Here is a 288,358-nt window from a genome sequence, read left to right on the forward strand (position 1 = left end):
TGCTTCACAGTGTTGCAGTGTCACTACAGCCTGGGGTTTGATCCGTGTTATAACTGCTTGTGACCGGGTTAGGGGAGAGTTTAGCCCGTGGGGCTTTACTTAGCTCATCGCACTCTAGTGACTCCTTGTGGCGGGCCGGGCGCCTGCAGGCTGACTTTGTGGTTATCAGTTGAACCGTGTTTCCTCTGACACAATGGTGAAGCTGGCTTCCGGGTTAGAAGCAAGGCTTGACGGGTCATGTTTTGGAGGAGGCATGACTCGACCTTCGCCTCTTCCGAGCCCGTTGGGGAGTTGCAGTGATGAGACAAGATCACCAAATTTGGGAGAAAAGGGGGTAACAAATAAGAACGTGCCATAAGCTCATGACTAACAGCTAGCCACAGCTAGCTCATGGCTAACTTCTAGGAAGTTTGAAAAGACAGTCTGAGTGGACAGGGAGTTTATATTCATGACATTTCCTTGACTGACAGCTTTTTGAAATGTCAAGCAACTTGGATGCAGTGAGCAGTGTTGTAGTAAAATCATCTCAATCAAATTTGGTGATATACACGGCAAATCAAACAAGATTGAAATTGCATCAATAATTGATTGAAATACATAGATATATATAAAGGAAACTAAAATGTAAATGCAACAAGCAACAATTTAAACAATATTGAGTTTACAGTTCATATGAGGAAATCAGTCAATTGAAATGAATTCATTATGGCCCTAATTGATGGATTTCAACTGACTGTAAATATAAATATGCATCTGTTGGTTACATATACCTTAAACCTCTTAGGGATGATGCGAATTTTCGCAGCTTTTTGTTAAAAATCACGCAACATTTCAGCGTCCCGCTACTCATGCCAGGAATATAGTATATGCATATGATAAGTGTGTGTGTATAGAAAACACTCTGAAGTCTCTAAAACTGGTTAAATCGTGTCTGTGGCTATAACATAACGTGTTTAGGAGTCAAAATCCGTCTAAAAACTGTTCACCAAAACACAAAAAAAATATCCATCCGCCAGTCAATGTATTGTCTAACGCTGAAAAAAATACATGGGAATCCCCTGTAAACGCCTACAGCTTCCACACGATGTCGCCAGTGCTTGCATTTTGGGCCTGTTTTATCCTTGGTTTGGTTATGTTTAGGCATTTCCTTTCTTGAGGCTCACCACAGGATGTTATGATTGTGAAAACATGGACGATGATTTCAAGACTTGCTGCTATCGAATACAGATCGCCCCGTGATCAATTTAATAGATTATTAACGTTTATTAATACCTAAAGTTGGTTTAGAAAAGTAGTTTGAAGTGATTTGTAAAAGTATATAGGCAACTTTTGTAATTTTAAAAAGTGACGTTGCGTCTTGTAAAGGGGCATTTTTCTGGATCAGACCGGTCTTCAGCAAATCACATTTTGGGTATACAATGGGTATACATTTTGGGTATACAATGACGTGATGTTTATGTGACATATAGGAGTGCCAAGAAAGAAGCTCGTCAAAGGTAATGAATGTTTTATATTTTATTTCTGCGTTTTGGGTAGCGCCGGCTACCGCAAAGTCTGTTGTTTTGTTGACGGTCTGGTATTTTGGGGGGGGGATTGCTATCAGATAATAGCTTCTCATGCTTTCGCCGAAAAGCATTTTACAAATCTGACTTGGTGGCTAGATTCACAACGAGGGTAGCTTTAATTCACTACCTTGCATTTGTGTTTTAATGAAAGTTTGAGTTTTATCGAAAACAATAGGTGGCGCTCTAAAATATCCAGCCGATTTTGATCACGACACAGGGACCTCATACTTAAGAAGTTAAAAGAAATGGGCCTCACAATGGGTCTCAGGAGCTTGTCGCGGTACTTTTGTGCATTGAAATGGCCAATCAATCAAATTCAATCGTGTTCAGGGGCATGCTGTTCACAATGTTAACATCAGCAAACTGTTCACTCACATGACGCCATACACATGGTCTGCAGTTGTGAGGCCGGTTGGACGAACTGACAAATTGTCTAAAACAACGTTGGAGGTGGCTTATAGTAGGAAATTAACATTAAATGTTTGTCCATCTCTATTGGACATTCCTGCAGTCAGCATGCCAATTGCATGCTCCCTCAAAACTGCACATTTTAGAGAGGCCTTTTATTGACACCAGCAAAAGGTGCACCTGTGTTATGATCATGCGCTTTAATCAGCTTTTTGATATGCCACACCTGTTAGGTGGATGGATTATCTTGGCAATGGAGAAATACTCACTAACAGGGATGTAAACTGATTTGTGAATACAATTTGAGAGAAATAAGCTTTTTGTCCTTATGGAACATTTCTGTGATCTTTTATTTCAGCTTACGAAACATGCGACCACTACTTTACATGTTGAGTTTAAATTGTTGTTCAGTGTATATCTATAGAAATATATATACAGTGCATTGGGAAAGTATTCTGACCCTTTCATTTTTTCCCACGATATGTTACGCAACAGCCTTATTCTAAAAATGATTGTTTTACCTCATCAATCTACATACCATACCCCATAATAACAAAGTGAAAACAGGTTTAGAGAATTTTTTGCAAATGTATTAAAACTTAAAACCAGAACTTATTTACATAATTATTCAGACCCTTTGCTATGAGACTCGGAATTGAGCTCAGGTGAATCCTGTTTCCATTGATCATCCTTAAAAAGTTTCTACAACATGATTGGAATACACCTGTGGTAAATTCAATTGATTGGAAATGAATTGGAAAGGCACACACCTGTCTACAGTATATAAGGTTCCACAGCTGGCAGTGCATGTCAGAGCAAAAACCAAGCCATGAGTTTGAAGGAATTGTCCGTGGACCGCTGAGACAGGACTGTGTCGATGCACAGATGAGGGGAAGGGTACAACACCATGCAGTGACTCAAATAACACTTTATTCACCTTACGTGGTGTCAATGTTTGTCCCACTTGTGTTAACCCCACTATAATCAACACTCAACACTTTTTACCTTCACTCCGAGATTTTAACACTTGCAAATGTACCCTGTGTAAAGGTGTAAGCATCTCCTCAGACAGACAGACAGACAGACAGACAGACAGACAGACAGACAGACAGACACTTGCAAAAGAATGCCAGCATGGCCGTTAACCCAAGCCATCCTTTCAGTACTAAATGCCAAGCGGTAAGTTGATGGTAACCTTCTCTTAAATATGACTGGAATAAATATGATGCCTGTCAGCGAATTGAGCCAACTTTGTAATAAGACTTTTGTGACTTCTCTGTTTCATTCCAGAAGGAAATGGTGTCTAGTAATACTCATCTTTCTAGGAAGTTCCCTGTGTAATATGTGCACTTTGAAGTCCAGTCATCAACCGGAACATTTACTGAAAATGTATCCCCTATTCATATTAACTAAATGCACTCTCTTAATATTAACCACAGGAGGCCCTTTACTTAAATTGCCATTACCAGCTCCATAAAATGTATGTTAGCATTATACTAATATTTTAGATATTCTCAAAGGGGATGGGGAAGAAGCGCGCTGTCAAAGCATTGGGGATTTTTATTTGAAATTATACCATTAGCATAACTTTTAGAAGAAATAAAATTGCAGACTTGAAGGTCATGGTAGAGTAAGTCATTTAATTAAACTTGCTATACATAAAATCCTTAGTGAACTTTTGAAAACTGTTATGCAAGTACGAGTTTAATTATTACCAGAGTGCCTTTGACTGCCTTGTCTGCTTTCGGTATTCCTTTGTGATTCTCCTATAACTCGCACCCCAAACCACATCCTCCTAAATTTAAAGACATTGTTCACTGCTTGAAAAAGTTTTTCCATGTTCATTTTAAGATCAACGGCATTATCTGGCTGCCCAATCTAACCTAACCGATTATGGAGGATATGTGCCAACACATAACAACACAAAGGTTTAAGCCAAGCCCATTATTATAAAATTGGTCATTATATGAAAGGAGAACTCTGTTTAGAGGGATAATTTATCGTTTTAAAATGCTGACTCACTAGCTCAGAAAATCCTACAATGGATAATAGGGATTCGATGACCAAATCTAATGAAGTTGGAGCAAAAAGGCATTTGACAAATGAAAAGGTCAGTGGATTCATGTGCAGGTATTTGGTTGGATGAAAGTTATACTACACCTAATAGTGTGATACTGGGACCTGGGGAGGAGGACTTCTGACACGAACATCTGACCAGGAACATATTCTGCTTTGAAGGTAGTCAAGGAACAAACACATCAATTTGATATAAAGATCCAGGATTTAGTGATGATTGTTCAATTTTCTGTGATAATGTCTTGTCTTGAGAGTTTGTTTTGAGATAATAGTTTGCCAGAGGCTTCATTATTTTCACATAGATCCTTTGCTTGATGACTAACTCTTTTTATTTACCTTTTGCTCAAATCATGTGTACCTCATGTGTAAGCATGTGTATTTGACAGTTTCCCAATCACATGGAAAGTCAATTTTAGCACCTTCAAATCCATTAACGGATGCACATGACATGTTTCTCTTTGATTATCCCGAGGTCTGCTTTTTCCTAAAGTATCTACTCTATAACCCAATGAATGTTGATCATGGTGTTGTACGGGCTCAGGAAAACAAATATTGGCAGTACCTCCATCACAATATAAAGGAAGGGCAGGAATTTAAAAGCCCAAGAAAAAATGTGGAATGTAAGCTCCGCTGACTTGGACCCAAGTCAGATATTGATTTGTGTGGCGGCACAGTGGAAATTGCTGAGTTCTCGTAAATCCATACTGTGGAATTTTCTAAGACATGGGCTTCCATTATTTAATTATCACTTCCTGGAGTGGGATCAGCTCTCCAGCAGCGCCCTGAGAGCCTCCCCTTGAATAGGACCTGCCAAAGGAAGCAAGGACTGTAATTTGCAACTTTCACTTTCTCTCATTTCCGCATAGCTGGTTCACCCTGAAAGCACAGTCGATTCAATCCTTCTGCTGTGAAGAATGCAGTACTATTTCACCATGAGTAATGGCGCTGGTAATGGGATTGATCACCAGAAGAGAGTATAAAGTATAAGAAAATGCCCATGTATGAAACATCCATATTCGGGCAATAAATTCAGAGGTTATACGAACAGCCTTCTTCATCACAGCAACAGAGGTCACAGCAACAGAGAGGCGTATTATGTAAAGATTTGTGTACCTGGATTTCAATAGTGTTGAGGTTCTACCATGTCTAAGGATAGGAACATTATAATAACACTTCTATATGCCGAACTTCCAAGTCAATAATAATTGTCTAAAATCTATAATTTCTTCAAATTTTCAATTCACCTTGTACTTATAGTTGTTTTGCGAAACGATCCTGTGACGGACAGGAAGCGCGCAATTGCTTGCATTAATCTAAACTGGCAGCGGCTTAAAAATAATTGCCATTCAGAAAACAAAAAGGGTATAAGATATAAGACAAAGATCATACTTTTAACAGAGTTTAAGGCTTATCCAGCAATTCAACCTGCTCTTCCAAAACAAACCAATAATACCACTGGGTGCTGTAAAGTAGCCTCCACACTTCTGAAGTTTGTCATCAAGTGTTTGCACCCAAAAAAGCACAGGATGTTACCGGCCTGCACTTACTGTGAACTGAGCCTTAAAAAGCTAAATGCGTGGAACAGATAAATAAGTAAACATACACTCACCTTGTATTCTCCATCTTTATACACCCTCTGACTTTAATTCCCAGACCTTTCTTCAAACAAGGTGAAAAGAATAGTCCCCTAGACATTAGAAGTGCATTCGATTTCCCAAGCGCTACATTAATAATGAAATATATAGACTGAGTTTATCAAACATTAGGGATACCTTTCTAATATTGAGTTGCACCCACCATAGACTCTACGAGGTGTCTAAAGCATTCCACAGGGATGCTGGCCAATGTTGACTCCAATGTTTTGTCAAGTTGGCTGGATGCCCCTTGGGTGGTGGACGATTCTTGACACAAACCGGTGTCCCTGGCACCTACTACCATAGCCCATTCAAAGGCACTTAAATTAAATATTTTGTCTTGCCCAATAACCCTCTGAATGGCACACACACAGAAGCTATGTCTCAATTGTCTCAAATCTTTCTTTAACCTGTCTGCTCCCCTTTATCTACACAAATTTAAGTGGATTTAACAAGTGACATCAATAAGGGATCATAGCTTTCACCTGGATTCACCTGAAAAGAGCAGGTGTTCTTAATGTTTTGTATACTCAGTATCATTTGGTTTATTTAAAAATAATTGAATGCCCCTGCTACCAAGATTATTTATTATTATTTCCATGTGCAAAAGAGAGGAAACGCATGAGAAGAAAGAGTGCCAAAGAGTGCCATAAGATAGATTTATTTTTCAGAACAGTGCAAATGGAAGCCATAATGTGTTTGTCCTTAGCTACTGTTCTGTTTCTATGTCAATCACAAGGAGATTGTGGCCAATGAACGTGATGCTTTCACAGTTGCAGGGCATCTGAGAGCATCTGGCTCTTTATCTACGGTATCTACCTGCGTCACTCTTGACACTAACAGTATTGCAGACAGTGCCAGAATCTGAGCTATGTTCACCTCCTCCTACACACTGAGTGATTGACACAGATTTTTATTTCCCTCTTACCCCCACCCTATATCACATTCCCATCACCTAAAATACACAAACAGGCATACTCAAGCATGCACACACATCCTCAGACGCAACTGCTACCTTCATTCCCCCTTCACCCTCCACAAAACCAGCTCTCTGTATCAGTTGCTGTCCTGATACCACAGCATAGCAGTCAGCACTGATTTGACTCATCCTCCCCTGACCTGCTTGCTACCATTCGCCCACTCTCTTCTCCATTCCAAATTGAACCCTATTCCCTATAGAGTGCACCACTTTTGACCAGAGCTCTATGGGCCCTTTCAAAAGTAATCTACTATAAAGGTAATAGGGTGCCATTTGCTATGCAGATCCACTATTTTCTATTCTATCCTGTTAGAGTTCTTTAAATCACTCCTGAACTGATTCACCTGCTCTTAGTGGGTCCTGGGTTGAGTGGCTAGAGGTACAACATGCCAAATCTTCTCTTGACTACCTCTGTTAGGAAACCTTTTGGTAATTATCCTCCATCCTCCACCTGATTCTAGGCCTGAAACCAACCAGGCCTAGAACTCACCTCACCTCTCCAAACGATGCAATGGATAACAATGATGAACACCATGTGAAGATTACTACTAATACAAAACCAGGGTGATAGTGCTGTATATATACTGTAGGAACAATATGAATGGGACTACTTGTCACAGCTGAGTAAATAAGGGATAGGTTTCCCAGTGGGTGATTGTTCCTGTCTCTGTGTTTACACCAGATAGGGCTGTTTTGGTTTTCCACGTTTCTTGTTTTTGTATTCAGTTGTTCATGTGTACATTTACGTATTAAAAGAACCATGGACACTTATCACACCGCATATTGGTCCTCTGATCCTTTTCGCCTCTCCTCTTCGGAAGAAGAGGAGGAAATCCCTTACAATTATGTCAATTTTTCTACCGGTACACCAGCAGCATGGGAGAAGTTTGGACTGGATCTCTTTCCATGCTCACTCCACACGGACCCATGTCAACACTCCTGAGAAAAAAGGCAGTTGATAGCTTCGACTGGATGCTGTGTACAGATTGCTGGCTCAGACTCAGATGTCATGGGAAAAGATGTGAAGGACCATATTGAACGTCATTTTCACCATTGCTTCAGCCGGTTAGAGGGGGTGTTGAGGTTTACACAGTTCTTGGTCAAATTATCTTCCATGCATCTAGATACCATCTGTGGCCACCTTTGCTGAGAGAGAGAGAGAGAATCCAGACTTTAAGACAAATGTCAAAAGAATACACATACAGTTGAAGTCGTAAGTTTACATTCTTAGATTGGAGTCAACTTCTTGATGCACCCATCCCGTTAGCGGGATAATTTGTCAACATCCGCTGAATTGCAGAGCTTCAAATTAAATTACTAAAAATATTTAATTTTCATGAAATCACAAGTGCAATATAGAAAAACACAGCTTAGCTTGTTGTTAATCCACCTGGCATGTCAGATTTCAATAAAGCTTTTCGGCTAAATCTATCCAAGCGTTTATGTAAGGACATCTCATTCAGTAGACAAAAATGTACAAACAGCTAGCAGCCAAGTAGATTGGTCACACAAATCAGAAAAGCAATAAAATGAATCGCTTACCTTTGATGATCTTCGGATGTTTGCACTCACGAGACTCCCAGTTACACAATAAATGTTCCTTTTGTTTCACAAAGATTATTTTTATATCCAAAATACCTCCATTTGGTTGGCGCGTTATGTTCAGAAATCCACAGGCTCGAGCGGTCACGACATCGCAGACGAAAATTCCAAATAGTATCCGTAAAGTTCGTAGAAACATGTCAAACGTTTTTTAATCGTTTTTTAATCAATCCTCAGGTTGTTTTTACAATATATAATCGATAATATTTCAACCGGGACTGTAGCTTCTTCAAAGCAGAGAGAGAGAAAATGTCTGCTCCAAGCTGTTGCGCATGCAAAATGCTGCTGGCACCCAACCATAAAAGCCTGAAACTATGTCTAAAGACTGTTCACGCCATGGGGAAGCCATAGGAAAAGGAATCTGGTTGATATCCCTTTAAATGGAGCGAATCCAGGCAATGGAACAGAGAGCTTTCTGGAAAAACATCACTTCCGGGTTGGATTTTCCTCAGGTTTTCGCCTGCAATATCAGTTATGTTTTACTCACAGTCAATATTTTGACAGTTTTGGAAACTTTAGAGTTTTATATCCTAATCTGACAATTATATGCATATTCTAGATTCTGGGCCTGAGAAATAGGCAGTTTCATTTGGGTAAGTTTTTCATCCAAACACCAAAATACTGCCCCCGACACTCAGGAGGTTAAAACTCGTTTTTCAATCACAACAAATTTCTTGTTAACAAACTAGTTTTGGCAAGTCGGTTAGGATATCTACTTTGTGCATGACACAAGTCATTTTTCCAACAATTGTTTACAGAAAGATTATTTCACTTATAACTCAATGTATCACAATTCCAGTGGGTCAGAAGTTTACATACACTAAGTTGACTGTGCCTTTAAACAGCTTGGAAAATTCCAGAAAATGAAGTCATGGCTTTAGAAGCTTCTGATAGGCTAATTGACATAATTTGAGTCAATTGGAGGTGTACATGTGGATGTATTTCAAGGCATACCTTCAAACTCAGTGCCTCTTCACTTGACATCATGGGAAAATCTAAAGAAATCAGTAAAGACCTAAGTAAAGAATTGTAGAACTCAACAAGTCTGGTTCATCCTTGAGAGCAATTTCCAAATGCCCGAAGGTACCACGTTCATCCGTACAAAAAACTGTATGCAAATATAAACACTATGGGACCACGCAGCCTTCGGTAGAGAAGGAGAAGCGAGAAGGATCGGAGGACCAAGATGCGGCGTGGTAAGTGTTCATGATGTTTATTTTAAAGACAAACTGAACACTAAAATACAAAAACAGAAAATAAACATGACGTGAATAACCGAACCGAAAACAGTACCGTCTGGTGAACAAACACAGACACGGAAACAAACACCCACAAACAAACAGTGAAACCCAGGCTAACTAAGTATGATTCTCAATCAGAGACAACTAATGACATCTGCCTCTGATTGAGAACCACACTAGGCCGAAACACAGAAATCCCAAAATCATAGAAAAACAAACAGACTGCCCACCCCAACTCACGCCCTGAACATACTAAATAACGACAAAACAAAGGAAATAAAGGTCAGAACGTAACACTCCTAGAGATGAACATACTTTGGTGCAAAGTGCAAATCAATCCCAGAACAACAGCAAAGGACCTTGTGAAGATACTGGAGGAAACAGGTCCAAGTATCTATATCCACCGTAAAACGAGTCCTATAGACATAACCTGAAAGGCCGCTCAGCAAGGAAGAAGCCACTGCTACAAAACCGCCATAAAAAAGCCAGACTACGGTTTGCAACTGCACATGGGGACAAAGATTGTACTTTTTGGAGATATGTCCTCTGGTCTGATGAATCAAAAATAGAACTGTTTGGCCAAAATGACCATCGTTATGTTTGGAGGAAAAAGGGGGAGGCTTGCAAGCCGAAGAATACCATCCCAACCGTAAAGCACGGGGGTGGCAGCATCATGTTGTGGGGGTGCTTTGCTGCAGGAGAGACTGGTGCACTTCACAAAATAGATGGCATTATGAAGATGGAACATTATGTGGATATATTGAAGCAACATCTCAAGACATCAGTCAGGAAGTTAAAGCTTGGTCACAATTGGGTATTCCAAATGGACAATGACCCCGAGCATACTTCCAAAGATATGGCTTAAGGACAACAAAGTCAAGGTATTGGAGTGGCCATCATAAAGCCCTGACCTCAATCCTATAGAACATTTGTGGGCAGAACTGAAAAAGCATGTGAGGCCTACAAACCTGATAGTTACACCAGCTATGTCAGGAGGAATGGGCCAAAATTCACCCAACTTATTGTGGGAAGCTTGTGGAAGGCTACCCGAAACATGTTACTCAAGTTAAAGAATTTAAAGGCAATGCTACCAAATACTAATTGATTGTTTGTGACCTTCTGACCCACTGGGAATGTTTCTAGTATCATTCCGACATTTCACATTTTTAAAATGAAGTGGTGATCCTTTCTGACCTAAGACATGGAATTTTTACTTGGATTCAATGTCAGGAATTGTGAAAAACTTAGTTTGGCTAAGGTGTATGTAAACATCCGACTTCAACTAAATATCACTTGAGGTGAGAATCTTAAATCAATCAACTTCAAATAATTGTATCCCATAAGCACTCTCTCTCAGTCCTTCCCGTGGTCCGAATCACACGTAGGATTATTGATAAATTATAAACTTATTTGAATTATTTGTCATTTACACAGCCCATAAAAAATATTTTCTCCTGTCTTCTAGTCATGGTGAGCCCTATTAATAAGTGAGTGTTTGTTCTCCTGTACCTCAGACATTATTTAAAGATATTTCAAACATTTTGTGTATCAGGTTTACATTGGGGTGTTCAGTACATTTCTTCAAGATGTTTTTTTTCACCTTTATCTAACCAGGTAGGCTAGTTGAGAACAAGTTCTCATTTACAACTGCGACCTGGCCAATATAAAGCAAAGCAGTTCGACACATATAACAACACAGATTTACACATGGAGTAAAACAAACATGCAGTCAATAATACAGTAGAAAAATAAGTCTATATACAATGTGAGCAAGTGAGGTGAGATAAGGGAGGTAAAGGCAATAAATAGGCCATGGTGGCAAAGTAAATACAATATAGCAAGTAAAACACTGGAATGGTAGATTTGACAGTAGATGAATGTACAAAGTAGAAATACTGGGGTGCAAAGGAGCAATATAAATAAATAAATACAGTAGGGGAAGAGGTAGTTGTTTGGGCTATTTATAGATTGTCTATGTACAGGTGCAGAGATCTGTGAGCTGCTCTGACAGCTTGTGCTTAAAGCTAATGAGGGAGATAAGTGTTTCCAGTTTCAGAGATTTTTGTAGTTCGTTCCAGTCATTGGCAGCAGAGAACTGGAAGGAGAGGCGGCAAAAGTAGGAATTGGCTTTGGGGATGACAAGTGAGATATACTTGCTGGAACACGTGCTACGGGTGGGTGCAGCTATGGTGACCAGCGAGCAGAGATACGGCGGGACTTTACCTAGCAGGGTCTTGTAGATTACTTGGAGCCAGTAGGTTTGGCGACAAGTATGAAGCGAGGGCCAGCCAACGAGAGCGTACAGGTCGCAATGGTGGGTAGTATATGGGGCTTTGGTGACAAAACGGATGGCACTGTGATAGACTGTATCCAATTTGTTGAGTAGGGTGTTGAAGGCTATTTTGTAAATTACATCGCCGAAGTATATAAGAATGTATGTGTGTGAAACCAAAACTCAATAGACAATAGAAACTAGAAACTATAGAATAATTTCATTTGTGTACAGCATCCATACTACACAGTGAATAAATCCCTAAAACCAAATATAAAGACCCCACACCATAAATCTGTATTAACACCACTAACAAATACTAATTAACAGGTAGGTTGTGTGTGGGTGCTGGTGTCTGTGTGGCAAAAATTGTAGGGTAAACACAAACAAAATTGAATGGCCTTGCTTAATTTTGGGAGGTCTCTTAACAGCTGGATCCGGTCACTTTTAACTGCTCTCCCAAGGTACCTGTCTCAGAAAGCCTTTCAAAGGGAGAGATACAGAATCATTGATAAACATAAAAATAAACTTGTAGTGGACATTCCATCAGTCCCGATAGAAAGAAAATAAACATGTACTTAGTTTTCACTATGCTACATATTAATCAATCCTAAAATTTCTAAATCATTAATCGAGTTTACTGCATCTTGGGCAGAAAGTATTAATAAACCCATGCATATACACAATTATACTTTTGTACACACACAGTATGTACTTCAGACACATCCGATGATACAGTGTCCCGGAAAGCTGAATTGGGCACCTTCTAAAGTAAACAACTCTCTTGTAATATTAATATTTTTGACCTGTTGCATTGACATACAATTCTGAACAAACTGTCCCTAATTTCCCCACTGTGTCTCTCACAGCCTGTTTGAGTTCAGTGTCTACTGGCGACTATCCATTGTTCCACAGGAAGCTTATCTTAAATCGCAAACAACAGAATACTTAAACACGAGAGCAGTGGACCAGGCTTTCAAGAGTGAGCAGCCATTAATTTAAGTCGCAATGCTCAATCCCTCTGTTTTACTAATTCAAATGAATAAGATATTGCATTATTTGATTGCTATCTGAAAGCCAATTACCATTCACTTTTACTTTCACTAGTCGTAATGTTTCCTTCAACTAGGACTCCTTATTGAAAGGCATTGTTTTCATTTTAGTATAAGTTCAAAAAGTGACTCTATATTTTTATTACCAATCTCTGTTGGATATTCACTTTCTGCTTCAATATTTATTAAATGTCTATTATTTTAAGATTCATATCTAATGCTTCGGAGGGATCAATATGTATTAACTTGGTTCGCACTGTCTCAGTCCCCAGTAGATGGCATGCCCTTTCCATAATAAGTCTCTACTTTTGAACGGTTGAGTAGGTGAATACAGAAAATCATTGGTTATATTTAACAGGGCTTATTAAAAAGTGCTTTAGCGAGGTGGAGGAAATCTTCTACCTTTTATTTTTATTGTTTTATTGGTTAGGGGTAAGTCAAGTCCCAAACAATGATTTAACCTTATCATAACTCAAATGATCCATAAAGGAACCACTCTGAAAATTTCTCAGAATACTTACATATGTCTACGTGTGCATGTGCAGGTTATATATTATAATTTGTTTTCTATTGTTACTTCATCAGATCATCATATTAACCCATTATACTCAATATTATGCTACTTCATCTCTAGTAACCCATCATACATTTGTGTTACATCACAAATTCCTCCTTTAGACTAGTGTTCTATTCATACAGGGGTTTAGATATTTACACTTGTTCTATTCAACAAAAGGCTAAGCTGTGTTTCAACATATTTCACTTGTGATTTCATGAATATGAATATTTTCTAGTCATATTTTTGGACTGTTACGCTATGCTACAGGAGGGGTAGTTCTAAGAGTTTATTAACAGCATATTTGGAAATAGTCCTCTGTCTTTCTTATATTCATACATAAATGTTATACCATCAAACTCCACTGATGAGAAACATTATCATTATATAATCTAAAGTCATGTTAACCTCAGAGACATGTTATCTTCATTACTAATGAGACATGTCATCTAAACATGTTATCCTCATTCCTAACGAGACAGGTCATCTTCTGAGATGTTATGTATAATATTTCTACCTGTAGATCCAACGGCGGCGTTGGACATACCCCTAGATAATGTTACATATCGAAAAACTCACAGAACTGGTTGTGGCATTCATTCACCTCTTTCACACGTGAGCTAGTCCCATGACAGCTCTCATTCACTTAGTAATTTAATACCTCAATTTCAATCCTCTTATTTTCTCAATTTCAATCAGCTCATGCTGTCCAAATATCAATCTTTCAGCTTATTCCATATCTCACAATCACACAACTTTCACATCCACATTCACTTAGAACTATTCCCAAACACACTCGGTAATCTCCTCATCACCCCATGGTGCTGTGCACCATATGTATCATCAACCAAAGCCCCATATACTACCCAACACTGCGACTTGTATGCTCTCATTGGCTGGTCCTTGCTACATATTCATCGCCAAACCCACTGACTAAAGGCAATCTATAAGTCTTTTCTAGGTATAGCTCCGCCTTAGCTCACTGGTCACCATAGCAACACCCACCCGTAGCACGCACTCCAGCAGGTATTTTTCACTGGTCATCCCCAAAGCCAATACCCCCTTTGGGCGCCTTTTCTTCCAGTTCTCTGCTGCCAATGACTGAAACAAATTTTAAAAAATCACTGAAGTTGGAAACTCATATCACCCTCACTAACTTTAAACATCAGCTGTCAGAGCAGCTTACCGATCGCTGCAGCTGTACACACCCCATCTGTAAATAGCCCGTCCAACCAACTACCTACCTCATCCTCATATTTGTTTTTGTGTTTCTGCTCTTTTGCACATCCTACTTGCACATCCTCATCTGCACATATACAGTGCCTTGCGAAAGTATTCGGCCCCCTTGAACTTTGCGACCTTTTGCCACATTTCAGGCTTCAAACATAAAGATATAAAACTGTAATTTTTTGTGAAGAATCAATAACAAGTGGGACACAATCATGAAGTGGCACGACATTTATTGGATATTTCAAACTTTTTAACAAATCAAAAACTGAAAAATTGGGCGTGCAAAATTATTCAGCCCCCTTAAGTTAATACTTTGTAGCGTCACCTTTTGCTGCGATTACAGCTGTAAGTCACTTGGGGTATGTCTCTATCAGTTTTGCACATCGAGAGACTGACATTTTTTCCCATTCCTCCTTGCAAAACAGCTCGAGCTCAGTGAGGTTGGATGGAGAGCATTTGTGAACAGCAGTTTTCAGTTCTTTCCACAGATTCTCGATTGGATTCAGGTCTGGACTTTGACTTGGCCATTCTAACACCTGGATATGTTTATTTTTGAACCATTCCATTGTAGATTTTGCTTTATGTTTTGGATCATTGTCTTGTTGGAAGACAAATCTCCATCCCAGTCTCAGGTCTTTTGCAGACTCCATCAGGTTTTCTTCCAGAATGGTCCTGTATTTGGCTCCATCCATCTTCCCATCAATTTTAACCATCTTCCCTATCCCTGCTGAAGAAAAGCAGACCCAAACCATGATGCTGCCACCACCATGTTTGACAGTGGGGATGGTGTGTTCAGGGTGATGAGCTGTGTTGCTTTTACGCCAAACATAACGTTTTGCATTGTTGCCAAAAAGTTCAATTTTGGTTTCATCTGACCAGAGCACCTTCTTCTACATGTTTGGTCTGTCTCCCAGGTGGCTTGTGGCAAACTTTAAACAACACTTTTTATGGATATCTTTAAGAAATGGCTTTCTTCTTGCCACTCTTCCATAAAGGCCAGATTTGTGCAATATACGACTGAATGTTGTCCTATGGACAGAGTCTCCCACCTCAGCTGTACATCTCTGCAGTTCATCCAGAGTGATCATGGGCCTCTCTCACTCCAATGTAAATTGCTAAATTGTAATTACACTGCTCATAAAAATAAAGGGAACACTTAAATACTTACACAGGGATGCTGAAAGCCAATCTTAATATGAATCATTGCTATTTGTCAGCGCTCTGGAGAGGTTCCAACCAACTCAATGCACCATAGTACACATGTCAACCAGGAGCTCTCCTTGGGCAGTTCCAGCAGTTGTCCTATATATGAGTATACACAGACAAGTTATATTTGCATTATTTAGCATAATTAATGAATCATTACAGTTTTGTTTCATTCATGTGACTGACCAATACTGGTTCATAACATGTGACATACCAATACCTCATGAGGCTTCTTCTCTCTAAACTGAGACCTTGAAACTTGTATTTCATTCTCAAAACAAGGTCTGGGTGTACCGCCAAAAAAGCTACTGATAGTGAAGATTCGTTCAGTCAGTCATTTTTTTTTTCAGGGGAGGATCAGCTTAATATTGCGGAAAAAAATATTGGTTCCATCATTGTAATTGTCTTGCATCATTTCCAATCCCCCATATATTTTGGGGGTAAATATATATCCATACACGCATGCATGCATACATATACACATATATACATACACATACCTATATAGGTAGGCCCCGTATGTTTTACATGTTTTAACATGCTATTAGTCCCACCCTTCAGCTCCATTCAACCTCTCCCATCTATCTCTCAACATCATCCATTTTGGATTTCTATTTGCCATATATTTTTCAACTGTGCTGTGATGCTTCACAAACAAATTGAACCTTTCTATTCTCATAGCTTCTACAGATTGTACATTTTTAAAAATTGAAAAAATAATTATTATATTATTGATTGATTGACTGACTATGGCTTTTCAAATCACCCAGTATTGCTATCTGCAGTGTTAGTTCTCTGCAAATGTTTCAATTCTTCAGCCATTCCTGGACCTGTGACCAAAAACGAGCAACACATCGACAAAACCGAAATAAATTATCTAATGACTCTGCCTCCTCACAGCAGAATCTGCAGAGCTGGGAGGATTGTATCCCCCATATATAATACATTTTATTAGTTGCAAGAATTTTGTATAGTAATGTAAATTAAAAAATTTGAAGTTTTGCATCCGGCGTTGTTTTGCGTATCAATTCATAAACCATGTGCCATGGAATGGGTACATCGAAAATCTCTTCCCAACTATTTTGCAATGTATATGGCACAACTGTCAGTTTTTGGTCCTTAAATGAAATTGGTATGTTTTTATTTATCACACTTTTCTTTAACCATTTATGTTCTTAATAAAGGGCCGACATATAATTTCCTTACTTTTTTCCCGTTCTACTTGCCTCTTCCATTTTTGTGGTAATGCTGCAATTAATTGGTTGTAATTTTGGGTAGAGCAGACATTTCCATATGTCTGTTTTAGCTGCATGTCTGACATAACTCCACAAGTCCTATTTATGATATCATTCACAAAAATTATACATTTTTTTAACATTTATTCGAAAAAGACAGTTTTTTTTATCAATTAGTATATTTGAATTTAACCACTATGTGCTGTATTATTTGTTCTGTCTTTTCAGGTGGATTAAACTGAAATTGCAACCAACTTTCTAAGGCTTTTAAAAAAAAGATATTTTGAAGATTATTTCATTTTCAAACAATCGAAAGTGGGCTGGTGTAATCTGAATAAAGGGAAAATGGCCCTTCTTGAACATAGGATGGAGACATTCGTACCAATTTACTTGAGAACCACTCTGGATTTAAGTATAACATTTGTATGACTGATGCCTTTAGTGAGAGGTCTAATGCCTTAATATTGAATCATTTCTGCCCCCCGAATTCATATTTGTTATATAAATAGGCCCTTTTAATTTTATCTGGCTTGCCGCTCCAAATAAAATTGAATATTTTATGTTCATGTAATTTAAAAAGCAAGTCACTAGGTGTAGGCAAAACCATAAGCAAATAGGTAAACTGTGATATGACTAAATAGTCAGCGTGATTTTTCCACAAATAGACAAGTATTTTCCTTTCCATGGTAGCAAGATCTTATCTATTTTTGCTAACTTTCTATAAAAATCTATTGGAGTGAGATCATTTCTTTCTTTTGGGATTTGTCTACCGAGTATGTCCACATCTCCGTCAGACCATTTTATTGGTAAACTACATGGTAATGTAAAACTTGCATTTTTTAAGTGATCCAATTCGTATTATCATAATTTGGTTTTAATCCAGAGAGAATAGCAAAAGTATCTAGATCCTCTATGAGGCCGTGGAGAGACTCTAATTGTGGATTTAAAAGAAAACATGAATCATCAGCGTACTATGACGCCTTAGTTCTTAAACCATGGATTTCTAATCCCTTAATATTATTGTTTGATCTAATCTTAACAGCTAACATTTCGATGGCAATAATAAATAGATGTGCCGATAGTGGACAACCTTGTTTTACTCCTCTAGAGAGTCTTAAACTTTCCGAGATATAGCCATTATTTACTATTTTACACCTAGGGTTACTACTTTAACCCATTTTAACAGAGATTCCCCAAAATTGAAATATTCAAGGCATTTATATATAAACTCCAGTCGTACTTTATCAAAAGCCTTTTCAAAATCAGCTATGAAAACCAGGCCTGGTGTCCCCAATATTTCATAGTATTCTATTGTTTCCAGTACTTGTCTTATACTATCTCCAATGTATCATCCATGTAAAAAAAAAACCTGTCTGATTAGGATGAATAATATCTGACAATACTTTTTTAATTCTATGCGCCAAGCATTTGCTAGGATTTTTGCATCACAACACTGTAAGAGGTCTCCATTTTTTAAATGGACTGGATCTTTATATATACCACTTGGGTCCTGTTTCAGTAATAATGATATCAGACCTTCTTGTTGTGTGTCTGATAATCTACCATTTATATAGGAGTGGTTAAAACATGCTAATAATGGTCGTTTGAGTATATCAAAAAATGTTTTGTATACTTCCACTGGTATGCCATCTAGCCCTGGAGTTTTCCAATCCTTAAAGGCCCCAATTGCATCAAGCAGTTCCTCCTCTGTAATATGGCCTTCACGTGAGTCTTTCTGTACAATGTTCATTTTACAATATTATTAGGAAAAAAATCCATACAATTAGTTTCAGTTAGTGGAGATGGAGGAGCCTGAAACGAAAACATATTCTTAAAGTACTTTACTTCCTCTTTCAAAATATCATTTGGTGAATCATTGTCACACCCTGACCATAGTTTGCTTTGTATGTTTCTATGTTTTGGTTGGTCAGGGTGTGATCTGAGTGGGCATTCTATGTTGGATGGCTTGTTTGTCTATTTCTATGTCTGGCCTGATATGGTTCTCAATCAGAGGCAGGTGTTAGTCATTGTCTCTGATTGGGAACCATTTTTAGGTAGCCTGGGTTTCACTGTGTGTTTGTGGGTGATTGTTCCCGTCTCTGTGTTTTGCACCAGATAGGGCTGTTTTTGGTTTTCCACGTTTATTTGTTTGTAGTGTTCGTGTTTATCTTTTTGTTATTAAACATGAATCAACGAAACCACGCTGCATTTTGGTCTGCCTCTACTTCACCTAAGGAAAACCGTTACAATCATGCGTGACTCCATTATTTGTAACAAGTTTTTAATACATTGTTTTTGGTAGCATTTCTATGTTGAAGATTGAAAAAGATTTGGTGCATTTTTCCCAATATTCCATCCAGTTCGCTTTATTTCAATAATCTATTACACTGCATCTTTCTTGAACAAGTTCCTCCATTTATTTTTGTTTTTCCTCTAACTTATTCTGTGCCTCTATGGTACAGTTTTTATTGCTATCTAACTGTACTGTTAGTCCTTCAATTTCCTTTGTTAATATGGACCCTTTTGATCTAAATTGCTTTATTCAGTACTCATACTTATTGATGAGTGCTGAATTGCATGGCCTCTAAAGGCACACTTAAGTGTCCCATACAATAAGGGGATCTGCTGTACCTATGTTATGTCTGAAAAAGTCAGTTATAAATTCTTCTGTCTTAGATATAATCAATTTATCATCTAGAAGTCTGATTACAATTCAAATATCCTCGCTCACGTGGAAATTCTGTAAGAGTAATATATAGGCCAATTATGTGATGATCCGACTGCATTCTGTCCCCTATCAACACTTTTTAAACTTTTGGTGCCAGAGAGAATGGCATAAGAAAGTAGTCAAGACGACTAGCTTGATTAAGCCTCCGCCATGTATATCTCACTAGGTCAGGGTATTTAAGTCTCCATATATCCACTAATTCCAATATGTCCAAGACATTCATGATTTCCTTAAGTGCCTGAGGGTGATAGTTTGTAGTGTGATTTCCTTTCCGGTCCATAGACCATAACCCCTTTTGAATTTCTTTGTCCATTGGAGAAATATATTTTGCCCATCCCAGTTCTTGAATGGGTTTCCTGTAAACAATAGATATTATATTCCTTCTCTTTTAGCCAGGTAAATACTGATTGTCTTTTCTTATTACCTGCTAGGCCATTACAATGGCCATTACAATTTGTAACTGGCTATACTTATTTCACCACTAACCATCATGAGACACAACTTTCAATTCTGTTTATCAAATATATGTTTGTAAACGTACCATTAAAAAGTAACATGATGATTGAGTGTCTATATGGCTGTACCATGCTATTTGCATTGCTACGAAGTAAACCTCCAATTGGTCTCCACCATTCCACCCGCTTAAAGCCCTCCTCATCCCGAGCTGGGCCGTCATCTCAATGCCCGGCAGACCACCTCCGACCCCCGCATCCCATAGCCCTGAACATAATGGGATCCATCCTTCGAAAAGAACATGCAGTGCCATTTAACGAATTGAAGTAGATCAACTGCCAAATGCCTTTCCATCGCCCTCACCTCGATTTGTATTATATATAGCTGTGGATAATCCTCTATTGTCCCTAACATCTTTTACTCCTTCGCAACAGTTGTGGGATGCACACATACACCCACACACACTCAACCCTTTCCCCCCACACAACCATAAACTCACATTATCAACAGTTGCACCATCCCAGAGCCCAACTAAAGAAAGGTCTTCGATTTACAAATGCACTTACAGTTGCAGCTGCATGAGAAGGCCTGCAAGACCGCGCAAAGAAATGGGCAGAAATGTAGAGATTTTATTAACCATTGTCACATCCTAGATGATGGAGGTCAAATGTACACCTTTTCCCTGAAACACCCACAATACTGTCACCCGTATTGACCATATTCCAAAGTATCTCCATGCAGTCAGACTTTTGATTTTGTGCCACCAGTGACACAATAATATACCCCCTCTCTGAATGTCCGAGTGTGACCCCCTCCCCATAGGTTACTGCAGCTAGTGTTGCCAGCACCACCACTGCCTGGGTGGGGGTACCCCACCGGAATCCCCACCGACTAGGTACAAGGTCGTCAAGGTTCTCATTAGCAGCTTTGACAATTTCCTTGTATTGTCAGGACCCAGTTACGAACCCAGGTCGCCAGTGTGAGAAACAGTCACTTAGCAAACTGAGCCGCTAATAGTCGGCAGAACCAAGAAGATGAGGCAGACACAGCAGTACTTGAGACGGTGTTTTAATAAAGTAAAAAGGAAAGTTCTTCAGGCAAAAATATAAATCCACAACGTCAAAAGTAATTCCAAGAGAACAAAGGTAATCCTTCAAGTCAAAAAGTTAAATCCACAAGGTGGTAGGTACAGCAGAAAAAAGCCTCAAAAGATAATCAAAAATAAACAAGAACAAAAACAGAGTACCACAAGAGAGTCCAACTGGAGCAACAAATGTTCACAGCATTACTGGGGCTGGGTGCTAACATTCAAACACAGAGCAAAGAACTGAGGAAAACTAAGGGTTTAAATACAATCAAGGGAAACGAGGCACAGATGCAAATAATAACTGGGAACAAGGGAAAACAAAAAGGGTCAATAAGCACAATGGGGGCATCTAGTGACCAAAACCGGAACAACCATGGCCAAATCCTGACATGTATAGTATGCTCTCCCTTTAGGGGACTTATCGTGGACATATTCAAGGAAATGCCAATAGGATAAAAGATCTCATAGGAATTCAGCTAGTTTACTATTATTCCAGGTTCAATGTTTGACGTGACTGAGTTAGCTGAAGTTGGCTAGCTAGCTAGCAGGGGACGAGAACGTTATCAAGCCTGCCTAGCAACCATTTTGTCTAGAACGGACAACCAGTTATTTTGCATAGCAAACATGTTGCAACATGACCAAAATAACTAACTGTTTGTATTCTTCGTATTTTGTCGAATGTAGTAAGACATATGGCTTATGAACTATGACCCATATGCACTCTACATACTCAATTTACGTCACAAATAGTACAGTGAGTGCAGTTCGTATGAGTATTCGAACACAGCTAGGAACTTTTCCTGGAATGTATTTGCTCAATGTATAGACACTGGTTGACTTTAGGCCTACATGGGGAAAGATATAAACCTTTATCTGTGCCAGTTATAGTAATAGCTGATTATGCTGTGTATAAAAGGGCATTTTCATTATTATATTTTTTTTAATGTTCAACATGTTTTGTTCACTTTTTTATGTTCAAAAGTGAACACAACTTTTTATTGTAAGGAAATAGATGTGTCAAAGCAAGCCTGGTGATTTCATCAATAAAATGACAATCAATAAAATGACAAGCTGTACTCTCACAGAGGGACATTTATGAGCCTAATTAATGAAATGCTGGGAGGGTGATGTAAAGTTTTGGAGAGCAATTCATATTCCCGAACTTTAGTGTCACTCCTTTTGTCATGTCGAGAGAGTTGAGAAAGGTGTTTATTATACCCTCTGAAGGGTAGACAAAGGCATTCCGCTCCATTATTGAAATAATATTTTAATAAAATGTAAGGCGGAGCGGGGTGGTGTGTGAGTTTGTGTGTTGCATGCAAGAATACAGATGAATATTCATTTTGGCTCCCGTGCCAAAAACAAGCCGGTGCTGCAGGGCAGACGGGTGATTCTCTAGCTTTATTGACACAAGACCATATTATTTTCACTTGGCCACAGTGGACAGTGATTTATTGACCAAATTTATAAATCCCCTTATTCACCAGATAATTACTTTCTGAATGAAAACCATTTAAAAAGTAACCCTGTGCACTGGCAACATCTGAGGCTAATCCTGAATGATATGGCTCATTAGCTGTATTGCCAATGGCTGAGAGAACACGTGGCTATGGTGTGGAGACTCACATGTGACAGTGGTGTTGAGACACACATTTAGAAATTGTTCATAGAACCCAATGTGGCAATGGTGCGAACCGGCCTCAGCAATGTTGATCTATAACTGGAAAAGTTGTTTGTCTTAGTTTAATCAGAATAGCAGTGCATACAGTTCACGAATTACAACAGCGTGTGTTTTTACGTTGCACAACATTTTTATTAACAATGGCACTATCTCTTCCCTCCATTTGAACTCAAGCTTAAAGTCATCCATGTATTACATCCATCCAATCCCTAATGAACTGAACACACAGTCCTGGCTTTTTACAAAGGACATAACATGTCGTCTCCTAATGGCAATGTGCTGGAAACCTATGTATGAATAAAACATAGAGCCTATCACAACCAATTCTGTCACGACCCTTCCAGTGATATGTACGTTTCAGAGGGAGGCTTGCTGTAAGGCACGACTAAATCTGTTTTAATGCATTGTTGATTGACCACAGCATGGGATCAAAGGCTGTGCATCCCAAATGGAACCCTATTCCCTATATAGACCACTACTTTTAAGCTAGGGAACATAGAGCTCTGGTCAAAAGTAGTGCACTAAATAGGGAATAGGGCACCATTTGGGGTGCACACAGATAATAATAACCCTGTGACTTTAGCAGCCTATCAGTGGGGCAGAGGGACCTAAATCCATTCAGTTGACTAGGAGGAAAGCTGCTTCCCTGGCACAATGCTCCACTCGCAGATTACATGTTTCGGTACAACGTAACAACATCCAAGTTGGCATCACATCAGTGAGAAGAAAGACCTCAATACTCACTTACCCTAAAACACGCCACAAGTGGCAAAAAAAAAATTCTATGTGTCAAGGGCCACTGGACAATTGAGGGAAAAATATGACACCTTAACATACAAAATATGATTAACACTACACTGAAAAAATTAAGGTTCTTAAATGGTGCTTCCTCAGCTCTTAAGGTTTCTTGGAGAACTATTCCCCAATAAAGAACCTTTGAGTTAAGTGTGGGGTTCTTGGCATGGCATCCATGGCTTCTCAAAGGTTCTTGAAATGTATGGAAGCCTGCAGAGGTGTCCCTTCCACAACACACAACAAATCCATAGCACACAGAATTGTTAACTAGTGTGGATTTGTTATTGTAACTTTTCTAGTTGATTCAAGATTTAACTTAACACAGCAAAGAGTTAAATTAACACTCAGTGGTGTAAAATAACCCCAGTGTTGGTGTTAATAACCACCACATTTGCCAGCATACTCTAGTGCAGGTTGATTTTAAAAAAAAGAATTGTTTCAATATCTATATTTTTGCATTATTAAACCTTGGCCTACAATTTCTGCAACCCCGTGGAAATCTAATTTACATAACACAGGCTGCGTTTCAATCCACCGCATCTGCCGATATCGCACTTCCACATCTGAGGTGAAAGGTGGCAGAGCTAGAGCGATGTTTCTCAGACCATGAGACATCCCAAAAATGTGTCTTTTCACAAAAACATCTGTAGCGTCCGCACGGTTTGACCTACAAAGATTTATGACCCCTATATGGACACCTGAGATGCTCACAAGATGTCTGAAGGTCCCAGGTATCAGTTTTAAAATTATGGAAGTAAATATGATGTTTCATCCCCAAACATTTTTATATATATATATTTTTTAGGGCTTAATACATCTGTTTACTATTCCAATATAATTAACATACATTTTTATAAACTATACCAATTTGTTACTTGGACTTATTGCACCCATTACTTAAATGGTTTCTGCAGTTTAGATGTTTACGCTAGTCTCATATCTTAGTCTTCCCAACCCTGGCATTCAGTCTGAATGCAGGTTGCGGATTAATAAAAATTCCAAATGTTGGGTATACCCACTCTGGCTGCATTCCAATAGCAATTTCACATTATTTTGCAAGCCAGCATAATGTGACTTGCAGGCCTGATGTGTTGGTAAACTATGACATTCAGGCCACATTATTAGGGTAAAACAATACCCTCTAAAGAAGGCCTTATGAATTACTTTAATTTGAATGACATCATATTCCATTCTGATCTCATTTTCTGAAGACCAGGGGACTATAAGTTATTGAATGTCACAAGCATGTCTCTGTCATGAACAAACACAGTCATGGGCCGTACTGGTAACTCTAAAAATAACTTGAAATACTTAAAACCCTAAAGCAGGGCTATTCAATTCTGTTTTTTTTTCATTTTTGTATGGTTCTTCAAGGACCAACCCCATGTATAGATCTTCAGAGACCCTAAAATGGTTCCCCTATGGCAGGGTTTTCCAAACTCGGTCCTAGCCCTCTACCTGTGTACGTTTTTGTTTTTGCCCTAGCACATCACAGGTGATTAAAATTATCAAAGCTTGATGATGAGTTGGTTATTTGAATCAGCTGTGCAGTGCTGGCGCAAATACGTGCACCCATGAGCGGGCCCAGAACCGCTTTGGGAGACCCTGCCCTATGGCATCGCTCTCAAGAACATTACTTGGTACCCACTTGCACCTTTATTTTTAAGTGTACTGTATTATGTCAATCTAATGGACTGTCAGTTTTTGCATTCAAATATCTACCTATTAATTAGATAGTGGATAAATGTTAAGTAACATTTAGTTCTGTCCCAAATCAAGTGGTGGGGGGGGGGGGGATCTTTTTTTTAATACAATATAAAAACAAAAAGTGGTCGGGGGCCTTTGGTTGAGACAGAGACTTCAGATTGTGGGTGCTATAATAATAGAGTTAACCATGAAAAAAGAAAAACATCATAATCTTGGAAAGAAAAATGTGTGATTCATCTTCCTTTTCCCCCTTATGTTATTACAAATACAGCCATGCTATTTTAGATGAAAATACAGCTGGAGAAAAACTAATTGCAACTTTCAAGGGCTAAAAACATCTAATAGAGTTTCTGAAAGAGAATTGTCTGAAAGGGAGTAGTTCCAGCTAGCATGCAGCCGGGTGAACGCCATGCAGGAGAAAGTAATATAGTGTAGCTGCAGAGCACAATTGAGAGCGTGCCGAGACTGTTACTGCATCATAGCCCTTCCTCCCTCCCAGCCTCCTTCAGCTGTGGACTGTTCCGTTCTCGTCGCTCAAAATACCTTTGATATTGCATGCTGTGTCCCACAGTGGTACGGTGCCTTCATCTCAAATCTCACTACACCCTGTCTGATGTGTTTTCTCCCCCCTGAACCCACTTAGAATCATCCACCAATTCTCCAGCCCCCACACCCGTTAGAACACAGATCCCCCAACCCATATAGCAGACAAATATTAATTTCGTAGGAGGAGGAAGACTACAGCGGCTGGAATATTGTGGACGCCCACCTCCTGACCAATGGCCAAAGTATTGCCCAGCATAATGGTTATTTGTTCAATTGAGCACATTGTTCATTAAATCAGATTTTATTCGGCTGTCTAGGTTTGAGAGATTAGAATAGTTGTTTAAAATGTCTGCTTTACTTTCAATTATTCCTCTAAGAAAATTGATTCTGTGTGTGATATTCTATACAGTATGTGGTTCAGAACTATGCGTAAATTACATAATTACAATAGCTTTTATCTCCTTATTCCCTACATAGTGCTCTACTTTTGACCAGAGCCCTATTGAGCTATGGTCAAAACTAGTGCACCATAAAGGTAATAAGGTGCCATTTGGGACGAATACATCATCAGGGAAACACTAAGTAAGACCCTCTCAGGCCCGACCTTGCTAAAATAAGCGTTTAATCTGTTTCATTAGGTCTGCATTACTGCTCTGAGCGACTGATTAGATGTCACAGTCATTCCAAGTGCCTGCAGTGATTGTCGTTAATGGCAACCTGTATTGCCCTGTAATACCCAGCACTACACTTTAAAAAAAAGGTGCTATCTAAAGGTAACTGCCAAAATAAAGGAAACACCAACATAAAGTGTGTTAATAGGGCATTGGGCCACCACCAGCCAAAACAGCTTCAGTGCACCTTGGCATAGATTCTGCAAGTGTCTGGAATGCTATTGGAGGGATGGAACACCATTATTCCTCGAAATTCCATAATTTGGTGTTTTGTTTATGGTCGCCACTCCTGCATCTCCCATAAGTGCTCAACTGGGTTGAGATCTGGTGACCCTGAATTATGGTTTATAACATTTTCATGCTCATCAAACCATTCAGTGACCACTCGCGCCCTGCGGATTGGGGCATTGTCATACTATGGGGCATAGCCATAGTAGCCAAAATAATGTCCTGCCCAGCATTTTTTATACATGACCCTAAGCATGATGGGATATGAATTGCTTAATTGACTCAGGAAACACACTTGTGTGGAAGCACCTGCTTTCAATATACTTTGCATTCCTTGGGTGTTTGTGTTAGTTTGACAATTACTTTTAGAACCAAAAGGGGTTATTTAGCTGTCCCCATAGGATAACCCTTTGAAGAACCCATTTGGGTTCCAGGTAGAACCCTTTCCACAGTGTGTTCTACCTTGGGTCAAAAAAGCTGCAGAACCTATTTGTAACCCTTTTTTCTAAGAGTGTATTGCCAGGTAAAATGCAACAACCTCATTATCTCTTGCAAGCAACTCAGTTGGAACACATGGATGTTTTAATTACAGTAATGCAATGTCTGCACGCGCTGATTGACATATAAGCCACTGCTTTTCCCCCTACATGTGTGGCTCAGGAGTTGATTGTAAGGGACATGATTGGGTAGCCTAGCCTAGTGGTTAGAGTGTTTGGTCAGTAACTGAAAGGTTGGTGGATCGAATCCTCGAGCTGACAAGGTAAAAATCTGTTGTTCTACCCCGAGAGCAAGGCAGCTGACCCATTGTTCCCAGGGCGCTGAAGACGTGGATGTCGATTATGTCAGCCCCCCGCACCTCTCTGATTCTGAGCGGTTGGGATAAATGTGGAAGACACATTTCAGTTGAATGCATTCAGTTGTACAGCTGACTAGGTATCCCCCTTTCCCTGATTGTGTGTGGATGGTAATCAAAGATTCTTCAGCTATGGTTTTAATCACTCCTGTGTGGATGAGGATGAGGGCGGAAGGCTGCATGGTGTGGACAGGATCAACAGAGGGAAACACCAGAGGCAGCTAGACAGCTCTCTGGCAACAGGAGAACGACAGAGAGTCTATATACTATAACTAGGGTTGTGTCTAAATGGCACCATATTTCCTATTAAGTGTGCTTCTTTTGACCAGGACACAAGGCTCTGGTCAAAAGTAGTGCACTATATAATGAATAGGGTGCCATTTGGGACAGAGATAGTCTGTGATAATTATTTTACATTCAAGGCAGTCAGGGCAGGTGTCACCATCGTCGTAAGATGCGGACCAAAGCGCAGCGTGGTGTGAATATATCCCTTTAATGATAGATGAAAACAAACACGAAGTATACTAGAACTAACTGACCATGACCACTATAGAAACAGAGTGCTAACATGCAACATCACATAGACAATAACCCATGGAATAACCAAAGAAGATGGCTGCCTAAATATGGTTCCCAATCAGAGACAACGATAAACAGCTGCCTCTAATTGAGAACTAATCTAGGCAACCATAGACATACATAAACACCTAGATGGTAAACAACCCCATAAATCTACAAAACCCCTAGACAGTGAAAAACACATACATCACCCATGTCACACCCTGACCTAACCAAAATATATAAAGAAAACAAAGAATACTCAGGTCAAGGCATGACAGTAGGTGTTACTTAGTAGGCAACCAACTGGATTCTGTTTATCTCTTCTTCACTGCATGCTGCAGTGCTTTTAAGCCTGGCAGTCTAATGCAACATATAAACATACACTTTTTTTTTCATCTTAGCCTTGACTCCCAAAGGGACAAAAAGCTCCCAGCTGTGTTTTTCTTCTTTGGAGCAATGTCAGTGCACATTGTTATGGAACAAATTGTCAGTTGCACACAGTTAGATAGCTACCTAATGACATAATTTTCTCAGATATATGTGGTTAGTAACCATATACAAACCTCATCAATTATAGATTGACTAGGTTCTCTTTTTCTCATGGCAACGTTTCCTGCGATCAAGACAAGGATGGACATAGAAATGCTGTTGTTAGGAATATTCCCTGACACTCCCAACCATCATAACTCCCTAAATGCAAACACAGTTATTTCCCTTTGAGCCCAATCAGAATCAGACACACAGTGTGTTCCTTGTGATCCTCAAGACACCACACCAGACCAAGGTCCTCATGTGTTGTGGTGAGGCTGTTTGGACCAATTTTCCTGCCACTCCTCCCAGTGTTTGCAATGTCTGCCACAGAGCAAAGACAGAGCAGACAGTGCCGCTGCCCTCCACTGGTCCTGGGCTCCCCCGGGACAGGCTGGTCTTGTGGTCTGGAGAAAGAAAGAAAGGCAGAAGGCAGCCATTCGATTAGCTCACACACTAATGAGAACCACACCTGGGTCCTCATTGTCCGACTGGGCTGCCTTCAACCCCCCCCCAGCCACTCAGGGAAACTGAAGCAAGAAAAAAACAATAGTCACTGACGGGGAAAAGAGAAAAACAGATATCTAAGTATCAGATATCTAAGTATTTACTCTCCCTTACAATAGGTTTCATATCAGTTGGATTCAAAATAGAGAGAAGCCTCCTAATTTTAGCTTTCTGAGCTGACACAACTTGTATGAAAACAACAAACCATATCAGAATTAGATACAGTAGAAAACTGGACGGTCTAATCTCTCATCTGTAAAATAAATGATGGAGCACTCCTCAGAAGTTTGGCTGATAAAAGCACTGATCAGCTATGATTTTCTGAAAACTTCAAGGATTTGAGTAAAACGGTACGATAATCCAGAACATTATGAAAAAAAATGAAAATACCAAAGTTGATTTTATAATTTTCAAAACATCTTCTTGACTGTACCAACTCTACACATCTGAACCTAAACTCTGAGTTTGTGTCAATGCTTTTACATCAGTGCCTTGGCAAATGAAAGCCATTCCTTAAAGGACATTTTATCTTTGATAATCATGGCTTCCAGTAAAGCACGAAACTTATGGATCCTACATACTGCACATCAATTTAACACATGTATTGGAGGGATTTACTGTATAGGTAGTTATGCAACTTTTTCATTTTAATTTTTGTAACCTACTGGAGTCAAGGCCCCTCTGTAACCAACAGTAGACATCTAGAGCCCTCAGAGCACAACAGTAGGGGAATGCCCGTATACACTTCTGTGGGTAGTGGTGGTGGGGGGGTTGGGTTGTGTGTACAGTCTATTTTTCCCCAATGGCAACCTATTCCCTATTATACATACACTGCAAAACAAAATAGGGGGGGTCAACCTAGAAGATCATAATTCATCTGGTTACAAGTAAATGAGTTAGGTTTTCTCAAATTAAGTAACTACATTTGTTGAAACCAAATATATGATTAAATGCAAACTGTTATATTTGATTATTAACAAACCTATATGTTCAAGTTGCAACCTATTCATTTCAACTCTCAACTTACTTTTCCTCTTTGGTTAAACCTAATAAATAGTATGAATACAAACTAAGATGGGCCATATTTGTCATTTGTATTACACTGGGCTGAACTTCACTCCAATGTATTTTGTAACAAGATACTTTTTAAGTGGTTCACCACTTTGTGGCACCCTTTCATTGGTATCAGCTGTCTGATGGCACTATGGTGTAATAAGATTTTCTGCTAAATTAACTAAATATAAATGTGAATGCAAAATTTGACTATTCCAAAGCATGCTGAGTATTATTCCAATGGATGCCACCAAAACAAGGTTTTGTCTAGTTCCTTGGTGTCCACATCAACAACAAACTAGAATGGTCCAAACACACCAAGACAGTCATGAAGAGGGCACAACAAAGCCTATTCCCCCTCAGGAAACTAAAAAGATTTGGTATGGGTCCTGAGATTCTCAAAAGGTTCTACAGCTACAACATCGAGAGCATCCTGACCGGTGTCATCACTGCCTGGTACGGAAATTGCTCGGCCTCCGACTGCAAGGCACTTCAGAGAGTAGTGCGTACAGCCCAGTACATCACTGGGACAAAGCTGCCTGCCATCCAGGACCTCTACACCAGGCGGTGTCAGAGGAAGGCCCTAAAAATTGTCAAAGACTCTAGCCACCCCAGTCATAGACTTTTCTCTGTACTAACGCATGACAAGCGGTACCGGAGTGCCAAGTCTAGGACAAAAAGGCTTCTCAACAGTTTTCATCCACAAGCAATAAGACTCCTGAACAGGTAACCAAATGGTTACCCGGACTATTTGCATTGTGTTCCCCCCCCACCCCTCTTTTACGCTGCTGCTACTCTCTGTTTATCATATATGCATAGTCACTTTAACTATACATTCATGTACATACTACCTCAATTGGCCCGACCAACCAGTGCTCCCGCACATTGGCAAACCCTATCTGCATTGTGTCCAACTTCCGCCAACCCCTCTTTTTACACTAGTGCTATTCTCTGTTCATCACATATGCATAGTCACGTTAACCATACCTAAATGTACATACTACCTCTTTAAGCCTGACTAATCGGTGTCTGTATATAGCCTTGCTACTGTTATTTTCAAATGTCTTTTTACTGTTGTTTTATTTCTTTACTTAACTACACACACACACACACACACACACACACACATACCTTTTTTTCATACTATTGGTTAGAGCCTGTAAGTAAGAATTTCACTGTCAGGTGAACACCTGTTGTATTCGGCAAACTTTGATTTGATTTGAGAAAGCTTACAGCTTTTGTAAAAATGTACTTTTCGTTGCAGTTTTAGGAGAATTTACGCAGCAGGTTGGTGACAGATCGAAATTTACTGGGAGGGAGGAGTGGTCGAAAATAGGACGTTTGTCAATCCTTTTTTTTGTTTGCTTTGGGGAGGATTGTGTGGGTGTTTTTGGAGCACAGGGGAGAGCAGTGTCTTTTTTTACATTTTACATTCACTCTTCTGCTTGTATTTTCCCTAGAAACAACATCTTGACTTACTTTTGATATTACTCTAATAACGTTTTGAAACATTTGTGAAGGTTTGGGTACAGCATGGTGTGGCTATTATTAAGCTTTAGCTACTATAGGCCTATGAGCGCGTTGGACTAGTAACTGAAAAGTTGCAAGGTCAAATAGCTGAGCTGACAAGTTGAAAATCTGTTGTTCTGCCCCAGAACAAGCCAGTTAACCCACTGTTCCTAGGCTGTCATTGTAAATAAGATTTTTTTCTTAACAGACTTGCCTAGTTAAATAAAGGTAAAATAAATCAAACATATGAGGGCAGTGCATCCTGCACTCAAACTGACTCTGTTTTAGGCCTACAAGTGTTACTCCTATAATCTAACACTATAAACTGTATCTTTATAAAAGTTGTTTTGATCGGAAATGAATGATGCAGTAGCCATCGGCATATCTACCCATTTTTTTGCATAAAAAGTTTTTTCAGAATTTGTTTCAGGCTGTTTTGGCCAACATCCCTTGTTTATTGATGTCGCTGGCTGCGCCAGGTTGGATCTGAATGCATATGGATGTACATTTAATTTCACAAATGTTTGTTAAATCAAATCTTTCCTGTCATGCTATCTGGAGCCAAATTTTCCTAAAGGAAACTCTGAAATGGCAAGCTTGTAAGAATTGTACTTAAACTCTCCACTCAAACTAATCGGGAGGTTGAGCAGTTTTTTGTCTCTATCTCTGTAATGTGTCTGTATCAATCTCCCAACCAATCACCCAACCTCAACCCAATTGAGATGGTTTGGGATGAATTTGACCGCAAAGTGAAGGAAAAGCAGCCAACAAGTGCTCAGCATATGTGGGAACTCCTTCAAGACTGATGTCCAAACTTTTGACTGGTACTGTATGTATTTATGTAAAAAATAATTTGGACCACATTAATAAATAAGTCCCCAACTTTATTGTGCAATCCCAGTCACTTGAAAAAAATCGTACTTTTTAAAATATAAAATAAACTTAATCAATCAATCCAATTGATGAAAGGAAAAACACATCTGTTACAAAACCCCAAAACGTTTAATGACATTCTGAGGCTATCAAGCCAAGCCTTCAATCCTGGGTAAGCCTACAAGGTAGAAAGGGATGTATTTTCTGTTTTTGAGATTTAAAATAATCAATTTATTGTGGTTTAGAGAAGGCGAACCATAATATTTGAAGTGCCGAAGTCGGTATGCTTTGTTTGCTGGTTGTGTGGTACATTGGCACAGAAACCTGTTGGTGTAAAATTTGTTGCATGTAGTTTATATAATTATGAATTGCATCAAAATGTTGAAAATCTGATTTCCTCCTAGCTGATCATTGTCTGCAGCCAGCTCTGATTGTAGAGTATTAAAACACGAAGGGAGAGTGAATTCATCTGTGGTGGTTGGCGAACCTTCTACCTTCTGGCCCGTTGCCTTGCAAGGCATTGACTGTGCCATAAAAGCATGCTGAAGTGGCAAAGTCGATATCCACATTTATAAACACAGGGTCACTACAGTTATTGTTATTTGCGGTTGTAATCATTATTTTGAGTTAATTCTATTAGGGGGAGGGTGTTCAATGAATTTTACTGGAGAATTAACTACCAGGTTAGAAGAATTAGGTTAAACTGTATCCCATCTAGACATGACCCTGAAACAATGGCAATAATAATACACAGTTTGCTTTGCAATTCATTTCAGTATGATCATTTCCACATGTACATTTACATGTTGGTCATTTAGCAGACACTCTTTCAGTCAGTGCATTAAACTAAAGGTAGATAAACAACAAATAGTCATAGCAAGTAAAATTGTTTCTGTAACAGTTACTGAGAATATTGTTGCTGTTCAGGTCGGCTACTTGCAAATTTATTGATGTATTATAAAATACAAAATATATGCATTTTAATTAAATACATTTCAAAATACAAGTATGCTTTAGTTTATTTTGATACATTGAGCTTTTTGGTATTTTATAATTGTGGTTTGTAATTTTTGCCCATCCCTGAATAAACCCCATTTTGTCATTTTGTTCCAGGTTTACTTTCTATTCTGTAATTATCTATGTACTGTACATATATTCAATTGAATGCAAGCAACTAAAACAATTCCATGTATATTAAGAAATTCAATTTCTTTGATACCATGATAAACCATTTCCAAATTAATTTTTTTCAGAAGACCTTCACATTTAGTAACCCGTTTTTACAGTGTAGGGAAAAGGGTGCCATTTGTGACGCACGGCTGACGCCTCCTGACTCTGAGCATCCGTTCCACCTTTCTCTCGCTCAGTGAAGCATGTGCCAAGAGGATTAAAGATGGCGTCCTCTAGGGCGGCGACATGCCATCTGGACAGGAGTTGATCCGGGAGGGAGGGGTGATGGAGGGGGATAGTAATGAAAGCATCTCAACTGAGTGACTAATTAATGTTTGGTCTGTGCTGTTTATAATTTTGGTTAGTAGTGTTGTCAATCTGGAATATTATTTATCTCAAAAAGAGGACTTTGAGTGCCTGTAATTTTTACACATTCTACAAACAACAGTATTGCAAGGTGTAGTGGAGCATTCCATTTATGACAGATTTTTGTTTAGTTTTTTTGGCACACAAATCATCTCAATTACTTCCCTAGTGACGTTTCAATTGTTCTACTCTACTGTGGGTGTTTTAGTACTTTAACTCCAAGGCACTGTTTTTGCCAATACATTTTTTTTAATCAAGTGCACCATATAACTCATTTAAAAAAAAAAGTTTTTCAACTTACTCTTGAAAGTTGTAATAGCAGAATGTACAAGGGAAAAACAATTGGTAGTACAAAATATTAAATCGAAAGCTGGACTAAATTCCTGCTGACCCCTCAATTTGGGAACCACTAATGCAGGGGATGGAAAGGTTGTTGAAGTTAGCGTCTCAAATTTAACTGCCTTGATGACCTTGTTGTTGTTGTTTTCCCCTTGTATTATTGAGCTTGCTATTTTTTGGGTGCCATGCACCGTTGTTGTAATGCACTTTGCTTTTAGTATTTTCATGTTACAATTTGCTATTACATTTTATTCCTTACTCTGTATATTTCCTTGGGTAACTTGGAAGGCGCAAATAAAACACATTATTATTATTGTAGTATTACAATCTCCAAATTAAACTTAGTCAGGCAGTGGATGTTCTAATGCAGTAAAAAACTGCTCATCCTCAAGACAATCCTACTGTGATGTGGATTAGACATGCTAAATGCTAATGCCTCCGTAACCTTTTCCTAGGACTGATGTGTGTCATCTCCGTTTTTCTCATCACATTAAGATCTCATTTGAAAGGTTAAATCTCATGTTTCCTCGTCAATTTCCCAGAGGTGAAGGAGACAATGTCTGATGTTACCCATCATGGTCAAGTGGAGTGGAGGAGTCCTCATCTACATCCCAAATGGCATCCTATTCCCTATATACTGCACTACTTTTAACCAGGACCCATAGGGCTCTGGTCAAAAGAGTTGTGTACTGTTTAGGGAATAGGGTGCCATGTGGGATGCAATCGATGAGTCCATCTCCAAGTGGAGGAAACTAGCAATGCATTTAATCATGCAAGACATGGAAATATGAGAATGGAGGTCACATGTTAACGACAACTGACAGACTTCAGAGGGACCAGGAAGTTTGTTTAGATGTTTTTTACAGTTTTTGCTTTACTGCAGGATATAGAAAAGGTAAAGGGCTTGTTGTATTGTTTGTGTTCTGTGTGACGGGTTATGAGGGCATATTAGTGGAAGCCTGCTGATGTACCTGACTCTAATAAGAGTTAAGCCCTAATGGTAAACCAACCCCCTCCCCTTTTGCTATCTCTGTCTCTCCCCTCACCACACTACTACAGTACTCCCCCATTTCCGTGGAATCATCTGTGAACACATTAGCTTGGACGAGATGCCATCCCCAAGTGGCACTACTGTCTTTCTGATTAGAATATCCCCCCAGTGACCACAGCGTACATCACTGGCTCTCTCACTGTAGGAGGGAGGGCTCTCCAGCTCCCTATAATCTGCTTGATGAAGATCCCAGTGCCCCGGGGACCTGACCGGGGGCTGCCTCACACCAATCACGGCTGCCCCAGCTCCCAGCGTACACGCAAGCCCTTCGCCACTGAGCCAGTCAGCGAGCTAGTCAGTGCTTACAAACCCTCTCTCATTCTGTCGCTCTCTTCCACTCGCTCTCTCACACACTCATACAAGCTTGCTTGCTCTCTCTCTCTCCCCTCTCTCGCTCGCTCTCACTCGTCATTGTAAAACCACAGGGAGACTCGTTGTGGCTCCTACATTACCTCTCTCTCACCCTATTGTTTTATACTTCTAGTGGCACACGCTCCGGGATCAGCTCTGGCGTGGGCACTAGGCTATGCACAGAGAAGGATAATGAAAGAAACGCACCAACGAGAGAGGTAGGGGTAAATGAGAAAAGAGATAATTAAAGAGCGGAGGAAAAAAGGAGAAGAGAGGAAGCTTGCATTGTATTCTTCACAGGGAAAAGAACCTTGGATTAAGCTGACTTTGAAACTGTTTGCTATAATTGTGATCATTCAAGGTAAGTGTGCTGTTTAATGATATCTTAGTTGGGCTGTGTTTCATTGTTGTTTTTTTTAGAAGGTAGGCTATGCTGATAATGAATATATTTCTCCACCAAGTCAATGATGAACTAACTGAGTTACAGTGCCAGCAACTCATGGACATTTCTGTCACTGCAGCTGCTCCAAATGGCTTTCAAAGCCTCCTTGATGTCAATGCTTTTTTTAATGATATATATTTTGACTTGTCAATAAAGTCTCTTTCATTAACCCCCACCCCCCGGCACATGAGTAAGTTGTTAGATGTTATCCACACCACACGTGAGTAGGAATTGCATAGAGAGGGAACAGAACCAGCAGGTGTCCTTGAAACAGTTCTTGCAGAAAGAGTTTGAGAGAGACAGGAGGTTTGTGTTCAGAGTACAGTCAGTCCTACTGAAGAATGTCTCCCATGCATGACTGTACTGTCTTTGTGGTCTTTAGGTCAAAGCGAGCCTATCCATTTGTTCATAGATGACACAGTAGGTGTCAGCGAATGCAGATTGGCACATGCGTCAAAGCATCCCTCACTTGGACTGTGTGATGACCCTGTTTATAAGTCATAGTGAGTGATTTTTGTTCATTTGCATTTAAAAGGCAATATTGATGTTCAACTTGGCATTGGAAAGTGTTCAAACATTGGATATCAAACCATAGCCTGTCAAGTAGTTTGGGCAACATCAAGGAGCTGATTTCAACACTGCCTTGAGGGAAACCAAAAAGCAAAAGTCAACATTTTTTGATTGCATGTGGTTCAGCTTCACAGCAATGTTTAACACTCTTGTAAATCGGATGAAAACAAAACATTTTATCATTGAATTTGCTAAAATAGTTTTAGTAAGAGATTCCATTTAAGGAACATAACTTCGCATGTGAAATCATGTGAAACCATGTTTTTGGAACACTTCACGTGATGATATTTCATATAAAGTATTACATGTGGATGTTCATGTGATCACATAACCTTTCACATGTGGATTCAGATTTTCACATGTGAATATTTTTCACATGATACTTAACAGGTGATGCTCTGCAAACAAAATTGTGTCATTGGGATACAGACACAAACAACACTTTTTACATAGTGTTTTCAAATCATATATTTGACACAAATGATTACATTGTGTATGTTTATTGAGATTGCAATTATTCTTCAACATGTCCTCACCTGGGGTTTGAACTCACAGCCTCTTGGTTTACGGCATGCCAATCTTCCTGCTATGCCACCATGTCACCTGTATTCCTACACTTTGGACTTATTAAAGTAAAAATATTATATTTATAATATTATATAATATTATATTTATAGTCATTGAGGCATTGCATTAAAACGGAATAATATGGCCTACCAATATTAGACAACTATACAGAAAACCCCGGAAATTGCTGAAATAAATGAATAAAATCAATGAGGAGAGAAGTGATATTTAACCGATAACTAAAATAGCAGTGCAGATGGTACTCTTTTGTGCAGAGATGTATTGTAGGTAATGAATGTGTAGCAAAATGCTACAGAATTTGCAGCGCAGAATAATTGTGATTTCAAATCTCATGTGGAGTCATATTGAAAAGACAGAACTACGTGATCATGTCAAATAGAATCATAATGTCATTGATGAAATATTTGCACACTATTTAACACATTTTAACACCTCCATTTCACATGTGAGTGTAACGGGGTGAGTGACTGGTTGCCGGGAAGTCTATCGCAGGAGAGCAGAGATGGGTGATAACAGGAGAACTTTAATATACACCCTGGCCCAAAGGCACAGGCGAGGCAGCACAAAGCACAACCACGGTAACATGAACTTGATAAACAAAACAAACAAACCTAGGTTTGAAACAAACCTAGCGCAAGCCAGCCTGTAGCGTAACACCCTACACAAAGAACATTTCCACACACAGACATGGGGGAAACAGAGGGTAATATACATTTAGTCTGATGAGGGAATGTGAACCAGGTGTGCGGGAAAACAAGACAAAACAAATGGAAAATGAAAGGTGGAGCGGCGATGGCTAGAAGACCGATAACGTCGACCAGCGAACGCTGCTCGAACAAGGAGAGGGATCAACTTCAGCAGAAGTTGTGACAGTAGCACCCCCTTGACGCGCGGCTCCAGCAGTGCCGACACCGGCCTCAGGGACGACCCGGAGGGCGAGGTGCAGGGCAATCTGGAAGAAGACGGTGGAACTCCCGCAGCATAGAAGGGTCCAAAATGTCCTCCACCGGGACCCAGCATCTCAACCTCCGGACCGTAACCCTCTCAGTCCACGAGGTACTGAAGGCCTTTCGCCCAATGCCTCAAATCCAGTATGGAGCGAACGGAGTACGCCGGGACCCCCTCGATGTTTAAAGGGGGCAGAGGAACCTCTCGCACCACAGACTCCTGGAGCGGGCCAGCCACCACCGGCCTGAGGAGAGACACATGTAACGAGGGGTTAATACGGTAATCGGGGGGAAGCTGTAAGTGGTAACTAACCTTGTTCAGTCTCCTCAGGACTTTAAATGGCCCCACAAACCACAGCCCCAGCTTCCGGCAGGGCAGGCGGAGCAGAGAGCCAAGGTACCGGACTGGGTGCGAACACCGGGGCCTCACTGTGGTGACGGTCTGCGCTGGCCTTCTGGTGCTGGAGGTGAACATGGGGAACGTCCCAGGTCTCCTCCGCGCACCTGAACCAGTCATCCACTGCAGGAGCCTTGGTCTGACTCTGATGCCAAGGCGCCAGAACCGGCTTGTACCCCAGTAAGCACTGGAAAGGCAAGAGGTTAGTGGAGGAGTGGCGGAGCGAGTTTTGAGCCATCTCAGCCCAGGGCACGAACGCCTCCCACTCCCCCGTCCAGTCCTGACAATAATACCACAGAAACCAAGCCACATCCTGGTTAACTCTCTCCCTGTGCCCATTACTCTCAGGGTGAAAACCCGAGGTAAGGCTGACCGAGACCCCCCAGACGTTCCATGAACGCCCTCCAGACCCTCGAAGTGAACTGGGTACCACGATCACACACTATATCCTCAGGCACCCCTTAGTGCCCGAAGACATGTGTAAACAAGGCCTCTGCAGTCTGTAGGGCTGTAGGGAGACCGGGCAGAGGGAGGAAATTGCAGGACTTGGAAAAACGGTCCACAATGACCAGGATTGTGGTGTTTCCCTTTGAGGGAGGAAGATTGGTGAGGAAATCGATCGACAGATGCGACCAAGGCCGTTGTGGAACGGGTAAGGGTTGTAGCTTACCTCTGGGCAGGTGCCTAGGGGCCTTACACTGGGCGCACACCGAGCAGGAGGTAACATAAACCCTCACGTCTTTTGCTAAGGTGGGCCACCAGTGCTTCCCACTCAGACAGCGCACTGTCCGACCGATGCCTGGATGACCAGAGGAGGGTGAAGTGTGGGCCCAATAGATCAACCGGTCATGGACAGCAGACGGAACGTACAGACACCCAGTAGGACACTGGAGGGGAGCTGGCTCTGCAGGTAACGCCCGCTCAATGTCCGCGCCCAGCTCCCATACTACCGGTGCCACAAGGCAGGAGGCCGGGATTATGGGGGTACGATCCATGGGCCGCTTCTCTGTGTCATACAGCCGGGACAGTGCATCTGCTTTAACATTCTGGGAACCTGGTCTGAAAGAAAGGGTGAAAACAAAACGGTTAAAAAACATGGTGCACCTTGCCTGACGAGGATTCAGTCTCCTCGCTGTCTGGATGTACTCCAGGTTGCGGTGGTCAGTCCAGATGAGAAAAGGGTGGTGAGCCACCTCAAGCCAATGTCTCCACGCCTTCAACGCCTTGACCACAGACAACAGCTCCCGGTCCTCCACATCATAGATTAGCTCAGCCGGGCTGAGCTTCTTCAAAAGGAAGGCACAGGGGCGGAGCTTCGGTGGCGTACCCAAGCGCTGAGAGAGCACGGCTCCTATCCCAGCCTCGGACTTGTCCACCTCCACCGTGAACGACAAAGAGGGATCTTCTTCTTAGAGAAGGCGAGAGCCAAATCGGAATATTCTGGACTTTCCACCATAGTAGCACCAATGGAAACCCCCAAACACCTCCACGAGCACTCTCGCGACCATCCCGTGAGAGCCCTCCATTGCCATGAAACAGTGGGGTCATGACAGGCTAACAAGGGAAGGCCTAGCACCACGGAAACACAGGAGAGTCAATGAGGAAGAGACTGATTCTCTTGCTGTGACCCCCCCATGCGTCAACATGACCAAAGGAGTGGTGGCCTCCGTGATAAAGCCAGACCCTAATGGTCGACTGTCCAACGCATGAACTGGAAAGGGCCTAACCACTGGAACAATGGGGATGCCTAAACTATGGGCGAATGCTCTGTCGATAAAATTCCCAGCTCCGCCTGAATCGACGAGCGCCTTATGCTGGGAATGTGGGGAAAACTCAGGAAAGTTGGCTTGCAAAAACAGGTGGGCAACAGAGGGCTCTGGGTGAGAATAGTGCAAGCTCACCTGGGATGATGCCAGAGCGCTCTGCCTACTGCCGCGACCCCCAGAGGAACCAACCCGACACCGACTGGCAGTGTGATGGTGCAGGTGAAGAGCCCCCCTTCAGGGCTTTCGCCGAGAGGCACGAGACGATGGCGGACACCCTCTCACGTCCCGAAGGAGCCGTTGGACGGTCCCCAGATACAGGTCCAGCTGCAACAGGAACCCCTGGCAGAGTGCCTCCGTCCCATCAAACTCCCTGGGAAGAGCGAGACGAATCCCACTGGGACCGGGTGCAGGGGAGGCGAGTAGTGGAGACCCCTGTTGTGCTGGTGGGGGCGCTGGAGGGACTCCCTGTATCTCCCAGCGGTCCATAGTCTGGACGACGCGGTCCATGACAGCGCTGAGATGGTGAAGCTTCGCCGCGTGCTCCCAGATGCGCTCCTCTACCCCCACAACGGGGGCACCCACTCCTGCAGACTCCATTGATCGGTGTGGAATTCTGTAACGGGGAGACTGGTTGCCGGGAAGTCAGACGCAGGAGAGCAGAGATGGGTGATAACAGGATAACGTTAATATACACCCTAGCCCAAAGGCACAGGCGAGGCAGCACAAAGCACAACCACGGTGACATGAATTGGATAAACAAAACAAACAGACCTAGGTTTGAAACAAATCTAGCACAAGCCAGCCTGTAGTGTAAAACCGGACACAAATAACATTTCCACACACAGACATGGGGGAAACAGAGGGTAATGTACATTTTAAATTTAGTCTGATGAGGGAATGAGAACCAGGTGTGCGGGAAAACAAGACAAAACAAATGGAAAATGAAAGGTGGATTGGCGATGGCTAGAAGACCGGTGACGTCGACCGCCGACCGCCGAACGCCGCCCGAACAAGGAGAAGGACCAACTTCGGTGGAAGTCGTGACAGGGAGGAGAATAACATTTGTTCAACTCATATGTTAATTGCGATTCAGATGTGGAATTTGCTCTTGTGAAATTCTAACTCTCACATGTGGAGTTGCATTTTCACACGTGAAAAACTTTGTTGAAATGTTGCATCCCCATGTTGTCACATTTATTTGACATTATATCATGTTTTCACATGTGGAGCTTCATGTTATCACTTGTTGCTTTTACATGTTGTCACATCTTATCACTTTAACTTCACATAAGATCACTTGTTAAACACGTTATTACATGTGAAATGAATGTGTTTTTTCTGTAAGGGATCAGATACTTTAATATTTAAATAATAACTACAAAAGTGACAGTAAAAATGTGGGTGTGCTTTTCATATGCACTTTTTTAAAATCCAGAAACAACACAGCCTTCTTTGGAATGCTCACACTGCAGGTACGACTTTATATACTGCATATTATAGCCCATGTTTACGTACATTGCTGAATTACCTTAGTGGATTAGAAGATTTCTGGTAGTATCCAAGGGGATTTGTACCAACAACCTGAGAGAATATGAAAAGGCAACACACACTACATGATATGCTACATGTGGAATAAGGGATCATAGATGCACCATGTTATTCAGATGAGCTGTAGAAGAAGATATGAATACAGCATATTAAATATCTACACTGCTACACCGCACATACCTGTAGGGTTTACATGTGGGGAGACAAATTGAATGCACATGTAGAGAGTTATGCATCTCAGTGATCCATTGCTGTGGAGTATTTGTTTGTCGAAAATCCAATGCATTCATAATGCATTGCATACTGGATATGACAGGATATAGATTTTAGGGAGAATTGAAGCGGTGAGCAAGCATTTTCTTCAGTGGCTGTTTTAGTATATCTACTCTGCTGAAAGTATTTCTTTTAAGAAATGATTTGGTAACATAATGGTAACATTTTAACTAAACCCAACAGGTACTTTGACATGTGAATATAGGTAAATATTGCCAATTGGAATGCTGTACTGAAAACAATGCAAATGCTGTGTGCATTCACAGTCCTTTCATCTCCATTTTCTGTAATGGAATTCCAAAGGAGAATATAATGTATATATGACAGTGATGACATGTGACACTTCATGAGTTTCCTGAATCTCGTCTGACATCATATTTATGCACAGGCATACTCCCCGACCTATACCTTCAGATTGCATGCAAAACCCACACTTGCCTACACTGCTCTGCACCACTTTCTCAGAGCAGATCTAATGTCGCACTCTTCAGAGGCATATACATAGCTGTATTTGGGCTGTGTTGCAAATGGCACCCTATTTCATACATAATACAGTACTTTTGACAAGTGCTCATAGGATAAGATCTTTGGGCCCTGGTCACAACAAGTGCAATATATAGGGAATATGCTGCCATTTGAGACACAACCCTTGTCTTATCACCATTCAGCTGAAAACACTTGCTTTAGAATAATCAAATCATTCTCCAAGGAGTCCACTATTACATAGAACAGGAGATGGCCCTCTTGAGCAGTATCTATGGAGGGTATACAGGAGAGAGATTAGCATTCAAAACATGCACCCACACTGTGTGTAACTACATGAATGATGTGATAAACGAGGGAGACATATAATGCATTAATGTACACTGGCGATGGTGATGCTACATGACTACAGCACATGTCCTGTCTGTTACATTGCTTAGCACTTCTGGAACTGACTTGTGTCAATAGCATTTAGATAGCCTTGATGGGCCGGATGGAGTTCCCTACTAATTGTGTTAACTTATTGACAATCCCATTTTGTACAGGTCTGGTTAGATTAACAAAAGTAGAGTCAGGTGACAATCTATTAGATTTGTTCATTGTAAAACTTTACAGTAAACTCAACTATAACTGTTCTGTAAACCTACATGTAAATGTTCTGTAAACCTCATAGCTATCCAAGTTTCTTTGGGTAATCCACTACAATTACTGTTGCATGAAAGGCATGCATCTCCCACAACAAGACAGCAGCAAATACACTCAGCTGAGTTGTGACATCCCCTACGAACCCTCTAATGGAGTTCTTGAGTCCCAAATGGCAGCATATTTCCTACCTAGTATAATAGTTTCTAACCAGAACACTATGGGGCCTGGTCTAAAGTAGTGCACTCAAAAAGGGAACAGGGTACCATTTGGGGATGAATCCTGTGTTAACCTCTTCTCATGGTTCTACCCACTTTTACTGCGCTCCATGTAATTTTAATGGCAATACTGAGTGGCTCCACAAAAAGACCAAGTCCGTCTGCAAATTCCTCACTGTCACTATATGAAATAATCTGTAGCACTGTTTGAATAGGGCAAAGAGAAAGGCCTGCATCACAAATGGCACCCTGTTCCATTTATAGTGCATTATTTTAGGGCTCTGGTTAAATGTAGTGCACTATATAGGGAATAGGGTGCAATTTGGGATGCATTCAGAAAAAGGAGGGTGTTTATGGATGTGTGTCCTGTATTTATTATCATAAGAAGAGCAGAAATGATCAGTCATTCGGATATGCCACCTATCACCCCTTCTGCCGAATGTGTCGGTCAAGAGCCTTCTGCTTAAATGGGATCAATACTTGAGATGGTTTGGAGTCTTAATTGTAAAACTTTACAGTAAACTCAACTGTAACTGTTCTGTAAACCTACCTGTAACTGTTCTGTAAACCTCATAGCTATCCAAGTATCTTTGGGTAATCCACTACACAGACTGTGTCCCAAATGGCACTCTATTCCCTACATAGTGCACGTGTTTTGACCAGACCCTGCAGACCTTTAAGACAAGGCTCAGACAATCAACAGCATGATTCCTAAACATCTCAAATTAAGGTCCTGCCGTGATGGATGAGCCTCTGTCTACAGGAGGTATTGCTCCTCGTTTCCTTCTGACTGATGGACACTCCAACTCTGCAATTATTTAAATAGATTTGTCTCCATTACATTGTCAAGTTTCTGGAGGTGGTATCTTCTGCTGTGTGCTGGAACACCTCTTTAGAGAGGAGAAAAGGAAACCTCCAACAATATTTTCCAAATAATTTTGGGAACCACTCATTATTTCAATCAGATGACATTGGGTTAGTTTAAAAATTGACTGTAACGTTACAGATTTGTGATCCCCTGGGAGTGTAGTTAAATAATATGACAGAAGAACAGACATCATGTTGCATGGGTGTCTGTCTGTTTACCCTAGTGAACTGTAAGCTGTAAGAGTGTGATGCAGTGTGTTAGCTAGCTGGATGGCGAGCTAGTGGGCCCAGCAGAAACGGCCAAACCTAGTCCTCTGAGGACCCGGCTGGCCAGGAGATGTGCCGACTCTGCAGGACAGAGATTATTGTGTGGCCATATCAGAGTACAGCCACCACAGACTCCTCCCTCCCGCACTGCCACCGCTTGGTTCTGGCACAGGGGACAGAGTCAAAGCGAGAGAGAAAGGCATGGTTTTCCCTTTCACACAAAATGTTATTGACATTGTACCCCTGTTCAACCTGATCTTTTATATTCTGTCCAATGGGATTTTATTCCATTCCATTCTGTTCTGTTCATTCTGTTCCAATTAAAACTGTTTCTGGGTGAAAGCTTGGAGGCCATTTAGAAGTATCAGCTCCTTGAATGTGTACAGTGAAATAGAGACAGAAACCGACCCCTTGTCATTCAGTCAAGTTCATATGTCTTTTTCAAACACTTTGACTGGTGAATCATTTTGACTGGTAAATAATTATATTAAAGCATTAGCTAGTTGCCTTCCATTTCTGTTTTTGAATACCACAGCATTAAGACTTAAAAATAGCAGTCACAGCAGTGACTGCCTGAGGCTTTTGTGCCTTTGAATACATTTTGTTCCATGCCTGTGAAACATTCACCAGAGAATCCTTGTAAACGGTCGACAGGTGTGGTAGCCATGAATTCACTGGAGGCCATCCATAAGCAAAGCCATGATGGAGAGTGTTGCATTACAACAATGTGTTATAGTTTTATGGTATGTCTCTGTGTCTGTGGTGTATTTGATATTATAGCCCAACTGCACAGGTAAATGGTTTGGCTGGCAGGCAGGCAGACAGGAAGGAAGGCGGGCGGGAGGGAGGGAGGACGGACTGTTGGAGGAAAAATTCCACTGTGTGATGATGTGTGGGTCTGGTAGGAGTCCATAACCTTAAACATAACCTCCTTAGCTCCCATTGGCAACACTGCAAAGATTTCCTGTCACACAGGTGAATGACTATTAGTTTACTGACCCTAGAGGTAGAGGGAGATTGTAATGATTTCCAGAGAAGAAAGGTAGCTACTGTAGCTTGGGGCCCTTTCAGGTTACTAGTGGCATACCTTGCCTCTGCTGGAGGATAGAGCTGGATATGTGAGGAAAAAATAGATAGGAATAGGAATACCCCATTCCTGGTGAATTCACAGAATCTCTGATTGTACTCAAGGGCTTTAGCATACCCTTTTAAAGATGATGTCTTTGAGTGTGAGATCAGTATCATTCAAAACATATATTAATTATCTTCTGGTGTTTGGATGTAACTGTACACTTCAAACAGTATTGAAACACTTTGTGGAATTCATGATTTATTCCAAGAGGGAATAATACATGGGTGTCTGTAATTCCTAAACTGGATAATGTATCTCTGCCTTTCACTAGGCATGACTGTGAATTTAGCCCATGTGTTACCATGAAGCTCAAGAGAGAATGATCAAAACCTTTGAATACTCTGCAACAAAAACACAATTTGAAAAATGCATGTGCTTTTATCATGGTTCTGCTGAGATTTTCAGCAGAGTATATGCAGCAAATATATAAAGGTATACACTATTACTTTGATCAGAGAAATATGAATTAATCTTTCCGTTTATGGGGAGAAAAGCCTCTTAGCCAAGAAGATAGGCGGCTATCTAATGGATAAAACATATGTGAGAACTCTCACAATATTTATCTCATCTTATCTGTCTGTCTGTTTTTATCCAATCCTTTCCTCCTACGCATTTAACATGTTATCCTGTACCGGATGTCACATAGAATTTGGAGTTCCATCCATGCAAAAACTAATCTTTGCTTCATTACAGAGAAACCTGTTCCTTTAAAATGCTCCCAGTAAGGCAATGGACACCATATCCCTGTGAAACACCTCATGAAAAAAAATCGACATTCAACCTTTGAAATTTCACAGTGGAACTTTTCTGTAATCATAATACAGTAGATTTGCATTTTTGTATATAATATGTTTGTATAAAAAAAAACACATAAAGGAATTTTGGGAATGCTTTTTGCTTGTTTATTCCTCAAATATCAATATTGTACTGATATATCACAACAACTAACACCCTTAAAATAGTGGAGCATGGGACTTGGATATAAATACTTTGTATTTTTGATTGTATCAGCATCGAGCTGTATTATTGGATTGTGGATTCTTTCTGGTTTGGCTAGCGTGCGACTCAGCATTTCTGAGTTTTGACATTGGATTCAGAGCATCTCTTCTTCCTGATTACCTCACTCCACTCCCCCCCCCCCCCCCCCCCCCCCCTAATGCTTATCTTGACACGGCGGAAATTACATCATAACTTTAAAGAGGAGGTTAGAAGAAGAAGCACCTCTCCTTAGCCAGCAAAACCACTAACATGATAATAGTACAATCATTTGGTGGGTGCTTATATTTGTCCTGTTTAACACATGTACAAGTGTGTATTAACCCTTTACACTTGTAGGAATTGGCTTTTACGGATAGGGCTAAAATGAAATATTTCTTACAGAAGAAATATGAAAATCACATGCATAAGTGTCACACTGTATAATGATAGGAAACAGGGACAGGAATACGTAATAGTTTTTTTTACAGGGATGTAACCCAAACAAAAGAGCAAGGTTTAAACCTCTAAAACCACACGTGACCATACCCGTAATAACAAGCGCACAATAACGTGTAGCACAAAAGCCAAAACAGAGTACAGACCAACGGACATGGGACAATAATCAACAAGGACAATGGGGAACAGAGGGTACTTATATACACATACTAATCAGGGGGAACCAGGTGTGCGTAATGAGACAAGACAGTCCGGGGTTGGTGGTAATGAATCCAATTCAGTGATGCTTAGAAGGCTGGTGATGTAGACGTCCTGGAGCTGGTGAACGGATTGAACAGCAGTACCCCCCCCCCCTCCCATCACGCTGCAGCAGGAAGACACCGGCCTTGGGGACGACCCCAGGGATGTGGTGCAGGTCGGTCAGTGACCCAACGGTGATAATCCCTGGTCAGCAAAGTGTCCAGGATGTCCATCACAGGAACCCAGCACTGCTCCTCTGGGCTGTACCCTGCCCTACACCTCAAATTCAGGACTTCACAGACCGAGTATTCCGGCCTTCCCTCGATGTCCAGAGAAGGAGGCGGGGCGCCACTGGGTTCAGCCTCAGCGAAGGTACCAGGCACCACTGACCCAAGGAGAGACACATGAAAAGTCGGGGTAATTAACCCTCCTCGGGACTTTAAATGGCCACACAGACCGCAAGTTCAGCTTCCGGCAGGGCAGGCGGAGGGGGGAGAGCCAGACCAGGTCGCCTGGAGAAAAAACAGGCGCCTCAATGCGTGGCAGTCGGCCAGTTGATTGTGCCGACACACTGCCCGCTGGAGACGAGTGTGCGCAGCACTCCAGGTCTCCTCAGCGCGCCGAAATCACTCGTCCCCGCAGGGTCCCCGGTCTGGCTCGTATGCCAAGGTGCTGGTAGTCCCGCACACCCGTGGGCACATAGGCACGGTTCTCCGGGCACTGTGTAGGTGCGGGTTCCTTGCACAGGGCCTGCCATATGTCAGCGTTCATGTCCCACACCAATGGCGCAATGATACGGGGCGGAGGGAGGGTTTCCTCTCCCAACATCATGGAGGCGAGACAGGGCGTCCACCTTTACGTTCTTCGAGCCTGGCCTATAGGAAACCGTGAATTGGAACCTGGCAAAGAATAGAGCCCATCTGGCCTGTCTCGGGTTTAGCCTCTTCAATGCCCTGATGTACTCCGGGTTGCGGTGGTACGTCCACACCCGGAAAGGGTGTTTGGACCCTTCCAGTCATTGCTTCCACCCCTTCAGAGCCTTCTTGACAGCCAAGAGTTCTCGGTCCACTATGTCGAGGTTCCTCTGGGCGGGGCTCAGTAGCTTGAAGCAGGGCCGCAGCTTTGGAGGGGTTCCAGTGCGCTGGGACAGCACTGCCCCGACTCCTACTTCAGAGGCATCCACCTCGACGATGAAGGGGAGTGAGGGGTCGGGATGTGGCAGCACAGGAGCAGTGGTGAAGCATGCCATCAGTGTCTCGAACACCCTCTCCAACCTCCACTGTCCAACAATGCTGCTGGGGAACTCCTCTCAACAGGGAGGTAAGAGGATGAAAAATTTGGGAAAAATCCCAAAACAAAAACGTGTATATATAAAACACAGGGATGTAACCCAAACAAAAGAGCGAGGTGTAAATCTCGAAATAATACACCGGACGAGACCCGTACTGACAAGCGCAATAACGTGTAGCATGAAAGCCAAAACAACAGAGCACAGGTACTCACAAGACTAACGGACATGGGACAATAATCAACAAGGACACTGGTGAACAGAGGGCATATACTGTATATACACATATTAATCAGGAGGAATGAGAACCAGGTGTGCGTAATGAGACAAGACAGTCCGTGGTTGGTGGTAATGAATCCAATTCAGTGACTCCTAGAAGGCCGGTGACGTAGACCTCTGGAGCTGGTGAACGGAATGAGCAGCAGTACCGGGGGATCCACAACAATAAGCATGATAGCAATTGAAAGGGAATAGTTTGGAGATTATGGTGGAAATTATTTTTGACCAAAGTTGAGGACACAACAGTTCACCTGACACAAGACTGAATCCAAACATTACACTGTTGATTTTATGTCCATTTTACTGTACTTTTCGGCACATTTGTTGGTAAAGAAATCTAAAAAATACTCTGGATACATTCAGTAGGATGATAAGAATATTCCTGGAACATGTGGGGTAGGTACAACATAAGACAAACAAATGCAACGTTTTTGAGTGAGAGGACCAACTGTTGTCTCCAAGTGGCCACACACCCCTCCAAAGTATACAAAGTTCCTAAGTAATGTCAATGTACTTGCTTGTATGACTCAAAGAAGAGTTTTCAACTCAAAGGTGCTTTTTCGAGCTCTCCTAACTGTGCCGTTGAGGAACTAGAGCGGGCACACTTGTAGTTATTTTGCTTGGAACACAACCCTGCATCCCCACCATCAAACAATGTTTGCGTAATCCAAAAATGACCCGTTATAAATCGCAATCTAGGTCAGGTGGACATAATTTGAAAGCTTGTTCTATTGCCAACATGACTGGCTAATATTGAAAATACAATCCAACAGGGTTAGGCTTTCACAAGGCAATTCAGAGAAACAGATCATAATTCTGGTGCAGATTGAAATGAGTGCATTCAGGTTCATGTTCCACAGCAGATTTTCTTCACAATATACAACAGAACAATCAAAGGAAAGACACAATGTCATCTTGCAAGTGTACATCAAGCATAGTGATAAAAGAAATTACACTTTATGTGACATGAGTTTCATGATATAGAAATCTGAAGTTGCCCAACTAGCAGCAGGGATGGGGGCAACTTCTTGTTGTGTGCAGTGCTCAAGTTCAGAATTAATTTAAGTCAAAACCCATACAGCACTGTGAAGCGGAGAGCCCTGACGTCATTTATAGCATCTTATTGTACATCCACTGTGTTCCAATTTAGGCACTTATCAGTTCCCAAATCTGCCATTTTCAACATGTAAACGGTATGAGTGTAAATTAATTTTTTGCATATCCCCTCTCCCTGAAAGATCCTCAAAGAATGTGGTCACAGCCAAGGTCTGCCATGATGAACAGCAACCCTGGAGAAGTTAGGGTGAAGTGCCTTGCTCAAGGGCACATCAACATATTTTTCAACCTACCAACTTGAGGATTCAAACTAGCAAACTTTCAGTTACTGGTTAAGGCTCTAACTGCTCCCAAAGCCATACCATACTCTGCTGTAGTTCCAGACTGTGCATCAGTTTCCAAAACCAGAAAAATCCCAAAGCAAATATGTAGTATTTACTCTTAAATCACTCTCTTCTTCTAAGAATGTAAGATAAGCACCTCCTACACTATCAGTTGTGCCTGTTGAAATATGGCCTTATCAACGTCCCACAAATCTGATGCTATGATACTGTTTACCGTCAGTTTATAACAATTCGACTATATTATTGATGTTCATCCATCCTCTTACAGAGATATATTTACAAATACAAATGTGAATTGATGTTCCACATCTCAGACTCGCGATGCATGTTGCAAGGACTACAAGCTATCATAGACTACAAAGGCATATCCAGATGTGTGGAACCCAATGAAGCCTCTCTTTCAGACGAGCTTAACATATTCTGTGCTCACTTCGAGGCAGATAATGCCGAGCCATCCAGAAAGGCACTCGTTCTTTCGGACGACCAGGTGACTTCGCTCTCCGAGGCTGACGTGAGAAAAACTCCCAAAAGACTAAATACTCAGAAATATGCCGTCCCAGATGGCATCCTTGGTCGCGTCATCAGAGTGTGGGGGTCATCTTCTCTGTCAGCTTCAACCTGTCCCTGTCCCAGGCTGTAGTGCCCACTTGCTTAAAGGAGACTACCATCGTCCCAGTGCCCAAGAGAACAAAGGTGACATGCCCAAATGACTATCGCCCCGTCGCACTCACCCCTGTCATCATGAAGTGCTTCGAAAGGCTGGTCATGGCCCACATCAAGGCCTACTCCAATTAGCCTACCGCTCCAACAGATCCACAGGAGATGCCATTTCCATTGGTATTCACACGGCCCTAAAACATCTGGACCAGGGTTAAATGGCGGGAACCCGGTTAATGAGATTTACCAAGATCTACAGCCCCAAAACCACTCCCTATTCCCAGGATAAATAACTGTGAGAAACCATTAATTATAATACCTTATTTACATGATGAGTATAACATGAAACAGAACTGTTAAATTATATGCAATGTCTAAATCTGGAATCTCTATGGCCATCTCTCTGGTCACTGCATGATGAATCATCAACGCTCAGGGTGGGGACTGACAGCTCATATCAGTATGTCGAGCTGTCATGTCATCATGGTAACTTTTTTAAATAGCAGCTGCAGAGTTTTAAAACACTCCTATATTATTTATTTAAATCGATCATCCAGTCAAATTGCATCCAAAATTGATAGTCCTGTTCAAGATTGATATATAGGCCTATATACAGAAGTCCTAGCCTACCTCTTTCAGGTAATACATGCAATGCAGTATTAGCCTTATGTTTAGCTAAGGAATGAGGTGTTATGCATAATAAGCTTCTAACTTATAGCCTCTGTCTCCTGCACGATACGCAGGCACATGTGCTCAACTGGCCTCTCGCTGTAAAAAAAAAAGGCTCCTTAGCCATGCAGAAAAAAAGTAGAATAGAATAGCTTGCTGGACATTATTTTGTAGCATTTCTTATACCAATAGACTATTCGAAGAGACACGCAAGCTCTTGTTTGCTGAATGTTATATACAGCAGCCAGTAGAACTCACAGGTAATTTGAAAGAAGATGACGGTAGGCTATAGCAGTTATATATTCAGACCCATAGCCATTCAAACCTTGTGAAGAGAAGTTAAAGCCTTCTGTATGTCATCTTAGCCCTATATTATTCAAGCATGACATTAGAATGAGTAAGATAAAGACAACGAAACTAATTTAATTTAACTGTTGAAAGTGCGGAAGGAATGAAGAAACACTAGAGAGAGAAAGAGGAGGTAAGCTAATAACAGAGGAAATATTATTACTAATGTAAATTACATTTGCTAGCCTATAAGCCTACTTGTAATTTTATACGCTGCATTTGCTGCACCAGAATGCTCTCTCCTGATATGCCATGGTTTGAACGAGGTGCATAATTCCAGTCCATATTATACAGTATAATACAGTAATACAGTTCAGCAATACATATTTGCCTACTGGAGCTTGTTTAATGTATTTACCCAAGAGAGCATAGCTACATCTATGTACTTCTATGTTTTTATTTTGTGCGTAATGTGCAGTATCCTGTATATCATATAGCCTATGCATTGGATAATGGCACAGTCATTTGGGATTTTTGGGGCTTGCGCTCAATAAATGTCTTTAATGTAGGGCTCATAAAATGCATTTAATCAGGCTCAGGTAGCATCAGGCTTGACTTTCTGATCAAAGCATCAGGGGTGAATCTTCAATCAAAGTTCTAATCAAATCCAGACATATTTATATGCTTTATAATGCTTTTAAAGGACACTTCCGGTTTTGGCGGGAAATACAAGGTTACTCTGAGAAAAGGGATTTTTTTTCCCCGTGATGAAACATTTGTCAAATGAAAATCTAGAGGAAGACCTTTGTGAGAATGCTGTTCATTGACTACAGTTCAGCATTCAACTCTATTGTTCCCTCCAAGCTTGTCATGAAGCTCAGAGCCCTGGGTCTGGAAAATACCCTCTGCAACTGGCCACAGGCTGTGAGGATTCGCAACAACACCCCCTCCACACTGACTGTTAACACAGGAGCCCCCCAAGAACTCCCTGTTCACCCACGACTGGCATTGTGGTGCCAGGAAAATAACCTCTCCCGCAACTTCAGAAAAACAAAGACGTTGTTTGACTTCAGGAAGCAGAGACGGGAACATGCTCTGATCAACATCAATGGGACTGCAGTAAATCAAATTGTATTTGGCATATGCTTCATAAACAACAGATGCAAACTAACAGTGAAATGCTTACTCACCGGCCTTCCCATAAAATGCAGAGAGAAAAATAGAAAAATTATAGAAAAAATAATAACAGGGGAAATAATTACACAATGAGTAAATGAAAACTTGGCTATGCACACGGGGCACCAGTACCAAGTTGATGTGCATGGGGTACAAGGTAACTGAGGTAGATATGCACATATAGGTATGGGGTAAAGTGACAAGGCAACACAATAGATAATAAACAGTAGCAGCAGCTTATATGATGAGTCAAAAGACTCATTAGTGCAAAACGGTCAATGCAGTGTAGCTATTTGGTTAAATATTTAGCAATCTTATGGCTTGTTGGTAGAAGCTGTTCAGGGTCCTGTTGGTTCCAGACTTGGTGCATTGGTACTGCTTGCCAAGCAGAGAGAACAGTCTATGACTTGAGTGGCTGGAGTCTTTGACTATTTTTAAGGCCTTCCTCTGACACCGCCTGGTATAGAAGTCCTGGATGGTGCATGGCCATGCAGTTGTGGGTGATCAGGGAGTACTGGAGGAGAATAAGCACTCACCCCTGAAGACCCACGCCTTAAGTGTCAGCCTGGCGGATGTGTTTTGCCTACCCTCACCACCTGGGGGCAGCCTGTCAGGAAGTCTAGGATCAAGTTGCAGAGGGAGGTGTACAGTCCCAGTGTCCTGAGCTTAGGGATTCCTTTAGAGAGCACTACGGTGTTGAACGCTGAGCTGTAATCGATGAACAGCGTTCTCACATAACTGTTCTTCTTGTCCAGGTGGGAGAGGGCAGTGTGGAGTGCAATAGAGATTGGGTCATCTTTTGGGGCGGTATGCAAATGAAGGTGGGTACAGGGTGTCTGGGATGATGGTGTTGATGTGAGCCATGACCAGCCTTTCAAAGCATTTCATGGCTACAGTGCTGCGGGGTGATATTAATTTAGACAGGTTACCTTAGTTTTTGTGGTCACAGGAACTATGGCGGTCTGATTGAAACCAGTAGAGAGAGAGATCAGTTTTATTTTCTTCCGCATCCACATCACAAGGACTTGACATGGACCAACAACACCACAACTCTTGTCAAGAGGTCGCAACAGTGCTTCTACTTCCAATGCAGCTGCATGTCACCCGGGGTCCTCTCCAAATACTACCGCTGCACCATCGAGAGCATCCTGACCGGTTGCATCATGGCCTGGTACAGGAAATGCTCTTTCCACGACTGCAAGGCCCACCAGCGGGTGGTGAAGATGGCCCAGTGCATCACTGGGCTGTGTTCAAACTCATCTAGGACATCTACTTGAAACGGTCCCTGAGGAAGTCCTGCAGCATCATCAAGGACCCCACACACCCCATCTATGAGATGTTCAGTCCCAACTGCTGCTACCAGACTCTTATTTTGCTATTGCTAAAACTGCACAATTTAAACACATGGCCCCCAATCCCCAATTCCCTGATACATATTCTACTATAAATTGTGCCTTTCTGTTTTATATTTATGCTAAAAGGTTTATTCTACTGAGCCATTTACTTTATGTTCATATTCTTATCTTTTATTATTTATTATTGTTATTGTACTGTTGAGAAGGAACTTGCAAGTAAGCGTATTGTTGGAAGGTGTACACCATGGGTATCCTTGTCAGGCCCTGGCCTTAGTTATCTTTGTTTTCTTTATTATTTTGGTTAGGCCAGGGTGTGACATGGGTGATGTATGGTTTTTGTCTCATCTAGGGTGTCTGTACTGTCTAGGGGTTTTTGTAGATTTATGAGGTTGTGTTCATTCTAGGTGTTTATGTAAGTCTATGGTTGCCTAGATTGGTTCTCAATCAGAGGCAGGTGTTTATTGTTGTCTCTAATTGGGAACCATATTTAGGCAGCCATGTTCTTTGGGTATTTTGTGGGTGATTGTTTTCGTGTCTGTGTTTGTTTCACCACACGGTACTGTTTAGGTTTTCGTTCTTTCCCGTTTATTGTTTTTGTATCAGTTGTGTTCATGTTGAGTATTTCTTATTAAAAGAACCATGGACACTTACCACGCCGCATATTGGTCCTCCGATCCTTGCCTCTCCTCTTCAGAGGAAGAGGAGGAAAACCGTGACAATCCTGTACATACGACTAATAAATGAAACTTAAAACTATATTTGAAAAGAGGCCGCCCTACCCAGTAATTGTGGAAAAATACTATCTTAAACCTCTTCCATGTAAGTTCCCCTTTTTAAGGGACCTGTGTGTTTTTGGTATTTTAGCTTAGATTGAAATGGCTTGCTTTGAGCAATAGCCCTGGTTCCCAAAGACACAGTAATGTTTTTTCTGAGCCTGTGTGACGTGGATGTGAAATCACAGGAAGCTGGAATGTCCCTCTGACAATTTCATTCATTCTTCTGAGTTCCGAATGTCCATCAACTCCTGGCTAAACCCTACATCACAGCCACTGACAAAGCACATGCCTGCAATCTTTACATCGTAGAGAAGCAGGAGAGAGTTTCACCGTTTCATCACGGTGGAACATTCAGAGAATGATTTACAGTACAGCCCATTCATTTAAAATAATTCTGAGATATTAAACAAAAAACACTTTCTGTTTGTCATAGACAGACAATATTAATATGATATGAAAGGCGAGTTCCTAATGAGTCCAGGACGCCAAACTAGAGCTCTGTGAGATGTTCACAGCGATGGAGGCAGACATTTTGATCAAGAAAGATCTTCAGAAAATATATATTTTGTCAAACACTAAACATACAAATATGTATTTTGCAGTTGTAAGGAAGATCAACTCTTATAGTTAGTAATTTTATAATTTGAAAATAATTAGAAAGCATATAAGTAATTTCAAGCCTTACTCATACAGTTTTGTTGAATAGGAAATCATATACACTACCGGTCAAAAGTTTTAGAAATGCATTCCAGGTGACTACCTCATAAAGCTGGTTGAGAGAATGCCAAGAGTGTGCAAAGCTGTCATCAAGGCATAGCTACTTTGAAGAATCTCAAATATAAAATAATTTTGATTTGTTAAACACTTTTTTGGTTACGACGTGATCGCATATGTTATTTCATAGTTTTGATGTCAATTTAGAAAATAGTAAAAAAGAAAAGAGAACCCATGAATGAGTAGGTGTTCTAAAACTTTTGACCATTTGTGTAAATAATTTCATATTTTCATCATATTTGTATTGTGTACTCAAAAGTGACTACACCTCAGCAATATATAAAACATTTTACCAGAAAGGTGGGATATGAACCATTCTTTGAGTATGCAGCATTACTAGTTATTATTTATGGCCCTCTCATGTTACTTTTTGGGATAAACTAGATAACATTTTTCGATTACGTTTAGTTGCATTTAACTGTTGTACTATAATATTGTGTGATTGTTAGCATGGAACAGCGCAATTTTACTTTCAGTAAAATTAACATGAGTAAATATTTGTATGAACATAACAAGATTCAACAACTGAGACATGAACTGAACAAGTTCCACAAACATGTAAGTGACAGAAATTGAATAATGTGTCCCTGAACAAAGGGGGGTCAAAATCTAAAGTAACAGTCAGCATCTGGTGTGGCCCCCAGCTGCTTTAAGTACTACATTGCATCTCCTCCTCATGGACTGCACCAGAATTGCCAGTTCTTGCTGTGAGATGTTACCCCACTCTTCCACCAAGGCACATGCAAGTTCCTGGACATTTCTGGGGGGAATGGCCCTAGCCCTCAACATCCGATCCAACAGGTCCCAGGCGTGCTCAATGAGATTGAGATCCAGGCTCTTCACTGGCCATGGCAGAACACTGACATTCCTGTCTTAAAGGAAATCATGCACAGAACGAGCAGTATGGCTGGTGGCATTGTCGTGCTGGAGGGTCATGTCATGATGAGCCTGCATGAAGGATACCACATGAAGGAAGAGGATGTCTTCCCTGTAACGTACAGCATTGAGATTGCCTGAATGACAACAAGCTCAGTCCGATGATGCTGTGACACACCGCCCCAGACCATGACGGACCATCCACCTCCAAATCGATCCCGCTCCAGAGTACCGCTCATTCATTCAACGATAAGTGCGAATCTGACCATCACCCCTGGTGAGACAAAACAGCGACTCATCAGTGACGAGCACTTTTTGCCAGTCCTGTCTGGTCCAGCGACGGTGAGTTTGTGCCCAATGGCGATGTTGTTGCCGTTGATGTCCTGCCTTACAACAGGCCTACAAGCCCTCAGCCCAGACTCTCTCAGCCTATTGCAGACAGTCTGAGCACTGATGGAGGTATTGTGTGTTCCTGGTGTAACTCGGGCAGTTGTTGTTGTCATCCTGTACCTGTCCCACGTGTGATGTTCGGATGTACCGATCCTGTGCAGGTTTTGTTACATGTCGTCTGCCACTGCGAGGACGATCAGCTGTCCGTCCTGTCTCCCAATAGCGCTGTCTTAGGTGTCTCAAAGTACGGACAATGCAAATGATTTCCCTGGCCACATCTGCAGTTTTCATGCCTCCTTGCAGCATGCCTAAGGCACGTTCACTCAGATGAGCAGGGACCCTGGGACTCTTTCTTTTGGTATTTTCCAGAGTCAGCAGAAAGGCCTCTTTAGTGTCCTACGTTTTCATAACTGTGACCTTAATTGCCTACCGTCTGCAAGCTGTTAGTGTCTGAACGACTGTTCCACAGGTGCATGTTCATTCATTGTTTATGGTTCATTGAACAAGCATGGGAAACAGTGTTTAAACATTTTACAATGAAGATATGTGAAGTTATTTGGATTTTTACGAATTATCTTTGAAGTACAGGGTCCTGGAAAAGGGATGTTTCTTTTTTTTCTTTTTATGTGTTGTTGGAGCTAGAGAAAAGCATGCTGGTGTCCTGTGGATGAAATTGAGGCCACGTAGAAGAGGGCAATATTTCAGCAATATCCCTTCACCCTTATCTCTTGCAAATGACACATAAAACATGTCATTGAGGAGGTAGGGGAGAATTGTCATCTGCTTCTTATTTTACTATTCAGAAGACCGCTGATTTAACATAAAATTACCCACCATCCACCTCTCCTGCCCCTAAATCATTGTGACTGGGAAGGACATATTTTTGTGTACAGTGCTTTGACTAAACAGCTTACCATTTCAAGTAGGGTTGGCCCTTCTGCTTTATATAAACCATGACCCCTTTATATAAACCATTGCACTTTTTCTATTAAATGGAATAAGAAATCATCTTGACAGACCCTGAGTCCTGGCCTGGGTGAGTTGTCTTGAGAGAAAGACTTCCTCAAGGTCGGCTTGGTCATACTTTCCTCAGTCAGCACAGACTGGACTTTCCATGATGAATTGGGATTGGGAGTGGGGGGCAAGTGAGTGTGTGTGTTTTTCTGTGCGTGCGTGTGTGTGCATGTGTAGAAGTGGGGAAGCATCATGGGGGGTGAAGCATCAGAGGGGCAGATTCATGGGGGCTAGGCAGCGGAGAGTTGTGCATCTCAGCTGTGAGAGAGATTAAAGAAGCAGCGAGAGCAGAATACCTCTTAATTAATCCCCCATGAATCTGCCCCGCTGATGCTTCAACCCCATGATGCTTCCCCCCTTCTACACACACATGCGTACACACACGCACGCACTTGACTCCCCCTGACCCCAATTGGCTGAGATGATGGAAGGGTTGAGCGTGCCGATGGTTGGCCATGCGTTTCCATGTGAATTCTTAAAGAGATGTGTGGGTCTATAGTTTAAGAGCATGTGAATGATTCTGAATGGGCATAAACAAAGAAGATCCCTCTAGCACTAAACAAAATATTTCAAGGGCCTTTTTCTCCTTAGTGAGAACACGTTTATCAACTTTTAAAGCAGCATAACCTTACCATGTTTCCTCAAATCACGGTGTATGATTTATCATTTTGTAGTTCTGAATCTGTAACATTTCTGGTTTAACATACAGTTATGGGTGACAGGTAGCCTATCATTTAAGAGCTTTGGACCTGTAACCAAAAGTTTGCTTGTTTGAATCCCTTAGCTGACTAGGTGAAAAAACTGTCAATGTGCCCTTGAGAAAGCCGCATAGCCCTAATTGCTCCTATAAATCGCTCTGGGTGAGAGCGTCTGCTCACGTGTAAAAGTTAGTTCCTGGAAGACTAAACACAAAGAAAACATTTCTTAGTAGATTGACTGTATTGTTGCTACATATAAGGTTGTGTGTATTTTGTCAACGTGTGTGTAGTAGGGTTGAAGGTCTCCCTTCAATCAAGTCAGTCATGTAGGCTACTCACATTAGTATCCCTGGTTGTTTACATGGGCACCGCTGCATGGATGTATTATTCAGTGGTCAGGATGGAGGCAGAAGTTGACATTGTGACTAGACCAGTCGCACATATTAATGTTGTCTCTTCTCTCTCTTCATCAGACCAGACCTTGAGGGTGGAGGCGTCATAATTGTAGACTAAAATAAAAAGGGCCAGAAGGTTTCTTTCTGACAATTACTGTTCTGGAAAGGAAAATGTACTTGACAAGCACGTTCCACTGACATCATCGTGGACAATACATAAACCCTATATTCACCCCGCCAGTCGTAACTGCCCACACAGAGTCAGTAACTGGGGGCTCACACATCTCTCATCTTTTTCATAGGGTACAATACATAATTTTGGAAAGACCGTATACATTTGTGTTACAGCACAATACTGAATGGCTCAATTATGTCTGTGCATGAAATAGGAAATGTTTAGCTACTCAAATGTTTTAAATCTTTGTTTTGACAGCAACATTGACAGCAAATTCAAAGAACATGTTAAATCAAGGAAAGTTGGTCTTAAGAAGGTTAATCTTGCCTTGGAGAACAAAACAACATCTTGGGAGGATTTGCATTTTGGCAATAGATGTTGCCTCCATTATATATTCTGTATCCATGAGGGTCACCAGACAGGGGAAGAAAGCTTGTTCTACTTTGCAGAAGAAACCACAATTAAAATATAAATAATACACTTTTTTCAATTGGGCCCATACAATGTCTGATGTACTGTACAGTATTTCTCAGTTGCTGTGTTACAGATTGGCAGCAAAACCTGAACAAACCAGCTGAACATTGAGAATGTGCATATGTGTCCTAAAATACTCATTAACTAGAGATTCCTCCATTCTTCTCTCACTTCCTTTTCTCTCTCACTTCCACCACAGTGGTGCTCCATGGAATTCCTTGGTGCCCATGTGTTTGAAAATCTAAGTTGCTTTCTTGTGGAATAAATGCTTCTGAACTTATTGGTGCCTGTAATTTAATCTTGCACAGTTATGCTGAGGGCCAACACCTTACATGTTCTCCCTCTTAAAGGCGTTATGGTGTCCCTTGTGTAAAAATCCCGTTATTTAACATGTGAAATGTGTACATGTTTTGTAATATAATTTTTTGGAGGAACACTTCACATGATGATATTTCACTTGTTATCACATAACCTTTCATATAGGGATTCACATTTTCACATGATGCCCTGCAAACAAAAAACAGTCATTAAGATGTCACAAAATTGCCTCATTGTTTTCAACATAAACATTTTTCTCACTTTGACCTACATGATTACTGTGTATGTACTGTATAGTCATTAACATGAAGATTGCGCCGATAGACATGGCAGCTCTACTTCTAGCTCCTAAGCACAAGCATTTCGCTACACCAGCAATAACATCTGCTAAATATGTGTATGTGACCAATAACATATAACTTGATTTGAATTTTCAACATGCCCTCACCTGGGATTTGAACTCACAACCTCTTGGTTGACAGCATCACAATCTTCCAGCTATGCCAACAAGTCTGTGTCAATGACTGCGTTCACCTGTATTCCTACACTTTAAACTTTAAAAAGTCAAGCTCAGCTTTGCATAATACACTTAAGAAAAACTATTATGCTATACTGTATATATGTATCACAGGAGGTTGGTGTCACCTTAATTGGGGAGAACGGGCTCGTGGTAATGACTAGAGCGGAATCAGTGGAATGGTATCAAACACATCAAACACATGGTTTCCCGGTGACTTTGATGCTATTACATTTTGTGCTGTTCCGGCCAATATTATGAGCCTCCTGAGATATGCATCATAGTGATTCAGGAGTAACATTAAAACTGAACAATATGCCCCACCAATGTTATTCAATAATACAGAAAACCCCCAAGTTTCTTAAAGAAGTAAATTAAATAAATTATGGCAGAATAGTCGTGCTAACTGATAACTGAAATAGCAGTAGATATGCATTATAGGTAATTATTGTGTAGGGGACTTGGACAATTCTAATTCTAATCAGAGAGAGAGAGCATGCATGAGAATGTCACCAACAGCAGAAGAAAATTTGACATTTTTCAACAATTGAGGAAATACATGGATGAAGTATTATGTTTTTAGGAGGGTGAAATCATGATTAAGCCTAGAAGCTGGAGGGTTGGGGGAAGGGAAGTGAAGAGTTTCTTAGCTAGTATCTTCAGATTAGTGAAGCAATGTCTCACTCCGACACTTCTCATCACCGCTGAATCAATACTTTCTCATTTTAATCTGAAACCTTTAGATTAATTTCACCACATGGTATAGTAGTAGCTACTAAACTAATACGTCTGGCATGTAATTTATTTGATTCTGTTTTCTTGATTGATTGTCTCACTGTCTCATCTTTATTTTTTTCAATTGCATTCCATTTTTATAATCAGTAATTTATTAATAATTATTTTGTGATGAACTAATGCAGTTTTCAGTGAACTGTTTATAACATAGTGGTTCTTTCAGCATTCAATAAAGTTTTTATAGCATTTTATAAAAGAGTTATGATCATTAAAACCTTTTACTGCAGTGGGCTAAATCAGGGTCACACAGACTGTTTCTTGGTAGTCTTAAACAAATCTACTTTGAAACAAAAGGATACTCCTCACACACATGGTTATGGTCTTAAAAAAGAAGATACCTGTACCATGTCAGATATAGAGTTGAAATGTATTCAATGTTGGGATGCAAATATTACACTTTATATAAATAACAGAAGACTGAAATATAACAAAACCGTTTGACTTAGAAACACCAGATTTTTGGCGGGTTTTTGGAAAAATGGTTTATATAAAAAATATTAATAACATTCCACCCATGAGGCCACTAGGGGGCAATATGGACATTTTAAGGCAGGAAAAGGCTATCCTGCTTTATACTGCATACAATTATCCAGAAACCAATTTAGGAACCAGAAACCAATTTTCCAGTTGCCAATTTAGGAACCATTTTTACTTTTTAACAATTCAAATTGACCTCTACCTGTGAAAATACCTTTCAACATTTCTTTGAAATATTTCCAACATGAGTCAGAGCTAAACCAAAATCGGCAGTAGAAGAGAAAACGTTGTATATAAAGTTATTCATAAGCCTTTTATAGCTATTGTCAGCATTAGACTCTGGCTTTTCAATATTTCAGTAGAGCTTGCAAAGAGTGTTCAGAGGAAAAGGCAAATATAGGCCTCGTAAGGCAAATATAGGTGCCAAAACAGTCATTGCAAGGTGACAAAACAGTCATTGCAAGTTAAAAAGTAATATTGGGAAAAGTGAGCCTTTCCCATTTGTGTGCAAATGTTATCCTTTCCATGATAATATAGAAATATTTGATCACCAAAACACACATCATCAGTGATGTCAGACACTATTCTCCCTATTCTATATGTAGTGAACTAGGGCTCTGTTCAAGAGTATTGCACAACATAGGGAATAGTGTATGATTTGTGACATAACTACAGACTAAGCACCCTAGGAACAGCCTCTAGCCAACTGCTAAGATCACACATCTGATTCAAATCAGGGGGCAGTATTGGCTTAGTTTTACAATGATGTATTGTGAGTTGTGTCAGTGCTCTGTACACTCTTAAAAATATAAGTGCAAGTTGGAACCAAAATAGGTTATCGAGAGCGATGCAATAAGGGAACCATACAACAGATGTGATCAGAGAGTGCAACAGATCAGTGTACTGTCTACACTCTGTCTGCTGTTTTTAGGAAATAGATTTCACTAAATATTTTTTAATAATGTCAACAACATCAACATCTTTAACCATTGGAAGTTCTAATAGCTAAGGATTCCGCGACACAGTTAGATTTTTTGGTTGGGACCACAATTTTGTGTCCCAGATTTCTGCTATAAAAAACAATAGTTAGCGATTAGTAATCATGTTAGCAGAGCAAGATAACGCTAGCAGTGCTAAAGTCAAACACCAGTGTTATTTGTGTCTATGTCTGGTCTCAAATGGGCTAGGTGCGAGATGATATCAAAGCAAGGGGAGGAAAATAAGGTGGTACTGATAAATTAACATAAATTCTTTGTCTGTTCCAAATGGTATGATCATCAAGCAGCTTAGGGAAGAGATTCTCTGGCTGCTAGCTCAGCTGCTGGAAAGAGAAGATGTGCTTTCTGAGATACTTTGATGCAGCCCAGACACAGAATTTCAGTTCTGAATGCCTTCTACAGCCAAGGGTTGATGAGTCGTGCGGTACTGACCTGCTCCAATCCACTGGACAGATGTTATTAAGCTCAACTCCATTACCAGTGGGAGACCCGACACTGGCAAGGTGAAGGTGGTTTGGTGTGAGGCAGTCTGGTCGGCCTCCATATATTCTAGAAGATCAAATCCTGCTATTAATCAGCTTTGCCCCGCTGGAGGCGGACATACCGGCCCCAGGAGTCAGCTCTGATCCTAGGAGTACACCAACAGCCAGAAGCCATCCAGGGGCACCCTCCACAGCTCTGCTGGTTGCTGACCAAAGGCAACAAGGTCTCAGGCCCTCCTCCATCTTCCCGAGGATTCCGACACCATCCGCTGCTACTTGTACATGTGCGGTGAGTCAAGCTGGCATGAGTCGAAGTACACCTCCTCCCCCTGCCGTCTCTTCCTCTCTTCTCTTCCTTCCCCATCGGATTCCATCATGACCACCATTGTCGTGGGCAGCTCGATGGTGAGAGATTTTGGACTACCTGAGGCCTGTGTCCTATGACATCAACTATTTCCTGCCCACAGTTCTAGCCAACTACTCTAATATTGGCACCAGTGTCACTCACGTTGGATTTAACGACATTCACTTTCAGCAATCTAAGGAACTGAAGAAGGACAACAACATTCTCTTGAACATCCTTGTTTGTACAGGGAAGAGGACAATCATCTCTGGCTCTCTCCCGTGCTATAGAAGAAACTCTGCAAAGACAGGAATGGGATTCACCCTAACAGTTTGGGTCCCAGGATTATCTCCATCAACATAGCGAACTGCTTAAGAGACCGACGGTCTGGGTTTGGTAGTGTTCCAGTCCTCCCTGTCATATTAAGCAACAGAAGACATTGAAATCATATTGTATCCCAGAGAAATAGAAGTGCAGTTAATGTAAATAACCTAATCTATGTTCCTTAACTGTTAGCTCTGAGGGTATTGTCTGCAATAATCATATGTATGTATAATTGAATTCCACTGTTTGCACTGAAACTGTCTGCCTAAGGAAGAAGCCCACTGTGAGCAGCCCACTCAGTACCATTGATTGAAAGGTCTACCTCAGATCAGCCTCTCAGAATAGCACTAAAAACAAACAAGAAAACCAGAAAATGACTAAACATCGGCCATATTAACATATGTAGCCTGTTCAACAAGGAACATGAAATTGATAATTTATTAACAATTGAAAACAATTGTGGCCCTCACATACTCTGGCCCTCTCTGAAACACACTTAGATAATTCCTTTTATGATGCAGTAGTAGTTATACATGGTTATTGAATATATGGGAAAGATACAAATGCAAATGGAGGAGGTGTTACCATGTATGTCCAGACTCAAGATCCTCTTTCAGCCTAACAGGAATATATGTCAGATGATATGGAAGTAATATGGCTACAGATTAATCTGCATCACCTAAAGACTATTCTCGCTGTCACGGCTTCCTCACCCCGTTACACTCGCAGGAAGTTGATATTGACCATCAAGTGCTAAAAGTCAGTATTTAGACAATATATGTAAAATGTTGGATACTATGTGATATCAACAGAGAGGTATAATTTCTGGGTGACCTAACTATTGACTGGTTGGCATCAAGCTGCCCACTCAAAAATAAGCTCCAAGCTGTAACCAGTGCTTGGTTCAAGTCATCAGGTATTTACAAACAGAACACTTCCTTGCTAATGTTGCAAAAATCTGCTCTAAAACGAGTATCCACACCCATGGGATGTAGTGATCGTAATACGTAATAGAATTGTGTATAAATTAGAGGTCGACCGATTAATCGGAATGGCCAATTAATTAGGGTCAATTTCAAGTTTTCATAACAATCGGAAATTGGTATTTTTGGGCGCCGATTTGCCGATGTTGATGATATTACTAGTTATAGCGTGTCCTGCGTTGCATATAATCTGACTGAGCATACAAGCATACAAGTATCTAAGTATCTGACTGAGCGGTGGTAGGCAGAAGCAGGCGTGTAAACATTCATTCAAACAGCACTTTCGTGCGTTTTGCCAGCAGCTCTTCGTTGTGCGTCAAGCATTGCGCTGTTTATGACTTCAAGTCTATCAACTCCCGAGATGAGGCTGGTGTAACCGAAGTGAAATGGCTAGCTAGTTAGCGTGCGCTAATAGCGTTTCAAACGTCACTCGCTCTGAGCCTTCTAGTAGTTGTTTCCCTTGCTCTGCATGGGTAATGCTGCTTCAATGGTGGCTGTTGTCGTTGTGTTGCTGGTTCGAGCCCAGGGAGGAGCGAGGAGAGGGACGGAAGCTATACTGTTACACTGGCAATACAAAAGTGCATATAAGAACATCAAATAGTTAATGAAATACAAATGGTATAGAGGGAAATAGTCCTATAATTCCTATAATAACTACAACCTAAAACGTCTCACCTGGGAATATTGAAGACTCATGTTAAAAGGAACCACCAGCTTTCATATGTTCTCATGTTCTAAGCAAGGAACTGAAACGTTAACTTTCTTACATAGCACATATTGCAGTTTTACTTTCTTATCCAACACTTTGTTTTTGCATTATTTAAACCAAATTGAACATGTTTCATTATTTACTTGAGGCTAAATTGATTTTATTGATGTGTTCATTCAGCATTGATATATCGGTATCTGCTTTTTTGGTCCTCCAATAATCGGTATCGGTATCGGCGTTGAAAAATCATAATCGGTCGACCTCTAGTATAAATTATCATACAAGAGGTTTTGCAATGATTCCTATGTCGAATTTGTGACAAATATTTGTTTGTCTGATGTGTGTAATGAGGAACATCTGGACGCTGCACTTGAAGCATTTATGAAACTGCCTCTTCCGGTTACTGATAGGCATATGCCCAGTAATTGAAGAACTGTATGGCTGAGAGGGACGAGGCAAAGGGAATAGGTCTGACAACACAGCAGACTGTCAAACATACAATACATTTAAAAATCACATAACTAAACTAAACAAAAAGAAGAATAAACTATACTATGGAACATCCTTTATTGAAGCGATTGACTTGTTCTTAACAAAACCCTTTGATATTGCCAGCCACATTGAAATATGTTTTAGTTGAAAGATTAGAAAACTTAGGTATGACATGCAAACAACAAATGCTGAGCCTTCATATTAATTCATAATGGACCAAACAATGAAAGACAAGCACTGTAGTTTTGAGTTCCACCAAGTGGGTGTGGAAGATGTGCTTTTTTTTGTTGTTATCTATATATGAGGACAACCTGAATGGTAAATTGTTGAGGTTGTAGTTGAATACATTGTGACTCCTGTTTGTCACATCTTTAAGCCTAGAAGATGGTGTGTGTGCCCGCAGACTTGGAGGGAGGCAAAGGTAATTCCGCTACCCAAGAATACTTAGCAAGTAATTAGCAATCTGTGGGAAATAAATTATGTTTGATCAAATACAAAGTTATTTTACAGAAAACACATTTAACTAGACATTCAGCATGCTTATAGGGAATGGCACAAATGACTGATGATTGGCTGATAGAAATGGATAGTAATAAGATTGTGGAAGCTGTTTTTATGTCATTGATCATAACCTTTTGCTGAAAAAAATGTAGGTGCTATGGATTTGCATCCTCTGCCTTATTATGGATTGAGTGTTACCTATCTAATTTAACATAGACGGTTTTCGTTGATGGAAGCCTCTCTCATGCACATTCAGTTGAGAGTGGTGTACAGCAGGGCAGCTGGTAAGGGACATTACTGTTTTCTGTTGTTACAAATGACCTGCCGCTGACCTTGAATAAAGCCTGTGTGTCTATCTATGTATGATGATGACTCAACAATATACACGTCGGCTATAAATAAATAACTAAGACACCTAATGTAGAGTTCCAGTCAGTTTTTGAATGGATAACTAGCAATAGGCTGGTGATAAAAAAAAAAAAAAAAAAAAATGCATAATTTTTGAGACAAATGACTCGATCAAGAAGTGAAAAAAAAAGATAAAAGAGCACAACGCGGACTGTGAAGACAAAAAATCAAAAGTAACAGTCAGTATCTGGTGTGGCCACCAGCTGCATTACGTACGGCAGTGAATCTCCTCCTCATGGACTGCACCAGACTTGGCAGTTTTTTTTACCCTCCGAAACACAATCCAACCGAGCCACACTGCTTCTTAACACAGCGTGCATCCAACCCGGAAGCCAGCAAAACCAATGTGTCAGAGGAAACACCATACACCTAGCGTCCTGGTCAGCGTGAACTGCATCCGGCCCGCCACAGGAGTCGGTAGTGCGCGATGAGACAAGGATATGCCTGCTGGCCAAACACACCCTAACCCGGACAACGCTAGGCCAATTGTGCGCTGCCCCATGGGCCCCCCAGTCAGCTGTGACAGAGCCTGGGCTCCCCGGGAGGCCCTGATTTGTCAGTTCTTACTGTGAGATGTTACCCCACTCTTCCACCAAGGCACCTGCAAGTTCCCGGACATTTCTGGGGGGAATGGCCCTAGCCCTCACCCTCCGATCCAAAAGGTCCCAGACATGCTCAATAGGATTGAGATCCGGGATCTTTGCTGGCCATGGCAGAACACTGACATTCCTGTCTTGCAGGAAATCATTCACAGAATGAGCAGAATGGCTGGTGGCATTGTCATGTTGGAGGGTCATGTCAGGATAAGCCTGCATGAAAGGTACCACATGAGGGAGGAGGATGTCTTCCCTGTAATGCACAGCGTTGAGATTGCCTGCTATGACAACAAGCTCAGTCGGATGATGCTGTGACACACCGCCACAGACCATGACTGACCCTCCACCTCCAAATCGTTCCCGCTTCAGAGTACAGACCTCAGTGTAACATGTTGCCTCATTCCTTTGACAATAAACGCGAAACCGACCATCACCCCTGGTGAGACAAAACTGCGACTCGTCAGTGAAGAGCCCTTTTTGCCAGTCCTGTCTGGTCCAGCGACGGTGGGTTTGAGCCCATAGGCGACGTTGTTGCCGGTGATGTATGGTAAGGTCCTGCTTTAAAACAGGCCTACAAGCCCTCAGTCCAGCCTCTCTCAGCCTATTGCAGACAGTCTGAGCACTGATGGAGGGATTGTGTGTTCCTGGTGTAACTCAGGCAGTTGTTATTGCCATCCTGTACTTGTCCCGCAGGTGTGATGTTCGGTCCTGTGCAGGTGTGGTTACACGTGGTCTGCCACTGCGAGGGCTATCCATCCTGTCTCCCTGTAGCGCTGCCTTAGACTTCTCACGGTACGGACATTGCAATTTATTGCCCTGGCCACATCTGCAGTCCTCCTGCCTGCTTGCAGCATGCCTAAGGCATGTTCACGCAGATGAGCAACGAACCTGGGCATCTTTTTTTTTTGTGTTTTTCAGAGTCAGTAGAAAGGCCACTTTAGTGTCCTACATTTTCAAAACTGTGACCTTAATTGCCTACCGTCTGTAAGCTGTTAGTGTCTGAATGACCGTTCCACAGGTGCATGTTCATTCACTGTTTATGTTTTATTGAACAAGCATGGGAAACAGTGTTTAAACCCTTTACAACGAAGATTTGTGAAGTTATTTGGATTTTTACAAATTATCTTTGAAAGACAGGGTCCTTTTGCTGAGTTTATGTATTGTATTGTAATTTGCACTGTACTATGCATTAGACCTAGACAGTATGTGTATGTACTGATAAGTAGGCTATGTGTGATGCTTTAAAATTATGTATTTCAGTCCTTGACGAATGATGTTCTGTACTATGTATTATGTCATGTTTCATGTGGACCCCAAGAAGATTAACTGACGTTCTTGGAGAGGCTAATGGGGATTCTAGATAAATACCAAAAATACAAAAAGTGTTCAAAAGATATTAGCTTAAAAATCTTAACTGGACCATTTCAGTAACGGGTGTAATAAGTCCAAGTAACAGATTGGAATAGTTTAGAAAAATGTGTGTTATTTACATTTGAGTAGCATAAGGTAAATTAATTTATCAATTTGCATGCAAAAACATACATAAAGAAATAAACAACTCAAAAAATCTTCCTGCAAAAGAGCATGCTGTGAAATATGAGCATGGTTCCAGGTCATCTCTGGTTATTAACGTCAACACTGGGATTCTTTTAAACCACTGAGTGTTAATGTAATTCTTTACAGTGTTGATTTAACTACTCTTGAATCGATATCAGAACTTTTACACTGAAAAATCGACAATAGTTAACACTGGCCAATTTGCTGTGTGCTATGAAAGTAACACATCTGCAGGCTTCCATACATTTCAAGAACCTTTCAGAATTCTGAAGAATGCCAAGAATCCCACACATAACTCAAATGTTCTTTATTGGCAAGAGTTCTCCAAGGAACATTAAGAGCTGAGGAAGAACCATTTCAGAACCTTTATTTTTTTTGGTGTGTATGAGAGAAGTTCTTACTTCTAGTCTTTAGCTTGTCAATACCAAGTAAGGAAATTAGGCTGAGGTGCACTCATCAACTTCACTGACACCTGGGAAGAGAAATGTACGTATAATTCAATGTACGTACTGTTCTATTGAACAGTATCTTGTACTATAGTAAAGTATTGCCTCAGTGTATCAACACCATCACGGGAGAGAGAGAGACTGACTGTTGATTGTTCATCCAGGCTATTGCACTTATATGACTCAGTGTCACGAGTCCGACCGAGAGTGGCTTCCATTCCCGGTCGGGTGGCGCTCGGCGGTCGTCGTCACCGGCCTATTAGCTGCCATTGATTGTCTTTCCTCCCCCTCCTTGTATGTTTATTGGTAGCACGTGTTTGTGATGATTAGTTGGGCTTCTTTAGACAGCCGGCCCGCCTGTTTGTTGTACGGGATTAATCATTGTAACCTTCGGCACTGTAGTAGAGGAACGTGTTAGTTCCTGGTCGTGCATTTTTCAGTTGTACATTTTTCATTCCCCGTGTTTGGGGCCGTTATTATTGTGAGCACCCTGTGGTGCGTTGGTGCAATTAAAGAGCACAGCATTGCACTCTCTGTCTCCTGCGTTTGACTCCACACCTACGACACTGAGCATTACACTCAGTCTCCCTGTGACCTCCACATGATAACTGTTTGGCAGCTATTTCACTTGAGTACTGTGTATCTGAAATAGGCCACCTTTAATACCTAGCACAGTGATTAAAGTTACCACGTTAGAGGTGCTAATATGAAGAATGAAGTGCTTGATTACTATGCTAAGAGACCTTCAGTGAGTGGCAAAAAGTTATTTATTTAATTAACGCCAGCCAATTAATTAACTGAAACAGCTTGAAATACTTCTAATGCACAAACTCCCTCTAAATATTGGGCCCTGGCCTGACTTTGTATAATGGATGTTTGTTGAATGCTAATAAACTCTGTGGACAGCAGCACTACATCATACATTAATACCCAGGCATAGTGGCAGCTGCCTATTAGCAATTTCACCTTCTGCCATTAATCTAACCTTACAGTAATAATACATCTATTGACTCTCCGTAAAGCCAGCCTCCTTAATGTGGACAACAGCATAACTGTACCAGCCACACTGTCAAGAGGAGGATTCTTACCCTTTCAAGTCAAGACTACTTTCATTAAATGCTCTGAAAGTACTGCCCGTGTCACTCCAGTTCAGTGTTAAGAGCGCAAGTATTTAAGTAGCTTTAAAAATGCCTTTGAGGGCCCAGACCACTCCAGAGTAATGGTGGGGAATAGCAGAGTGTTCATTAGATTATCTTGGGATTTGAGACTGAGGCCTCGGAAGAGTAACACGGATATTCAGAAAAGGGAAGAAGAGCCATGGGATGTATCCCAAGTGCACTATATAAGGAATAGGGTGCTATTTTGGACACAAATATGGTATGGAGTGTTAGCAACAGGAAACAGGGAGGCTCTTTAGAGACTGGTTATCAGATAAATAAATGAAAGGGGCTTGGGTAGCCCGGTAGCCAGGCCCCTCATACTTATGGAATCCTTATTCAATTCAAACAGAACACCAGGGTTTTCTAGAGCGAGGAAGACTTTAATGCAGGGGAACATAAAGAGGGACTTCCCCATTAATTGAAAACACATCACCCTCTGCAGCCCTAATGGTCCCTGTCACCTCTGTTGCCAGGGATTGTTTTCAGTATTCAGGACCTGATGACAAAAACACAGCAGTACTGCCACATTCACCACTGCATCGAGTTAAGGCTCTAAAGATTTACAATAGAAGTTCATACCATTTCACCCCCCCCTCCCCACACACACACTTTATAATATAAACAGCTTATTTTCGCATTTGGAGGTCAATAAGGATGCTACTTGTTTACATGTTGTTATCAAATGCAGACCCATGATAAGATTTGAACATAAACCACAGTACATTTGAACATACAGATTTAGGATCTTAATTTGATTACACTGTTGTTGCTTACAATTTTCGTGCATCACAGGAAATGCAGATAAGCTTCCTGATTTACATAAATTCACTGCTAACAAGTATTCCACTTCTTATGCAGGCTAATTTTGACCAGCTAATAGCCTATCGACAGATCAAGCAACACTCAAATCCTTTTGCTGCAGGATTATTTTCAAATCAAATCGTATTTGTCACGTCCGTCGAATACAATGGGTTAGATGTCATTAGTACAGACTTATTCTGAAATGGATGAAATAGTTTATTTTTCACAATACCCCATAATGACAAAGCAAAAACAGGTTTTAAACTGAAAATATCACATTTACATAAGTATTCAGACCCTTTGCTCAGTACTTTGTTGAAGCGCCTTTGGCATCAATTACAGCCTTGAGTCTTCTTAAGTATGAAGCTACAAGATTGGCAAACCTGTGTTTGGGGAGTTTCTCCCATTCTCTGTAGATCCTCTGGGGAGCGTCGCTGCACAGCTATTTTCAGATTTCTCCAGAGTTGTTAAATCGGGTTCAATTCCGGGCTCTGGCTGGGCCACTCAAGGACATTCAGAGACTTGTCTCGAAGCCACTTCTTCATTGTTTTGGCTGTGTGCTTCGGGTCTTTTTTTTAAATAATTATGCATTTGCAAACATTTCTTTGCAAACACCTGTTTTTTCTTTGTCATTATGGGGTATTGTGTGTAGATTAAATTTTAGAATAAGGCTGTAACATAACAAAATGTGGGAAAAGTGAAAGGGTCTGAATACTATCCAAATGCACTGTATATAGTCTTGTGAGTGTTTATATAGTCAGTGCAAGGTAGGGTCAGTGCAGATTGTCTGGGTAACTATTTAGCAGCTTAAGGATAGATGCTGTCTCGTAGCCTGTTGGTCCAAAAGCCGATGCTTTTGTGATGCAGCCAGTCAAGATGATCTCGATGGTGCTGCTGTAGAACATTTTGAGGATCCGAGGGCCCATGCCAAATCTTTGACAATACTGGTCAAATTAAGATCCTACATCTGTAGGCTACATAATTATATTGGAACAATAGAACAGTACATTGTTCATTGAGCAGAGGATGGTCAGATTAAATCATACATAATGTTAGAAAACATATTCATGGTCAGAAAGCAGTCCTAAGGCAGAAATTCCAAACACATTATCTTCCGCTTGTATACCATATGTCTGCATGCATTTAATTCAATGCTATAATTATTGTAATAATTTCCAATATCTATTTTAAAAGCCTCATTAGTTCAAGATGAGGAGATTAGACCACTGAATCCATCCCTAACTGAGTAGAGTCAATGAACTATTATAAGGCTATCAGAAAGTGTTGACTCCTTCGCCTCTGTCTGACAATCTGCTTCCATCAACACCCTGCGATGTTAGAACCATGAACCCCCTCTGAATGAGTCAAAACTGTGCACACACACACACACGCTACGAATCATTAGCATAAGCAGTATGATCATAGCGGTAGGCTTGGTTTCTGCATTTGTTTTTAACTCTATCATCTCATAATAAGGCTCTGTTTGAATAATAATCCACTGTGTGTTGGAACAAATATAATTTTTTTCACATTGAACTGCAGTTGAGCAGAAAATGAGACGAACAAAGGAATTGAAGTGAGCCAGTGGGGCAAGCAGTCTCTTAGCTAGCCCAGTTTGCTCGCCACGGCTGGTTTCAAAGCGAGACCCTGTGCATTCAGCTCAAAAGGTCTGATTCTCCATTTACCCCTTCCTAGCCCCCTGCTGAGACCAAGGTCAAATGCATCTTTTTTGGTTCGCTGAGTTGGCAAAATCTACTCTTTAATGAAATTAGGTGCAGAGGTGCTATCTCTGGTGAATTACATTCAAGGACAGGTCTATACAGTGAAGGTGAAATCCCATTACACAGATAGCATTGTACCATTTACAAAACATACAGCACTATTAAAATACTTTATTGAACATGTCATTATTTGGAGCAACTGAAATATGTGAATGTGTTACAACGAATATTTTTTTAGTGCATTCACATTAGGCACGCTCACGTCAGCAAACAGGTCAATAAATAAATAATTGGCAAAATGACCTGTGTCTGCTAGATTACGGATATCACTCATAACAGATGAATAAGGGATTTGGTAGAGTTCAGTACTTAAGCAGATCCTTTGATCTCATTAGAATTGTAGAATAGATGTTTAAGAAAGACAAGATAAATTGCAGAGCGAAAGAAAACAAACCAAGTAACAGGTAACATTCATCTTTCTCCTGTTTTACTCAGTCAGCACAGACTTTTTCACACACAAAGACTGTCGACCAACCACTCTTCCACAAGTTTTGCTGCATCATGCAAGTATAATGAAAATAATTATTGCAATCACAATTCATTAGTTTGATATATACAAATTGTTATTCTTGCATTTCTTACCAATTATAAACTTCTGGATAAAGCTATTCTGAAATTAGAGTAAAAACACAGTCCTTATGGAAAAAACACATCTCACGTGATCATGTGCAGTTTGTGATAACGTGTGACAACATGTAAAGCAACATCTGATAACATGAAACTACATGTGATAAAAGCACACGTGAAAACATGACCTCAAGTCAAATAAATGTTAAATAACAACATTGGGATGCAACATTTGTATATATTTGATATCATGAACCTAGACATTTGACAAAAGCACTTGCGAAAACATGATCTCATGAAATGAGAAATATCACGTGTGAAGTGTTCCAAAAAAATATGTTTTCACATTATTTCACGTCACATTTCAAGTGCGAAACTACGTGAATTTCCACATGTGAAATCATGTAATTTTTGCTTAAGGAAGTGTCTGAATGGAATATATATGGTATGGAAGTTTGCATGGTAATTTACTCAAAAACTGCTGCAATTAAATAGAATTGGTCAAATAAAAACTGTAATATAACACATAAAACACCCTTTACTATCTCTACAACGTCTAGAGATATCGCAATTCAGCATGCCAATATAAGGCCGTGATGACATTTGGACTCCAGAGCTACTGCTCAATCAAGCCTACATTTTAGAGTCATTTGTGTACAATAACTACACGCCGTGTGCCCTCAAGACATACTCTAAAGTCTTTGTAAATATTCAATAAGCATTAGCAATATGTAGGTCACGAACACCAACATCTTGACTTGGGACACATACTGTACAGTGCTTTAGGAAAGTATTCAGACCCCTTGACTTTTTCCACATTTTATTCCGTTACAGCCTTATTCTAAAATGGATTAGTTTTTTCCCCTTCTCATCTGTCTACACACAATATCCCATAATGACAAAGCAAAACAGGTTTAAAGAAATATTTTCAAATGTATATAAAATATAAAAATATAAAATCACATTTACATAAGTATTCAGACCCTTTACTCAGTACTTTGGAACCTTTGGCAGCACCTTTGTAAGCGATTACAGCATCGAGTCGTCTTGGGTATGACTCTACAAGCTTGGCACACCTGTGTTTGGGGAATTTCACCCATTCTTCTCTGCAGATCCTCTCAAGCTCTGTCAGGTTGGATGGGGAGCGTAGCTGCACAGCTATTTTCAGGTCTCTCTTGAGATGTTCGATCGGGTTCAGGTCCGGGCTCTGGCTGGGCCACTCAAGGACATTCACAGACTTGTCCCGAAGCCACTCTTGTGTTGTCTTGGCTGTGTATTTAGGGTTGTTGTCCTGTTGGAAGGTTAACCTTGCCCCAATCTGAGGTCCTGAGCGCTCTGGAGCAGGTTTTCATCAAAGACATCTCTATACTTTGCTGTTTTCATCTTTCCTTCGATACTGACTAGTCTACCAGTCCCTGCTGCTGAAAAACATGCCAACAGCATGATGCTGCCACCACCATGTTTCATGGTGCCAGGTGTCCTCTAGATGTGACATTTGGCATTCAAACCAAAGAGTTCAATCTTGGTTTCATTAGACCAGATAATCTTGTTTCTCATGATCTAAGAGTCCTTTAGGGACCTTTTGGCAAACTGCAAGCACGCTGTTATGTACCTCTTACTGGGGAGTGGCTTCTGTCTGGCCACTCTACCATAAAGGCCTGATTGGTGGAGTGCTGCAGAGATGGTTGTCCTTCTGGAAGGTTCTCCCATCTCAACAGAAGAACTCAGGATCTCTGTCAGAGTGACCATCTCGTTCTTGGTCACCTCTGACCAAGGCCCTTCTCCCCCAATTGATCAGTTTGGCTGGGTGGCCAGCTCGAGGAAGAGTCTTGGTGATTCCAAACTTCTTCCATTTAAGAATGATGGAGGCCACTCTATTCTCGGGGACCTTCAATGCTGCAGATATTTTTTGGTACCCTTCCCCAAATCAATTGCTTCGACCGCATGGCTTGGTTTTTGCTCTGACATACACTGTCAACTGTGGGACCTTATATAGAGAGGTGGGTGCCTTTCTAAATCATGTCCAATCAATTGAACATACCATAGGTGGACTTCAATCAAGTTGTAGAAACATCTCAAGGATGATCAGTGGAAACTCGATGCACCCGAGCTCAATAGCAAGTTGTCTGAATTTCTTATGTAATTAAGGCATTACTGTTTTTTAATTGTAAAACATTTGCAAAACATTTTAAAAACCTGTTTTCACTTTGTCATGATGGGGTATTGTGTGTAGATTGATGAGGGGAAAAAAATATTGTATCATCTTAGAACAAGGCTGTAACGTAATACATTGTTGAAAAAGGGAATGGGTCTGAATGCTTTCCAAATCCACTATATTGGTGTGATAACGAGAGTTAAAGATTCTTAATTACAAATCAATCATATGATGTCCTATACCAGTAGTTATCAACTGGGACCCAACATTGACAATGACAATTGCGTCGCAACCCAATATTATGGACTTTTGAGGATTGCATTTTGTTATGTTGTATTGCAGCTTCCTTCTTGGGCAGGCTTCACTTGCAGTCTCTGTCTCAATGGGCTACTATTACGGTATTAAAGAAAGTCATTACACAGCCATATTGACTGAGAAAACATTTATTATCAATTCAGGGGAGTAAGCCATTTAATTAGGCAACCAGTTCAGGAGTGGCGTGTAATAAATGATCAGATTGAGAACATCACATCAAAACCAGTCCCATAAGGTTAATGAACAGTAACACATATAGTACCAGTGTTTAAAATAGAAAAAACAACAAACATTAGGATATAGTAATCAGCAATTACCATGTGAATAGTTTCACAACCTTGAACAGTTTTTTTAAAGGTGTACGTTTTTAACCAGTTCAATAAATGTAATATGAATGTCAGAATGAATTAACAATACTAATTATAATACTGAACAATAACTCATGTACCTGTTTATTGAGTGAGTGAGTGAGTGAGTGAGTGAGTGAGTGAGTGAGTGAGTGAGTGAGTGAGTGAGTGAGTGAGTGTGTGTGTGAGTGAGTGTGTTTGGCCTATCAGTGGGAAAAGTGGGGGTGTTTCTTCAGTTTGACAAGTTTATTGATGTCTGGGGTGCTGGTTGACAGAGCAACTCGGAGGTCATGCTGGCTGTCCAGTTAGTTTTTGCTTTTAGTTTTCAGCAACGGCCATAGCAACAAAGCCACTTTCACACAGAGAGGTAGTGCTGAACAGTAGCATGATTCTGATTGCATGACAGGCAAGAGCAGGATACTCTCCGACTACACTGTGCCAGAACTGTAGCAGTGTCATTTCCGGGAAGCGTATGTTCAGTCCGCTGATCCTCTTCATTGCTTGGCAATGTGACACTTGTCATCTCCACTCGAAAGGGATCCTGTTTCCAGTCGTCTTGTCTCCTGTTTTCCTCCGGGAAGTTGTTGCAAAACTTTCCCTGCAGCTTACCAAGATACTGTTTAACTGTTTTTTCAGTGTCGCTGTGCACTTTGTTGATCAGATTCTGAATCTCAAAATCAGCATTGGGAATCATCCCAATCCTCCCGTTAGAAACATGATTTGCCAAACGGTAAGCTTCATCTTCAAGGCATCCACTTTTTCCCTCTGTTCAAATCGATTGTGCCCCCGTCTAGTGCTTTGACATATTGAGCGAATTCAGATGATCAAAATTATCCGCCAGGTAGGCAACCTTTGCAAGCCATTCCTCACAATCAAAATGTTCAGCCTGAGGTGCCTTGTTTTCCGAAATAAATGCAGTAATCTCCGCTTGAAGCTCAAAGAGGCAACCCAATACTTTACCCCTGGAAAGCCAGCGGACATCTGCATGATATAGCACATGCGGGTGTTCGTGCCTCATATCCCTCCAGAAGGCCTGGAAACAACTGCTTTTCGTGATAGAGATTACACACTTGATCACATCCTGGAGAAAGTCTTGGAGCTCAGGCACCATGTCCTTCGCTGCCAATGTCTCCCTGTGTAGGAAGCAGTGGTTCCACTTCGCACTTGGTGCACTCTCCGGGATCCTGTTTACTACTCCAGAGTGCTTTCCCATCCTTGCAGTTGCCCCATCTGTGGTCACACCGACACACCCAGGCCAGTCCCACTGAGCACAGTCACATTTCCGGTGTGTTAAAGACAGCCACTACAGTGGTGGTGGTAGGCAAATCGGCACTAAAAAGGAACTGTTCCTCAAAGTTATTATCCCAGACATGTCTGACATAGACCATTAGAATTGCATGGTTAGTCACATCTGTGGATTCATCAAACTGCAGTGCATAATTGACATTTAAACTGATGGGCTCTGATGTCTGGCGCGTTATGCTCTCAGACATGTCCTGGATTCTTTTTCTCATGGTGTCATTGGATAGGGGGATGGGTTTAAGTTTGTTGGCAGCTAGCTGACTCTCCTAAGATTTCAGTGCACATATAATTTGCACCAGGGAGCATGAGATCCTCTGCGCTGGTGTGGGCTTTTTTGCACTTGGCAAAGCACTGGGCCACAAGGTATGAGGCGCAAAGTGACTTTTCTTGTACCTTGCAGACATTCTTCAATGAATCTTGTGAGGCATCCAGATATTTACATTTTCTTTAAAAAAAAGTCAGCTGTCTTATCTTTGTAGCTTGGATGCTTGGTGTCCAGATGCCTTTTCATTTTGCAGGGTTTCATGCTCTCATTAGCTAACAGCTCGTAGCATAGGACGCACAGCTGTCTACACTCATCCTACCCGTCTTCTATAACAGTGAAACCAAGTCGGGTTGTATTTTCTCTTGTTGACAGGGACCGGGTTATCTGCCTTGTTGTTGACATTGGAAGCAGCAGTAGTTGAAGAGGGAGCTGCACGTTTTAAAAAGTTGTCCATGATTTTATTCTGACAGTTAGCGTACATGATTTAAATTACATGACAGCAACCATCCACATGTGCAATGCCTGCAGAACACATCTGTATAGTTAGCTGTCAATCAAGCTAGCTGTCAGAAGATGTGTATTAACTGATTGGACGTGTCACATTTAAAACAAAACAATGTTGCAGAATTACATTTTTATTTGATCAGTGTGTGTGTGTGTGTGTGTGTGTGTGTGTGTGGGGCGAGGACATTATTGTATTGGTCAGTGAGTCCGAACGTAGCCATTTCCTCACTGCGGATGTGCTGCACGTGCAAAGGAAGCAACAATAAGCAGTGCAGCGCACGTTTGTGTGTAGCGGTAAAGTCAGCAACAATAAGCGGTGCGGCGGTATCCTTTCAAAATATTATTATTATATATATATATATTTAACATATTCTTGCGCAAGTCCCGCAACCCCTTAAAATCCTCCCGCGACTCCCACAGTTGGGAATCATTGTCTTGTACAGCTACCCAGTACTGTCCCCTCGTGAACAGGCAAATGATATTTCAAGAGTGTATCCTTATCATAGAGTGACATGTCAGGCCAGCTTGTCGTGCTAGTCTGTCAATGTTCATCCTTGGAGACCATGATTTATCTTGTCAAAACAAGGAAGTCTTGACTCTTGCACATTCAATGCAGTAGCTTGTGTATGGATGAAGAATCAGTGCAATTGTTCTCATTATGCATGTATCTTCTATGTTAAAAACTCTTCAACCATTTTTTATTAAACCTTAGGCCTTCTGAGGTAGACAGTATATGTATACAGATCTCAACAAAACATAGTTTTTCCATGTTTGACTGAATTAACCTAACACATTGTTCTTTTTTGCTCATGCTGCATTTCAATTTACATTTGTAATCACAAAACTCATTACATTGTGTATACTGAAATGTAATGCATGCTCACCCTTTGTAAATAATTATTCACAGTGCAAGTTTTAGTTGCCCACATTGAATCCTGGCTTCCTTTTAAGCAAGTGTGTGTAGGAACGTGGATATACAAGAGATAAATAATCGATAAGTGTTACGGTTTTCTAAGTGTGGTGATGAAGGAGAGTCGGACCAAACTGCAGCGTGTCGTGTCGATTGCGATCCATATTTATTTAAACAAAGCGTAAACACGACTAAACATTACAAAACAATAAACGTAATGAAAACAGCCTATCTAGTGCAAACTAACAGAGAGTACAAGTAAGACACTAAGGACAATCACCCACGACAAACTCCAAGAATATGGCTGCCTAAATATGGTTCCCAATCAGAGACAACGATAAGCACCTGCCTCTGATTGAGAACCACTCCAGACAGCCATAGACTTTTCTAGAATACCCCACTAGCTACAATCCAATACATACACACCAAAACCCCAAGACAAAACACACCACAATACAAAAACTCCATGCCACACCCTGGCCTGACCAAATACATAAAGATAAACACAAAATACTTTGACCAGGGCGTGACAGAACCCCCCCCCCCCCTAAGGTGCGGACTCCCGAACGCACCTCAAAACAATAGGGAGGGTCCGGGTGGGCGTCTGTCCAATGGTGGCGGCTCTGGCGCGGGACGATGAACCCACTCAGTTGATGTCTTAGTCCCCTCTCCTCGCGTCCCTGGATAGACAAACCTCGCCGCCGACCATGGCCTAGTAGTCCTCACCCAGAAACCCACTGGACTGAGGAGCAGATCGGGACTGAAGGACAGCTCGGGACTGAGGGGAAGCTCGGGAGTGAGAGACAGCTCGGGAGTGAGAGACAGCTCGGGAGTGAGAGACAGCTCGGGAGTGAGAGAAAGCTCGGGAGTGAGAGAAAGCTCGGGAGTGAGAGAAAGCTCGGGAGTGAGAGAAAGCTCAGGCAGGTAGGTAGATCTACCAGATCCTGGCTGGTTGGCAGATCCTGGCCGACTGGCAGATCTGGAAGAGTCTGGCCGACTGGCAGATCTGGAAGAGTCTGGTCGACTGGCAGATCTGGAAGAGTCTGGTCGACTGGCAGATCTGGAAGAGTCTGGTCGACTGGCAGATCTGGAAGAGTCTGGTCGACTGGCAGATCTGGAAGAGTCTGGTCGACTGGCAGATCTGGAAGAGTCTGGTCGACTGGCAGATCTGGAAGAGTCTGGTCGACTGGCAGATCTGGAAGAGTCTGGTCGACTGGCAGATCTGGAAGAGTCTGGTCGACTGGCAGATCTGGAAGAGTCTGGTCGACTGGCAGATCGGGAAGAGTCTGGTCGACTGGCAGATCGGGAAGAGTCTGGTCGACTGGCAGATCGGGAAGAGTCTGGTCGACTGGCAGATCGGGAAGAGTCTGGTCGACTGGCAGATCAGGAAGAGTCTGGCTGAATGGCAGATCTGGCGGCGCTGGGCAGACTGGCGACGCTGGGCAGACTGGGGGCACTGGCGGCGCTGGGCAGACTGGCGGCACTGGCTGCTCCATATAGGCTGACAGCTCTGGCGGCTTCTTACAGACTGACAGCTCTGGCGGCTCCGTGCTGACTGGCAGCCCATTGCAGACTGACAGCCCCTTGCAGAATGACAGCTCCTTGCAGACTGACAGCTCCGTGCAGACTGACAGCTCCTTGCAGACTGACAGCTCCTTGCAGACTGACAGCTCCTTGCAGATTGACAGCTCTGGCTGCTCCATGTAGACTGGCAGCTCCTTGCAGACTGGCAGCTCTGGCTGCTCTATGCAGACTGACAGCTCTGGCTGCTCCATGTAGACTGGCAGCTCGGGCTCCTTCATGTAGACTGACAGCTCTGGCTGCTCCATGCAGACTGACATCTCTGGCTGCTCCATGTAGACTGGCAGCTCCTTGCAGACTGGCATCTCTGGCTGCTCTATGCAGACTGACAGCTTCATGCAGACTGACAGCTCTGGCTGCTTCATGCAGACTGACATCTCTGGCTGCTCCATGTAGACTGACAGCTCTGGCTGCTCCATGCAGACTGACAGCTCTAGCTGCTCCATGCAGGCTGACAGCTCTGGCTGCTCCATGCAGGCTGACAGCTCTGGCTGCTCCATGCAGGCTGGCTTCTCCATGCAGGCTGGCAGCTCTGTCTGCACTGAACAGGTGGGAGACTCCGGCAGCGCAGGAGAGGAGAGAGGCTCTGGTTGCGCTGAACAGGCGGGAGACTCCAGCAGCGCAGGAGAGGAGAGACGCTCTGGTTGCGCTGAACAGGCGGGAGACTCTGGCAGCGCAGGAGAGGAGAAAGGCTCTAGCTGCGCTAAACAGGCGGGAGACTCCAGCAGCGCAGGAGAGAAGAGAGGCTCTGGTTGCGCTGAACAGGCGAGGCGCACTGAAGGCCTGGTGCGTAGTGCTGGAACTGGTGGTACTGGATCGAGGACACGCACAGGAAGCCTGGTGCGGGGAGCTGCTACCGGAGGACTGGTGCGTGGAGGTGGTGACGGATAGACCGGGCCGTGCAGGCACACTGGAGCTCTTGAGCACCGCTCTCGGTTGCCCTGCCAGTGCGGCGAGGAGGAATAGCCCGCACTGGGCTATGCAGGCGAACCGGAAACACCGAGCGCAAGGCTGGTGCCATGTAAGCCGGCCCAAGGAGACGCACTGGGGACCAGATGCATAGAGCTGGCTTCATGGCATTTGGCTCGACGCTCAATCTAGCCCTGGAATATACCGAACCGGGCTGTGCACCCGCACTGGAGACACCATGCGCTCCACAGCATAACACGGTGCCTGCCCGATCTCTCTAGCCCCCCGGTAAGCACAGGGAGTTTGCGCAGGTCTCCTACCTGGCATAGCCATACTCCCTGTGAGCCCCCCCCCCCAATACATTTTTGGGGCTGACTCTCAGGCTTCCATCCGCGTTGCCGTGCTGCTTCCTCATATCTGCGCCTCTCAGCTTTCCCCGCCTCTAGTTCTTCTTTGGGTCGGCGATATTCTCCAGGCTGAGCCCAGGGTCCTTTACCGTCCAGTTCCTCCTCCCATGTCCATTTATCCAGGTGGTGCAGCCTCTCCCACTGCAGCTGCTGCTCCTGCTGCTGCTGCCTCTGTTACCTCCGTTCCTGCTGCTCCTTTGGGCGGCTACACTCCCCTGGTTTAGCCCAGGGTCCTCTCCCGTCGAGGATTTCCTCCCATGTCCAGGAATCCTTATTGAGCATCTCCTTTTTCGGCTGCTCCTGCTTGTTGACACGCCGCTTGGTCCGTTGGTGGTGGGTGATTCTGTTACGGTTTTCTAAGTGTGGTGATGAAGGAGAGTCGGACCAAACTGCAGCGTGTCGATTGCGATCCATATTTATTTAAACAAAGCGTAAACACGACTAAACACTAAACACTACAAAACAATATACGTAATGAAAACCGAAAACAGCCTATCTAGTGCAAACTAACAGAGAGTACAAGTAAGACACTAAGGACAATCACCCACGACAAACTCAAAGAATATGGCTGCCTAAATATGGTTCCCAATCAGAGACAACGATAAGCACCTGCCTCTGATTGAGAATCACTCCAGGCAGCCATAGACCTTGCTAGATAACCCCACTAGCTACAATCCCAAATATATACACACCAAAACCCCAAGACAAAACACACCACAATACAAAAACTCCATGCCACACCCTGGCCTGACCAAAAACATAAAGATAAACACAAAATACTTTGACCAGGGCGTGACAATAAGGGGGAAAACTGTCATGGAAGAAGTGTTGCAAAATAATTCAGATTAGTCATTTTTGGTCAACAATCTACACAAAATACTATGTAATGTTAAAGTGGAAGAAATACAAAAAAAACTGTAATCGTTAAGGCCAAGCACCACAGGATGAGATTACATTTTTGCATCGACCTATCCATTTTCAGATTTTGGTCAATTAATATAAGTTTTTCCAAAAAGTAAACATTCAAATTTCAAAACTTGATTCAAATGTATATTTTCTTAATTTATCATACTACCGTCATCAACATTTTAATGAATTTTAACCACTTTAAAATGGACATAGATCAATAATTGCAAAGCTCACAACATGAAATTGCACATCATTTAAAAGCCCATTTCATAGATAATATTTCAAACTGGGCAATATTTAATGACTTACTTTGAAGATATGGTGATTGGGTCTAAATAGGCGTTTGGCGTTTGGTCGTTTAAATTCAGTGTATTTGTCATCTCCTGAAAGTCATGATTGTAATATGATGAAGGTCAAATGAAGTCAAATTATGAATCCATTTGTGGCTTTAAATAATTAATAATCAAAGTAAAAAGAATTGTGAGGAATTATGAATGCTTATTGGCCCTTATCAGATATGCTCTCCAAATTACTATTGGATTTTATTAAAATGTTAATGACATTTTTCCTAGAAAATTAAACACATTTATAGCACACATTACAGCAAACCCAAGAAAAACAAACACATTTTTGACAATTGAAACAACAATAAGAAGTATAAGAACAAGAGCATAAAACAAATGGCTCAGTAGAATAGAATAAATACTTTACCATAATTATAATACAGGATAATGTACAAAGTACAGAGTCAAAAGTTTGAACACAACTACTCATTCAAAGTTGTTAAAAAAAAACGATTTTCTACATTGTAGAATAACAATGAAGACATCAAAACTATGAAATAACACATATGGAATCATGTAGGAAACAAAAAAGTGTTAAACACATGATTCACACAAAGTTGCCACCATTTGCCTTAATGACACCTTTGCACACTCTTGGGATTCTCTCAACCAGCTTCATGAGGTAGTCAACATGGAATGCATTTCAATTAACAGGTATGCGTTGTCCAAAGGAAATGTGGAATTTATTTAATTCTTAATGCATTTGAGCCAATCAGTTGTGTTGTGACAAGGTAGGGTTGGTATACAGAAGATAGCCCTATTTGGTAAATGTCCAAGTCTATACTTTGGCAAGACATGCTCAAATAAGCAAAGAGAAACGGCAGTCCATCATTACTTTAAGGCATGAAGGTCAGTCAATCAGGAAAATGTCAATTACTTTGGAAGTTTCTTCAAGTGCAGTCGCAACAACTATCAAGCACTATGATGAAACTGGCTCTCATGAGGACCGCCACAGGAAAGGAAAGCAATAGTTACCTCTGCTGCGGAGGATAAGTTCAGTAGAGTTACCAGCCACAGGAATTGCAGCCCAAATTAATAATTCACCGAGTTCAAGTAACAGACACATCTCAACATCAACTGTTCAGAAGAGACTGCGTGAATCAGGCCTTCATGGTCGAATTGCTGCAAAGAAACCACTACTAAAGGATACCAATAAGAAGAAGAGACTTGCTTGGACCAAGAAACACGAGCAATGGATATTAGACCAGTGGAAATTTGTCCTTTGGTCTGATGAGTCAAAATGTGAGATTTTTGGATCCAACCGCCGTGTCTATGTGAGATGCCGAGTAAGTGAACAGATGATCTCCACGTGCGTGGTTCCCACCGTGAAGCATGGAGGAGCATGGCCACCACAGCATTCTGCAGCGATACACCAACCCATCTGGTTTGCGCTTAATGGGACTATCTTTTGTTTTTCAACAGGACAATGACCAACACACCTCCAGGCACCTCCACAATTGCCTGACCTTAGCTCATTTTAGATGGTCTGGTATGAGTTGGACCACAGAGAGTGAAGGAAAAACAGCCAACAAGTGCTCAGTATATTTGGGAACTCCTTCAAGATTGTTGGAAAAGCATTCCAGGTGAAACTGGTTGGGAGATTGTCAAGAGTGTGTAAACTACTTGTCATTAAGGCATAAGGTGGCTACTTTGAAGAATCTAAAATATATTTGTACTTATCCAACACTTTTTTGGTTAATACATGATTCCATATGTGTTATTGTATAGTTTTGATGTCTTCACTATTATTCTACAAAGTAGAAAATAATACAAATAAATAAAAACTTTGAATGAGTTCATGTGTCCAAACTTTTGACTGGTACTGTGTAGTGTTATTGCCAATACTCACAGCCTGTGGTCCAACCGTCAGGAAGTCCAGGATCCAGTTGCGGAGGATGGCGTCAAGACCCAGGCTCTGAGCTGGGTGTCGAGCTTGGAGGGAACAATAGTGTTGAATTCTGAACTATAGTCAATGAACAGCATTCTAACCTACTGTAGGTTTTCCTCTTGTCCAGATGTGTGAATTGCGATAGAAATGGCCTCTTTCGTGGATCTGTTGCAGTGGTAGGCAAATTGGAGTGGGTCCGTTGTGTCTGGCATGCTGTCCTTGATGTGGACCATGATCAGCCTCTTGAAGCACTTCATGATGACCAGGGTGAGTGTGACGGGGCGATAGTCATTTGGCAATGTCAACTTGTTTTTCTTCGGCACTGGGACGATGGTGGTCTCCTTGAAGCAGATGGGGAGGCTGGGCACTACACAGACGGATTTGCCTTTGTAGTCAGTGATAGAATGTAGTCCTGCCACATGTGTCTGAGTTGTCAAACATAAATTCAAGTTTCAGTCTGTATTGTCTTTTTGCATCCCTAATGGATTTGCAGAGCTCGTACCTGCTTGCCTTGTACTCATTCATCGTTGAACATACACTAATCAGTATTCTCAAAAGTCCTTCGCTGTGTTGGTGGCTCCCTCTTTGTTGCTGCGTGTAGTCTGGTAGTAGTAACAGAGATATGTGATCTGATTGGAAGAAGTGGGGGTGGGGGAGGGCTTTGTATGCGTCATGGATGTTTGTATATACTGTACATGGTCCAACACACATAATAATTTTCTTCTGGGGCAGGATGCATGTTGGTGATATTTTGGAAAAACATTTTAAAACATGCTGTGTTAAAATCACCCGCAACATTTAAAACCGGGTGAGAGAATTCTTGCTGGCAAATGATCTCGGACAGTTCTTGGAGTGCCGTCTTGGTGTTTGCTTGTGTCGGTATGTACACAGTTGTACATACTGCATATAGTGGTGTTGGCATTTTAGCATCAGAAACTCCAGGTCGTGTAATCATGGGCTTGAGAAGATTTCAATTTCGGTACACCAGGAATTGCAGACGAGGAACATACCTCTCCTCCCTGCAAATTGAAGCCTTGCTCTGAGTTCACAAAGTTTATTTTCCAGCAATTGGACAATAGCCATCAGGAAGACACTATAAAGAAGAGACTGTGCTTGGAGTCCACTTCCCTTCCTCTTCTTCATTGACAGCTTTGTATTTGGTCATCTTTGTCAGCAGAAACAGGTAAGCCTGCTCTGTGGGGAGCAAATGTAGTATTTGAGATCTGGGAGACTGAGAGATACGTGTGTAGCTTCTGATTCATGATGCAAAAGTGTGTTTCGGTCATAAGAAATTATTGAACAAACATTCGGTACAATGAATGTAATAGTTAACGGCAAAGCAAGACGCGCGCCCTCCTACAACATTCCAACACAAAGCTTGTGTGTCTCATTAACTGCACCAGAGTGAAGTGTGAATAAGGCAGATTGACAACGTCTTTGTCCCAAATGGCACCCTATTCCTGATATAGTGTCCAAACTGTCTGAGTGCAATGTCTGGCCTTGCCTTGCAAAGTTTACAGCAAGTTTGATAATACTCCAATCATGTTGTTTTTTCATAGTACTGAATGCAAGGTGTTGTTTCCTATCAGTTTACCTGTACTAGTAAGATGGTATGTTTTGATGCGGTTTACATGTTAGGTTTTTCATAGTCACACAGTATGATACAAAGTGTTACTATGTGAAAGATAATGATATTACTTAATGTGTCAAGTTGTCCAATCTACTATCCTCTTGTTGAACTTAGCCAATTAAAAGTGATGTTCTTATTGTCATTTAACAAGTCGTCCCTCACATATGAGTCAGGCATAGAAAGACCAGGGTTAAGTAATCAGCAGAACAGTTGGGGTATGATTTAATTACTTGATCAGAGTAAGCAAGGGAGCAAGTAGCATTTCTACATCCAGTCACTACTATCAAATGTGCAATTAGGCTACGGTCACCAGAAAACAAAGAAGATAAAGAAGATAGACAAGAGACACTGGCAGTGTTAGGTACCACAAAAACCTCAGAGCACCTCAGTTGAATTACTTCAGTTGAAACAGCTTCTACCCCCAAGCCAAAAGGCTCCTGAACAGTTCTTGTTTAGGCTACCAAGACTATTTGCACCACCCCCTTCTACGCTGCCGCTACTCTCTGTTATTATCTATAATAATAACTCTACATACATGTACTTATTACCTCAATTACCTCAACACCGGTGCCCCCGCACGTTGACTCTGTACCAGTACCCCCTGTATATAGCCCCATTATTATTTTTGGATAAGGGGTTATTTAGTAAGCATTTCACTAAGGTCTACACCTGTTATATTCAGCGCATGTGACAAGTACAATTTGATTTGATTATTTTGCTCTACATATTTATCTTACACAGGGAAGAAAGTGTAGAACAATTGAATAAGGGATGCGGACGCAGTCTCAAACCAATGGGAGGTGAAATGGCGACCATGGCGGATGCCCCTGCATGGTGTTATACTCCTGTAATAATTCACTGCTCCGATACAGAGTGAAATAGAGTGACAAAGCAGAAGGGACAATGTGCAGGGGTGAGATTATTGGTATCAGACCACCAGCACGTGTTAAAGTTACACCTAACGGACAGACAGGTTCACCTGGTGCATTATGGATGTTTTTGCGGAGGAACAGAAAGGGGAGATAGGGGAGAGCAACTCACCTCTGTGTCACTCAGGACGACACCCATGCAAGGCAAGATTGATGGCAGAGGCAGAAGGGAAGGCAGGAATGATGAAGCCTTTCACTTCCACCAATCCATATCAGTGCATCCAGGAAGGCTGGAGACATAACGGTATGGGAACACAGTGGTTTTCTCCTCTGCAGAGCAAAGCTAAGCCGACCGGACCACTCAAATGGGAAGGGGAATGGAAAGGAAGGGCCAAAACCTCTTTGTATGTCTATCCAGGTGACAACTGCAGTATATCCACAGCAGCTTATTTACACAAATGTTATATCACAGAGGAATAGATCTAGGCTGGATTTTTATTACGTAACAAAAATGTAATTAACCATAGGCCTACCACGCAGTGAGCTACGTGAGCCATGACTCCACAATTGATTTTCCTTTGCATTAGTAGTAACTGCTTTAAGTTTTGTCTATAAAACCTAATCCAACACAAACCACCAACTACCAGTATCCCAGTGGAACATATGATTGATGCTCTGCTTTAAAACACCTAGCATCTTTGAAAGTGTCTTAATTTAGTTTGGTAACTCCAGCCTAAGTGTTTCTAAGGCTGGGGGACATGCAGGGAGGTGTATGAGACCTGACTAGAAACACTCATGTTTCAGAGCATCTTCTTACATCATGTTAGCTAACTCAATCAGCCTTGTCGTCCTCATTCTTATTTAATTCCGCACAAAACACAGAGAAAACAGGGAGGGAGGAAAAAACATCTTAATTCTAGTGCAGCATATCCTGTGCCAGATGCATGATCCCGGTGGAAAAAAAGGACACTTTTGAATTTGCATTTAGATTACTGTGGTAATAGAAACCGTGGCGATGAATCTCGTTGTGAAAAGAGACCGATGTGCTTGAATTCCGAATTAAAGCACACAACTTAAACAAAACATTGGTGTGAATTGCTGTGAAAACGGATTCATCATAATCAATCTATCATACTCAGTTCATAATTGATACAGTTTATAAGAGACCTTATTAAGGTTTTATAGCCGCCATTGTTGCAACCACTATTCCCAGTCTGTTCAACCTCACACTATTTTTAAGACATTTCACTTTCTTAAAATAACGTGGTGATCCTAACTGACCTAAGACAGGGAATTTTTACTCTGACTAAATGTCAGGAATTGTGAAAAACTGAGTTTTAAATTTATTTGGCTAATGTGTATGTAAACTTCTGACTTCAACTGTAGATACTTTAGTACCTGTTTCTTCCAGCATCTTCACAAGGTCATTTGCTGTTGTTCTGGGATTGATTAGCACTTTTCGCACCAATGTACGTTCATCTATAGGAGACAGAAGGTGTCTCCTTCCTGAGCGGTTTGACGGCTGCATGGTCCCATGGAGTTTATACTTGCGTACTACAGATAAACGTGGTACCTTCAGGCATTTGGAAATTAACAAGGCTTGTGGATGTCTTCAATTGTTTTTCTGAGGTCTTGGCTGATTTCTTTTGATGTTCTCATGATGTCAAGCAAAGAGGCACTGAGTTTGAAGGTAGGCCTTGAAATACATCCACAGGTACACGTCAATTTGCCTATCAGAAGCTTCTAAATCCATTGCATCTTTTTCTGGAATTTTCCAAGCTGTTTACAGGCACTGTCAACTTAGTGTATGTTATCTTCTGACCCATTGGAATTGTGATACAGTGAATTATACGTTAAATAATCTGTCTGTAAACAATTGTTGGAAACGTTTATTGTGTCATGCACAAAGTAGATGTCCTAACCGACTTGCCAAAACTATAGTTTGTTAACAAGAAATTTGTGGAGTGGTTGAAAAATGAGTTTTAATGACTCCAACCTAAGTGTATGTAAACTTCCAACTTCAACTGTGTCACTCCAGTGTAAATTTCTAAATTGTAATTACTTCACCACTATTTGCCTATTTATTGCCTTACCTCCTTATTTCATTTGCACACACTGTATACAGGTTTTTATATTGTCTTATTGACTGTGCGTACAGCCCAGTACATCACTGGAGCAAAGCTGCCTGCCATCCAGGACCTCTACACCGGGCAGTGTCAGATGAAGGCCCTAAAAATAGTCTAAGACCCCAGCCACCCCAGTCATAGACTGTTCTCTCTACTACCGCATGGCAAGCGGTACCGGAGTGCCAAGTCTAGGACAAAAAGGCTTCTCAACAGTTTTTACCCCCAAGCCATAAGACTCCTGAACAGGTAACCAAATGGTTACCCAGACTATTTGCATTGTGTGACCCCCCCTCTCCCCAACCCCTCTTTTACGCTGCTGCTACTCTCTGTTTATCTTATATGCATAATCACATTAACTATATATTAATTTACATTCTACCTCAATTGGCCCGACCAACCAGTGCTCCCACACATTGGCTAACCTGGCAATCTGCATAGTGTCCCAACACCCGCCAACCCCTCTTTTTACGCTACTGCTACTCTCTGTTCATCATATATATATGCATAGTCACTTTAACCATACCTACATGTACATATTACCTCAGTAAGCCTGACTAACCGGTGTCTGTATATAGCCTTGCTACTGTTATTTTCAAATGTATTTTTACTGTTGTTTTATTTCTTTACCTACCTACCTGCACACACACACACACACACACACACACACACACACACACACACACACACACACACACACACACACACACACACACCTTTTTTTTCCGCACTATTGGTTAGAGCCTGTAAGTAAGCATTTCACTGTTGTATTCGGCGCACATGACAAATAAACTTTGATTTGGAGAAGAAAACCTACAGTACCTCAAGAGGCAACATTGCTCTGAACAAGTGGTGATTTTCGTATTTATGAATGCTGTATTGTTTGTCAATATTCCTGCGCGTACTGAGAGGGTCTGTACATGTTCCAGCCTTCCCTCTTCCCTAATCACACAAATGATAGCAAGCTCCTCAGTATCTGACAAACTTAAATAACGATTCCACCATCTTCTACAAACACACACACAATTTATAGATGTCACAAAATGAAATACTGATCCACCCATTGGGAACCCCTGTGTTTCTCTCTAGCTTTGTGATTTTGCGTAGTACAGGAAAAAAAATAAAAGGGAGCATAAACAATGAACAACAAATAAAGGGGACATTAATGGGCATAAAGTTGGGATCCATCCACCCCCTTCAGTGTTTACTTTTTTCATGCTGTAAATAAAGTCAGAATAGATTCCCCACCTGCTGGCATGGCCTTGAGTAATCCACTAGGCCCTAAGCAAAGGAGCGAAGGCTCTGAATGTGTCCCAAATGGCACCCTATTGCATTTATAGTGCACTACTTATGATCAGGGCCCATAGGGCTCTGGTCAAAATATGTGCTCTATAGGGAATAGGCTACCATTTGGGGCGTAGTCTCTGTCTGTGCATGTGGGCGTGGTGGAGTGAATCTGGGCGAAGGACTGATTAATTTCTCGGCAAAATGTGGAGGCAGACCTGTTGCTCAACAGAAAGCCTGTAAATGGCAATCATTGAACTGTCAGACACCATCAACATTCAGTCGACTGTAGAGATGAAGACGTTGCCCCTACTTAAGCTTCAGAGGATAACAACACTGAGACAACCGAGACACTAGCTCACTATTCATATTTTAGAATCTCTAAATGCAGACAGATTAAGATCTCACTGTGGGGAGAGATTTGTTAATTTTCTGATTACAGCATAAACAAGATAAGTGCAATGGAGGAGTTTATGTTGAATGATTTGAGGTTGCGATTGTGACTCCACTTCCCACTCACAGAGAAATCTCTTTGCCAACAATGAGATAGAGGTCTAAATATGAGTATAATTATTGTTAGACCTGTGCATGAGTGCTTGATATACATTTAGCTAGTGAATCAATAAAAAGGGAGTGGACTTCACTACATATTATTATTTCCCTCACCCTGATTCTACGTTGTTGATTTGAATAGGGAGTGGCATCCTTAAAAACACAACCAAAAGCAAACATGTCAGGGGCCCTTTGTGGCCATCAATACAGGAGGAATTGTGTTTGGACCAGTGACTCCACTCATTTTGTTTTATCTCCCTCTCTCTCTCCCTCTGTTCTAAAATTCATTGCCATCTGCCTTGGCGAGGTGTAAATATGAACTCAGACTGACTTGCTCACCCAAGCTTTATGTGTTAACATTTGACAATGTCTAATTTAGTGAAAACCAGGATGTTTTGGCTAGAAAATGGTTGCAGCCTGATAATGGCAGTCATAATAGTTTGGGATATGTGTCTGTCATACAATGTAAATGAACTTATTAGATCAGGGTAATTAGCGCAAGACATCAGCTGTATTGGACAAAGCTGCTCAGCCATGATTGAAGAGGATCCATCTGATCTCAAGGCAAATCTCTTTGGATAGTCATGCAATTTAATGAGTGAGGACACCAAGGCAACACATCAAAATATTTTGGAGAATATGAAAGCTTGTTAAGACTTGGTTAAGCAGTCATACTGTAATCTACACTCTTGGAAGTAAAGGTGCCTGGAAGAACCTTTTGGGTTGCCACACCGGTGGAACCTTTCCAGTTGAAAAAGGTACCTCGAGGAACCCCTCTGAAAAGGGTCTTTGAGGAACCCCTGTGTAAAGGTTCAAATTGGAACCTTTGTGTGAAGGGAGGGGCTAAATGTTGAACCTTTTTAATAATACAGTATATTGTAGAGGTGGCAGCCTATGAGATTGGAGGTGTGACTTATTGGTAGCGTGGCTATCAGATAGTTATTTTTGGTCACGCGTCAGTGTAAATGTAATTTCTGTTAATCATGTTAAGTTTGTACACAGCAAATTTAAATTAACCTTGAATATTTCTGCATATTATACATTCTAATATAATATCAATAATATTAACATTGCTGATTACATACAGTAATAAAGTTGTACATTTTCCAAATTTTTGGATTGGCATAGACTCAATAGTGATGGGAAGTTCAACTCTTTTTACTGACTCTGATCTTTTTGACTCTTTCAGTCAAAATAACATTTGTATAACATTTGTAATGCCCAGAGCACGCAGAACCCCTTCCTGGAAAATGCTAAACTGAAAAAAAAAAAAAAAAAGCCTCACCATAAGTAGAGAGGTAGAGGCGAAGTAAGAGGTTCCACTCGCGCCAGAATCTGTCAAAAATAAGCCCAATGCTTTTCTGTGGGTTTATTTTGGACCTAAGCTTGTCGCCTACCTTCCTGCCTTTGGGACAATGACTCCCATTGGTAGGGCGGAGACATGAGATCTTATCATTATATAGAGATCTCTGCCTTATAGGAGGTGTCATTTGTGACTGAGACCTTTAAAAGTGTGCTTTAAACCATATGCATTTGTTGATTTCTAGGCATACTAATATGATGAAGTATCCAGCCTACTTAACTGTTCAGTTAAGAAATAGCTCCAGGAATGGACATAATATTTCCAGACTAGATGACTCAAGACAATTTATGAATAAGATGCTTGTGTCATCTTTTGAGCACGTGCCCTTACCTCTATAAAAAGTACATACGCAGCATAATACACCATATCAGCTGTGTATGTAAAGTTTGTTGATAAAAAAAATCTTATTATTTCCTAACCTAAGATATGTAATGAAAATCATACATTTTCAGTCAGTGTTAATAACTACCTTTGGGGATAAGTGCATTTTCAGTGAAGAATTTGTGCTCACAGAGTTAAGAAATATCAGTTGTGTCCTGGACTGTGCCCTTATTAAACAAACTGTTACAAATTAAAACAATTATCATTAACTATGTGGAAGCTCTTCTAGGAAAGCACATGGGAGCCATTACACAGTTTAATGAAGCATTTTAAATCACAGGGAGCAAATGTTGCCATTGGAAAGAATATGCCACTGGCATATTAAAATAGTAGAGTTCATTTCTTTCACACTGATAAACAGTTCCATTCCCTGACATTCACATGCCAGGGTTCCCAACTGAATTCTCCCTGAAGCACATGCATACATGTAGCCTGAAATCCAGAACCTGTTTTGTGCTTACATTCCACTGCGTGTACTCCATTTCATTGCCATGACAAGGAGTGTAATGATAGCACTAACAGACTCGGTTTCTCCAGGCTAGCATGCATGCACACATACACACCGACTGTTGCATATGTAATATTAAGAGTTGTACACTCTCAGAAAAAGGTTCAAGGTAGTACCAAAAAAGGGTTCTTCATTTTGAAACTGTTGGAGAACCAATTTATTTTCTTCATTACACCAGTGGGTTCTTCATTACACTGTAGATATACTGGTTGCTGTATTTTTAGAGTTGGATTAAGGTAATATTGCTGTAAGGTATAGTATGCTGCTGTATTCTGATTACTTATAAGTCAACCACACTTGGGATTTGAGCACACAGTTTGAGCACACGGTTGCCAGGGACCTGACTTTCCTGCTAAGCTACCTTTTCTGTGGGCATGATAGAGATTGTTAAAATATTAGAACCAATAGCCACATAGGACCCTTACATTTTTTAGATCCCTCTCACAAGGAACTCAGTTTATTTGTCCCTGTAGGCAAACCCAATTGGGTTCTACGTAGAACCCTCTCATTCAGAACACTCTGGCTGCAGGATTCTGTCATACTGTATGTTGCTACAGACTACAGGAAAAGGAGGACCAAGCATGTCTCCATTCTCATCGACGGGGCTGCAGTGGAGCAGGTTGAGTGCTTCAAATTTCTTGGTGTCCACATCACCAACAAACTAAAATGGTCCAAATACACAAAGACAGTCGTGAAGAGGGCACGCCAAAACCTTTCCCTCTCAGGAGACTGAAAAGATTTGGCATGGGTCCTCAGATCCTCAACAGTTTCTACAGCTGCACCATCAAGCGCATCCTGACTGGTTGCGTCACTGCCTGGTATGGCAACTGTTCGGCCTCCGACCGCAAGGCACTAGAGAGGGTAGTGCGCATGGCCCAGTACATTACCAGTGCCAAGCTTCCTGCTATCCAGTACCTCTATACCATGCGATGTCAGAGGAAGGCCCTATTAATTGTCAATGACTCCAGCCACCCTAGTCAGAGTCTATTTTTTCTGCTACCGCACGGCAAGCTGTACCGGAGCGCCAAGGCTAGGTCCAAGAGGTTTCAAAACAGCTTCTACCCCCAAGTCATAAGACTCCTGAACATCTAATCATATGGCTACCCAGACTATTTGCATTGACCCTCTGCTCTTTTACGCTTCTGCTTCTCTCTGTTATTATCTTTGCATAGTCTACTTACATGTCCTGTAGCTTAGCATCAGCTTCATCTGACCACTTTCTAATTGACCGAGTCACTGGGTCTTCCTGCTTTCATTTTAGCTTGTAAGCAGGAATCAGGAGGATATAATTATGGTCAGATTTGTCAAATGGAGAGCAAGGGAGAGCTTTTACGCATCTCTGTGTTTGGAGTAAAAGTAGTCTAGAGTTTTTTCCCTCTGGTTTCACATTTAACATGTTGGTAAAAATGAGGTAATGTCATGACTTCCGCAGAAGTCAGTCCCTCTCCTTGTTCGGGCGGTGTTCGGCGGTCCACGTCACCGACCTTCTAGCCATCATTGATCCATTTTTCATTTTCCATTGGTTTTGTCTTGTCTTCCTACACACCTGGTTCCAATCCAATCAATTACATGTTGTGTACCTAACCCTCTGTTTCCCCTCATGTTCTTGTCAGAGATTGTTTGTTGTATTTAGGTGTTTATTGTTAAACCTGGTGTGCGATGGGCACCTTCTATTAGTTATTTTGTATATTTTGGTGTTCTGAGGTTTTGATGTTTATTAAACAGCTCCGTTTTTACCAAGTTCATTCTCCTGCGCCTGACTTCCCTGCCACCAGCACGCACCAAATTACAGGTAAAACGGATATGAGTTCCCTACACTAATATCCCCAGTCACTAGGAGCGCCGCCTCTGAATGTGTGTTTTCCTGTTTGCTAATGACCTTATAAAATCACATTGAGTGCAGTCTTAGTGCCAGCATTGGTTTGTGGTGGTATATAGACAGCTACGAATAATACAGATGAAAACTCTCTTAGTAAATAGTGTGGTCTACAGCTTATCCTGAGATACTCTACCTCAAGGGATCAAAACCTCAAGACTTCCTCAGATTTCATGAACAAGCTTTTGTTTACAAATATACATAACCCGCCACCCCTTGTCTTACCAAAGGCCACTGTTCTATCCTGCTGGAAAAGCTTATTACCCGCCAACTTTATGTTATTCATGTCCTTGTTCAGCCACGACTCGGTGAAACATAAGATATTACGTTTATTAATGTCCCGTTGGTAGGATATACGTGATTGTAGTTTGTCTATTTTATTATCGATTTATTGTACGTTGGCTAAGAGGACCAATGGTGAAGGTCGATAACCCTCTCGGCGTCGGTTCCTTACAAGGCACTCGGACCTTCGTCCCCAATACCTTTGTCTCTTTCCCAGGCAAATGATGGGGATGAGGACCTTGTCGGGCGTCTGAAGAAAATCCTTTGCGTCTGACTCGTTTGAAGAAAAAGTATTCCTTCGGTAAGGGTTGAGTTATCGCTGTCCTGATATCTAGAAGCTCTTCTCGGTCATAAGACACAGTGGCAGAAACATTATGTACAAAATAAGTTACAAAAAACGCGAACAAATATTAAGAATAGCACAATTGGTGACGGTATCATAAAACGGCAGCCATCTCCTTCGGGCACCATTTTTGCCAAATAATGTTAAGCTATCTCGTAATAAAGTTAATTGAAAGTACAGTAACTTACTGATAGCTATTAATAACAGAACATTCACAGCAACATCCAGGAAACTAACCATTAAGTTACTGTGAAATGCACAGTAACCTCTTAACTGTGCAGCTCTTTATTGTCAAATGCTCTTACAAAGATTGGAGAACTGACTGTGTTTAGGTAGGTTCTTAACACTCAGAGCACAGAGATTCCACAACTACTAGAATGGCCATGACGGTCATTCTGAGTGTTGATTTTTCAATTGTATAAATATTCCATAATGAATAATATACATTTTTTTTATTTAGGCAGGAAGAACAAATTCTTATTTTACAATGACGGCCTATCCAGGCCAAACCTTCCCCTAACCCGGACAATTGTGCGCCACCTATGGGAGTCCCGATCACAGCCGGTTGTGATACAGCCCAGGATCAAACCAGGGTCTGATGTGACACCTCTAGCACTGAGATGCAGTGCCCTAGACCCCTGCACCACTCGGGAGCCCAATAAATTGCTAAATTAATGCATTTATTATGTTAAAATAGCTCATAAGAAACCTCATTACACGAAATGCAAAATGTAATTAGCCAGAAAATGTATTGATTGATCGAGAATTGCATACATTGACTGTAAACACTAAAATAAGATGACAGTGTATTTTTTGATTGTAGGACAGCAGTTGCTCGTCCAGCTTGCCCTTCCAAACTGCACCTAAACTATACCGAACAAAAGTATAAACACAACATGCTACATTTTCTATGACTTTACTGAGTTACAGTTCATATAAGGAAATCAGTCAGTTGAAATGAATTGTTTTGGCCCTAATCTATGGATTTCACATGATTTGAGAATACAGATTTGAATCTGTTGGTCACAGATACCTTTACAATAAGGTAGGGGCATGGATCATAAAACCAGTCAGCATCTGGTGTGACCACCATTTGTCTCATACTGCGCTACACATCTCCTTCACATAGAGTTGATCAGGCTGTTAATTGTGGCCTGTGAAATGTTGTCCCACTCCTTTTCAATGTCTGTGCGAATTTGCTGGATATTGGCTGTAACTGAAACACACTGTCGTACATGTCGAACCACAGCATCACAAACATGCTTAAATGGGTGACATGCAGGCCATGGGTGTATGCAGGCCATGGAAGAACAGAACAGAACACATTTTCAGCTTTCAGGAATTGTGTATAGATCCTTGCGACATGGGACTGTGCATTAACACGGTGAAACAAGAGGTGATGGTGGCGGATCAATCTACCGACAATGGGCCTCAGGATCTCTTCACGGTATCTCTGTGCTTTCAAATTGCCATCGATAAAATGTAATTGTGTTCGTTGTCCCTAGCTTATGCCTGCCCATACTTTAACCCCACCACCACCATGGGGCACTTTGTTCACAACGTTAACATCAGCAAACTACTCGTCCACACAACGACATACAAGTGGTCTGCAGTTATGAGGCCGGTTGGATGGACTTCCAAATGATCTAAAACAACATTGGTAGAGAAATGAACATTCAATTGTCTAGCAACGGTTCTGGTGGACATTCCTGGAGTCAGCATGCCAATTGCACACTCCCTCAAAACTTGAGACATCTGTGGCATTGTGTTGTGTGACAAAACTGCATATTTTAGCCTTTTATTGTCCCCAGCACAATGTGAACCTGTGTAATGATCATGCTGTTTAATCAACTTCTTGTTATGCCACACTTGTCAGGTGGATGGATTGTTTTAGCAAAGGAAAAATGCTCACTAACAGGAATGTTAACAAATGTGTGCACGCAATTTGAGAGAAATATGCTTTTTGTGCATATATGCAAAATCTTGGATCTTTTATTTCAGCTCACGAAACATAGGACCAACACTTTACATGTTGCATTTATATTTTTGTTCAGTGTATGTTGAATTCTAAATATTTTTTGGGGTGTAGTTACAGTGTGGATAGACATTGCTACATTGCACTTATGACTGACATACCTGTTTGCAGCTTGCGCATTTTAGAATATTTTGAAATATATGCTAATAAAGGTGATTTAGGAAATGTTCACAACAGGGTACTTGCATTTAGTTGGCAAGAAAACAGGGAACTGCTTCAGGTGATGCAATGATCTGGCATATTATGAATTCTTTTTTGGATATCCCTGGTTTTTCAATTCAGCATTTTGCTATTATCTTGTTCCGTCCAGCACAGGGTCACAAATATCTACACTCAATGTTAGCTGTTATATTATAACAAATCTCATCTACCTTATCTTCTACTCTCTGTGCTTAGCTCTCTGTGCCACCAGATCAGTTTTATGATGCATTAATGCTGTATAATATAGCAACAGAAAGCCCCTAAATCTTCTTTGTCTCTGGTTAACTTCTTCTTTGTTAGCTAACTTAAAAGAACTAAACTAAAAAAATGAACTGTCTGTCAGTGCCTCTAGTGTGAGAACTCAAACTCAAAGGGGTGGATAGTCAAGTTTCCTTTCCTGTCCATTTGGCCTGTGCTTTACAGTAAATCATGTTCTGACAGATTTCTCCAACAAGGGCCTTTTGTGTCCAGATCTACTTTGTGAAGATTGGAGTATCTAACAGTGCCTCTGACCCAACGTCTCTGACCCAAACATGCACAACATGTCACTTTTGAAGGATTCAGGAAGCTCCATTATGTGATCAAGTACTCTGTTTCATTTTCTATGTACTGTGTGTCACAGTAGCTTTTACATCAGAGAGGATGGGAGAAGATACATAATTCAGACCCTGAGAGCGTTTTGGGCTGTCATAATTTTCACTTTTAATTGTAGAAGATCTTTCATTGGAGCTATATCTGTTGCATCATAGCTAGACCTTGTTGGCAGTGAGTGTATCGAGACACGTTCACACACGGGAGAACGCTACATCAGTGTGTTGCTTCTTTTCGCCTCTGGCCATTTCTGTCTGCACAGTATAAAGCTTTCCACATCTTCAGGAGGAAGAGTTCAGTCTCACAGAGAGGCATTCGTTCAGTAGGACATGCATCTAATTGATTTATTTTCTGATGATTATGTTTCAGGTAACGTTTTAGGTAATATGCCAGCACTGGGAGTTTGCATACTCAAATTCATAGGGGGGTCTGAGCTAATTCTACAAATGTTACTACATTATTTTCCTGTAGTGCTTGAGGGGCTGAAAAACACATCACTTGTCACTTGATTGGGATCGAGTCCTCAGGAAAGCACAGAGATTAAGCAGGCCCAAGCAATAACTGACATGATTGGCATTTAATCCAGTCAACCCCAATGTCCCTAGCAGCTTAAGACCCATCCATGGGCTCAGGCCCAAGCCACCAGCCTGCACTCCCCCTCTTCCCCCAGCCCTCTTAGCGCTTTCCACAGGCCTGGGAGTGCCAGAGCCCTGAACGCTTTGGGTAGTGGACTGGTACTCTCACATCTAGAAAAGTGTCCGCTAGCGGAGTGTTTCAGGCAGTGGTCCCATATGGCACAGGGTTTGGGATAGGGGTCAAAATAGTGTCACAGGTCCATGTGGTCCTGAATCTGCCCATCTGCTAGCTAGGACACCAATTGCATGCTCAGTTTCTCACTCGCTGACGACTTTCAGCTGTGGGGGCTTCAGACTGACTCAGAAATATAGTATATCTGTATGTATCTGTCTGCTGTCAGTTTCTGACTGCTGCACAATGAAATCACTTGTGTCTAACACGATCATAGAATAATATCTGTATCTGTCACTAGACAGATGTCAGAATAAAACATTGGTGAACAAGATAGCATGGCAGAAAAATGATACCTGAGGTCAAAGCTATTCTGTGTTTCCCCATTTCATCTGATTGTTGTTTTGTTACTGAGTCAACTCAATAGGTTGATTACTATTTGCTCTGGTAGCATACTGTACGAATCAATACCCAACAGACTCAGGCTTTTTTCCCCAGTTGCTCACTCCCTGTACTGCAGATGGTGCATTTCTCTGAACATCAAAGAGCAATTATTACTGTAATAATTATTGCATTGAGAATAATTGGCCTTATGCACTATTAATAGCTTCCCACTGGCCACAAACTGGTTGAATCAACAGTGTTTCAACATAATGTGTCAATGTATTGTGATGTGGAATCTGCGTGGAAAATACTTTGATTACTTTTTTCAAATCCAATGTATGTTGTTTTGAAGGTGATATTTCCACCACAGGATAATGTCATAATGGTAACCACTTTTCAGCATAGACAATCATTTTTGAGATAGGGGGCAGCATTTTCACTTTTGGATGAATAGCGTGCCCAGAGTGAACTGCCTCCTACTCTGTCCGAAGATGCGAATATATGCATATTATTATTAGTATTGGATAGAAAACACTGAAGTTTCTAAAACGGTTTGAATGATGTCTATGAGTATAACAGAACTCATATAGCAGGCGAAAACCTGAGAAAAATCCAACCAGGAACTGGTTTGTAATTTTTCAAATCTTGGCCTACCGAATACACATTGAGATATGGATAAAGTTGCACTTCCTAGGGCTTCCACTAGATGTCAACGATCTTTAGAAACTGTTTTAAGCATTCTACTTTAAAGGAGAGGCTCATAAGAGCTCTTTGAGTCAGTGGTCTGGCAGAGAGCCTTGGTCTCCGGACAGAGTTTCCTCATTCCAGTGCTTTTCTGAAGACAAAGGAATTCTCCGGGTTGGAACATTATTGATGTTTTATGTTAAAAACATCCTAAAGATGTATTCCATACATCGTTTGACATGTTTCTAAAGGACTGTAACGGAACTTTTCGAGTTTTTGTCTGGATGAAGTGCCTGCGCCTCATGAAGATGGATTACTGGGCTGAACAAGCTAACAACAAGTGGCAATTTGGACATAAATGATGGAACATTATGGAACAATTCAGTAATTTATTGTCGAACTGGGATTCCTGGAAGTGCCTTCTGATGAAGATCATCAAAGGTAAGTGAATATTTATGGTGTTGTTTCTAACTTTGTTGATTTCAAAATGGCGGATATTCCTCTGGCTGTTTCGGGTTCTGAGCGCCGTTCTCAGATTATGCTTTTTCCGAAATCTGACACAGCGGTTGCATTAAGGAGAAGTCTATCTTCAATTCTGTATCTTTTATCAATGTTATGAGTATTTCTGCAAAATCACCGGATGTTTTGGAATCAAAACGTTACTGCACGTAAGGCGCCAATGTAAACTAAGATTTTTAAATATAAATATGCACATTATCGAACAAAACATGTGTTGTGTAACATGATTAAATCAAATCAAATATATTTATATAGCCCTTCGTACATCAGCTGATATCTCAAAGAGAGGACAGAAACCCAGCCTAAAACCCCAAACATCAAGCAATGCAGGTGTAGAAGCACGGTGGCTAGGAAAAACTCCCTAGAAAGGCCAAAACCTAGGAAGAAACCTAGAGAGGAACCAGGCTATGAGGGGTGGCCAGTCCTCTTCTGGCTGTGCCGGGTGGGGATTATAACAGAACATGACCAAGATGTTCAAATGTTCATAAATGACCAGCATGGTCAAATAACAATAATCACAGTAGTTGTCGACCTAACATAATCATATGTTGTGCTTTAGCTGTAAAGCATTTTTGAAATCGGACACGATGGGTAGATTAACAAGATGTTTATCTTTCATTTGCTGTATTGGACTTGTTAATGTGTGAAAGTTACATATTTCTAAATAGTATTTTTGAATTTCGTGCGCTGCCTTTTCAGCGGAATGTTGTCGAGGGGTTCCGCTAGCGGAACGCCTGCGCTAGAAAGGATAACATATGTTTCATATGTACCTTTGAAACAATGTCAGATGTTCAACATTATAGCCACTATCTGAAGAAGAAAAAAATTGTCTGGGCAGCACCTCTTACTGGGAAGTTGATCTATCTACTGCTATCCTTTCGGTCTCCCATCCAATGTTTTAACCAAGCTCAGCCATGCTTAGTATCACTGGCTACTACCAATGTGCTATAATGAGAATGACTATTGAGAGATCTCTTAACTATATACTGTAGATTCACTGTTGCTATCAAAGCCATTCCAACAGGCAGTGGAAAAAGTTCCCAATTGTCATACTTAAGTGAAAGGTACTCAAGTAAAAGTGAGTCAGCCAGTAAAATACTACTTCAGTAAAAGTCTAAAAGTATATGGTTTTAAATATACTTAAGCATCAAACGTAAATGTATAAATCATTTAAAATTCCTCAAATTAAGCAAAGCGCAACCATTTGTCTTGTTACAAAAATGTCCGGATAGCCAGGGGCACACGCCAACACTCAGACATTATTTACAAAAATGCATTTGTATTTAGTGAGTCCGCAAGGCCAGAGGCAGTAGGGATGACCACGTGTTCACTTGATAAGTATGTGAATTTGACCATTTTCCTGTCCTGCTAAGCATTCAAAATGCTTAGCAAAATGCTTGTCAATTATAAATAGTGAAGTGTACTTTAAAGTATTTTTTACTTTACACCACTGCAAATGGGTAGGTTTAAGAGAGCAAATGAAATTTAACCATACTTTATAAGTCACCTATCAATGATACAGTATACACTACCATTCAAGAGTTTGGGGTCAAAGAAATGTCCTTGCTTTTAAAAAAGCCCTTTTTTTGTCCACTAAAATAACATCAAATGTATCAGAAATACAGGGTAGACATTGTTAATGTTGTAAATGACTATTGTAGCCGGAAATGGCTGATTTTTTAAATGGAATATCTACATAGGCGTACAGAGCCCCATTATCAGCATCCATCACTCCTGTGTTCCAACGGACTTTGTTAGCTAATCCATGTTTATCCTTTCAAAAGGATAATTGATCATTAGAAAACCCTTTTGCAATTATGTTAGACTTGTGTGGCATCTGTTTCTCAAAACTAGACACTAAATGCACAGTTGTGCACCGAGGCCTCCCACTACTCTTTCTATTCTGGTTAGAGCCAGTTTGCACCGTTCAGTGAAGGGAGTTTCTTGGCAACTTCTTGCATGGAATAGCCTTCATTTCTCAGAACAAAATAGACTGACGAGTTTCAGGAGAAAGTTATTTGCTTCTGGACATTTTGAGCCTGTAATTGAACCCACAAATGCTGATGCTATCATGACACATTGCGAGACCCAGATGCAGACAAAGGAGGCAGATGGTTGGAGTCTTACAATGTTTATTAATCCAAAAGGAGTAGGCAAGAGAATGGTAGTGGACAGGCAAAAGGTCAAAACCAGATCAGAGTCCAGGGGGTACAGAGTGGCAGACAGGATGTGCTCAAGGCAGGCAGAAAGGTCAGGCAGGTGGGTACAGAGTCCAGAAACATTTGAACAGAGTTGCTCAAAAAAGCTGTTGCTCCTGGTACCTCGGCAGGTACCAGGATTCCCCGAATATCACTCCGGAGGTGGTACTTGGGGTTCTCGGGGAACCGGGATAGGCTGTACAAACTCAATACAGATAAGGAAAGAAATTACGGGGCGATTAGGGTTTTTCAGAGGTGACAGGTAGCCTCTGAGCTTACTCCCTGATTTGCTCCATAGTAGCCTTTAACCCATGGTCGTGATGTTCCGTCAAGGAACTGAGCCCTTCCAAAAGGCCCTGTACCAACTCCTCATTTCTCCCAATGGTGGCTCCCTGCAGGGAGACAGCGTGGCGGAGCAGGTCCAAATCTGCTGGGTCTGTCATGGCCAGTTCGTACTATCATGACACAAGGCGAGACCCAGATGCAGACACAGGAGTCAGATGGTTGGAGTCTTACAATGTAAGACTCCAACCATATAAGGCCCTGCCCCGCCCCCCTTTCGGAAAAGCTGACCACGACTCCATTTTGTTGATCCCTGCCTACAGACAGAAACTAAAACAAGAAGCTCCCACGCTGAGGTCTGTCCAATGCTGGTCCGACCAAGCTGACTCCACACTCCAAGACTGCTTCCATCACGTGGACTGGGAGATGTTTCGTATTGCGTCAGCCAACAACATTGACGAATACGCTGATTCGGTGTGCGAGTTCATTAGAACGTGCGTTGAAGATGTCGTTCCCATAGCAACGATTAAAACATTCCCCAACCAGAAACCGTGGATTGATGGCAGCATTCGTGTGGAACTGAAGGCGCGAACCACTGCTTTTAATCAGGGCAAGGTGTCTGGTAACATGACTGAATACAAACAGCGCAGCTATTCCCTCCGCAAGGCTATCAAACAAGCTAAGCGCCAGTACAGAGACAAAGTAGAATCTCAATTCAACGGCTCAGACACAAGAGGCATGTGGCAGGGTCTACAGTCAATCACGGACTACAGGAAGAAACCCAGCCCAGTCACGGACCAGGATGTCTTGCTCCCAGGCAGACTAAACAACTTTTTTGCCCGCTTTGAGGACAATACAGTGCCACTGACACGGCCTGCAACGAAAACATGCGGTCTCTCCTTCACTGCAGCCGAAGTGAGTAAGACATTTAAACGTGTTAACCCTCGCAAGGCTGCAGGCCCAGACGGCATCCCCAGCCGCGCCCTCAGAGCATGCGCAGACCAGCTGGCCGGTGTGTATACGGACATATTCAACCAATCCCTATACCAGTCTGCTGTTCCCACATGCTTCAAGAGGGCCACCATTGTTCCTGTTCCCAAGAAAGCTAAGGTAACTGAGCTAAACGACTACCGCCCCGTAGCACTCACATCCATCATCATGAAGGGCTTTGAGAGACTAGTCAAGGACCATATCACCTCCACCCTACCTGACACCCTTGACCCACTCCAATTTGCTTACCGCCCAAATAGGTCCACAGGCGATGCAATCTCAACCACACTGCACACTGCCCTAACCCATCTGGACAAGAGGAATACCTATGTGAGAATGCTGTTCATCGACTACAGCTCGGCATTCAACACCATAGTACCCTCCAAGCTCGTCATCAAGCTCGAGACCCTGGGTCTCGACCCCGCCCTGTGCAACTGGGTACTGGACTTCCTGACGGGCCGCCCCCAGGTGGTGAGGGTAGGCAACAACATCTCCTCCCCGCTGATCCTCAACACTGGGGCCCCACAAGGGTGCGTTCTGAGCCCTCTCCTGTACTCCCTGTTCACCCACGACTGCGTGGCCACGCACGCCTCCAACTCAATCATCAAGTTTGCGGACGACACAACAGTGGTAGGCTTGATTACCAACAACGATGAGACGGCCTACAGGGAGGAGGTGAGGGCCCTCGGAGTGTGGTGTCAGGAAAATAACCTCACACTCAACGTCAACAAAACTAAGGAGATGATTGTGGACTTCAGGAAACAGCAGAGGGAACACCCCCCCATCCACATCGATGGAACAGTAGTGGAGAGGGTAGCAAGTTTTAAGTTCCTCGGCATACACATCACAGACAAACTGAATTGGTCCACTCACACAGACAGCATCGTGAGGAAGGCGCAGCAGCGCCTCTTCAACCTCAGGAGGCTGAAGAAATTCGGCTTGTCACCAAAAGCACTCACAAACTTCTACAGATGCACAATCGAGAGCATCCTGGCGGGCAGTATCACCGCCTGGTATGGCAACTGCACCGCCCTCAACCGTAAGGCTCTCCAGAGGGTAGTGAGGTCTGCACAACGCATCACCGGGGGCAAACTACCTGCCCTCCAGGACACCTACACCACCCGATGCTACAGGAAGGCCATAAAGATCATCAAGGACATCAACCACCCGAGCCACTGCCTGTTCACCCCGCTGTCATCCAGAAGGCGAGGTCAGTACAGGTGCATCAAAGCTGGGACCGAGAGACTGAAAAACAGCTTCTATCTCAAGGCCATCAGACTGTTAAACAGCCACCACTAACATTGAGTGGCTACTGCCAACACACTGTCAATGCCACTGACTCTACTCCAGCCACTTTAATCATGGGAATTGATGGGAAATGATGTAAATATATCACTAGCCACTTTAAACAATGCTACCTTATATAATGTTACTTACCCTACATTATTCATCTCATATGCATACGTAGATACTGTACTCTATATCATCGACTGCATCCTTATGTAATACATGTATCACTAGCCACTTTAACTATGCCACTTGGTTTACATACTCATCTCATATGTATATACTGTACTCGATATCATCTACTGTATCTTGCCTATGCTGCTCTGTACCATCACTCATTCATATATCTTTATGTACATATTCTTTATCCCCTTACACTGTGTATAAGACAGTAGTTTTTTTGGGAATTGTTAGTTAGATCACTTGTTCGTTATTACTGCATTGTCGGAACTAGAAGCACAAGCATTTCGCTACACTCGCATTAACATCTGCTAACCATGTGTATGTGACAAATAAATTTGATTTGATTTGATTTTGTATTAATCCAAAAGGAGTAGGCAAGAGAATAGTTGTGGACAGGCAAAAGGTCAAAACCAGATCAGAGACCAGAAGGTACAGAGTAGCAGACAGGCTCGTGGTCAAGGCAGGCAGAATGTCAGGAAGGCAGGTACAGAGTCCAGAAACAGGCAAGGGTCAAAACCATTAGGAATAGAAAAAAACAGGCAAACGGGAAAACGCTGGTTGACTTGGAAAACATACAAGAAGAACTGACACATAGAGACAGGAAACATAAGGATAAATACACTGGGGAAAATAAGCGACACCTGGAGGGGGTGGATACAATCACAGGGACAGGTGAAACAGATCAGGGCGTGACAGATGCTCCAGATACTCAACTAGTATTAAGAAGGACAGTTTTATTTCTTCTCTAATCAGACAACAGTTTTCAGCTGTGCTAACATAATTGCAAAAGGGTTTTCAAATGATCAATTAGCCTTTAAAAATGATAAACTTGGATTAGCTAAGACAACATGCCATTGGAACACAGGAGTGATGATTGCTGATAATGGGCCTCTGTACGCCTATGTAGATATTCCATGAAAAATCAGCCGTTTCTAGCTACAACAGTCATTTACAACATTAACAAGGTCTACACAGTATTTCTGATCATTTTAATGTTATTTTAATGGACAAAAAATGTGCTTTTCTTAAAAAAAACAAGGATATTTCTAATAGATCCCAAACTTTTGAAATGAAGTGTATATAGCATATATAGCATTTGCAAAGTCATTGAAGCTATTGTTTCAAGTCAATCCGGGATTCAACTAAAAATAGACCATACATATAAGACTAGAGTTTCAAAGTTTGGATAACTGAAATGTAATCTTCAAGTTGATAATTGATATGTTGGATTTACAGTGCCTTGCGAAAGTATTTGGCCCCCTTGAACTTTGCGACCTTTTGCCACATTTCAGTCTTCAAACATAAAACTGTGTTTTTTTGTGAAGAATCAACAACAAGTGGGACACAATCATGAAGTGGAACGACATTTATTGGATATTTCAAACTTTTTAAACAAATCAAAAACTGAAAAATTGGGTGTGCAAAATTATTCAGCCCCCTTAAGTTAATACTTTGTAGCGCCACCTTTAGCTGCGATTACAGCTGTAAGTCGCTTGGGGTATGTCTCTATCAGTTTTGCACATCGAGAGACCGACATTTTTTCCCATTCCTACTTGCAAAACAGCTCGAGCTCAGTGAGGTTGGATGGAGAGCATTTGTGAACAGCAGTTTTCAGTTCTTTCCACAGATTCTCGATTGGATTCAGGTCTGGACTTTGACTTGGCCATTCTAACACCTGGATATGTTTATTTTTTAACCATTCCATTGTAGATTTTGCTTTATGTTTTGGATCATTGTCTTGTTGGAAGACAAATCTCCGTCCCAGTCTCAGGTCTTTTGCAGACTCCATCGGGTTTTCTTCCAGAATGGTCCTGTATTTGGCTCCATCCATCTTCCCATCAATTTTAACCATCTTCCCTGTCCCTGCTGAAGAAAAGCAGGCCCAAACCATGATGCTGCCACCACCATGTTTGACAGTGGGGATGGTGTGTTCAGGGTGATGAGCTGTGTTGCTTTTACGCCAAACATAATGTTTTGCATTGTTGCCAAAAAGTTCAATTTTGGTTTCATCTGACCAGAGCACCTTCTTCCACATGTTTGGTGTGTCTCCCAGGTGGCTTGTGGCAAACTTTAAACGACACTTTTCATGGATATCTTTAAGAAATGGCTTTCTTCTTGCCACTCTTCCATAAAGGCCAGATTTGTGCAATATACGACTGATTGTTGTCCTATGGACAGAGTCTCCCACCTCAGCTGTAGATCTCTGCAGTTCATCCAGAGTGATCATGGGCCTCTTGGCTGCATCTCTGATCAGTCTTCTCCTTGTATGAGCTGAAAGTTTAGAGGGACGGCCAGGTCTTGGTAGATTTGCAGTGGTCTGATACTCCTTCCATTTCAATATTATTGCTTGCACAGTGCTCCTTGGGATGTTTAAAGCTTAGGAAATCTTGTTGTATCCAAATACAGCTTTAAACTTCTTCACAACAGTATCTCGGACCTGCCTGGTGTGTTCCTTGTTCTTCATGATGCTCTCTGCGCTTTTAACGGACCTCTGAGACTATCACAGTGCAGGTGCATTTATACGGAGACTTGATTACACACAGGTGGATTGTATTTATCATCATTAGTCATTTAGGTCAACATTGGATCATTCAGAGATCCTCACTGAACTTCTGGAGAGAGTTTGCTGCACTGAAAGTAAAGGGGCTGAATAATTTTGCACGCCCAATTATTCCGTTTTTGATTTGTTAAAAAAGTTTGAAATATCCAATAAATGTCGTTCCACTTCATGATTGTGTCCCACTTGTTGTTGATTCTTCACAAAAAAATACAGTTTTATATCTTTATGTTTGAAGCCTGAAATGTGGCAAAAGGTTGCAAAGTTCAAGGGGACGAATACTTTCGCAAGGCACTGTAAGTATTCAGACCCTTTACTCAGTACTTTGGAACATTTGGCAGCACCTCTGGCAGCGATTACAGCCTTGAGTCTTCTTGGGTATGATGCTACAAGCTTGGCACACCTGTATTTGGGGAGTTTCTCCCATTCTTCCCTGCAGTTCCTCTCAAGCTCTGTGAGGTTGGATGGGGAACATAGCTGTACAGCTATTATCAGGTCTCCCCAGAGATGTTCGATCAGGTTCAGGCCCCGGGCTCTGGCTGGGCCACAAGACATTCAGAGACTTGTCCCGAAGCCAATCCTGCGTTGTCTTGGTTGTGTGCTTATGGTTGTTGTCCTATTGGAAGGTGAACCCTTGCCCCAGTCTGAGGTTCTCAGCGCTCTGGAGCAGGTTTTCATCAAGGATGTGCGTTCACCTTTCCCTCGATCCTGACTAGTCTCCATGTCCCTGCCTCTGCAAAACATCCCCACAGCATGGTGCTGCCTCCACCGTGCTTAACCGTAGGGATGGTGCCAGGTTTCCATCAAGAACCATGAATAGAAACAGGTAAAACTAAACAAAGTACAGCTAGTTTGAAGTCTTTCCAGCTGCAGTTTGAAGTGATTGTGTTAGCTGCGTTGTGGCTGGCTCCTCTGAACAACATTGTCCTAATTAGAGAGCAGATTTTCTATGCCAGGTGAAATCGAGCATCATTACCTCATTGTTATGGATGTAAATGTCACTGGAAAACAGCTTAAACAAATGCAAATGAAGCTACTTCGTTGTTGTTCTGGCTGCACTGTTTGACTTGACTGTAAGTTAGCCGCAGTTTGCTAGCTAGCAAGCAAGGGATAAGAACATTGCAAGCCAGTATGGCAATGGAACATTTAGAACAAACATCTGGGTCACGTCTCTGGCAATGGAACCAATAAAACCAGCGACCAGCCGGCTTGTGTAGCAAGCCTAGATTTTTGTCAGGACTATATCTTGTGGAAGGATGAAATAGTATGAATAAATCAATCAACATAACGTTTTTAATGACAATATGTCAATCATTATTTAAATATCTTGTTAACCCGTTAAAAGTGATATTATAAGTGTATAAAGTCATAATGCCCTTGAAGCTCGTGTTTAGAGGATAATATAAATTGGCACAGTTAACAACATCCATGCCAATATATCCTCCCAACACCAGCTTCTTGGGCATTATCACTTAAATAGAGCACTACTTTTGACCACAGCCCTTTGGTTCCTTTACTCCCTGATTATTTATGTAGCCTGGCTGGAGAGTTGTTAGTCCATTTTTATTACCTTCCCCATCCTCTCACCCTCCAGGTAGTTTGTCCTCTGACATGTTTTCTCTCTTTGACTACCTTTCCTTTCCCGTCTTCTTTACCTTTCCACCAATGCTATGTTCTCCTCCTATAGTCCCTGAGGCTCCCAGGCATATCAAGACCTGCTTTGGTCTGGCCGATGTAAACATGACTGCACTGGCTACACTCTCCACTGATGTTGGAGGTGTTTTTCTCCTTATTTGGGTCATGTCTCTGAATGCCTGTTCATATTTAGTCAGTATGGGTTGTGCCAGCCCACCAGCCACAGCTTCCCTACAGTTTCTCACTCTGTGCCTTAAGCATTATGCTGAGTTTGTCGAACCCTGAAACATCTGCTGTCATTACCAGATGAGTTTTCAGTACAGAGAAAGCACCTTAATCAGCTGTTATGCAGCATTGTGTTCTGCACCAAGATGAGTATGCGGCACTGACATGAACAAGCTCAGATTGACACAAAGCAAATTGGTATACACTTTCATGCAGAGCATCGTAGAGAGAGAGACTTAACTAAGTGAAATTCGAAATTGTTTTTTATTTTTACATTGGATAAAAGTAGAGACTCAGAGCTACAACATAGTATATCATACATTGCATTTGAGGAACAATGGGAAAGTAATTCTGCTTTGAAAGTTAATCAACTTGTAAACTCACTTTTGAGAAAATTGCCTTTAACTGTTTTGGTATCTAGTGAAGAACTCTTCCTTGTCTACACCCATTCACCATCGTTCACACCCTCAAGCTTTAGCCCCAACCATCTCGGAGCGTTCTCGGTGCTCACACTTGACGCTCTGGCCGATCATTTGTTTACCTCTGGATAACATGAAAACAGCCTAACCAGCTGTGCTGGCAATAATTTAATTATGCATTTTTTGCAGACATTTACTGACACCGGCCATATTCAACAGGTGTTGTACACATGTCACGTAACATCAGCTAACGAGCCAGCCAGCTAACGTTAGCTAGTTAAACATCAATGAACAAAGTGCCAAAAATGCCACAGTGCTGGGAGCTAACCAACCATGTCCAATGTTAGCTAGCTAACATTAGGCTTTAACTAGAAAAGCAAACAGCTATGGGAAATGAATAATAACGTCAGCTAGGGAGCCAGCCAACTAACGTTAGCGAGCTAGCTAACAGTACACTTTAGCTAAAGATATATAGTTAGCTAGCTAGCTAGGTAAACAATGAGCTAACGTTGGCTATTTAAACAACAATGAACAAAGTGACAATGCCACAGTCCATGGAGCTCACCAACCAGGTTCAATGTTAGCTAGCTAACATTAAGCTCTAACTAGAAAAGCAAATGAATAATAACTTCAGCTAGGGAGCCAGCCAGCCAGCTAACTTTATCAAGCTAGCTAACAGTACACTTTAGCTTGAAATGAAACCACTTTCTGTCAAAATTATAAACGTGTAATATCTGAAAATGTAGCTAGCTAATGCTAGACTATCTTACTTGTATACATTATCATGCATGATGCACCCGTCTCCCTGTCAGGAATGCCCTACCATGGTTGCCCTTAGTTTGAAGATGTAATCCGGATACTGGTGTTTTCTCCATCTCTTTAATTATCATACTCTAATTCCACTGTTTTCAAAACTTGATCCTCCAGAAAGAGGATTGCAACACTTATGCAGCTCTACTACACAATACATTTTTAAACAAGCGGCGTTTGTCCGAATTACCAACACAGACTGACAAGTTCAAATAGACAGAAGCCATCTGTATGGCAGACCAATCTGAACTCCTGTCTCGGCATGTCCAGCCCAATCATGGCTAGTGGGAAGGTTGCTTACTTTTTCTGTGGCTTAACCAACAAGGCTCGTAATTTAACAATTTTATTCATATTTACAGATGGCATACACATTTGTTATTAAGGCACATTAAAGTTGACATGTTTGAGAAGGCATTTCTGCCATAAAACACACTTTGATACAAAAAATATTCAAAAGGCTCTCCTGTGAAGTTATGGCTTGCAACAGATGCCTTGTTTCCCGAATCTGGTAAAATGTGTTATACAGAAATGACAGTGTGTATTGAGCTACCACCATATAATGGTACATCTAAATATCATATTATGAAAAGTCTTTGACACCTGTCCCCTTTGAACCATGGCCAAACTTTGTAATATAAACAAAATTACAAGACATCTAAGAGTCATGTCTTGTTTTCAAACTCTTGAATCTGGTCCAGACGTGTCCTTAACCTTATTAAAACAACTTTGACTTCTCTGCACCTCAGGACGACACTCATGTCACCCGGCAACGCACCTGTGGTGGTGACACAATTAAAATATCACCCTCCACATCATAAAAAATTAAATATATGCAGAAGGAGAACTTCAACCCGATAACAGTTTTCTCTTTTTTTCATTCTGCCAGAGTCAATACCGTTTATCTGTTTGTCATGTTTACGACGGCCTTGACAACTAGTAACTTTCCGAGGGAGTCTCTTACGGTTCCCAATCTGCGCCAGCAGCTCGGTGAGCCATATGTTCTTTGATTATGGGAGGTGATGTGTGAGAATGCTGTCAGCCGGCTGCGTGGTGTTATCTGAGGCAGACACGGTGGGTCAAGGCTTGGCACCGAGGGCTGACACATGCTAATGAACTTATCTCATTAAATATGCATCAAGCGCCCTCCAGGAACGCACAGCGGAGCGTAGACAAAATTCGCAGGAATTATGGGAACAGTCATTTCTCATTATGTCTCTGTTAAATAAGGAGTGACCTGTCTGATCAATGGGCTGACCTCAACGAGATAGTTCCTCCTGATTCTGCAAGGGAACTTTGCAGATTACTTTAGACTTTTAAGATACTGCAGTGACAGTATCAACTTAAATGCCCGGGTGTATGGGGGTGTAACCTTGGTATAATATGCTCCCGCTGACGCCAATGTTACAAGTCTATGAAATTAATCAAAGACAATGATGTCAATGAGGGTTGTGGTTATGCAATTAAAGTCTCGGTGCTCACGTTATTATATCACTCATAACTACATTAGGAAGGAACAAAAGAGAGTTTGTGTGACAGGTGTTGAATCATCCTAAACTAAGTTGTCTCCTTTGTTGATGAACAATTCAGAGTATATTTCCCATGGCTTTTACTCCTACTCCCACTCTTAATACGGGTATATTATTGACTTCTAGTTTATTATTTTGGCATCCAATGGCTTAAATGCTACTACAAGAAAGTATTAACATTTATATCGGCACCATTGCATTTCATCACATTGTAACAAGACCTTAGCTCAGTTGAAGCATAAAGTATTTCAGCAACTCACAGTTGAACGCTTGAGTGTTTTTAATGGTTTTCCCATGGTATAAATGATGTTAATGGTTGCTCAATTTATGATTGGCAATGAACACATTCGGTTAATTCTCATTTATACGGCTCTGTGATCAAATCAATTGTTCACTCATTTATATATTGCCAAAGTTTGGTTAAAATGATTTGTCCCACTTGCCCAGAACAACAGTATTTTGTTTGTATTTTCTAGGTTTTGTGAAATCCAATCTTTTAATTGCTTAACTGGATTCATGATTGGGCCTAATTAGCTCAAATGTTCTTTTATTCAGGGTGCTGTCCATCTGGATTCAATTGGATAATGTACAGCACATATACTGAAGATTGTCAAGTTCAACGTAAATGTACTGTTTGTGGGTAAAGGGTTCTGAGCTAATACATAAATATCTACACAACAAATTCTCCAGTGTAAAAAGACAACAATAATTTTACATTGAGAGTGTTAAACCAACACTGAAAGTGTTGTCTGTGAACCCATATAGACACCGGAAAACAATGTTAAATTACCACACTGCTTAGAATAAAGCCTTTTTCAAATATTTCCAAGAGTGTCTTGCTTTTCGAGTAAATTATATTTACCGCCCATGACTGTATTTGTTAGTGACAGAGACATGGTTGTTGTATCCATTTTCTAGAAAAGCAAACCGCTTGAATACATGTGATTGAAAATAATAAAAGTAGAAAATCCCCACACTGGCTGGATTCCAAAATAAATTATACATCAGCTTGCAAACCAGCATGTGACGAGCAGGCTTGACATAGCCTGTAAACTATGAGTTTCAGGCCATTGTATTACAATTCTCAGTGTAATGGTACTCTTTATGGTCATTCTTTGTAGCTTCAGCAATGAGTACATAATTATACCTCAAAACTCCTGTCTAAAGGATTTCAGATTCCCTGCTTTTTTTGAGGAAACTACCAACCAGGAAAAATGATAATGATGGGTGTAGTTTTGGTTCAAAGTGATGTGTAGGAGTTTCAGGCCCATGTATTAGGGACCAACTAGGCCCTCAAAATAAGGCTTTATGAACAACGTATAGTTTGTGTTAAATATACAGCATATTATATATATATTTTTTGTGTGTTAACATATTCGCTTAGGGTCGAGGGTATTTCAATTCATTATTGTACTTCGTATACAATTTTTAAGTTAACACAATGCAATTAAACTACACTAATAGCCCATGGCCATGTTGATTGGATAAGCGTTGTAAAGCATTTCTTAGCGTGGGTGATATGAAAGCAGGATTAAATAGTATTTCTCATGTATTAGTTAATGTGAATACCGGACTGTGATAATTGGAGGAATGAGAGACACTGTTTTCTTTCTGTTATTGTTGACACTGGTCTGATATGTTGTGTTTTTTGTTTTTAATCGGGCATCGCCGAGGTCTACTAAGCTCACATCCAATTGCACACAGACTGTTATTTAAGTGCACAGAACAGCAGATAGCTTATCTGATGGGTTTATTTAGTTTTTTTGGGGAGAAGACTCCAGAAGTATCCCAAATGGTACGCTATTTCCTATTTAGTGTCCATAGGGCTCTGGCCAAAAATAGTTCACTATGAAGGGAATAGGGTGCTATTTGGGATGCACACCAACTTTTAATTCCAATGTGTAATTGTAATGATTTGGGAGGCAGTGGGACAAGTAATGGCCTCTATTCATCAAGTTGTTTTTATGTGGCACACTGCTTTGCCAAAAATAGGCATCCTCAATTAAATTGTGATCGCTCCCTTTTATAACAAAAGAAGGGAAATCTTCTGTTCGTTTTATAAATTATGTCGCAATCTTTATTCCTTACGGTTGGTGTGAATTTAAACCTTTGATGTATTATTTCACCATGAAGGTCTGTGATAAAAAAAGCATAGTTTCTCTATTCCATCATAGGTAGTAGCCACCTGCTAACCTATGGTGTGGTCCGTGCAAACCTGGAAACATGATAAGATTGTACCTTTGGCATGTGTTCACTTCAAAAGGCTATTATCAAGAGCTTTTGAAACTATCAGGAGGCAACAGTGATGCTCAAGTGATGCTCAAGCATCAAGTGATGCTTGCTGAAAAGGACACTCCTACTATGCACTTTGTTACATTATTTAACACATATCCTGGATGGGTAAAGCAGGAATGATAGAAAAATAGATATACATTCAAGCATGTATGGCACATTTAATCTTCTACTTTCAGACAGGCACACACTCGCATTTGGAATTCTAAACTATCTCCAATAGCTCAAATGGCATTTGAATGAAAATACAGTGGAAACAGTAAAGTAGGTAGAAAATATAATATCGGGACAAATAAAATATTCAATTGGACGGGATCTGGGAGTTGAAATATTTGTTGTTAATCTCCAAAGTGTTCATTCACTCGGGCTCCTGAGTGGCGCAGCGGTCTAAAGCACTGCATCTCGGTGCAAGAGGCCTCACTACAGTCCCTGGTTTGAATTCAGGCTGTATCACATTCGGCCATGATTGGGAGTCCCATAGGGCAGCGCACAATTGGCCAAGCGTCGTCAAGGTTTGGCCTGGGTAGACAGTCGTTGTCTTATAAGAATTTGTTCTTAACTGACTTGCCTAGTTAATTAAAAAATGTAAATAAATAAAAGGTGTGTATAGCTGTCAAATTACAGAATTGTGATTGTTATGGCATAATTATAAGATCATCCATAGTCATTTCTTTCCATACTCTGTTATACTCAAGGTGACATTTTGACAAAAAATGCAGAAAGTTTTTCTTCAAAATTAGTTGCTCTCTTTTGACACAAGCATTCTTTTCTGTGTGTTGTGTAATTGGGGCCTATTAACATTATTCAACAGGTGCTTAACATTAACATTAACATTTCTTTCTGATTTCTCTCCTCCAGGTGATGAGCTTCATTAATCGTTGAAGGTGACAGGCAACCCACCCCGGCCAGCGGCTCATAATCTTGGCTGTGTCCAGTCCACTCCTTCACCACGGTTTCAGCATCCCTTCCTCTTTCAGTTGTGATCTGGCTTTCCATTTGTTGGGACTTTAACTTGGAGACCTCAAACTCACAGACCGCCAATGCTTACAAGGAACTGCCTGCTACTGTTCCTTTGGTTTGTCTTCGACAAAGGCTCCCTGTCTCCTGTACGCCCGCCAGGCGCACCGCTGAGCAGGAGCAGTCTGGGAAAGGAGCATCCCAGGAGCCTGGTGGGCCCGATGAGAAATGGGGCATCTGGGTTTCAGAGAGTCAAGAGGGGCTGGGTATGGAACCAGTTCTTCGTGCTGGAGGAGTACATGGGGTCAGACCCACAGTACGTGGGCAAGGTAAGGATGCTTTGCGTTGTTATTAATTGCATGGGAGTGTGTCATAAATCATAGAGCTAAGAGCTCGGGAGAAATTGATGAGGGATGGAGTTGAGAAGGAAGAGCTACGTTGGTAGTGGTAACAGGAGTAGAGCATGTTTGAATTATAGAGTTCTATGTCACTTGACATAGCCCGCTATTACCAATTGTCAATCTTTTACTTCGCTTCGCTCCTGGAGCTACATCTGAACATTTTTCATGAGTGTATTAGGATATGAATGAAAGAAAAATTTCTTTCTTTTTGAGATTTATGCCAATGTTTCAATGTCTGGCAGACACTTTTTATTGCAGCTACACACGGCATTCGTGTGGTAAATGGATCAATGACCCGGCAGGAATACATTTAAATCATGGCTCTTGTAAATCTGTCAGAACATCCTAGTTACTAGGGAGGGAGGATTCTGACAGCAGTAAAAGACAGAGGACACACACCTCCTAGACTTAAGCCGGGTGGAGAATACACGACTTTCAAAATCCTAACATCAATGAGCCTCTCATGTTAAACAACCGTCTTTCCTGTAGTTTTTTGTGTTGCCAACGTAGTGTTGAGCACACTAAACGATGTGGCACAGACGGTGGTCACACACTAAAAGATTCTTTACTTGGTCGTGAGGATTCTCGATACCATGCTGTCTCACAAAAAAAAATGTGATAAGAATAAATGTAGCAACAAGTTGTGGCTCAAAGCAGCCTCATAAACATTCAGTCAGGCATTCACACTTGTCATACAGAGTTGAAATATCTAGCCACCATTTTGAATTTAATAACATTGCTTGTGAACCTCAGATCTGTAATGATTTGACGCTTTGGTTAAAGGCAAGTACAAACGCATACTAGTAGTAATTGCTCCTGCTCGAGAGTCCACACATTCTGGGTGATGTGAAACAACGTCATCATCTCACTGGGTTTTTCCCTTGCAAGCTATCATTGGCTATTGCTGATCACCGTTCTAAAAACTTGTCGTTGCACATCTCACACTACACGAGCATTTGTGCCGATAAAATCAACGTTTGAAAATTTCAGGACGTCTGGGACTGCTCAAAGATGAGATCGGGAGCTCTCAGATTGCATCTCTGACCCGCTCACATTAAACAAGTGCCGGTGATGGCCACATGCCCTGAGTAGGCAATGACATGGGGATTTTGTCTCCGATCTCAAAAACTAGTTTGGGACAGCTAAATTGGGGCCAAAATCATGTAGTGTACACCTGGCCTTATTGAACTGAATTGCATGAAGTCTGCAATTCACAATATGTTTTTTTCTCTTTGCTCTGGCTTAAGACATCCTTTAACTAAACTCATAGGGGTTTTAAGGCTGAAGTTGTAATTTGGCACCCCTATCTTAGGCAGGATAATAGTAAGACTGACTTATCTACCCCGGTGCCACTGCAATCAGCCCTGACGTGCTGCACTGTTTGTGAAAGTCTCACAGGCTAAAGCAGCCCTGGTACTGTCTGTCTGCTGCACTCAAAAATCACTTAATCCCTGGCCGCTGCACCGCTTCAAAATAATTGACTGATTCTCTGCCATATCAAAGGCATTTGGAGATCAAGTCCCTCGACCTTCCGTAGGACAATCTTAAAGAGGGATAATCTGCTGCAACCAAATAAATAGTGTCACGGGATGAGAGACCCAATGAGAGCGTATGCTACCTAGACAATGGACACTTGATTAACCGGGTGTCAGACAGTGGCTTTTCTCGCAGGGATTTAGATCAAGCACAGTCTTCGTACAGATACTGTATCCATAATATATCCATAATTATGGTTTATTGTTTTACTGTTTTATTTTCCAGAGTGGAATTGACCAGAGTGGGCTGTAATGCGGCAGGAATTAATGTCTATAATACATCAAGACTAGACTTTGCAGCAATACATTCACATCAGAACACAAACATAATTACTATGCATTAAATTCTAGAATAGAGTTTACCAACATCCAACAACCAGCTTGTTTATGCACTTCGCCTAGCTACTTGTACTAACAGACACAGGATGAGTAGCAGAGAAGAGACCTGAGTTGCATCCCAAATGGCATCCTATTCCCTATATAGTGCTCTAGTTTTAACCAGGGCCCACAGTGTGCACCAGATATGGAATAGGGGACAATTTGGTAACACATTTACATAACAATAATGATGAGGTAATTTTTAAAGTGACTATGCATAGATAATAAACGTCTGCTGCTACTCGCTGTTTTTTGTGGGGGGTTTTACGGTTTCTTGGTCAGTGACTAGGAGTTTCTTGTTTATTTCTAAATCATATGTTAAATGCGACTTTGATTATAACCCTGCTTACACATAGATGATTCCATCTTGTGAATGTTCTCCATGGGTTAGGTTGAGGAAGGACTCTTGGACATGTTCACTCCAAATTAAGTATGATGAATAGGTTGTGTCATCTTGCCCTGCTGATAATCTCAGATGACGTCATCAAGGCTTCATGGGAAAACGTTTTTGGGATGTCATGAATTCACAACTTGGGGAGGCCTCATGAGGAAAATTCAAAGCTGCTGTGATTTATTCCAAAAATCTGAATTAATTTACAGAATGGGTTCTGCTTTCTAATTTAGACGAGACATCGAAATTGGTCCAAGAGAAGTGTGCTTGCCAAGAAAGTAATGACAACACTCTCTTGCAGTGGCCAAAACACAAAAGGGTGACAACCAAAACAGAATAACACAACAACAACATCCCTATTTCTGAAAATAAAAAGTCTAATGAGATGCCCCCTGTTTAACCCTCCATAACACTGCATCCCTCATGTTTGCATCTACTTGTATTGGAATCCAAATAAATGAAGGTTACAGTTCTGTGGTGAATGAAATTGTTATATTACTGGAGTAGGGAATGGCAGGGAAGAGGGAAGAAAGGGAATTCTGAAAGGAATTTTTTAAGACTTCTTCACAAGAACTGCCTTCTCGTCTATTTCGGAATAATGAATGCAAGCAAAGCAACGTTTGTTTTCTTCTGTGACACGCCAGAGGAGGAAAAATCTGCGTTTGCATTTTCACTTGTCAATGTGTCAAAGGAATAAACGCAATAAAACAACAATGACATGCATGCATTCGACTTTACTTATGCAAAAATAAATAGCATTTGGGGCATTGCATTGTTTTTACTTTGAGTACTACCAAACCCCTAAAGCATAATTTCTGCAATGTTCTATATGCAGAGATTTAAAACAGTAAAGCAAAAATGGTATTCTCTGCTGGTCTATAATGCCCTTCACACAGCACTTTATGAGGGCAATCCGTTATGCTTTCACTTGATACATTAAATACAAACATACATCTTTCTTCATTGATTACAAAATAACTTAGTTTGCTCTCTATGGGATTACATTACTGTCTGTACAAGCTGCAAAAAAACACCACTGCCTTAGTAACAAAAACAGCTATATGCAGCAGATCAACAATTTAACATTTTATTACAAGGAAATAAAGGCCTGGAGAGCCTTGGGGGATAATGTAACAAGACTGATACACTCAACAATTAGATCATGTCCTACAGTCCCAATGTTGAGCAATGGCTATCTGCAAGAAAAACTGCTATCAGTTGATAGGCCATAAATCAAGTCCCGCTCCTTCTTCTCAATCACTATTAAACTCTCCCCGCTGTACACAGCAGCATGCACTCTCTCTCTATAACATTTATTTTTGCCATCTTAGCAGACATCACTATAATGGTTATGAATGACTGTGTCCCACAAAAGTTGTAGTTTTGGAGATTAGCTGACATACCAGGCTGTTTCAGCCCACTTTAGGCAATGTGTTTGTCAGAAATTACATGCAAGCTAGCTATCATAAAGCCACTGTACTGTGTATACAGTGCCCATATGGAAAGAAATATATTTAAAATGTATTTGAAGTAGATGCATTTTTAGCATAAATGAAAATGTATGTAATGCCTGACAATATTCCAGAAATGCATTGCTATGACATCTAGTCTACATGGTGGCCAAAGTGGTTTCTTAAATAACTCGTTAGGTATTGATCAATGGGGATATTTTTTGGGGCCACCAAACCAAAACTTTGGCAGGGATATAAGGTAAATTACACATTTTTACATCCTGTCATAAAGAGCACATGTTCAACTTCCTAAAAAACAAGTTTCCCCATCTTAAGAGAGAAAAAAAGTACTATAGTAAGTGCCTCTCTTGATTTAAATAATGAAAAACAATCTAGTGAGACCAGGCACCAGGCTGTTTTTATTATTATTTTATTTTGTATTTTGTTTCGATTTATACAAATCTATACATCATACAACACTGCACAATATGTCACATTGTAGGTCCAAGTCTTGTGCTTCCAATTATTGGTATTATACAGCTCTACAGTAGATGATTAGCGGTGTTATGCTGTGTTTATAACCAAGTGGGAAGTGGGAATATACCACATCTGGGAAAAATCCACTTGAACGGCCCGCCAACTGGTAATTACTAGTTAAATCAGCCGTGAATCCCCTTCTGACAGGGGGAATGACATTTTGTTGTATGCAACAGGGAGGGGCAATTTAATGCAAGATCCACATTGTTAAAACGTTTCTAGCCTGTCTATGGGTAACAGGGTTGACGTGTAATGCTCAACCTGCTCAGTTTTTCACCACAAAACACCAGGAAATGGCAAAAAAGAGTAGAACCAGCTCACCTACTTTTTCCACCATGATTTGAATATTGGATGTTCAATGTTTCGTTTAAAATTAATGTAAAAAGGAATAGTTTCACCATATTGAAACGAGAGTACAGTTCACGTAACAGGGTTGACCTTAAAATGAATCACTAATCACATTAAATAAATAATAATCTTCAGAAACAAATTTGTCAAAGCAACAAAATAACTATGGCTTTACAATTATGGTGAAAACTTGGTGGTAAGTGGGTTAGAATCTTCTTAGAAGTCACCGATGGTGCATGGAGGGATGTGTCAAAATGCTTAATTTTTGCACTTTAGCAAGTCTTTATTCATATTAAAAAATCAGATTTATTTAATTCTACATGTGGTCTATATTAAACGGCACTTCATTTCATATAACAGGCTTTTAAATTTCAATATATATTTTTATGTATTCAAAATGTATTAAATAAATTAAAATAAATCATTTTTGGGCCAATTTATTATTTTTCACATGTAAAGTATTTAATTTATGTAAAAATAAATTGTAATTCTTTTTTTTGTTTTTATTTTTCCATATGGATGGTACTTCCCATTCAGTGAGAACTTAGAACATAGTGTAATGTCACAGTATTCCCTTGACAACAGTTGATAGGGAAGTGGACACTACAGCTTGACGTTGGGGCGAAGTAAATAGATAAAAACAAAAAACAGTACAGTTTTGTTGTTTTCCCAGCACTTTAGTCATACGTGATAGAAAGAAAAGCAGATATCTTTTGATTATGATGTTGAGCAATTGATGAGACCTTCAATCTTTGAAAAAGGCAGCCAATGTTGCTGTAACAGCATACTAGCAGAATATACTATATGGATTGGATTTATTCCATTTTCAATGGAAGCAAAATTACATCTCTCTTTCTCCCAATCTTTCACCCCTTCTCTCTTTCTCGTTCTTGGTGTATGTGCCTGTGTGTGTGTTGTGACTTCTGTCACAAGAGATCACATAGAGTCTTTGTTCAAGATCACATACACCCCAATCAGTTTGATATGGGTTTCACTGGGCACACATAAAGCTTTCGTGGTCTCTGGGCTCATGGTGTATTTACAAAGGCTGTGGATCAGTGGGACACCCCTGTGTTGGTTTCCCTGAAAGAACCACACTGCAGACCCATGTCCTTTTCATAGGAATATGAATGGCATGATAGTGGGGCAGTTGCTAAGGCTTTTTTAAAGAATCATAGTGTAGTATACTAGATCAACTCATTAAAAACGTAACCATGGAAAGTGTAAGGTTTAGAAATGACTTTAAGGTGGCCACAATGTACAATATAAGGCAGGGGTGTCAAACTAATGTTGCCCTGGGGGCCACATTTTGTCTTCATCAAGGTTCGAAGGGCCACACTGAAAATGTGTAATTTTTTTTACGCAAAGGAAATATGTCTTCTATCGCTGTTTTGGGGGGACTTTTTATGCTCCCTTACTGTCTAGCTTTAATTTCTGTGATTATCAGCGAGCTGGACACAGTCAAGAAACTGTATGAATTATAAGTGTAACGGTCGTCATCATCCAATGAGGAAGAATTGGACCGAAGCGCAGCGTTGTAAGTGTTCATGACTTTTATTTAAACTGAACACTAGAACAAAATAACAAAGTGAATAAACGAAACCGAAACAGTCCTGTCAGGTGCAGAACACTAAACAGAAAACAACTACCCACAAAACATAGGAGGGAAAAAGCTTCCTAAGTATGGTTCCCAATCAGAGACCACGATAGTCAGCTGTCCCTGATTGAGAACCATACCCAGACAAAACAAAGAAATAAAAATCAGAAAAAAGAACCCCAAATTACACCATGACCACACCAAAATAGAGACATAAAAAGCTCTCTAAGGTCAGGGCGTGACAAAAAGTATTCACCCGCCTTGGATTTCTTCACATTTTATTGTGTTAAAATATTGGATTGAAATAGATTTAATTGTTAGCGATCTACACAAAATACTCTAATGTCAAAGTTGAAGAAATATGTATATATATTTTTAAAGATTATTAATGAAAATGAAACAAGTATACACTGAGTATACAAAACATTATGAATAACTGCTCTTTCCATGACATAGACTGACCAGGAGAATCCAAATGAAAGCTATGATACCTTATTGATGTCACTTGTTAAATCCACTTCAAATCAGTGCAGATGAAGGGGAGGAGACAGGTAAAGAAGGATTTGAGCCTTGACATAATTGAGTATTGCGTACTGTGTATGAGTGCCATTCAGAGGGTGAATGGGCAAGACAAAATATTTAAATGCCTTTGAGGTATGGTAGTAAGTTCCAGGCACACCGGTTTGTGTCAAGAACTGCAAAGCTACTGGGTCTTTTTCACGCTCAACAGTTTCCCATGCGTATCAAGAATGGTCCACCACCCAAAGGACAGCCAGCATTGGAGTCAACATCGGCCAACATCCCGTGGAATGCTTTTGACAGCTTGTAGATTCCATGCCCAATGCCAACTCAATATTAGGAAGATGTTCTTAGTATTCTGTACACTCAGTGTATCTTGATTAGATAAGTAATCACATCCCTGAGTCAATACATGTTAGAAACACCTTTGGCACATATTATATATGTGAGTCTTAAGCTAAGTCTCCAAAAGATTTGCACATCTGAATTGTGCAATATTTTGCCATTATTCTTTTCAAAAAATCTTCAAGCTCTGACGAGGTACTGGGGATCATGGCGAGGCAGCCATTTTCCCAGTCTCTGCCGATGAAAAACATCCACACAGCATGATGCTGTCACTTAAATGCTTCACTGTGGGGATGGTGTTCTCAGGGTGATGAAAGGTGTTGGGTTTGCGCCAGACATAGCATTTTCCTCGATGGCCAAAAAGCTACATTTTCGTCTCATCTGACCAGAGGTATCCTCTTCTACTATTTGGGGAGTCTCCAACATGCCTCTTGGCAAACACCAAATGTGTTTGCTTATTTTTTTCTTTAATCAATGTCTTTTTTTTCTGGCCACTCTTCTGTAAAACCCAGCACTGTGGAGTATACGGCTTCAAGTGGTCCTATGGACAGATACTCCAATCTCCGCTGTGGAGCTTAGCAGCTCCTTCAGGGTTATCTTTGGTCTCTTTGTTGACTTTCTGAATAATGTCCTTGTTGCCTGGTTGATGAGTTTTGGTGGGAGGCCCTCTCTTGGAAGGTTTGTTGTGGCGCCATATTCTTTCCATTTTTTAATAGTGGATTTAATGGTGCTCCGTGGGAACGTCAAGGTTTCAGATATACTTACCAGTCAAAAGTTTGGACACACCTACTCATTCCAGGGTTTTCTTTATTTTTACTATTTTCTACATTGTAGAATAATAGTGAAGACATCAAAACTATGAAATAACACATATGTAATTGTACTAACAAAAAAGTGTTAAATAAATAAAAATATATATACAGTGGGGCAAAAAAGTATTTAGTCAGCCACCAATTGTGCAAGTTCTCCCACTTAAAAAGAGGAGAGAGGCCTGTAATTGTCATCATAGGTACGCTTCAACTATGACAGACAAAATTAGGAAAACAAATCCTGAAAATCACATGAAAGGATTTTTTATGAATTTATTTGCAAATTATGGTGGAAAATAAGTATTTGGTCACCTACAAACAAGCAAGATATCTGGCTCTCACAGACCTGTAACTTCTTCTTTAAGAGGCTTCTCTGTCCTCCACTCGTTACCTGTATTAATGGCACCTGTTTGAACTTGTTATCAGTATAAAAGACACCTGTCCACAACATCAAACAGTCACACTCCAAACTCCACTATGGCCAAGACCAAAGCGCTGTCAAAGGACACCAGAAACACAATTGTAGACCTGCACCAGGCTGGGAAGACTGAATCTGCAATAGGTAAGCGGCTTGGTTTGAAGAAATCAACTGTGGGAGCAATTATTAGGAAATGGAAGACATACAAGACCACTGATAATCTTCCTCGATCTGGGGCTCCACGCAAGATCTCACCCTGTGGGGTCAAAATGATCACAATAACGGTGAGCAAAAATCCCAGAACCACACGGGGGGACCTAGTGAATGACCTGCAGAGAGCTGGGACCAAAGTAACAAAGCCTACCATCAGTAACACACTACGCCGCCAGGGACTCAAATCCTGCAGTGCCAGACGTGTCCCCCTGCTTCAGCCAGTACATGCCCAGGCCCATCTGAAGTTAACTAGAGAGCATTTGGATGATCCAGAAGAAGATTGGGAGAATGTCATATGGTCAGATGAAACCAAAATATAACTTTTTGGTAAAAACTCAACTCGTCGTGTTTGGAGGACAAAGAATGCTGAGTTGCATCCAAAGAACACCATACCTACTGTGAAGCATGGGGGTGGAAACATCATGCTTTGAGGCTGTTTTCTGCAAAGGGACCAGGACGACTGATCCGTATAAAGGAAATAATGAATGGGGCCATGTATCGTTAGATTTTGAGTGAAAACCTCCTTCCATCAGCAAGGGCATTGAAGATGAAACGTGGCTGGGTCTTTCAGCATGACCATGATCCCAAACACAACGCCCGGGAAACGAAGGAGTGGCTTCGTAAGAAGCATTTCAAGGTCCTGGAGTGGCCTAGCCAGTCTCCAGATCTCAACCCCATAGAAAATCTTTGGAGGGAGTTGAAATCCGTGTTGCCCAGCAACAGCCCCAAAACATCACTGCTCTAGAGGAGATCTGCATGGAGGAATGGGCCAAAATACCAGCAACAGTGTGTGAAAACCTTGTGAAGACTTACAGAAAACAATCGACCTCTGTCATTGCCAACAAAGGGTATATAAGTATAAGTATTGAGAAACTTTTGTTTTTTGACCAAATACTTATTTTCCACCATATTGTGCAAATAAATTTATTTAAAATCCTACAATGTGATTTTCTGGATTTTCTTTTCTCATTTTGTCCATCATAGTTGAAGTGTACCTATGATGAAAATTACAGGCCTCTCTTATCTTTTTAAGTGGGAGAACTTGCAAAATTGGTGGCTGACTAAATACTGTACATGTGATAGTGTGCAAATGCATTGACAGTATGGTCCGATACCACGTTTTCTTTTTCACCACTTATATCGTAAAGGTCTCTCATTTGAATATGAGTCAATAAAAGTGTTTGTTGGAAAGGGCAGCCATGTTTTCCCAACAACTTGTTTACCTACGTGGTGCTGGGCTGACAACTTGCAATTCTTCATTTTATTGATGGCTCTCCCCTTGCCAGTTTCTTCCAACATTTTGCCACGATTTATGTCTGGCGTTGGGTCTGCAATTTAATATTTGAGTGAAAACCTATCATTAGGCTGTAAACTTTTTTCAAGAAGACTTATGTGTGATTGATCACCACGTCCCCCAACAACAAGTGAGATTTTCAATGCCGGACTGTTTGAGGTTTAGACACTTCATTGTTATTATCCCACACACTTCGTTCCACATTGCAATCAATGATAATGGTAAGCCTATAACAGCAGCATGGCTTTACCTGCTTTGCATAAGTGTAAAACAATGCATGGGTGAACAGCCTTTGGTGGCCAATATGGTGGCCAGTGGATAATATAGTAAAATAGCTCAATTGTATCAGTTAATGGTTGAGAGCCAATGCTTAATGACTAGCCTAGAATCACGGGGTCATTAGCTTGCATGTCTTGCACCATGCAATATCATGGAGAGGTCTGTTCAATGACCTTCAAGCTAATCAAGGTTGCCATGCATAGAGACATAGCAAAGGAGTTGACAATTATCATGTTGATCTATCCATGAAGCATGCCTAAAGCATTAAAATGGATGTCTGATATAATACAGTACTTTATGGAACCACAGAGGAGGATGAATTGAGGACACAGTTTTGGGTTTTCACTCTGCATGTCAGATTGTTTGTGGTGTACATGCAGCAATTAGATATTTACATTTCATGATTTGTGAAACAGTATATTCTGAATTAGTGAAATATGTTTGAATGCAGGGATGAAATGTCATAATGAATATAGATTAGACTCCTAACTGTAATGATATTCTTATACTCTTTAAACAAAACCACTTTAATCTCATTCCAGTGTTTTCCTCAAAGACTCAATGCCAAAATAATTAATGGATGCAGATGTGAAGTCATTTGAACGGATCACTGTACCTATAATAATGCGTCAGGTCTGCCAGTAATTTCATTGCTCATTACAATGTGTTAGCTGATGGCATTTACAATTGTAATGTATGTTGATGATGAATATAGCAAGTCTCTGAAAGGAGAGGAGCTAAAATGAAAGATAATGATGACATTCATCTAGCTCTGCAAATATATTACATGTTCATATTTTTGTCCACTTTAATAATGGGTTCTGCTTGAATCGGCTTTGGAACATATTTCAAAATGGTTAATGTTACAATCAGTATCACTTACCAGGCCTGCTCAAGAAATTGCTACCTGAACAAAGATTAATAATATCACAGTGTCTTTTTTCTAAATTCCAACCTATTTCTTGTTGTGTACTATATATGGAATATTGTGCCATTTTGGATGCAACCAATGACTAAGTCTAGATGAGAAAATAAACTCAGCAAAAAAATAAACGTCCCTATTTCAGGACCATGTGTTTCAAAGATAATTCATAAAAATCCAAATAACTTCATAGATCTTCATTGCAAAGGGTTTAAACACTGTTTCCCATGCTTGATCAATGAACCATGAACAATTATTAATGAACATGCACCTGTGGAACGGTCATTAAGAAAATAACAGCTTGCAGAAGTTAAGCAATTAAGGTCACAGTTATGAAAAACACCAAAAGAAAGAGGCCCAGGGTCCCTGCTCATCTCTGTGAAAGTGCCTTAGGCATGCTGCAAGGAGGCATGAGGACTGCAGATGTGGCCAGGGAAATATATTTTAATGTATGTACTGTGAGACGCCTAAGACAGCGCTACAGGGAGACAGGACGGATAGCTGATCGTCCTCGCAGTGGCAGACCACGTGTAACAACACCTGCACAGGATCGGTACATCTGAACATCACACCTGCAAGACAGGTACAACAACTGTCTGAGTTACACCAGGAACGCACAATCCCTCCATCAGTGTTCAGACTGTCCGCAATAGGCTGAGAGAGGCTGGACTGAGGGCTTGTAGGCCTGTTGTAAGGCAGGTCCTCACCAGACATCAACGGCAACAACGTCGCCTATGGGCACAAACCCACCATCGCTGGACTAGACAGGACTGGCAAAAAGTGCTCTTCACTGAGTCGCGGTTTTGTCTCACCAGGGGCGATGGTCGGATTCGCGTTTATCGTTGAAGGAATGAGCGTTACACTGAGGTCTGTACTCTGGAGCGGGATCGATTTGGAGGTGGAGGGTCTGTCATGGTCTGGGGCGGTGTGTCACAGCCTCATCGGACTGAGCTTGTTGTCATTGCAGGCAATCTCAACGCTGTGCGTTATAGGGAAGATATCTTCCTCCCTCATGTGGTACCCTTCCTGCAGGCTCATCCTGACATGACCCTCCAGCATGATAATGCCACCAGCCTTAGTGCTCATTCTGTGCGTGACTTCCTGCAAGACAGGAATGTCAGTGTCAGCCATGGCCAGTGAAGAGCCCGGATCTCAATCCCATTGAGCATGTCTGGGACCTGTTGGATCGGGGGTGAGGGCCAGGGCCACTCCCAACAGAAATGTCCGGGAACTTGCATGTGCCTTGGTGGAAGAGTGCCAGCAAGAACTGGCAAATCTGGTACAGACCATGAGGAGGAGATGCACTGCACTACTTAATTCAGCTGGTGGCCACACCAGATACTGACTGTTACTTTTGATTTTGACCCCCCCCCCCGCTTTGTTCAGGGACACATTATTACATTTCTGTTTGTCACATTTCTGTGGAAGTTGTTGAATTTTGTTAAGTTTCTACAAATATTTACATATGTTAAATTTGATGAAAATAAACACAGTTTACAGTGAGTGGACGTTTCTTCTTTTGCAGAGTTTATATCGTAAGATATATATTTTCTCTTGTCTTTATTAGTGTTTAATCAACTGTGATATGAGAAAAGGTGTCATGTTTTGGCCTCTACGACCAATAATCAATAATTATAAACATTATACAAATGCCATGTCATATCATCCGAAATCCAAACACAGGAGATTCATTTAACCCCAATAACATAATTTCTGTCAAAACCCCAAAGGATGTCAGATGGTAAGATTGCAAAAGAGTCTGTATAGACCTCAATTGCCATCCAGGAATATCCCATTTTGAATAGATAAGAACTTTTTCTTCATAGGTGATAGGCCTACGATGTACTAGCTAGCTACCCTCTGGAGCCCCACCATGCGCACATATAAAGTCTCTAGGCCAACAGTGTAGGTAGATACCCTCTGAGCTCTTCTATTGCTGTATTTAAGCCTCGTTCTCATTGCTCTCAACTGGAGCCATGCTACTTAAGATGTTGCATTACCAACATGAAACTCTTATAATCCCGGGTTCGGGAATCCAATTATAGTGTTTTCTTCAGAGGTTGGTTACATTTACCAATTTAATCACTGGAATTAATCAATATGCGTCTCTACTGCATGACCAATGTGGGAGCAAAGCAGCCGTCGCTGAAAATCCTCCAGGAGAGTCCCAGGCAGGCTGCTCACCACGCAGACTCCCCATGAACAGAACAGGCCCCACAGAATAGACTGTCTATGTCATCAAATGGCATCCAACTCCCTACAGTACATAGTGCACTAGTTTTGACCAGTATAGGGTGCCATTTGGGATGACCTCTATGACAGCATCATCAGTAAAATGATATGCATGTACTGTAGCACACTATTCACACAAGACATTATTAAAAAGGCCCTTCAAAATCTCCTGTGTGCTTTCTTAACTGTATCAGGTAATACTGTATTTTCATGTCTAAAACAGGACAGAAGGGTAAATGTTAATTAGATATTCACTGTACATTTTGTCATGTTATACTGCAGGCATATTCTAGTATATACTTCTTCATTGCCCTCAGTACCCGACTGTCCATGGTGAGCAATCAAATGGCTGTTAAAGTTAGATTTTTAACAAGCTAAAGTTGTATTATTCCCCTAACAGACACACATTAGACGATAATGAGACATGCATATAATTATTCTTCTGACAACTTGTTTCTTATTATAGATGAATAGTGTCAACAAGAGTGGGGGATCTTGCTAATTGCACCTATTATGAAGAAGGAAGTGTCTAGCATTTAAGGGGCTAACACCTGTCTAACACCAAACACATGCAATGCACCAACTTAATAGATGGATCATCTCTAGGGAAATAATCTGTTCAAATTAAACAACCACATTATTATCGTAGATAAAGCTGTAAATTCTAAACATGTTTTTCAGGTATCTGGAGTATGTTTTATGTATGGCATTAAATTGTGGCATAGTTCCTCAGGCTGCATCCCAAAATGGCACCATATTAGTGCACTAATTTGGACCAGGGCCCCACTATTTGGGACGCGTATCATTGTCTGTCTAAGTCAGCCCTCCACAACCCTAAACATCCATGCTTCAGACAGGAATGCATTGCATCGCTCAAACAGTGCCTTGGAAAAGTATTCACCCCATTGGTGTTTTTCCTATTTGGTTGCATTACAACCTGTATTTAAATATATTTTTATTTGGATTTCATGTAATGGACATATACAAACTAATCCTAATTGGTTAAGTAAAATGTAAAAAAATTATTTGTTACAATTTTTTTTACAAATTTAAAAAATGAAAAGTTGTGAGTGCATACGTAAGTATTCACCCCCTTTGCTATGAAGACCCTAAATAAGATCTGGTTCAACCAATTACCTTCAGAAGTCACATAATTAGTTCAGAAGTCCACCTGTATGCAATCTGTATGCAGTCACAATTGTCACATGATCTCAGTATAATTACACCTGTTCTGAAAGGCCCCAGAGTCTGCAACACCATTAAGCAAGGGGCACCACCAAGCAAGAGGCACTATGGAGACCAAGGAGCTCTCAAACAGGTCAGGAACAAAGTTGTGGAGAAGTACAGATCAGGATTGAGTTATAAAAAAATAACAAAAACTTTGAACATCCCACGGAGCGCCATTAAATCCATTATAAAAAAATTGAAAGAATATGGCACTACAACAAACCTGCCAAGAGAGAGCCGCCCACCAAAACTCACGAATCAGGCAAGGAGGGTATTATTCAGAGAGGCGACAAAGAGACCAAAGATAACCCTGAAGGAGCTGCTATAAGCTCCACAGCGGAGATTGGAGTATCTGTCCATAGGACCACTTGAAGCCGTACACTCCACAGAGCTGGGCTTTACAGAAGAGTGGCCAGAAAAAAGCCATTGCTTAAGGAAAGAAATAAGCAAACACGTTTGGTGTTTGCCAAAAGGCATGTGGGAGACTCCCCAAATAGTGGAAGAGGGTAACTCTGGTCAGATGAGACGAATATTGAGCTTTTTGGCCATCAAGGAAAATGCTATGTCTGGCACAAATCCAACACCTTTCATTACCCCGAGAACACCATCCCCACACAGCATCAAGCTGTTTTTCATCGGCAGGGACCGTGAGACTGGACAGAATTGAAGGAATGATGGATGCCGCTAAATACAGGGAAGGTCTTGAGAGAAACCTGCTTCAGTGTTCCAGAATTTTGAGACTGGGACAGCGGTCCTTCTGGGACAGGGGAAACATTTCAATGTCTTGGAATGGCCTAGTCAAAGCCCAGACATCAATCCAATTGAGAATCTGTGGTATGACTTAAAGATTGCTCTACACCAGCGGAACCCATCCAACTTGAAGGAGTTGGAGCAGTTTTGCCTTGAAGAATGGGCAAAAATCCCAGTGGCTAGATGTGCCAAGCTTATAAAGACAAGAGACTCTACAAAGTATTGACTTGGGGGGGGGGGGGGGGGGGGGGAATAGTTTTGCACACTCAAGTTTCAATTTTTTTTCTTATTTCTTATTTGTTTCACAATTTAAAGTATTATGCATCTTCAAAATGGTAGGCATGTTGTTTAAATCAAATGATTACAAGCCCCCCAAAAATATATTTTAATTCCAGGTTGTAAGGCAACAAAATAGGAAAAATGCAAAGGGGGTGAATACTTTCGCAAGGCACTGTATACATATCTATCTATCTATCTACAGTGCCTTGCGAAAGTATTCAGCCCCCTTGAACTTTGCGACCTTTTGCCACATTTCAGGCTTCAAACATAAAGATATAAAACTGTATTTTTTTGTGAAGAATCAACAACAAGTAGGACACAATCATGACGTGGAACGACATTTATTGGATATTTCAAAAACGGAAGAATTGGGCGTGCAAAATTATTCAGCCCCCTTAAGTTAATACTTTGTAGCGCCACCTTTTGCTGCGATTACAGCTGTAAGTCGCTTGGGGTATGTCTCTATCAGTTTTGCAGGGCTAGACAATCTGGACCCTCTCTTCCTAGAATTATTCACCGAAATTGTTGCAACTCCTACTACTAGCTTGATCAAACTCTTTCGTATCGTCTGAGATCCCCAAAGATTGGAAAGCTGCCGCGGGCATCCCCCTCTTCAAAGTCGGAGACACTCTACACCCAAACTGCTGCAGATCTAATTCTATCCTACCCTGCCTTTCAAAGGTATTCGAAAGCCAAGTTAAACAGATCACCGACCATTTTTAATCCCACTGTGCCTTCTCCGCTATGAAATCTGGTTCCCGAGCTGGTCATGGATGCACCTCAGCCATGCTCAAGATCCTAAACGACATTATAAACGCCATCGATAAGAGATAATACTGTGCAGCTGTATTCATCGACCTGGCCAAGGCTTTCGACTCTGTCAATCACCACATTCTTATCGTCAGAGTCAACAGCCTTGGTTTCTCAAATGACTGCGTCGCCTGGTTCACCAACTTCTTCTCAGATAGAGTTCAGTGTGTCAAATCGGAGGGCCTGTTGTCCGGACCTCTGGCAGTCTCTATGGGGGTGCACAGGGTTCAATCCTCGGGCCGACTATTTTCTCTGTATACATCAATGATGTCGCTCTTGCCGCTGGTGATTCTCTGATTCACCTCTACGCAGACGACACCATTCTGTATACTTCTGGCCCTTCTTTAACAAACCTTCATATGAGCTTCAATGCCATACAACTCTCCTTCCATGGCATCCAAATGCTCTTAAATGCAAGCAAAACTAAATGCATGCTCTTCAACCGATCACTGCCCACACCTACCCACCCATCCAGCATCACTACTCTGGATGGTTCTGACTTAGAATATGTGGACAACTACAAATACCTAGGTGTCTGGTTAGACTGTAAACTCTCCTTCCAGACTTACATTAAGCATCTCCAATCCAAAACTAAATCTAGAATCGGCTTCCTATTTCGTAACAAAGCATCCTTTACTCATGCTGCTAAACATGCCATTGTAAAACTGACAATCCTTCCGGTCCTTAACTTCGGCAATGTCATTTACAAAATAGCCTCCAACACTCTTATCACCAATTTCGATGCAGTCCATCACAGTGCCATCCGTTTTGTCACCAAAGCCCCATATACTACACTCCACCACGACCTGTAATTCACTGGTCACCCCCAAAGCCAATTCCTCCTTCGGCCGCCTTTCCTTCCAGTTCTCTGCAGCCAATGACCGGAACGAACTGCAAAAATCACTGAAGCTGGAGACTCATATCTCCCTCATTAGCTTTAAGCACCAGCTGTCAGAGCAGCTCACAGTTTACTGCACCTGTACATAGCCAATCTGTAAATAGCCCATCCAACTACCTCGTATTGTTATTTATTATAACTATTTTGCTATTTTTCCCCTCAGTACCGCTACTTGCACACTCATCTTCTGCATATCTATCACCCCAGTGATTCATTTGCCATACTGTAATAATGTTGCCACTATGGCCTATTTATTGCCTCACCCCCCTTATCCTACCTCATTTGCACACTGTATATAGACTTTCTCTATTGTATTATTGACTGTATGTTTGTATATTCCATGTGTAACTCTGTGTCGTTGTTTGTGTCGCACTGCTTTGCTTTATCTTGGCCAGGTCACAGTTGTAAATGAGAACTTGTTCTCTGGTTAAATAAAGGTGAAATAAAAATAAAACATTTCATTTTAAATTTTAAAGAAAATGTACAGAAGACCGTTACTAAAGTTATCATTTGAATGGAGCATGCATAGGTCTTTGTTTTGTTGATTCATGTGTTAAAAAAATGCAGTAAGGCAGAGGGTTTGAGTTGGATAGTTGGATAACTTATTTTCTTACTGTATAACAAATTGACTAAAACTACCTCTCTGCAGTGTTTATAGATGCTTTTATCCTCCAAACCTCTAGCCCGTGAGGCACTGGTGATTATGTGGCATGTTAAAAAAGTGTACTTGCCTGCCTTCACATTAATTAATCTCTTTGTATAATTGATTACCATTGTTAGCCTAATGGAATTTTTAATTAGTATCACTCAACTTTTCACTTCTAATTAATGTGGGGAATGGGCCTATTCCTTTTTAGGGGTTGTATTTAATTTTCATCTTTAATTGTGCAGTTATGAATCGATTTGCAGGGTCTGATTAAAATGTGTCACTCCTGGGGTTTCTGTATTGAATAAGATGGGTGGTGCGTTGCATAAACCAGAATAAGATACATTTACTCATTCTAAATGAATCCATCACAATACAGGCAGCCTCCCCTTCTGTCCATACATTGATTTACTTAGGGTATACTGAACAAAAATATAAATGCAACATGCAACAATTTCAAACATTTTACTGAGTTACAGTTCATATAAGGAAATCAGTCAATTTAAATAAATAAATTGGGCCCTAATCTATGGATTTCAGATTTCAGAATACAGATATGCATCTGTTGGTCACAGATACCTTTAAAAAACGGTTGGATTGGCGTGGATCAGAAAAACTGTCAATATCTGGTTTGACCACCATTTGCCTCATGCAGCGCGTCACCTCTCCTTCTGATAGAGTTGATCAGCATGTTGATTGTGGCCTGTTGAATGTTGTCCCACTCCTCTTCAATGGCTGTGCGAAGTTGCTGGATATTGGCATGAACTGTAACATGCTGTCATACACGTCGATCCAGAGCATCCCAAACATGCTCAATTGGTGACATGTCTGGTGAGTGTGCAGGCCATGGAAGAACTGGGACATTTCCAGCTTTTCAGGAATTGTGTACAGATCCTTGCAACATGGAGCATGCATTATCATGCTAAAACATGTGGTGATGGGGCGGATGATCATCACGGTATCTCTGTGCATTCAAATTGCCATCAATAAAATGTAATTGTGTTCGTTGTCCATAGCTTATGCCTGCCCATACCATAACCCCACCGCACCATGGGACACTCTGTTCATAACGTTGACAGGAAAGGAAACCACTCGCAGGAAACAGGAAACCACTCGCCCACACAAAGCCATAAAAGTGATCTGCGGTTGTGAGGCCAGTTGGACGTACTCACAAATTCTCTAAAACGACGTTGAAGGCGGCTTATGGTATTCTCTGGCAATAACCCATGCCATTTGTACGCTCCCTCAAAACTTCAAACATCCGTGGCATTGCGGCCTGTTGAATGTTGTCCCAGTTCCATGGAGTTGGACTCTGTACCTCTTTATCTGTGAGGTTAAAACAAATAACTTTTGTGAGACTTAATGGGGCCACACTTGCGAACATAAGCAAGCATTTAAAGTTAAATGGGTTCGAACGCACAAAAGGATTATCAGCCAATGAAAAGCATTGATTTACTTGCATGTGACCAGCACTTGTTCATGGATGGAAGTGTCCTTAACAAGTCAAATCAAATCCAATTGTATTCGTCACATGCACCGAATGCAACAGGTGTAGATCTTACGGTTAAATGTTTACTTAAAAGCCCTCAACGAACAATGCAATTTTAAAGAAAATAGAGTTAAGAAAAATATTTACTAAATAAACTAACGACTTCTATGTCACAATAAAATAACAATGAGGCTATATACAGGGGGTACTGGTACCGAGTCAATGTGTGCGGGTAAATGTTAGTCGAGGTAATTTGTACATGTAGGTAGGGTTAAAGTGAATATGCATAGATAATAAACAGCAAGTAGCAGCAGTGTAAAAACAAAGGGGGTGGCCATCTGATTAATTGTTCAGCAGCGGTATGGCTTGGGGGTAGAAGTTGTTAAGGATCCTTTTGGACCTAGACTTGGCGCTACGGTACCACTTGCCGTGCGGTAGCAGAGAGAACAGTCTATGACTTCGGTGACTGGAGTCTTTGACAATGTTTGGGGTCTTCCTTTGACACCACCTATTATATAGGTCCTGGATGGCAGGAAACTTGACCCCACTGATGTACTGGGCTGTACGCACTACCTTCTGTAGCGCCTTACGGTCAGATGCCGAGCAGTTGCCAAACCAGGTGGTGATGCAACCAGGATATTGTCAATGGGGCAGCTGTAGCACTTTTTGAGGATCTGAGGAACCATGTCAAATATTTTCAGTCTCCGAGGGGGAAAAGGCGTCGTGCCTTCTTCATAACTTTCTTGGTGTGTTTAGACCATGATAGGTTGTTGGTGATGTGGACCCCAAGGAACTTCGAACTCTCGACCCGCTCCACTACAGCCCAGTCGATTTGAATGGGGGCCTGTTCGGCCATCCTTTTCCTTTTAGTCCACGATCATCTCCTTTGTTTCTGACCCTCCCTATAGGCTTTTTCATCGTTGTCGGTGATCAGGCCTACCACCGTTGTGTCGTCAGCCAACTTAATGATGGTGTTGGAGTCATGCATGGCCACGCAGTCATGGGTGAACAGAGAGTACAGGAGGGGACAAAGCACACACCCACGAGGGACCAGTGTGGCAGATGTGTTGTTTCCCACCCTTACCACCTGGGGAAGGCCCGTCAGAAAGTCCAGCATCCAGTTGCAGAGGGAGGTGTTTAGTCCCAGGGTCCTTAGCTTAGTGATTAGCTTTGTGGGTCCTATGGTAACCTATGGTGTTGAACACTGAGCTGTAGTCAATGAACAGCATTCTCTCATAGGTGTTCCTTTTGTCCAGGTGGGAAAGGGAGGAGTGGAGGGTAATTGAGATTGGGTCATCTGTGGATCTGTTGGGGTGGTATGTGAATTGGAGTGGGTCTAGGGTTTACGGTTAGATGTGTTGATGTGAGCCATGACCAGCCTTTCAAAGCACTTTATGACTACCAACGTGAGTGCTACGGGGCGGTAGTCATTTAGGCAGATTACCTTCCCTTTCTTGGGGCACAGGAACTATGGATCCTGCTTGAAACATGAAGGTATTACAGACTCGGTCAGGGAGAGGTGCTTGACTTGGTCTAGAATAGGTGCTGGTACTCATTTTGGGTGCCGGTACCGTTCATATTTAGGTGCAGCAACTCTACAATAATTTTTAGCGAATATTTTATAAGTGCTTCTCAAGCAGTAGTACATTTGAGGTGCCAGTACTCAGTTCTGGTGAGCTCTTGCCCGTCAAGCGCATTATACTGGCTTGTAAAGTGACGTATAATTATTATTGGAATCCAGCCAGAGTTAGAATATTCAACAGTTTGACTTTTTATTCACTTGCAACCTGCATTCATAATGACTTCCAGGGTCAGGAACAGTATGAGGATACAATCTAACCCATTTAAACGGGAACAACTATTTCAGTAACAAGTGCAAAAAATCTAACTAAAATATTGGATTAGTTTAGAAAAATGAATGTTATGAATCTTTGTGTAGCATAAGATTAATCAATAAATCACTCAATGTACATGCAACAACACAGGTATTAAAAACAATTCCCCCAAAATCTATCTGCAGTATAGCATACTGGGGGAAAATGTAATTTGTTATCATAACTGGGGGTTATGGTGCAGGTAGAACCCTTTTGGGTTCCATGTTAAACTTTTTCCAAAGAGGGTTCTACCTGAAACCCCAAAACAGTTATCCTATGGGGACACCAGAAGATATTTTTTTTCTAGGTGTAGAGACACAAACCTAACAGGGTTCTACCATGGTGACGGTTACAATACTTTACAGTAACTGAATATTAGACACAACACAATCCAATCTGTGAGTCTGATGTCCTGTACAGGGGAAAAAATGCTTCCATGTCAACAGGTGTACCGTTTGTAATAGTTTTAGATTGTGTCCCAAATAGCACCCAATTCTCTTCATGTATTTAATAATAGGGTGCAATTTGGAACACAATCATGGTGTAATGGTTTTCCTCCTCTTCTGAGGAGGAGTAGGAAGGATCGTAAGTGTTCGTCATTTTAATCAAAAGCACTGAACACTAAAAATACAAAGTAGCAAAAAGAACAACCGAAACATTTCCGTCTGGTAAACTACATACAAAGACAGAAAACAACTACCCACAAATCATAGTGGGAAAACAGGCTGCCTAAGTATGGTTCTCAATCAGAGACAACGATTGCCAGCTGCCTCTGATTGGGAACCATACCAGGCCAAACACATAGAAATAGAAAACCTAGAAAACACAACATATATTGCCCACCCCAACTCACTCCCTGACTGTCACGTAGAGTAGGCCAGATGGCTCAACTGGATAACCTAACCTCTATAAAAATAAAAAGATGGCGGAACCGCAAAAGTTCTTCTGTGCAAAGGTGTTTATTTACAAGTGATTCCGGAACAGAAAACAACAGTACTGCCATCAACGTCTACCTTATGGGACAGCTTAACAACAATGCTGCCCCATCCACAGCTCAATCCAAAAAATCCCCCTTTGAGACTGGAGAGAGGCTTCTTTTGTAGTGCTTGCCCCTCCCCTCAGAACAATTAACCCTAATTAATTAATCAATTAACAATACAAACCTACATTTTCCATGAACTAAACATACTAAAGGATATACATTGCAACACGGTTTTAAACAATATCACAACATAACATTTACAACATTACATCACTACTGACAATATCTTTCAATATGCCCATATGCATTAATGAGCCATTTGGGACAGGCACTATAAAGCCAACCCAATTCCCTTAGCTCAGGTCCTTTTCCAGCATACCCAGAAGCTACAGAGATGGAGAGAGAGGAACAGAACAAACAAACAATGCGCTCATCCACAACATTGATAAATATAATAATTATTGTATCTCTCACATATGAACATTGACAAGTGTGAAATGCATGCACCAAGACAGAAGTTAAATTGTGTGTCGACCCACATTGTTAACTTATGGTATAATGGCGCAGGGAGGAGTGATGAATATGTGTGTGCGTTAAAGAACCAAATGCTGCCCGCGGCCAGTGACGGACTTCTACGTCACACTGACCAAACTAAAACAGAGACCTAAAAAAGGAACTAAGGTCAGGACGTGATACATGGCAATTGTAGAAAGAGGAACTGCACTGTGAATTGGAGAAAGAACTGGGTCAAGCCAGTACATATGCCCCCAGGCTGACAGACAAAGTCAGATTTTGCAAGGTGTTTAAAAAAAATTACCTGAAGAAAACACAAACATGCTAAGACAGTTCAGTGAGTGTATTTTACATGATTTAACAATTTAAGGCAGCAGGGAATTTTTAAGGTCTATTTTTTTTATTATCATAATTTATTTTTAAAATACATATATTTAAAACATACAATATACTCGAAGTGAAGCCGCTCAACAACTACATCACGTTAGTAATCTAACAGACTCACATCAAGAGTGACACACAGAAGCAACCAGGGTCACAGCCCTGCTCAAGGGCACGTCGACAGATCTCCCACAAGGTCAACAACAGGGACCCGAAACAGCAATTCATCAGCCACCGGCCCAAGCTCCCAACCGCCAGGCCACCAACCCTCCAAGATCCCCCCCACAGATCCCCAGGAGCTGCCCCTCAACCATTCTATTCCACATCCCAATCCTCAGCTTCCCTCCGGTCTCTGCTGGCCACCCTCTTCGGATTTCTACGCACCATATAGCTTCCAACTATGCTGTGACATTTAACACACAATTTTAATCTATCTAATCGAATAGAATCCACAGATTGCGAGTTGGAGATAAATAATTTTACTAAGAGTGTTAGTTTATTAGTAATTGACTGACCCGGTCTCTCCAGATCTCCGAAAAGTACAGTCAAAAGTTTTGAGAATGACACAAATATTAACTTTCACAAAGTCTGCTGCCTCAGTTTGTATGACGGAAATTTGCATATATTCCAGAATGTTATGAAGACTGATCAGATGAATTGCAATTAATTGCAAAGTACCTCTTTGCCATGTAACTGAACTGAATCGCCCAAAAACATTTCCACTGCATTTCAGCCCTGCCACAAAAGGACCAGCTGACATCATGTCAGTGCTTCTCTCGTTAACACAGGTGTGAGCATTGACGAGGACAAGGCTGAAGATCACTCTGTCATGCAGATTGAGTTCGAATATCAGACTGGAAGCTTCAAAAGGAGGGTGGTGCTTGGAATCATTGTTCTTCCTCTGTCAAACATGGTTACCTGCAAGGAAACACGTGCCGTCAAACATGGTTACCTGCAAGGAAACACGTGCCGTCATCATTGCTTTGCACAAAAAGGGCTTCACAGGCAAGGATATTGTTGCCAGTAAGATTGCACCTAAAACAAACATTTATCGGATCATCAAGAACTTCAAGGAGAGCAGTTCAATTATTGTGAAGAAGGCTTCAGGGCGCCCAAGAAAGTCCAGGACCGCCAGGACCGTCTCCTAAAGTTGATTCAGTTGCGGGATCGGGGCACCACCAGAACAGAGCTTGCTCAGGAACGGCAGCAGGCAGGTGTGAGTGCATCTGCACGCACATTGATGGCGAAAACTTTTGGAGGATGGCCTGGTGTCAAGAAGGGCAGCAAAGAAACCACTTCTCTCCAGGAAAAACATCAGGGACAGACTGATATTCTGCAAAAGGTACAGGGATTGGACTGCTGAGGACTGGGGTAAAGTCATTTTCTCAGATGAATCCCCTTTCCGATTTGTTGGGGCATCTGGGAAAAAAGCTTGTCCGGAGAAAACAAGGTGAAAGCTACCATCAGTTATGTGCCATGCCAACAATAAAGCATCCTGAGACCATTCATATGTGGGGTTGCTTCTCGGCCAAGGGAGTGGGCTCACTCACAATTTTGCCTGAGAACACAGCCATGAATAAAGAATGGTACCAACACATCTTCTGAGAGCAACTTCTCCCAACCATCCAGGGACAGTTTAGTGACAAACAATGCATTTTCCAGCATGATGGAGCACCTTGCCATAAGGCAAAAGTGATAACTAAGTGGCTCAGGGAACAAAACATCAATATTTTGGGTCCATGGGCAGGAAACTCCCCAGACCTTAATCCAATTGAGAACGTGTGTTCAATCCTCAAGAGGTTGGTGGACAAACAAAAACCCACAAATTCTGACAAACTCCAAGCATTGATTATGCAAGAATGGGCTGCCATCAGTCAGGATGTGGCCCAGAAGTTAATTGACAGCATTTTAGGGGGGATTGTAGAGGTCTTGAAAAAGAAGGGTCAACACTGCACTTCATGTAATTGTCAATTAAAGCTTTTAACACTTATGAAATGCTTGTAATTATATTTCAGTGTTCCATAGTAAGATCTGACAAAAATATCTAAAGACACTGAAGCAGAAAACGTTACATTTTAGATCAATGTTATGCATTTTCACCCATTCCTCAACCTGAGACCAGAAACAGGCTACCTGAGGACAATACCAAAATAAATGGCCTATTGATTATGTATCCTCACAACAAAATCTGCAGAGCTAAGATGATTGTATGCCCCAAATGTTCAACATTTTGTTGGTGGAAAGAATTCTATAGAATAATTTTAGCTGAAAAGCACAAAGGCTTGAATCTTGATTAGTTTTATATATGAACTCATACACCCTGTACAACGGAATCGGTACATAAAAACATCTGAATGGCACAGCTGTCAACTTCCTGGTCCTCAAATGAAACTCGTATACTTTCCTATTTATGCTATTTTTATTCCTCCTCCAGTTTTGATCCTTTATATTGGGCCTCCTCCTGCTACCACCTGCCTCCTCTATTTTTGGGGTAATGCGGTTATTAATTGGTTGTAATCTTGGAATGAACAGACTGCTCAAAGGCTGCTCATCAAGGAAGAAGCAACTGCTCCAAAACCACCAGAAAAAGCCAGACTACGGTTTGTAACTGCACATGGGGACAAAGAAATGGAGAGATGGACTAATATCCTCTTGTCTGATGAAACAAAAATAGAACTGCTTGGCCATAATGTCCATCGTTATGTCTGGAGGAAAAAGAGTGAGGCTTGCAAGCTGGAGGACATCAATACAACTGTGAAGCACAGGGGTGGCAGCATCATGTTGTGGGGTTGCTTTGCTGCAGTAGGGACTGGTGCACTTCACAAAATAGATGGCATCATGAGGTTGGAAAAGTATGTGGATATATTGAAGCAACATCTCAAGACAATCAGGAAGTTAAAGCTTGGTCACAAATGGGTCTTCCAAATTGACAATGACCCCAAAAATACTTCCAAAGTTATGGCAAAATGGCTTAAGTACATCAAAGTCAAGGTATTAGAGTGGCCATCACAAAGCCCTGACTTCAATCCTATAGAACGTTTGTGGGCAGACCTGAAAAAGTGTGTGCGAGCATGGAGGCCTACAAACCCGACTTAGTTACACCCGCTCTGTCAGGAGGAATGGGACAAAGTCAGAATAAAATAAAATAAAGTGGTGATCCTAACTGACATAAAACAGGGAATTCTTTACAAGGATTCAATCTCAGGAATTGTGAAAAACTGAGTTGAAATGTATTTGGCTAAGGTGTATGTAAACTTCTGACTTCAACTGTACATGGACACCTTTGTTTTTAAACATTGGATTTCTATTCCTCTAATGTTGTTATTTGATCTGATTTTAATAGTTAGCATTTCGATGGCCATGACGAATAGATATAGTGACAGCAGACACCCTTGTTTAACTTCTCTTGACATTTCAAAACTCTCTGAGATGTAGCCGATATGTACTATTTTACACCTGGGGTTGCTATACATTACCATTAACCATTTTATAAAAGAATCACCACAATTGAAAAAATCCAGGCAATTATAAATACAATTGAGTCTTACTTTATCAAAGACCTTTTCAAATCCACTATAAATATCAGGCCTGGCTTCTTAGTTGTTTTATGATGTTCTTTAACTTCTAGTAGTTGTCGTATATTATCTCCAATTCATCGTCCATGCAAAAAAAAACTGTCTGATCAGTATGAACAATAATTGCATTTCGCATTTTTGCATCACAACATTGAAGTGTAAGAGGCCTCCAGTTTTTAAGTTAGACTGGATCTTTATATTTGCCATCTGGTTCTTGTTTTAATAATAGTGAAATTAGACCTTCCTGCTGAGTACCTGACAGACTACCATTTCTATAGGAGTAGTTCAAATAAGCTAATAATGGAGCTTTGAGTATATAAAAAAGGCCATATATATCTCCAACAGTATGCCATCAAGCCCTGGGTTTTTTTCAGACTGAAAGGATTTAATAGCCTCAAAAAGTTATTCCTCTGTAATTTTTTAAGGTGTTTTAGCAAATTACATATTAAACTCTTCTCAATTAATATTTGGCCAATCTCTTCCATGCCCACAGACCTTTTGGAATAGCAGGAAATTCAAGTCACTGGCAACCAAGGGATTATGAGTTCAAATCCCAGATGAAGTGTTGTGTGCTCACAATGAAGAATCTTAAAAGAATGTTACTTTTGACCAAAAGTTTCAAGTTCACTCGACAAGTTGTTAAATATAAATTTGCCAGCTTCACTTACTAACTAGGTTGAAGTAACTTTAGATTAAGTTTCCTGCAACAATAGGGTGATCAAATTAACATCTGTATTGTTGGGTGTGTCATCATATAGGTAATATGCACATCCAGAATCACTGACTTTTTCTATCAGATCTGGGCCAAACAGGTACACTACTTTGTATAGAATGAGTGTACAAAACATGAAGAACACCTGCTCTTTCCATGACATAGACTGACCAGATGAATCCAGGTGAAAGTTATGATCCCTTATTGATGTCACTTGTTAAATCCACTTCAATCAGAGTAGATAAAGGGGATGAGACAGATTAAATAAGTATTTTTAAGCCTTGAGACAATTGAGACATGGATTGTGAATGTGTGCCATTCAGAGGGTGAATGGGCAAGACAATATTTAAGTACCTTTGAAAGGGGTATGGTAGAGCCAGGCACACTGGCTGGGTCAAGAACTGCAATGCTGCTGGGTTTTTCATGCTCAACAGTTTCCCGTGTGTATCAAGAATGGGTCGCCACCCAAAGGACATCCAGCCAACTTGACACAACTGTGGGAAGCATTGGAGTCAACATGAGCCAGCATCCCTGTGGAATGCTTTCGACACCTTGTAGAGTCCATACCCCTACGAAGTGAGGCTGGGGGCGGAACTCAATCGTATTTCTTAATGTTTTGTGCACTCAATGTATATTGAATGTGGGGGGTATTCTTTGTATTTTATAAGTGCAGTCAGTAAGTGCAGTGATTCCCATCGACTCACTTCATAAACTGCTTTAAAACATTAAATTGTTCTCCCTCAGTGGTCTCAATGAATCATTAGCAGTATGTTAGGACTGAACCTGTCCTTTTTATCTTGTCTTGTAGCTGCACACTGACCTGGATAAGGGCGAGAGCGCAGTGAAGTACACTCTCATGGGAGAAGGGGCCGGCTCCATTTTCACCATTGATGCAACGACCGGGGACATCCATGCCTTAAGAAGCCTTGACAGGGAGGTGAAGCCTTACTATACCCTTCGCGCCCAGGCTGTCGATATCGACACAAACAGGCCCCTGGAGCCCGAATCACAGTTTGTGATCAAAGTCCAGGACATCAACGACAATGAGCCAAAGTTTCTGGAAGGCCCGTACACAGCTAGTGTCCCTGAGATGTCACCTGTAGGTAAGAAGAAATATCAGATAATACTTTGTGTGGCATATTCCCTTTAAAGTGCACTTCTTTTACCCAGAGACCTATGGGCTCTGGTTAAAAGTAGTACACTATGAAGAGAATAGGGTGCCATTTGGAACACAAACAAAATATCACAAAATATGTAATTTATAATCTGCTATAACTCTGTAGGGTATGTGGGATGGAAGCATCTCACCTGACCAACATCCAGTGAAATTGCAGAGTACCAAATTCAAAAACAGAAATACTGATTATAAAAATTCTGAAAACATACAAGTGTTATATATATAGGTTTAAAGATGAACTTCTTGTGAATCCAAACACGGTGTCAGATTTCAAAAAGGCTTTACGGCGAAAGCATACCATGCGATTATTTGAGAACATCACCCAGCAGACAAATCATTACAAACAGTAACCAGCCAAGTAGAACTGTTACACAAGTCAGAAGTAGAGATAAAATGAATCACTAACCTTTGATGATCATCATATGGTTGCACTCAGAAGACATTAATTTACTCAAAAAATGTTAGTTTTGTTCGATAAAGTCTCTCTTTATATCCAAAAACCTTCGTACGTTTCCTTGAGTAATCCACAGGCTCAAACGCAGTCACAACAGCCAGATAAAAAAATCCAAATTGTATCCGTAAAGTTCAAAGAAACATGCCAAACGATGTTTATATTCAATCCTCAGGTTGTTTTTAGCCTAAATAATTGATAATATTTCAAACCGACAATAACGTTGTCAATTAAAAGGTCAACAGGAAAGGCGCGCTCTCGGGATTGCGCATGAAGAAGCTCTGTGACACTGTAGGGTCCAGTCATTCAGACTGGTCTTACTCCCTCATTTTTCAATTTCTAAAGACTGTTGACATCTAGTGGAAGGCATAGGAACTGCAATTTGAGTCCTAAGTCAATAGATACTGTAATGGCATTAAATAGAAAACTACAAAAATAAAACAATCTTACTTCCTGGATGGATTTCTCTCAGGTTTTTGCCTGCCAAATCAGTTATGTTATACTCACAGACAGTATTTTAACAGTTTTGGAAACCTTAGTGTTCTCTATCCAAGTATATGCATATCCTAGCTTCTGGGCCTGAGTAGCAGGCAGTTCACTTTGGGCATGCTTTTCATCCGGAGGTGAAAATAGTGCCCCCTACCCTAGAGAAGATAACTTCTCATAGCAAAATAGATGCATTTCTTAGAATGAACAACACTGTATTGTAGAGGTTTATATCGTGACATAGTAAAAAAAATACCATAAGAAAGGGAGTTTTATAATCACAGGTAAACAGGAGGGAGATAGAGAACAAATGTTGATGTTTCTGTGTGCAAGCCAGTTATGCACAATGTGCCTGAGTACATTGCAGATCGAGGCTTGTATTTATGATCTCCCCCCAGGGAAGGGAGATCAAGGTAATTCAATTTGAGATTGGCTCCTCTTGATCTGAATTGCTATGAAGCCCTGGCGAAGAGAACAGCAAATCAGATCTCTACAGTGCTCTGATAGAAATTGTTTAATGGAGCCGGGTCAATGTACAGGTAATTGCCAAAATAAAGGAAACACTGACATAAAGTGTCTTAATCAGGCATTGGGGCACCATGAGCCAACATAACAGCTTAAATTTTGGCATAAATTCTACAAGTGTGTGCAAATCTATTGGAGTGGTGTGAGTGATACCATTCTTCCACGAGAAATTACATCAATTGGTGTTTTGTTGATGGTGGTGTAAAACACTGTCTCAGGTGCCACTCCAGAATCTCAATTGGGTTGAGATCTGGTGACTGACTGACTGACTGACTGACGCACACACACACACACACACACACACACACACACACACACATTTTAAACCCCCTAATGCTCCTTTGAGATCCCCCTTTTCAAAGTCACTGAGATCTCTTCTTCTAGCCATGGTAGCCCAAAAAATATATCAACTGGGCATTTTTATACATGAACCTAAGCATGATGGGATGACAATTGCTGAAGAAAATAATGTACTTTGTATTCCATACAGTGCCTTGCAAAAGTATTCACACACCTTCGCATTTTTCCTATTTTGTTCCATTACAACCTGTAATTTAAATAGATTTTTATTTGGATTTAATGTAATGGACATAGACAAAATATTTCAAAATGGTGAAGTAAAATGAAAAAAACGACTTGTCTAAAAAAATTATAAAAAATAAGTATTTAGTCAGCAACCAATTGTGCAAGTTCTCCCACTTAAAAAGATGAGAGAGGCCTGTAATTTTCATCATAGGTACACTTCACTATGAAAAAAAATCCATAAAATCACATTGTAGGATTTTTTCTGAATTTATTTGCAAATTATGGTGGAAAATAAGTATTTGGTCAATAACAAAAATGTATCTCAATACTTTGTTATATACCCTTTGTTGGCAATGACAGAGGTCAAACGTTTTCTGTAAGTCTTCACAAGGTTTTCACACACTGTTGCTGGTATTTTGGCCATTCCTCCATGCAGATCTCCTCTAGAGCAGTGATGTTTTGGGGCTGTTGCTGGGCAACACGGACTTTCAACTCCCTCCAAAGATTTTCTATGGGGTTGAGATCTGGAGACTGGCTAGGCCACTCCAGGACCTTGAAATGCTTTTACGAAGATACTCCTTCGTTGCCCGTGCGGTGTGTTTGGGATCATTGTCATGCTGAAAGACCCAGCCACGTTTCATCTTCAATGCCCTTGCTGATGGAAGGAGGTTTTCACTCAAAATCTCACAATACATGGCCCCATTCATTCTTTCCATTACACGGATCAGTCGTCCTGGTCCCTTTGCAGAAAACAGCCCCAAAGCATGCTGTTTCCACCCCCATGCTTCACAGTAGGTTTGGTGTTCTTTGGATGCAACTCAGCATTCTTTGTCCTCCGAACACGACGAGTTGAGTTTTTACCAAAAAGTTTTATTTTGGCTTCATCTCCCAATCTCCTTCTGGATCATCCAAATGCTCTCTAGCAAACTTCAGACGGGCCTGGACGTGTACTGGCTTAAGCAGGGGGACACGTCTGGCACTGCAGGATTTGAGTCCCTGGCGGCTTTGTGTGTTACTGATGGTATGCTTTGTAACTTTGGTCCCAGCTCTCTGCAGGTCATTCACTAGGTCCCCCCGTGTGGTTCTGGGATTTTTCCTCACCGTTCTTGTGATCATTTTGACCCCACGGCGTGAGATCTTGCATGGAGCCCCAGATCGAGGGAGATTATCAGTGGTCTTGTATGTCTTCCATTTCCTAATAATTGCTCCCACAGTTGATTTCTTCAAACCAAGCTGCTTACCTATTGCAGATTCAGTCTTCCCAGCCTGGTGCAGGTCTACAGTTTTGTTTCTGGTGTCCTTTGACAGCTCTTTGGTATTGGCCATAGTGGAGTTTGGAGTGTGACTGTTTGAGGTTGTGGACAGGTGTCTTTTATCCTGATAACAAGTTCAAACAAGTGCCATTAATACAGGTAACGAGTGGAGGACAGAGGAGTCTCTTAAAGAAGAAGTTACAGGTCTGTGAGAGCCAGAAATCTTGCTTGTTTGTAGGTGACCAAATACTTATTTTCCACCATAATTTGCAAATAAATTAATTAAAAATCCTACAATGTGATTTTCTTCTCATTTTGTCTGTCATAGTTGAAGTGTACCTATGATGAAGAATACAGACCTCTCTCATCTTTTTAAGTGGGAGACAATTGGTGGCTGACTAAATACTTTTTTGCCCCACTGTATATTCACCCCCTTTGCTATGAAGCCCCTAAATAAGATCTGGTTCAACCAATTACCTTCATAAGTCAAATAATTAGTTAAATAAAGTCCACCTGTGTGCAATCTAAGTGTCACATGATCTCAGTATATACAGTGCCTTGCGAAAGTATTCGGCCCCCTTGAACTTTGCGACCTTTTGCCACATTTCAGGCTTCAAACATAAAGATATAAAACTGTATTTTTTTGTGAAGAATGAACAACAAGTGGGACACAATCATGAAGTGGAACGACATTTATTGGATATTTCAAACTTTTTTAACAAATCAAAAACTGAAAAATTGGGCGTGCAAAATTATTCAGCCCCTTTACTTTCAGTGCAGCAAACTCTCTCCAGAAGTTCAGTGAGGATCTGTGAATGATCCAATGTTGACCTAAATGACTAATGATGATAAATACAATCCGCCTGTGAGTAATCAAGTCTCTGTATAAATGCACCTGCACTGTGATAGTCTCAGAGGTCCGTTAAAAGCGCAGAGAGCATCATGAAGAACAAGGAACACACCAGGCAGGTCCGAGATACTGTTGTGAAGAAGTTTAAAGCCGGATTTGGATACAAAAAGATACACACAGATACCCTTGTTCAGGGTATATCATATTTTGCATTTTCAAAGTGGTAGGCATGTTGTGTAAATCAAATGATACAAACCCCGCAAACATATATTTTAATTCCAGGTTGTAAGGCAACAGAATAGGAAAAATTCCAAAAGGGGTGAATACTTTTGCAAGCCGCTGTACATTTTCCCTGACACCCAAAAGCACTTGTTTCACTTTGGATGCATAGCAGGACAGAAAATGGTCCAGTTCACATACTTATCAAGAGAACAACCCTCGTCATCCCTACTGCCTCTGATCTGGCGAACTTTGTACATGATTTCTGAGTGTTGGAGTGTAAATTTTAAAAACATGAACATCTGGTTGGCTTGATATTACTTTTGATACTTAAGAATATTTTAGCAATTACATTTACTTTTTATACTTAAGTATATTTACAACCAAATACTTTTAGACTTTTTCTCAAGTAGGCCCTGCAGTGCCTAGCTCCACTCCTATTCCCCAGGCGCTCTCTTTTGATGACTTCTGTAACCGTAATAGCCTTGGTTACATGCATGTTAAGATTAGAAGCCTCCTCCCTCAGTTTGTTTTATTCACTGCTTTAGCACACTCTGCCAACCCTGATGTCCTAGCCGTGTCTGAATCCTGACTTAGGAAGACCACCAAAAATTCTGAAATTTTCATCCCAAACTACAACATTTTCAGACAAGATAGAACTGCCAAAGTTGCAATCTATTGAAAAGATAGCCTGCAGAGTTCTGTCCTACTATCCAGGTCTGTACCCAAACAATTTGAACTTCTACTTTTAAAAATCCACCTCTCTAAAAACAAGTCTCTCACCGTTGCCGCCTGCTATAGACCACCCTCTGCCCCCAGCTATGCTCTGGACACCATATGTGAACTGATTGCCCCCCATCTATCTTCAGAGCTCGTGCTGCTAGGCGACCTAAACTGAAACATGCTTTTAACACCCCAGCCATCCTACATTCTAAGCTTGATGCCCTCAATCTCACACAAATTATCAATGAACCTACCAGGTACCTCCCCAAAGCCTTAAACATGGGCACCCTCATAGATATCATCCTAACCAACTTGCCCTCTAAATGCAACTCTGCTGTCTTCAACCAAGATCTTAGCGATCACTGCCTCATTGCCTTCACCCGTAATGGGTCAGCGGTCAAACGACCTCCACTCATCACTGTCAAACGCTCCCTGAAACACTTCAGCGAGCAGGCCTGGCCGGGGTATTCTGGAAGGATATTGATCTCATCCCGTCAGTAGAGGATGCCTGGTTATTTTTTTAAATGACTTCCTAACCATCTTAAATAAGCATCCCCCATTCAAGAAATTTAGAACCAGGAACAGATTTAGCCCTTGGTTCTCCCCAGACCTTACTGCCATTAACCAACACAAAAACATCCTATGGCGTTCTGCATTAGCATCGAACAGCCCCCGTGACATGCAGCTGTTCAGGGAAGCTAGAAACCATTACACACAGGCAGTTAGAAAAGCCAAGGCTAGCTTTTTCAAGCAGAATTTGCTTCCTGCAACACTAACTCAAAAAAGTTCTGGGACACTGTAAAGTCCATGGAGAATAAGAACACCTCCTCCCAGCTGCCCACTGCACTGAAGATAGGAAACACTGTCACCACTGATAAATCCACTATAATTGAGAATTTCAATAAGCATTTTTGTACGGCAGGCCATGCTTTCCACCTGGCTACTCCTACCCCGGTCAACAGCACTGCACCCCCCACAGCAACTCGCCCAAGCCTTCCCCATTTCTCCTTCTCCCAAATCCAGTCAGCTGATGTTCTGAAAGAGCTGCAAAATCTGGACCCCTACAAATCAGCCTGGTTAGACAATCTGGACCAATTCTTTCTAAAATTATCTGCCGAAATTGTTGCCACCCCTATGACTAGCCTGTTCAACCTCTCTTTCGTGTCGTCTGAGATTCCCAAAGATTGGAAAGCAGCTGCGGTCATCCCCCTCTTCAAAGGGGGGGACACTCTTGACCCAAACTGCTACAGACCTATATCTATCCTACCCTGCCTTTCTAAGGTCTTCGAAAGCCAAGTCAACAAACAGATTACCGACCATTTTGAATCTCACCATACCTTCTCTGCTATGCAATCTGGTTTCAGAGCTGGTCATGGGTGCCCCTCAGCCACGCTCAATGTCGTAAACGATATCTTAACCGCCATCGAAAAGAAACATTACTGTGCAGCCGTATTGATCGATCTGGCCAAGGCTTTCGACTCTGTCAATCATCACATCGGCAGACTCGACAGCCTTGGTTTCTCAAATGATTGCCTCGCCTGGTTCACCAACTACTTCTCTGATAGAGTTCAGTGTGTCAAATCGGAGGGTCTGCTGTCCGGACCTCTGGCAGTCTCTATGGGGGTGCCACAAGGTTCAATTCTTGGACTGACTCTCTTCTCTGTATACATCAATGATGTCGCTCTTGCTGCTGGTGAGTCTCTGATCCACCTCTACGCAGACGACACCATTCTGTATACTTCTGGCCCTTCTTTGGACACTGTGTTAACAACCCTCCAGGCAAGCTTCAATGCCATACAACTCTCCTTCCGTGGCCTCCAATTGCTCTTAAATGCAAGTAAAACTAAATGCATGCTCTTCAACTGATCGCTGCCTGCACCTGCCCGCCTGTCCAACATCACTACTCTGGACGACTCTGACTTAGAATACGTGGACAACTACAAATACCTAGGTGTCTGGTTAGACTGTAAACTCTCCTTCCAGACCCACATCAAACATATCCAATCCAAAGTTAAATCTAGAATTTGCTTCCTATTTCGCAACAAAGCATCCTTCACTCATGCTGCCAAACATACCCTTGTAAAACTGACCATCCTACCAATCCTCGACTTCGGCGATGTCATTTACAAAATAGCCTCCAACACCCTACTCAACAAACTGGATGCAGTCTATCACAGTGCAATCCGTTTTGTCACCAAATCCCCATATACTACCCACCATTGCGACCTGTACGCTCTCGTTGGCTGGCCCTCGCTTCATACTCGTCGCCAAACCCACTGGCTCCATGTCATCTACAAGACCCTGCTAGGTAAAGTCCCCCCTTATCTCAGCTCGCTGGTCACCATAGCATCACCCACCTGTAGCACGCGCTCCAGCAGGTATATCTCTCTGTTCACCCCCAAAACCAATTCTTTCTTTTGCCGCCTCTCCTTCCAGTTCTCTGCTGCCAATGACTGGAACGAACTACAAAAATCTCTGAAACTGGAAACACTTATCTCCCTCACTAGCTTTAAGAACCAACTGTCAGAGTAGCTCACAGATTACTGCACCTGTACATAGCCCACCTATAATTTAACCCAAACAACTACCTCTTTCGCTACTGTATTTATCTTATTTATTTCTACTTTGCACATTCTTCAACTGCAAATCTACCATTCCAGTGTTTTACTTGCTATATTGTATTTATTTTGCCACCTTGGCCTTTTTTTGCCTTTACCTCCCTTATCTCACCTCATTTGCTCACACCGTATATAGACTTGTTTATACTGTATTATTGACTGTATGTTTGTTTTACTCTATGTGTAACTCTGTGTCATTGTATGTGTCGAACTGCTTTGCTTTATCTTGGCCATGTCACAATTGTAAATGAGAACTTGTTCTCAACTTGCCTACCTGGTTAAATAAAGGTGAAATAAATTAAAAATAAATAAAAGTAATATTTTATTGGGTTACTTCCACTCATTTTTACTTTTACTCGGGTATGACAACTGGGTACTTTTTCCACCACTGCTTTGCATCCCTCATTTACTCAAGAGTTTCCTTCATTTTGGCAGTTACCTGTACACTCCACACACAAACTGTGCTCTAAATCCGCACGGTCCCTTTCAAGCTAATCGAAGAAATTTTTTTATTCTACAACTTACTACAGGGAAACATAGATGGAAGGCACTGAAGCAGACCTTAGTCTCTGTGTGTTGTATGTTTTTTGAGAATTTAGGACCTGCCTGCAAAATAACTATTTCCTTTAAAAATGCAATATGTAACTTTTTGGGCAACCCATCCAAATTCACATACAAAATGTGTGTCATAGTTCTGTCATTCTCATTGAAAGCAGTTTCAGTTTTGTACATCAGCTTTAAACTGCTGAAAATACAATATTTTGACTTATTGAAAATACATTTCACAGTGGTTTAGATGGTACAAGGATTCTGTACACTATACATTGCTTGCTTTGTCACAAACTGAAATTAGGTGAACTATTCAAATGTTATTGCACCTTTAAATGAGGGACTGAGCATGCTTTAGAAATACTTCTTATTTTCAGATTATTCTGCAGTCACTGTTGACAATTTAGCGACTTTGTCCTATATTTAGCGAGTTCAACTACTTTTCAGGCTGCCTTTGGGGAGTTTTGAAACAGAGGGTTTCTATGGTTTGATAGCATTTAGCAACTTTTCCCACTCAGTTCTGATGCAAACAAGAGTGGGAGAAGCTGTCTGAGCAACAGAAATCACTGTAACAGCGCACACACAGGCAGAGAATAACAAGGGAAGGGGGTGTAAAGGTGTCGTAAAAATCTTCCCAGTGTGAAATAGTTCAAAATCGTTTTGATTGTGTTCTGATTGTGATGTCATGCTGCAAAATCTCTCCCAGCGTGAAAATGTTCCCAGTTCAATAATTGCACGCACATCTCTTTATATGGATGGCTGAGCTCCTGCTGCTGTTTCTCTCACATCCTCCCTCGAGCTCAAAAACTGTGCTAGTGGACACTCGCATTTGCTTCATACATCTGCCAATCAATGGTGGCCAGGAGTATTGAAGTTTGTATCAGAAGCTTGTTGAGACGTGAGATCAGCATATAAATACCAGGACTTGCAAGTCAAAGTGCTGAGGGTTGATGTGAGGAGATTATTTGCGATTGCAAAGACTTGGGCGCTACGTTTTCGATTGACAGTGCATACATATATTTGTTTGTTTGTTTGTTTGTTAGTTAGCTAGCTGTACAAACAAGTTAAAGCTGCACGCCTCTGAGAACAAGCCATCACAACCAGTTTACAGCTAATTATGCTCATTAGCTAGCTAAATCAAGGGCGAGGGGTTGTGAGAGAAAAATCGTCACGAGCTCAGACATCCACACAAACGCACATGCAATTATTGAGTGGGAACATTTTCACACTGTGAAAGTCTTTACAACATGACTTCACAATCAAAATAATCAGAACGATTGGGAACTATTTCACTCTTGGAAGATTTTGACATTACATGCGGATGGAGAGGGGGAAAAAACGCTATGTCGGGGACAGCAGCTGTGCCGTCATTGCGGCAACACGTGATCTAGCGACTTCCAGTGACAAATCATGTAGCCAATTGCTGATCTCCATGAACAATAGTTGGCAACACTGTCTGCAGTGTGTGTGATAAATGGTTCAATGGGGTGTTTATGGAGCGTGTGCCTGAGAAAAATAGGAATCACTGCTAATTACATTAATGAATTTAATGGAACTGAAAGGCCTTCCTTAGGGAAATGGGTGTGGATTCAAAACACCAATTAAAACTGTAGTTTTATTTTCAAATAATATTAAGGAACTGGAATGAGCCAAGTTAAAAAGTGGTGCATAGCTTTGTTTAGCTATTATTAATACATTTTAAACCAAGCACTCGTATTTGAAAGCTTTATGGAAATAGAGTTGTTTCTTAAAGGATTGCATCACTAAAACGCACAAAAAAAACATGAATACAGCACATGCTGATAAACCAGCACAAATTGCCTAGTTGTAAATGAGTGTTTAACCATTAGCATTGGCACAGCAGTAATAGAGCGTGTAGAGCATCTCAGCTACATTCTACCCGGATGTGTGGTGCAGGGCTTAATCTCTCTCACCTAATGTTTTAATACAATTGTTACCATCTGCTCACAGCGCAAAGCCTGTTTAATAAAGGCTTGTTACAGCCAACTAAAAGATTAGCATGTGTCAATGGCCATTTGTGCATGTAGCTTCTCTTGGATGTCCACCAGCAGACAGTCCCAGCCTATACATATGGAATAAAACAGAGAAATCTCATTTGGCCACAGGCATGGTTTTATTGAGCTTATAGATACAATAATTGGATTTGTTGGTAGGTTTACATGCTTCTGTGGAGACGATGGATAATTGCAATTGGTGTTTTAGATTGAAGCTTCAGTAATTACAGAGGATGAGCCCATACTTCTATAACAAGTAATTACTCTGTTCCTGGTACAGCAGGAAGTTTGGATGGCTGCCATCCTGTTACCTATTCCTGCTGTGCATGGCTCTTTGTTTCCATAATGGAGGCAATGTCTAATGAATGCGTGTCTGAGCAGCCATTTTAGCCCTGATGTATGTTTCAGCTAAGCATCCACTTAGCTGCAAATGTATATTTCACATAGTGAATAATTCAACGTTCCAATGTTCCACACTCATCTTCTATCATATCCTCTTCACACTTTAGTCTAAGTGATTATGTCCTAAATGGTTCCCTATTCGCTACATAGTGAACTACTTTTGACCTGAGCCCTGCTCAAAAGTAGTGCACTTTGTAGGGAATAAGAGTGACGTTTGGGAGGCATACATGGTGGCACAAGCTACTAAACTGGATGAAAACTATTCCATAAAAAATGACCCCATCTGAATCTTATAAATGTATGTGTATGTTTTACAGGGACCTATGTGATGCAGGTGACAGCCACAGATGCAGATGACCCTACCTACGGAAACAGTGCCAGGGTGGTCTACAGCATCCTCCATGGCCAGCCATACTTCTCTGTTGATCCCAAGACAGGTAAATGAGATGGGCAACGTCAGTCAGAAATGGGTCTAATTTGGTACTTGTTGTTACTCTTTACATAATTGTATATGGCATTTAAAGTACACTTTTATCCAAAGAAACTTACCGTTTTTATGTACATGTGGTCCTGGGAAGCACCGTGCTCCAACTGAGCCACGTAGGACCCATATGTTGGTCGATGTTGAATGCTGTTATGTTTGGGATTGTGTTAACTATTATCCAGCTTTGTTTGAAATGACAAAAAGGCATGGTAATTATCTGTCCAAAAAAAGTTTCCAAATGCTGTAATAATTGAATAGGTGGCCATATATTCTAACTCTGAAGATTAGTATTGACAAAGTGTTTTCTTGAATTTAATTATACATTATTGATCCGATTAAACAAATGAGTGAGATATCTTGATTTGATTACATTGTAGCTGGCCAGGGCAATGGATTAGAAACAGTGGCAAGCTAAAGTTCCTTAAGTTCCTTTATGGTGGACCACATTTCCATCGACAGTTTTTAAATATAATATAATAATATTCTCGCTCTTATCCATAATAATCTCATCATGCACACTAGCCTATCTGCAGCCAACCTGGTCTCGTAAGGTAGAGGTAACATAGTAAATATAAATCCTCGACATTCAATTTAGTACGGTATGTTACATTTGGTATGGTTACTTAATGCGGGGTGGGTGGATGTATAAGCCGAATATCTAGCAACCCAAAGGTTGCAAGTTCCAATCTTATCATGGACTACTTTAGCATGTTAACTAATTAGCAACTTTTCAACCACTTACTACTTTTTAGCTACTTTGAAACTACTTAGTATGTTAGCTAACCCTTCCCCAAACCCTAACCGTTTTAGCTAACCCTTACCCTAATCCTAACATTAATCATTTTAGCTAACCCTAACCTTAACCCTTTAACCTAACTCCTAAACTTAACCCTAACCTTAACCCCTAACCATAACCCCTAGCCTAGTTAATGTTAGCCAGCTAGCTAATATTACCCACCTAGCTAGAATTCGGAACATAACATACGTATTTGCAAATTCATCATATATTGTACGATTTGCAAATTCATAACATATAATCATACAAAATAGGTGATGGACATCCATAGATTAATACATACCATGCGAAATGTAACATATCATACTAAATGGAGTGTCCCAAATTTACATATGGAATAATGCGAAATGCTCTGAGACCAGGCTGCAGTGCACAGCCTACCCACACTGTATCTGCGAGCTGTTGGCTGGAGCACATGTGCCAAGACCAGAGTAGGCACATTTGCTATTTAACAGTTATACAGTAGTGAGAAAACTATTGGTAGAGTTGAACTTTTTTTTAAATTCAGCATATGAACATTTAAGCAAACTTTTTTTGTATAGATCGTTGACAAAACAATTACAATTAAATCAATTTTAAGCCCACTTTGTAACACAACAACACGTGGAGAAGAAAAAAAATTACATTCAATATGCGTGCAGTGCACATTACTTTGTCCTCTGTAAAAATGTAAATTCAACTAGAAAAGGACATTTCTTACAGAAAATGTGTGTGCTTGCTTGTCTTAAAGTATTTTTGTGTGAAATAGTAGTAGTGGTAGTGCTAGTGGTATTGACTGCAGAAGTAATGGTAGTGGCTTGGCATCTATGACCGTGCCAAAGGATCAGCACCTCTCCGACCCTGCACGCTCCAGTTGTCATTTGTGTCCGGGAGCCAGCTTGTGCCAGTGAACATCAATCTTATAATAAACAGCTAACTGTCGAGAACCCTACAACCCTCTTACAGTATGTATTTGATGTAGCCTAATGGTCGATACAGTTTCTACTTCTTATCAGTGTGTTCAAAGGTCTAATTGTCTGTGTTATAATTTAGATTTGTATTATGTCTTTTGCAAGCAAGTGAAAAAAAATGAATGTGTGTCACAGAAAAGGGAGGGAAAAAATATTAGGAAAACATGATAACCATTTCCAACGTGATATCAGCGGGAGAAAGGGAATGGGGAGAATCTATCACAGATTATGCCTTTCCTCCCTGGAGAATATACAGAACACACACTGTGACTGTATTTCAAACCTGATGGTGAAAAAATCCAACTGTTAAAACAAATGTTTCCCACACTGAGCCTGCCACTACATACATCAACGCAGCTGAACAAACAAGCAGGAGAGAGAGAAAAAAGAAAGGGGAAAGTGGGGGAGGGAATCACATGCCTTAATCACCATGCACTTCACAGCATCATCCCTCCCTGTTAGAGCCGGCATTCAAAAAAGATGAGAAGAATGTCAAAAAACAACATCCTTTGTTGCACTCGCAGAAGACAGGATTTGAGGATCAAATGTGAAATCCATCCTATTCATATTACGAATGGGGGAATAAGAGAATAGGAAATGTACTTCTTGCCACATTTCTATCCCTTCTATCACGCTGACATCCTCCTAGCTGACCTGGCTATTACTCGGCTGTATTTCCTCTGATGTCAAGGTCCCCCAGACCCTCTGGTGAATCATTATAAAGCCTCACTTAGTTCAGTATTGAATGTCAAGTGTCTCCACTTGGTGAAATGACCTCTATTTCTATATATCACAGCCTTGACTTCAGGCACATTAATGCACCTATAAGTATAGGCTCTTTCTAATGGGGCTGCTACGCTGTAAAACGTAATGTTGCCTTTTAGTTGTTTCAGCTCATTTTCCAAAGTTAACTCAACTGAAAAATACTGAAATTGTTAATTGTGTAAAAATATTTTTCTACAAAAACGTGTGTTATCCTACAACCTTCAATGACTTGTTGCGTAAAATTCACACTTTTAGACAAATCAATGTGCTTCAGCTGTTTGTTTTTTGTTGTGCTGACAAAGCTACACTGTTAGCAATTGCTATAGATTTTATGATACGGATAGTTGTATGGTAATGTATTACTGTTTTGCTGTGTATTTGCTGTCAATCGCAATGTACTTGGTTACTTTTTGGACCATCCTGTAAATGATCTTAATATGCTTCACTTGCAATTACAGTTATTATTATAGGGTATTTCAGATGTGCTTACGGCACACACTGTTAAAAATAATTTATAATTTTAAAGTACTTCACCGGCTACATAGTTTCGGTGAAAATACAGTGAATATGCAACTACTATTGTATTTTTACAGTTAAACTGTATTTTCAAAAATACGTTTACAAAAACATACTGTATTTTTACTGTCAAATTAAGTTGTTATTGCTGTAAAATTACAGCAGGGATGGTAGGACTCAACAGGCAGTTATTGTAATTGTACAGGATACATATTACAGTAAAATCTTGTAAAATTCTATACTGTGAGTACATTTTACACTCAACATCATGGGAATTGAACTTCTATTCTTCTGGTTGCCACCAGGTCTGTGGAGCTGACAGAGATTGGCCTGACAGATTTATTGTCAATAATATATTTCTGTACTTTGCTAAAAAAATATGCTCAGAATAAAGTGAATACTTGTCCGATCATCTGACAACACCGACATAAAAATAGCAGTGCTCAAGGACAATTGATGTAAAGTTTGCATAATCTCCCTGGAGATTTTAACTTGAAACCTCTTGGTTGCGAGTGCATCAATGTTTCTGCAGTGCATCCAGGTACATATTTATTACCAAGAACATACTGTATATTCTCACACTCTCTGAAAAAGGGTACAGTTAGGATACAGTGTTGTTCCCTGGTGTACAAAAAGGTCAAATTTACACATAAGGTACCTTTAGAGGTACACATATGAGCTTTCATGGTTCTGCTCGGTACCAAATCTGTAGGTATGACAGAGATTGGCCTCAGATGAACAACACTGTACCCTAATCCTTCTCTGATTTTGCGAGTGAGTGGATACATGTTTGCAGTAACAAATATGTACCTGGTGGCACTGCAGAAACATCAATGCACTCCTGACCAAGAGATTGAAAGTTCAAATCCGAAGAGCTTATGCAAACTTCACGTCAAGTGTCCCAGAGCACTGGTATATGTTGTTGTGGTCAGATAATTGGACAAAGACCTGGTGGTGTAGAAGTTAATTTTCAACCAAATGTTTCTGAGGTCAAATCCCAGATAAGGTTGAGTCTCAAGTGTGCTCATAGTAAGAACTTTACAAGAATGTTACTTTTGACTAAAAGTATCACGTTCACTCAACAAGTAATTACATCCAAATGTGTCAGTTTCACTCACTTTACTAGGTTGAAGTAACTTTAGATTGGACTTGACTTAACATTTTAAGGCGGCAGGGTAACAAACTTATTTAGTTTGACTCAACTATCATACAGCAACCATCAGCCATCCTTCAGAACACATGTTAACACTCACCTTGTCCCTTCTCTATTATCTTGCTTCCAGCTATCTTCTATTTGGACTGCACAACTTATGATCATAATAGCGCCTAGATGTCAGATGTCATTTTGACGTTTTCTAAAGATATCATGTTGCCATTAGGTATAATAAGGACGGCCTTGCCGAACATGGACCGCGAGGTGAAGGAGCAGTACCAGGTACTTATCCAGGCCAAGGATATGGGAGGTCAGCTGGGAGGTCTGGCTGGGACCACTACCATCAACATCACCCTCAGTGACGTCAATGACAACCCACCAAGGTTTTCCAAAAGTAAGTGAGAGAGGGAGGGGGTGCTGTTCTGTGTATGAAGTTTACTTTAAAGTTCCATGTAGACATCTGTTGATAATATTGATTTTAATATTCCTGTTTCATTTTTTTATTGTATAATTGCTTATAATGCTGATTCCCACTGGGCAGATATCTATGTTCTTTCCATGTCTTACATATTATATATGATTTACTTGTAGCTTAGTACCTTTCCACGTAAACAGACTTAGGTATTTACCTTCCATTAATCTATTAGTTTTCACTTGCAGTGTTGTTCAACTCAGTGGGAGCTGATGCCTGTAATACATTTTTTTTGAATTATTTACTTTAAGCACGTAAACAAATCAATTCAATGGAATAGTTAATCAGTGCAAAACGTAAGATACAGGAGGCAGGCCAAACATACAGATTGTGTAATTGTGTAAGATGTTGCTTTTCATTCATTTATTGATCTATGAAAGTCAGCATATTTGTACAACATCAATGCAACAACTGTGAATATGCATATTTATGAATATTGCCTTTATACATATATTTAAGATCACTCTCCAAAACCCTGTAACTGAATATGAAAGGTTAATGGAATACTACAAACATGCAATTGTGACTGAGTATTCTGCTCTGGGGCCTCATTTCTAAACGTTGCGTAGGCACAAGAAAACGACGCCACTTCCTAAGCAAACTTTGGGATTTATAAAAAAAAAAAACTTGACAGGAGAATATGCGGTCCTCCACGGACACTTTGACGCATACTTATGCACATAAACTGGAGTAATGAAAAACAGCGACTCCGATTGCGGAAGGATGAAACACTTTGAAATTAAAACCATTGTGTGAAATAAATCAAAATATTACATCTCACGTATTATATATGAAGAGTTCCCTGGAGTGCACACAAATAAAACATGATTTAGGGTAATAAATAAAAATCGAAATATGGTTTGCAACAAAAAAAACAAATATGTTGTCCAGTTTAATTGAGAATCATATTTAATTGGCTCTGTAATTATTAAACAATACTTGCATGTTATGAAATGTATTCTCATAAATAATAAGGTGAATAGTAGGACAAATTACATTTAAACTGATGTCGTTTATAGATACCTCAGGCGGGCAGATACGAGTGCACATGTCGTTATCACATGTGTGTTGCGCAGAACTGTCAATGTGATAATGACCCAGTCATTGTCAGTTACAATCAGGGTAATTACCACACCTGAAGGAGTTACGTAATTGGGTAGCTTTGACAATCAAATGGGTGGGTATAAAAAGGCATGCAATTACAATGCGTAATGATGCACAATGGCTGCTTTGGCACTGTTGGAAGATTTGGCGAATGGAAGAATTCGGAGAGAGCGAATTCTCAGAGACAAGCAAGATTTACTTGCCAATGATGATTAGTGGCTTATGAGCCGGTTCCGATTACCAAGAGTGGTTCTCTTGGATCTCTGTGCTGTAGTGTGCCCAGCTTTACAGAGAAGCACCTGCAGAAACCAAGCCGTGCCTGTCACACTTCAACTCCTTGGCAACCTCGTTAATAGCGTTGATGGTGTCGCTCTGCGTTTGCAGAACTGCATCTGTGAGGACACGGCCGCTGGAGGGTTGTGACTCAGCTCCTACTCAGCTGCAGCACCATCGACCTCAGAGGAACACGCAGCGACTAAAAACAATCGAAAATGTCACAATTGTTTATGTAAATAAATGTTTAAACTCTAATGCATTTGATTTACTCTTTTCAAACGAGGGAATACTAATTACATACCTGGATCATACGGTGCATCTTGCAGCGTACTGACAGGATGTAAGAAAACAGCATAGTTCCAACCTGTCTGTTGGCCTATCACAGTAGAGGCTGAGCGTGGTTAAGACTTGCTCAGCCTATCGCAGGCGCTCAGGCTGGTCCCCGCCTCTTGGCGCTTCTTGGAGTCCACCCTCTGTCGATGTATAGATTCTCGCTGTTCTGGTATCACACCCTAGTTACTGCAACTACTCAGTTCCCGTTTTATGTTATTGTGTTATTCAGTATTTTGTAATTCAATCAAACCTTGTGATGAGCCTCCCCTCCCTGTACCTGATTAACCACAACTTTGTAAGATACAGCAAGTCACACCGTGTTGCTAAACATTGTCACATACAAACACAAGGACAAAGCATCTGCTGGGCTGTTATCTACAGTTTTGCAACATGCAGTGGTCTCAGCATGTTGCTCAGTCCTTGACACACACACACACACACACACACACACACACACAGACAGACAACTGCTGTTCAAACAATTCAATCGTACGTGATATAGTAGTGGGTTATAGAGCATAGACATAAATCCTCACAAAGGAAAGTACCTTTAGTCAATCTGCTTTCAGTGTGAGAGCTTCCCATGTCTGGAAAACTCTGCCATTAGACACAACTGTGATTAATGATGCACTGTCCCTGTAAAAATAAAAACTACTCAAACTGCAATCAACTTTAATGATCTGACATTGTTCAGCGTAATGGAAACAGATTACAATGTTAGACTACATGAACTTTCTTGCTCAAATTCACTGGTGTTACCTAAACAATCAAACCAAGAATCAATAACCATCAGAATACATTATCACAATGTTTCCTTACTCACACCTGAATCACTTTCAGCTTAACTCTCCTATTTCTTTTTCCCCCAGTGGGCAAAAATATAACCCCTCTCATTTCAATGTTTCACCTTCAACCAAACTTTACAACTTTTTCTTGTCTTTCCTCTTCCCACTTATGAAATGTCCAAGACTATAAAAATAACACACACAGCGCCAAAATTATAACATGTGTCAGTCAATCTATAAGAATGAAAAACATTTAGGTGGGCACCACTCTATTGCCATTATTTCTCCGCTTTTCTTTAGAATTTCTGAAATTTAGGCAACTGTCTCCTCTATGATACATTCATTTAAATACGACTCAATTCTCAATACATTATTCCAGCTGATCATTTAGTGAACAGACACCGTCTTTTATCAAAATTTGTTTCGCTATTATTTTGAATTAATTAGTCTTATCAATTTAACCTAAACAATCTATTAAAAAGTTAAATGTATCCCTTCTTTCGATTTGAACCAAACAAGCTATTAAAACGTTCAGTTTATATCTTATACAAACACTAGTGACCATAACTTTCCAGGCAAAACATACAAATAGTTGAATTACAATCAAAAACTCAGAATTTAGTCAGAGCATTGGCTGGGAAACAAACCCGAGCCTCCAGCTTGGAAGGCAGCTATGCTCACCACTATACCACCAACACTATGTGAATGACTAAGATTCTCCGCAAATAAACCTACTTTACAATTGTCCGTATTCGTAAAATCAAGACACGTCACTATCGAGACAATTCCCCCAAAAATAGCTCTAATTTAAAGGTCCAAGCGTTACTTCGGCTATGATTCTCAAAATCTTGCTCCTTTTAATAAAAGTAGATTATGTTTAGTCATGCAACGTATTTCAATTACTTTACTACATCACATTAATCACGCAATGATAATTAATTTGATGGAAACCTTAGGCTTTGTACGACATTATAAATTACATCGAGATTCCCTCTTAATTCACTCTAATTTATGGAAAACAGTTTATTCAATATATCCCGCAACTCCTCTCATACTGGGAAGAAAAAATAAAACATTTTCAGACCTTCAGGGCAGTTTTATTTCAAATGTTGTACCCAGACGGAGATAATCCAAAAAGCATTTTATAGTTCCATCGTTAGGGTAAGATAATCAAAAGTGGACACACTCTAATCAGTTTCTAGAGCTCAATTTCCCAGGTTTTGTAGACTAGTTTAATAGTGCTTAAAACCTCATCTTTATCAAATTATCCATTAAAGATACCAACTCAAAACCTACGTACATCTACGAATGGGTGGTTTAAATTGTATTTAATTATATTCTCAGCATTACTTTATCAAATCTCTAGTAATTGATTATACACACATACAATTTATCACAATTTCAAATATTCACAGAATCCATATAAAACGTAAGAAAATCTTAGGTACTCATACAGAACTTTAAGGATCACCCACACAGGATTGGTCAGATGTTCACACAGAACTGGTCAGATGTTCACCCAGAACATCAGAACATTCTTGAAAGGTTACCCACACAGAGTCAACCTACCCCGCTCACACAGAACGCTCCTACAAATATTACCTAGTGATCCCATAACAAAATACTCACACAGAGTAACCCAGGGCATACCTGGCTAGCACATTTAAAATAATTGGAATTCACCACCTCTGAGAGTCACTTAGACAGTCACACAGACACATAGAATGAGGTCCGTCTTCCAGTAGGGCTTCACCAAGTACCATGTTTCACACAGAACACACAATCATCCTGGCCCCTCACCCCCACAGACCGCACCAATCCCCACTGTGATCAATTCACTGCCAGGACGGCTCTTGGTCGCCCGCAACCGGACAGTGGCAGAGTATCTTTGAGTCCACAAACTCTCAGATTACTCTCCTCTGACTCGGCCTTGCTTACGCCTCCAAGGTGCCCTCCTTACAAAGGAATTCACACTCAGAGTATACGTAACAGAGGCATATTTAAAAACTCGACTTCAAGTGTGTGTGGTTCGCTCACCTCTTTCTTTAAAAAAAACCTCAGTTCGAGATGTGGTATCCACTCGGCTCGCTGCCTCTCAGATCAAAGGTTGGTCCATCTGCTTCGTTCCCGAAGTGTGGTTTCCCTGAGATCCAAAGTTTGAGGGATCCCTCGTGCACAATTTATTTACCTAGATCGTCAGGAACGGTCACCGAGTGAAGATTCACATCCGGTCCGTGATGCCAAATGTCGTGGTAATTACCTGTATTACTAAAAATTGAGAGAGCAAACCACACACAAGTCAGAGTTATATTATAAAGTCCATATTTAATTATATATGAGCTTCACCATAGCCCTGTGACTCTCAGATCAATTCAGTGTCTATAAGTTAATTCTCTGAGAGTGCTTACAAAACAATTCTTAGTATCATTTATAGCCAAGACACACCCCTCTCAACTCACATGACCAATAACAGATCTTAGGAACATTACACAAAGAACCTTTTACTTCAAAGAGGAGTATCCCATAGCTAGATAGCATTAGCTATAAATTATTGTTCAGTTTGCTCTCTTAGACGAGATTCAAATCTAGTTCTTGGTACCACTTAGGACCAAAACATTACCTTATCCAATGGCATATATCAATTGTCAATTCTAGATACCTCCATCCCAAATACACCTCCTCCTGGACAAGCTCAGAAAAGACAGTGAGCCTCTTAGGTCATATACTAGGTCAAGATAAGGGCAACCTCAGAGGGGACATACAATAGTTACAGACACATTCCCATAAGAAGACAAGCCTCCATTCTGTCTTCCTCCCCTTCTGATATGCTTCATAGCATCACATGGTTTAACAGATACATTGACAAATGAAGACAAGCCTGACCTCTCCCCTTTCTGGGCCCCTAGTGACTAAGCCCTGGAGAAGAGAGAGGAAAATGCAACTGCCATCAGTATTATCCAAAAGAAAACATCATAATGACAAATATCTCACATAAGCATTATTATGTAAATAAAACATTTTATTTATCAATGTTACCTAACTAATTCTGATTCAGCCAACGACAATTCACAGCATCCGCCACATGCTGCCACTAACGCCTTTTTGGCATTTGTAATGCCCACACTGTGTCCACCAAACAATATATATTTTTATTGCTTCAACCTCTCCTACAAGAACTTTCATTTCACACTGGGTGAAATGTATTTTTTTTGCGTTTCTGTCGGGATTTGCCATCATTGTCGTCTAGCAGTCAGTATGGATGAATATTAATTAGGGGCGTTTCCCTGACTATTTATAGGCAACTATGGGTGTTAAAAGGGTGGGACAAGACGCTCGCTCGCGTGCGCCAAATTTTGAGCTGATTGTGATTTATAAAGGGAAACCGGGCATAAGCACTTTCTGTTTTGTTCATTTGACGTGAATCCTCCGCACAGTCTTATAAATGAGGCCACTGGTCTTTTGATATTTTTGATATGCCTTTTACAACAGGCTACTTGGGCAGGTAGTCACTCCACTCTACTAATACCATGATATTTCCATAATGATGTTACAGCACCAAGGTTCAGACCAGGGGTGAAGTCGTCTGTCCTTTCTTTATGTCTGCTGCTCTCTCTCCCTTTCTCTTGCTGCATTGCACAAAAATGTACCATGCCAACAATGCCAATTGGCAAATGCAGTTGCTCTGCTGCTCACTTCCAAACCATTTAGGGACACACTGAAAAAAAAGATCAATACAATGGCAGAAGTTGAAAATGAACTAGACTCTAGATCAATCTATTTGTTTGTTTTTGTCCGTAAGGTTTCTTTCATCTGAGAGTCCCAGAGTCCTCTGCAGTGGGTTCTGCTGTGGGAAGGATCAAAGCTCATGACTTGGACATTGGGAAGAACGCAGAAGTAGAGTACAACATCGTACCGGGAGACGGAGGCAACATGTTTGACATCATCACCAATGAACACAATCAGGAAGGAATCCTCATTCTCAAAAGGGTAAGGGTCTTCATCTGTCACGTGATGGCACTTTAAATCAAAGGACAGGATTATAGTAATGGGCTGGAATGGAAAGATTGGAATGTTCCCTTTCAGTGTTCCCTTTCAGTCAGTCCACTTCGGTACAACATACTATGGGTAGTCGCACTCTCACAAGGATTTACACTCGCACCTGACAAGGCCTATCTTGACGATTGGCTGATCGTGGTCACAACAGATGTGTGTCGCCAAGGGTGGGGCACGCTGTGCAAGGGTTACTCAATTTGGGGAGTATGGACGGTGTCACATAGTGCTTGCTATATCAATTACCTGGAACTTCTGACAGTGTACGTATCTCTCAGGCAGCTCTCACAAGTGTGCCCAATTTGACTGCCGCTTGTAGAGAGATTCCCAAAGGCTGGAGCATCACTTCACCAGCTCAGGGCATGCCCACACCAACATGCATTTGTATTCTACTTGTGTGCTGCTATAGCCCCTTGCTTTAGCTACCGTCGTGGAGTTCGGTAAATATTTTCATAAAGAAACTGTTAAAACATACAGGTGCTAAATCAAGGTAACTTACAAAGATGAGGAGCAAGAGAGTGATTGTGATGTAAGGTAGTGTCCACAACCAAATAACCATTGTGGAATCTGAAAAGACAGCCTGATGGTGTACTTACTATGTGGACATGATAAAATAAAGGAATGAGGTGGGTAGATAACTAAATGTCAAAGTAGCAAAGTATTTTTAAACTAAAAATCAGATCTCTTAAATGTTTCGTTCATTTTAGTTCTATTAGAGAATAGATGTACAATAGGCCATAATTGATATTTTGCCCAATAGGTCTGGCACATTCCCACGTTCAAGGAGCTTTTGATTGGGTTATTTTGCCTAAAAACCTTTAGGCAATGGTGGGCCGTCAGAGCCAGCAAGGCCTTCTCTGCTGGCCTAAACATCATCAGAATATATATTTTTTTTAAATATATTTTCCCACAAATATGTATTAAATTATTCCCCAGAGTAAGAGTTATACTCTTCATTTCATAGCTTTCCTCTTGGTTGCACTGCTTCCAGCCCCAGGTTGAGATTTGGAGGGCTGGTCTTTATGTTAGATCTTTTATCCAATCATATTCAGCCATTATGTGTTGCCAGGGGTCTAAAATCTGCCCTCAGGCCTTCAGAATCAACAGTGCAGGCGCTTGTAGCTTAAAGTGAATGGAAATGAAAATTTAGTGTCAACCAATCAGCTTTAGAGTTGGCTATTGTACACCTGCTGGCTGGCTCCAGTGTTACACAGGAGCCAGCTAGCAGGCGTAGTGCGTGCACGTCTTTTGATTTGATTACCAATATTGAGAGGCAGGTCCTTTGGGCAGGTCTATGCAGAACCTCAGAACTAGGAAACTGAATTTGATAAACAAATTAATTTGCGTACTACTAAGCTGTTTTTTCAACCCACAATGGCGGAAGGAGGAGAAGATATCGATTTAGTCGAGGATATAATTATAACGCCATTCTAAGGAGATGTCACCCGATGCCGACGCTAGAGTATGAGTAGGCATACAATTGTATGAGTAGGCATACAATGCATTACATTTTTTATTAAATGTGTATGTATGTTTCGCATTTTATTTAGTTAATATTAAATAGCCTATATATTAACATAATAAAATGGCAAATAGCCTATATTGCAAATTATTTGTTTTCTTTCTTTTATTTTCAGTGAATAGTTATGTGTCTGTATCATCACGGTGAAAATGCTTTGGGTGCGACAATCCGCTGTTTAGTGAACACACTGTATAATTTTTTTGGGGACTTAAAGTTCAAAGTTTGTGGACGAATATTAATATAACTCTGTTGCACTCGACTATGTTCTTGCCCATTAGTTGAACTGTACTGTATTGTATTCCCCTGCAATTCTCTGAATAAAAATGTCAATTTCAAGGTGATGCAACGCCGGGTTATACTGCGTTTCTGTCTAAATGTATAGTGTCTAGAGCCATGGCATCATAATGATGGTAATAAGAGGTGGATTAATTTGGGTGGGACTGTGTAGGACCTCACTGAAGGCCCAGGCCCCAGACCCACGGCACGCCACTGCCTTTAGGCCTACCCATAGAAAAATCAAAGCCTGGCAAGAATGGCCAAAAGGATGTTTAGCATCCCCAGTGGCCCTGCAAGTATGGAGAGGATATTCTCTGATGCTGGTTGGCTCTCTAGGCACCATCACATGAGCCTGAAGCCACAGACTGGCCAAACTCATGTTTCTAAGGCACTAATAAGTCCTTTTTCATTTAATTTCTATTTAATTATGAGTAAGTCACAGCCTATATGGGCAATGTATAGACTATATAATAATTTAATACAACAAAATGTTTTTCTTTTTACATGCTGAGCTCTTTATGTCCCTACCAGCCTCTTGTGTCACACTCACAAATGCTTCACAATTTATTTCTTTGTAGGCTATAACCTTGAAATAATTTAAATAACATAGCCTAATTATTCATTTTCATTTGACACACTGAACTCTATATCAGAGAAGTAGTTGGTAAACCAGGCGAGGCAATCATTTGAGAAACCAAGGCTGTCGAGTCTGCCAATAAGAATGTTGTGATTGACAGAGTCGAAAGCCTTGGTCAGGTCTCTTATCGATGACAGTTATGATGTTGTTTAGAACCTTGAGCGTGGCTGAGGTGCACCCATGAACAGCTCTGAAACCAGATTGCATAGCGGAGAAGGTATGGTGGGATTCAAAAGGGTCAGTAATCTGTTTGTTAACTTGGCTTTCGAAGACCTTAGGAAGACAGGGTAGGATAGATATAGGTCTGTAGAAGTTTGGGTCTAGAGTGTCACCCCCTTTGAAGAGGGGGATGACCGCGGCATATTTCCAATCTTTGGGAATCTCAGACGATACGAAAGAGAGGTTGAACAGGCTAGTAATAGGGGTTGCAATAATTTCGGCAGATAATTTTAGAAAGAGAGGGTCCAGATTGTCTAGCCCGGCTGATTTGTAGAGGTCCAGATTTTGCAGCTCTTTCAGAACATCAGCTATCTGGATTTGGGTAAAGCAGAAATGGTGGGGGCTTTGGCGGGTTGCTGTGGAGGGTGCCGGGCAGTTGACCGGGGTAGGGGTAGCCATGTGGAAAGCATGGCCAGCCGTAGAGAAATGCTTATTGAAATTCTCAATTATAGTGGATTTATCGGTGGTGGCAGTGTTTCCTCTTATTCTCCATGAATTTTTGAGTTAGTATTACAGGATGCAAATTTCTGTTTGAAAAAGCTTGCTTTAGCTTTTCTAACTGCCTGTGGCATCAGTGTGGTAGATGTGTTGTTACCTACCTTTACCACCTGGGGGTGACCTGTCAGGAAGTCCAGGATCCAGTTGCAGAGGAAGGTGTTTAGTCCCAGGGTACTTAGCTTATTGATGAGCTTGGAGGGCACATGGTGTTGAATGCTGAGCTGTCAATGAATAGCATTCTCACATACAGTAGGTGTTCCTTTTGTCTAGGTGGGAAAGGGCAGTGTGGAGTGCAATAGACACTGCATCAACTGTGGATCTGTTGGGGCAGTATGCAAATTGGAGTTGGTCTAGGGTTTCTGGGATGGTGTTCATGTGAGCCATGACCAGCGTTTCAAAGCGATTCATGGCTACAGCCGTGAGTGCTACGGGTCAGCACTCATTTAGGCAGGTTACCTTAGTGTTCTTGGGCACAGGCACTATGGTGGTCTGCTTAAAATATGTTGGTATTACAGACTCAGATAGGGAGAGGTTGAAAATGTCAGTGAAGACACTTGCTAGTTGGTCAGCGCATGCTCGCAGTATACGTCCTAGTAATCCGTCTATGTGTAGACCTTGTGAATGTTGACCTGTCTAAAGGTCTTACTACATTGGCTGCGGAGAGTGTGATCACACAGTCTTCCGGTTCAGCTGGTGCTCTCATATGCGTGTGTCAGTGTTATTTGCCTTGAAGGGAGCATAGAAGTAGTTTAGCTCACCTGGTAGGCTTGTGTCACTGGGTAACTCTCGGCTGTGCTTCCCTTTGTAGTCTGTAATGGTTTGCAGGCCCTGCCACATCCGACGAGCGTCGGCTTTGCGGGATTGAGGGATTTATTTTAAGCTTCCGGGTTAAAGTCCCGCACCTTGAAAGCAGCAGCTCTAGCCTTTAGCTCAGTGCAGATGCTGCCTATAATCCATGGTTTCTGGTCGGGGTATGTACGTACGGTCACTGTGGGGACGACGTCATCAATGCATTTATTGATGAAGCCAATGACAGATGTGGTGTACTCCTCGATGCCATTGGAGGAATCCCGAACGTATTCCAGTCTATGTTAGCAAAACAGTCCTGTAGCTTAGCATCTGCTTCATCTTTGATCACTTTTTTATTGACCAACCACTCAACTCCTCTTACATTCTCTGCCCCACCTGTTTGTCGGGCGGCATGTGCATGTCAATTCCGCCAACATGACGACAGTGGCATACAGTACATCAACAGGCAGGGGGGACTCAGTCCCTCCCCCTCCACATCTTGACTCGCTCCTTGTTGCTGTTGAGCAGTGCACATTTGCTCTCAGACTATGCATGTTCCCATTTGCCTCAACTCCAGTGCAGATCTGCTATCCAGGGGATGGGGCGCTCTTCCACAGAATTGGAGACTACACCCCTACGTGGTTGCCCAGATATGGGAGAGGTTCGGCAGGGCCCCGTTGGGAACTGATGTTCTGGCGCACCAGTGGCCTCAGACCTTCCTTAACGCATTTCCGGCGGTGGTTCTGATTCAGCCCATGTTGGAGATGGTGCGGCGGGAGGGTTTATCATTCATTATTTTGGCTCCCAGTTGATTTTTTAAAATGTTATTGTTTTTAATATCTGTGTTTTTGCATTTACATTGAGTGATTGACTGATGAATCTTATGCTACACAAAGATAAATCATATACATTTGTCTAAACTAATCCAATCATTTTGTCATTATGAAAGCAGAAATTCCAGTGGGCAAATTCCTGGCAGTACTCCAATAGGATTATAATTCTTTTATCTGGGATTTTTGGAAAAGGAAGTGAAATTTTTTAACCCTATTTGCTGGCCTTGTCCCTGTAAACCAGGAATTTCAGGACACTGTATTAGGGTAAAACGATGCCTCAAAATAAGGTCTTAAGGTACACCATATAAACAAAAGTATGTATACACCCCTTTAAATTAGTGGATTCGACTATTTCAGCTACACCCGTTGCTGACAGGTGTATAGAATAGAGCACACAGCCACGCCATCTCCAAAAACAAACATTGGCACTAGAATGGCCTTACTCAATAGCTCAGTGACTTTCAACGGGGCACCATCATAGGACAAGTCAGTTTGTAAATTTCTGCCCTGCTAGAGCTGCCCCGGTCAACTGTAAGGGATGTTATTGTGAATTGGAAACGTCTTGGAGCAACAACGGCTCAACCTCGAAGTGGAAGGCCACACAAGCTCACAGAATGGGACCGAACGGGACTGTGCTGAAGCGCATAGAGCGTAAAAACCATCTGTCTTTGGTTGCAACACTCACTAAAGAGTTCCAAACTGCCTCTGGAAGAAACGCCAGCACAAGAACTGTCGCACACAAGCCTAAGATGCCAAGCGTCAACTAGTGGTGTAAATCTTGCCTCCATTGGACTCTGGAGCAGTGGAAATGCGTTCTCTGAAGTGATGAATCACACTTCGCCATCTTGCAGTCCGACAGACGGATCTGGGTTTGGCGGATACCAGTAGAAGACTACCTGCCCCAATGCATAGAGCCAATTGTAAAGTCTGGTGTAGGAGGATTAATGGTCTAGGGCTGTTTTTCATGGTTCAGCAGACAATGACATTCGAGACGATTCTGTGCTTCCAACTTTGTGGCAAAAGCTTGGAGAAGGCCCTTTCCTTTTTCAGCATGACAATGCCCCGTGCACAAAGTGAGGTCCATGTTGGTTTGTTGGTTGTCTGTTGTTTTCCATTTGGTCATTTTTATTCAATTTGGATCATCGTCATCTAAGAACTGGAATTGTGAGGTGACCAGGGGTTTGAAGAGGGTGGAGGTGACTAGGAAAGGATTTGTTGGCAGGGTGGAGGTGAAAACTCCAACAGGGGTGGGGGCCGTTTCTGGGACTTGGTTGGTGGGTTTGGCGGTGTCTGTGGAAAGGTCTGGGACTGACTCTTCGTTTCTGTTGTCTGGTGGAGAGGACAGGGGGGTGGTGGGTTTGGGATTTGTGTTATTGTGTTAGTGGGTTTGGGGGCGGCAGCCCTTGCCCTGCCAGTGTAAAGAACTGAAGAAGTGGCCCTCTTCCCCGCATAGGTTGCAGGGGCTTATGGAGAGGTAAAATCTGTCTTGCAGATGATGGCTGTGCAGGCTGTGGCCAGATGGCCCAGTTGGCCGCAGTTCCTGCACAGTTTGGGAATGCCATAGTAGTGGACGGAGCCCCTGTTGTTTCCCAGCGTGATGATGCTGGGGGGTGTTGGACTCTGTCTAGCCATTTTCGTGCTTCAGTCCTGACGTTGTCTTCGTCCAGGACCCTCCTAGCTGCTGACTTGAGGGTGGCGAACCTGCTTAACCAAACTTGTACAGTTGAAGTCGGAAGGTTACATACACCTTAGCCAAATTCATTTAACTCAGTTTTTCACAATTCCTGACATTTAATCCTAGTAAAAATGTCCTGTCTTAGGTCGGTTAGAATCACCACTTTATTTTTAGAATGTGAAATGTCAGAATAATAGTAGAGAGAATGATTTATATCAGCTTTTATTTCTTTCATCACATTCCCAGTTGGTCAGAAGTTTACATACACTCAATTAGTATTTGGTAGCTTTTCCTTTAAATTGTTTAACTTTGGTCAAATGTTTTGGGTAGCCTTCCATAAGCTTCCCACAATTTTGTCCCATTCCTACTGACAGAGCTAGTGTAACTGAGTCAGGTTTGTAGGCTTCCTTGCTCGCACACTCTTTTTCAGTTCTGCCCAGAAATGTTCTATGGGATTGAGGTCAGGGCTTTGTGAATGCCACTCCAATACCTTAACTTTGTTGTCCTTAAGCCATTTTGCCACAACTTTGGAAATATGCTTGGGGTCATTGTCCATTTGCAAGACCCATTTGCGACCAAGCTTTAACTTCCTGACTGATGTCTTGAGATGTTGATTCAATATATCCACCTAATTTTCCATCCTCATAATGCCATCTATTTTGTGAAGTGGACCAGTCCCTCCTGCAGCAAAGTACCCCCACAACATGATGCTGCCACCCCCGTGCTTCACAGTTGGGATGGTGTTCTTCGGCTTGCAAGCTTCCCCTTTTTCCACCAAATATAATGATGGTCATTATGGCCAAACAGTTCTATTTTTGTTTCATCAGACCAGAGGACATTTCTCCAAAAAGTACAATCTTTGTCCCCATGTGCAGTTGCAAACCATAGTCTGGCTTTTTTATGGTGGTTTTGGACAGGGGCCTCTTCCTTGCTGAGCGGCCTTTCAGGTTATGTCGATATAGGACTCGTCTTACTGTGGATATAGGTACTTTTGTTCCTTCAGCATCTTCACAAGTTCCTTTGCTACTGTTCTGGGATTGATTTGCACTTTTTAGACCAAAGCACGATCATCTCTAGGAGACAGAACGCTTCTCCTTCCTGAGCGGTGTGATGGCTGCGTGGTCCCATGGTATTATACTTATGCACTATTGTTTGTACAGATGAACGTGGTACCTTCAGGTTTTTGGAAATTGCTCCGAAGGATGATCCAGACTTGTGGAGGTCTACAATTGTTTTTCTGAGGTCTTGAGTTTTTTATTTTTATTTTTCCATGATATCAAGCAAAGAGGCACTGAGTTTGAAGGTAGGCCTTGAAATACATCCACTGGTACACCTCCAATTGATTCAAATGATGTCTATCAGAAGCTTCTAAAGCCATGACGTAATTTTCTGGACTTTTCCAAGCTGTATAAAGGCACAGTCAACTTAGTGTATGTACAATTCTGACCAACTGGATTTGTGATACTGTAAAATAATCTGACTGTAAACAATTGTTGGAAAAATGACTTGTGTCATGCACACAGTAGATGTCCCAACCGACTTGCCAAAACTATAGTTTGATAACAAGACATTTGTGGAGTGGTTGAAAAATGAGTTTTAATGACTCCAGCCTAAGCGTATGTAAACGTCCGACTTAAACTGTTTGTCATAGTCCTGGATCCAATCATCGTGAAACTGTACTGTAACTACTTTGGATTTGTGTGTCGGAAAGGGGGTATGCTTGGAATCTGTTAAACGATGCTGATTCTTTGCACTTTCAGAATTTTGACCAAAACTGGATCTTGAAATGGACGTCAAATGATTCCTGTGGCCCTGGGTGTTTCACCAGGCAGTTCACATCACACTGTACACACAATAAAAAATTATTGTTGTTTATCAACAATGACAAGCCACCGAGGTCTGACAATCTGGATGGAAAATTACTGAGGATAATAGCAGACGATATTGCCACTCCTATTTGCCACATCTTTAATTTAAGTTGACTAGAAAGTGTGTGCCCTCATGCCTGGAGAGAAGCTAAAGTCATTTCTCCACACAAGAGTAGTAAAGCCCCCTTAACAGACCAATTAGCCTGTTGCCAAACCTTAGTAAACTTCTGGAAACAATTGTGTTTGACCAGATACAATGCTATTTCACAGTAAACAAATTGACAACAGACTTTCAGCACGATTATAGGGAAGGATACTCAACAAGCACAGCACTTACACAAATGACTGATGATTGGCTGGGAGAAATTGATACAATAATTGTGGGGGCTTTTAGACTTCAGTGCAGCTTTTGTCCTTATCGATCGTAGTTGCAGCAGGAAAAACGTATGTGTTATGGCTTTACACCCCATAAAATTACTGTGGATAAAGAGTTACTTGTCTAACAACACAGAGGGTGTTCTTTAATAGAAGCCTCTCAAACAAAATCCAGGTAGAATCAGGAATTCTCCAGGGTAGCTGTTGAGGTCCCTTGCTTTTTAAAATATTTACTAGTGACATGCCACTGACTTTGAGTAAAGCCAGAGTGTGTATGTATGCGGATGACTCAACACTATACACGTCAGCTACGACAGAGACTGAAATGACTGCAACACTTTACAAAGAGCTGCAGTTAGTTTCAGAGTGGCTGACAAGGAATAAGTTAGCTCTAAATATTTCTAAAACTAAAAGCATGGTATTTGGGACAAAACATTCACTAAACCCTAAACCTCAACTAAATCTTGTAATAAATCATGTGGAAATTGAGTAAGTTGAGATGAATAAACTGCTTGGAGTAACCCTAGATTGTAAACTGTCATGGTCAAAACATATTGATACAGTAGTAGCTAAGATTGGGAGAAGTCTGTCCATAAAAAAGCAATGCTCTGCCTTCTTAACAACACTATCAACAACAGAACAGGGCAGCACGGCTGGTCCTAGGATGTACACAGAGAGCTAATTTTAATAATATGCATGTCAATCTCTCCTGGCTCAATGTAGAGGAGAGATTGACTTCATCACTGCTGATATTTATGAGAGGTATTGCCATTATGAATAAATCGAGCTGTATGTCTAAACTATTGGCACACAGCTCGGACACCCATGCATATCCCACAAGACATGCCACAAGGGGTCTCTTCACAGTCCCCAAGTCCAGAACAGACATTGGGAGGTGCAAAGTACTACATAGAGCCATGACTACATGGAACTCTATTCCACATCAAGTAACTGATGCAAGCAGTAAAATTAGATTTCAAAAACAGATTAAAAAAACACCCTATGGAACAGCTGAGACAGTGAAGCAACACAAATATAGGCACAGACACATGCACATACATATACACACAATAACATACGCACTATACACATACATACACATGGATTTAGTACTGTTGATATGTGGTAGTGGTGGAGTAGTGGCCTGAGGGCACACAGTGTGTTGTGAAATCTGTGAATGTTTTGCAATGTTTTTAAAATGGTATTAACTGCCTTAGTTTTGCTGGACCCCAGGAAGAGTAGCTGCTGCCTTGGCACCAGCTAATGGGGATCCATAGCAAATACAAATTACTCAAAACTTATGAGGAAACATGTTGCACTATATATATCTGAGTGCAGTTACTTAAAGTGATTTTGTAGTCATTACTCAAACTGATATGGTCACTGTGACCCTGTAAGGGGTCCAGATGTGAGTATTATCAGCTTGAAAATGTTGAATAACGACCCCACTAAACCACACCTACAATAAAATGTCCCAGTGTGCCTAGAGTGAACTGTAGCTCTACCACCCATGACTGTATTTGTTAGTGACAGAGACATAATTGATGAATTAGTTCATATTCAATTATTCACAAAGTGAGTTCCTAGTTTGATGTTAACATTATAATTAAACTCTTTGTGAAAATACATATCTGATGATGTCATGCTTTACTTACTGTTTGAATAGTTTATTATTTATAATAATTATTAATATAATTTTAATGACTTGAAACTTAAATGAATTTTGGAAAATTCAATAATAAAAAAATATATATAAAAATTGACCTTTAACTCTAATACAGTGGCCTGAAACAGGCCTGTGAGTATGTGTTTAAAAAACTTGGTAGAATGATTTGGAGGAATCTTCCAACATGGACTTCTGGAAAACCTGGGAAATTTGCCAAAATGCTGCATGCCTAACTGCAAGTCACTTTATGCTGGTTTGTAAAACAATAATATATGTTATTTAACTTTGTGTAGCATAAGATTAACCAATCAATTACTCAATAGGCATGCAAAAACTTTTTTTTTTTTACAATTCCAAAAATTCCTTAAAATCTACCTGGGAAAAAAAGTTAATTTGTTATCTGTTAAAAAATGTAATTGATGTGACTTCTCATTTAGTTTGGAGTCAGTACCACATACACATTTTAAGAAATATTGACTTTACAATGACTTTGAGTTCAACTTACTAGATGTATTTGAGTTAACTAAAGTCGATGTCCATAACTCCTGACAAAATCTAATTAGTATAAAATTAAATCCCAATAAAAATCTGTCAGTCTAAAATAGAGATATATGAAAGGTGACAGATCTAGAGCGGTGTTTGTCAGACCAAGAGACATCTGAAAATTGGCCTTCTCACAAAATCATCTGTAGCATTGCTCTAGGATGCCCATAGGCCTCACAATATTCGTCTGAAGGTCCCCCGGTACCAGTTGAAAAAATGTATGGGAGTATATATGGAGACTGGTTAGTGCCAAAATTAAGGGGTTAAATACACATAAAAAAATAAAAAATCTTGATCTTTCTTATATCTCTCAGATATTGAACAGACACTCAGAACAAACTTAATTTTGACATGTTGTTCCATGTAGTGAATATGTTATTCAATGCATTTGTATGGGCTAATAGTAAAGGATTTTTTTAAATAATATTTTTGGGGATTCTTCAAAGGGTCTTAAAATTCAAAATCAAATAGCTAAATAATCATTGGTATGACCTTCTTAAAACAATTCCATAGCTTAGGCAGGGCTTAGACTCGTATGGGTTAAAAATGCCTTGGGGTTTACAGTGTATGAGCTGTCCTCCTCTTACCAGCCTCCATGGCTTCAGTCACATGAGCTTGTAAACTCATTAGTATCAGTCCTCCAGGGGATTGGGTATACAGTCTTTTATGACTTAAATACCTTGCAGAAACTCTCCCTTTGGCTCTGCAGGATTGGAAGGCTGAAAAGTCTTTGTTAAACAGAGACTTTGCCACCAAAAAGTTCAACATCAAACAATAGACACTGGGACAATATATTTCAACATCCAAATGTTGGGAATGATGAGAGATGGAATATGGAAATTTTTATGATAATAATTTATCAGAAAGATGCTCTAATGGAAATATTGTAACTTTAAGAGCTTTCACACGGTATACAGTGCCTTGCGAAAGTATTCGGCCCCCTTGAACTTTGCAACCTTTTGCCACATTTCAGGCTTCAAACATAAAGATATAAAACTGTATTTTTTTGTGAAGAATCAACAACAAGTGGGACACAATCATGAAGTGGAACGACATTTATTGGATATTTCTAACTTTTTTAACAAATCAAAAACTGAAAAATTGGGCATGCAAAATTATTCAGCCCCTTTACTTTCAGTGCAGCAAACTCTCTCCAGAAGTTCAGTGAGGATCTCTGAATGATCCAATGTTGACCTAAATGACTAATGATGATAAATACAATCCACCTGTGTGTAATCAAGTCTCCGTATAAATGCACCTGCACTGTGATAGTCTCAGAGGTCCGTTAAAAGCGCAGAGAGCATCATGAAGAACAAGGAACACACCAGGCAGGTCCGAGATACTGTTGCGAAGAAGTTTTCTTTTTCGATACAAAAGATTTCCCAAGCTTTAAACATCCCAAGGAGCACTGTGCAAGCGATAATATTGAAATGGAAGGAGTATCAGACCACTGCAAATCTACCAAGACCTGGCCGTCCCTCTAAACTTTCAGCTCAAACAAGGAGAAGACTGATCAGAGATGCAGCCAAGAGGCCCATGATCACTCTGGATGAACTGCAGAGATCTACAGCTGAGGTGGGAGACTCTGTCCATAGGACAACAATCAGTCGTATATTGCACAAATCTGGCCTTTATGGAAGAGTGGCAAGAAGAAAGCCATTTCTTAAAGATATCCATAAAAAGTGTCGTTTAAAGTTTGCCACAAGCCACCTGGGAGACACACCAAACATGTGGAAGAAGGTGCTCTGGTCAGATGAAACCAAAATTGAACTTTTTGACAACAATGCAAAACGTTTGGTTTGGCGTAAAAGCAACACAGCTCATCACCCTGAACACAACATCCCCACTGTCAAACATGGTGGTGGCAGCATCATGGTTTGTGCCTGCTTTTCTTCAGCAGGGACAGGGAAGATGGGAAGATGGATGGAGCCAAATACAGGACCATTCTGGAAGAAAACCTGATGGAGTCTGCAAAAGACCTGAGACTGGGACGGAGATTTGTCTTCCAACAAGACAATGATCCAAAACATAAAGCAAAATCTACAATGGAATGGTTGAAAAATTAACATATCCAGGTGTTAGAATGGCCAGCATTCTTACATAGGTATTCCTCTTGTCCAGATGGGATAGGGCAATGTACAGTGTGATGGCGATTCCATCTTCTGTGGACCTATTGAAAATTGCAAATTGAAGAAAACGGAAGTGGGTCTAGGGTGTCAGGTCAGGTGGAGGTGATTTGATCCTTGACTAGTCTCTCAAAGTACTTCAGGATGAAAGAAGTGAGTGCTACGGGGCGATAGTCCACAGCCCTTGATAGCGGGCCGCGTCGGTGGCACTGTATTATCCTCAAAGCGGGCAAAGAAGGTGTTTAGTTTGTCATGAAGCAAGACGTCAGTGTTCGTGACGTGGCTGGTTTTTCTTTTGTAGTCCGTGATTGTCTGTAGACCCTGCCACATACTGTATATACTTTCATTAATTTCTTCAACTGGAACCTTCAAACGAGTCTTGTGTGGCCTGTGGGCGTCCTAGAGAAAAACCAACATGTTCATGTTCGCGAGAGACCTTTCCACAAAGGGGTCATATTAGTTTTTCATGGATGTCTCATAGTCTGACAAACATTGCTCTTGAGCTGTCACCTTTCACGGCATATGCGGAAGTACGACATCGGCGAATGTGGTATATTGAGACACATCCAATGCATAAAAGACACAGATATATCTAGTTTAAACTGATTTTTAAGGGGATTAAAACAAAAATGATAATTAGATTTCCCCGGTGGCACAGATATCGACATTAGGGGGTAAAAATATATACAATACCAGTCAAATGTTTGGACACACCTACTTTATCGCTATTTTCTACATTGTGGAATAGTGAAGAAATCACAACTCTGAAATAACACATGGAATCATATTAGACTTTAGATTCTTCAAAAGAGCCACCCTTTGCCTTGATGACAGCTTTGCACACTCTTGACATTATCTCAACCAGCTTCACCTGGAATGCTTTTCCAACAGTCTTGAAGGAGTTCACACATATGCTGAGCACTTGTTGGATGCTTTTGCTTCACTCTGCAGTCCAACTCATCCCAAACCATCTCAATTGGTTTGAAGTTGGGTAATTGTGGAGGCCAGGTCATCTGATGCAGCCCTCCATCAACCTCCTTCTTGGTCAAATACCTCTTACACAGCCTAGATGTTTGTTGGATCATTGTCCTGTAGAAATAGGAATGATAGTCCCACTAAGCGCAAACCAGATGGGATGTCATATCGCTGCAGAATGCTGTGGTAGTCATGCTGGTTGTGTGACTTGAATTCTAAATTAATCACAAACAGTGTCACCAGTAAAACACCATCACATCTCCTCTTCCATGCTGCACGGTGGGATCCACTCATGCGGTTGTCATCCGGTCACCTACTCTGCGTCTCACAAAGACACGGCGGTTGGAACCAAAAATCCCACATTTGGACTCAGCAGACCAAAGGACAGATTTCCACCGGTAGAATGTCCCTTGCTCGTGTTTCTTGGCCCAAGCAAGTCTCTTCATATTACTGGTGTCATTTAGTAGTTGTTTCTTTGCAACAATTTGACCATGAAGGCCTGATTCATGTAGTCTCCTCTGAACAGTTGATGTTGAGATGTGTCTGTTACTTGACCTCTGTGAAGCATTTATTTGGCCAGCAATTTCTGAGGCTGGTAACTCTAATGAACTTATCCTCTGCAGCAGAGGTAACTCTGGCTCTTCCTTTCCTGTGGCGGTCCTCATGAGAGCCAGTTTCATCATAGAGCTTGAAGAATAATTTGAAGAAACTTTCAAAGTTCTTGAAATGTTCCCGATTTACTTACCTTCATGTTTAAAAGTAATGATGGACTGTCGTTTCTCTTTGCTTTTTTGAGCTGTTCTTGCCATAATATGGACTTGGTCATTTACCAAATAGGGCTATCTTCTGTTTACCAACCTTACCTTGTCACAACACAACTGACTGGCTCAAATGCATTAAGAATGAAATAAATTCCACAAGTTAACTTTTAACAAGGCACACCTGTGAATTGAAATTAATTCCATGTTGACTACCTTTTGAAGCTGGTTGAGAGAATGCCAAGAGTGTACAAAGCTGTCATCAAGGCAAAGTATAACATATTTTTATTAGTTTAATAACACTTTTTTGGTTACTACGTGATTCCATATGTGTTATTTCATAGTTATGATGTCTTCACTATTATTCTGCAATGTAGAAAATAGTAAAAATAAAGAAAAACCCTTGAATGAGTAGGCGTGTCCAAATGTTTTACCCGTACTGTTTATGATGCATAAATCAGCGAAAGAGAGAAGAATTACACAAATCTCATGTCATACCTTTGTGCCAGACTTAAATATAACAAGACTCATAAATGCCACACAACCAAGTGCTTTTAAGAATTTAAATTGTGCAGTTCAGACAAAACTCTTATATTTGCAGCAGCTCTCTTGTTGTAGTATTTCAGAGGTATTTCCCTTGAAGCACAATAGTGGCTGCTTCATGTACAAATGTGCAAAATCAACTTTTGTGACAAATAGTTTTAAGGAATATACTGTATACCTAAAAAAAGCTTTCTTCAAAACTTCTGAGTTGGGAAAATCCAGATTTTCTTTTATAAAGTTCAAAAGAATAAGAGTACCTAAACCCATGCAGACATGGCAAATTGGTGTCATTCATTGCTTCCTGTTTTTTTTATCCGTGCCTTTCAGGTGATGTATGCAAATGTAACTGAATTTGATACTTTGGGGAATCACAAATCCTTCAGTTTTTCCTCTGGATTAAATTGGGTTTTTATTGCCTCCACCACAGGTTGGTGTACTCCTTTTATCCTAAACAATATGCAGGGAAATGTGTATGCAGAGTGCATATTCTGCATAGTTTGTGTCTGTGCGCGCATGGCTGCGTGTGTGTGTGTGTGTTTGTGTGCGTGTGCGCGTGTGTATTGTTAATGTATGAGTGGATCGTAGATATATAGATATATAGATAGCACCAACTGGTGATCACCCCTGCTCCCTCCCTCCCCTCTGACTGACCGTCAGATGCAGGCCATCAGTCCAGTAAAAAAAAGAAGCTAATTATTATGCTCACTCAGCTGTGCCTCACAAGTAATACAACAAAATGATATTTTACCAGTGTGTTCATATACCTACATTTTTTAAATATAATTTGAAAATGGTCTGAGAAGAACTACATTGGCAGGGAAATTGAAGCATAGCCAATATCACTGATATTGTATTGGGCCTATAGCATACGGCACAAACTTCATTGCTACAGAACTGTTTCTAATTAGTTCATGTTGAATAAGCTTACGTCTTTTAAATCGTGTCTAAAAAAAATCTGAGCAGTAGATCCTGGCTTGCATTTTGACTCAGAATGTGATCTTGACTCAGAAAAGGTCGGTGACCACTGCAGTAGATCCTTGAAACTGAACTGACTTGCTCCAATTGTGAATAAGGGAATTATAAACAAGACAGGCCCAGATTATGATGTAAATGAGGACATTTCTTTGTTTACGTCGTAAAAACCACAGATTGATGGGCCAGGGATTCCTTTCCATCGTATCTCTCCTCTATTGTTTTACCTCCTGTGCTTGATACGGTGCCATCACAACAGTGGAACAGTGTGATGTATTCCCCTCGCAGGGAGGCGACTGCACAAAGCTACCATCCATGGGAGACATCTTTGAGCCACTCACACTGGATCCCCCCACAGTGTAATTGTCTAAACGTTCCTTGACCCATCTCTGGGACACAGTGGGGTATGAGTAGAAGGGTCTGAAAGGGGTGTAAGAGGGAGATGGAGTCTTTATGAGTTCTTGACGGTGTTACTTCAGAATGCTGACCCGCCTACACACAGTCTTAGAATGGATCGCTGTCCGTCCCTAGAGAGGTGTGTGCAAATAGGCCCTTGTTTGAATCTCTCCCCCTCTCTCTACTACCTCTCTCTTTGTCTCTATCCCTCACTCGCTTTCTTTCCTCTCTCATTGCCCCCACAGCAGTGGGTAGAGGGCAGAGAAACCCAGAAGCAGCAGCTCTGCACACAGTTTGGCAGACCCCAAATCAGGGGCTCAGTGAGGTTTGTTGTATGATAAGAGGATCAGGCAGGGTAACGGGTTCAGGGGATAATCATCGGCTTCCCAGTCTACCCATACAGTAACATGCAGGGTGAGGCGTGGAGGGATAAGGACATACGCATGCAGTGGTAGACATCCCTTCTGAAAAAAAAAAGATTACCAGAGACAATAGACAGACGCCACAGTAGAGGAATCCCCAGTCCCAGTAAGAGATGTATGCACACCACATGCTTGGAGACACACACTCACACTTGCCTGAATATGCACAAGCAGAGGCACACTTACATGCAGGAAAGCATACACACACACATAAACAAACCTACACACTTGCCCAAAGAATGAATGAGGGAGAGAGAAAAATGAAAGAGGGAGAAAGAAAAAATGGCCCATGCATGATACAGTACATCCTTGGGTTGTGATGGTAAGAGGCTTGTAGTCAGATTAGTGTGTTTGTGGTGCATTTGTCTGCTCGCGTGTTCATTCGCTTCCTCTAGTCTTCCTTTAAGCGTATGTGGGGGGAAATGACTGGACTGCCGATATGTGTAATTGAAATCTACTAAGCCTGGAGGAATGGTATTGTTTAGCGGAAACATGTGTGGCATAAACCATGTTGTCTCTCATTTAGAAACACTCTTTATCCCGCAAGCCAACCAGAACAGTAGGATATGACGAGTACCAAACTAGTGCAGCAAAAAATGTGAGGTTCTACTTTCCTCATGACTACTAGTATCACACATTCAAAAAGTGCGCAAAAAGGATCGTCAAGGGTTCTTTGGGAAGGGTGCGTCTATGTAAAAAACATACTAACCCAAATAACCCTTTTAGCCATTAAATGGTTCTTTGTCGTTCAGAAAAGGGTTACTTCCTCTTTTAGTAATAATAAAAATGTATGGCAACAGCTCATTATAATATTTGGCCGAGGTTTGTGCACGGCTCTTTTTGTGGATGAGTGAGTGAGAATGTCTTTCCAGTTTTAACACATTTTTTGTATTATGCGATATTGACAATGATTATGGCCAGTGACAGTGTTTTGTGAAAGTCTGCTGTACGGCCTTATGTTGAGAACTGTTGTGACAATCAGTTCTTCTCAATTGTCTTGTATAGACCCTCACCCTTTTTCAACTTTTCAATGAACATGATACAACTTAAGGATTTTTAACAATATAATATGGCTATCAAGAAAAAAAACATTTTTTTTTTTCAAAGGTAGAACCTTTGAGATTGTAGAACCATTCTCCAATACGGTTCTATACAGAACCTTTAAAAATGGTTCCTTAAAGCACCAAAAAAAGGCTTATAACCATAGTGGAACCCTTTTTGGTACTATATAGAACCTTATTGTATTACTTATTCTTATCATCTTAGGAATGGGTTATTTATAGCACCATAAAGGTTCCATTTACAACTGTATGAGCAGGGTTCTATACAGCACCAAAAAGGGATCTGAAGAACCATCATTCATTCTTCCCAAAGAACCCTTATTTGGCACTATATAGAACCTTTTGTTTTTAATATGTACAATATCACATTAACCCTACGGCACCGTGAGAGATGCATTTAGCTACACAATAAAATAACAAAGCACTGCAATTTTCAAACACAAAGCACGGAGCACAATGAACAGCAAAACAGCAATATTGATTTAATAATTTGAAGAATGAACTGAAATGATTCCTTTAACTTGCCTCCAATTTTTCTTTTCAAAGTCAGAACCATTGTCAGTATTAAGCTAGTCTAGTGGACCTTTTATATCCCAGTCAGTCGTCATCAATTAAGCACTTCATTTAGCAAAAGCCAGACAGTCTCATTTCTCTATCAGAAATGTAATTACTGGAATTTTTGAACATTAAATTATCTGAGAGCCTCTAAACCATTGGCACTTCTTGGGTCCTGATGAGTTACTACTGGGCTCTAAAAAGGTAATGGTCAGAGCTAAGTGCTAAGACGGCAGCACCATCTTCAGTGGAGAAGATGTGAAAAGTATGAGCCTGCTTGTCACATTGCCACCCATTGGGAACTTCAGAAGCAATGGCTTCCAGTAAGCTTTTCAACATTTATTTAAGATCAAAGTCCTTGAAAGTACAAAACCAACTAAACCCAAAAGTGATGAAAATAAAACATACATGTGTTTCTGTAACTCTATACTGTGTATACTGTGTATACTGTGTATCTGTTTCTCTATACTGTGTATCACTGTTAGAAAAAGTGAGCTGATGGATATATAGCATATAAGGAGGGACCTTTACTGACATACCATGCTGAAACAGAGAGAACAGTCTTAGAACTAAAAGAAGTGGTTTGAACTGGATGTTACACTAGGAGGTGAGGGGAGTTATTTTGGGCCTTGGTGTGCAAGGCACCCATGGAGGAGGATGTGGAGGAGGAAGGCAAAGAAGATGCCACAGATCAGCAGGAGATACAGGTGGCCCAACATAGACATAGCACCTTCATCAAACCTTAAAAGTGTGCGTGTGTGTGTGTGTGTGCGTGCGCGTGCGCTAATGAGTGTGTGCATGAGGGTATAGAAAGAGAGAGCGAGAGAAGGGGAAATTAAGAAGACAAGGGGCAATGCACTCAGGATGGAGTGGTGGTTTCTCTTTGGTGGTCTGGAGGAGGTGTGAATGTGGAGGGGGGAATAGATTAGAGTTGTGTGTCAGTGCTCATCTCTCAGCCAAACCCTGTCCTAGCTAATGTGAGGAGTCTCTCACAGGCACTGATTCCACTCCGCTGTAGGCTCAGCTCACTGCAGTGTGGACAGCTAGGCATGACTTCTGCTAGGCTGCTAGCTGGCTGGCAGGTCTTTCAGACCAACACCACATCACTGTGTCTGCATCCCAAATTGCACCCTATTCCAGATACAACCCACTACTTTGGCGAGATCCCTATGTGTCATGGTCAATAGTAGTGTACACTTAAGGGAATAGGGACGCAGTCTCATACCGACACCACATCACTGTGAGAAGGCTGTATGGAGGGAAGAGCAGTGAGAGAGCCAAGGACAATGACCAGTGTGACTGACGGTAGGACAATAAAGTGAACAGCCTCTTTATCTCAGCAGTGTGAGGCCACCAAATTCAATGGAACATCAAGGCACTCTCCCGGGACGTAAATGATCCCCTTACCCATGCTCAATTGACCGGTGATGTCATGGGAGGAGACGGAGGGCTAATGCTAGTCTGACACCCCCATGATGGGGTGAAATTTGTCAAGCTGTCAGTCAGTCAATGGCTGAGTTGACCCTGTGAAAAACACCACCCATCTCCAAACGGCTATAGGACCGGCCCTCATCCACTGACCCATTTATTATACATACTGCAATGATTCAACTGATCTGGGATCAGCAGGAGACCCTGTTCCTTTGCCTTTCCTGCAATTATTGTTGTTGTTGATTATGAAAATCACTGTAAAACACACAAGTGGAATTAAAAATGGTGTTGTGATGTTGTGTTGACAGCCCTGTTTGGCTGTGATTTTCTCTCATCGAGGCTGAAGTCATGTGAAGCTAAAGGAAGTTAATGCTTCATGAATGACATTGTACTACATACATAATACTAAATGGGATTTATGACTCAGCCACTTATGAAAGATTTAACAGGAAGAATTGCTCAATTTTACACCTGCATTCATCTTCAGGCTTGGTTGTTGTTCTGGCAGTTGTGTTATCAACACAGTTGTGTTGATAATTAGCTGTTGTGATGAAGTGTCATAATGCAACAATTATTCTGTAGAAAAACAGGTTTATATTTATCTCAGGGTGTTAGCATGAGATTGGACACCCTGGTTAGAGGGCTGGGAGGGGGAGGAAGGGAAGTAAGGAGGTTAGGGAGGGAGGGAAGTAGGGAGGGAGGCAGGGTAGGGGGAGGTGAGGTGAGGAGGTTAAGGAGGGAGGGAGGGAGGGAGGGATGGATAAATGGGGAAAGAGGTAACAGGGGGACAGAGGTTGTTGAAAGATCTGTTATTGTAATATTGAACTCAACACAAACAAATGGAGAACCTATTAAAAATGTATCATCCTGCTTCCGCTTCCAAAATAAAGCACCAGGGAGTAGCTAGGCTGAGAAATGCCTGCATAAAAAAATTTCATGCGCTCAGGGAGGTAGATCAGAGGGAGAAGCCAAAAGCAGCCCCCAAGTCAAAGCCAGAAATACAGATAAAACATAACGCACTTGACAGTTTACAATATACTGTATGTACTGGTGTTTTTAAAGGGCTATTATAACAAATATTGTCACTTGTATTGTGTTTTGAATTCATAATTTTTTAAATCAGAGACTAACAACATATTTTCAAGTTTTGCTGAAATCTTAACATCTTTACCTAAGAGATTATGACGACAGTGCCTTGATTAATTCAAAATTAACAAAGTCCCTTGGATCATAAATAGTGTTCAATTGAAAAACCTTGGGTTTCCTTCATTCAGTATCACCGCCAGTGCAACGAAGGTGCACATTAACATATCAAAGGGCTAAACCAGCCCGTCTAGAATTTAAAGCATGCTCTGTTGTGATGTTGAAGAGCAGCAACACTGACATGAGAGGAAGTCTGCATGTCTGTCCTCTTTACACATTCCCCTCTGTTGAGAAGGGAGACCATGTGGTTGCGTCTCCAAGGGTACCCTATTCCCTATATCGTGCATTACTTTTGACTAAGACCTGGTTAAAAGTAGTGCTATATATAGGGAAAATAGTGGCATTTGTAATGCAGTCTACCTCTCTCTGTCAGTGAGCATGCAATAACACACATTCCTGTCATAATTAAACACTTCAGGAATGTGGAACGCTGGAAATGTATTTACCCATAAGACACCAGACCATGGACATGGATAAGTGGGGCATGTTCTAGATAGGGAGGTAAGAGCATACTTCTCTCTTTCCTGACAGCAGACCTCCAGTAGGTCCAAAATGACACCTTATTCCCTTCATAGTGCATTCATTTTGAACAGAGCTGGGATTGGGGTGCCATGTGGGACACAGACTTGGAGATGTGATTTGATTACAGCTCAAGCATTGACACATTAGTTAGTTCCTCTCATTACCCCTCTTCACCCCGTTTTGTTCCCTTTTCACAGCTTTTTAGCAGAAGCCATTAGCAGATACATACATCGCCAATCTAATAACATGGCTATCACTGAAGTCAGACACATTAAAAGAGCGATGAAGCTCTTGACATTCTTCCCAACCCTCGCAACCCATGGGTAGTCTATGGGATTTATTTGACATGCAATCATCATAGTGTATGAGTTTGTATATTGTGAACAGGGTGTTCAAAATGGCTGCATTTTCTTACTACCTATAGGGTTGCAAAATTACAGTAACTTTGTACTGGGTTTCTATGAATCCCAGTAGGAAGATTCACAGAATCAGGAGGGAATAAGCATGGATCCAGAATCCTCCAACCAGGATTCCTGGAAAGTCTGGACATTTTGGGAAAGTTACCAGATTTTTGTAACCCTATTTCTGACCATGTATTGCTGAAAACTGTGGCTGGCCGGGAGTGCGTTTTCCAACTCTGACCTCATTCTCATTTTGTCTCTGCTGACATTTTAATCCACTGCTTGGCACCCTATACTGTATGACAGTGTTTACAAGCCAACGTGCTGACCTTGGAAAATAACTTAGCATGGTTTTCCCCACTGGATATGGAGGAGGTGCTTTGTGGTGATGCTTTGTGTGTGTGCACGTGCATGCATTGCGTGTGTGCTTGTTCTTGCCTGTGTGTGTGCCTTTGTAGATGCGTGCACGCACGAGTGGGTACTGCGTGTGTTTGTGGATATTCAGTGTAATATCTCTCCAGGTCTCCAGTGAAAGTATGTCTAAAGAGGTCTGCGCACCTCTCCTCTCAAGCATGGTGGTAGTAGTTTGAAGGTTTGGGGATGCTTTACTGCCTCAGGACTTTACCTTAATAGAATGGACCATGAATTCTGCTCTGTATCAGAGAATTCTACAGGAGAATGTCAGGCCATCCGTCTGTGAGCTGAAGCTGGAGCGCAGTTGTGTCATGTAGCAAGACAATGATCCAAAACACACAATCAAGTCTACATGAAAATGGTTTAAAAGCAACACATTTTAAGATTGGAATGGCCTAGTCAAAGTCCAGACCTACTCCCAATTGATGTGGCAGGACTTCAAACGAGCAGTTCATGCTTGAAAACCTACACATTTCGCTGAGTTAAAGCAGTTCTGCATGTAAGAGCGGGCCAAAATTCCTCCACAGCGATGTGAGACTGATCAACAACTACAGGAAGAATTTGGTTGCAGTCATTGCAGCTAAAAATGGCACAACCAGTTATTGAGTGTAAGGGAGCAATTACTTTTTCAAACAGGGGAATTGGGAGGTGCTTAACTTAAATAAATAAAATAAGTATACTTTTTTGGGAAGGGATTTATAAACTCAGGTTCCCTTGATCAAATATTAGGTTATGGTTGAAGATCTGATAACATCGAGTATCAAAAATATGCAAAAGTAGAGAATCAGAAATGGGGCAAATACTTTTCACTGCACTGTACATGTTAGCATACAAATGCCATCAAGACTATCACCATGTTTTTTCCTCATGTTAAATTCACAACTTTTCCCTCTCGCTTGTGGCCTCTTCAAAAATACATTTTACCTCAGCTTTTACCAGATGTTTTCACTTGTTAACACCATAAGGGGACTTATTTCGTGTGACACAGGACTAGTCGGGTGTGCCTACCATGCTCTGTCTGTCTGAGGTCACACATGAGAGGTCAGTGTGTGTGTACGTATAATATGTATGCGTGTGTGCATGTATGTGTGTATGTGTGCACGTACGTGAGTGGCAGCCAGCCACACATGAGAGGCCAGGAGACAGGCAACCGTGAGGACATGGTTGTCACCACTAGTGGATGTTTACATCGCGGCTGCAGACATGGTGTGGTTACCGATGGTTACGGAGGCAACCCTAAGCTCTAGCTAACTGACCCGGGGCAGAGATGTCAGAGACATTGGAGCGAGAACACTTGAACCTGTAAACTGACATTTGTTGAGAGCTTTTATAGAGCAGTTAATGCTTCTGGACCGTGTAGGTGTATGCAATGCTGGTATTGAGGTTATGGAACACATTGAGTAGGTGTAAACTATATATGCATTATTGCAATTTCACCTTGTTGAAGTCAATACAATCAACACATCTAATCACTGTCTTTGTTTCTATCGGTCTTTCAGCCGCTGGACTACGAAACGAAGAAGGCCTACACCTTCAAGGTAGATGCAGAAAACGCCCACCTGGACCCGCGGTTCCACAGCTTCGGGGCCTTCAAGGACACAGCCACAGTGAAGATTAACGTCCTGGATGTAGATGAGCCTCCAGTGTTCACTAAGCCCTCTTACGAGATGGAGGTATACGAGGACTCACCTGTAGGCGACATCATCGGAGCTGTCACCGGACAGGATCTGGATGCTAGCAACAGCCCTGTCAGGTAAAGTTAAAGGTCCTGAAAACTCATTCTGAAAGTAAGTTCTCTCTCATGACTAACTAACAGGAAGTTTGAAAAGACAGGCTGAGTGAGCGGGGAGATTATATTCATGAGCTCACCTTGACTGATAGCTCTTTGAAACACCTATGTCAAGCAACTTGGATGCTGTGAGCAGTGTTGCAGTAATATCATCTCAATGTATTGATACACAAAGCTACTCAAACAACATTGAAATTATATATTTATATATATATATATATATATATATATATATATATATATATACAGTGGGGCAAAAAAGTAGAACTGGGAGAACTTGCACAATTGGTGGCTGACTAAATACGTTTTTATTCAGCCACCAATTGTGCAAGTTCTCCCACTTAAAAAGATGAGAGAGGCCTGTAATTTTCATCATAGGTACACTTCAACTATGACAGACAAAATGAGGGAGAAAATCCAGAAAATCACATTGTAGGATTTTTAATGTATTTATTTGCAAATTATGGTGGAAAATAAGCCGGAAGTGGAGGTCCTGGGCTGGCGTGGTTAGACGTGGTCTGCGGATGTGAGGTTGGACGTACTGCCAAATTTTCGTAAACTACATTGAGGGTGGTTTATAGTAGAGAATTGAACATTACATTCTCTGTCATTAGCTTTGGTGGACATTCTGGCAGTTAGCACACCAATTGCATGCTCCCTCAAAACTTGAGACAGTGGCCTATTATTGTTCCAGCACAATATGCACCTGTATAATGATCATGCTGCTCAATCAGCTTCTTGATTTGCCACACCTGTCAAGTGAATGGATTATCTTGACAAAGTAGAAGTGCTCACTAACAGGGAAGTGGACAAATTGGTGCACAATCTTTTAGAGATATAAGCTTTTTGTGCATATTGAAAAATGATTGGATCTTTTATTTCAGCTCATGAAACATGGGACCAACACTTTACATGTTGAGTTCATATTGATCAGTATATATACATCTCCCAGAGCAGCAGTGACGGATGTGTTGACTTGACGACTGCGTTAGAGTTTTGAACGACCCTTTCCTCCTTTTCTTCCATGCTGGATGAAGACCTAGCTAGCCCTTAACTAGCTAACACCAGATACAGATGAAACGGGAAAGATAACTATCTTTGCCATAGATGAAAAGGGTAAAGTAGTAAATATATTTGCTGATACCATACAGTCAAATGTTGGCATCGGTAGAGTAGCTATCTAACTATATAAACCACGCCCCTCTGCATACATGCCATATCCAATGTTGGTTAGAAGGCTGTACTTATTTACACTATTGGTGCATTAAAAATTAGCCGTGTCCCCTTAATAATAAATCCAAGTGTTTGACATAGGGAGGGGACCAGTAACTTTATGATCAAACTTTATCAATGTAGAAGCAACAGTTATTTTTCCTACTGGTCAGCTTATTTGAATATGTTTTCCTTCAAATATCATCCACTGTCATGAAAAACATATTTTTGACTCTTCATGACCTTTCTAAATGTTTATTAAGGTTAAGGAAAGATTGCAAATAGTATAGGTCTGGGCTCTTCAAGCCTGTTCCTGGAGAGCTATCCTCCCCATAGGTGTTTACTCCAACCCCAGTAGTAACTAACCTGATTCAGTTTTTACTTTGAAACCACACTCTAAAAAATGATAGGCTTAAACTATTTGGGTTATTTGGTAACCCAGCGCTGTTTACGTAGTGGACTTAACATGTTGGCTTATTCAGACTCCCCGGCCAGTTGGATTGCGTGAATATCCCAACATGTTGGGTTGTTGGGATTACCAAAACATGGGTTAATTTCACCATCAGTTGCATATTTTAAACTCTCATGCTGGGTTGACCTAGCAGATGGGTCTTTTGTTATGTAATCCTTGGGTTGTTTTCAGGAGTTGTGGTTTATTAGGGGTATGGCTTTCACCCATGAGAGTAAATCTAAACTCAGCAAAAAAATAAACATCCGCTCGCTGTCAACTGTGTTTCTTTTCAGCAGACTTAAAAATCAACAAAACTGAGACATAACCTGAACAAGTTCCACAGACATGTGACGAACAGAAATGCAATAATGTGTCCCTGAACAAAGGGGAGGTCAACAAAAAAATAAACTGCAACCCAACTGCATTAAGTACTACAGTTCATCTCCTCCTTACGGACTGCACCAGATTTGCCAGGTCTTGCTGTGAGATGTTACCCCACTCTTCCACCAAGGCACCTGCAAGTACCTGGACATTTCTGGGGGAAATGGCCCTAGCCCTCACCCTCCAATCCAACAGGTCACAGACTTGCTCAATGGGATTGAGATCCCGGCTCTTCACTGGCCATGGCAGAACACTGACATTCCTGTCTTGCATAAAATCACGCACAGAATGAGCAGTATGACTGGTGGCATTGTCATGCTGGAGGGTGATGTCAGGACGAGGCTGCAGGAAGGGTACCACATGAGGGAGGAGGATATATTCCCTGTAACGCACAGCGTTGAGATTGCCTGCAATGACAACATGCTCAGTCCGATGATGCTGTGACACACTGCCCCAGATCATGATGGACCCTCCACCACCAAATCGGTCCCGCTCCAGAGTACAGGCCTTGGTGTAACGTTCATTCTTTTGATGATAAACGCGAATCCGACCATCACCCCTGGTGAGACAAAACCGCAACTTGTCAGTGAAGAGCACTTTTTGCCAGTCCTGTCTGGTCCAGCGACGGTGGGTTTGTGCCCATAGGCGATGTTGTTACCGGTAATGTCTGGTGAGGACCTGCCTTACAACAGGCCTACAAGCCCTCAGTCCAGCCTCTCTCAGCCTATTGTGGACAGTCTGAGCACTGATGGAGGGATTGTGCATTCCTGGTGTAACTCGGACAGTTGTTGCTGCCATCCTGTACCTGTCCCGTAGGTGTGATGTTCGGATGTACTGATCCTGTGCAGGTGTTGATACACGTGGTCTGTCACTGCGAGGACGATGAGATGTCAGTCCTGTCTCCCTGTAGCGCTGTCTTAGGCGTACGGACATTGCAGTTTACTTCCATGGCCACATCTGCAGTCCTCATGTACAATGTGTTGATCAAAGCCTTGAGCAGTGAACCTATATTTGACACAATGCTTCAGTTCCCCATTACTAATAATATGGCATACCACCTTAATTTTTCACAAAAATGGTATTGGCAATGGCTTTTGGGAAGTTATACACTTCTGTAAGCTTCAGTCATACAACAGTAACACATATAAAAACCTTAATCTATAATACGTATACAATACAATAGATGAATAGGAATGACATTTACTCTCATGGATAGCGAAAAATAACTCCCCTACTAAACTACGCCTCCAGTCTTCTGATCTGACCTGCTGGGTCATATCTCAGTAATCCAGCACCCAGCGTCAATAACCCAGCAGAAAACAACCTAAGTAATTGACCAAAAGCCTGCAACCCAGCATTTTTCTGGAATAACTAACCTGATTTAGCTTATCAACCAGCTAATTATTAAAATCAAGTGCGCTAGATTAGGGTTGGAGTGAAAACCTACAGGACGGTAGTCCTGTTATACCAGGAGAGTCCTGGTATAGGACACTTGGTGGCACTGTAAAATCTTTGTTCCAAGCCTACACTGAACTGATTCAACAACAATAAAGCCCAACCATCTCTACCTTTTTTGCTGTGTTACCCAGTCCTGTCAAGTAAGGTTACACGTTTAATGGTTATGGTTGAAAAAATAGGATGAGTAACTTTAGGACCTTGGGTAGTGCTGTACTACTATGATCTTAACTCCTGGACTCCTGGGCTTTTGTTACAGCTGAACAATACTAATTCGATTAAACTACTCAACAAAAATAAAACCCCAAACTCTCTATCGGTCTCGTTGCAAAGCGCATTTAAAATAATACTCGGTGCATAGTATTGGCAATTGAGTGTTCCGGCACAGATGGAAACAGTGTGCATTGTTTTAAAAACTATGAGGGGTGATTTGTCTCGGAGTCTATTAGTTATTTTTGTTTAGACAGATTGCTTTTTAGTTCTACAATGATGATTTCACAATATGTACTACTCAAGGGTTGAACAATACACAGATGGAAAAGATAGCCTGTTGCTTCCAAGAAAGTATTTGTTTTAATATGAATATTTAATCTTGTAAAAGACAATAGAATGGATGAGGCAGAGATTTGTAGAACAAAAAGCCTTTGCTCTCTGTTGTTTAGATTTTTCACTTTGACTTGAGTGTGTTTAATTATTCAGCAACTCCACAGTTGACATTGCTCATTTTCATGCCATCAGAGAAGAGACTTTGCTTTCTCGCCTCCAAAACAATAGTACCAATGACCTTCCATGCATAGCGAATCACGCTTTTAGAGTTTTGCCTCTCTAGCTGAGGGAAGAACATGCATGAATACCGCATTTTACAGTTACTCCAAACATAAACTTAAAGGTCAGATGACTTTGAGGGATTGCATTTGTGCAACCTTTTCTGACATGACGAGGTCACAAATATCTTTTATTTGATTTATTTAGACTTTTTTTTATATTCTGAAAGGAAGAGGTGCAGCATCCAGTGCCCTCGCCTTGGCTGTAAACTTTCAGGCTTCTCCATCATACTCTGTCCATAAAAGGCCTTTATGGCCTTCTAATATTGACTCGATGGAGGCGAACGTTAGTTTGTGCTGTGGAGGAGAACGTAAGTTTGTGCCGTTTTCAACACAAATACTTGACTGCACACTTCACATTATTTCAGAATGTTATGTTCAGTTTATGTGCAAGCTTCTTCTGCACAGCCAATATTTCTGAGAAATATCGAAAGGAAATATGTTCCAATGTCATGATTGGCGAATTTGAATTCTCTTTTGAGTTCTCTTTGTGACAGACTACACATTATATGTGAAAGAGTAGAAGAGTAGGTGTGGTGAGGAGTTGTCTTTCCAACTACTCTAGTTTGAGGCTCAGGCCACACTTCAATGCCAATGGGTTGAACAGAGAAAGTTAAGCAGATGTGAACACTGCATAGATATGTGAAATTCAGTGGTATGTCACTGTCCATCGCCAGTGTGGTGTCAAAGGGGCTGGAAATTAGTGGAGTTGCGCATGACACTGAACAGGATAGAGCTGTCCATGGTTCTGAAAAGTATGCAGTGCTGTCCATAGCCCTGGAAAGGGACTAGATAAGCCCATGGTGCAAAACTATGAGTTGAGCTGTCCATGGTGCTAGAAATGGACTGAAGCACTGTATTCTACTCCATCTGTTCATGGCAGTGGAATTCAGTTTTGTTTTGCTTCTCTTGTTCACTCAGTTATTCCAGTGACTGACTACAAACGTACAGTATGTTAGGTATTCACAATGAAGTATATTGATGTTACACAGCTGTTGATGTGTTTTTTATTGACTAATATTTGCATATGTGTTTTAAAATGAGACAAGTGTGTCGTGCATCTACTATGGTTAAATGAGATGTCATGCTATTTTCAAGTTGATTAGCTAACATTTGATAGATTACATGATTGAATTAAACCATGCTACAAATAAACCATTAATAACCTGGGGCACCATGGAAGTATTCGTTTATATAGAGCAGTTATCTCCCGAAACCACTATTAAAGATCTGAAGATCTTTTATATCAGTCGCAGTCAATCATTACGCATGGTAAACACCCAGAAAGGGCCACGTCATGACAAGGGCATGATGATATTTTTTTGTGTAAACTTAAATATTAAAATAAAATACAAGACTGGTGATTTGACTTGTTGGTACATGAAATAGAAAGCTAAAGTGATGAGACAGGTTGAGATTCAACCATAAAAATATGGGTAATGCCCAAAGGATGGATTTATAAGCATTCACACATTTGAACCTGTAATCAGAGTTGTAGTATAATATTCATCAAAGAAAGTAACACTGAGTGGTCCTTACTAAATCAGGTCTACTTCAAGGCCTTCAACTAAACAGGGTTAAAGAGAGCACTAAGGTAACTGGGAATTTGAATAGAAAACCCCAAGAATATGGTTAGAACTTTACACTGTCTCTTTAATGGTTGACTCTAAAACATGTTCTTGTGTCTCGCTCATAAATATGAGAGACAGGGCTTTAGCCATTGACCTGTTCCTCAGCAAACAGAATATCAGGGTCTACACACCAGATATCATGAATATTCAGGCAGAAATGCCTTATTATAAGTTGTTGCAGAGCTGTGCTCCCAGCATAGGAAAAGTAAAATATAGGACCAACATTTAATGAACATGCAGCTTGCATCCGTCTTATAATGTTGTGTGTCTTAACGATATCACTGCTTTCAGTTGCACTTATAAACCTAATTAAAGAACGTTTCTAGAGCAATGTTTCTTTTCAAGGCTGCTTGTCTTGAGTCCATTTGTGTTACTTTAGAAAATCATTTTGTTAGCATAAACCAATATACCTGTGCCCCTATTACTCAATTGAGATGTATGCTGCTTACCACAGCCCATTTTGTAGAAATGCACTTCGTGTATGAGTAATAAATAATTATTAACTGCATCCCAAATGGCACACTAGTACTTAAAAAGTGCAATACTTTTGACCAGGGCCCATATGGCTCTGGTCAAAAGTAGTGCATTGCATAGGGAATAGGCTACCATTTGGGATGCAAACCTGGGTCACTATACAGTGCCTTGCAAAAGTATTCACCCCCTTGGCGTTTTCCCTATTTTGTTGCATCACAACCTGTCATTTAAATGGATTTTTATTCCAAATTGGTGAAGTAAAATTTAAAAATGACTTGTTTATAAAAATTCAAAAAAATAAAAACAGAAAAGTGGTGCGTGCATATGTATTCACACCATTGCTATGAAGCCTCCTTAATAAGATCTGGTGCAACCAATTATCTTCAGAAGTCAAATAATTGGTTAAATAAAGTCCACCTGTGTGTAATCTAAGTGTCATGATCTGTCACATGATCTCAGAATATATATACCATTTCTGAAAGGCCCCAGAGTCTGCAATACCACTAAGCAAGGCGCACCACCAAGCAAGCGGCACCATGAAGACCGAGGACCTCTCCAAACAGGTCAGAGACAAAGTTGTGGAGAAGTACAGATCAGGGTTAGGTTATATAAAAATAGGTTTGGGTTATAAAAAAAATATCATACATTTTGAACATCCCACAACGCACCATTAAATCCATTGTTTAAAAATAGAAAGAATATAGCACCACAATAAACCTGCCAAGAGAAGGCCGCCCAGCAAAACTCACGGACGCGGCAAGGAGGGCATTAATCAGAGAGGCAACAAAGAGACCAAAGATAACCCCAAAGGAGCTGCAAAGCTTTGGCGATTGGAATATCTGTTCATAGGACCACTTTAAGCCGTACACTCCACAGAGCTGGGCTTTACGAAAGAGTGGCCAGAAAATAAGCAAACATGTTTGGTGGCATGTGGGAGACTCCCCGAACATATGGAAGAAGGTACTCAGGTCAGATGAGACTAAAATTGAGCCTTTTGGCCATCAAGGAACATGCTATGTTTGGCGTAAACACCTCTCATCACCCCGAGAACACCATCCCCACAGTGAAGCATGGTGGTAGCAGCATCATGCTGTGGGGATGTTTTTCATTGGCAGGGACTGGGAAACGGGTCAGTATTGAAGGAATGATGGACGGCACTAAATACAGAGACATTTTTTGAGGGAAGGTTATGCATGCTCAAGTTCTCTGTTTTTTTTGTCTTATTTCTCATTCGTTTCACAAAAGAAATGTGCATCTTCAAAGTGGTAGGCATGTTGTGTAAATGAAATGATACAAACCCCCCCAAAAAACATTTTAATTCCAGGTTATAATGCAACAAAATAGAAAAATGCCAAGGGGGTGAATACTTTTGCAAGCCAATGTTTTACAACAAATTCTATATATACCCTCTTGTACATGTGGGAAATTATCTATTTTACCAAACTTTTTATTAGGTATTCCATTGACTGGAAAAGTGACCTGGACAGCTACTTTGACATTGATCCAGTGGAGGGAACGATTTCCACTAACGAACTCCTGGACAGAGAGAGTATCGCCCAGCACAATATCACCATTGTGGCCACCAAACTTAGTAAGTATGATCGTGATTCATGTAGGTATCACTGTTGCCTTTCTCTATTGTTATCTATGTGACGAATTTAAGGTGGATTTAATCAAGTCAATCCCATTTTTTGTGAGTCGTTTATGGGCGACCGTAAAGCATGATAGCTCCTCTGGAGCGAGGTTGATCAGGACATTGTCTCCTCTGGCGTGCCCATCTTAACTGTCTCTTAAACTCTCGCTGTCTGACTCTTCATTCGTTACCCTCTATACATTTTCACTGCCTTCAATTAATGGTGTTCCTTTCATGACTAAAGCATTTTAGGATCTGAATTTTCTTGTTTGAATTATCTTATACTGACGATGATGAAGAAATTGTCTGTTTTCAGTCACGTCACAAAAAAAGAGGTTCTGTAAAGTCAAATAAATGCATGATGGAGAGCCCTGCCGTGTTGAATTAAGAGTTCATTTACATCACTGTTATTTTAAGACATTCTATCAGACTAAATTGTTTTTTATGAAGGAAAGTGAAGCAAATATCCATAGAAATAAGCAAATCCATCGTCATCAAGTCATCAAATCTGCTAAGAGCCATCAAAGTCATTATCTGGGAGGCAGGCTGGTGCTCAATCTAAATTACCCACGCTGTATTCTCATTAGGACGGACTGTGAAATAAGGGCCATTAAAAGTTGAGCTGCTTTTATCGCCTTGGAAACTAGAATTATTCACTTCCCCTCAAGGTCGTGTTGGGTGGTGGTGAAATGCTAATTCCTGTTTCTGGAGTGAGTGGAGGAATGGAAGGGGAGGGATAGAGAGCTGGAGGGTTGGTTGGATAAGGGGCTCAGGCCGTCATACTCATCATGTGAATCAGTGATTGTAATGTTTTTTAGATGTTGTCTCTTTTGTTATATTCACACATTGTGGATTATAATTCTGTTGGGGGGCCAACCATGCAAATAGTCGTAACATATTATTACACTACCCTATGTATTTATTTGAACAGTGAAGCTAAAACTTTTAATTTGGCTCAACACAATAAAGGTGCAAGTTGTAACCAAATATGGTTCTTGAGATCGACGCCATAGGGGAACCATTTTAGGATTTCTGAAGAAGCATATAAAAATCCAAAAGCAGATTTTTTTTGGCCCTCCAGGACCGGAATTGAATAGCCCTGTGTTGGGTTTTAAGCCTTATTTATATTTTTCCCAGGGTGCCTTTCAAGTATATTTTTGAGTTACCTGTACCACCCATGACTGGGTGTGATAGTGACAAAGATATGGTTGGAGCAACCATTTCAGTAATGGGTGCAAAAAGTCCAAAGTAAGTGAGATGCACAAAGATAATGCCCCCAAAACATGCTAACCTCTCACCATTACCAATAGCAGGGGAGGTTAGCATAAAGATATCTATGACAATCTAACTTTCTCACTCATCATTATTCATGATTCGTTCATGATTATCTGTAATCATGGTAGCTTCCACATTCATGTAGAACTGTTCAGAAACATACAGTGGCTTCCGTAAGTATTCACCCCCGTGGTATTTTTCCTATTTTGTTGCCTTACAACCTGGAATTTCTGGGGGTTTGTATCATTTGATTTACACAACATGCCTACCACTTTGAAGATGCTAAATATTTTTTATTGTGAAACAAAAAATAAATAAGACAAAAACAGAACTTGAGCATGCATAACTATTCACCCCCCAAAGCCACCTTTTGCAGCAATTACAGCTGCAAGTCTCTTGGGGTATGTCTCTATAAGCTTGGCACATCTAACCACTGGGGTTTTTGAACATTCTTCAAGGCAAAACTGCTCCAGCTCCTTCAAGTTGGATGGGTTCCACTGGCGTAGAGCAATCTTTAAGTCATACCACAGATTCTCAATTGGATTGAGGTCTGAGCTTTGACTAGGCCATTCCAAGACACTTAAATGTTTCACCTTAAACCAATCGAGTGTTGCTTTAGCAGTATGCTTAGGGTCATTGTCCTGCTGGAAGGTGAACCTCCGTCCCAGTCCCAAATATCTGGAAGACTGAAACAGGTTTCCCTCAAGAATTTCCCTGTATTTAGCGCCATCCATCATTCCTTCAATTCTGACCAGTTTTCCAGTCCTTCCCATTGAAAAACATCCCCACGGCATGATGCTGCCACCACCATGCTTCACTGTGGGGATGATTATCTCAGGGTGATGAAAGGTGTTGGATTTGCACCAGACATAGCATTTTCCTTGATGGCTAAAAAGCTACATTTTAATCTCATCTGACCAGAGTACCTTCTTCCACATATTTTAGGAGTCTCCCACATTGCCTTTTGGCGAACACCAAACGTGTTTGCTTATATTTTTCTTTAAGCAATGGCTTTTTTCTGGCCACTCTTCCGTAAAGCCCTGCTCCGTGGAGTGTACGGCTTAAAGTGGACAAATACACCAATCTCCACTGTTGAGCTTTGCAGCTCCTTCAGGGTTATCTCTGGTCTCTTTGTTGCCTCTCTGTTTAATGCCCTCCTTGCCTGGTCCGTGAGTTTTGGTGGGCAGCCCTGTCTTGGCAGGTTTGTTGTGGTGCCATATTTTTCAATTTTTTTATAACGGATTTATTGGTGCTCCGTGGGATGTTCAAAGTTTCTGATATTTTTTTTATAACCCAGACCTGATCTGTACTTCTCCACCACTTTGTCCCCGACCTGTTTTGAGAGCTCATTGGTCTTCATAGTGCCTCTTGCTTGGTGGTGTGCCTTGCTAAGTGGTGTTGCAGACTCTGGGGCCTTTCAGAACAGGTGTGTATATATACTGAGATCATGTGACAGATCATGTGACACTTATATTGCACACAGGTGGAATTTATTTAACTAATTATGTGACTTCTGACGGTAATTGGTTGCACCAGATCTTATTTAGGGGCTTGATAGCAAAGGGGTGAATACATATGCACCAATTTCACAAATTTAGACTATTTTGTGTATGTCAATTACATGAAATCAATTTAAATTACAGGTTGTAATGCAGCAAAATAAGAAAAATGCCAAGGAGGATGAATACTTTTGCAAGGAACTGTAATATATTTCGTGATTTGATACCATTGCTCATAGGCGTGTGTTGAAATTGCTAAGCTGATTATTTCAAAGCAGTGTGCTGATGCTTGTTTCACTTTATCAGAAGCACTTGAACACTGACGTCTGAAGCTTAATTTCGACTAATAACCACGTGATTGGTTTGGTATTGGTTTCCGTAGAAGACAAAAAGGCTACACTATGGCATGTGCGATGTCATCTATAATAATTTGTCTGTTCTACATTTTTGGGACCAGCAGGTGCCACTAGTGTACACTGTGTTGATCAAATCCTAGAGTAATTCAATTTTTTTCGACACAATTGGCTGGAAATGCTCAATGCTTCAGGAAGCTTAATTTCCCCATCACTAATTCTATTCTAATTTACAATAAAAGTGACTCCAAAATGGAACAATATATTATTTCCTGTTAATTTCTATTGTGCCCAACAATCAGAAAAATAACATAATATTTAAAAATCAGAACACATATCCTGGGTCGATATTCACTCTCACGCTGAGTGGCGATTTTTGTGCAAATCTTGGTGGGGCAAAAACAATTATATGTGGGATGCATGCCAGAAAAGCCACTAGACAACAAAACACTAAACAATACATTAATCTCTAATGGATCAGTGAACGGGACGGGTGAACGGAACGGTTGAGCGGAACGCATGTTCTTTTCTTCGTATTATCTTTTACCAGATCTCATGTGCTATATTATCCTACATTAATTTCACATTTCATCAAACTTCAAAGTGTTTCTTTCAAATGGTATCAAGAAAATGCATATCCTTGCTTCAGGTCCTGAGCTACAGGCAGTTAGATTTGGGTATGTCATGTTTGGTGGAAATTTAAGAGGATTTAATTGCACTTTAATGGTGACAAACCGTGCCCACAAACTGTTAGGGCCTACATAAAGCTGTCACAACAGCAGAGTCCCAACAGCAATCCCAACACCTTACCAATGCTACACATGGCTATCAGCGGAGCCTTGTATGGCAGCAAAAACAGTTAATTCAGCTTTTTTTTACATAGCTGATATTGCTGACATTGAGATGTACAAACTATGGCATAATGGGACAACAAGCGAATAAGAGGCAATCCGTAATTTCAATTAAGACATTAATGAGAGAGCTAGAATGGACGTAGTCAAAATAACTATTTGTTCAGCACTTTTGAAATGTACAGCGACAGAATTCAGAACATGGGCCGTTCTTAGATTGTTCTCCTTGTACAGCAAGTCAGAACCGTTGGATAAATAAAGGGGGTATATAAGCAGACAATGAAAGCTCTTACAATATTTGATGATTACATTTCCCGAAAACAGGTTATAGGCTACATGTGCACCACCAAGTCAGAACAGTAGGCGAAATTAAGAGGTGAAAATATCCCAAATTATTAGGGTGAGGCACATGGGCTACTAACAGCTTACTACACAACATACACATAGTATTACTTTCTTAGCTACAGTACACATATCTCCCTGGCATATTGCATAATTTATGCAGCAGCATACAAGTCATTTTTGGACTCACCTTGTTGTGCAAATTTTGTCATTAAACTTTGTCATCAAAGTCTGGAATTCTCTAGATTTATGGTGCTTTCAAGACAACTGGGAACTCGAGAAAGAAAAGTTGAATCATGTCAGTGATATTATACAATAGGGAATGGTAGATAATTGTACTATCTAGAGATCAAAGGATAAAATCCTGATGTTATACAGGCTTTTATTTCCTCACGCCTAGATTTCTGTAACTCTTTGTATACATGTCTCAGTCAGAAATGTCTCAATCGTCTACAGTTAGTTCAAAATGCTAAAGCTTATAACAGGCACCAGAAAATGTAACCATATCACACCTATTTTTGCTTATCTACACCTACTACCAGTCCCCTTTTAGAATAGATTTTACATTTGATTAATATTTAAGGCTTGGCTTGGTTTAGCCCCATCCTATATCTCAGATCTTGTGGGGGCTCGTGGGGACACCTATTTTTGCTTATCTACACCTACTACCAGTCCCCTTTTAGAATAGATTTTACATTTGATTAATATTTAAGGCTTGGCTTGGTTTAGCCCCATCCTATATCTGAGATATAGGATGGGGCTAAACCAAGCCAAGCCTTAAATATTAATCAAATGTAAAAAATAGGTGTCCCCACGAGCCAGGACACAGGGCACTGTTGACTATTCCAAAGTCTAGGTTGAAATGAAAGGGGACTAGGCATTTGCCATTAAGGCCCCAGACTTTGGATGGTCTGTCAGAGGAGATCAGGCTTGCAGATTTAGTGCCTCTTTTTAAATCCCTACTGAAGACACACTTTTGAAGATGCTTTAATGTGTGATTGCAATGTATGATTTTAATTAGCTATCTTTTTTAAAATTCTCTTTCCTTCTGTCTGTTTCTTTGTTAGTACTTTTTATTTGATTATTTTATGATGTGAAGCACTTTGTATTGACAAGCACATTTCAAATAAAGTTATTATTATTACTACATTGATTTTAACAACTAAACTATTGCACCATCTAGTGGGGAAACCATTGTGTCACGTGCTAAAATGAAAGAACCATTCAGCAAATTGTATAGGATGAGGTTTCCCTTGCAGTTCCATGAATGATATAAATACCATTTATTTATATTATTTAGCGACCTTTATTTGATTGTAAATATAGTTTACGATACAAAAGGCCTACACCTCTTGCTTCCTGATAGGATACAATTCACCTCTCATAGAAATAGTCATTAATAGACATAATTCTCAAAATATGTTTTGTTCATTCTATTTTGATGGTTCCATTGCTCAATGTTCTGGGTCAAAGAGGGCCAAGAGAAAACCCTTGACAGATAAAAAGATCACAGGGACGGAGAGATGAAATGTCCACAATTTCTGCCAGCGGAGTAGGAGTGTTAGTGGTAGCGGTCGGTGCGATCAGAGAGAGAGAAGCAAATCCCGTACTCAGTGTCATTTTTCCTTCAGTGAAGAAGATTGCTTTTTCCATCAAGGTCACACACAGGTCTCTAGCTGAGCCTTAGCTGTATCTCTGATTCCCCTGTGGAGGGAGGAAGGCCATCCACCATTCAACGCACCCATCCCTATAAGCCTCCACTGCAAAGCTTAACCTATCCCCCCACTTCATAACCATCAAGTTTACCTTCACTTCTGCCTCGCACTACAAAAAATTAATTTCCTCCAGTGCCCCAGCTGTATAGAAATGTTGTATAAAAAGCACATATTCTGGTAAAAGAGGTTTAAACTGGCATAAGAGAATGGTTTGAACAATCTTTACGCAAATAATGGGTTCAAGTATAGCTATCAACTTTCAGTCATGCTGTGTTTATTGTTCATGGAATATATTCTTCTGTTTTTAGATTCCCTGAAGGAACAGATTTATGTAAAGAGGCAATCAGCAGTAGAAACAATAACAAAGCATTATTCCCCTCCCTTGTTCAGTAAAAAGCTGAGGGATGGTCCTGGAGAAATGTAACCACTCTCAAATTCATAGACAGTGATATGGATGAAAGGACTGACCTTCCATGATATCGAAATAATAGTTTTAACCATGTTTCGAGGCTATATGGTGTTTGTTTACATTGGAGTAAAACAAGCTTATATTAGTGGTTCTGATGGGGTATGGCAGTTGAACTAAGCTCACGAGGCACTTATAAGCTATATTCTTCAACAATCAATAGGTACATGTAATTCATTTATAAGTCCAAAAATTGATTTAGAAACTGCTGATTGCCCCTTTAAAGGTACTGTCTTCATATATTATTTTCCAATACATTGACACTTTTAAGGAATCCATCAGGCATCTGAGAACTTACACGCAAACCACAATGATCACGTTGTGCCTGCCAGCGCTGCACATTCAATTTACACATACATGCTGCTAGAACTGCCCCGGTAAACTGTAAGTGCTTTTATTGTGAAGTGGAAACTTTTAGGAGCAACAATGGCTTCACTGCGAAGTGGGTCGGCCTCAAAAGCTCACAGAACGGAACCGCCGAGCACTGAAGTGCACAGTGTTCCAAACTGCTACTAGAAGCAACGTCAGCACAATAACGGTTTTGTCGGGAGATTCATGAAATGAGTTTCTGTGGCTGAGCAGTCGCACACAAGCCTAAGATCACCATGAGCAATGCCAAGCACCGGCTTGAGTGGTGTAAAGCTCACTGCCGTTGGACTCTGGAACAGTGAAACGTAATGCCTGGAGAGATGAATGACGCTTCACCATCTGGCAGTCTGACGGACAAATCTGGATTTGGCGGATGGCAGGGGCACGCTACCTGCCCCAATGCATAGTGTCAACTGTAAAGTTTGGTGGAGGAGGAATAATGTTCTGGGGCTGTTTTTCATGGTTTGGGCTAGGCCCCTTAGTTACAGTGAAGGGAAATCTTAATGCTGCAGCATACAATGACATTCTAAATGATTCTGTGCTTCCAACTTTGCGACAACTGTTTGGGGAAGGCCCCCTCCTGTTTCAGCATGACAATGCCCCAATGCACAAAGTGAGGTCCATACCAAAATGGTTTGTCGAGATCGGTGGGGAAGAACTTGACTGGCATGCACAGAGCCCTGACCTCAACTCCATCAAACACATTTGGGATGAATTGGAACGTCGACCACGAGTCAGGCCTAATCGCCAAACATCAGTGCCCGACCTCACTAACGCTCTTGTGTCTGAATGATGCATGTACCCGCAGCAATGTTCCAACATCTATTGGAAAGCCTTCCCAGAAGAGTGGGAAGGCTGTTATAGCAGCAAAGGGGGACCAACTCGATATTAATGCCCATGATTTTGGAATGAGATGTTCGACGAGCAGCTGACCAAATACGTTTGGTCATGTAGACATGCCCCCAATAGAACATACACATACAAAAGACAACATACAGATATATACAAACACCTGCTCAGATATACCTGTTCTCACCCCTATATCCAGTGCCTGCACTATTCTTGTCCTCAAATTGCACCATTTTGTTCCTCTCCGTCGCCCAATATTTAGATAATGAAGTATATTATTTTTCCATTGCCTTAATGATGGAGGATTGATTGATTTGAAGTTTAAGTATACATTTTTTCAAGATAATTAAAGAGAAGCGTATCGTCCAACCCATCGGTTATATGGGCAGCAGGTAGCCTATTAGCTAGTAACCGAAAGGTTGCAAGATCAAATCCCCGAGCTGACAAGGTAAAAATCTGTCGTTCTGCCCCTGAACAAGGCAGTTAACCCACTGTTCCTAGGCTGCCATTGAAAATAAGAATTTGTTCTGAACTGATTTTCATAGTTAAATAAATAAAAAGTATCACTGCACCCTCATATGACATGTTGTGAAATATGCAGACAGATGGTTAAAAGTTAATTTACATTGTAATACTTCTGACACCCAATTTTCTAACTCCTCCCATAATTTATGGGCTTCATAATATTCCCAGAATGCATGGTTTATTGAGTCATTCTTAGTTGTACACTTAAGACATGACTCTGTTATTATGCTGTAACATTTGTGAATTGTTTAATAAATTAAATATAACCTGTATAACACATTCTATACATTAGATTATACTGGATTAAGCGTACATTTTTGTTAACTGTAAAGTTGTTTGTTTTGTTCCAACATTCCCTCCTTCTTGTTCCAAATATCAGTTATTTTTAAGACTTGGGGTTTTGATATTTTAACCTGCATGTCATTATCGGGTCTGGTGTGGATGGACAGAATCAACATGCGGGCAGATGCACCCGTGTAGCCGGGTGTAGTCATCATTTTACCATTTGCCAATTCTAAGACTGCAGTGCATATTACAACCACATGATGTCAGGGTTGTAAAATCAATGGGGAATTGTCTCTTGCACAGTTTTGTCTCTTCATTAATGTACTAACCCACAGGCAAGCACAATGAAACTCATTAGAAACATTTATAACTGTTCATTGTTGTTTATTGTATGATTTTGACTCTTCAGATAGCCCAGTGCTGACCAGTAGAGTGGCTGTCACCGTTCATGTACTGGATGTCAATGAGTTTCCCCCTGAACTAGCCATCCCTTATGAGAGCTTTGTGTGTGAAAATACCAAAGTAGGCCAGGTAAGTGAACATGTGTCTGAGCGTGTGGGTGAGCGTGTCTGCGTGTGTCATGTTGATGTATGCTCAGAGGCACTGTCTCATTAAAGGTGCCATATTGATTAAAAGGTCAGTAGGGAATTTTGAAAATAACAACCATGAATAAAATGCTAATAGTGAAGGGAAGGATGACTGATTCACAGTAATAGTATGAGCGCCCACACAGAGAGGCTACGTACCAAATGCACTACTTTTGACCAAGGCCCATAGGGATATGAACCAGTAAAAATAGAACCATTAAAATATAATTTTCAGCTGTGTATAATATGATTATGATTTAAAACCACATAAATCATATAAAACAAAGGTATATTACCATGCATAGCACAGGTATCATTGTATCAAAGTTTTGCATATTGCTAAAACCTTTTGCTTTATTTTAGCTAATGGAGGGGGCATGGTGTGCTTTCCACATCAGCAACCAAGTGTACATTCCAGATTCAATATTTGGATGCAGCGGAGTCTCTGCCTGTATGCATTATAAACCACTTGTGACTACAAATTAGCCTATTAGCAAACATCTCCATGCACGTGCCGACAGAGCTCCTTTGGCGGTTTAACAAATAGCTAGAAAGACTATCCCATCACACACTGAAGAAGCGTTGCTTACCCATGCCTTGATCGATGAACCGTTATTTTTAAAAGTCCTTAACAATCATGCAAAATAGCCTTTTGAGTGATTAGAACATTACACAATATTTCTTTACTTTTTACTCTCATGTCAAACTACCAGGAAGTCTGAAAAGACAGATTGAAGGGGCGGGGAGCTATTGTAGTAGGCTGAGTCAGTGTGGAGCTCACCTTGGGGGTTTTCTCATTTGGGCAAAATACCATCCTCCATCCTCTGTCTTCTCCTCCATGACCCAGAAACCAATATGTGGTTGAGTTGTCGAGAATTGTATCTGTTCATTAGTAGGCAAACAAAGGAGTGTCCTTCCTTCCTCGATAGCCATCTTTCATTTAGGATACTCACAAGTTTCTTAACGCAGAAAAGTTTTTAAATCTGCCACACCCCCTTTGAATCAACTTTTGTTTTGTACGAGGAGAAAAACATACACGTTTTAAAAACATGCACAACTCACTTTAAACATTTATTTTGGAATCCACCCCTCTAACAGTAATTTGCCTGATGATGTGTGAGTGGAGAAGGACCATCTCATTTCAAGCAAGTGCATTTCCATCCACGTTCACTCTCCTCGCCTACTCTCCTCGATTAACTTTGACCTTTTTCTAAAGGACACGAGAGAGGACAGAGGAGAGAGTTCACCGGAGGTGAGCAAATCTATTTGATGAAAGGTCCTTGACTGGCGGTTCTTTAATAAAGCTTATGTCAATTAACATGGACGCAGTGAGCAGTGTTGCAGTGAGATTATCTCAAGCAAATTTGCTGATACACAAAGCAACTCAAACAACATTGAAATTGCATGCAACATCCAATCCTGTCATACATCACATCATGGTTTCACAAATTATGTGTTTATTCAACTGTTTGGTTATTGTAACAGCATCAATATAGACACAATGTTAGCTGTATAATCTTGCTAGCGAGACCAAATGGAATTGTCAGCACTGTATATCAAGCTAGTTGTTAGTTCAGATTGGACAACCTCCGTTGAAATGTCACAGGGTGAGGTAGCAGCACTTTTCAATAAATATACAGACTGTGCAATGATGTCAAAAAGTTTGCATCCATTTTCAGTTAGGCATGTCCCTTAATATAATTATAACTAAATCAGAGTTTTGTGCAACCCACTTTTGTTCCTTGCTGGCTGAAGACCTTGCTAGCCAGATACTAGCTTACACCAGACACAGAAGAAAGCAGAAAACTAAGTATCTTTGCCTTACATAAATAGGGGAAACCAACATTATATTTGCTGACATGCTGAAGTCAAATTTTGGCACCAGTAGACTAGCTAGCTACATATACAGTTGAAGTCGGAAGTTTACATACACTTAGGTTGGAGTCATTAAAACGTATTTTTCAACCACTACACAAATTTCTTGTTAACAAGCCATAGTTTTGGCAAGTTGGTTAGGACATCTACTTTGTGCATGACACAAGTCATTTTTACAACAATTGTTTACAGACAGATTATTTCACTTATAATTCACTGTATCACAATTCCAGTGGGTTAGTCGTTTACATACACTAAGTTGACTGTGCCTTTAAACAGCTTGGAAGATTCCAGAAAATGATGTCATGGCTTTAGAAGCTTCTGATAGGCTAATTTACATAATTTGAGTCAAGTAAAGGTGTGCCTGTGGATGTATTTCAAGGCCGACCTTCAAACTCAGTGCCTCTTTGCTTGACATCATGGAAAAATCAAAAGAAATCAGCCAAAACATCAGAAAAAATTTGTAAACCTCCACAAATCGGGTTCATCCTTGGGAGCAATTCCCAAATGCCTGAAGGTACCACATTCATCTGTACATACAATAGTATGCAAGTATAAACACCATGGGACCATGCAGCCATCATACTGCTCAGGAAGGAGACGAGTCCTGTCTCCTAGAGATGAACGTACTTTGGTTCGAAAAGCGCAAATCAATCCCAGAACAACAGCAAAGGACTTTGTGAAGATGCTGGAGGAAACAGGTACAAAACTATCGATATCCAGAGCAAAACGGGTCCTATGTCGACAAAAACTGAAAAGCCGCTCAGTAAGGAAGAAGCCACTGCTCCAAAACCGCCATCAAAAAGCCAGACTACGGTTTTTCCTCTGGTCTGATGAAACAAAAATAGAACTGTTTGGCCATAATGACCATTGTAATGTTTGGAGGAAAGAGGGGGACGCTTGCAAGCCGAAGAACACCATACCAACCGTGAAGCATGGGGGTGCCAGCATCCTGTTGTGGGGGTACTTTGCTCCAGGAGGGACCGGTGCACTTCACAAAATAGATGTCATCATGAGGTGGAAAATTACGTGGATATTTTGAAGCAACATCTCAAGACATCAGTCAGGAAGTTAAAGCTTGGTCGCAAATGGGTTTTCCAAATGAACAATTAGCCAAAGCATACTTCCAAAGTTGTGGCAAAATGGCTTAAGGACCACAAAGTCAAGGTATTAGAGTGGCCATCACAAAGCCCTGACCTCAATAGAACATTTGTGGTCAGAATTGAAAAAGCATGTGCGAGCAAGGAGGCCTACAAACCTGACTCAGTTACATCAGGACGAATGGGCCAAAGTTCACCAAACTTATTGTGGGAAGGTTGTGGAAGGCTCCCAGAAACTTTTGACCCAAGTTAAACAATTTCAAGGAAAGGCTACCAATTAATTGAGTGTATGTAAACTTCTAAACCAACTGGGAATGTGATGAAAGAAATAAAAGCTGAAATAAATCACTCTTAACTTTTATTCTCAGATTTCACATTCTTAAAATAAAGTGGTGATCTTAACTGACCTAAAACAGGGAATTTTTAAATGTCAGGAATTGTGAACAACTGAGTTTAAATGTATTTGGCTAAGGTGTATGTAAACTTCCGGCTTCAACTGTATAAACCATGTCACTCTGTGATCACATCTTCTGCGATGTTGGTTACAAAGCTGTACATATTTAAATTAGGTAGAGAATAAGACTTCCATTGGTGTATTAAATGTAGACTTTTATGATGCCTTTAATAATCCCGCCTCCATTCTACCTCCTGAATCCAATTGTTTGACATGGGGGAGGGCACCAGTAACATTATGATGAAACGTTATCAATGTAGAAGCAACAATCATTTTGGTAGTCCTGCTTTGATCTGGTTTCATCCAAATCTGGTTTCATCATCACATTACCATACTAGTACTTTTCACAGCAAGATTCCATCAGGTTTTTACTCATAGCTGGTCGGCGATAAAGAATTGAAGGTCTTCTTTTGTAAGAGCCATCACAAGTCCCCCTTGATGGTTAGTTGCACTCACATTTCCTGCCAAAGTACAGACAAAGCACTTATAGTACAGTACAAGTTTTCTGAAGCAGATCACACTGTGCAGCTGCAACCTCCCCTGAACAGTCATCTATAACCAGGTATGTATTCAAGTGAGAAAAACAAGAGAGATACATTTCCAGGTGAAAGCAGGGAGGAAGGCTACGGGACAAACACGCTGTTTCAACATTCTCAGGGAAATAGATTAAGCAGAGAAAAAAACATTATCATAAACACACTTGAATGCTTTCTGAGATAAAGAGGGTAGAGTTTAGTGAGGCAGTGGGCAGCCTCCCAAACTGAAGCCCCATGCACGGAGAGGAGAGTTGCGATGTGAGGAGAGGTGGGAAGGAGAGTAGGTGAGGAGCTGAAGAGAGGAAGGGAGGCTAAACAACCTCCCATTGAGATCATAACCCTGTGCACTGATTGATTTTTAGAAACACTGTTAAAACCTCTCTGGGATAGGCGGGACGCAAATGTCTCACCTGGCCAAATGCCAGGCAAAATGCAGAGCGCCAAATAAAAAATAAATGCTATAAAATTCAGACTTTAATTAAATCACACATGTACGATACCAAATTAAAGTTACACTCGTTGTGAATCCAGCCAACATATCAGATTTCAAAAAGGCTTTTCAGCGACAGCATAAGAAGCTATTATCTGATGATTGCACAACAGTAAACAAAGAGACAATAGCATATTTCAACCCTGCAGGCACCACACAAAACGCAGATATAAAATATAAATCATGCCTTACCTTTGACGAGCTTTTTTTGTTGGCACTCCAATATGTCCCATAAACATCACAAATGGTCCTTTTGTTCGATTAATTCCGTCGATATATATATCCAAAATGTCCATTTATTTGGCGCGTTTGATCCAGAAAAAAACAGCTTCCAATTAGCACAACGTCACTTCAAAATATCTCAAAAGTTACCTGTAAACTTTGCCAAAACATTACAAACTAATAGATAAACTAATTTTGTAATAGAACTTTAGGTATTTTTAAACGTTAATAATCGATCAAATTGAAGACGGGTCTATCTGTTTTCAATACAGGAGGATCACAAACTAACACTACTTTTCAAGTCTTGCGCAACTCTCAAACAGTTCACATAACGTTACCCTGTTCCAAGATGGTCGTAGTTCTTCATTGAACAAAGAAATAACCTCAACCAAATTCCAAAGGCTGGTGACATCCAGTGGAAGCAGTAGGAACTGCAAACAAGTGCCTAAGAAATATTGTTTCTCAATGAGACCTCATTGAACAGACAGTGACCTCAATTGGTTTTTATTCTGAATGGTTAGTCCTCAGGGTTTTACCTGCTACATAAGTTCTGTTATACTCACAGACATGATTCAAACAGTTTTAGAAACGTCAGTGTGTTTTCTATCCAAATCTACTAATAATATGCATATCTTATATTCTTGGCATGAGTAGCAGGAAGTTTTAATTGGGCACGCTATTTATCCAAAAGTGAAAATGCTGCCCCCTATCCCAAAGAGGTTTTAACCTTTACGGCGAAAGCATACCATGCGATTATGTTAGCTCAGTGCCGAGTCACGAAAAAACATACAGCCATTTTCCAGCCAAAGAGAGGAGTCACAAAAAGCAGAAATAGAGATAAAATGAATCACTAACCTTTGATGATCTTCATCAGATGGCACTCATAGGACTTCAAGTTACACAATACATAAAGTTAATATTTATAATCAAAAATCTCAGTTTACATTGGCGCGGTATGTTCAGTAATGTTTTGCCTCCAAAACATCTGGTGATTTTGCAGAGGGCCACATTAATTTACAGAAATACTCATCATAAACGTTGATGAAAGATACAAGTGTTATACATAGGATTAAAGATAAACTTCTCCTTAATGCAACCGCTGTGTCAGATTTCAAAAAAGCTTTACGGCGAAAGCACACCATGCGATACCCGACATGTTCTGGAGTCAACAAAAGTCAAAAATAGCATTGTAAATATTCACTTACCTTTGATGATCATCATCGGAATGCACTCCCAGGAATCCCAGTTCCACAATAAATGTTTGTTTTGTTCGATAAAGTCCATCTTTACGTCCAAATACCTCCTTTTTATTCACACATTTAGTTCACTAATCCAAATGCACAAAGCACGGGCACTACATCCAGATAAAGTCAAAAAGTTCCATTGAAGTTCATAGAAACATATCAAATGATGAATATAATCATCATTAGGATGTTTTTATCATAAATCTTCAATAATATTCCAACCGGACAATTCCGTTGTCATTTGATAGGAAAGGGAATGGAGCTCGTGCTCAAGGCCGCGCGCGATAAACAACTCATAACTTTCAGCTGAGGCACTTACTGTGAGTGGTCTTCTTCTCTCCCCTTTCACAATAGAAGCCTGAAACAACTTTCTAAAGACTGTTGACATCTAGTGGAAGCCGTAGGGGGTGCAATCTGACCCCATTTACACTGAATATTGGATAGGCAATCACTTAACTACAAACCTCAGATTTCCCACTTTCTGGTTGGACTTTTCTCAGGTTTTCGCCTGCAGTATGAGTTCTGTTATACTCACAGACATCATTCAAACGGTTTGGAAACTTCAGAGTGTTTTCTATCCAAATCCACTAACAATATGCATATCCTAGCTTGTGGGCCTGAGTAGCAGGCAGTTTACTCTGGGCACGCTTTTCATCTGGATGTGAAAATACTGCCCCCTATCCCAAAAGTTAATTCATTTTCTCTGACAGATATTTCCCTGTTCAGTTCACCCATTTCTTGATGTAATTTTTTATGAGTCATGGACCTTATTAAAGGATAACTTAACAAAATGTCCCGACATCTTGAGTTTATTATGTCTAGACGATACTAAAATAACTAGCTCAACAGCCATGTCGTCCTTTGATGATTCTCTTTCAATTTAATGTTCAAATGTTTTTCTCTCTCAGGTAATTCAAATCTTCAGTGCAAAGGACCAGGATCTGCCACAAAGTGGTCATAAGTTCTCCTTCAAACCAACAGAGAGGGACGTCAACAACAAGAACTTCACTATCCTAGACTTTGGAAGTGAGTTACAGTATCTTGACCAGTTTTCTGACACTGTGCCAGTGAGGAAGAAAAAGTAGACCTCATAGTGAAGAAGCATGATGACAGCACCTAAAATATTTCTAGGTGATATAGTGAATCATTACACCTGCTACAAGGTCACATCAGTCTCCTTTAGGCATATGTCGTTATGAGCACCTGATAGATAGTGTCATCATATAACCCAAGAAAAGTACTGCATATTTGTATTAATTTTGTGCAGCAGCCATAGCCATCACCAATGGGAGTCAACTATCTAAAATATTCATAAAATGAGTACTGTTGTGTCAATTCTATATGATTTAGAATATGTTGTCATATATACTTAACAAAAATATAAATGCAACAATGTTAATGAGTTACAGTACATAGAAGGAAATCAGTCAATTGAAATACGTTCATTAGGCCCAAATCTATTGATTTCACATGATTGGGCAGGGGTGTAGCCATGAGTGGGCCTGTGAGGGCATAGGCCCACCCACTTAGGAGCCAGGCACAGCCAATCAGAATACGTTTTTACACACAAAAGGGCAGAACATATTACAGAACATTTCAGGGATATTTTATTTCAGCTTATGAAACATGGAATCTAGACTTTACATGTTGCGTTTATATTTTTGTTCAGTATAGTATGTTCTCAGAAATGTAGCATGTCTCTTTCCAATGGGCATACTGCAAAACACACCCTTTGAAGACGGGTGTGAGTATGACCCATTGCAGTATGAAGCTGTAGAACGGAATGCATTTCTCAACCTTGAAGAGAGACCCGGCTTGAAACCCTGATCCAGATTTACCTTTTAGACACAGAGCATCACAGCTTTCCGCCCTGCAGTCACTGTGCCAACAGACACAATCTCCAGATACAGGGATGAGATCTGATGCGCAGGGACAAGGCATTCAAAGCACCAAAGGCGAAGTCTAGCAAAGCAAGAGAAAATGGAAAAAACACATTCCGCATCCAAAATGGCACCCTATTCCCTTAATAGTGCACTATTCGAGTAGTGCACTATAAAAGGAAAGGGTGCCATTTGGAACAAACCCATAATCTGTGCATAACATGTAAGGTGTGTTGAGACACCTTGACCCTTCTGTCAGGAAAAAGTCCCCGGCGTTGTCAGAGGAACAAACCAATCTTGACAGGGGTCAGACAGTCTAGCCACACTGGTCAGGTCTGGGGATGGTCCAACCTGACACATCGCCCTGTTCGTGAGAAACCCTGTCCAGGTCTATTCCTCTGACCAACTTCACACCTGCTCCAGCACCACCCCAACACCACCTTACTTTCTTAGTACATGATTACATTACCTGTCCATAGCAGGCTACATGGTTCCTTTATTCTTAATCATTGTTTAACCTTGCATTTTCCTATAATTATGTCAGATGAATGAACACATAGAAACCACAAATGTTCCCCAGCACACTCTGTTGTAGTGGATAAGGGTGTAAGGCTGCCATGTTGTCCCGGAGGCAGTTTAGACATTTTCAGAGTTGACTTGCTGTCTGAGGTAACATCAGGTCACCCTTGTTCAAGACAAGGGACAGTAAGGAACCAACTCACAACATTTCAGATGTAATTTCCAACAGGAATACTCAGGTTCAGTAAAAGCATTATCATTGTCTCATTGTATAGGCTAGTGTATCCCGAATAGTCATTTGTAGTTAAATTTGTTTCGTTCTGTTCCAGATAACACAGCGGGGATAGTGACTCTGCGGAGCAACTTCCGACGGCGTTCCCAGGAAATCTACTTCCTTCCTGTGGTGATCCAGGACAGCGGCTACCCCGTCCAAAGCAGTACGGGCATCCTGACCATCCGTGTGTGTGGCTGCGAGTCGGATGGATCGCTCCTCACCTGCAGTGCAGAGGCCATCTTCCTCCCAGTGGGGCTGAGTACAGGGGCCCTGATAGCCATACTCCTCTGCATTGTCATTCTTCTGGGTGAGTAATTTATTATTCCTCATTCACCCCTCCTAGTCATTGAATGTGGGATGGAGTTTATCCTTTTAAGGCCAACCCTGGGCATCAACCAACATTCACAAAAACACTAACATACTCACAAAGCAGTGCCATAACCACTAGACTAACCACCACCATAGTCAGTATATTATCATTCTATTGGGTGAGTATTGAGTAATTTACCCTTGTGGTAGGTCCTACTCAGTTATGACCGTGGTATTTCTTATTGTATGGCTGAGTACTGGGGCTTTGATAGCCATCCTCCTGTGCATCGTCATTATACTGGGTGAGCCATTTACAGCTAGGGTACGTCCTCCTAATCAGTAATGACTGTGTAACAGTTCAGCGTGTGTCCTTGTACGGCGACACAGGACACAAACCCACATTAACTCTGTATAGTCTAAGTCCTGTCTAAGCAAGGGGAGGAGGGTTCAAAGCTAACATATTTAATTATTTTTATAAACCAATTAAGCAAATTTGAGCAGTCTTGATACAACATTTTGAACAGAAATTCAATGGTTCATTGAATCAGTCTAAAGCTTTGCACATACACTGCTGACATCTAGTGGCCAAAATCTAAATTGAGCCTAACCTGGAATAGAACATTATGAACATTCTTTTGCATTTCAAAGATGACGGGAAAAAAACATTATGTGTATGTTTTTTTCTTTGTATTATCTTTTACCAGATCTAATGTGTTATATTCTCCTACTTTGGGCACATCAGTCAGGCGGCAATGGAGAAAAATAGACTAGAAAAATAGACCCAAGACCCAAGATTTATTACGAAGTTTAAGATGGTATTACCAAGGATAATTTAGCTATTTTAATTTTAACACCCCTTTAAGGCATAACAAAAAATATATATAACAAAAAATATTTGATGAAACATTGAATTTAGCATTACTGCTATTAGCCAACAGAAACACAACTTCTTAAGGCTAGGGGGCACTATTTTCACATCCGGATGAAAAGTGTGCCCAAAGTAAACTGCCTGCTACTCAGGTCCAGAAGCTAGGATATGCATACAATTGGTAGATCTGGATAGAAAGCACTCTAAAGTTTCTAGAACTTTTAAAATGATGTCTGTGAGTATAACATAACTTATTTGGCAGGCAAAACCCCAAGGACAAACCATCCAGATTTTTTTTTTGAGGTCACTCTCTTTTCAAAGTGGATTTCTATATGTAGATCTAGATTTCTAAGGCACTTGCTTGCAGTTCCTATCACTTCCACTAGATTTCAACAGTCTTTAGAAATTGGTTGATGTTTTTCCTTTGAGAAATGAAGAAGTAGCCATTTCCTATCTGGGTGGATAGCCAAGTGTACTGTTGTGGTTGGGGCGCACGACCTAAAAGCTCGCTCCACATTGTTTTCGTCCGGTATTGAACACAGTTTATTCCATCTTAAATTGTATTGATTATTTACGTTTAAAAATACCTAAAGTTGGATTAGGAAAGTTGTTTGAAATGTTTGGATCAAGTTTACAGGTAACTTATTAGATACTTTGTAGTCATGTTGCGCGAGTTGGAACCGGTGTATTTTCTGAATCAAACACGCCAAATAAATTGACATTTTGGAGAGATAACGATGGGAATTTATCAAACTAAGGACCATTTGTGATGTTTGATGGACATATGGGTGTGCCAACAGAAGAAGATCTTCAAAGGTAAGGCATTACTTATATCGTTATTTCTGACTTTTGTGTCACGCCTGGCGGGTTGAAATTTGATTTTCATGTGTTTGTTTGATGGGGTGCTGTCCTCAGGTAATAGCATGGTTTGCTTTCACCGTAAAGCCTTTTTGAAATCTGACACTGTGGCTGGATTAACAAGAAGTTCATCTTTAAACCGATGTATAACACTTGTCTGTTTTATGAATTAATATTATGAGTATTTCTGTTTTTGAATTTGGTGCACTGCTATTTCACTGGGTGTTGTCAAATCAATCCTGTTAACAGGATTGGCGTGCGAAGGGATCACTAATAAAATGAGATTCACTACATGGAACAACAGATAGTCCCCCCCCCAAAAAATGTGTTTTGCAGTGTCTGTCCTATATCTGAGAGATATAAGAAAGATCAGGAAACTATTTTTATTTTATGTATTTATCCCCTTATTTTAGGCACATCTCCAAATATACTTCCATACATCTTTTTAACTGGTACCTGGACCTTCAGACGAGTCTTGTGCAGCTTGTGGGTGTCCTAGAGCAAAGAGTAGCAGCTTTCAATGGAGTTCTCTTAGTTTGTAAGCCAAACCATTCGGAAGCTACAGACGTTTTCGTGAGAAGACTGATTTTCAGGATGTCTCGTGGTCACAGAGGCCCACAGTTGACAGTGCATGTTAGTGCAAAAACAAATGCCATGAGATCGAAGGAATTGTCCGTAGCGCTCCGAGACAGGATTGTGTCGAGGCACAGATCGGGGGATGGGTACCAAAACATTTCTGCAACATTGAAGGTCCCCAAGAACACAGTGGCCTCCATCATTCTTAAATGGAAGAGGTTTGGAACCACCAAGACTCTTCCAAGAGCCTGGCCAAACTGAGAAATCGGTGCAGAAGGGCCTTGGTCAGGGAGGTGACCAAGAAATCAATGGTCACTCTTGACAGAGCACCAGTGTTCCTCCGTGGAGATGAGAGAACCTTCCAGAAGGACTACCATCTCTGCAGCACTCCACCAATCAGGCCTTTATGGTAGAGTGGCCAGACAGAAGCCAGTCCTCAGTAAAAGGCACATGACAGCCAGCTTGGAGTTTGCCAAAAGGTACCTTAAGGACTCTCAGACCATGAGAAACAAGATGATTCTCTGTTTTGATGAAACCCAGATTGAACTCTTTGGCCTGAATGCCAAGCGTCACGTCTGCAGGAAACCTGGCACCATCCCAACGGCGAAGAAGGGTGGTGGCAGCACGATGCTATGGGGATGTTTTTCAGTGGAAGGGACTGGGAGACGAGTCAGGATTGAGGAAAATATGAGTGGAGCAAAGTACAGAGAGATCCTTGATGAAAACTTGCTCCAGAGTGCTCAGGACCTCAGACTGGGATCAAGGTTCACCTTCAAACAGGACAACGACCCTAAGCACACAGCCAAGACAATGCCGGAGTTGCTTCGGGACAAGTCTCTGAATGTCCTTATGTGGCCAAGCCAGAGCCAAGACTAGAATCCAAGCGAACATCTCTGGAGAGACCTGAAAATAGTTGTGCAGCGACTCTCCCCATTCAACCTGACAGAGCTTGAGAGGATCTACAGAGAAGAATGAGATTAACTCCCCAAATACAGGTGTGCGAAGCTTGTAGTGTCATACCCAAGAAGACTCTTGGATGTCATCACGGTCAAAGGTGCTCCAACAAAGTACTGAGTAAAGGGTGCAATAAATCCAAGTAACAGATTGGATTAGTTTCGAAAAATGTATGTTGTTTAAATTTTGGAAGCAAGATTAATTAATCAATTAATGTACAAACAGTTAAAACAATCAACCTCCAATAGAGTATGATGGGAAATATAATCATGATGGTCATGGTTTTGGTTTGACACTGGTTATTAACACCAACACTGGGCTGCTTTTACACCAATGAGTGTTAATTTGAGATTTACATAGAGATAATCTAACACCTGAATCAACGCTAGAAATGTTACGCTGAAAAATATACACTTGTTAAAAAACATTAGCCAATTTGGTGTAGTAGCGAGAAAGTCAGAGAGGGGATGTAAATATCACTTTGTGATATTGTGTGATGGTCGGCTATTAAAACTGGTTCATTTTTTATAGTGTACAGCAGGTCAAGTATGACCATGACCCATACAGAATAATCAAAAGAATTTCATCTTTAGCCATAAAATTATTATTTTTCTCCCTCCACCCAGACTCCACTACAGAGCATAAGATCAGGAAAGACTAAAGGGATCAATTTGCAAACCAATGATGAATGACCTAATTGGTTATGGTTAGATGCTAAGGTTAAGGGCATGGTTAAGGTTAAGGTCAGGGTAATGGTTAGAGTTATGGGTTGGCATGCCAGTCACGTCCATTTAGTCACACCTATAATTAACTGAATGTGATTAAGTATCATTTCACTAAATGTCGGAGGCTCACATGTGAAAGTATCTGCAAATGGCTTGTGGATGGCTTCCTTCAAGGCCACCCAGTCTTACTGAACATCGGTGGTATTGCAATCAGGGTTGCATTCAGGGAGGTTTTGTTCAGATGGACAGGACAGAGTCATTTAGCTCGTCTGCTTGTTGTTTGTAGATGTTGTATTTCTGTGTAGGGGTTATGGGTTGCTTTCTTTGCTAGGGGGCCAGTCTGATGGCCATCACAGATTTGATTAGGCGGTGGTCAGTCCAGCAGACTTCAGTACCTCTGATGGCATGGGTGATGTTTACATCTCTGAGGTCTTGTGATCTTACAATGATGTAATCTATAAAATGCTATTATTTTGAGCGAAGGTGCTGTCATCTTTCTTTGCATTTGTTGCTTTCCTTATGCCATGCTTACTTTGCTTTGCTTTGCTTTGGTCTGCTCTGCCTTGCATTGCTCTGCCTTGTGTTGCTCGGCTCTGCATGCTACTTCAGGGAGTGATGCTCCTGGCCCAAGCTCAGCTAGCTCACGCTGACAGCACCCGGGTTACAGGATTAGGTGTATATTGAATTGCAATCAAATAGGCTGTAATTACAAATAGTACATTAATTATTTGATCTACAGACTAAGGTGTAGGAGGAGACATAGGACCACCCGGGACATGGATATCAAGACAACGATCCAAATGTCATATAATTTCATATCGTTGCTTACAATTATGCTATGTGTAACCTGCTTTAACTCTGTTTCCTTGTGGTTAGAGTATCCACTCTGAGGTTGGAAGGTTGCTAGTTTGACCTCTGGCCAAATTATACCAAAGACTGTAAAAACTGTACCTGATGCTTCTCTGCTTGGCACTCAGCAATAAGGAGATATACTAGTTTCCTGTCCAGGTGGTGTACTTGTACATCAAGCTGCCTCACGCTACAGAAAAAAATAGATAAGCTCCTCCTCCTATAAGCCGTTCCAGCTCGCTCATGCAAGGCTACTTACTTTACTAAGGGCTCGATTCAATCAGATCCTCTTCAGCCAATTTCCACATAGCAGTCGTTTAAACAGTGTCAGGGGTGGAACTGCGTTAGAGCTGTCACAAGTGGCTCCCGGCATTATACCTAAAGCAGACATTGCCATTGGCTCCATGGAGCTGCATTTACAGAAATACCATGCAGCCTTGTTTACAAGTTCTAACACTGGAATGAGAGATGTAATTTATACTTCCATTAGGATGATATAAATCCTCATTATGTTCTTTCATGATTTTCAATTTCAGCGTAATTATTTCTATATAGCCTACACTTTCTCGCTCTGAACTTCTACAGGAGTGGGGTGGGTGTGGCTTCGTGTCAATGATTGCAGGAGCAGCTGCTCACCAATTTGAGGGCTCCATCTCCGACACAGCCAAAACATCTGCTACGCTGGAGTCTGCTATCGCCAGTAAACGCTTGATATGATTGAAACTAGGCCTTAATCTACTTAATTGCTTGTACATAACTTGAAAAGGTCTGAAGTACACAAGTCTTTTCCATCAACCTATAACTCGATCACACAGGACACTCAGAGGCAATCCAACCTTGAACTGACTCAAAATGCTGAATATCACTGTTCCAGGCAACATTATAAAGTACTAGATGTATCACTCTTCTCATTGTTAAAGTGTACGTTTATGTATCAGCTTCATATCAACCAAGTGTGTTATGATGCATGCATACGTAATTCAAGATGGTTTTGATCACGCAGACATGGAAATGTTCCAGGCATCCTCAGAGAATGACAAGGATTTATACGTTGACTCGGTAAGTGAGTTTATAAGGAAGTGCATTGGAGATGTTGTATACCCTGTGACTCTGAAAAAATACCATAACCAGAAACCGTTGATAGATGGCGGCATTCACGCAAAATGAAAGCGCAAACCACTGCATTTAACCATGGAAAGATGACTGGGAATATGGTCAGATATAAATAGTGTAGTTATTCCCCCCACAAGGCAATCAAACAAGTGAAATGTCGGTATAGGGACAAAGTAGAGTCTCAATTCAACGGCACAGACACGAGACGTATGTGGCAGGGTCTACAGGCAATTACGGACTAAAAATAGAAAACCAGCCACGTCACAGACACCAATGTCTTTTTTCCAGACAAACTAAACGCCTTCTTTGACCCCTTTGAGGATAATACAGTGCCACCGATGCGGCCCGCTACCACGGACTGAGGGCCCCCTTTTCCGTCTCCGTGGCTGACGTGAGTAAGACATTTAAACGTGTTAAACCTCGCAAGGCTGCTGGCCCAGACTGCATCCCTAGCAGCGTCCTCAGAGAATGTGCAGACCAGCTGGCTGGTGTGTTTACGGACATATTCAATCGTTCCCTATTCCAGTCTGCTGTCCCCACATGCTTCAAGATGGCTACCACTGTTCCTGTACCCAAGAAGGAAAGATAATTGAAATAAATGACTATCGGCCCCATAGCATTCACTTCTGTCATCATGAAGTGCTTTGAGAGACTAGTCAATGATCATATCATCTCCTCCTTACCTGCCAGCCTAGACCCACTTCAATTTGCATACCACCCCAACATGTCCACAGACGACACAATCGCCATCACACTGCACACTGCCCTATCCCATCTGGAGAGGAATACCTATGTAACAATGCTGTTCTATTGACTACAGCTCAGCATTCAACACCGTAGTACTCTCCAAGATCATCATTAATCTCGAGGTCCTGGGTCTCAACCCCGCCCTGTGCAATTGGATCCTGGACTTTCTGATGGGCCGCACTCAGGTGGTGAAGGTAGGCAACAACATCTCCACTTCGCTGATCCTCAACACTGGGGCCCTACAAGGGTGCATGCTCAGCCCCTTCCTGTTCACCCATGACTACGCGGCCATGCACGCCTCCAACTGAATCATTACCAACAACAATGAGACAGCCTACAGGGTTAGAGGGCACTCAGAGTGTGGTGTCAGGAAAACAAGCTCTCACTCAACATCAACAAAAACAAAGGAGATGATCGTGGACTTCAGGAAACAGCAGAGGGAGCACCCCCCTATTCACATCAACGGAAAGTAGTGGAGAAGGTGTAAAGTTTTAAGTTCCTCGCCGTACACATCACTGATGAACTGAAATGGTCCACCCACACAGACAGTGTGGTGAAGAAGGCACAACAACGCCTCTTCAACCTCAGGAGGCTGAAGAAATGTGGCTTGTTACCTAAAACCCTGATAAACTTTTACAGATGCACAATCGAGACCATCTTGTCAGGCTCTATTACCGCCTGGTACGGCAACTGCACCGCCCACAACCGCAAGGCTCTCCAGAGGGTGGTGCGGTCTGTGAAACGCATCACCGGGGGCAAACTACCTGCCCTCTGGGATACCTACAGCACCCGATGTCACAGGAAGGCCAAAAAGATCATCATGGACAATAACCACCCGAGCCACTGCCTGTTCACCCAGCTACCATCCAGAAGGCGAGGTCAGTACAGGTGCATCAAAGTTGGGACCGAGCGACTGTTAAACAGCCATCACTAACACAGAGAGGCTGATGCCTAAATAAAGACTCAAATCATTGGCCACTTTAATATATGGATCACTTGTCACTTTAAATATTGCCACTTTAATAATGATTACATATCTTACATTACTCATCTCATATGTATATACTGTATCTTACACCATCTATTGCATATTGCCTATGCTGCTCGGTCATCGCCCATCCATATATTTATATGTACATATTCTTATTCCATCCCTTTAGATTTGTGTGTATTAGGTAGTTGTTGTGGAATTTTTATATTACTTGTTAGTGCACTGTCGGAACTAGAAGCACAAGCAATACGCTACACTCGCATTGACATCTGCTATCCATGTGTATGTGACCAATAAAGGTTTATTTGATTTGAATTAATAATGTCGATATAATCTTGAGATTCAGAAAGTATAATTAGCTATTTGCCGCTAGTGCTAGTAGCCACATCATTTAATACTATGCCCTTGCATCTAAGATGTGCATGTACCCAGGATAATTCTGTATTAATGTGTTACTTGGACCACACCATGACGTCAAGTCTCCACGATCTCAACTTTTTAGAAATTACACGTCCACAAAGATAATGGGGTTTAGAGATTGTTCAACGAGTGTTCTTTCATGAATTAGTCTAGCCAACTTCAAGGAGTAATTTTTCATGTTGAGAGTGAGTCTTTGTTAGTATGAACATGGCCTTCTTCATCCACTTTGCTCTCTGTGAATGTAGAGTTAGTGTTGAAAGGGTTGACCACTTGGTGAGAGAACTGTTATCAGAGCTCAGAGTCAACATGCCCTGAGGCTATGGCTGGCATCGATGCTATTCCATCAAGTCACGCTGTCCCAGAGTGAATCACAACTTACAGGGATAACTCTCTTTTTGAAAGCCAGTTAGTTTTTGTGGTGGATATGTCAAGCTGACACAGTTGTTCCTTCCTGCGTGTAAATGATGGGGGAATCAAGCTGTCTGTCAAACTGTCTGGCATGAGGGCCTGTCTGGCATTAGCATTACCTCCCCAGACCATTATAATTAGACCACACCCAGCTACCCCCCAAGAAAGAACTGTCCAAATAATAATGACCATGCATGTCAAACCTTGACCACTGGGGGGAGCTGACGCACTGTTTGACTAATATCGTAGAAGAGAAGGCAAAGGAGAAGGAAAAGAAGGGCAGTCAAGATTACAGCTCTCATGCTTTCTATTGTTTTTGTCAATTTTCAACCAATTTGTTTCTTCATTATAATTGAATACTTTCTATACATGTGTTGAACTGTGCATTTCTTTCCCTTGTGAATTGTCCAACTGAAGACCCATATAGGAAATGTACTGTATTTACCACAGCGAGGAGGAAAAAACAGTGGAATAATCTTTCATCCCCCTTACTTTACAAAATGAGTGTGGGAGATGTGTGTTCGATATTGGCAGCTCCAGTTAGAGGGAAATTGGAAGGATCTGTGGAGGTACATTCTTAAGAATACCACCCCCATGCCAGTGCTTGACTACAATGCAATGTCAGAAGACTATGTCATGTTTTCTGTCATGTCAGTACTCAGTACATAACGTCTGTTGCTAAGGAACAATATGTGTGGGAGATTTGGTAACTTCTTCATTGGCAAGTCACATCAATGCATACCAAGGAAATGTTGACCTTCTCAAGCCACCAAAAAAACTATAAACAATGGATCATTACATTTCCCCAATGCAAGTTGCACTTTATATTATCTCATACTTTTCATCAACCACTAATGTGTCATCTATCATCTTTGATCTCTCTCCAATGCTGTATTAGCAACATCATATAGCACCATTTAGGCTTCCAATACCATTAAGAGTGATTCATAGTTTCATAAACCACTAATGTGTTATTCTCTCTGTGATCTCTCTCCAGTGATCGTGGTCATCTACGTAGGTCTGAGACGACAGAAAAAGAAGGAGACTCTGATGACATCCAAGGAGGACATCCGTGACAATGTAATCCACTACGACGATGAGGGAGGGGGCGAAGAGGACACCCACGCTTTCGACATGGGCACCCTCCGCAACCCCAAAGTCATTAAGGAGAACCTTCTGAAAGAGAACCGGGACCTTCTCCGACGGGATGTCAAACCCGACCCCAAAACCGGCAAAAAACAAACTCCTGTTTCCCAAGACAGTGAAGATATCCGTGACTTCATCAATCAGCGACTGAAGGAAAACGATGTGGACAACTCGGCCCCACCCTATGACTCTCTAGCTACCTATGCCTATGAGGGAGAGGGCTCTGTAGCAGAGTCGCTCAGCTCCATCGAGTCTCTGGTAGTAGATGTCGATGAGGACTATGATTACCTCAACAAATGGGGTCCTCGATTTAAGACTCTGGCGGGAATATTCGGAGAGCAGTCACATACTCAAGCAGACACAACAACAACAACAACAGAAAACAGACATTGATGATGTTATTCACTTAGTAGACTCCAAAAGTGGACATGAAATGGCATTCTTAACAAAATGTTTTTGTGTTTTTTTTCTATTTAGGGGTTTTATTTTTTGCAAATCGATTTGTTGAATTTTTTTCTTTCTATCTATCGTCAATCGCAATATGTTTAAAAGGAGGATAGATAGCGAGATGAAAAAGACAGCCTTTCAATTACATTTATATTGAATATTGTTTTTTGTCTTATTTATTCTTCTTTGTCTTCACTTCTAGGGGGAATAAAGACAGAAAACACAGAAAATGCAAGCATTTTCTTCTTTGACATCCTTAAAAGTGCCTCAAAATAATTGTTTTCAGATTTTTTTATTCACTGCACATACTGTATATCTCTCTCTCTCTCTCTCTCTCTCTCGCTCTCTCTCTCTCTCTCTCTCAAAGACACTGGCATAAAACTGGTCATGCAAGCATAGGCTGACTGGCAGACAGAGGCATGTCGTTTTGAGACTACTCTCAGTTGGACAAGTTGAGACAATTATGTGGCCCAAGTTTGGCCAAAGATATTCTGAATGTTATTTATTATTATAATTTATTTATTGTCTGGGTGTTTTTGTTTTTGTTGGTTTCCTTTGTTAATGTATTTATCTATTTATGTCTTAACCATATACATATTTTTGATTTTTGAAGACACTTGAGGATTTTCTAATTATTCCATGACCCACACGAAAATGGACATTTCAGTCAGGTGAGTCAGGTGTATAGACTTGTACTTGTTGTTAAAATTAATTTAGGGCTAACCAAGATAATGCAGTTCAGCCAATGTAATAAATACTGTTTTCATAAATAAACACCACTGATAAAAAACAACCATGTTTAATTTATTTATGTTTTGTTCTATTTTATTTTAATGTTGGGAAAGAACACTCAATCTGGTTTGGCTATGTGTGAAAAATGTAATAATATTTTTATCCAGAAAACAGGATACCAGTTTTGATTGAATAAGGACCCTATAGCCTCAATCTACTGAAATGCTGCCCATGGCCAATGTGAGCTGATTTAATGTCTATGACTTCTGGTGACAATATTGTCAAAGGGGAGCGGTATGGATGAGATGGAAACAGGCAGCATCTAAACAGCTTTATACCCCGAGGCCAGAGACTGAAGTGGTAACTGTGTGGTCTTTGTTTATTTAAGTGATAATGCCCAAGAAGCTGGTGTTTTGTAGGATGGCTTGGATGTTGTTAGGCCCAAGACGAAGTCCTCCAAACATCGGCTTCGAGGGCATAATCAAATTTATACAACGGGTTACCAACATATTTAAATAATGATTGACATATTTTAATTAAAAAATATATATTTTGATGAATTTATGCATACCATTTCATCCTTCTACAAGCTATAGTCCCGACACAAATCTAGGATTGCTGCCCTAGCCAGCTGGTTGTTTGTTCTATCAGTTCGGTTGGCAGAGACACGACCCAGTCTTTCAGTCTTTTTGTTATTTTTCTATGGGCGCGACCGGCTGGCAAAGTTCTTATCCCTTGTTTGCTAGCTAGCCAACTACAGCTAACTTATAGTCATGTCAAACCATGAAGCTAGAATAACAACAGTAGCTGCACTTGTAGTTGTTTAAGCAGTTTTCTAGTGACGTTTATTTGGATACATCCATAAAAATAAGGTAATCAGGCGCGATTTTGCCTAGCATAGTAAATGTGCTCTCTCGTCAGAGGAGCTAGCCAACAGCACTGCTAACACAATTACTTCAAACTGAAGCTGTAAAGACTGCAAACTAGCTGCACTTCGTTTTGTTTTACCTTTTTTCAATTGACATTTCTTTCTAAACAGTATATCTATAGAAATGATGTCAGGTGATTCATTATTTCGACTGGCTGAGAAACGCTGCCTGCCTGTCTTTCTCGTCCCGGCATGTTCATTACTATGAGACAGCTGGAGATTGAATTTGAAGATTGAAACAATGTTGCAAATTTTGGAGAGACAGACAGCAAGGTTTATCCAAATCTCTGCAGCTGAAAATTAAATGTTAGTCTAAAAGAAATGTGAGATCATGTCTAGATGTAGCTCAAGTTTATAAATTGCCTGGCTGGGCTGATGAGACAGTGGTTTGAAAAGTCAGATGGAACAGTGCATTTAACATCATATATTCAGCCAGTGGTAATTTGTGGAATAGATATTGGATGAAAATGAGGTTATAACCAATCAGAAATCACGATTTGAACCACCTATAGTATAATGAACCATAGTCACCCCCTTCACGCCTTATCAAGTTTGAATCGTGGGCTTTTGCAATTACGAATGTATTGTTTAATCTCTGTGGCTGTTGTTATGGACCAGCACATCCCCCTGCTGTAGCGTGGCCTTTCTGAAAATCACAACACTGCCATGTCAGCAAAGTCACCCTGTTACTGACAGTGGACAGACGCAGACAAACCAAATACAGACATCAGCACTAAGGGATGTTCCCCCTCCTGCATAAATATGAGAGAGAGAAAGTCAGCTGACAGATACTGAATAGCTCAGGGATTTTAAACACACAGTACTCAAAGCCAAAGAGAAACTGAAGCAAATACTGGCGATTATGATATTTTTTGGAATAATTCTACCATTCCTCTGTGGTCTACTACCTCCAAGGTCCATGTTCAGTGATAGGGGTTTACACATAATACCAGTATACACTCCCTGGTAGACGCATACACTCCCTTCCTAATGAGGAATAAGTACATGCAGTTTTTTTTACCTACTATCGTTTTAAGACAGGTAAATTGTCAATTCTGGAGTAATTCAATAAGAGAGAGCACGTGTGATTTCATAAATATGAGTTGTCATTGACTATGAAAATTTAAATTGTATGAGGCACCATACACATTTCCATATGTGCATTCGGAAAGTATTCAGACCACTTGACTTTTTTCATAATTTGTTACGTTACAGCCTTATTCTTATCCTTTTTTTTCTCCATCATCAATCAACACAAAATACCCCACAAAGCGAAAACTGGTTCAGGTCTCTCCAGACATGTTCGATTGGGTTCAAGTCCGGGCTTTGGCTGGGCCATTTAAGGACATTCAGAGACTTGTCCCAAAGCCACTCCGGTTTTCTTGGCTGTGTGCTTAGGGTAGTTGTCCTGTTGGAAGGTGAACCTTCAACACAGTCTGAGGTTCTGAGTGCTCTGGTTTTCATCAAGGATCTCTCTGTACTTTGCTCCGTTCATCTTTCCCTTGATCCTAACTAGTCTTCCAGTGCCTGCTGCTGAAAACATCCCCACATTATGATGCTGCCACCACCATGCTTCACTTTAGGGATGGTGCCAGGTTTAGTCCATATGTGATGCTTGGCATTCAGGCCAAAGAGTTCAATCTTGGCTTCGTAAGACCAGAGAATCTTGTTACTCACGGTTTGAGAGTTCTAAAGTTGCCTTTAGGCAAACTCCAAGCGGGCTGTCATGCCTTTTACTGAGGAGTGGCTTCCCGTCTTGCCACTACCATAAAGGCCTGATTGGTGAAGTGCTGCAGAGATGGATGCCCTTCTTGAAGGAACTCTGGAGCTCTGTCAGAGTGACCAATCTCAAGTCTCATAGCAAAGTGTCTGAATAGTTCTCTAAATAAGGTATTTGTGTTTTTTATTTTTAATACATTTGCAAACATTTCTAAAAACCTGTTTTTGCTTTGTTATTATGGGATACTGTAACGGCTTTCATCGGAAGAAGAGGAATCATCGGACCAAAATGCTTCAGGGTACGTGTTCATCTTTAATAATTGCACTGACACTGAATAAACAAAACAACAAAAAGGAAAACCGAAACAGTCCTGCAAGGTGAATAACACTAAACAGAAATGAACTACCCACAACCTAAGGTGGCAAAACAGGCTACCTAAGTATGATTCCCAATCAGAGACAACAAAAGACAGCTGTCCCTGTTTGAGAACCATACCCGGCCGAAACATAGAAATACAAAAACCTACACATACAAACATAGAATGCCCACCCAAATCACACCCAGACCAAACAAAGATAGAAACCTACAAAGTAATCTACGGTCAGGGCGTGACAGTACCCCCCCTCCCCCAAAGGTGCGGACTCTGACCGCAATACCTGAAACTATAGGGAAGGGTCTGGTTGGGCATTACTCCGTGGTGGCAGCTCTGGTGAGGGACGTGGTCCCCGCTCAACCTTTGGCTCGGCCCACTTAGGTGATGCCTCTAGAGCGGGGACCCTCACCGCCGACCCCAGACTGAAGGGCGCTTCTGGACTGAGCGGCGCCTCTGGACTGAGGGCCTGCGACTCTGGTGCCTATGGTCTGAGGGGCTGCGCCTCTGGACTGAGGGGCTGCGACTCTGCCGCCTCTGGACTGAGGGGCTGCAACTCTGGACTGAGAGGGCTGCGACTCTGGTGCCTCTGGACTGAGGGGCTGCGACTCTGGCGCATCTGGACTGAGGGACTGCGACTCTGGCAACTCCGGACAGGAGGGTGACTCTGGCAGCTCCGGACAGGCGGGAGACTCCGGCAGCTCCGGACATGCGGGAGACTCTGGCAGCTCTGGACAGGCAGGAGACTCTGGCAGCTCCGGACAGGCGGGAGGCTGGCAGCTCCGGACAGGCGGGAGGCTGGCAGCTCCGGACAGGCGGGAGAGTCTGGCAGCTCCGGACAGGTGGGAGAGTCTGGCAGCTCCGGACAGGCTGGCAACTCTGGTAGCTCCGGACATGCGGGAGGCTCTGGCAGCGCTGGACATGAAGGAGAACCTTGAGGGAGGAGACGGAGAGACAGCCTGGTGCGTGGGGCTGCCACAGGGCCCAACAGGCTCGGGAGACCTACAGGAGGCCTGGTGTGTGGAGGAGGCACCGGATGAACCGGGCTGTGGGGGAGAACTGGAGCTCTGGTGCGCAGCCTTGGCACCACTCCTCCAGGCTGGATGACCACTTTAGCCCGGCCCCTCCAGAGTGCTGGCACAGGTCGAACCAGGCTGTGGAGGAACACTGGAGATCTGGTTTATACCAATCGCACCTCTCCCTTAGGCTCAATGCACGTCGGAGCGCAGGCATAGGGTGAACTGAACCCTCCCAACGCCCCGGAGACACAGTACGCAGAGCCGGCGCAGGATACCCTGAACCGAAAAAGCGCACTGGAGACCAAACGCGCTGAGCTGGCACAATCCGCCCTGGCTGGATGCCCACTCTCGCATGGCACTTGCGGGGGGCTGGCCTATAGCACTACAGGCTATGAGCGCGCACTGGAGACACAGTGCGCTTCATCGCATAACACTGTGCCTGACCGGTACCACGCTGCCTCCTGTAAGAACGGTGTCTGTTGCGCTGACTTACCTCATATCGCCGCCGCTCAGCTTTAGATGCCTCCAGTTCTTCTTTGAGGCGGCGATAATCCCCAGCCTGTGCCCAGGGTCCCTTGCCGTCCAATATCTCCTCCCATGTCCATGAGTCCAACACTTTCTGCTCCCTGTTACCCCGCTGCTTGGCCCGTTTGTGGTGGGTTGTTCTGTAACGGCTTTCATCGGAAGAAGAGGAATCATCGGACCAAAATGCAGCAGGGTACGTGTTCATCTTTAATAATTTCACTGAACACTGAATAAACAAAACAACAAAAAGGAAAACCGAAACAGTCCTGCAAGGTGAATAACACTAAACATAAATTAACTACCCACAACCTAAGGTGGCAAAACAGGCTACCTAAGTATGATTCCCAATCAGAGACAACGAAAGACAGTTGTCGCTGATTGAGAACCATACCCGGCCGAAACATAGAAATACAAAAACCTACACATACAAACATAGAATGCCCACCCAAATCACACCCTGGCCAAACAAAAATGTAAAGATGCAAAGCAATCTACGGTCAGGGCGTGACAGGTACAGTGTGTAGATTGTTGAGGACATTTAAAATAAAATCCATTTTAGAAAAAGGCTGTAATGTAACAAAAAAATATATATAAACACAATATGCAACAATTTCAAATATTTTACTGAGTTACAGTTAATTTAATTGAAATAGATTAATTCAGCCCAAATATATGGATTTCAGATGACTGGAATACAGATATGCATCTGTTGGTCACGGATACAGATACCACCCTAACAGATCCACAGATGATGCAATCTCTATTACACTCCACACTGCCCTTTCCCACCTGGACAAAAGGGACACCTATGTGAGAATGCTATTCATTGACCACAGCTCAGTGTTCAACACCATAGTGCCCTCAAAGCTCATCAATATTCTAAGGACCCTGGGACTAAACACCTCCCTCTGCAACTGGATCCTGGACTTCCTGTTGGGCGGCCTCTAGGTGGAAAGGGTAGAAAACAACATATCCACTTCGACGATCCTCAACACAGGGGCCCCTCAGGGGTACGTGCTCAGTCCCCTCCTGTACTCCCTGTTCACTCATGACTGCATGGCTAGGCATGACTCCAACACCATCATTAAGTTTGCCAATGACACAACAGCGGTAGGCCTGATCACCGACAAAGACTAGAAAGCCTATAGGGAGGCGGTTAGAGACCTGGCCTTGTGGGGCCAGGACAACAACCTCTCCCTCAATGTGATCAAGACAAAATGATTGCGGACTACAGGAAAAGGAGGACGGAGCACGTCCCCATTCTCATCGACAGGGCTGTAGTGGAGCAGGTTCAGAGCCTCAAGTTCCTTGATGTCCACATCACCAACGAACCAACATGGTCCATGCACACCTAGACATTGTTTTACCTCAGCTCTTAACGGATCGGTGTCCCTTCCACGGGACAATTGAGCTAACGTAGGTTAATGCGATTAGCATGAGGTTGTAAGTAACAAGAACATTTCCCAGGACATCTGATATTGGCAGAAAGCTTAAGAGCCTTTATTTTCTTCAGTGTACTATCACAAAGCCAGCTTCAAATGCACCTTTACAAAACTCACTTGCTCTTTTGCCCCACATACTGAATAATCATTACTGTAGTAATATCATGTTGGATGACCTTCTGGAATGTTCTCATAACTCTTTTTGTCATGTGAAATACTATTAATATGAAAAACACAATGATTTTTCAAATAATTTTGCTGTTTGTATTATACAGTGTATATAAAGTTTAAAACAGTATGTAACAATAGTGACCAATGGTCAATGACTATGTACATAGGGCAGCAGTCTCTAAGTTATAGTTAGACCAAGCAGAGCTGTACCTTTCATCCACTATGTCATCTGCAGCATTATTATTCATGTATTTGTCCAACAGACCAACCCTGCAGAGGAGGGGTAAGGCCCTTGTCACTTCTCTCTTCTGAAACACCACTAACTGACTAGTAATGCATGCACTGCATCATAATTTGTATAATTGAAGGGAACAGTATGTACAGTACTTTTTTTGTTGTATGTACAGTACTCTTTAACAAAGACCAACGACTTATGGTAAAGACAGAATAGCAAATCAAGTGCTATTAATAACCAGCTTGTGGATTCTTTGACAATATAGCAGAAGCTACATTATGTAACTTCAGCCATAGACCAATACCTAAACCTAACCTGTTGTTATTGCATGTAAATGTCAGCCACCTTATCTACACCATTTAAACAAGATTTCTGACACATTTTATTACTTAATCCTTTTCGCAAAAGCTTCCACAAAGCATCCACTGCTGCCAATCCTTAGCCTTTTTCGGGATAGTTTTCCATTACAGTTCTTCATCTTCTCTATGGTTTTTAGCGACAGGTTTCTTTTGGGCCACACTTCATTTTCCATCTGCTGACACATTAAAGTGATACTTCAGGATTTTGGCAATGAAGCCCTTTATCTACTTCCTCAGAGTCAGCTAAACTCGTGGATACAATTTCTATGTATCTACAGGAAGTTGCTAACAAGCATTAGTGCTATGACTGGAAGTCTATTGTAACTGCTAGCATGGATACAATAGACTTCCAGTCATTTTGCTAATGCTCGCTAGTTAGCATTGGCTCGTAAAACTACCTCTAACTTCCTTCATATTGGATGCAGAGACAAACAAATGCCATCCATGAGTTCATCTGACTCTGAGGAAGTAGATATTGCCAAAATCATAATTTTAAATATTTTACTCTATGTAGGGTTCTTCAACGAACCCTTTTATCTTTGGAGGGTTCCCCTTATGAACCATTCCAACAGCCTCACTAGCCATTAAAATGTTATTATTTATGACAAGCATTAAACTGTATATCGTAAGGTCTTTCTTTGAGGGCCTAGTTATACCCTAACACAGTGGAGTCAGGAATCTCATGGTTTACAGGCCACATTAGGCCTGCAAGTCACAGTATGCCGGCTTGTAAAGTGATATTTAATTCATATTGGAATCCAACTAGAGTTATGATATGACAACAAGTGGAATTGTTAATCACCTGCAACCTGCTTTCAGAATGACTGCCTGGGTAGGGAAGATTGAATACAGAGACTACCTCGGTCATCTAAACTGAAACAACCATCTCATTAACAAGTGCAATAAATTAAATTACTAACAGATTGGATTAGTTTAGAAAACTGTTATTTATCTTTGTGTAGCATACAATTTATTAACCAATCAATGTACATGCTAAAACAGATATTACAATAAAATAAACAATTCTGAAAATTGTTTGCAATAGAGCATGCTGGGACATATTATCAAATCAAATCAAATTTATTTATATAGCCCTTCGTACATCAGCTGATATCTCAAAGTGCTGTACAGAAACCCAGCCTAAAACCCCAAACAGCAAGCAATGCAGGTGGAGAAGCACGGTGGCTAGGAAAAACTCCCTAGAAAGGCCAATACCTAGGAAGAAACCTAGAGAGGAACCAGGCTATGTGGGGTGGCCAGTCCTCTTCTGGCTGTGCCGGGTGGAGATTATAACAGAACATGGTCAAGATGTTCAATGTTCATAAATGACCAGCATGGTCGAATAATAATAAGGCAGAACAGTTGAAACTAGAGCAGCAGCACAGTCAGGTGGAAGTTGAAACTGGAGCAGCAGCATGGCCAGGTAGACTGGGGACAGCAAGGAGTCATCATGTCAGGTAGTCCTGGGGCATGGTCCTAGGGCTCAGGTCAGTTGAAACTGGAACAGCAGCATGGCCAGGTGGACTGGGGACAGCAAGGAGTCATCATGTCAGGTAGTCCTGGGGCATGGTCCTAGGGCTCAGGTCCTCCGAGAGAGAGAAAGAAAGAGAGAAGGAGAGAATTAGAGAACGCACACTTAGATTCACACAGGACACCGAATAGGACAGGAGAAGTACTCCAGATATAACAAACTGACCCCAGCCCCCCGACACATAAACTACTGCAGCATAAATACTGGAGGCTGAGACAGGAGGGGTCAGGAGACACTGTGGCCCCATTATGCAGTTGATGTCGGAAGTTTACATACAACATTGCAAAATACATTTAAACTCAGATTTTCACAATTCCTGACATTAAATCCTAGTAAACAATTCTCTGTCTTAGGTCCGTTAGGATCACCATTTTATTATAAGAATGTGAAATGTCACAATAATAGTAGAGATAATTATTTCTTTCATCACATTCCCAGTGGGTCAGATATTTACATACACTCAATTAGTATTTGGTAGCATTGCCTTTAAATTGTTTAACATGGATTAAATGTTTCGGCTAGCCTTCTACAAGCGTCCCACAATAAGTTGGGTGAATTTTGGCCCATTCCTCCTGACAGAGCTGGTGTAACTGAATCAGGTTTGTAGGCCTCCTTGCTCACGCACGCTTTTTCAGTTCTACCCACACATTTTCTATACGATTGAGGTCAGGGGTTTGTGATGGCCATTCCAATACCTTGACTTTGTTGTCCTTAAGCCATTTTGCCACAACTTTTGAAGTTTCCTTGGTGTCATTGTTCATTTGGAAGACCCATTTGCGACCAAGCTTTGAGTTTGAGTTTTGCGTTTATTTCATCTTTACAGGGACAGTGCACATTAATCAACGTTTCAGTAAAAGTTCCGGTTTTAGCCAGCCGGCTAATTTTCAACCGCAGTCCCTGGGCAGATTAACTTCCTGACTGATGTCTTGAGATGTTGCTTCAATATATCCACATAATTTCCATCCCTCATGATGCCATCTATTTTGTGAAGCGCGCCAGTTCCTCCTGCAGCAAAGCACCCCCACAACATGATGCTGCCACCCTCATGCTTCACGGTTGGAATGGTGTTCTTCAGCTTGCAAGCTTCCCCCTTTTTCCTCCAAACATAACGATGGTCATTATGGGCAAACAGTTCTATTTTTGTTTCATCAGACCAGAGGACATGTCCCCATGTGCAGTTTCAAACCGTAGTCTGGCTTTTTCATGGAAGTTTTGGAGCAGTGGCTCCTTCTTTGCTGAGCGGCCTTTCAGATGTCGATATAGGACTCCTTTTACTGTGGATATAGATCATTTTGTACCTGTTTCCTCCAGCATCTTCACAAAGTCCTTTGTTATTGTTCTGGGCTTGATTTGCATTTTTCACACCAAAGTACATTCATTTCTAGGAGACAGAACTCTTCTCCTTCCGGAGCGGAATGATCTCATGGTGCATATTGTTGGTACAGATGAACTTGGTACCCTCAGGTGTTTGGAAATTGCTCCCAAAGATGAACCAGACATGTGGAGGTCTACATTTTTTTCAGAGGTCATGGCTGATTTCTTTTGATTTTCCCATGATGTCAAGCAAAGAGACACTGATTTTTTACCATTATTTAGCAAGGCAAGTCAGTTAAGAACACATTCTTATTTTCAATGATGGCCTAGGAACAGTGGGTTAACTGCCTGTTCAGGGGCAGAACAACAGATTTGTACCTTGTCAGCTTGGGGGTTTGAACTTGCAACCTTCCGGTTACTAGTCCAACGCTCTAACCACTAGGCTACCCTGCTGCCCCAGCTTGAAGGTAGGCCTTGCAATACATCCACAGGCACCTCCCCAATTGACTCAAATTATGTCAATTAGCCTATGAGAAGCTTCTAAAGCTATGACATCGCTTTCTGGAATATTCCAAGCTGTTCAAAGGCACACTCAACTTGGTGTATGTAAACTTCCAACTTCAACTGTATATAGTTTTATGTTGAAGCCTTATTCCCTTCCAAATAATCATCAAATCTTTCTTCAAAAAATGGTTCTTAGGATGTTAAAGCTTCTCGGTATAACCCTATCCCTCCACAAATAACCCTTTAGTTTTATTTCAAGGTTTGTGTGATAGCCCTTACTCCAGAATGTCATCACAAATGACTGTATGGTATTGTCTTCATCTGAATACACTGATCAATGTGTCCTCATGGAAACTTGCCTATTATTCTCTTTTCTCAACATACAGTACCCACATGGATTTATGTTGAAATGCTACAATTAAACACAGAAATGGAAAGGTGATTTGGAAAATAAACAATACAAATGCACTGCTCTTATAGTCTTGCAAATGACTCCTTAATATATGAAAAACCCATACAAACATGTACTTTTCTCATAACAGTTGGGTAATAATACAAATGACAAATTATCTATAAATCTGCCCAGGTTTTCCCACAGAAGCAAAGTTTTCAGTTGTGGCTACAGTTGTGGCTACAGTTGTGGCTACATCAAAACATCCACACTGTGGGAAACCTGCTGTGTTGGCACAGAACAACACACTTAATACATTTGTCTACATGCATTTCCTTTAGAAATACGGTCATTAGAACATATTTTCATTTTTCAGTTTGCCAATAGCATGTTTGTTCTCAAAAGTACTTCAGAAAGACAATATTACACAACCATTGTAGAGATAATCATGGGAGACATTCCATTGTATTACTTGCAGGTGGATGCAGTTTATTTGTATATGCGTCATACAAAACTGTTTATTTGGGTTTACTGTATACTGTAGTAGGGACCACAAAACAATAGCATGGCACTCTGATGTGCTTTCATGTTCACATTCTACTTAAATATAACGTAGTTGTACCAATAGTACCATTACAGATTATTAACAGCTGCAGACAAACCATTATCATCCATATTACTTGTGAAACATAATTAATGCTATGTTACTTTCTCTCTATGTGTGTAAGATAAAGACCTACCTGTTTCCAATGTCTATAATGGTCATAAAGAAGCTGGAGGCGGGCTCAAGGCTGCTATTTTTGGATATTTTAATTCTTGCATCACAAGTTCCACTCTTAGAAAAAAGGGTTACAAACAGATTTGTTGCTGAGGGATAGGGTTCTACTACAAACCGTTTTGATCTGAAAAACCCTTTTTGGGTTCTTTGTAAGGCAAAGGGTTCTACCTAGAACCTTTAACATCCTAAGAAACATTTTTGGAAGAAAGATGTTTCTTTGGTAGGCAAGAAGGATTCTTTGGAAGGCAAGAAGGGTTCTACATATAACTATATTTACCAGCATGCTCTATTGCAGGGTACGTTTTGAATTATTTGTTTTACTATCTGTGTTTTTGTATGTACATTGATTGGTTGATACCTTTTATTCTGCACAAATATGCATAAAATACAGTTTCCTAAGCTAATCCAATTTGCACTCATTACTAAGAATGTTTTTATTGTTTAGATGGTTAAGATGGTAGAGAAAGTGACATTTTGATACTATGGCAGTCATTTTGAATGCAGGTTGCAAGTGATAAAAAATTCCACTTGTTGGATAGCCTAACTCTGGCTAGATTCCAATTGGATTAACACGTCATTTTCAAGGCCTGTATAATGACTTGCAGGCCTAATGTGGCCTATAAACTAAGACATTCCTAACACTAGTGATAGGGAAACGAAGCTTCCTGAAGCATTGAGCCTTTCCATCCAACTGGGTTGAAAATAGGTACGTGACGTGGCGCTGTATTATCATTTCACAATATACATCTGTGACATCTGCTGGTCAGCAATAAATAGCAATGTGTGCTTAAGACAGAAGCTTGTACTATACTAAATAAATACAAATATTTGAACAAAAGTGAAGAAAGTGTAGTTTCACAAACTATTTTCAAAATAGTGTTCCTTCAACGATATTCGACCTCACACCCTCACGCCCCAGAAAGTTCCATAGTTGCCTAATCTACCTGCTAAACTACCGTTCAGCTGTAATTACATGTACTGTATAGTACAAAATTCTTACTAGATGTATAAATACGGTATCCATTAGAGATCTCACATTTTGCAACACACGGTTTGAAAAAGCATGTGCTCCAACGAAGTACCATAATGGTGTTACCTAGCTCCAAAAAAGGGTCCCTTGTGTGTATAAACCGAAGAACCCTACATGGTTCTACTTAGCACCTTTTTTTCTAGAGTGTATGGTGGGAGGATGCTACTAATGTGATACTGATAGGTAATATACTGTAGGTGTAGGACACACAGGTCAATGAGGGGATTCAATTAAACTAGGCAAGTCGGTTAAGAACAAATTCTTATTTACAATGACGGCCTACCCCAGCCAAACTGGGACGACGCTGGGCTAGTTGTACGCTGCCCTATAGGACTCTCAACCACGGCCGGATGTGATACAGCTGGCAATGACCTCGCCGTCATGTGACTGGGCGAAGTTGGTGAAGGTGGCGCACCTTGCTCAAATCTAAACGTAATCTGCGCCACTCAGTCATATTGTAAAAAATGCAGCATGATACATCTTTCAGAAACAATCTCTTTTCCATAAAATATATGTTTGAATTTTCAAACTACTTTTCATTGGGAAGGCAGATAAATCGTTTGTTATCCAAAGCAATTACGTTTCATGGTGAAAATACAGCATACTCATTACTTCACATGCTTAACTTGCATCACTTTTGATTTGAGCCAAATTCGCCATCGGATAGAGTAGGGCACCCAGCTCATACTCGGGGAGGCAGCCCGCCCCCGAAACGAATGCAATCACTTTTCACCGGGTGCAGACTATGCCCACCCGGGCAGCCGGTCCATCTTAATCAAATCCTATCACTTTTTTAAATAAAATGATGATGGTTGTGTGTCTTTAATCCCAACAACCAATGGAAAAATTGGATGCCTTGGTAACCAACAAGACATTGGGTACAGTTGTCACGTGCATTCTCAAAGGTAATAATTCATTTAATAACGTTTGCTTTTAACTAAACAATAATGTCTTTATACCTTTTTCTAATTATTGAGATAAACAGATAGCTAGCTTGCCAGCAGCCAACGTCATTAGCAAGCTAAAGACCTTTGCTAGCTTGCTAATGTCATGAAATGACAAAATCTAAAGATACTGTTGTGACTTTTACCAGGAAATGGTTCGATCTCACTCTTCACATTTATTTTGTGGGATTTCACTTTGGAGTAGTGATGGGACGATTGATACCAGAGCTCCAATCCCCTACAAAAACATCTTCATTCATACCATGGAAATACTATAATACTTTCACTTATACCACGGTATAGTCTGAATCATGGAAATCTACCATTGTTTTAACCTTGAAGTATGATGATACTACCATGGTACTGCCATTGTGCCTAAATATTACGATGGTATTGACACATTTTTACCATGGTATAGATGTGGATCATGGCAATACCATGGTTTTCCCCTGCATTGTACATTCTACCATTGTAACGCACAATTATGATAAGTGGTACCAAAATGATCATATGGTACCATCTCTATTAACTGTGCATTACCATAGTACATATGCAGTATAATGCATTACATTAAAAAAAACTCCCAAGACTAAAAGAGGTTGGTTGGTATTTCATTGATGAATATATATACCAGTATGGGCAAGTTTCAGAGGCAAGGTACTATTGTTGGTCCTAGTTTGTAACATCAAAGAAATAGTTAAATAGTTGCTATGAAATAGAGGTAATACTTTCTGTATAAATAGTACTGTTTTTTGCTCATGTTTGGGTTCCCTGTGTTGCCAACCTGAAATGTCATAGAATGTGAGATATATTATAGTCCAATCTTTGTCATTTTGACTCTACAGTGGCTCTCATTATAGCCTGCTTAGTCAGGGAGTCATTTGAATGAGAGAGCCAAGCCAAACAACTGAAGAGAGAAGCACCAGATAAACAAAATATTTCAAACTTTATCATCACAGAGAGCGTTGTTATAAATATTGTCACGTTCTGATCATAGTTTTTGTGTGTTTTCCTTGTTTTAGTGTTGGTCAGGACGTGAGCTGGGTGGGCATTCTATGTTGTGTGTCTAGTTTGTCCGTTTCTATGTATGGCATGATATGGTTCTCAATCAGAGGCAGGTGTTAGTCATTGTCTCTGATTGGGAACCATATATAGGTAGCTTGTTTTGTGTTTTGTGTTGGGGTTTTGTAGTGTGTTCATGTTGAGTTTCTGTTATTAAAGAACCATGGACACTTACCATGCTGCGCATTGGTCCTCCGATGCTTCTCCTCCTCAGACGAGGAGGAAAACCCTTACACATGTGATATGAAACACCATGTGGAGTGTAATGATATAATTGTTTTTTTTTAATGAGTTTTAATAGTTCATTCATTTTAAAAAGTCAGTTAGCATAGAAGCAAACACCGGCTAAAGTTAGCATCAGTCAAGCTAGTCTGGCCTAGTCATGGTGACAAGACCAACAAACTTTCACACATAGTGTAAACAAAGGGAAACGTGAGATAAGATGATAATTGATATAAGGTGACCAGATTTCTGAAAATAAAACCGGGGACATTTCCAGTTCGGCGGTCAATATATCATTAAAATAGCCAGTGGTATTATCTATGAAATAAAAAAGGGGGACAATTCCGGTTTCATGTATTTAGTCTAACTGGTACAGTTACACTGTGATAGAGAAAACAACTATATTACAGAAACACTACCGACAAGACAGAACTGTCCGATCTGAACAGCCATTCAGTGGTCCTGGTAGTCGGGATAGATAAGAGCAGAAGAGAACATGGGAAAATTGAAAAAAAACAGACAATAGTCTATGTGAAATACTTGAACATCATAATAAAGAAATAAGATGATGACGAAATGATATTATGTAGTTACCATTTATACCAACCTAATATGTATATTTCTCAGAAGAATGTATCTTATTCAGGATTGCTCTGTCTTTGGCCAGCTTCTCCATGAACTCCTGGCAGGGGAGGTTGAAGTTTGTCTTCACAATAAGCCTGGCCTTGATGGTAGGAACAGTGAACCTATTTCTTGCTGCACCTATTTCTTGCTGCTGTCCATATGTCATTAATTTGGGAGAACACTCTCTTGCCTGGTGCATTACTTCCAGGTAAGCACATGACAACAGATGCTAATCTAGCCAGGTTAGTGTGTGGGATGTTGTTCTCTTTGAAGTGGGGAACCACCGTGCTCCATCTCTGACTAAGCGGTGTCTCTGATGTGGATCTCTTCACGCTGAGGTTGCCTTTTTAAAAGGAGACAATGTAAATATTTTAGATGATTTGTGTGCTTTCCCCAATGCCTGCAAGTAGTTCACAGCCGTAGTGAAGAATGATTGGGATGTTTTGAGAAAGCTCTCTTTAGATATTGCACCATTTCCCTCTAGCTCTCTCAGAAGTCCTCTGACCAAAACTGGAATAAAGTTGTCATCACGTCTTGCAGTCAATTGTGCCTCAATCTTTCTCAGAATTGCAGCTGACTCCACAGCACAGCGGCCCTGGCCTTCAAGCATCTTGATCGTGTCACTGAATACGGTCAAGTTTCCATGGACAAAGTCCAGCCAAAGTTCAATCAGTGGATCTTCGAACATTGTTCGCAGGACAACAGGGCATTTGTCTTCAGAAAGAAAAAAAGGATTTCAATGGCACATACCTTTTGAGCACTCTTTCTAAAGCAGGGAGCATGGACAGCCAGCGAACATTGCTGTGTCCTAAAATGTTATGGTACTCCTGGCCAACAAACTCACAAAAGCTCTTCAGTCTTCCTACTCTGACGGTGAAAATATCTTTGTGAGCAGGTACTCAACATCAAGGGGAATCATATCCAAAGCTGTTCTGGCCGTGTTATGAATGATGTGGGCAGGACAACCTAAGCCAATCACCTCCTGATGCAGAGCATTTGTAGCATTTTTTACTTTGGTATGGACATTGACCCTCCCCAGCCTATTCAGTCCTCCAAAGTCGGTATTTGTGTTGTCGGCAGAGAATGCCACGACTTTGTTTTGCAGGTTAAATTTTTGGATGACCACCAGGACCTCAGCTGCAATATCCTCTGCTGTTTCTCCTTTCAATTCAACAAAATCAAGCAGTTTTATTTCCACAGATGTGTTGCCACCATATATCTTACAATATCTGACCACTATTGGCAGCAGCTTTACAAGTCCATGATTGGACACACCATGGTGCTAACACGTTACTCACTGTGGAGTCACATTTTGTCCTAGCACATGTAAACTTCGGATCATAAAGCTTTCGTGTCAGTTGTGCTGTGCAATCCATAGATCTGTAACTATTATTGTGTCGCATAGTGTGGAATGCAAAGACACCCTCCTGCACAGCTAAATCATATTGATCTTGGGAAGGCTTTACCTTCTTGAAGAATGTGGTGACAGAGGGCATACCAACACAGCCAATCAGAGAGGCTTTATGCTTTTTAGTCTGCTGATGTTCCACCACTGCCGTTCTACCCCCGCTGCCAATTGAAAAAGAGGAATTACAAAGTGTGCAGTTAACCATTCTATCGTCTTGACCTGAGTGTACAAATGGAAATTCTCTCATCATGTTGTCATTAAAATGGCATTTTGGTTTCTTGTAAAGAGCCATTGTACCTCCTCTGTCTGCTCTTCTTCACTCTCCTTGTGTCACTCTTCTTACTCTCAACTTTTTTTTCTCCTCCAATCGTCTTCCTGATCTTTCTTCCTTTCCTTCTCTTTACCTTTCCACCTTCTCCTCGCTTCACTCTTTTTACTCCCTTAATTGTTCCTTCTTCTTCTCCAATCTTTAATAATAAATAGTACACTATTAGATCAAATACTTTGGTTAACAGATTCCCATTGCTTGCCTCATTTTTGTATTTTATCTAAAAAAAATTGTTTGGAACATTGTTTTGAATAATACATTGGCAGGCTCTGTAATCATATCTTTATCTTTCCTCCTCTATCTCTTTCAGTCTTCTTCTTATCCAGTCTTCCTCCTCTCTACTCTCTAACAGAAAACATTATGGTAATGTTATCCATGAAAATTTCAAAATATATTTTCACACTACTTATAATGCCTAACCATTAAAATTGTAATCTACAAATAAATATTCATTTAATATAATCATATTTTCAAAATAGCCCGTCCACTGCATGTGAACATTTTTTAACCTAGCTACCATGACAGTAGCCGGCTAACCTAGTCGACATAGCTAATGTTAGCTAGCATAACCTATTTAAAACCTTATAAAGCATAGCATCTATCTATATAAGAAGTTGTGACATAACATCATTAGCTAGAATCTCAAACGAGTGTAACTTACATGGCTTGAAAAGACATTTGTGGGGATGTTATGGATTCACTTGACACTTGCTAGCTTCTGGCCGAGTTTTCCACAGCAGTTTTCTCTAAAACTATCGCGAGCAAGTAGTTAGTAGAAGAAGAAGAGTGAATGAACCTGATATAGCTAGCAGCCCCCTCTGCTGGACAAAACAAGCACAACACGATTGAGACGTCAACCGGTAGACTCTGCTGCCCAGTCTTTCTTGCCACGTAAAATATTATTTCAGTTTGCAGTCTGTTTTTAACGCACAGTTACAAACGGGGACATTTAAAAACGGCCACTAAAAACGGGGATGTCTGGTCACCCTAAATTAATACCCTCTTACAAATTGTTTTTTTGGTATGTTGGTTACTTAGAATTAATTGTATAAGAATGGCCAAGTCAGTTGAATGAGAGAGTGCCAACAGACTCCCTTCATTCGACTCACCATACCCTATCAACATCCCAAGGTTTAAGAGGGTACACTATACTACTAGACTATGTGTGTTGTGGTTTTTCACTATGAGCTAAAGGGGTTTAAGAGGGTACTAAGCCTGAGTTTTGCAATTGCAGAGCGAGTTGTTCATGTTGCATTGTGAGTACCATAAATGACTATGTTTTTGGTCACTTTACGCAAAAAGCAGTGGGAGACAGACCCTCATAATACATTGTAAACAACTACCATGCTTTCATGTTTCACTACATGCTGCTAGTACAAAATCATGGTATTTCTTTCATTGTACTACTATGGTTCATTTGTGTACCATGTTAGCTAATGCAGTGGTCTAGCAGCATGTAGTGAAACATGAAAGCATGGTAGGTGTTTACAATGTATTATGAGGGTCTGTCCCCCACCGTAAAGTGACCAAAAAGTAATTTATGGTACTTACATAATACAACATTGACTACTCCATCTGAAATGACAAAGCTTAAACCACTTTAGCTCATAACGAAAAAACAATTTTCATGTACCCTCACTTGTACGGTAGCTTAGCAGGTAGAATTGGCGTCGCAGGGACCAGAAAACTCACAGGCAATGGGATTGAATCTTGGCAAAGGCATGTCATTTTGAAAATAGTTTTATGTGATACCACACTTTCTGTTCAAACAATTTGTTTGATTTAGTAAAGTATACGCTTCTGTCTTAAGCATCCTAAATAATAGGATTCACAACAACAAAAAACAGAGGCAAGATGGAAGGTGAGAACCTGTAATGGTAACTGATAGTAGGCTACTAAGACCCACAACCAACCGCTGCACCACAAAGATTTGATGAATGTTGTGGAAAAAAACTTCTACATGAACATCAAACGCTGCTTTTCATTGCTGACCTGCAGATGTCACTAATGTGCAATGTGTTAAAAGCTCAGCGTAATGAACAACTTTTTGGCACAATTTGGTGAAAGCCCCAAAAGCTTCAGAAATCTTCAATTTCCCATCACTAGTTTGGAGTGTCACTCACTATTGAGCTTTAGGAGCATTGCTGACAACCAAATTCAAACTAGGTGTAGACAAGGAAAGTCCTCAACTCAGATGAACATGAGGGAAACTAACAAAGGGGGGCGGTGCTTTGGCTGCATTATTGGTGTTTCACCAGAAAACACGGACTGGAATCTTAGGTAAATGCTAAATGTTTCCATGGTTTCTACTGGATTGATTTCAGATTTTTTTTTAAACCCTCTTAAATGCTACTTAAATATAATCTGAAAACGTAATCTACAGTGGGGCAAAAAAGTATTTAGTCAGCCACCAATTGTGCAAGTTCTCCCACCTAAAAAGATGAGAGAGACCTGTAATTTTCATCATAGGTACACTTCAACTATGACAGATGAAATGGTTCCATTTCAAGTGTGCCAGAGCGCAGAATAACTGATTAATTTATGAACACTCAACACCTGTTGAATATGGCCAGTGTCAGTAAATGTCAGCAAAAAAGCATAATTAAATTGATAAACAATGAAGGTAAACAATGAACCATGATCCCAACTCATGATGTTACTACCATGCATGAATATGCAGGTAGCTAGCCAACCAGGTTCAATGTTAGCTGGCTAACATTAGGCTATAGTTAGCCAAGCAAATGGCTCTGAGATACGAATAATACGATCATACATGCAACGTTAGCTAGTGAACCAGCCAGCTAACATTAGCTAGCTAGCTGAACAGTACACTTTGACTTGAAAATAAAAGAATGTATTATTAACAAAAGACTCCAATAGTAACCATTTCGAACCATTTCAAGTGTGCCAGAGCGCAGAATAACTGATTAATTTATGAACACTCAACACCTGTTGAATATGGCCAGTGTCAGTAAATGTCAACAAAAAAAGCATAATTAAATTGATGCCAGCAGTACAGTTACAGTCACCAACACGCTGGATAATATGAAAACAGCCTAACCAGCTCTGCTAGGGTGAGTAAAATGGTCAGAGATTGGGTGGGGCTAAAGCATAAGAGGGTGTGAACAAAGCTGAATGGGTGTAGACAAAGAAGAGCTCTCAACTAGCTACCAAAACATTCAAAGGCGATTTTCTCAAAAGTGAGGTTACAAGTTTAATAACTTTCAAAGCAGAATTACTTTCCAATTGTTCCACAAATGCAGTGTATAATATATTATTTTGTAGCTCTGTGTCTCTCCTTTATGCAAATGTAAAAATACAAAATGAAAAATGTTTGAACATAGGACTGAATCCAGGTGGTGGGTCACATTTCTTATTCTGAAAAGTATTGAATTGTTTTATCCCCTCATCAATCTACACACAATACCCCATAATAACAAAGCAAAAAATAGATTCTTGAAATTTTTGTAAATTAAAACAAAAAAGGTAGGAAATATCACATTTGCATAAGTATTCAGACCCTTTACTCAGTACTTTGTTGAACCGTTGGCAGTGATTATAGAATGTAGGTCTAAAGTTCGTTATCCTGTTGGAAAGTGAACCTTTGCCCCAGTCTGAGGTCCTGAGCGCTCTGGAGCAGGATCTCTCTGTAGTTTGCTCCGTTCAGCTTTCCCTCAATCCTGAGTAGTCTCCCAGTCCCTGCCTCTAAAAAACATCCTCACAACATGATTTTGCCACCACAATACTTAATTGTAGGGATGGGGCCAGGTTTCCTTCATACGTGATGATTGGCAAAATAATCATGTTACTCTTGGTCTGAGAGTCCTTTTGGTGCCTTTTAGCAAACTCCAAGAGGGCTGTCATGTGTCATTTACTGAGGAGTTGCTTCCATCTGGCCACTCCACCATAAAGGCCTGATTGGTGGAGTGCTGCAGAGATGGTTGTCCTTCTGGAAGGTTGTCCCATCTCCACAGAGGAACTCTGGAGCTCTGTGAGAGGGATTATCGGGTTCTTGGTCACCTCCATGACCAAGGCCCTTCTCCCCAAATTGCTCAGTTTGGCCGGGCGGTCAGCTCTTGGAAGGGTCTAAGAATGATGGAGGCCAATGTGTTCTTGGGGACCTGCAATGCTGCGAAGGGTTCAGTTCTTCAATGACTTAACTGAAATCTTCACATATTTTTTTTCAACATCAACAATGAAGAGGTGACTCTGGGATGCTGGCCTTCTAGGCAGAGTTGCAAAGAAAAATACATATCTCAGACTGGCCAATAAAAATACAAGATTAAGATAGGCAAAAGAACACAGACACTGGACAGAGGTACTTTCCCAAGAAGGCCAGCATCCCGGAGTCACCTCTTCACTGTTGACGTTGAGACTAGTGTTTTGCGGGTATTATTTAATGAAGCTGCCAGTTGAGGATTTGTGAGGCGTCTGTTTCTCAAACTAGACACTCTAATGTACATGTCCTCTTGCTCAGTTGTGCACCGGGGCCTCCCATTCATCTTTCTATTCTGGTTAGAGACAGTTTGCCACTGTTCTGTGAAGGGAGTAGTACACAGTCATACGAGATCTACAGTTTCTCCCATGGAGTATCCTTCACAAATATATTTGTTTCTGGCCATTTTGAGCCTGGAATCGAACCCACAAATGCTGATGCTCCAGATACTTAACTAGTCTAAAGAAGGACAGTTTTATTGCTTCTTTAATCAGTACAACAGTTTTCAGCTGTGCCAACATAATTGCAAAAGGGTTTTCTGCTGATCAATTAGACTTTTAAAATTATAAACGGATTAGCTAACATAACGTGCCATTGGAACACAGGGGTGATGGTTGCTGATAATGAGCCTGTGTATGCCTATGTAGCTATTCCATAGAAAATCAGCCGTTTCCAGCTACAATAGTCATTTACAACATTAACAATGTCTACACTGTATTTCTGATCAATCTGATGTTATTTTAATTGACATATGCTTTTCTTTCAAAAACAAGGACATTTCCAAGTGACCCCCAACTTTTGAACTGTAGTGTATATACAGTGGGACAAAAAAGTATTTAGTCAGCCACCAATTGTGCAAGTTCTCCCTTTTAAAAAGATGAGAGAGGCCTGTAATTTTCATCATAGGTACACTTCAACTATGACAGACAAAACGAGATCCAAAACGAGATCCAAGATGGCGTAGCAGTAAGTCGTCCTGTCGTGTCGTGTCCCTGTATATTTCGTTTATTTTTCGTTTTTTTACATAGCTATCCCTTTAAAAACATTTTGCTAAACCTAAGCTTCCAAATACGCTGGATCTTCACAACTAGCTATCTAGCTAAACCGCAACCCCGGATGATTACCCCTGGCTAGCGTTTCCACCCACTTAGCTTGAAGCTAGCCCGGCCTGCGCTACCACCGTAGCATACTCCTGAGCTACAATACCCGGGCCCACGACCGGTCTATCGATGTCACCGCATGAAGAGGAATAAACAGACTCACCCCATCGCGACGTCCCCCAAAGGCTAACTCTCTAGCCCTCGCTATCTCCCTGCTTGCTAATTCGGCCTGCTAACTGCTAGCTTGTCCAGCTCCGGTCCGCTAACTGCTACCTTGTGTAGCCCGGGCCTACAAACTGTTAGCTTGTTAGCACAGGCCTGCTAACCGCCTGAATCGCCGCGTCCCAAACGCCCACCGGACCCATATTTACTTTCTATCTCTTTTGACTTTTAATTTGTTTATACCTTCCGGAAACCTGCCTCACCCAATGTGATACGGAATCGCTATTATTTTTTATTTATTTTTAGAACACACTCAAGAACCTCCAGAAGCTAACCAGCTAACTAGCTACAAGCTATTTAGTCATTGTTAGTTTTTTTTTACCTGGATAACACTCGCCAGTCCATCCACCGCTGCCCCCTGGACACTGATCTCTTGGCTACATAGCTGATGCACGCTGGACTGTCCATTAATCACGGTACTCCATTCTGCTTGTTTGTTTTATCTGTTGGCCCCGTTGCCTAGTCTACGCCATTTTACCTGCTGTTGTTGTGCTAGCTGATTAGCTGTTGTCTCACCTACTGTTTTAGCTAGCTTTCCCAATTCAACACCTGTGATTACTGTATGCCTCGCTGTATGTCTCTCTCAAATGTCAAAATGCCTTGTATACTGTTGTTCAGGTTAGTTATCATTGTTTTAGTTCACAATGGAGCCCCTAGTTCCACTCTTCATACCCCTGATAACTCCTTTGTCCCACCTCCCACACATGCGGTGACCTCACCCATTACTACCAGCATGTCCAGAGATACAACCTCTCTCATCATCACCCAGTGCCTGGGCTTACCTCCGCTGTACCCGCACCCCACCATACCCCTGTCTGCGCATTATGCCCGGAATATATTCTACCATGCCCAGAAACCTGCTCCTCTTATTCTCTGTCCCCAACGCTCTAGGCGACCAGTTTTGATAGCCTTTAGCCGCACCCTCATACTACTCCTTCTCTGTTCCGCGGGTGATGTGGAGGTAAACCCAGGCCCTGCATGTCCCCAGGCACCCTCATTTGTTGACTTCTGTGATCGAAAAAGCCTTGGTTTCATGCATGTCAACATCAGAAGCCTCCTCCCTAAGTTTGTCTTACTCACTGCTTTAGCACACTCTGCTGTCCTTGCTGTGTCTGAATCCTGGCTCAGGAAGGCCACCAAAAATTCAGAGATTTCCATACCCAACTATAACATCTTCCGTCAAGATAGAACTGCCAAAGGGGGAGGAGTTGCAGTTTACTGCAGAGATAGCCTGCAAAGTAATGTCATACTTTCCAGGTCCATACCCAAACAGTTCGAACTACTAATTTTGAAAATTACTCTCTCCAGAAATAAGTCTCTCACGGTTGCCGCCTGCTACCGACCCCCCTCAGCTCCCAGCTGTGCCCTGGACACCATTTGTGAATTGATCGCCCCCCATCTAGCTTCAGAGTTTGTTCTGTTAGGTGACCTAAACTGGGATATGCTTAACACCCCGCCAGTCCTACAATCTAAGCTAGATGCCCTCAATCTCACACAAATCATCAAGGAACCCACCAGGTACAACCCTAACTCTGTAAACAAGGGCACCCTCATAGACGTCATCCTGACCAACTGGCCCTCCAAATACACCTCCGCTGTCTTCAACCAGGATCTCAGCGATCACTGCCTCATTGCCTGTATCCGCTACGGAGCCGCAGTCAAACGACCACCCCTCATCACTGTCAAACGCTCCCTAAAACACTTCTGTGAGCAGGCCTTTCTAATCGACCTGGCCCGGGTATACTGGAAGGACATTGACCTCATCCCGTCAGTTGAGGATGCCTGGTCATTCTTTAAAAGTAACTTCCTCACCATTTTAGATAAGCATGCTCCGTTCAAAAAATGCAGAACTAAGAACAGATACAGCCCTTGGTTCACCCCAGACCTGACTGCCCTCGACCAGCACAAAAACATCCTGTGGCGGACTGCAATAGCATCGAATAGTCCCCGTGATATGCAACTGTTCAGGGATGTCCGGAACCAATACACGCAGTCAGTCAGGAAAGCTAAGGCCAGCTTCTTCAGGCAGAAGTTTGCATCCTGTAGCTCCAACTCCAAAAAGTTCTGGGACACTGTGAAGTCCATGGAGAACAAGAGCACCTCCTCCCAGCTGCCCACTGCACTGAGGCTAGGTAACACGGTCACCACTGATAAATCCATGATTATCGAAAACTTCAATAAGCATTTCTCAACGGCTGGCCATGCCTTCCGCCTGGCTACTTCAACCTCGGCCAACAGCTCCGCCCCCCCCCGCAGCTCCTCGCCCAAGCCTCTCCAGGTTCTCCTTTACCCAAATCCAGATAGCAGATGTTCTGAAAGAGCTGCAAAACCTGGACCCGTACAAATCAGCTGGGCTTGACAATCTGGACCCTCTATTTCTGAAACTATCTGCCACCATTGTCGCAACCCCTATTACCAGCCTGTTCAACCTCTCTTTCATCTCGTCTGAGATCCCCAAGGATTGGAAAGCTGCCGCAGTCATCCCCCTCTTCAAAGGGGGAGACACCCTGGACCCAAACTGTTACAGACCTATATCCATCCTGCCCTGCCTATCTAAGGTCTTCGAAAGCCAAGTCAACAAACAGGTCACTGACCATCTCGAATCCCACCGTACCTTCTCCGCTGTGCAATCTGGTTTCCGAGCCGGTCATGGGTGCACCTCAGCCACACTCAAGGTACTAAACGATATCATAACCGCCATCGATAAAAGACAGTACTGTGCAGCCGTCTTCATCGACCTTGCCAAGGCTTTCGACTCTGTCAATCACCATATTCTTATCGGCAGACTCAGTAGCCTCGGTTTTTCGGATGACTGCCTTGCCTGGTTCACCAATTACTTTGCAGACAGAGTTCAGTGTGTCAAATCAGAGGGCATGCTGTCCGGTCCTCTGGCAGTCTCTATGGGGGTGCCACAGGGTTCAATTCTCGGGCCGACTCTTTTCTCTGTGTATATCAATGATGTTGCTCTTGCTGCGGGCGATTCCCTGATCCACCTCTACGCAGACGACACCATTCTATATACTTTCGGCCCGTCTTTGGACACTGTGCTATCTAACCTCCAAACAAGCTTCAATGCCATACAACACTCCTTCCGTGGCCTCCAACTGCTCTTAAACGCTAGTAAAACCAAATGCATGCTTTTCAACCGGTCGCTGCCTGCACCTGCATGCCCGACTAGCATCACCACCCTGGATGGTTCCGACCTAGAATATGTGGACGTCTATAAGTACCTAGGTGTCTCGCTAGACTGCAAACTCTCCTTCCAGACTCATATCAAACATCTCCAATCGAAAATCAAATCAAGAGTCGGCTTTCTATTCCGCAACAAAGCCTCCTTCACTCACGCCGCCAAGCTTACCCTAGTAAAACTGACTATCCTACCGATCCTCGACTTCGGCGATGTCATCTACAAAATGGCTTCCAACACTACTCAGCAAACTGGATGCAGTCTATCACAGTGCCATCCGTTTTGTCACTAAAGCACCTTATACCACCCACCACTGCGACTTGTATGCTCTAGTCGGCTGGCCCTCGCTACATATTCGTCGCCAGACCCACTGGCTCCAGGTCATCTACAAGTCTATGCTAGGTAAAGCTCCGCCTTATCTCAGCTCACTGGTCACGATGGCAACACCCATCCGTAGCACGCGCTCCAGCAGGTGTATCTCACTGATCATCCCTAAAGCCAACACCTCATTTGGCCGCCTTTCGTTCCAGTACTCTGCTGCCTGTGACTGGAACTAATTGCAAAAATCGCTGAATTTGGAGACTTTTATCTCCCTCACCAACTTCAAACATCAGCTATCTGAGCAGCTAACCGATCGCTGCAGCTGTACATAGTCTATTGGTAAATAGCCCACCCTTTTCACCTACCTCATCCCCATACTGTTTTTATTTATTTACTTTTCTGCACACCAATATCTCTACCTGTACATGACCATCTGATCATTTATCACTCCAGTGTTAATCTGCAAAATTGTAATTATTTGCCTACCTCCTCATGCCTTTTGCACACATTGTATATAGACCCACCCTTTGTTTTCTACTGTGTTATTGACTTGTTAATTGTTTACTCCATGTGTAACTCTTTGTTGTATGCTCACACTGCTATGCTTTATCTTTGCCAGGTCGCAGTTGCAAATGAGAACTTGTTCTCAACTAGCCTACCTGGTTAAATAAAGGTGAAATAAAAAAAATATTAAAAAAATTGTAGGATTTTTAATTAATTTATTTGCAAATTATGGTGGAAAATAAGTATTTGGTCACCTACAAACAAGCAAGATTTCTGGCTCTCACAGACCTGTAACTTCTTCTTTAAGAGGCTCCTCTGTCCTCCACTCGTTACCTGTATTAATGGCACCTTTTTGAACTTGTTATCAGTATAAAAGACACCTGTCCACAACCTCAAACAGTCACACTCCAAACTCCACTATGGCCAAGACCAAAGATCTGTCAAAGGACACCAGAAGCAAAATTGTAGACCTGCACCAGGCTGGGAAGACTGAATCTGCAATAGGTAAGCAGCTTGGTTTGAAGAAATCAACTGTGGGCGCAATTATTAGGAAATGGAAGACATACAAGACCACTGATAATCTCCCTCGATCTGGGGCCCCACGCAAGAACTCACCCCGTGGGGTCAAAATGATCACAAGAACGGTGAGCAAAAATCCCAGAACCACACGGGGGGACCTAGTGAATGACCTGCAGAGTGCTGGGACCAAAGTAACAAAGCCTACCATCAGTAACACACTACGCCGCCAGGGACTCAAATCCTGCAGTGCCAGACGTGTCCCCCTGCTTAAGCCAGTACATGTCCAGGCCTGTCTGAAGTTTGCTAGAGAGCATTTGGATGATCCAGAAGAATATTGGGAGAATGTCATATGGTCAGATGAAACCAAAATATAACTTTTTGGTAAAAACTCAACTCGTCATGTTTGGGGGACAAAGAATGCTGAGTTGCATCCAAAGAACACCATACCTACTGTGAAGCATGGGGGTGGAAACATCATGCTTTGGGGCTGTTTTTCTGCAAATGGACCAGGACGACTGATCCGTGTAAAGGAAAGAATGAATGGGGCCATGTATCGTGAGATTTTGAGTGAAAACCTCCTTCCATCAGCAAGGGCAATGAAGATGAAACGTGGCTGGGTATTTCAGCACGACAATGATCCCAAAGACACCGCCCGGGCAACGAAGGAGTGGCTTCGTAAGAAGCATTTCAAGGTCCTGGAGTGGCCTAGCCAGTCTCCAGATCTCAACCCCATAGAAAATCTTTGGAGGGAGTTGAAAGTCCGTGTTGCCCTGCAACAACCCCAAAACATCACTGCTCTAGAGGAGATCTGTATGGGGGAATGGGCCAAAATACCAGCAACAGTGTGTGAAAACCTTGTGAAGACTTACAGAAAACATTTGACCTCTGTCATTTCCAACAAAGGGTATATAAGCTTTTGTTATTGACCAAATACGTATTTTCCAACATAATCTGCAAATAAATTAATTTAAAATCCTACAATGTGATTTTCTAGATTTATTTTCCTCATTTTGTCTGTCATAGTTGAAGTGTACCTATGATGAAAATTACAGGCCTCTCTCATCTTTATAAGTGGGAGAACTTGCACAATTGGTGGCTGACTAAATACTTTTTTGCCCCACTGTACATATAAACAAAATAATGTGAACATTTCAGTTAAGTCATTGAGGGCCAGAAGAACTGAAACCTTTATCGTATGTTATGAGAATTCTTTATACACTGCTCAAAAAAATAAAGGGAACACTAAAATAACACATCCTAGATCTGAATGAATGAAATATTCTTATTAAAAACGTTTTTCTTTTCATAGTTGAATGTGCTGACGACAAAATCACACAAAAATGATCAATGGAAATCAAATTTATCAACCCATGGAGGTCTGGATTTGGAGTCACACTCAAAATTAAAGTGGAAAACCACACTACAGGCTGATCCAACTTTCATGTAATGTCCTTAAAACAAGTCAAAATGAGGCTCAGTAGTGTGTGTGGCCTCCACGTGCCTGTATGACTTCCCTACAACACCTGGGCATGCTCCTGATGAGGTGGCGGATGGTCTCCTGAGGGATCTCCTCCCAGACCTGGACTAAAGCATGGACCGAGACATGATGTCCCAGATGTGCTCAATTGGATTCAGGTCTGGGGAATGGGCGGGCCAGTCCATAGCATCAATGCCTTCCTCTTGCAGGAACTGCTGACACACTCCAGCCACATGAGGTCTAACATTGTCTTGCATTAAAAGGAACCCAGAGCCAACCGCACCAGCATATGGTCTCACAAGGGGTCTGAGGATCTCATTTCGGTACCTAATGGCAGTCAGGCCACCTCTGGCGAGCACATGGAGGGCTATGCGGCCCCCCAAAGAAATGCCAACCCACACGATGACTGACCCACCGCCAAACCGGTCATGCTGGAGGATGTTGCAGGCAGCAGAACGTTCTCCACGGCGTCTCCAAACTCTGTCACGTCTGTCACATGTGCTCAGTGTGAACCTGCTTTCATCTGTGAAGAGCACAGGGCGCCAGTGGCGAATTTGCCAATTTTGGTGTTCTCTGGCAAATGCCAAACGTCCTGCACGGTGTTGGGCTGTAAGCACAACCCCCACCTGTGAATGTCAAGCCCTCATACCACCCTCATGGAGACTGTTTTTGACCGTTTGAGCAGACACATGCACATTTGTGGCCTGCAGGAGGTCATTTTGCTTGGCTCTGGCAGTTCTCCTCCTGATCCTCCTTGCACAAAGGCGGGGGTAGCGGTCCTGCTGCTGGGTTGTTGCCCTCCTACGGCCTCCTCCACGTCTCCTGATGTACTGGCCTGTCTCCTGATAGCACCTCCATGCTCTGGACACTACGCTGACAGACACAGCAAACCTTCTTGCCACAGCTCGCATTGATGTTTCATCCTGGATGAGCTGCACTACTTGAGCCACTAGTGTGGTTTGTAGACTCCGTCTCAAGCTACCACTAGAGTGAAAGCACGGCCAGCATTCAAAAGTGACCAAAACATCAGCCAGGAAGCATAGGACCTGAGAAGTGGTCTGTGGTCCCCACCTGCAGAACCACTCCTTTATTGGGGGTGTCTTGCTAATTGCCTATAATTGCACAACAGTATGTGAAATGTATTGTCAAATGTATTGTCAATCAGTGTTGTTTACTAAGTGGACAGTTTGATTTCACAGAAGTGTGATTGACTTGGAGTTACATTGTGTTGTTTCAGTGTTCCCTTTATTTTTTTGAGCAGTGTAGTTAGTTCATAATATAAAACAGTTTTTAAGTCTGAAATGTAGAAGCATTCCCCTTCCTCCTGTCTGGTCTCACAGTTGACAGACAGTATTCCCAGCACAGGAGGTTAGTGGCACCTTACTTGGGGAGGACAGACTGGTAGTAATGGCTCAAGCAGAATAAGTGAAATGGTATCAAATACATCAAACACATGGTTTCCAGAGGAGATGTAGAATAGCTTTCGGGCCGGGATGTGTAAGTGCTGCAGGCGGCGTTACCTACCTGCCTCAGGCACAGTGGACTGCTACTTTTACAGGAAATTGAGACTCTCTGCTTTCTCTGTAATGCTCTGTCGACGGCCAAAGACAATCGTGTTTAGCTCACATATAGAGTCCTGTGGGAAGTTTGTATCAGTAGGAGGAGGGATGAGACAGCCAAGAGGCTGCCACAGCCTTTTTTATTTGAAATTATGTTCACCTTTTATGTACCCACTCCAGTTTCTATTATTTCTCATGGACATCCCGCCATCGTGCCTGCTCAAGCCTTCTTTATTTCAGAATCATGTGGGATATCTTGTTTGGCCTATCTTCATACAGTACCGCAGCACTCAACCAGCCCCAAAGCCTTTGCTGCTGGTGAGTCATATAAGGACCCATGTCCACAATGTTGCACTGCTTATTGTTCATTAACTATATGATAAATATATGGTTAAGTGGTTTGGGATTAATGTGATTAGACATGGTGTGTGGATATAATAGCCTACTAATTGCTTATTTGACCTTTCATATAATATTTGATAACCAGTTTGGCATACAGTAGTTGTACTAAAGGTGTACATTTTATGGGAAGTTCTTCAAAAGCATCTGCTTGTGTGTGGGAATATATATATATTAAAGAACAACTTGCAAACTGCTCTTGCCAGTATACTTTGGTTTATTAAGCTTACGTATCCTCTCGGAAATATGAAATATGAATGTCATCCTGACACATGCCAAGAGCTGCTGTGAAAAAAAATGCTTATGAAATTGAAGTACTTAGTTCACAGTAGGAGCACCACTTTCTCAATCTAAAGTGTGGCTAGGTGATTTTTCTTCCATTTACAGAATGTTCTATTGCCACTGTTGAATTATGTAATTTTGAGGGTAGATCAAAATCAGCATCTTAGCCATACCGACTCATTAAATACTCTCGATTCTGCTCCAATGTGTGTGTTTTAAGGTCTTATCTCCCATCCATTAAGTGATACATGTTTCTCATGACCTAGTTCCCTCCTCTCCTCTTTTTCCTCCTTCTCCTTTCTTCCTCTCTTTTGTGAGATATGACAGTCCAATACTTGCAGTGACAGTGACAGGAGTGTGTGAGAATGTGCATTAAAATGCCTCTTCACTGAAGGAAGGAATGGTTTGATTCTATAGGAACTGTCAGCGTGGATTTGTGGCTCTGACTGCATGATAATGTGGATGGGAGCCGTGCTGAATTTCATCAAATGAGTCCACGTACGTAAACCTGAAGAAGAAACGGCACCATATTGGCACCATATTTCCTATACAGTGCAGTACTTTTGACCAGAGCCTTATGGGCCGTGCTCAAAATGTGTGGACTTGGAACCAAATATGGTGACATTTGGGACGTAGACAGTGTGCCGCAATGTTTTCATTGTTTCAAAATAAAGTTTCTTCCTCACATTCAGTCTAACTTGGATGTTGTCACATCCTTGTCAGCACCTTTTCATTAATATTTTAATGGCTTTTAATTTTTTGGGCTTATATGATGGGAAATGTGATCCCACAAAACCAAACAGAAACACTGTATTTGGATAGTTTTTTTATTTGATTTTATTTCATTTTAATTTTATTTATTTCATCTTTATTTAATCAGGTAGGCCAGTTGAGAGTTCTCATTTACAACTGCGACCTGGCCAACATAAAGCAAAGCGACAAAAACAACAACACAGAGTTACAGTCAATACCTGTAACGGCTGTTTGAAGAAGAGGACCAAGGTGCAGCGTTGGACGTGTTCATGATTTTTTATAAAACTGAACACTAGAACAAAAAATAACAAAGCTGAACTAACGAAACAGTTCTGTCTGGTGCAGACACACAAAACAGAAAATAACTACCCACAAACACAGGTGGGAAAAGGCTACCTAAGTATGGTTCTCAATCAGAGAACATGATAGACAGCTGCCTCTGATTGAGAACCACACCCGGCCAAACACACAGAAATAGAAAACATAGAGGCGAAATAATTAGAATTTAGCAATGTCACTGGAGAGATAGATGTAGAGATACTGGGATGCAAAATAGCAAAAAGATAAAAACAATATGGGGATGAGGTGATTGGCTGTGTACAGGTACAGTGATCAGTAAGCTGCTCTGACAGCTGATGTTTAAAGTTAGAGAGAGAGATATAAGTCTCCAGCTTCAGTGATTTTTGCAATTGTTTGAGTTATTGGCAGCAGAGAACAGGAAGGAAAGGCGGTCAAAGTAGGTGTTGGTGTTGGGGATGAGCAGTGAAATATACCTGCTGGAGCGTGTGCTAGGGGTGGGTGTTGCTATGGTGACCAGTGAGCTGAAATAAGACAGGGCTTTACCTAGCAAAGACTTATAGATGACCTGGAGCCAGTGGGTTTGGCGATGAATATGTAGCGAGGGCCTGCCAATGAGAGCATACAGGTCGCAGTGGTGGGTAGTATATGGGGCTTTGGTGACAAAATGGATGGCACTGTGATAGTAGACCGCATCCAATTTGCTGAGTAGAGTGTTGGATGCTGTTTTGTAAATAACATCGCCAAAGTCAAGGATCAGTAGGATAGTCAGTTTTATGAGAGTATGTTTGGCAGCATGAGTGAAGGAGGCTTTTTTTGTGAAATAGGAAGCCGATTCTAGGTTTCATTTTGGATTGGAGATGCTTAATGTGAGCCTGGAAGGAGAGTTTATAATCTAACCAAACACCTAGGTATTTGTAGTTGTCCACATATTCTAATTCAGAACCGTCCAGAGTTGTGATGCTAGTCGGGCTGGTGGGTGCGGGCAAGCATTTTGTTTTATTAGCATTTTAATGCAGTTGGAGGTCATGGAAGGAGTGTTTTAGGGCATTGAAGCTCGCTTGGAGGTTTGTTAACTATTTTGGGATAGGGGACAGCATTTTCAAAATCAAATCAAATGTATTTAACATCTAGCGTCGAGCAATCCGGTATCCGGGAGCGTAATTATAGCCTCAAGCTCATTACCATAACGCAACGTTAACTAATCATGAAAATCGCAAATGAAATGAAAGAAATATATTCACTCACAAGCTTAGCCTTTTGTTAACAACACTGTCATCTCAGATTTTCAAAATATGCTTTTCAACCATAGCTACACAAGCATTTGTGTAAGAGTATTGATAGCTAGCATAGCATTAAGCCTAGCATTCAGCAGGCAACATTTTCACAAAAACAAGAAAAGCATTCAAATAAAATAATTTACCTTTGAAGAACTTCGGATGTTTTCAATGAGGAGACTCTCAGTTAGATAGCAAATGTTCATTTTTTCCAAAAATAATATTTGTGTTGGAGAAATCGCTCCGTTTTGTTCATCACGTTTGGCTAAGAAAAAATCAGAAAATGCAGCCTCTACAACGCCGAACTTTTTACCAAATTAACTCCATAATATCGACAGAAACATGGCAAACGTTGTTCAGAATCAATCCTCAAGGTGTTTTTCACATATCTATTCGATGATAAATCATTCATGGCAGCTGTGTTTCTCCTCGAAGCAAACGAAAAATACACGCAGCTGGAGATTACGCAATAATTGCAACGGAGGACACCAAGCGGCCACCTGGTAGATGTAGTCTCTTAAGGTCAATCTTCCAATGATTTGACTACAAATACGTCACAATGCTGTCGACACCTTGGGGAAACGACAGAAAGTCTAAGCTCATTCGTGACCCATACACAGCCATATAAGGAGACATTGGAACACAGCGCATTCAAAATCTGGGGCACTTCCTGTATGAAATTTCATCTTGGTTTCACCTGTAGCATTAGTTCTGTGGCACTCACAGACAATATCTTTGCAGTTTTGGAAACGTCAGAGTGTTTTCTTTCCAAAGCTGTCAATTATATGCATAGTCGAGCATCTTTTCGTGACAAAATATGTTGTTTAAAACGGGAACGTTTTTTAATCCATAAATTAAAAGAGCGCCCCCTATATCCAAGAAGTTATATAGCCCTTCGTACATCAGCTGATATCTCAAACTGCTGTACAGAAACCCAGCCTAAAACCCCAAACAGCAAGCAATGCAGGTGTTGAAGCACGTTGGCTAGGAAAAACTCCCTAGAAAGGCCAAAACCTAGGAAGAAACCTAGAGAGGAACCAGGCTATGAGGGGTGGCCAGTCCTCTTCTGGTTGTGCTGGGTGGAGATTATAACAGAACATGACCACGATGTACAAATGTTCATAAATGACCAGCATGGTCAAATAATAGGTCTGGGACAGGTAGCACATCCCGTGAACAGGTCAGGATTCCATAGCCGCAGGCAGAACAGTTGAAACTGGATCAGCAGCACGGGCAGGTGGACTGGGGACAGCAAGTAATCATCATGCCAGGTAGTCCTGAGGCATGGTCCTAGGGCTCAGGTCCTCCGAGAGAGAGAAAGAAAGAGAATAAGAGAGAATTAGAGAGAGCATACTTAAATTCACATAGGACACCGGATAAGACAGGAGAAGTACTCCAGATATAACAAACTGACCCTAGCCCCCCGAAACATAAACTACTGCAGCATAAATACTGGAGGCTGAGACAGGAGGGGTCAGGAGACACTGTGGCCCCATCTGATGATACCAGGGCCAAACAAGCAGGATATAACCCCACCCAATTTGCCAAAGCACAGCCCCCACACCACTAGAGGGATATCTTCAACCACCAACTTACCATCCTGAGACAAGGCTGAGAATAGCCCACAAAGATCTCCGCCAAGGCACAATCCAAGGGGGGTCAGCGTCAGTGACTCAACCCACTCAAGTGACGCACCCCTCCTAGGGATGGCATGGAAGAGCACCAGTAAGCCAGTGACTCAGCCCCTGTAATAGGGTTTGAGCCAGAGAATCCCAGTGGAGAGAGGGGAACCGGCCAGGCAGAGACAGCAAGGGCGGTTCGTTGCTCCAGTGCCTGTCCGTTCACCTTCACACTCCTGGACCAGACTACACTCAATAATATGACCTACTGACGAGATGAGTCTTCAGTAAAGACTTAAAGGTTGAGACCGAGTCTGCGTCTCTCATATGGGTAGGCAGAACATTTCATACAAATGCAGCACCTCAGTTTCAGATTTTTGCAATGGTTCATAGATGGAAAAAAGATGTCCTTGAAACAGTCTTGATATGTTCGTCAAAAGAGAGATCAGGGTCCAGAGTAACGCTGAGGTCCTTCACAGTTTTATTTGAGACGACTGTACAACCATCAAGATCTCTTTGTTTCTTGGGACCTAGAACAAGCATCTCTGTTTTGTCCGAGTTTAAAAGTAGAACGTTTGCAGTCATCCACTTCCTTATGTCTGAAACACAGGCTTCTAGCGAGGGCATTTTTGGTTCTTCACCATGTTTCATTGAAATGTACAGCTGTGTGTCATCTGCATAGCAGTGAAAGTTAACATTATGTTTTGGAATGACATCCCCAAGAGGTAATATATATAGTGAAAACAATAGTGGTCCTAAAACGGAACCTTGAGGAACACTGAAATGTACAGTTGATTTGTCAGAGGACAAACCATTCAGAGACAAACTGATATCTTTCCGACAGATAACATCTAAACCAGGCCAGAACTTGTCCATGTAGACCAATTTGGGTTTCCAATCTCTCCAAAATAATGTGGTGATCGCTGGTATCAAAAGCAGCACTAAGGTCTAGGAGCACGAGGACAGATGCAGAGCCTCAGTCTGACGCCATTAAAAGGTAATTTACCACCTTCACAAGTGCAGTCTCAGTGCTATGATGGGGTCTAAAACCAGACTGAAGCATTTCGTATACATTGTTTGTCTTCAGGGAGGCAGTGAGTTGCTGCGCAACAGCTTTTAATTTTTTTTGAGAGGAATGGAAGATTCGATATAGGCCTATAGTTTTTATATTTTCTGGGTCAAGGTTTGGCTTTTTCAAGAGAGGCTTTATTACTGCCACTTTTAGTGAGTTTGGGACACATCCGGTGGATAGAGAGCCGTTTATTATGTTCAACATAGGAGGGCCAAGCACAGGAAGCAGCTCTTTCAGTAGTATAGTTGGAATAAGGTCCAGTATACAGCTTGAAGGTTTAGAGGCCATGATTATTTCCATCATTGTGTCAAGAGATATAGTACTAAAACACTTGAGTGTCTCTCTTGATCCTAGGTCCTGGCAGAGTTGTGCAGACTCAGGACAACTGAGCTTTGGAGTCCGTAATTTACTTTCTAATGATCACGATCTTTTCCTCAAAGAAGTTCATGAATTTATTACTGCTGAAGTGAAAGCCATCCTCTCTTGGGGAATGCAAATTTTTAGTTAGCTTTGCGACAGTATCAAAAATACATTTCAGATTGTTCTTATTTTCCTCAATTAAGTTGGAAAAATAGGATGATCGAGCAACAGTGAGGGCTCTTCGATACTTCACGGTACTGTCTTTCCAAGCTAATCTGACGACTTCCAGTTTGGTGTGGCACCATTTCCATTCCAAAATTCTGGAAGCTTGCTTCAGAGCTCGGGTATTTTCTGTATACCAGGGAGCTAGTTTCTTATGACAAATGTTTTTAGTTTTTAGGGGTGCAACTGCATCTAGGGTATTGCGCAAGGTTACATTTAGTTCCTCAGTTATGTGGTTAACTGCTTTTTGTCCTCTGACGTCCTTGGGTAGGTAGAGGGAGTCTGGAAGGGCATCAAGGAATCTTTGCGTTGTCTGTGAATTTATAGCACGACTTTTGATGTTCCTTAGTTGAGGTCTGAGCAGATTATTTGTTGCAATTGCAAACGTAATAAAATGGTGGTCCGATAGTCCAGGATTATGAGGAAAAACATTAAGATCCACAACATTTATTCCATGGGACAAAACTAGGTCCAGCGTATGACTGTGACAGTGAGTGGGTCCAGAGACATGTTGGACAAAACCCACTGAGTCGATGATGGCCCCGAAAGCCTTTTGGAGTGGGTCTGTGGACTTTTCCATGTGAATATTAAAGTCACCAAAGATTAGAATATTATCTGCTATGACTACAAGGTCCGATAGGAATTCAGGGAACTCAGTGAGAAACGCTGTATATGGCACAGGAGGCCTGTAAACAGTAGCTATAAAAAGTGATTGAGTAGGCTGCATAGATTTCATGACTAGAAGCTCAAAAGACGAAAACGTAATCTTTTTTTTTGTCAATTTAAATTTGCTATCGTAAATGTTAGCATCACCTCCGCCTTTGCGGGATGCACTGGGGATATGGTCACTAGTGTAACCAGGAGTTTAACACAGTAAATTTATCAGGCTTAAGCCATGTTTCAGTCAGCCCAATCACATCAAGATTATGATCAGTGATTAGTTCATTGACTATAACTGCCTTGAAAGTGAGGGATCTAACATTAAGTAGCCCTAATTTGAGATGTGAGGTCTTTATTCTAGTGAGGTAGCAGGTAGTTGTCAGGTAGCAAAGTAAGGTTGGCAACAAAACACACAGCAACACATAAACAAGTCTGCAGGTTGTGACAGCCAAGTTCTACAGCCAAGTATTTCTTTAACCTTTCATTATTTGAGTTTTAAATAGTGAAAATATAGTTGAAGCTCTGTAGTTGAAATGTATCAAAAAATTTAAATGTTTGTAAAAATGAATCCGCTTTGATAATACAAAATTATTTCGGAGTTTATAAATACAGCCTCACACACATGGAGAGTACGGCCTGCCCTGGTGAGGGACATTCATACCGTAGAATGATAAATCATGCAATTATTATTCTCAAGCTAACCAAAAGCATTTAGCTATGAATGCCTGTTCTCGTCATTTTCAGTTGAATTCATCTATATTTCCTGGTAACTCATAAGCAGGCCATGTCCTATTTGTTTCATAGTTAGGTTAGCTTTTTTTTACAGAAGGATGAAAGAACACAATATGTCAGGGAATGCTATTCTGATATGTCCGATGAAGAGTTAGACCAGAAAGTCAGAGCCAATAAGGTCAAACAGTTCTATTTTTGTTTCATCAGACCAGAGGACATTTCTCCAAAAAGTACAACCTTTGTACCCATTTGCAATTGCAAACCGTAGTCTGGCTTTTTGATGGCGATTTTAGAGCAGTGGCTTCTTCCTTGCTGAGAGGCCTTTCAGGTTATGTCGATATAGGACTCCTTTTACTGTGGATATAGATACTTTGTACCTGTTTCCTCCAGCATCTTCACAAGGTCCTTTGCTATTGTTCTGGGACTGATTTGCACTTTTTGCTTCAAAGTATGTTCATCTCTAGGAGACCGAACGCATATCATCCTGAGCGGTATGATGGCTGCGTGGTCCCATGATGTTTATACTTGCGTACTATTGTTTGTACAGATGAATGTGGTACCTTCAAGCGTTTGGAAATTGCTCCCAAGGATGAACCAGACTTGTGGAGGTCTACAATAGTTTTTCTGAGGTCTTGGCTGATTTCTTTTGATTTTCCCATAATGTCAAGCAAAGAGGCACTGAGTTTGAAGGTAGGCCTTGAAATACATCCACAGGTACACCTCCAATTTAATCAAATTATGTCAATTAGCCTATCAGAAGCTTCTAAAGCCATGACATCAATTTCTGGATTTTTTTAAGCTGTTTAAACGCACAGTGAACTTAGTGTATGTAAACTTCTGACCCACTGGATTTGTGATACAGTGAATATTAAGTGAAATAATATGTCTGTAATAAATTGTTGGAAAAATTTGTGTCATGCACAAAGTAGATGTCCTAACCGACTTGCCAAAACTTTAGTTAGTTAATAACCCCACCCCCCCGTTCAGCTGAAAAGGTGGCACAGGGAATGCAAAAATATTCTTTCGAAATATTTAACCTCCACACATTAACAAGTCCAACACCTCAAATGAAAGATAAACACCTTGTTCATCTACCCAGCATGTCAGATTTTTTTTATGTTTTACGGCGAAAACACAACATATATTTACGTTAGACCACCACCAAAACAAAGAAAAAACGTAGCCATTTTTTCCAGCAAAAGATAAAATGACAAAAGCAGGATAAAAAAAAAATCTATCACTAACCTCTTGAAAATCTTCATCAGATGACAGTCATATGACATGTTACACAGTACATTTATGTTTCGTTCGATAATATGCATTTTATATCCATAAATCTCGGTACACAATGACGCCATGTTCAGAAAATCCTCCAAAATATCCGGAGGAATTATAGAAAGCTGCACCAGATTACAGAAATACTCATCATAAACTTTGACTAAAGATACACTTGTTCTTAAGGCAACCGCTGTGTCACATTTTTTTTTTACGTTACGGAAAAAGCCTAACATTGCAATAATCTGAGATGGCGCTCAGACGTAACAATATTTCTCCGCCATGTTGGAGTCAACAGAAATACAAAATTAAAACATAAATATACCCTTACCTTTGATGATCTTTCATCAGAATGTAGTGCAAGGAGTCCTAGTACAACAATACATCGTTTTGTTCCATAATGCTCAATTCTAGTGTCCAAGTAGCAGCATTTGCTATCACTTTCAGCTCACATGCCCAAAAAATGACTTCTGGTCCAGGATAACTTTGCATGAAAACTTCCAAAAGACATATTACAGGTCGAAGAAACTGGTCAAACTAAATGCAGAATCAATCTTCAGGATGTTATAATCATATATATCCATATATATAATATATATCCATATATATAATATATATCTGGCACCGACAGAGATGGCCGCCTCGCTTCGCGTTCCTAGGAAACTATGCAGTTTTTGGTTATTTCTTACATTGGTACCCCAGGTCATCTTAGGTTTCATTACATACAGTCGAGAAGAACTACTGAATATAAGAGCAATATAAGAGCAGTTCTTACGACCAAGCATCAGTACGACCAAGATTATGACTATCCCGGGGCGGTTCCTGTGTTCTGCCTTCCACCCAGGACAACGGAATGGATCCCAACCTGGGACCCAAAACAACGATGTCGTAAAAGAGGCAAACGAAGCGGTCTTCTGGTCAGGCTCCGGAGACGGGCACATCGCATGCCACTCCCTAGCATACTATTCGCCACTCCCTAGCATACTACTCGCCAATGTCCAGTCTCTTGACAACAAGGTTGATGAAATCCGAGCAAGGGTAGCATTCAAGAGGGACATCAGGGACTGTAACGTTCTTTGCTTCACGGAAACATGGCTCACTGGAGAGATGCTATCGGAGTCGGTGCAGCCAGTTGGTTTCTCCACGCATCGCGCAAACAGAAACAAACATCTTTCTGGTAAGAAGAGGGGCGGGGGCGTATGCTTTATGGTTAACGAGACGTGGTGTGGTCACAACAACATACAGGAACTCAAGTCCTTCTGTTCACCTGATTTAGAATTCCTCACAATCAAATGTCGACCGCATTATCTACCAAGGGAATTCTCTTCGATTATAATCACAGCCATATATATTCCCCCCCAAGCAGACACATCGATGGCTCTGAACGAACTTCATTTGACTCTTTGCAAACTGGAATCCACACATCCTGAGGCTGCATTCATTGCAGCTGGGGATTTTAACAAGGCTAATCTGAAAACAAGACTCCCTAAATTGTATCAGCATATCGATTGCGCAACCAGGGCTGGTAAAACCTTGGATCATTGCTATTCTAACTTCCGTGATGCATATAAGGCCCTCCCCCGCCCTCCATTCGGAAAAGCTGACCACGACTCCATTTAGTTGATCCCGGCCTACAGACAGAAGCTAAAACAAGAAGCTCCCACGCTGAGGTCTGTTCAACGCTGGTCCGACCAATCTGATTCCACACTCCAAGACTGCTTCCATCACGTGGAATGGGATATGTTTCGTATTGCGTCAAACAACAATATTGACGAATACGCTGATTCGGTGAGCGAGTTCATTAGAACGTGCATTGAAGATGTCGTTCCCATAGCAACGATTAAAACATTCCCAAACCAGAAACCGTGGATTGATGGCAGCATTCGTGTGAAACTGAAAGCGTGAACCACTGCTTTTAATCAGGGCAAGGTGACCGGAAACATGACCAAATACAAACAGTGTAGCTATTCCCAATCAAACCAGCGTCAGTATAGAGACAAAGTAGAATCGCAATTCAACGGCTCAGACACAAGAGGTATGTGGCAGGGTCTATAGTCAATCACGGATTACAATAAGAAAACCAGCCCAGTCACGGACCAGGATGCCTTGCTCCCAGGCAGACTAAATAACTTTTTTGCCCGCTTTGAGGACAATACAGTGCCACTGACACGGCCCGCAACCAAAACATGCGGACTCTCCTTCACTGCAGCCGAGGTGAGTAAAACATTTAAACGTGTTAACCCTCGGAAGGCTGCAGGCCCAGACGGCATCCCCAGCCGCGCCCTCAGAGCATGCGCAGACCAGCTGGCTGGTGTGTTTACGGACATATTCAATCAGTCCCTATCCCAGTCTGTTGTTCCCACATGCTTCAAGAGGGCCACCATTGTTCCTGTTCCCAAGAAAGCTAAGGTAACTGAGCGACTAAACGACTACCTCCCCGTAGCACTCACTTCCATCATCATGAAGTGCTTTGAGAGACTAGTCAAGGACCATATCACCTCCACCCTACCTGACACCCTAGACCCACTCCAATTTGCTTACCGCCCAAATGGATCCACAGACGATGCAATCTCAACCACACTGCACACTGCCCTAACCCATCTGGACAAGAGGAATACCTATGTGAGAATGCTGTTCATCGACTACAGCTCAGCATTTAAGACCATAGTACCCTCCAAACTCGTCATCAAGCTCGAGACCCTGGGTCTCAACCCCACCCTGTGCAACTGGGTACTGGACTTCCTGACAGGCCGCCCCCAGGTGGTGAGGGTAGGTAACAACATCTCCACCCCGCTGATCCTCAACACTGGGGCCCCACAAGGGTGTGTTCTGAGCCCTCTCCTGTACTCCCTGTTCACCCACGACTGCGTGGCCACGCACGCCTCCAACTCAATCATCAAGTTTGCGGACGACACAACAGTGGTACGCTTGATTACCAACAACGACGAGACGGCCTACAGGGAGGAGGTGAGGGCCCTCGGAGTGTGGTGTCAGGAAAATAACCTCACACTCAACGTCAACAAAACTAAGGAGATGATTGTGGACTTCAGGAAACAGCAGAAGGAACACCCCCCTATCCACATCGATGGAACAGTAGTGGAGAGGGTAGTAAGTTTTAAGTTCCTCGGCGTACACATCACAGACAAACTGAATTGGTCCACCCACACAGACAGCATCGTGAAGAAGGCGCAGCAGCGCCTCTTCAACCTCAGGAGGCTGAAGAAATTCGGCTTGTCACCAAAAGCACTCACAAACTTCTACAGATGCACAATCGAGAGCATCCTGTCGGGCTGTATCACCGCCTGGTACGACAACTGCTCCGCCCACAGCCGTAAGGCTCTCCAGAGGGTAGTGAGGTCTGCACAACGCATCACCGGGGGCAAACTACCTGCCCTCCAGGACACCTACACCACCCGATGTCACAGGAAGGCAATAAAGATCATCAAGGACAACAACCCCCCGAGCCACTGCCTGTTCACCCCGCTATCATCCTGAATGCGAGGTCAGTACAGGTGCATCAAAGCTGGGCCCGAGAGACTGAAAACAGCTTCAATCTCATGGCCATCAGACTGTTAAACAGCCACCACTAACATTGAGTGGCTGCTGCCAACACACTGACTCAACTCCAGCCACTTTAATAATAGGAATTGATGGGAATTGATGTCAAATATATCACTAGCCATTTCAAACAATGCTACTTAATATAATGTTTACATACCCTACATTATTTATCTCATATGTATACGTATATACTGTACTCTATATTATCTACTGCATCTTTATGTAATACATGTATCACTAGCCACTTTAAACTATGCCACTTTGTTTACATACTCATCTCATATGTATATACTGTACTCGATACCATCTACTGCATCTTGCCTATGCCGCTCTGTACTATCACTCATTCATATATCTTTATGTACATATTCTTTATCCCTTTACACTTGTGTGTATAAGGTAGTAGTTTTGGAATTGTTAGCTAGATTACTCGTTGGTTATTACTGCATTGTCGGAACTAGAAGCAAAAGCATTTCGCTACACTCGCATTTAACATCTGCTAACCATGTGTATGTGACAAATAAAATTTGATTTGATTTGATAACATTCCAACCGGATCCTTCGTTTTCATCTGGGGCTGATTGGAACAGCCGTAGCACTCAAAGAGAGATGCGTCACAACAAAATGGCATTCTCTTGCGACACCGACTACTTTCCTTCCCATTAGGTCAAAGTTCACAGCAAATGCTCCATTACACTTTCTACTGAATGAGGACATCTAGTGGAATACGTAGGAAGTGTTTCCAGATCCATAACTTTTTGGGAAGGGAGGGGGCGATGACGTCAAAGTTGCCCCAACTTTCAGGATTTCAAAACTTGTTTGGAAGATTGCCTGCCCTGTGAGTTCTGTTATACTGAGACATAATTCAAACGGTTTTAGAAACTTCAGAGTGTTTTCTATCCAATATTAATAATAATATGCATATGTTAGCAATTTAGGACAGATTTTGATGCAGTTCACTATGGGCACGCAATTCATCCAAAGTGTAAATTACTGCCCCATATCTCTCCAAACTAAGTGTATGTAAACTTCTGACTTCAACTGTACAACAAAACAAGCAGAGAGGAAGAGAAAAAAAACACAGAACAGTTTAATTACCTCTGGTTATGGACACTTTTGCCAGCAATAAAGCTTCCACAGCCTGTCCTTCGGACAGTGAACATACATCTGGCAATATTTACATTTTCAACCCCTTGATCAGCTCGCAAGAAAATAGCATATTTTTTCGGAGATATGAAAGCAATAACAGAGATAGGACCGTTCAATCTAAAGCAGCAGATGTCATTTTCAGGATATGTCAATATAGCACAGAATGCCATCTTAGGAGGTTTGTTGAGGAAGATGTCAAGGGTTTTTATATAGAAAGTAACTCCTCACAAGATGTTACAATATGCATAACACAGAATTTCATTCTACTATATCAATATTTACCTTGAAGGCCATCCATTTCTGCCGACTCCATGCATAAAGTATCCAAAAGCAGTTGCTGCTTTGTTATTGGCCGCGTTGTCCAGATAGAACATCTATACAAGAGGTAGCCTACGCTTAACACCACACTGGTATTGTAGTTGTTCATTAGGTATTGGGAAATATGCAATATGCATACAAAATAATATACTATAAGGGCAAAAGGTGAGACCCAGATGTAGACATGGGAGGCAGATGGTTTGAGTCTTAATACACTGCTTAAAAAAAGAAAAGGAACACTAAAATAACACATCCTTGATCTGAATGAATGAAATATTCTTATTAAGTACTTTTATCTTTACATAGTTGAATGTGCTGACAACAAAATCACACAAAAATTATCAATGGAAATCAAATTTATCAACCCATGGAGGTCTGGATTTGGAGTCACACTCAAAATTAAAGTGGAAAACCACACTACAGACTGATCCAACTTTTATGTAATGTCCTTAAAACAAGTCAAAATGAGGCTCAGTAGTGTGTGTGGCCTCCACGTGCCTGTATGAACTCCCTACAATGCCTGGGCATGCTCCTGATGAGGTGGCGGATGGTCTCCTGAGGGATTTCCTCCCAGACCTGGACTAAAGCATCCGCCAACTCCTGGACAGTCTGTGGTGCAATGTGGCGTTGGTGGATGGAGCGAGACATGATGTCCCAGATGTGCTCAATTGGATTCAGGTCTGAGGAACGGGTGGGCCAGTCCATAGCATCAATGCCTTCCTCTTGCAGGAACTGCTGACACACTCCAGCCACATGAGGTCTAGCATTGTCTTGCATTAGGAGTAACCCAGGGCCAACCGCACCAGCATATGGTCTCACAAGGGGTCTGAGGATCTCATCTCGGTACCTAATGGCAGTCAGGCCACCTCTGGCGAGCACATGGAGGGCTGTGCGGCCCCCCAAAGAAATGCCACCCCACACCATGACTGACCCACCAACAAACCGGTCATGCTGGAGGATGTTGCAGGCAGCAGAACGTTCTCCACGGCGTCTCCAGACTCTGTCACGTCTGTCGCATGTGCTCAATGTGAACCTGCTTTCATCTGTGAAGAGTGCCTCCATGCTCTGGACACTACGCCGACAGACACAGCAAACCTTCTTGCCACAGCTCGCATTGATTGGCCATCCTGGATGAGCTGCACTACCTGAGTCACTTGTGTGGGCTGTAGACTCCGTCTCATGCTACCACTAGAGTGAAAGGACAGCCAGCATTCAAAAGTGACCAAAACATCAGCCAGGAAGCATAGGAATTGAGAAGTGGTCTGTGGTCACCACCTGCAAAACCACTCCTTTATTGGGGGTGTCTTGCTAATTGCCTATAATTTCAACCTGTTGTCTATTCCATTTGCACAACAGCATGTGAAATGTATTGTCAATCAGTGTTGCTTCCTAAGTGGACAGTTTGATTTCACAGAAGTGTGATTGACTTGGAGTTACATTGTGTTGTTTAAGTGTTCCCTTTATTTTTTTGAGCAGTGTAGTTCAATAGTTCAATTGATAGTACAATCCAAAGGGGTAGTAAATGGTCGTGGACAGGCAAAAGTTAAAAACCAGTTCAGAGTCGAGGACGTACAGAGTGGCAGGCAGGTTCAAGGACAGGGCAGGCAGAATGGTCAGGCAGAATGGTCAGGCAGGCGGGTAAGCGACACCTGGTGGGGGTGGAGACAATCACAAGACAGGTGAAACAGATTATTGCCTATTCACATCCAAACAAGATATGGATATGTTCGCACTTCCTACGCCTTGCACTAGATGTCAACAGTCAGTAGAATGTGGAATGAAGCCTCTAGTGTGATGTATGACCAGATGGGAGGGGATTGAGTCAGTGGTCTGTCAGAATGCCAGTTCCTGGTTGCGCACATAACTGTTGATATCGCCTGCGTTCCATGACTCTGTAGACAAAAACGAATGCTCCGGTTAGAACGTTATTGGATATGTATGAAAATAACATCCTGAAGATTTATTCTCTACTTAGTTTGACCAGTTTATTCGACCTGGAATATAACTATAAGTTTTCGTCCGAGTTCGCCTGGACCAGCGCCAGCTTTTGGACATGGGAACTAACCGTGCTAGCAAAAGCAGCTAATTGGACACTAGTAATTGACATTATGGAACAAAACAATGATTTATTGTGGAACTAGGACTCCTTGCACTGCATTCTGATGAAAGATCATCAAAGGTAAGGGAATATTTATGATGTAATTTCGTATTTCTGTTGACTCCAACATGGGGAAGAAATATATTTACGTCTTAGTGCCGTTTTAGATTATTGCATGGTGTGCTTTTTTCGTTAAAAAAAGAAAATACAAAAATAAAAACCTGCAGACATCAGGCCCTCCATGGAATGAGTTTGACACCACTGTGCTGGAGGCCCTCATCCACCTCTTCAAAAAAATGATAAGACCTGGACTCATATCACACCCAGACAATACACTCAATACAGTCCAGATGGCTGTTCATTGTTGCCTCCCCACTAGGGAATAAATCTATAGATGGCACAAGGTATGTACAGAGACTTGACCACATGGATGCACTCACACTGAACACACCTACCAACTGTTTGTGATTGCCAGGTGGGTCTGGGCCCTGTTTGTTCCCTCTGTCCTCCAGCATCAAGCCTTGACATCACATCACTCCTTCTCCAGCACCAGCCCAGGCAGATGGACCTAACCTCCACCACCCTGCTCCCTCTCCATCCCATTCCCCCTTCCTCCCTATACAACTATCCCTCTCACAGAACCAGAACCAGGAATCATTCATCACCACACCAGAAGAGATGTGGAGAAAGGATCAAAGATCTAGACTTACACCAGGAGTGCGCAGGCCCAGGGGATTACCATCACTGACCTCCAGATTTTGGGCTTCCAGGTGTGTCTGCTCTCTCCCCAGGTCGTCGTTCCTCTCCGCTGCAGATTTAACAACAGCCCCAGTTCCAGGACCGGACCCAGTTCCAACACCAGACCCAATCACAGCACCAGAACACCGGATGAGGTGTGGAAAGGAGGGACCAACGACCTTCACCCGGAGTGAGCAGGTCACAGGAAATACAACCGTTGACCTTTGGGTCTAGGGCTCTCTTGTGTGTCTGCTAACTCCTCCCCTCTACAGACCCAGATCTCAACCCAGCACCTGCACCAGCTCAATTTCCTGGTTACCAGTTCTGTTTTTTCCAGTCCCAGCACGACTTCCAGTCCCTTACCCAACATCTGGACCAACCCAGGTTTTCCTGGTCCAAGTATTGGAAGTCCAGCACCAAACCTGGACATTTTTTATTTATTTTTATTTATACTGATCATAAGTATAAACACAACATGCAACAATTTCAAAGATTTTACAGAGTTATAGAAATCAGTCAAATGACAATAATTAATTGAGCCCTAACCTATGAATTTTAGATGACTGAGCGGGGGCGCTGCCATGGGTGGATCTTGGAGCACATAGACCCACCCACTTGGCAGTCAGGCCCAGCCAATCAGAATTAGTTTTTCCCAAAAAGAGGGCTATATTACAGACAGAAATTCTCATCACCACCCCCAACCCCCCCTCAGATGCACGTGAAGAAGACGGAGTCTGGTTGGATGTACTGCCAATTTTTTTTAAATGAAGTTGAAGGCAGATTATGGTACACAAATTAACATTCAATTATCTGGCAACAGCTATGGTGGACATTCCTGCAGTCAGCATGCTAATTGCACACACCCTCAAAACTTCAGACATCTGTGGCATTGTATTGAGTGACAAAACTGCACATTGTAAAGTGGCCTTTTATTGTCCCAAGCACAAGGTGCACCTCTGTAATGATGATGCTGTTTATTTCTTGATATGCCACACCTGTCAAGTGGATGGATTATCTTGGCATAGAATACATGCTTACTAACAGGGATGTAATCAAATCTTTGCACACAATTTGGGAGAAGTACGCTTTATGTGCATATGGAACATTTCTGGGATTTTTTATATCAGCTCATGAAACATGGGGCCAACACTTTACATGTTGCGTTTATATTTTTGTTCAGTGTAGTAACCATTTCATTAGCCTAGATTGGAATGGTCTTATTATGAATTTTACCTTAATGATATATTGAATGTTGTGAATTTCTTTTAAACTGTTTTAACTTTTTAAACTGTAATGAATTTTGGAAAAACCAAATATATTGACATAAACTAAACTCATGAAAATAAATGACATGTCTCACATGTAACCCTAATACACTGGCCTGCTATTCTTTGTTTACAGACCACATCAGGCCTGCAAGAAGAGTTACAAAATTACAGTACATTTCCCAAAATTCATAGATTTACCAGAAATTCTGGTTGAAGGATTCCGGATTTCCTGATAATTTCCTCCCGTTTCGAGTTTTAGACATTATATATCTGATGTTATGCTTGAAGGTCCAATGGAGCCATTTTGATCTCAATATGTAATAATTTCTAGGTCAATATGAAGTACATTACTGTGATTGTTTTCAATCAAAATGGTCAAAAATAAGAAAAAAATTCTTGCTTCATATCAAAGAGTAATTTCTCAAACAAACATTTTGCTATGACTATTTGGGATTGGTTTGAGTGAGGAGTATTTTAGTCTGAAAAATATTTTGGCTTTTTAAATATTTCAGGCTGTGACGTTTGCTAAAAAGCTGCTAAATATTTAAAAGGGCTGAGAAATATGTCAATCTGCAAAATATTTCATCCAGCGAAATATTTTAGGCTGTGAAGTTAGCAGCGCTAGCTAGTTAGGTATATTGTTAGTGGCACTAGGTAAAAACTACTTATTCTTTGGTATTATGGCGGTCCGCAAACAAATGTTATAGTTGCATGCAAAAACAATTGCATTTCAGGAAGGGTTCTTTACTGCTGTGATTGTTGTGAAGAACCATTCCACAAAGTTTTACATTTACGTCATCTAGCTGACACTCTTAGCGACACATAGTAGTGAGTGCACACATTTTCAGATTAGTCCCCCGTGGGAATCTGAACATTGCTTGCATTGCAAGCATCATGCTCTATCAAATAGGTTACATGGGACGTCTGACACTGTTAAACATTACAGGTTACTGGCTGCAGTGAAAGTATGGTAAACAACAACAAGTTACTGAATTTTGCGTATTTGTTCCAATCAAGTGGAAGTCTTGTGCCATTTTAAGTGGTTGATGGTTATGTTGTCAAAAGTTGAGCAGCGCTTTTAACAATTTCAGTTTTCGCCATCTTTGTAAGAGCATGTGACTTTTTCAGTGCTAGTTAAGGATACTATAGCTATCATGTTTCACATTTGATTTATTAACTACAGATATGTAAGATGTGTTTTTAATTCTAGTGCTGCTCTGCACACACAAGCTAGTTAACGTTTGTGCTAGTCCAACATCAAACAACTCGGAAGTTCAAAGAAATTCAAAGTTCCTCCATTAGTATCCGCTTCTCCGTAGGTATAATTCTGTTGGCCTAATTCATATACTGCACTACTTTTTTAACCAGGATCAAAAGTAGTACACTATGTAGGATAAAGGGTGCCATGGGATGCACCCATTGTCTCTGCAAAGTCTACATGTTGTTTAAGGCAATACTTTCTTCCCTGGCAGTCTGTGCTGGTATAATACATTGGGAATCATTCCCAGACTAGAATGCTTTTTCCATTCAATGTTAATCCATTAAACATTAAACACTATAACATGACATAAGGTGGTTTGAATGGGAAGGACGATTTGATGGATTGTACTAGAATGATTATGATCGAGTATTTTAAGTGTCATCATCACTTGGGTTGACCATTTTATGCAGAATAATTTTGGTGAAGGATGTGGGTCTACATAATGTTCAAACCTATAGGCTTCAGATTTCTGTCCATAATTTACAAATGCGAAAACAGATTCATTAGAAATTCTATTACAAGCCTTTGTAACATGTTGAACAATGTATGAATCAACTAGATTGGAAGCATTGTCAAATTTTAATGTTGTTTATTTTTCCTGGCAAGAAAATCATTCACTCACTGCAATGTGGCTTTTAGAGTGGTTAGATGGAGTTTCAAAGACTCTGTGATCTTCTCGACTCACTCAGTGTCCAGCAGCAGATAATTACTGATTTCTTAGCGTGCACACTATGAGGCCAAAGGGAATTGGGTGCCATTTGGGACGCTACCACAACCATTATGACCAGATTGATTTAGCAGAATAATTGGCATGTCCCTATCAATTGACACCCATCTGTGGGTGAAGTGTTTTTCATTACAATGATGGCAGAAATGTGAAAACCTAGTACCTGAGTAGGGTAAGCAAGACTATAGGACATACTGATTTACGTTACATGTACTCAATGAATCAAATCTTCAGTACAACAGTAGTGGCAATACATACTGTAGGTACGTCAGAGATATACATTTTAGATTTTGCAGTCATGCTGGTGTTGTCATGATATAACTATGTATAATTTTGTCTCCTCAGGTGAGAAGCCAAGCATGTTAATAAGCTAAAAATAGGATGCATTTTTTCCTCTCCATATTTTGGTGCTGGGGATGTAATGAAATGAATAAATAACTCCAGGCAAAGGTTGCTATCTCAGCTCTATTACATCTCGTGGCTTGGCACAAGCATTTTTGCCAAAGCAGTTGATATAAGATTACCACAAAGAAGTACATGACTAATGGACAGCATAATATTGTCACCTTCATATTCATTAGTATACATATTTAGCTTCCCCTCATAATTGGTTAAAATGACTGAGACATTCAGTGAAAGTATCAATCAATCATCCTGTTGACATAGAGGTGTCCTCTGAGGGTAACTTTTTTTAATTTAACCACACAAGTCAGTTAAGAACACATTCTTATTTACAATGACAGCCTACTGGGGAACAGTGGGTTAACTGCCTTGTTCAGGGGCAGAATGACTGATTTTCATCTTGTCAGCTTGGGGATTCAATCCAGCAACCTTTTGGTTACTGGCCCAACGCTCTAACCACTAGGCTACCTGCCACCATCCCTTTGGCAAATCAGATGACGACTCCATTCTGCTCTTCCCTTCCTATAGGGAGAAACTCAAACAGGAAGTACCCATGCTAAGGTCTATTCAACGCTGGTCTGACATATCAGAATCCTAGCTTCAAGATTGTTTTGATCATGCAGACTTGGATATGTTCAGGGTTGCCTCTGAGAAAAACATTGACGTATACACGGACACGGAGAATGAGTTAATCTTGAAGTGTATAGGGGATGTTGTTCCCACTGTAACTATTCAAACCTACCCAAACCAAAAACTTTGGATAGATGGAATCATTCACGCAACACTGGAAGCGCAAACTACTGTATTTAACCAAGGTAAGGTGACTGGGAATATGGTTGAATACAAACAGTGTAGTTATTCCCTCCGTTAGAAAATCAAACAATCAGTACAGAGACAAAGTGGAGTCTCAATTCACCAGCTCAGACATGAGACATACAGTATGTGGCAGGGTCTACAGACAATCACAGATTACAAAGTGAAAACCAGCCACATCGTGGACACTGTCCTCATGCTCCCGGACAAGTTCAACACTTTCATTGTCCGCTTTGAGGAGAACTCAGTGAGACCGACGTGGCATGATCTCAAGGACTGTGGGCTCTCGTTCTCCGTGAGTAAGACATTCAAACGTGTTAACCCTCGCAAGGCTGCCGGCCCGGACGGCATCCCTAGCCGCGTCCTGAAAATATGTGCAGACTAGCTGGCTGGAGTGTTTACAGCCATATTCAATCTCTCCTTATCCGAGTCTGCTCTGCTGTCTCCACTTGCTTCAAGATGTCCACCATTGTTCCTGTACACAATAAAGCAAAGGTAACTGAATTAAATGACTATCGCCCTGTAGCACTCACTTCTGTCATCATGAAGTTCTATGAGTAGGAAACAACATCTCCACCACTCTTACCAAAGTTAATTGTATGGATTTGTTTTCTATTAATAATGTAAAATTAACAGCCATACAGAAAGACTCAAGTGAAGGTGAAAATACAGAGGAGGAACTTCTTGATGCAGTTAAAGCCTTTAAGTCCAGGAAAACTCCAGGGCTGGATGGCATACCAGTTGAGGTATACCAAACCTATTTTTGATATACTCAAAGGACTGTTATTGTCATGTTCTAACCACTCCTTTGTAAATGGTAGATTATCAAACACTCAACAAGAAGGTCTGATGTCATTATTACTGAAACAGGGTATAAGTGGTAAATACAAAAATCCAGTCCATTTAAAAAATTGGAGGCCTCTTACACTTCAGCTTTGAAAAATCTAGCAAATTCGACAGCATCCAGTGAAATCGAAGTGTGCCAAGTACAAAATACAAAATCGTAATATTAAACATTCATTAAAATGCAAGTGTCATACATGATTCTTTAGCTTAGAATCTTGATAATCGGCGAAAACATAGCATTCGATTATCTGAGGACAGCGCCCCACAACAACATGTGTTTTCAAACCAGCACAGGTGTCACAAAATCACTAATAGCGATAAAATAAATCACTTACCTTTTGAAGATCTTCCTCCATTTGCAATCCCAAGGGTCCCAGCTACACAATGAATGGTTGTTTTGTTTGATAAAGTCCTTCTTTATATCCCAAAAAGTCAGTTTAGTAGGCGCCATTGAGTTTAGTAATCCACCCGTTTAACATGCAGACAAAGAAGTCCCAAAAGTTACAGGTAAAGTTTGTCCAAACAAGTGTCGTGGAACTTTCCTCTATTTACCAAATCATGGGAGCAAACCACACACACAAGTCAGAGTTAGTTATCAAAGTCCATCTTTAATTATATGAGCTCTATCATAATCCTGTGACTCTCAGGTAATTCAGTGTCTCTCAGTGAATTCTCTGAGAGCCCCCTACACACTGCAGCTGAGTTCCTTTCATAGCAAAGAACACACATAGTCAGACAGCATCGGCATAATTCATTGTTCAGCTTTGTCTCCTCTCTCAACCTCAGAACCATAAACCAATCCTCCATATCAACAGGCACATATCAAATTGTCATTTAGATACAACCAATCCTAAATACAACCAATCCTGGACAAGATCACAGAGACACACTGACTGGCACACAGACATTGTGGAGCAAAAGATATGTTTACACATGATGACACTTTGACCTCTCCCCTCTCTGCGGCCCATGCAACTTAGTCTTGACATAGAACAGATACTGCAAACCCTGCCACAGTATTATACAAAAATAACATTCTTGATGAAAAGTAATTTACACACATTTGATGAATATAAAACGTCTTACATATGTTCCCAACAAATTCTGATTCTTCCACGACACAAGTCAAATTATGTTTCTAATTAATCCACAGGTAGTCTTATATCTAAATAAACAATAATATTTAATATGGAGAATAGTATGTTCAATAGGGTAGGAAAATAACGAAGAGCGTGCCCTCATTCACTCGCGCAGAGACTACTTTTGCCTTAGTGCTCCACATGGATAAACTACTATTCCTCATTGGTTTTTCAAAAACCAAGCCTGAAACCATGTATAAAGACTGTTGACATCTAGTGGAAGCCATATGAACTGCAATCTGGGAGGCGGAAGTCATAGTTTTCATTAGCTTCACATTTGAAAATTCTGGATGGATTTTCCTCAGGTTTTTGCCTGCCATATCAGTTCTGTTATACTCACAGACATTATTTTAACAGTTTTAGAAACTTCAGAGTGTTTTCTATCCAATGCTATGCTTCTCCTAGCTTCTGGGCCTGAGTAACAGGTAGTTTACTTTGGGCACGTCAGTCAACCGACGTTCCGAACAAAAACCAGTTCCCAAAACAGGTTAAAAACAAAGGTTTCATTGTGTGCTGATGATTCATGTTTTCTTTTAAATCCACAACTTGGATCCCTCCACAGCCTAAATAGAGGATCTAGATAATTTTTCTTACCTCTCTGGATTACAACCAAATTATGATAAGTGTACTATATTATGTATTGGATCATTAATAAATACTTATTTTACTTTACAATGTAGTTTACCAATAAAATGGTCTGATGGTGATATGTATATACTCGGTATACATATATGGAAAATAAATAAAAGATCTCACTCCAATACATTTGTATAGAAAATTAGCAAACATAGGAAAGATAAATACCTTTCTAGTTGTGGAAAAATCACCCTGATTAGCTCTTTAGTCATATCCCAGTTTACCTATTTGGTTATGGTCTTACCTACACCCAGTGAACAGTTTTTAAAATTATATGAGAAAAGAATATTCCATTTTATTTGGAACAGCAAGCAAGACAAAATTAAATGGGCCTATTTATATAATGAATTTGAATCCGGAGGGCAGAAATGATTAAATAGTAAAGCATTATTAGACCTCTCACTGAAGGCTTCAGTCATACAAAAGTTATACTTAAATCCGAACTGGTTCTCTAGTAAATTAGTAAGAAGGTCTCACCCTAAATTCAAGAAAGGCCTTTTCCCCTTTATTGAGATTACAACCTCACACTTTCAGTTATTTGAAAAGGAAATCATCTCCCAAAGATTGCTATATTTAAAACAAGCCATGGAAAGTTGGTTGCAATTTCAATTTAATCCCCCAGAAAAGACAAAACAACAATACAACAAATATTGTGGCTAAACCTAAATATACTAATTGATAAAAAAAACATAATTTGTTTAAAAAAGGTATAATCTTTGTAAATACTATCATAAATTTGATTGGTGGAGTTATGTCATACATGCAGCTAACCAAAACATATGGAAATGTCTGCTCTACCCAAAATTACAACCAACTAATTGCAGCATTACTGCAAAAATGAGGAAAAGAGGAAAGTGGAAGGGGGAAAAAGTAAGGAACTTGTCTGTCGGCCCTGCATTAAAGAAAATTGTGATACATGAAAAAGTATACCAGTGTCATTTAAGGAACAAAAAATTGACAGCCGTGCCATATAGAATGCAAACTAGTTGTGAAGAGATTTTTGACGAACAGATTCCATGGCACATGGTTTATGAACTGATACGCAAATCGACGCAGGATTCAAAACTTTGAATAAATTATTATAAAGAATTCTTGCAACCAACAGAATTATTTATATGGGGGATACAACCTTCGCAGCTCTGCAGATTTTGCTGCAAAAAGGCAGAATCATTAGATCATTTGTTTTAGTATTGTCCATATGTAGCTTGTTTTTGGTCACAGGTCCATGAATGGCTGAAAATTGCATTATTTAGCTAGAGCTAACCCTGCAGATAGCACTACTGGGTGATCTGGAAAGTCAAAGTCAATCGATCAATAACATAATGATACTTTTAGCAAAAATATATATTTTCAATTTACAAACTGTAGGAACAATGAGAATATAAATGTTCAGAACGTTTGTGAAAATGCATGGAACATAGAATTCCAATATGGATGACGTTAAGACATCAGTCAGAAAGTTAAAGCTTTGTCACAAATGGGTCTTCCAAATGAACAATGACCCCAAGCATACTTCCAAAGTAGTGGCAAAATGGCTTAATTAAGGACAACAAAGTCAAGGTATTGGAGTGGCCATCACAAAGCCCTGACCTCAATCCTATAGAAAAGTTGTGGGCAGAACTGAAAAAGCATGTGCGAGCAAGGAGGACGACAAACCTGACTCAGTTACACCAGATTTGTCAGGAGGAATGGGCCAAAATTCACCCAACGTATTGTGGGAAGCTTGTGGAAGGCTATCCGAAATGTTTGACCCATGTTAAACAATTTAAAGCCAATGCTACCAAATAGTAATTGAGTGCATGTACATTTCTGACCCACTGGGAATGTGATGAAAGAAATACAAGCTGAAATAATTAGCTAATAAATTCATAAAAAATCCTACAATGTGTTTTTCTGGATTTTTTCCCCCTCATTTTTTCTGTCATAGTTGAAATGTACCTATGATGAAAATTACAGGCCTCTCTCATCTTTTTAAGTGGGAAAACTTGCACAATTGGTGGCTGACTAAATACTTTTTTGCCCCACTGTAACAGGACATTTCAAGCGGTTTAAGTTCAAATTGCAGTTAAGGCTGAGTCCCAACAGTACAAGATTCAAGTTATTTTATGTACTTCAGGCAGTGGTAAAAAATGTATTCTTGGCAAAATATGTGTAGTCAATCTCTGTTATGTTCACAAACCTGGTGGGGCAGCAGGAACTTTAGGTACCTAACAACCGAAAGGTTCCTTGTAATCCAGGGGACCATGACACAATGTTCTAAACAAAAAAGTAATTGGCGATGTCCTGGGAACTAAACAAAACCTGCAGGGGACCATGACTGTTTTAATTGAGTTCATGTCAATTATATATTATGAAGTAGAATATTCTCAATTACATTTGACACCTGGGTTTTCACATGTCACCTGTGTAGATTCATCGTATCACATGTTGAAATTCTACATCCCCATGGTGTCACATTTATTTCACAAGAATATGTTTTCACGTGCTCACATGTTGTCACCTGTTGATGTTTTGCATCCCCATGTTGTCACATTTATTTCACATGAATAACTGTTTCACGTTATCACATTAACTTCAGAGAAAATCATGTGATCATGTGAATGTCATGTGGTTTTTCAGTTAGGGATAGACAGCAATTTTCAAGACTTACCATAGATTGTTAAGCAGATGTAACTTGGCCACTCAGGAACACATACTGTCTTCTTGGTAAGCAACTTCAGTGTAGATTAGGCCTTGTGTTGTAGGTTTATTTTCCTGCTGAAAGGTCTGGTGTAAAGCAGACTGAAGAAGGTTTTCCTCTAGGATTTTGCCTGTGCTTAGCTCCATCCCGTTTCTTTTTTTCCCTGAAAAACTCCCCATTCCTTATTAACGATTACAAGGATACTCATAACATGATGTAGCCACCACTATGCTTGAAAATATAGGGGCAGTTACTCAGTGATGTGTTCTGTTGGATTAGACCCAAACATAAGCCTTTGCATTTAGGCAAAAAAAATATTCCTTTGTGATGTTTTTTTTTTTCAGTATTACTTTAGTGCCTTGTTGCATACAGCATGCATGTATTTTTATTCTGCTTTTCAGTCTGTCATTTAGGTCATTATTGTGAATTAACTACAATGGTGTTGATCCATCCTCAGTTTTCTCCCTTCACAGCCAGTGGACTCTGTAGCTTATTTTAAAATCACCAATGGCCTCATGGTGACATCCCTGAGCAGTTTCCTTCCTGTCCTGCAGCTCATTTCAGAAGGACGACTGTGTCTTTGTTGTGTCTGGTTGGTTTAATACATAAACCACAGCATAATCATTAAATTGATTGTGCTTAAAGAGATGTTCAATGTCTGGTT

General features: G+C 41.3%; 1 protein-coding gene across 1 annotated transcript; it reads left to right on the forward strand.

Moving 5' to 3' along the window:
* The first annotated feature begins 36,162 nt into the window (after nucleotides 1-36,162).
* On the forward strand, nucleotides 36,163-231,159 carry LOC109909555 (cadherin-12-like). Its single transcript, XM_020508572.2, has 12 exons — nucleotides 36,163-36,474; nucleotides 118,337-118,764; nucleotides 147,049-147,343; nucleotides 158,351-158,470; nucleotides 162,924-163,091; nucleotides 169,467-169,654; nucleotides 193,897-194,150; nucleotides 202,069-202,205; nucleotides 211,186-211,307; nucleotides 218,193-218,310; nucleotides 220,013-220,264; nucleotides 229,773-231,159. Exons 2-12 carry the CDS (start codon nucleotides 118,519-118,521, stop codon nucleotides 230,312-230,314), a joined length of 2,442 nt encoding a protein of 813 aa, XP_020364161.1. The 5' UTR covers nucleotides 36,163-36,474; nucleotides 118,337-118,518; the 3' UTR covers nucleotides 230,315-231,159.
* The last annotated feature ends 57,199 nt before the right edge of the window (nucleotides 231,160-288,358 follow it).

This window comes from Oncorhynchus kisutch, linkage group LG18 (assembly GCF_002021735.2).
Source record: "Oncorhynchus kisutch isolate 150728-3 linkage group LG18, Okis_V2, whole genome shotgun sequence".
NCBI classification, from domain to species: Eukaryota; Metazoa; Chordata; class Actinopteri; order Salmoniformes; family Salmonidae; genus Oncorhynchus; species Oncorhynchus kisutch.

Excerpts from the sequence above, each read along its gene's own strand:
- LOC109909555 (XM_020508572.2), top strand. The coding sequence starts at position 118,519 with ATGCTTACAAGGAACTGCCTGCTACTGTTCCTTTGGTTTGTCTTCGAC. Across the intron at positions 163,092-169,466 it reads CCCACCAAGGTTTTCCAAAA|GTTTCTTTCATCTGAGAGTC; the intron begins GTAAGTGAGAGA and ends TTTGTCCGTAAG. Across the intron at positions 194,151-202,068 it reads GCTAGCAACAGCCCTGTCAG|GTATTCCATTGACTGGAAAA; the intron begins GTAAAGTTAAAG and ends ACTTTTTATTAG.